The following is a 252,222-nucleotide window of genomic DNA, read 5'->3' as shown; positions in this document are numbered from 1 at the left end:
TTCTCAAATCACCTGACATAGCACGTGACAGGTGAGGGACCGGAGGACCACACACATTTAAGGCTATAGGCGTGCGTGAAAACTCACCCTACCGAACTAATCTCTTTTCTATTTCAGATGGGCAGGGAAGCTGGGGCGTGCAACTTACACAGTGTGGCTGAATTTCAGAAAATCTCCCATGAGCTCTTTCGAAGGAAAAGACACAACTGAATGCCTACAGTTACACAGAGGCATGGTGACCTAACAGCCAAGCCCAAGGATCACTGATCACTCAATGGTTCTTTCATGCTTAAAGCAAAGGTCCATGGTGAGTGATCCAAAGATGAGGAGGCGTGGGTGGGGTGGAGGCAGGGTCCTGACAGCTTGGGTTGCAGGCTTTATGAGACTTGCGTCAGCTCACAGCATGTTAAGGAGACCAGTGGCCTAATTAGGCTTATATTCTGGGAGGAGTGCTGGGGTGACCCTGTGAAGAAAAGACTTGGAGTCTATCCCACTGGAGTGGCCAGGAGTGGCCACAGCACACACCCGCCTCAGCCCAGAGCCTGGTCTCTAGCATGCCTCTGAATTTCCACTATAGGGTCAGTGCTCACTCCTGAGTCACAGGTATGGAATGTTCCCCATGAGTCAGGCACTCGGTATACATCACTTTATTTAAACATCATAGCAGTGCAATAATTTAAGCAACATCATTTCCTTTTGGTAAGTAGGCAATGGGTGAACAGGGGCATATAACTTGTCCGAATCACCTCTGACATTGTGAATGTCAGAGTCAGGATTTGAGCCAGCGCTGCTTGATTCCATTGCCCAGGAGCAGCAACTTTCTGATATGTGGACCCCTCCCACAGCTAAGGACGCACAGCGAGGAAGGACTAAGTATTCTGATAGTGAGACCTCTGGAGCCAGCCAACCACTAACAGAAAGTCCGGGAGAGGAGGGCTGGAGTGGGGTAGGAGGTTCAGGGATACATGGCCACTTGATCATGTTCCTGCTGCAGTGGACATTTTCTCTGTGCACATCTATCTAAAGTATCCATTTCCTACAATGCATCCCATGTCCTTCCTCACCAAAGCACAGGATGAATTAGCATGTTTTCTCGGGCCCAAGATAAAAGGCCAGGTGTTCCTTTGCAAAGGCAGTCACTCAAAACTCTGGGAGCTATGTGAGAATCAGTTAGTGAAGAGAAGCCATGATCTAACTTGCATATTCAGATACTCAGACTTCTCATTTCCCCTTGATTTGTCTGCTATTATATTAAAGCAGCAACAATCAAAAACTATAAATGATCAAGGCCAGCTGTCATAGATGACACCACAAAGCAATTGGTTGAGATATGGATTTTGACAAATCTGAAATGAATAGTCCATTCAAAGTCACTGCTTCTCTTGAGATGCAAGAATTTAGTGCTGTTCTGCTTGTGAGTAGCTCAGAGAAGTTTATTAGACTAATGAGATTTATAGGCAGAGAGAGCCACAGAAGCAAAGGCCCTGAGGCAGGAATTTATTGGGCGTGATTAAGGAAGAGCAAGTGGGGAAAGGTAAAGAGATGAGGTCAGAGAAAGCAGCAACAGGCCAAATTGCGATACCCCTGATGTTGCGGGGCAGCAGTGAGCCACAGTTCCCAGTCAACCCTGGGGCAACCAGTAAACAACCAAGGCTCTGCAGTGCTCGTGTGGTGGAGCTAGGATGTTCAGTAGATTCAAAATGTATTTCTTTAAAAAAAAAAAAAATACAGATTTTTTATACGTTTTATTTATTTATTTATTTATTTATTTATTTATTTATTTATTTATTTATATGTGCTGCTAAGGATTGAACCCAGGACCTCACACTTGCCAGGAAAGTCCTCTACCCCTGAGTCACAACTCCAGCTTAAAATATTTTCTTTTTTCTTTCTGTCTTACTGGGTGTTTTGTTATTCCTTTTTTGTTTGTTTGTTTGTTTTGTTTTATTTTCAGTACTGAAGGTCAAACCCAGGGCTCAAACATGCTAGGCAAGCTCTGTACCACTGAGCCACACCTCTGGCCCAACTTACACTATCATCATCTTATAATGAGTTTATTGAGAAGCAACTCCATCACAAGACATCTAGACTGGTGTTTGTCAAACAACAGGGCACCCTGACCCAGGCAAGTGGACACAGAACATTAACCATCACAAAGGATGTCAAGATGTATTGACTGTATGAGAGAAACCCAGTGAAGGGTATTTCTAAATTTCTGTACCTGAACAACTGGAATCATAAATCTGATATATAGTGTCATGTTGAACCCTGGGAGAGAAGCTTTGTTATTGGAACCAAGAGTTGCTTTTCCACTGTGACATAGGAGAGTCCTTCAGTTAGAGCCAAGCAGAGACAGATGTAGAAGTCTGGAGTTCAAAAGATCTCACCAGCCAAACCAAGTCTTTTTTTTTTTTTTTTTTTTTTTTTTAGTTGTTCTAATTAGTTATACATGACTGTAGAATGCATTTTGACACATCATACATAAATGGAGTATGACTTTTCATTCTTCTGGTTGTACATGTAGAATTATACTGGTCTTATAGTCATATGTGCACATGGAATAATACCAATGCATTCCACTGTCCTACCCACCCCCACTCCCTTCCCCTCCCTTAACTCCCCTCTGTCTAATCCAAAGTACCTCTATTCTTTCCTAGTCCACTCTCTTATTGTGAATTAGCATCTGCATATCAAAGAATAGGCCTTTGGCTTTTTGGAATTGGCTTATTTTGCTTAGCATGATATTCTCCAGCTCCATCCATTTACCAGTACATGTCATAATTTCACTTTTCTTTAGCGCCGAGTAATATTCCATTGTGCATATGTACCACATCTTCTTTATCTATTCATCTGTTAACAGGCATCTAGGTTGGTTCCATAGATTAACTATTGTGAATTGAGCTGCTATAAACATTGATGTGGCGGTGTCACTGTAGTGTGCTATTTTAAGTCCGAAGGCAAGTATTTGGGAGCTGTCAGTGTATAAGGTGGTATTTGAAGTTACAGGACCAGATGAGACCTTCTGAGGGAGGGCCAGGAGGAGAGAATATAGAGGACCAAGTCTTGCAAGCACAATAATTTTTATAGGACTAAGGGAAGAGGTGAAACCAGCAAAAGAAACAAGAGTGGCCAGAGAGGGGGTGTGATCCAAGAACATGGTGGGACAGAGGTGAAGTAAGAAAGTGTCTCAAGAGCCCCAAGTGACCTGCTGCCAAGGCTGCTGTGAGCCAGGTGCAGGTGGAGAGCTTGCCTCTGGGCATCTCAGTGTAGCAGTGCAGGTCAAAGTTTGGCTGAGGAAGGTTCAAGAGCATATGTTAACAGGAAAGGGGGGAACCCGACCACACTCCACGTCCCACCGCTGCTCGTGTTCCCGCCATGTTTGCCCGGTGCTCGGTGCCTGCAGCTTAGACATCTGCATAAGCTGGCAGCTGATGGAAGTTGGTGAAGCTGCTGGGTGACAAGGGACAGCTGACCCCAGCTCCAGGGTTGGGGCAACACAGGGAGAGGTGTAGCTGTGGTGAGAAGGACACAGCCTGGTCTGAGGGGAAGCCCCTCCTGGGCTCCAGGGATGAGGAAATTGTGCAAGGTGGGTCCTAATGACCAGATGTTCTGATTTGTCACAGAAACCAGGAATCCAGATTGATAGGTGAAGTTTCCTAACATTTAAATGTTCACAAACTGATCCAAAAAAATTTCAGAGCTCTGCATGGCCATTCTGCAAGGCAGATGGAGGGCCTGCAGAGCACATCCAGCCAAGAGCTGCTGTTTGCACCTTCAGACATAAAACTCACGCTTTTCCCTTGGAACAATTACAGTCTAATTGGGGTAATAATAACCCGAGTACTATAATCACAGGGAAGAACTGAGAATATCCTCTTATGGGTCAAACTATGTCCTCCCCGTATGTTTAGGTCCTGACCCCCCAGTACCTCAGAACCTGACTTTATTTGGAAATGAGGTTGGTTGTAGATGTCATTATTGAAATTAAGATGAGGAAACTGGAGTGGGGTAGGCCTCCAATCCAACATGACAAGTGTTCATATAAAAAGAGAAAGAAAAGAAGAGAAGAAAAAGAAAGAAGAGAAAATAAAGGAAAAGAAAAGAAAAAAGAAAAGCGACCATTGCGTGCAGAGACAGAGACATGTAAGGAGCACTCTCTGTGACAGTGGAGGCTGGAGGGAAGGCAGCTGGCAGACAAAGAACACGAAGGGTCCAGAAACCACCCATGCAAGGAAGGGCAGGGAAAGAGTCTCCCTCCAGGTTTCAGAGGGAGTGTGGTCCTGCTGACACCTGGATTTTGGGCTTCTGGCCTCCAGAACTATGAGACAGTGCATTTCTGCTCTTTTCAGTCGTGCAGTTTGACGTGCTTTGTTAGGGCAACCCTAAGAAATCAACTCACACCCGTGAGAGATAAGAGCTTGCTGTTTATCCAATCACATTATTCACTGAACAAATATTTAATGTAGCACCTGCTACATTAGGCATTAATAAAAGTCATGAAGGTATAGTAGTGAACAAAACAGACCAAAACCTCTCCCTCTCATAAGAGAGTTTCCACTGAGAGGGAACATGGACAAAGATATTAAACAATAAGTCCTGCAGTGTGTCAGATGGCAGAAAGCTTCATGGAAGAAAAGATGGAACTGTCAGAATATAGGAAGTGAAATTTTCAAAAAGACGGAGAGAAAATTTGACACTGAGAAAGTGACAACTGAACAAAGACTGAAAGGACACGAGGGAGGTCGTCCAGGCATCCAGGAGAAGATCATGGTAGGGGAAGGGAAGAGCAAGTACAAAGACCCTGTGGCAGGACTGTACCCAAAGTGTCAGAGTGAGAGCAGATGAGAGTGTAATTTGAGTGGCAGAGAAATGGGCAGGAAGCAGAGGGCACCCTTAAAGGAGTAATTAAAGAGAACAAAGAAGGAACTATTTCCAAATGCACACGGGCAGGGTTAAGTAAATCAGCAAATGTAAGGAACCTGAAGGTCGGAGTAATGAGAAGTCATAATGGGCTATCCCAAGGTCTGAAGACTCAGGCAGAGGAAGTGACTATTGGAACCTAGCAAGAACTGGCCGCAGCAAAGTGTGAGGCACCTGAGCTGAGTCTTTGAGAGAAACCTAGCTGTGGCCTGTCCAACACCATAGATACCAAGGGACCAGAGCAACCAATACTCTCTGCTCTTGCCTCCCATTTTTCCACTGACTGAACACCACTGGAAGCCAAAGGGGTAGGAGAAGGCCTGTGTTAAGGAGGCCTGGAGAGACCATCCTCCTGGGAGCACAGGCAGGGCAGAGAGGGTGGAGGGTGGATTTCGGAGGACAACTGACGATGATCCCTCACATAGAGAGCAGGAGAGAGGATCAGAGGCAACAGGGCTCCCTGTGGGGAGCTTGCTAGACCACCTGAAGGACCTTGGCTTTCACTCTGAGTGAAATGGCAGCCACTGGAGAGTTTTGAGCAGAATATGATAGGACTTAAGGCTTAAAAGATCCTCTGGCTGCTGTGTTGAGAATAGACTGGTGGGAGGAGGCCCGGAGAGAAGAAGGGAGACTGGTGGGAGGCAGCGAGGGAAGAGTGTGGCTTGGCCCAGAGCAGCCGCGGTGGAGGTGGTGAGAAGACGTGAGAGGCTGGTTTATTTTGAAGGTAGAGGAAGACTTGTCTGATGCCCGAGCTGGGGCTGAGAAGGCCTGAGCCCTGGGAAGGAGGCAGTGGCAGTGATGGGCGGTGTGATCTGTGATATAACATGGAATATATATTTGGTCTCCGTCCTGATTCCCCACACGGAACTTAAAACTATGATTTCCTGATGATGAGAGTGTCAGACATAGAGCTCCTAAACCCTCAGAATTCCCTGGGTAATGGGAGCCTCTCATCCTAGAGGCCACTCTTGGTGGGCTCCTGGGAAGCTTCAGGTTGGGGACTGGTTGCCAGAGGAACCAACCATGTGAGGAGAGGTCAGCCCACCCCATGACCTCTGGGGAGGGGAGAGGGACTGCAGGTTGAGTTCGTTGTCAGTGGCCAATGATTTAGTCCCTTATGCCTGGGTAACGAGGCCTCCATAAACTCAGAAAGACTGGTTCAGAATGCTTCCTGGTTGCTGAACACGTGGGCACCCAGAGAGGGCCAGGAGGCGCAGCTCCCCTTTCCAGATCCTGTGCCCTGGGCATCTCTTCCTGGAGCTGTTCGTCTGTATCCTTTGTGACAACCTTTATAACAAATGGGTAAATGCAAACAAAATGCTTCCCTGAGCTCTGTGAGCCACTCTAGCAAATTATCCAGCCCAGTAAGGGACTTTTGGGAACCTCTGGTTTATAACCCGCCGTCACAAGTACAGGTCGGACATCCGAAGACAGCATAGTCTTGGGAGACTAAGCCCTTAAACTATGAAATCTGACGCCATCCCCAGGCAGACAGTATCCAAACGGAACTAAATTATAGGACATTTTACTGGGATCTGGAGAATTGCTTGTGGGTGGGAAAAACCCATACATATTTTGGTGACCAGAAGTAAAATATTCTGGGCCGTCCTGTGTTGCACTGTGCACTCGTATAGAGAACGGTTTGGTTTTTCCTGTCTTTTCTAATTGAATTTTTGTCTACCTTATAGCAGGAGGAAAGAGGGAACAGACTTGGCTGAGTGAATGGGAGGGCGGTCTTCCTGGGTTTGGGAAGTCAACCTGAAGATGTTGAATAGGTTGTGGAACACACATTCAGAGGCGAGATCTCCCCTGGAAATGTAAGCTTGGAAATCATTGGCATACAGAGGAGTGTTGGTGACTGAGGGACAGATTGGCACTTGTCAAAGAGAAAAACAAGGAAACTCCAAGGAGGAGGTGGCAGGTGACGGGGGCGGGGAGCGGGGGAGGGTTGGGGGTAGGTCTTGAAGGATAGAGTTGTGACAGAAGAAATATGTGGGAAGAGAACCCCAGACTGAGTTAAAGTCATCACCCATGGTGCTGGGATTGGCACTGAGGGCTAGTTTAGAAAACAACCCTTCAGTTAAATGAGCTATAGGACTCATTTTAGAGGGAGCCCATAGCAGAAACGTGACCACGATGTAGGACTCTTTACTTCCAGCTCCTTCCTGCATTTGTCTACTGATTCTCCAAACATTATTGGTGGCTTTAAAAGCTGCGTCTGTTGTGGACATTAATAACAATGATAAAGGCTTACTGAGCTCTGATGATATGTTCACATGAGAAACCCACTTTTAATCTTCGCCCCTTTACTTAAAGATGAGGAGAATGGGTCAGTGATCTGTAGCTCTCTCACCAATAGGATACAGCAAGGCAGGAAGGCACCTGGGCAGTGTGACCGAGGACCTCTGTCCCCACCACTCTGCTTTACTGCTCTGCAGGCATCCGTGGGGAGCAGCCCGGCAGCTGGCAGCAATGAGGCTCCTGAGCCACAGGCCAGGGGCCAGGCAGTCTTTTCTCTGAGGACTTGGCACACGCCCTCACAGGGGTCAGCTGAGGAACACGCAGCTCCAGGAGGGCAGGTGGGGCTGCTGACCAGGGCAGAGGTCCCCCAGCTCTGGCTCTGACCTCACCAGGAAGAGCCAACTGCTCTTTCCAACACATCAGCTCCCCCATTTCTGGGCTCCCACAGCAAACCTGTGGACAAGCGCAGGCAACTGAAGCCTCACCCTGGACAGCCAGCATTGAAAGTGGCCTGAAACAGCAGTGTGCCAGCCCCCATGCCTCCTCCTGCTCCAAACCCATTTTGAAGATAATGAGACTGAGGTCCATAGTGACACTCATTAGTTCAACACTTTCAGGCAACTTTTGTGGCAGAGCCTGTCCTTATTAGATTCAGACCTCAGGACCCCTCAGCTCAGTGTGCTTCCACACAACTTGCTAACATATGTAGTTTCCGTTCTAAAATTAGGTTCCCTAGAGAGCAGGCTGGGATAGGATCATGTGTGCACACAAGTGCCAAGTTCATGACACAGCCCAGGACTGACACTCCCGACCACTCCCAGGCAAAGGAATTTCCCTCCATTCAGCTGATCTTCTAGAGACATTTAGGGTTCAGGCATCTGACTCAGAAAAAGGGCTAGGAAGGAGGGGCCCTTCCAGCAGGGGCCCACCTCCCACCCGGAGTGTCCCTCCAGGAGGAAAGACCCACAGCTGGGACCCAGAGACCTGTGCAAGGAGGCTGCCAGAGACAGTGCTGGAAATAGTGAGGAATGGGCGTGCCCACCAATGTGGGAGAGGTTATTTAGCAGCTAAGAGAAGTAGGTCACCACTGAGTCAAGGAAAGACCCCAAAACATATTATTATGCAAAACATAAAGGAACTTGCAGTTCAGTGTACATAGTGTGATTCTGTTTATGTAAAACACACATGCACACACAAACGAAAACCATCATAAATATGTGTGCACAGGTGTTTGTACAGATGTGTTTGTGCCCACAAATATGCACCCTGTTCCCATCTATGATGATGAGGCAGACCTCACAGGGGACAAAGCAGGTGACATCCGTGCCCTCTCATGGCTGGGTCAGAACATGGGACCTGGATGAGGGTAAGAGGAAAAGATACACTATCTATTATTTTATGATCTTCTGTGGTATCAAAAGTTTTTCAACTAGATTGTTTCAAGATGATATCATTATAAATACAAAAATATGTGATGGAAGAGGAGAAAAGGGTGGAGCAGAGAAGGAGGAGAAATTCATATGTGAACAGGGCATGACAGGGGTGCCATGGGAGAGAGGTCTGGGTGCCCCAGAGGCTATTACACTCCTGACCTGACTTAAAGGATGGTCTCTCATGCCAAGCCTCATGGAAAGATGGTACCAGTTCCCAATGCCAAGCAGTGTCCAAGACCCCTTGGAAGGAAGAAGCACAAACAAGAAACATTTTTTATAGCAGGCATATTCCAGTGACTAATGGTTCCCCCACTCCACAGTGTCTTGGTGGCCTTCATAGAGCCCTGCCTGTCACCATTACGACTCCCTGGAGGAAGCAACAGTTTAAGACCAGGATCACATTCTGAAGCCATGAAGCAGCAACACATCTTCCAAGAATGTAACCACCTTCCATGTGTGACCCCACACTTTCCCATCCTGATCAAGTGTCTCCATATGACAGTGCTATGATTTGTGTGTAATTTGAATGTCCCCCAAAGGTCTATTAATACAACTTGGTTCCCAGGATGACAATATTAAGCAGTGCTAAGGACCCTTATAAAATGAGGCCTTAAGTCACTGGAGTGAGTCCTCCAAGGAGTTGTGGGACCTCATTCCATCTCTTCTATCTCTCTGCATCCTGGGTCAAAATGCTGCTCGCTCTACCGAGCACTCTGACCATTGCCATTCACCGTCTTCATGAGAAACCCAAAAAGGGGGCCACCTGGTCTTGGATTTGAACCTCGTGATCATAAGCTAAATAAAACTCTCCACTTCATAAGCAGATCTTTTTTTTAAACTCATGCCAGATAACTCTAATGTGTTTCAACCCTGAGGTTTCTTTGTCAGGGATGAGGTATAGGTCCAGGTACAAATTTCAGAAGTCTAAATGCCCAAGTCTCCTTCCTGAGTCTTCTGCTCCACACCAATGTTAATTAAAAGCCTGAACCAGCAGCATGTGCAGGAACATTCAGATTCTGTCAGTTAAAAATACAAATAATCTTAGGAAGCCTTTTTGATTCCCAGGGATCAGCATTCACAAATAACTGTCTTAGAACTGTCCAGGGATTCCCTGCTGATGAAGCTCCTTCATCTCACTGAAATGAATCAGGGATGGCCAGATGATGGGGAGCTGGCAGGGCATGTGAGGTGGCAGGGCATGTGAGGTGACAGGACAGTGGGTGACAGAAGCCAGGAGCTGGAGAGAGTCTCTATAATCAGCAATCATAGAGTTAGGTTGGATGGGAGGCCAAGAGGACAGACGGGGACATAAGAACAAGGATGAACTATGACATGAGGTCAGAAGACTGTTCAGCAGATTCAGGAAGAGTCAGAGCGAGGGCAGCAAAGGTAGAGGGTGCAGAAGGCAATGTCGGAGATCAAGTTTTTAATGATGGAGAGAGAGAAGGAGCCATTGACCCTACAGAGGGTGTCGAGGGAAATGCCCTCCTGCAAGAAAGCCAGGTGCCAAGGGCCAGCAACAGTACCTGTCCAAAATGGTGTTATTACACAAGTGTTATGGTTTGTATGTGATCTGAGTGTCTTCCAGGGCTCCATGTTCTGAAATTTAATCCCCATTGTGAGGTATTAAGCAGACTATGGTGTTGAGAGGTAGAATCTTTTGGGAATTGACTGGAATTGGGTAATTCCATTAGGGTAAACCCTCATGATTCAATCCTGATGACTTTTAAAAAGAGAGAGACCAGACACACAAATGGACACACTCGTGTGCTCCCTATCTCTCTCCAGGTGATGCCCTATGCCACCTCAGAGCTCTGCCAGCATGAAGATGGTCACCAGATACAGCCCCTTAACCTTGTAACTAGGAACCATGAGCCAAAATAAGCATCTTGTCTTTATAAAGTAGTCTGCCCATGGATAACACAAATGAAAAACAGACAATATAAGTAGTAACATGTGCATGAAACTAGACATTGAATAAAAAATGTGATCCCCCTTCAAGCCATTCACCCCTAACCAAAGCTCAGTGCCCTCTCAGAAGGCAACTACTGATTATTTAGAGTGAACTTCCAGACCTTTAGCTCTGCATTCTAGACATGTGTTTATGTGATCCCATTTCTGTAAGAAAGATTATATACATATTGTGTGTGTGCATGTGTGATAGTCAACTTTTTTTTACTGTGACCTAACAATAACTTAGAAGAGGAAAGGTTTATTTTGGCTCACAGTTTCAGATGTTCAGTCCATGGTCAGCAGGTTCCAAGGCAGAGATGTCATGGCAGAAGAGCATGGCACAGGAAAGTTGCTCAGTTCATGACAGTTGATAAGCATGGGTCAGGTCCAGCCCCAGTGACCTACTTCTTCCAACTAGTTCTCCTTCCCATTAGTTCATCTAACTGTCAGTGAATTAATCCACCAAATGGATTAATTAGTTAATGGTCAGAACCCTCATGATCCAATCATCAGTTGAAAGCCCCACCTCTGACCCTTGCTGCACTGGGGCCCATGCTTTCAACATGAACTTCTAGATTGATTTTAGATCCAGTTCATAACTGTATATGTCCACATTCATACAGACATACGCGCACGCACACACACACACACACACACACGTTTCTAAGTGTGCTCACCATTTCATGCTTGGCACTGAATTACTCCACACTGTAAGAATAGGAGCTCTGTTTTTGTCTGTTTAACTTAATTGCTGAGTCTTTCAAGTGAGAAAGATGGGAGCCCTCTGGAAGGTGAGAACCTGACTGAGGTGGCAGTTAGCAACCTGTAAGGAGCAGAGCAGTTGTCCTGGGTGAAGCCATTCTGAAAAAGTTCCATCTTTGCCCAGACAAAAGCAAGGAAGTTGTGCAGCAATGGTTTTGCCATATGGTTTTTCAACATCTAGAAATATTTCCCACTCTCCAGGTGAAAGCTATTTATCTCCCTTCCTGGAATCTAAAGAAGTTTTAAAAAACAAAGCAAAACAAAAACCTTAAACAAAGGGATCCTCTGCTCACAGTTCTCAACTCCATTCCCTTGAGAGGAATGAGCTGAGATTCTACTCTCCTGACAACTTTTCCAGATGAGCCCCATAGAGATCCCATCCCAGGCTTCCTTTTCACACACCCCCTTGGCTACTGATTGTTGTGGACATCCTTGTGGGTGAAACGTTTTACTTCTACTGACCCCTTTCTACATCCTTAAAACTATGCAGAGAAAAGAAGACTATTTCCGTGAGAGAAGTTATTATGTTCCAAGATTCAATGATCTCTCCCAAGAGTTGAATTTATCACTCCCCAACTGGATGAGGTGAAAAGAATTCTAGACAAAGAATGGTAAAAGGCCTACATGCAAGTCCTAACGCTGCCCCTGCCTCATGGTGGGACTGGGAGGCTGAGAAGTTCATCCAAGGCCAAGGGTCATCAACTATGCAATGCCCATGCAACTTCTGCTCTATTTATTTGGCAGAGTGGTCATGAGGAGAACACTAGAAATATTCCTGGAACATATGGGCACGGGCAATGACTTTCTCAATAGGATCTCTAAAGCTCAGGAAATAATGCCAAGAGTTAGTAAGGAGAAGGGCATCAAATTAAAAATTTTCTGCATAGCAAAGGAAACAATTAGGAATGTGAAGATAGAACCTACATGATGGGAGAAAAATCTTTGCTAGCTACTCTTCTGACAGAGGATTAATGTCTAGAATATATAAAGAATTCAAAAACACCTAAACTCCAAATAACCCAATTAATACATGGTCAGGTAAATTAAAGAAGAAATACAAATAGCCAAAAAATATATGGAAAAAGTGTTCAACATCATTAGCAATTAGGGAAATGCAAATCAAAACTGAACTTTCATCTCACAGCAGTCACAATGGCAGTCATCAAGAATGCAAACAATGGGGTTTTCAAGATGGCAGAATAGAGGAGGTCGCTTTCTTGGCTACTCTGTGGAGTGAAACCAAGAAAGCAGATAGCTTTTCAGCAAGGTGGGTGAAAAACAACAAAAATAGCAGGGGGACTTTACCGGAATTTAAAACTGGACATTCAAAGCAGATAGGGGACTCAGGAGGTTGGATAATATAAGATAAGAGAGAGTCCCCAGTGACGTGGTCACTGCCACGGCCAGGCTGGAAGCACCAGCCAGAGCCGTCCCTCCATGAGCATATGAGAGGGGTAAGGGAATTAAAGGAACCTACATTTTGGGGAGACCTGCGGCGTCTCTGGGTACAGAGCATTTAGAGATCAAGGACATTGCCCAAAAAACCTGAAAGACATGGGTACAATATCCATTCGCAGAGAAAGAAGCCACCATCTCTCCAGGTGGCATGTGGAATACAAAGGAAGGAACCATTTTGCAGCTGCTATGTGAGGGCTGGCAACTGTGGTAATGATTCCTAGCAAACTCAAGTTTGATCCAAAATACAGATCAGTAAACACACATTGCATGACATAGAGGTGCTTAAGTGACCAGGAGAAAATCAAACGTGGAAAGAGGTTTACATAGGGGACAACTGGTCATGGAAACCCACCCAGCTCTACCCCTCCCCTTCTAATCTGACTGCTTGCAAGACTGGCTGGGAGAGACACATCTGGCTGGGAACTGGAAGGGCAGGCATGGGAGAGATTGTTTGAAGATCGAACCTGAGACCAGAAGACATGGGGTCTGAAGGTGACTTTGGGGACTAAGAATTGGGTCCTCTACCATACGAGCAGAACCCAGGGGAGAGCCCTGGAATACAGTCTTTCAGTGTGGACCAGCAAGTACTGGGTGCTGGCAGGGCACTGATTTAAGATCTCCAGATCAATTAGCATTCCATCAAGATCCTGGAGCCCACCTAAGCCCTCAACCCTGCCTCCCGGAACTCCGCCTATGGAATTACTTCTCACTCCAGCAATCCAGAGGGCGGAGCATCACACTCCAGAAGACCCACCTAAAACTGCCGAGAAGCTAAGACTATTTTGAACTCCAACAGAAAGAATTCTTCAACTTTTCATTAAGATCGTTTTTTCTTTTTTCTTTTTCTTTAATTCTTTTTCTCTGTTTAATTGTGACCTTAATAGTACATAGACATTTATCCGTATTCGTATTTGTTCTTTTTCTAATTTCCAGCACTTTTGAAGCCAGTTATTTTTATGGATTAGTTTTTTGTAAATTAGGATGTTATATTAGTATATTTTAGTTTTGTTTTATATTCTTTTATTTTTATTTTTAACTTTTTAAAATTTTTACTTTATATATATTTTTTCTCCTACCTGTTTCCCTTGATTCTCTCTATTCTTCTGCCAACAATCACTACTGTTCTCTCTTTCCCTCTTCCTTTAATTTTTTACTTCTTCTTCTCTCCTCCTTTCTTATAATCATCACATACTCTAATACTTCTGTTCTCTCCCTGTTCACCATTTGAAATTATAAACCCTTTGGCAAAAAATGCTGTGTATTGAGTTGGTTGCTGTTATTGTCTCCCCCTAAACAGTGAGGTACTGGAATCCTTCAGGGACACTGTAAGTCCACAGGCTAGAAACTCTACTGCCTCAGATCTATACTGTTAGATGGGTAGACACATAAACAACACGAAAAAACAAGGAAACAAATCACCCCAAGCAAACCAAGGTACTCCAATAACAGAATCCATTGACACCACAGTGGAAGAAATGTCAGAGAAAGCATTCAGAATGCACATAGTTAAACTGGTCTGCAAAGTAAAGATCTGTATAAGAAATGAAATCAGAAAGAAAATATAGGAAGTGAAAGATCACATCAATAAAGAGACAGAGCTTTTGGGGGAAAAGAACCAACAGAAATTCTTGAAATGAAGGAAACAACATACCAAGTTAAAAATGTAATAGAAAGCATCACCAACAGACTAGACCACTTGGAAGACAGAACCTCAGACAATGAAGACAAAATATATAATCTTGAAAATAGATTTGACCACAGAGAGAAAATGTTAAGAAACCATGAATAGAACTTCCAAGAACTATGGGATAATATGAAAAGACCAAATTTAATATTTATCAAGATAAATGAAAGTGCAGAGATATAAACCAAGAAATGCACAATCTTTTCCATGACATAATATCAGAAAATCTCCCAACCCTAAAGAATGAAAAGGAAACTCAAATACAAGAGGCTTACGGGGCCCTAAATGTACAAAATTACAACAGACTCACACAATGGCACATTATAATGAAAATGCCTACTCTACAGAATAAGGATAGAATTTTAAAGGTTGCAAGAGAAAAATGTCAAATATAGGGGGAAACCAGTTCGAATCTCAGCTGATTTCTCAATCCAGACCCTCGAAGCTAGAGGTCCTGAAATAACATACCAAACCAAACTCTGAAAGAAAATGGATGCCAACCAAGAATCCTATATGCAGCAGAATTAAGCTTCAGATTTGAAGATGAAATAAAAATACTCCATGATAAACAAACATTAAAAGAATTTGCAACTAGAAAGCCTGCACTTCAGAACATTCTCAAAAACATAATCTATGAAAATGAAATGAAAAAAAAAAGTGAAAACCAGCAAAGGGAGGGACTACACTAATGGAATAGTCAATCAAAGGAGAACTAATTCAAATTATAAATTAAAAATAAACCCAAATGACTGGGAATAAAAAGCATATCTCATAGTAACCTTGAACATTAGTGGCCTAAAACTCATCAATCAAAAGACAGACTGGCAGATTGGATTAAAAAACAAGACCCAACAATGACTGTCTCCCAGAGACTCATCTCATAGGCAAAGACATCCACAGACTGAAGGTGGAAGGATAGGAAAAAAACATACCACTCACATGGATGGTGTAAACAAGCAGGGTTTATATTCTCATGTCAGATAAAGTGGATTTTAAGCCAAAGATAATCAGAATGGACAAAGAAGGTCATTTCACACTGCTTAAGAGAATGATACATCAACAAGACATAACAATTGTAAATATTTATGCCCCAAACAATGGAGCATCTACATACATCAAACAAACCCTTCTCAACTTCAAGAATCAAATAGACCACAACACAAAAATATTGGGTAATTTTAACAAACCTCTGTCACTACTGGATAGATCCTCCAAACAAAAACTAAATAAAGAATCTGTAGAACTAAAAAATACAATTGACAACTTAGACTTAACAGACATATAGAGAATATTTCGTCCATCAATGACTGAATATACTTTCTTCTCAGCAGCTCACAGATCTTTCTCTAATATAGACCATGTTATGTCAGCTACCACATATGTTGGCATACATTTGTAATATTACCTTAAAATATTTTTAGCATCTGTAGGGTTGTTTTGATAGCTCCCTTTCCATTGATATTAATTTTTGTATTCTTGCTTTTTTCCTTATTAGACTTGCTTGATTTTTATCAAATTTTAGCTGTACTATTTCTTCTCTATTTCATATATTTCTGTTCTCACTCTTATTTTGTCCTTCCTACTATATAATTTGAAAATAATTTGATTGTTATTCTAGCTTCTTTCTGATACAAGTACTTTAAGTTATAAATGTTCATCCAAGCACTGTTTCACCCAAGAGATCCTGATATTTTAAGCATTTGTTATCACTTAGTTCAAAGTACTTTTTATTTACTTTTCTTGTGTTTTCTTCCTTGACCTCAGAGATATTTATAAGTGTGCCATTTAATTTTGAAATAGTTGACATGTGGGGGTGGGGGTCTATATATCTTAAGGTGATTTATTTCTAATGTAATAAATCATGCCAGAAACATAGTCTACATGATTTCAAATTTTAAAAAAGTAATGGAAATACTTTTTATATTGATCATATTGGTTACATACATGTTAAATCTGATCAAACTACATACTACAAATATGTGCATTTTATTGTACTTCAATAAAGCCATGGGAAAAAAGAAATCTTACCTTAAAAAATCCATTTTAAAAAATTATGCAAAAAAAAAAGAATGCAAACAATGCTGGATGTGCTTCTACTGTCCTGTAAACCCAGGCTAAGGCAGGAGGATCAAGTTCAAGGCCAGCTTCAACAATTTAGCAAGACCCTGAGTAACTCATGGAAACCCTATCTCAAAATAAAAAATAAAATAGGTTGAAAATGTGACTCAGTGGTTAAGCAAATTGGTTCGAGCCCCAGTACCAAAAAAAAAAAAAAAAAAAAGCAAACAATAATTAATGCAGAGAAAAATGAATACTTTTACACAGTTTGTGGGATTGTGAATTCATGCAATTACCATGGAAATCAGTATGGCATTTCCTCAAAAGACTAAGCATGAAACCACCATATGACCCAGCTATACCACCCCTTGGTATTTATCCTAAAGAATTAAAGTTATCAAACTACAGTGATACATGTATACTCATATTTATAGCAGCACAATTCACAATAGCCAAACTATGGAACCAGACTAGGTATCTATTGATGAATGAATGGATAAAGAAAATGTGGTATATATACACAATGGAATTTTATTTACCAAAAAGAAAAATGAGATTATGTCATTTGCAGGAAAATGCATGGAATTTGAGACCATTATTATAAGTGAAATAAGCCAAACTCAGAAGGTCATGGGTCCATGTGTTTTCTCTCATATATGGAAGCTAGAGAAGAAAAAGGAAAAGAAAGTTGGAGAAGTGGCGATCTCATGAAAATCAAGGGAGTTTAGTAGAAGAAAAGTATAGGGAGCAGGTAGAAGGGGGGTATGCTGCAAAGTGATATTGACCAAATTATATTGTTATATGGTGTCCATGTAGGAATATGTAACAACAAATTCCATTATTATGTGCAACTATAATGCACCAATAAAAATATGTGGAAAGAAGGGAAAAAAGAAATATTGCTGGAAGCATCTTTTTAATTGTGGGGTGCAGGGCAACATTGGATACATTTCATTAAACTGAGTTCACAGAACTGGAGGAAATTTTTCATTAGAGAAAGAAATTCATGTCAACCTGGAATAAAGGGAAAGGATTCAAGACCATGTCACCTTCATATATGAATTTATGCTGCTTTGAAACCGTTTTCATTCACATTCTCGTGAGCCTGAGAAATAATGAGGCAGGTCAGTTCTTATCATATGTACAAGGGAAGGAATAGAGACTGAGACAGGAAACAACTGGAAGCATGAGTATTTCTCTTGTAGGAGATGAAAAGGGACCTAGGCCAGCTTCATTTAGCATCACTATAATTGGCCCAGAGGAAGGAAGAGGCCCTAAAATCCCAGTGACAACAGAGATCACCACACATTCCCCAGGCAAAGAAATACTAAGCAATGAGATTAAACTGTGGAAATGTCTAGTAGGCCTGCACAAACAGAAAGAGAGATGATAAACTTATCAAAGACAGGTGTTAAGAGAGCAATGATAGTGATAACATATATTGAGATCTTTGTAAGGACACACTGCGCTAAGTATTTTTGTGGGTTTATACATTTAACACACACAACCACCCCAGCAGGTAGGTAATATCATTACCCGCATCTTAGAGATGAAGAATTTGAGACTCTGGGAGGGTGAGTAAATTTCCAAAGGTCACACATCTACCACGTGTTGGAACCAGACTATTAATCACAGAACCAATGATTGTTCTTGATTTTCACACACAAAAAAATAACGCAATCTATAGTTACAGGATCCTGGAATATGGAGAGTGGAAGAAATTCTGAAGAAGACTTGGGGTATTCATTCAACAAATATTTATTAAACACTACTGAGCAGCTACCACTCTAGGTGGGAGGGGGGAAGTAATGCAGTGGTAAAGTTCAAAAACTAGATCTATTTTTTCATGGAGCTAACATTCTATTAGAGAAGGGAGAGAGAAAAAAAAACAGACAACAAATTAAAAGTCATGGAAGTGGAAGAAATATAGGGTAGAATAGTAGAAAATGCCGTGGCATAAGGTAGGAGGCTGTAGGAATCCCAATACCTCACCCACTGGTCCAGCCGCCTTCTTCAGTGAGGAGGACCAGGCCCACACAGCAGTGACAAGCTCAAGACTAGATTACACCCGCCTTCTCAGCACCAGGGCTGGGGTGGGAACCGTCTTCCTGCAAAGTCTTTCCTCCACAGCCCCTCCCAACAAGTCTCTTTCCCTCTCATTGTCCAGCCGGTAGAGCCAGTATCAAGAGAGGGAAGACAAGCACTCAAGCACCCTCTTGTTGGTTCCAGGACACAGGGTCCCTTCCAAGCCCCAGGCCCCCAGGAGCCAGGCAGAAGCCCGGCGGGGCGGGGCCTCGGACTCGCGCCCGCACGTCCAGCAGGTGGCAGCAGCGAGCGGCCGCGCCCCCCGCGCTGCCAGCCCGTGAGCCCACATCATGGATGGCGAGCTCTCCTATTTCGCTTTGCTCGCCCTGGAATCCCAGACCCCAGGTGACGGGCAGGATTCATGAGCCGGTCGCAGGGGCCGGGGCAGGAGCCTCTGGCTCCCGACGCTGGCCGAGAGGTGGGTCCGGGGGCGGGTCGCTGCTGCCCGAGGCCGGGCGGGGACGCGCTGCCCCCGCCCTGCCTCCCTGTGGTCCACACCCCCTTTGGGCTCCAGAGCCGCTGGGCTGGAATAGTGCGGGGTGCGCGCGAGCAGGCGCTGCCAGTCCCGCCGCTGCCCGGTGTTCGGGTCCCGGGAGCTGTGGGACCAGGCCGCCGGCGTCCTCCCCGCCTCCTCCTCCTTCCTGCTCTCACCTGCGCCTGTTAGTCCACTCGCCTTCCAGGCCAGTGGCTCCAGCCCAGACGGAGAGGGGACAGCAGAGAGAGAGAGCACCTGAGGACACAGAGCTGGCCCTGGACTGCCTTTTCACCCCCAGGTGATGAGTGCGGTCGAGAGAACGGAAGATTTAAAGGCAGCTGACTCAAACAATGAAATAAAAGGCATTCAGTGAAAGAGGTAAATCTGTACTCTCAGGTGGTATAATGTTTATGTAGAAATCACCAAGAATTCAATTAAAAACTACTAGAACTAATAAAACAAATTTAGCAAGATTGCAAGATATAATAACAAAATACCAAAAAAAGTGTATTTCTATACACAAGCAATGAAAGAATTTTTTTAAAAAAATTCCAACTTACAATAGTATCAAAACTATAAACTATTTAGAAATAAACTTTAAGTGCAAAACTTACGTTATGAAAACTATAAAACATTGTTGAAAGAAAGATCTAAATAAATGCAAAACATCTTATGCCCTCGGGTGGGTAGACAATATTGTTAAGATGGCAATATTCCTCAAATTAACCTACAGATTCACCATAAACCGTATCAAAAATCCCTGGAATTTCTGGTGTTAGAAATTGACAAGCTGGAGACTTTGTAACCCACAATAGGTTCTCAAAAATAAAGAACAAAATTAGAGAACTTCCACTTTTTATTTCAAAACTTAGTATAAAACAATGGTAATGAAGATAGGGTGATACTGGCATAAGGCTAGATCAATGGAATAGAACTGAAAGTCCAGAAGTAAACCTATGTACCTATGGTTAATTGATTATCCACAAAGATGCTACATTCGATGGGAAAGAATGGTCTTTCAACAAATGGTGAGGAGGACAACTGGATAGTCATACAAAAAAGAAGAAAGTTGGATCCTTACCTCATATCATATATATAAATTAACTGAAATTCGTCAAAGACCTAAATGTAAAATCCAAAACTCTTAAAACTCATGAAAGTAAGTCATAATTTCAGACTTAGCCATGGATTTAAATTTGGTACCCAAAGCACTAGCAACAAAGCAAGAGTTAGACAAATTGAACATTGTCAAATTTTTTTTAATTTGTGCATCCTAAAACACCAAGAGATGAAGAGACAACCCACAGAATGGGAGAAAACTTTTGCAAATCTTATATCTGAAAAAAGATTTGCATCTGGAACATATTAAAAAAATCTTTAAAATGAAAGGAAAATGACCAATTTAAAAAAGGACAAGGAATTTGAATAGCTATTTTTTTTTTTTATTGATGGAAGAGATTTTTTTTAGTTGCAGATGGACACAATACCTTTGTTTTTATTTACTTATTTTTATGTGGTGCTGAGGTTTGAACCCAATGCCTCAAACATGCTAGGGAAGTGCCCTACCACTGTGCCACAACCCCAGCTCAAAGAAGAGCTATTCTTTATAAGAAGACGTGTACTATGGTTTGAATATGGTTCATCCCCTGAAACATACTGGAGTTTGGAGTTTAATTGCCACTGTGAAGGGTTGATCTAACTGTGGTCTTTAAGGGCCTTGAGGAGGTAATTGGGATTAGATGAGATCATTAGGGTAGAAACCCTGTGACTGAATCTTGGTGGTTTTATAATCAGAGGGAGAGAGACTAGAAGCACATACACGCACACAGGCATACTCCCTGTCTCTTGTCATGTAATGTCCTGCACCATCCTGGAACTCTTCCAGCAAGAAGGTCATCACTAAATGTGGATCCTCAACTCAAACCAGAACATGAACCAAAATAAACCTGTTTTATTCATAACTCCAGTATTGTATTATTGGTAACAGAAAATGGAATAACAATGCGCAAAGGGTCAATAAGCACATGAAAGGCTGTTCCACATAATTAGTCATCAGGGAAATGCAAATCGAAACCACAGTGAGATGGCACTTCATATCCACTAAGAGAGCTACAATCGAAAAGTCAGAAAATAACAAGTGTTGGCAAGGATGTGAGAAATAAGAACTTCCTTCACTTCCAGTGGAATGTAATATGATATAGCCTCTTTAGGAACCAATGTATTAGTTCTTCATATTGTTAAATATAGTTATTTCATCCAACAATTCTACTCTTAGGGTTTTGTACCCAAGAGAAACAAAAATATGTGTCCACACAAAAGCTTTTACATGAGTATTCATAGTGACATTATTCATAATAACCAAAAGGTAAAAGCAATCCAAATGTCTGGCAGTGAGTGGCTGGGGAAAAAAATGTGAAATATGTCACTCTACAATAAGAAAAAATGAAATACCTATACAGACTACAACATGGAATGACCTAAAACATTGTGCTAAGGGAAAGAAACCAATTGCAAAAAAAAAAAAAAAAAAAAAAAAAAAAAAAAAAAATGGCATATGATGATTCTTTTTCTTTGGAATCTCCAGTGTAGGCTGATCAATAAAAACAATATATTAGTGGTTGCTTAGGGCTGGAAGGCATGGGAAAATTGGGGAATGGTGGCTAGCATTTCTTTATGAAATGCTGAAAATGTTTTTAAATTTTTTATCATTAGTTGACACATTACTTGTACATATGTATGGAGTAGTGTGACATTTTGATTCATGTATATAATGTACAATGATTTGATTAGGGTGACTGACATAGCCATCACCTCAGACATTTGTCATTTCTTTGTGTTAGGAATATTCAAAATGCTCTCTACTAGCTATTTTTGAATACTTAATTAATTGTTATCAACCATAGTTGTCCTACTGTGCTATAAGCATTACAAGTGATTCTTGTCAAAAATGTGCAATCCCTAGTGGTGACAGTTGTAGCACTCTGAATACACTAAAAATCATTGAGTTGTACACTTTAAATGAGTAATTATATGGCATATGAATTATATCTCAATAAAGTTTTTACCCAGTGCAAAGGCATCACCGTGAACACAAGCAGTAAGTGGATCCTCCTCTCCTTTGCAATGGGGACAGGGGTAGGGGCAGGAGGTGCAGGAGTCTGTGCGGGGCTCCTGAAAAGAAGAAGGAAGTCTGGCATCTGTGTGGACACCTGACCCCAGACTCCTTTGCGTTCTTTCTGAGTCCCCTGATAGAGGAATGGTTTTTGAGTCTGGCTTTTCATGATGATTTGCTAATGTTTAATCAACAGCCACCAGTCCAGAAAGCAGCTGTCTCCTTCCAGCAATGCCTGGGAAGGCCTAGGGATCAGTATGTGGCCATTGTCCAATGTGGAGGCTCCAAGAGAGACCTCCCTGCACACATCTGGAAAACCATGGAGCCCTTGTCCCAGAACTGCAGAGAGCAGAGAGGCTGGCCTGCAGGCAAGTGGGTATGGGCACGCAATGGGATAGGAAAGAGCAGTTTGGTAAATCCTTGTGAAGTCACCCTTCAGGTCTGGAGGCTGTGAAGAACCCACCCTGTGCCCTCAACCTGGCAGGACTGATGACTTTGTCTATGCACAAGCTGATTAGCCACCTCAGAGCATGAGAGAAAAGGACAAGCCTGGTGATGCCCTGGAAGGGGACAACTGGGCTCAAGACCTTTCTCCCACTCCCTCCTCAGCTTAGCTTTTCTAGGTTCGCTCCAGCATCATGTGGAGGTTGCTGAACCAGAAGAAGCCTACTGCTGTGGACCGAACATCTGTACCCACCACCTCCATTTCAACAAATTCTGTTGTTGAAATCCCAACCCTCAGATTGATGGCACTGAGGGGTGGGCATTTGGAGGTACTTAGGTCTGGCAGATGGAGCCCTCATGATTGGGATTAGTGCCTTTAGCGCACGCTTTCTCTCTTTCTAGCCTCTGCTATGTGAGGATACAGCAAAAACATGGTTACCTTCAAATGAAGTGGGCCTTCATCAGAGTCCAGTCTTGTACTTCCCAGGCTCCAGCTCTGTGAGAAGTAAATATTTATTAAGCCACCCAGTCTGTGGTATTCTATCATAGCAGCTCAAACGAACTGTCCCCTAACCAAAAAAATAAATAAAATAAATAAAAAATTTCCCAGGTTTATGACTTTGTTGCCTGTCCCCTCTCTGGATCTCAGAGTGCTCATCTATAAGAAGACACTTGTAGGAGCTCTTCCAATTGAAAGAATCCTCAGCTGTTTTCTAAAAAAGCAAGGACTGAGCACAGCCTCAGAAAAATGTGTACCTTAAGAGGCTGTGTTCAGACAAAGCCCACTATTTCCTCATGCTCCATTGAAAGCTGTTGACATGAAGGGGAGTAGGGCAAGGCAAAAGCCCCTGAGATGGAACGCATGAGGTCATTTCCTATGGATCTGTACGCCCAACCTGTCCATTACCAGCATTGTGCCTCACCTGCCCAAGGAACGCAAGGGAGCCTGACTGGAGGTCTTTTATCTCATATGCCAAAGAACTTTGAAAAGAGCAAATTTCTGTAGACTCTGCCGTTCTTTTGGGCCACGCATTTTCATTTGCATGCAGTTCAACCCATGTAGCATGTTTGCCTGTTGCTTCTCATTTATACCAGAAAAAAAGATACAGCTCTGGGGGTTCCTGTCTCTCTCTCAAGGACAGAAAGAACAAGAGTAGTCTATTGTTGCAATTATTAAGAAATAAAAGGACAAGTGAATGGCTCTGGGTTTCATCTCTCTGGAATCAGAGGAACTCTGGTTATTTTAACAACACTGAGTGTTCCTGAAACAAAGTAAAGGTTTAAATGTTTTAAGATAACACGACTTACACTGAATACAAACAAGATGAAGTCTCTAAAATATGTCATCTAGCTTCATATCCTTTTTCTAAATAGGCAGAGGGTAGAAGAATTAAGCTTTGGAGCCTCTGGAATGCACCTCATGGATTATCTCAAGAGGTAACAGAATAGATCGGGATGGGTGGCCTTGGGAGACCTTGGCCATCACACCAAGAGAAGCATTTCCACAAATGACTACTAGGTGGGACATTGCAGGAGGTTCAAACACAGGGTTCTGAAGCTGAACGTGACCACTGGCATTCCTTCAAAACCTGTTGAGAGTAGATATCAGATGCATGTGATCTCATGGCAGGGTGCCTGGGTTAAAGGGAATAAATTAGTACCAGGAGTAGTGGTGCATGCCTATAATCCCAGCAACTCTGGAGGCTGAGGCAGGAGGATCATGAGTTCCAAGCCAGCCTCAGCAACTTAGTGAGGCCCTAAGCAACTTAGCAAAACTCTGTCTCAAAATAAAAAAGTAAAGAATAGGGCTGGGGATGTGGCTCAGTGGTTAAGTGTACCTGGGTTCAATCCCAGCTTTAAAAAAAAAAAAGTAATAAAGTACTAATTCGCCCAACATCATAGATTCATCTCAAAAGTATTACAGAAAGAGAAGGTAGCCAGGTACTGAAGAGTGCATACTGCGTAAGTCCACTTGATACCGCCGTTTACCGGTGCCGAGTTCTGCTCCTTCTAATGTTGAAGATCGAACACTAGAGAAGCACGCCAAGGCAAGCATATTAAGCAGGTTTTATTTAAAGCTAATAATACAGACTTCTCCCGGCAGGGAGAAGGGGGCCATGGCTGATGTTCAAAAGTCCCAAGAAGTGAGCGCACCCTACATCTTTTATAGGTTAAAGTCTCTTTTGTTCTCCAGTTCTCTCCCCCCCCTTATCTCTCTTTCCTGCCTACATGACTAGGCCTGGTTTTGCATTAAGTGAAAAGCCATGGGCAGGGGGAGGGCCAGGGTGATTCAGGCAGGTAAGGGCCCAGGGGACATTAATTAGCAGCTCCTTGTTTGCAGTCCTCGATAAAGGCAGGTAAATTTGGTAATCAATGGGCTCCGGAGATCCTTGACATTCCATTCTTCCAGGGGCAGTCTCTAACTTCCAGAGGCAGATGATTTTATGGCCTCCATTTCCTCGATTTGACCCGATTCCCTATTTCTACACTAACTACCTGTTCCCAATTCTGGCTTCACACTTGTATGCAGTCCAGCAGGCAAAACTAATCTTTCCTTGCTGGTCTGGTGTTTTGGGGGGTGGGGCAGGGTGGTGACCGGGAAGGAACATGAGCAAACTCTTGACCATGGAGCTGTCCTCCATCTTGACTGTGGTATTGTTGACTTGTATACATACACTTGGTTCTGTGTATTCTGTGTAATTAGAACACGCTCAGCTGTTCAACAGTTCCCTCCAATTGATTTTGTTTACATTAAAAAACTGCACCTGTTAACAAAATAGCACCTGTTATTTTATGGTTAAGTGTGGCACATTTATGGAACCTTCCCTCTAACTTTGTACAGGCGGCCTGACCCTGATGTTCCAGCCACACTGGCCTCCTTGAACTCTTCATGTGTCCTCCAGCCTTTGGCACCTACATGTGTTATTCCTTCACCTGGGCTGTTCTTGCTCATACTCTTCCATGACTGGTTCCTGTACATCCTTCTAATCTAAATGAGTATTGATTGAATAGATGAACTATACTCATCTGTAGTAAAGACTCTAAGATATAAAAAGCAATTGTTTTCTTCTGGTTCTTCTGCTTAAGAAAAAATTAAATAGAGTGGATGTTTTAAAAGACTTGTACTTAATAGTATATTTTTTATTTCTCTGGAACACTCTCTTAGGTCAAAGAATTCTTCCTCCCTGATGGGGATTAACAGGGAAATGAGACACAGGCACTGTAGTCTTGCACAGGTTGAAATTTAGAATTTCAAGGACACTGGACATCATCTAGATCCATGGTAGCAAGTATACTCACCCAGAGAGATTTTGTGCAAACATGTGTAATGTGCTGACATTCCATGCTAGTTTGAGGCTTCAGACTCCCTGGGGGTGGGACCCAATTGTCAGTATTGCCTGGAGCTTTCCAAATGACTTTATTATGCAACCAGGTTTCAAAACTAATCCAGTTCAACATTATTGAGGAAATTTAGGTCTAGCAATGGAAAGACATTTGCTTAAGATTGCATAGCACTTTAGAGGATTTTCCAAAGCAAAATTATTTTCTCCCCAGTCATACGCCAGCCCCAGTGATAATCCACAGCACTGAAATTGTTGTCATGGCTTGAGTGTGCTGGTAAAGAAGGGGGAAAGCTGGGGAGGAAAAGGTTCTTATTTTTAGTATTTGCCAATTTCTGTAGTGCGAATATTACCAACATAGCTGATTTGAAGTAGAAATGCTTAGGCAGCAAGTCCACGGGATTCATGAACATTTAATAATTAGCTCTCCAGAACTGCTACATGCTGGCTCTAGGTCACCACTGTGACCATTGCCCACCTGCATTAGTATCACATCGGAAATCCTAGCCCTATCTGAGATTCAGTCAGAATCATTATAGTTGCAACCCAGGAATATGACTTTTTAACAAACGATCTTGACATAACTTGTGCAAGCCAAAGTTTGAGCACCATTCCGTATTGCTCAGTGCAGCAGTAGTTCACTGTACTGAACAATGTAGCAGTCTCCTGGGCAGCTTGAGTCATCATGAGCTGATTCCATTAACAAATAGGAGGTCCTCATCAAATGTGGTTGCCATCTCTTCTGGGCAACCCAGCCCCTAGGCCACCATGCACACAGTATGGAAATAGTATTGCATGGGCTAACAAAGTCCAGATCTGTTTGGGCCATGAGGTACTTCTTGGCCCTCTAAATAAAATGGCAGGCATTTGGCTCTTACAAGGACTGGAAAGAAAGATCCCACACTTTCCCTGCTTCCTGCCTTTGACCCATTTATAACACCCCAGGACCATCCTTGACCTTTCTCTCAAGTGATACAGCATCAAGTGTACTGCTGAGATTGTGCTGGGAGCCTCCCTGAGCTGAAGTGAGTGATCACAGGCTTCTTTTCCTGAGTTGCCTTGGGCCACTCTGAATCTCAGACCTCAGATAGAGCTGAGAGGCTGGGCAGACTGGCCTACTATTCTTGCTTCCCCTGGACAACATGTAACCCCAGATTTTCTATGCTAATTATACCAATCAAATTTTATTCAAGTCATCAACTGAATAGTGATCATAGTTCCAGATTCATGGATAGGGTTGGTCAACATTTGGTGATGTTGCTCATACTGACATAACATCTGAGCAGATGTTATGTCAGTATGAGCAACATGCCCAGTAGGTGGCTCTCTCTGACTTTCTGTCACTTCCCTGAACCTGGTCACTGCAAAGGTAGAGTTTCTGCACCTGAATGAAGACCAGGGAGGGGGAAATGCCCATGCAGTCCTGAGCACTGGCACCACCTGCACTTCACACCAGCATGTGGTGAGACTCAGGAAGCTATCAGCCCTGTGTCTCACTGTCAACTCTAGAATCATCATGATCAGAACATGATCATGCTCCCAAGTGGGCCGAGCAATCACCAGCTCATCAACAAAGAATTAGGCTGAGCATCTGCTGAGCAGGTCCAATGAAAAGGCTTCCTATTAATAGCTCCTCTCCTCAGGAAACAAAGGGAAGCCTTCCCCAGCTCCTGTCCTTCCTGTAAGACAAGGGCCCCCTATTGTGGGAAATGCAGACAAGATCTCCATACATATAAAGGTTAGCGAGAAACCATTGCACAAAATTTCTCTACAGTTAAGTGATTTCAGCAAGAAAATTCAGTAGGTGACATAATGTTGAGGAACCAGGATGGAAGCCTGACTGTGGCCAGAAGGACACCACATGGCCATTTAGACCTGATTCCTTCACCTGCAACAAGCTCGTTGTGAATCCCCAAGGAAAGATAACGTTTGCTAACGGCTGGAAAGTGGGCTTAAAGGAATGTCAGGGGCCAGAAGAAAGTGATTCTTAAGTAGAAATCCTTATACTCACCCTGCTGGGTTATAAGCTTGACTAAAATTAACTTTCCTACTGTAGAGTTGACATAGAAGTAAAGAATTTTCAAACTACAAGGACATTAGAAAGTTTCTGATCCAGATAGTGTGGAATTTTAAAAGCCTTTTCCAGATTGAAAAAGATACTGTTTTTCATTTCAGAACCATTTTTAAAAGAAGTATAATGTGATGCTCAAAAAATTAAGCATAATGGCTACTGAAAAGGCTGACTTGGAACCAGGTACTGGTCTGAGAGCTCATGTGTTATCTCATGTCATCTGAACAAGGCAGGAGCTACCACTGTCCCCGTTTCACAGGTAGAGAAACTGAAGCTCAGAAAGATGAAGCCCTTGCCAGCGTCACAGAACTAGGCTGTCATAGAGCAGGACAGAAGGGCTGCCCAGTCTCAATAGCAGGAGGGAGGGGTTGGAGCTGGGAGGACCTCTAGTCCTCTCTATCTGCCCTTCTCCCCCACAGCTCAGGTGACCCTTTCAGAACATAAACTGCTCAAGGTCAAGGTAGGATAAAATGTGACAAAGACATATTTTAGTATATACTTAGCTTTAAAAGAAAAAAAAAAAAAGAGCAAACCCTGAGAGACAGAAAAGAAAGCCTTTACATGTAAGTGGGAGCAGATGCTAAAGGAACCCTTTGGGGTCTCAACCTGAATATTGGTCCTCAGACCCAGGAACAGGTCTTCTAGTCCCCCTCCCCCACAGACACTAGTGATGACCCTGAGCCTGTGTGAGGCACGAGAGCTGGAAATGTGCTCCCTTTAAAGCCTGAAGCCTGGAAAAGCTACTTCCCAATACAAAAAGAATTTAAAACTTCCCACCTTTCAAAGATATACTGAAGAAACTCTGTCAAAAAGTCAAAAGCCCAGATCTGCAACTTGAGAAGAAACAGGGTTTGAATCCCATTCAGGGGAGTTAGTGACACGAACTTGTCACCGTTAAATAGATGCAAATCACACAAGGAAATGATCTACCAGGAGAGAAAGCCAGCAGATGCAACCAAATGGTGAATCGGCACTGCAAGAATAGGAAATGAAGAACTGACCCTGGAAGGGAATTAAAATAAACATGTTAAAGTGTTCAAAGTGTAGCTTTCGTACTAAGTGCTCTAATCACATATCAGAGAGAAAGAAAAGAAAGCAACCACAAACAAGTGACAGGAGGCTGACAGCAAAATTCTCATCAGCGAAAATAGAAAGAGAAAACACCAACAAAGGGGCAGGGTCTAGTACAGCACAAGTCAACGGTATTAGGTTACCATTTTGCAGACTTTTCTTAAATGCATAGTCATACTGTTAACTATTCATGGACATGTACACACTTAATAAAAATATCAGAAAAGTGACGGTAGAGACGCCACCACTGCTGTCAGAAAAGGCAGTACCTCTGGGTATACAAAAGAGGAACATGAGCAAAAAGGGTCATAAAGGGGACTTTACCATTATCTGAAACCTGCTCGTCCTTTAAAAATGTACACACATGTACAGAGACACGCAAGCACATTCGTGTATCAACTATTTTTAAATTTCAATATGAAAAGGCGAATTTTGTCACCTTCAAGAGACCTGTGATCCCTTGGATGACCTTGTCTGAACTCAGTACCATAGTTACTCCATTGAAGCTATGTGCCAGGCACTTAAGAGCCTGTTTTTATGCTGTTCTCGCTGTAGAATTAGTTATTGAGGCCTGAATCTTTTTGCTTCCAAGATGAGCAGCCTACCTGAGATCAACAGTCAGTGTTCTGGGCCGATTTCATTCTCAGTATACACCCATGTGGTCGGTAAAGGTTTCTAGGGGTAATACATCCACCAGCACAGGGAGGGAACCCCTGAGGAAGAGAATGGAAACTTCAGGAAATGCTGAGACCTTCCTCAGAAACCCCATGCCAAAAGAACACAGGCTCAGCGTGACATCCAGTGACAGCCACAGTCACAGTGCACAGGGACAATACCCAGGAGGCCTCAGCACACTGCCCACTGCTTGAGGCCACTTGCTGGTCTGCCATTCTCTAAGCCTAAAATCTCCCTGTACTTGCTGTGGTTAAGGATGTCTGCAGTCCAGAGTGCTCTGCAGGGCTATACAAGGATACCTTTCTTCTTCCTTCCCCTTTCCCTGGTTCCTGGCTTTCTTTCCCCTTCCCAACCAACTGTGCAGTCTGTGGTGCATGGGGTCCCACAGGTGCCCAGAGGGAGGCCAATGGATGGCACTGTGAACAAGTAGAAAGGAGTACGGCCAATGTCATGTGACATTGTGAGAATGCAGGCCTTCCAACTAAAACAGTTGAAATGCAATAACTAAATTAATTTAGTGGTACTGTGTTGTTGAAGTTCAGACCAGGGTGTAAGATGCTAGGGTGCCAGTATAGCCGATCATTCCATCACAAAAGTCACCAGTGACACTTATCTGGTTAGGTCAGCCTTAGCTCTGCAAAGAGAGATCTAGGTATGTTTCTAAACTTACTCCAGTAACAGCCTTAGAGATGGTTCTGAGAAAATGCTGAATGAGACACAGAGGCCCACAAAAAAAATTGTAATATCTGACATCCCTCCTAGCATCCAATTAAAATTCTCTCAGAAGTTGTGATCAATAATAAAAACAATAAAAGCAAATGCATATTGACATACATACACATGCTGGGCCAGACACCATCCTAAGTTCTTTACATGTATTAGTGCATTCAAACTCATGACAAGCTTTTTAGGCAAGTACTGATATTATACACATGTTATAGATGAGAAAACTCACACACAGATAGAAAAACTGGCATGGCCAAAGTCATAGAGCTGATAAGCTACTGGAGATTTGAGATGCACTCACATGGCTGTAGATGTCTTTTGTGCAATCTGATTCCAGAACCCTGCCTCCCAATGACCTGGCAGGGGCCACTCCCAAGGGTTTACCTCAATCAGCTCAATTTTTTTTAAATTTATTTTTATTGTAAACAAATGGGATACATGTTGTTTCTCTGCTTGTACATGGAGTAACAGCATACCATTTGTGTAATCATACATTCACATAGGGTAATGGTATTTGATTCATTGTTATTTTTTCCTTCCCCCCTCACCCCTCCCACCCGTCTTTTCCCTCTATACAGTCCCTCCTTCTTCCATTCTTGTTCCCCTCCCACCCCCCCATAATGTGTCATCATCCGGTTATCAGCGAGATCATTCGTCCTTTGGTTTTTTGAGATTGGCTTATCTCACTTAGCATGATATTCTCCAATTTCATCCATTTGCCTGCAAATGCCATAATTTTATTATTCTTTATAGCTGAGTAATATTTCATTGTGTATATATACCACAGTTTCTTTACCCATTCATCCACTGAAGGACATCTAGGTTGGTTCCACAATCTGGCTATGGTGAATTGAGCAGCTATGAACATTGATGTGGCTGTATCTCTGTAGTATGCTGATTTTAAGTCCTTTGGGTATAGGCCAAGGAGTGGGATAGCTGGGTCAAATGGTGGGTCCATTCCAAGTTTCCTAAGGAATCTCCACACTGCTTTCCAGAGTGGCTGCACTAATTTGCAGCCCCACCAGCAATGTATGAGTGTACCTTTTTCCCCACATCCTCTCCAACACCTGTTGTTGCTTGTATTCTTGATAATCGCCATTCTAATTGGGGTGAGATGGAATCTTAGAGTAGTTTGATTTGCATTTCTCTTATTACTAGAGATGTTGAACATTTTTTCATATGTTTGTTGATTGCTTGTAGATCTTCTTCTGTGAAGCATCTGTTTATTTCCTTAGCCCATTTGTTGATTGGGTTATTTTTATTCTTGGTGTAGAGTTTTTTGAGTTCTTTATATATTCTGGAAATTAGTGCTCTATCTGAAGTATGAGTGGCAAAGATTTTCTCCCACTCTGTAGGCTCCCTCCTCACATTGCTGATACTTTCCTTTGCTGAGAGAAAGCTTTTTAGTTTGAATCTATCCCAGTTATTGATTCTTGCTTTTATTTCTTGTGCTATGGGAGTCCTGTTAAGGAAGTCTGATCCTAAGCCGACATGTTGAGGATTTGGACCTACTTTTTCTTCTGTAGGATGCAGAGTCTCAGGTCTGATTCCGAGGTCCATGGTCCATTTTGAGTTGAGTTTTGTGCAGGGTGAGAAATAGGGGTTTAGTTTCATTCTGCTGCATATGGATTTCCAGTTTTCCCAGCACCATTTGTTGAAGAGGCTATCTTTTCTCCATTGCATATTTTTAGCACCTTTGTCTTAGTGTAGTTTTGATTTGCATTGCTGGAGATGCTGAACATTTTTTGTATATTTCTTGGCCATTCCCGTTTCTTCTTTAAAGAAGTTTCTATTTAGTTCTTTTGCCCATTTATTGATTGGGCTATTTGGCCTTTTAACATGGAGTTTTTTGAGTTCTTTATATATTCTGGATATTAGTCCCCTATCAGAGGAGTAGCTGGCAAAGATTTTTTTCCCATTCTGTGGCTCTCTCTTTGCATTCTTAATTGTTTCCTTTGCTGTGCAGAAGCTCTTTAATTTGATGGCATCCACTTTTCACTATTGGTTTTATTTCTTGAGATTTTTAGGAGTCTTGTTGAGGAAGTCAGTGCCTGCACTTATAAGATAGAGTGTTGACCTGTTTTTCTTCTATCAGTTTCAAGGCTTCTGCTAATTTCCAAGTCTTTGATATGTTTTGATATGACTTCAGTGCAGGGTGAAAGATAGGTCTGTAAATTCATTCTACATATGGATGTCCAGTTTTCCCAGCACCATTTATTAAAAAGACTGTCTTTTCTCCAACACATATTTTTGTGTTGCACATTTTTTTTACCCTCATTCATTGATAGACAATTAGGTTAAGTCCAAATCTTGGCTGTCATGAACAGTGCTACATAAACAGGGGAGTGCAGGTACCTTTCAACTTACTGATCTTATTTCCTTTGTAAATAGGCCCAGTAGTAGAATGACTGGATTAGGTAGAAGTCCTGGTTTTTATTTTTTGAGGAATCATTACACTGTTTTCCATAACAGTCAATATAGTTTTTTTAATCATACTTAGAACATGGTTTATTCTTATTGATATTTGCCTCCCTCTCTCTAGGCTGATTTTCTAAAAAGAGACTCCTGTCATTTCCTGTTCTACCATTGTCCAGACTTGGCCCTTGGTTGTGTACTGGGACAGTGCTTCTTGTGTACCTTAATGTGCTTAAGACACATGAAGCAGTGAGTAATAGAGCTGAAAGAACTAGAGAATCCATTATTTCAGTTGGTTATTTCAACACTTCTATCTCAGTAGTTAGTAGATCATGTAGACAAAAAAAAAAATAGTAAGGATATAGAAGACTTGAAGAATAATTTTATCCATTTGACATAGTTGGTATTTATATAACCCTTCACCAGAATAGACATCTTTTCAAGTGCATATGGAACTCTCATCAAGATAAAGCATATTCTGATGCAAAAAACAAATGTCAATAAATTTAAAGGGATTTAAATCATGCAAAGTATGTTCTCTAGTCACAAAGCAATTAAATTAGAAATGAATAAAAGGGTTATATCTGAAAAATCCCCACATACCTAAATATTAAACAAAATATATCTAATTAATTCGGGGGTGGGGGAGAAATCATAAGGGAAATTAGAATACAATTTGGATGCCATGAAATCAAAATACAACATAAAAGTCTGGGTGATGTAGCAAAAGTAATGCTTAAAAGGAACTTTACTTTTTAATTTTTTTGTTATTTTTATTTATATATGCTAGCAGAGCATATTTGAACATATTATATAAACATGGAATATAACTTATTCCAATTAGGATCCCATTCTTGTGGGTGCACATGGTGTGGAGTTACACGGGTCGTGTATTCAGATATGAACGTAGGAAAGTGATGTCAGCTTCATTCTTCTAAAGGGAACTTTACAGCATTATATGCTAATGCTAGAGTAGAAGAAAGTCTCACATCAATGATTTAAGCAGAGCAAATTAAACCTAAAGTAATAATGATAAGAGTACAAATCAAATGGAAATCATTGAGAGGGGAGCAAGAGATCAATGAAACTTAAGAGCTATTTCTTTGAAAATATTAGTAAAATATATCTGGGCCCTAGGACAGACTCTGCTCCCAAGGATGCCACCTGTTATCATTGTCCTTCCAGGACTGAGAGAACAAGGAATATGAGCCAAAATACTGCTTTCTTAATAGCGTCCCTCCTTCCACCTCCTGCTAGACACATGAAGAACTCAAGGCCTGGCTCAGTGGATGACACTGGCTTTGATTCTCGGGTTGCAGTGGAGGCAGGAGAATGGCAAGGGCCTCCCAGCCTGCTGACCTCAGAGCTCATGTCCTGCAGGCCTCTGGGGAGCACCCTCCTCCTACCTCTTTGCAGACTGCTCCAGGCCTATCAGGCTGCAGTGCACTTCTCACATTCTGGGATTGAGGGGCACAGTTTGGGTCTTGTGGGGAGGAGGGCAGAGAATCAAGGCCGCTGGTCTTGCTCCCTCCCTGACTGATTTGGCCCAAACAGCTTCCCATGCCACCCTTTGGAAACTGATCCCCACCTAACCCCTTTCTGCAAGGCCTCCCTTGAATACCTGATAACACTGGAGCTGTGGGTGCAGCATCTCACAGCATCAGTGAGCCAGCTCTCCCAGGTGAGCACCAGTGAACACACAAACCCACAGCCACTGACTCCCAAGTCTCCCCAAATCCCCTGATGTAGCCTAGCACATTACAGGTGAGGGGACGGAGGACCCAATACACCTAAGGCTACAACTAGTCACGAAATTTTGACCCACAAATCTAATCTCATTTGTTTTTTGGATAGGCACCAGAACAGGAGGTTGCAGTTGACAAAGAGAACTGATCTTTAAAAAAGCCTTCCGTGAGATTTTGCAAATGAGACAGGAAAAAATACAAGCAGAATGCAAAGAAGGCAAGATAGGCTGGTGACTGATGTAAAGACGGCTAAGAAGTCCCTTCATGCTTCCTTGGGTGCTTTTTTCTGAGCAAGTTCTTAGTCTCAACTTTCATCTTGTTCTGGGTCAAAATTGAATAAAATCTTAGATGACATCAGAAATTCACTCTTTTACATGATACTGAGTATTGACTCTGCACTGGGCACCAGTGAGGCTGTTGAGTAAAAACAAAGCCCCTGACCTCACAGAACTACAGTCCACTGGGGACTGAGAAATCAGATAGGCACACAAATGGTTGACAGCAAGGGCTGTGACAGGGAAAGCCATGGTGCCAACAGGAGCATAAGAAGCGGGAGTTCCATCCAGGTGGGGAAATGGAGGAAAGCATCATCCTAAGGAAGTGACTCTTAAGTTGGTACCTGAGGAACTCAGACAACTGGGAGCGTCGTAGAGGAGGCCGCTCAGCACAGCGCTGGGACTCGGAGCAACCACTGGGGCTCCGGGCGGCGGCCCAGAGGAGGGGCTGCGAGGAGAGCCGTTTGGACTCAGAGCAACCACTCCTGAACACCGGGGCCTGCCCGGAGGAGGAGGAGGAGGAGGAGGAGGAGGAGGAGGAGGAGGAGCACGGCCACTTGGACTTGGAGTGACTGCACCAGAGCTGCAGGCAGTTGCCAGAGGAGGAGCTGCGCGGTGAGCTGTTTGACTCAAAGTCACCGCTTCTGAACACCAGGGACCGGCCCGGAGAAGGAAGAGGAGCGTGGTGGGTCGCTTGGACTTGAGTGACTGCATTAGAGCTCCAGGAGGCTGCTCAGAGGAGGAGGTGAGTGGTCAGTTGTTTGGACTCAAAGCAACCGCTCCTGGACACCGGGGGGCTGCCTGGAGGAGGAGCATGGCAGGTCGCTTGGTCTCGAGCAGCCACACAAGAGCTCCAGGGGGCTTCCCAGAGGAGGTGTGCAGTGGGTCGCTTGGACTCACAGTGACTCAGAGCAACCGCTCCTGAATACCCGGGGGGGCTGCCCGGAGGAGAAGGAGGAACAGGGCGGGTCACTTGGACTCGGAGTGACTGCCCAGGGCAACAGGCAGTTGGCGGGGGGAGGAGGAGGCGCGCAGTGAGTTGCTTGGTCTCCTAGTGACCGCACCAGAACACCGGGCGGCAGGCTGGAGGAAGAGGTATGTGGCAGGTCGCTGGGTCTTGGAGGGACAGTATGGGGTCCAGGTGGCTACTCAGAGGAGTGGCCGCATAGCCAGGTGATTAGGTGCAGAGCAGGGTCCAAGGACCTAGGAGGCTTCTTGGTGGAAGAGCCACACAGAGACACACTTAGGGGTGGAGCGAAGGTTCCAGGACTGCGAGCAGCTTCTCTGAGGAGAGGCAGCCTAAGGAGACTCATCTGCGAAGGGTGAGGCTCCCAGGCCCTGGAGGTAGGTCTGGGCCCCTGGGAACATTGCAGAGGAAGGCAGCCCAGCCCAGGTAGTAGTTGTAGATTGAGGGGAACCTCTAGGAGGGGAACTGACCAGCGAGACCTCCCCACCGGGTGAGTCTTCCCTGCCGGATGAGGTTTTCCCGCAAGGACGGTAAAACCAGAGACACAGGCCCAAACAGGCCTTGCCTCAGCCTGCAGCCTAGTTCCCCTTTGGATGACCATTGGTCAACAAGTGGAGGCACCTCTGCCCACTAACAGGGAATATACCCCACCAGAAGGCCACCACCCCTAGAGAGGCAGCTTCCTTGTGGAGCACCGGACTATCAACTTCCTCCAAGACTTCAGCCTACTGAAGGCTAAGAGAGGATATACTAGAAATCTTCAGGGACATTGTAAGTCAATAGAGGAAATCTGCAATATCTCAGTGGTCCACTGATACCTGAACAATATGAGAAAACAAGGTAAGAAAATGCCCCAAACAAATCTAGATGTTACATCAATAAAACTCAATGACAGCATGGCAGAAGAAATGACAGAAAAGGAGTTCAGAATGAACATAATTAAAATGATCAGGGAAGCAAACGATGAGATGAAAGAGCAAATGCAGGCATTGAATGATCGCACCAATCAACAGTTAAAAGAGCAAATACAGGAAGCAAAAGATCATTTCAATAAAGAGTTACAGATATTGAAAAAAAACCAAACAGAAATCCTTGACATGAAGGAAACAATAAACCAAATTAAGAACTCCATAGAAAGCATATCCAGTAGGATAGAACACCTGGAAGACAGAACCTCAGACATTGAAGACAAAATATTTAACCCTGAAAACAAAGTTGAACGAACAGAAAAGATGGTAAGAAATCATGAACAGAATCTACAAGAACTATGGGATATCATGAAAAGGCCAAATTTAAGAATTATTGGGATTGAGGAAGGCTTAGAGAAACAAACCAAAGGAATGAACAATCTATTCAATGAAATAATATCAGAAAATTTCCCAAATCTGAAGAATGAAATGGAAAATCAAGTTCAAGAGGCTTATAGGACTCCAAATACACAAAATTACAACAGACCCACACCAAGGCACATTATAATGAAAATACCTAACATACAAAATAAAGACAGAATTTTAAAGGCTGTGAGAGAAAAGAATCAAATTACATTCAGAGGGAAACCAATACGGATATCAGCAGATTTTTCAATCCAGACCCTAAAAGCTAGAAGGGCCTGGAACAACATTTTTCAAGCCCTGAAAGAAAATGGATGCCAACCAAGAATCTTATACCCAGCAAAACTTACCTTCAAATTTGACGATGAAATAAAATCCTTCCATGATAAACAAAAGCTAAAAGAATTTACAAAAAGAAAGCCAGCATTACAGAACATTCTCAGCAAAATATTCCATGAGGAAGAGATGAAAAACAAAGAAGCAAATCAGCAAAGGGAGGAATTATCCTAAAGGAATTGTCAAATAAAGGAGGAACCAAGTCGTGTCAAATAAATAAATAAAATAAAATAAATGAACCAAATGACTGGGAATACAAATCATATCTCAATAATAACCCTGAATGTTAATGGCCTGAATTCATCAATCAAAAGACATAGACTGGCAGATTGGATTAAAAAGAAAGATCCAACAATATGTTGCCTGCAAGAGACTCACCTCATAGAAAAAGATACCCATAGACTAAAGGTGAAAGGATGGGGAAAAACATACCATGCACACGGACTCAGCAAAAAAGCTGGAGTATCCATCCTCATTTCAGATAATGTGGACTTCAAGCCAAAGTTAGTCAGAAGGGATAAAGAAGGTCATTTCATACTGCTTAAGGGAAGCATAAATCAGCAAGATATAACAATCATAAACATCTATGCCCCAAACAGTGGCTCATCCATGTATGTCAAACAAATCTTTCTCAATTTCAGAAACCAAATAGACCATAACACAATAATACTAGGTGATTTTAACACGCTTCTCTCACCACTGGACAGATCTTCCAAACAAAAATTGAACAAAGAAACCATAGATCTCAATAACACAATCAATAATTTAGACTTAACAGACATTTATAGAGTATACCATCCAACCAAGAGCGAATACACTTTCTTCTCAGCAGCACATGGATCCTTCTCTAAAATAGACCATATATTATGCCACAAAGCTAATGTTAGCAAACACAAGAAGATAGAGACACTACCTTGTATTCTATCAGATCATAATGGATTGAAGTTAGAAATAAATGAAAGAGTAAAAAACAGAAACTACTCCAACACCTGGAGATTAAACAATATGCTCTTATATGATGAATGGATAACAGAAGATATTAGGAAGGAAATTAAAAAATTCTTAGAGGTAAATGAGAACAAAGAAACATCATATCAAAATCATTGGGACACCATGAAAGCAGTACTTAAAGGAAAATTTATTTCATGGAGCGCATTTAATAAAAGAAGTAAAACTCAACAAATAAATGACCTAACACTACGGCTCAAAGCCCTAGAAAAAGAAGAACAGACCAGCGCCAAAAGTAGTAGAAGACAGGAAATAGTTAAACTCAGAGCTGAAATCAATGAAATTGAAACAAAAGAAACAATACAAAAAATTGACAAAATAAATAGTTGGTTTTTCGAAAAAATAAACAAAATTGATAAACCTTTAGCCACACTAACAAAGAGAAGATGAGAGAAAACCCAAATCACTAAAATTCGGAATGAACAAGGAAATATCACAACAGACACGACTGAAATACAAAACATAATAAGAAGCTATTTTGAAAATCTATACTCCAACAAAATAGAGAAAATTTCGAAGACATCAACAGGTTTCTAGAGACATATGAATTGCCTAAACTGAACGAGGAGGACATACACAATTTAAATAGACCAATTTCAAGTACTGAAATAGAAGTCATCAAAAGCCTACCAACAAAGAAAAGTCCGGGACCACATGGGTTCTCAGCCGAGTTCTACAAAACCTTTAAAGAAGAGCTCATTCCAATACTTCTCAAAGTATTCCATAAAATAGAAGAGGAGGGAACCCTCCCAAACTCATTCTATGAAGCCAATATCACACTGATACCTAAACCAGACAGAGACACATCGAGGAAAGAAAACTTCAGACCAATATCCTTAATGAACATCGACACAAAAATTCTCAACAAAATTTTAGCAAATCACATACAAAAATATATTAAAAAGATAGTGCACCACGATCAAGTGGGTTTTATCCCAGGGATGCAAGGTTGGTTCAACAACCGGAAATCAATAAATGTCATTCACCATATCAACAGACTAAAAGTTAAGAATCACATGATTATTTCAATAGATGCAGAAAAAGCATTTGATAAAATACAGCATCCCTTCACGCTCAAAACACTAGAAAAAATTGGGGTAGTGGGATCATTCCTTAACATTGTGAAGGCCATCTACGCTAAGCCCATGGCCAATATCATTCTAAATGGTGAAAAACTGAAAGCATTCCCCCTAAAAACTGGAACAAGGCAGGGATGCCCTCTTTCACCACTTCTATTCAATATCGTCCTTGAAACTCTAGCCAGAGCAATTAGACAGACCAAAGAAATTAAAGGGATACGAATAGGAAAAGAAGAACTCAAACTATCCCTATTTGCTGATGATATGATTATATACTTAGAGGAACCAGGAAATTCCACCAGAAAACTTTTAGAACTCATAAGTGAATTCAGTAAAGTAGCAGGTTACAAGATCAATGCTCATAAATCCAATGCATTTTTATACATAAGTGATGAATCTTTGGAAAGAATAATTAGGAAAACTACCCCATTCACAATAGCCTCGAAAAAAATAAAATACTTGGGAATCAATCTCACAAAAGCGGTAAAAGACCTCTACAATGAGAACTACAGAACACTAAAGAAAGAAATTAAAGAAAACCTTAGAAGATGGAAAGATCTTCCATGTTCTTGGATAGGAAGAATTAATATTGTCAAAATGGCCATACTACCTAAAGTGCTATACAGATTCAATGCAATTCAAATTAAAATCCCAATGACGTACCTTACAGAAATAGAGCAAGCAATTATGAAATTCATCTGGAAGAATAAGAAACCCAGAATAGCTAAAGCAATCCTTAGCAGGAAGAGTGAAGCAGTGGGTATCTCAATACCAGATCTTCAACTCTACTACAAAGCAATAGTAAGAAAAACGGCATGGTATTGGTACCAAAATAGAAAGGTAGATCAATGGTACAGAATAGAGGACATGGACACAAACCCAAATAAATACAATTTTCTCATACTAGACAAAGGTGCCAAAAATATGCAATGGAGAAAAGATAACCTCTTCAACAAATGTTGCTGGGAAAACTGGAAATCCATATGCAACAGAATGAAACTAAACCCATATCTCTCACCATGCACGAAACTAAACTCAAAATGGATTAAGGACCTCAGAATCAGACCAGACACCCTGCAGATAATAGAAGAAAAAGTAGGTCCAGATCTTCAACATGTCGGCTTAGGACCAGAGTTCCTTAACAGGACTCCCATAGCACAAGAAATAAAAGCAAGAATCGATAACTGGGATAGATTCAAACTAAAAAGCTTTCTCTCAGCAAAGGAAACTATCGGCAATGCGAAGAAAGAGCCTACAGAGTGGGAGAAAATCTTTGCCACTCATACTTCAGATAGAGCACTAATCTCCAGAATCTATAAAGAACTCAAAAAACTCTACACCAAGAATTCAAATAATCCAATCGACAAATGGGCTAAGGAAATGAATAGACACTTCACAGAAGAAGATCTACAAGCAATCAACAAACATATGGAAAAATGTTCAACATCTCTAGTAATAAGAGAAATGCAAATGAAAAACCACCCTAAGATTCCATCTCACCCCAATTAGAATGGCGATTATCAAGAATACAAGCAACAACAGGTGTTGGCGAGGATGTGGGGAGAAAGGTACACTCATACATTGCTGGTGGGGCTGCAAATTAGTGCAGCCACTCTGGAAAGCAGTGTGGAGATTCCTTAGAAAACTTGGAAGGGACCCACCATTTGACCCAGCTATCCCACTCCTTGGCCTATACCCAAAGGACTTAAAATTAGCATACTACAGAGATATAGCTACATCAATGTTCATAGCTGCTCAATTTACCATAGCCAAATTGTGGAACCAACCTAGATGTCCTTCAATTGATGAGTGGATAAAGAAACTGTGGTATATATATACAATGGAATATTATACAGCCATAAAGAATTATAAAATTATGGCATTTGCAGGCAAATGGATGAAACTGGAGAATATCATGCTAAGTGAGATAAACCAATCTCAAAAAACCAAAGGACGAATGATATCGCTAATAAGTGGATAATGACGACACATAATGGGGGGAGTGAGGGGTTAGTGTTAGGGTTAGAGTTAGGGTTAGGGAGGGGGGCAAGAATGAAGGATGGAAGGACTGTATAGAGGGAAAAGAGGGGTGGGAGGGGTGGTGGGAAGGGGAAAAAAACAGAATGAATCAAACAACATTACCCTATGTAAATTTATGATTACACAAATGGTATGCCTTTATGCCATGTACAAGCAGAGAAACAACATGTATCCCGTTTGTTTACAATAAAAAAAAAAAAGTTGGTACCTGAAAGATATGTAGGAGTTACATAGATGGGAAGAGAAAGAACTGCACAGAGGAGGTAGCATGTCTGTTATGGTTTGGATGTGAGGTGTCCCCCAAAAGCTCACATGTGAGACAATGCAGGAAGTTTCAGAGGAGAGATGATTGGGTCAGTGAATCAATCCCTGATGGGATTAATTGAAGTGTTGGGTGTGGCTGGAGGAGGTGGGAGTTGGGGCGTGGCTTTGGGGTATATATTTTGTATCTGGAGAGTGGCGTCTCTTTCTCTTTCTCTCTCTTTCTCTCATCTCCTGGTGATGCAAGCTGCTTCCATCTGCCACTCTTCTGCCATGATATTCAGCCTCACCTCGAGCTCTGAGGAACGGAGCCAGCTGTCTATGGATTGAGACCTCTGAAACCGAGAGCTCTCAAATAAACCTTTCCTCCTTTATAATTATACTGGTCAGATCATTTAGCCACAGCAGTGAACAAGCTGTATTGTTCCCCTCTCATTGATCCTATTCAAAACTATGCTAAAGAAAAGAGAAAAAAAAATGATATGCAGATTGGAAGATCCTTGATCTTAAGGAGAAAGCCTCTTGGCTTTCACATTAAGTATGACATGGGCTGTTCCTGCTATATCATTAGCTGACCGTTTTTAGGTTGAGTGAGCTCTCTATAACACAATGTCCCTCAGAGGCCCAGTGCCACGAGAGGATGTGATGAGGAGGCCATGGAAGGCCACGGAGCATGGGGTGCTGGCTCTTTATCTGCTGGAACATAAGCTCTGTGAAGGCAAAGAATTGTTTTTCCCCTGACTGGTGTATCCCCAGTGCCTAGAACTGTGCCTCACACATAGTAGGTACTCAGCAATATTAAATGAACGGATAAGTGATATGTATGAAGCTGGTGGACTACATCGGAGATATGAACAGTAGAATGTAAGGTTTGGGGCAGTGGGATAGAGATGAGTGTAGAGAAAGGCTTGAGAGGAGGACTCAAAGTGTGTAGAGCCAGCTAAGATGAGAAATCCACTTCGAGATGAAGGTGGCATCAGCTAAGGCTGAGACCTTCAGGTGAGCAAAGTAGAAAGTACCGAGAGGCATGCTGGGCTTGGTGAGGACTCTAGACACGAGTTGATTAAAGTCATCGGTGAGGGGGACAGGAGCTACCGAGGAAAACAACTAGAATTCATCGTTGTTTCTTCCAAAAGTTTGTAGGAAGTATCACAATTAATTTTCAAAAAAATTAAATAAATGTAAAAATCAATTTGAAATATGTTTAAAAAAATACGATGACACAAATACATATGAGAAAAATGGCTGACAACCACACATATAAGAAACACTTCAGGGTTTTAGGCACCCTCAAGCTTCAAGCGTGAGTTATCTGTGAATGAGACTACTAACAATGAATACAACGTAGGCCAGAGGAGGAGACTTCCTGTGCAAAAACAAGATGGCAAACCCTGCTGTTGAGGTTTAGAGTTCCTTACCCAAAATGCTTGGGACCGGAAGTGTTCCAAATGTGGGAGTCTTTCAGATGTTGAAATAGTTGCTTAGACTTCACCTGTTGAGCATCCCTAATCTGAAAATCCAAAATGCAACAAAATCCAACACTTTTTGAAAGTCACGTCAAAACTCAGAAAGTTTTGTCTATCAGAGCCTTTCAGATTTTTTATTTTCAGATTAGTGATACTCAATCTGCACTTTAAGCCAATTGATGAGACCATGCATTCAGTTCTGGGTACCAGATACTAAAATAGACACTATCCCTGGAGCTCACTGAGAAAGCGGCCTCTCACAGTGCCGTAAAGCAAGTCAGTACTTCTGTTAACAGAAGATATTTAGTGAACACAAGAAAAAGCCCAGTCACATTCAAGTGCCCTCCAGAAAGTGAGGGATCATACTTCTGTAGTCTCTGGGAACCTAATCCAGGATGGAGATTAGAGGAGCAAAATTGCCTCTTAGGAAAAGAGGAGTATTTTAAATTACATCTGACTCAAAATAGTAGCCTTCAAAAAGACCAGGGTCCTCCCTTGGGGAAAAGAGATAGGAAGGCAGGGCCAGGTCGTGACTGGCCTGTTCCGGCAATTTCAGGACTGCACTTCAAAGCTCTGTGGGAGCCTCACAGCATTTTAAAGAAGACATCAGCAAACCCTGTTTAAATTCTCAGAGGACCACTCCAGTGTGGAGGAAGGCCTGGGAGCGACCTCACCCACGCCTTCCAGATGGTCCCAGCACACACCAGCTCCTAGTCAGAGGCTGAGCCTTGCTTTAGGATCACACTGACTCTGTAGATCAGTTTGAGAACTGACATCGTGACAATATGAAGACTCCGCTTCACCAACACCTCTTGTCTCTCCGTTTCCTTAAGGGTAGTTCCATTTCTCTCCACACTGTCTTGTCCGCATATAAATCATCTATTCGGGGAGGGGAAAAGAGAGAGAGAGAAAGACTTCTCTCTTTGTATTTCAGGTTTTTGATGTTGTGGTAAATAGCATCACTTGTAGATTTTTTTTTTAGGATTTCCTAAACAATCATGTCATTTGTACATAATGACAATTTTTCTTTCTTTCCTCCCAATCTGCATAACGTTTTTTTTTTCCTCTCTTTTCTTTAGCAGAGTTTTGAATAGGATCAATGAGAGGGGATAGACTCCCCTTATCCTTGATCTTAAGGAGGAAGCCTCTTGGCTTTCACATTAAGTATGACCTGGGCTGTTCCTGCTATATCATTAGCTGACCTTTTTTAGGTTGAGAGAGATTCCTATAACTCCTAGGTTCCTAAGAGATTTTGTTATTAATCAATGTTGACTTTTGCTGGAAAAAAAAATAAACAAACAAACAAAAAACACCTTTTTCTGCACTTAATGAGAGGTAACCATGAGTTTTTTTTTTTTTTTTTCTTATCTGTTGATAGGGTGAATTACAATTACTGATCTTCAAATGTTCAACCCACCTTGCATTTTCTAGTGAGAAGTATCTCAAGATATTCTCCAGAACCCCTACCACCCTAGGGCTGGGTGATGTCCAGCTTTAGAGGGATAAGAGACAAGAGAAAGAGGCACAGCCCTGATGTGTTGGAGGGGATATGCTAAGTCCAAAGAGTTAAGGTCCTGCTCAATTGTTAGAGAATAAGAAAAATGACTTCATTCTGATTTGTTATGGAAACCAGAAATTCACACCTTCAAGTGAAGTGCCCCATTTCTTAACATTAGAAAGGTCACTCAGAATAGTTGAAACACTATGTGGACCAATACTCTAGGACAAACAAACTGACCTGCAGGCCAAGTCCAGCCTGATAATCTCCACCTTGTGATCTCTGGTGTAGATGCTGGTTCTTCCCCTTGGAGACCTCACAATCCAGTGAGAGTAATGAGATATTCACTCGAGGTCTACATTTCAAGAGAAAATGTGGTTCTATCCACTGAGAAAAAAGAGCAAAGGGGGACATATCCAGATTCATTCAGTAAACGTGTGGATCACCACCCATATGCCCTTGGTGGGGATTCATCATTACAGCAACAAAATTCCTGCTCTCAGGGAGCTTGGGGTCTAGTGAGAGGTGGAAAACACAAACAAATAAATAATGTGCCAAGCTACAAAGGTGGTAAGTACTATTTTTTATAAAAATTGGTGTTCCCAGGTAGAAGGGCTACAATTTTTATTAATAAAGAGAAAGATGTAGTCACCGAGAAGGTGACAACTGATCAAAGACGTACCGATATAAGAGAGAGATCAGCAGACATCATGCCAGGAAAAATGAAGAGCCAGTGCAAAGGGCCTGAGGCAGGAGAATGCCCAGTAGGCCAGGGTGGAGAGTGTTGCTTGACCAACAGAAGGAGATGGGGTGAGTGGATTGGCCAAAGATGAGCAGGAAATGGAGGATTTAAAAAAGAGTAATTGGAGAGTACTGAACAAAGGAATTATTTACAACGCTGTGGGTGAAGTTAAGGTAAACCAGCAAGGTCAGCTACTGAGAGCTGGCAGTAGCTAAATGCCTTTAGCACTGCCAGGCCAGAAGGAGCCAACAGAGGGCAGAATTGCTGGAACCTGGAAAGAACTGACCAGAGGAGAAGGCTACTGACAACAGCCATCAGAACAGGAGCTTGGTAAAGGAACACACCCTGGCCACAAGCAGGCAAGACAGGGAAGACACCAGAGGAACAAATACCCAGACCTCTCAGCACCCATCTCCCCATCCCATCCCAATACCTGTGGTCACCAATCCAGCTGCAAGCCAAACGATAGTAAAGCACATTTAGATTCCTGTGGCCAATCTTCTGGGAAAAGGAACAAGATAAAGAAGGCTGGAAAGCATATCTACAGGGACAAAAGGACAACGTCCAGGACAGGCATCATGGTTTAGTTAAGAGGTGTCCCCCAAATTTCATGTGTGAGAAAATGCAAGAAAGTGTAAAAGTGAAATGACTGGGTCATAAGAGTCTTACCCTCATCAGTCCATTAATCCCCTGAAAGGGATTAACTGGGTGGTAACTGTAGGCAGGTAGGTGTGGCTGGAGAAGTGGGTCACTAGGTGCATGCCTTTGGGGTATATATGTGCTCGTGGTGAGGGGAGTCTCTCTCAGCTTCTTGGTGTGATGACCTGAGCCACTGTTCTTCACCACACCCTTCCACCATGATGTTGTGCCTCATATCAAGCCCTGAGGAATGGAGTGGGTCCTCTATGGACTCCATGTGAACTGAGACCTCTAAGACCATAAGCCTCAAATGAACTTTTCCTCCTTAAAATTGTTTTTGTCAGGTATTTTGATCACAGCAGTGAAAAAGCTGACTAAAACAACAGGAGGGTATTGAGAAACAAAGTCAGAGAGGTCTGTGGTTTGTAAAGCTTAGTCAGCCAGGCCCAGGACACTGGATTTTACTCTCATTGGAATGTCAACCACTGCAGGATTTTTAGCAGGAGACTGATGCAACTTAATTGGTATTTTACAATGAGGAACTCTGCCTCCTGTATGGGAAAAGATTGGGAGGCGAAAGAGCAGGAGTGGGGGCCACTGGCCTTGACTTGGACCCCAGTGGCAGCAGTAGAGGTGGTGAAAAGTGTCCCCATGCTGGATATATCCATGTCGATTCCACAGGATTGACACAAGACCAGACACAGAAGCATCCAATTTGATGCCAAATATTTTGGCCTGAGAACCTGGAAAGATGGAGCTGCCTTTAGCGGATGTGAGAGAGCCTGCAAGAGGTGCTGGCTCCCCTAGGTGGGAGGGTGGGTGTGGATGGGTCAAATAGCAGTCTACCGGATGTCCAAGCAGAGATATTGAATACACAGTTTGGAATTCATAAGAAAGATATGGAGCAAAAATATAAATGCAGAAATTATTAACAGAAAATATGAGAAGGGATGCAGCATTTCCAAATAGGGAAAACAAAGAAAGTTTCATGCAGGAGGTGGCATGTAATTTGCATCTTAAATGAAGGAGTTTTAACAGCAGAAATAAGTGAAAAGAACATTCCAGATGGAGGAATAACTTCTAATACAAGCGCTAAAACAGGAAACTGGAGGCATGTTTGGGGAAGGCCAATAGATTTGGGAGGAACCATAGGCTTTGTCTTAAGGGAAGACAGAAGCAGAAATAGAACCAGAGCTTGGTTCTAGTCCTCCAGTTCATTCATGCATTATTAAAGATAATAATAAAAGTACTTTTACCATACACAGTGCAAAAAGAGCTTCACTTAATCCTGACCATACTCCATAAGAGCTATATTAACATAATCCCAAGTTTAAAGATGAGGAGAATGGGTCAGTGATCTGTAGCTCTCTCACCAATAGGGTACAGCAAGGCAGGAAGGCACCTGGGCAGTGTGACCAAGGACCTCTGTCCCCACCACTCTGCTTTACTGCTCTGCAGGCATCTGTGGGGAGCAGCCCGGCAGCTGGCAGCAATGAGGCTCCTGAGCCACAGGCCAGGGGCCAGGCAGGCTTTTCTCTGAGGACTTGGCACACGCCCTCACAGGGGTCAGCTGAGGAACACGCAGCTCCAGGAGGGCAGGTGGGGCTGCTGACCAGGGCAGAGGTCCCCCAGCTCTGGCTCTGACCTCACCAGGAAGAGCCAACTGCTCTTTCCAACACATCAGCTCCCCCATTTCTGGGCTCCCACAGCAAACCTGTGGACAAGCGCAGGCAACTGAAGCCTCACCCTGGACAGCCAGCATTGAAAGTGGCCTGAAATAGCAGTGTGCCAGCCCCCATGCCTCCTCCTGCTCCAAACCCATTTTGAAGATAATGAGACTGAGGTCCATAGTGACACTCATTAGTTCAACACTTTCAGGCAACTTTTGTGGCAGAGCCTGTCCTTATTAGATTCAGACCTCAGGACCCCTCAGCTCAGTGTGCTTCCACACAACTTGCTAACATATGTAGTTTCCGTTCTAAAATTAGGTTCCCTAGAGAGCAGGCTGGGATAGGATCATGTGTGCACACAAGTGCCAAGTTCATGACACAGCCCAGGACTGACACTCCCGACCACTCCCAGGCAAAGGAATTTCCCTCCATTCAGCTGATCTTCTAGAGACATTTAGGGTTCAGGCATCTGACCCAGAAAAAGGGCTAGGAAGGAGGGGCCCTTCCAGCCAGGGGCCCACCTCCCACCTGGAGTGTCCCTCCAGGAGGAAAGACCCACAGCTGGGACCCAGAGACCTGTGCAAGGAGGCTGCCAGAGACAGTGCTGGAAATAGTGAGGAATGGGGGGAATGGGCGTGCCCACCAATGTGGGAGAGGTTATTTAGCAGCTAAGAGAAGTAGGTCACCACTGAGTCAAGGAAAGACCCCAAAACATATTATTATGCAAAACATAAAAGAACTTGCAGTTCGGTGTACACAGTATGATTCTGTTTATGTAAAACACACATGCACACACACACACACACAGACACACACAAGTCATCATAGGTATGTGTGTGTGTGTGCAGGTTTGTGTATGCCTTCCATAAGTCTGTGCTGACGAGGGGGACCTACAAAGGAGCAGAGCAGGTGACATCCCTGCCCTCTCATATCTAAGTCAGGGCATGGGGGTGGGATGGGGGTAAAGGATAAAGGAAACACTATCTTTTATTTTTTAAGGGATTCCGTTATCCAAAGCTTTTACAACAATAAATTATTTGTGAATGTATCCATAAAGATATGTAAGTATGTGAATAAATAATGAAATAGAAGGTTGGCAGAAGAGACAGGGAAGTTCATGGCCAAGTGCTGAGGTGGAGGAGCTCAGGGAAGGGAGGCCAGGCACCTCCTCCTGTGCTGTCATATCACAACCAGCTGCCACCAGTTCCTTGTCCCAGCACAGTGCCCTCAGTGTCTGAGAAGGAAGAGGGAGGAAATCCAGTAATATTCTATTTCCTGCAATAAGCATATTCCAGTGTCTCTCCTGATCTCCCGTTGACATGCACAGAGCACTGTCCTGGAGAGGCTCTCTGGGTCAACCCAATGAAAATGTCTCCATTTTCCTCCATGAATGTCATCACCTGCCAACATGGTCTCCACACTGTCCTCTCCCTGAACACAAATCTCCATACAGCCCGGGTCCTCTGTAGAAAGCCAGCATTTAGAGACATAGAGTAACACAGGTTACACAGAGGGGCGCATCTTTCCAAACTGACACTCACCCTAACCTTGGTCTACACAGAAAAATTGACAAGATAAACCACTGGCCATGGGGTAACAAAAATCTTGCCCTCAAATCAATGTGCTCTTAATATTGTAATAAATTGTATTGTTAGATTTGGTGTCTGAGCCCTCCATCCAAATCCTGGCTCTGTTAGTGTCAAGTTTTACTTCTTGACAAATAAATATTCCTATGTAAAAACAAAAAAGCACTGTTATTATTGAACAGGGATAATAAAAAGGCCTGTCTCTCAGAGTAGCTGAGAATTGAACACGGTGTTTACAGTGCTTGGGTTTTGCTACTGTGCAAAGATTTGCTGGTGTGTGCATGAAGGCATCGCGTTCTGCAGGTCACAGGTGCTGTCCATACATCTGGAACTGGCAGGGTGACGAGGAGGAAGAGGTACTCAGGTGAGCTTAATGTCAGCCATGACAGATAAAAATCTTGGTTCCAAGCCTACCCAGAAATGCATCCAAGTAAAACCAGATCTGCCTGTCCTCAGAGATAATCAGACAGATTCCTTTCAGCTGCCTCAGACCAAGAGCAACCTGACTGCATTTTGCTCCTCTTGCTCCTCAACTGGTTAGCATTGTCCATAGACTTGGATTCCAAAAGCTATTTACCTGAATAAACACGACCGAAAAACAAGGTTATATGCTAAATTCTTTTTTATCATTATGATATCTGTCTTCAAATTCTAATGAATCTACTTTAATGATAAGAAAATGCATGTGTTTGTCTCATTTCTTTCCTGAGTGTTTGTATTGATAAATTTCCATGGGTGACCTTCAGCAAATCAAACATTTTCCCCTTCAGCCACTTCTCCTCTCCTTATGCAATGTACCTTTGGGTCCCCACACCATTTTGGTCTTGCTCCTTTGAAGACTTTGACTGAGTTCTTCTGCAAGTTGCATGCCCAGATCTGCAGCCAGGGATCCCAGCATGCAGTGTCTAATACAGAGCTTGAAGACATTTTGCTTTGCTCATTTCATTCACTGTCCTTCTACTGTGGCCCATATTAGCACAGTGATCCAGGAGATGGCCCTGGGACCATACTTGGAGAAACACACAAAGACAAGTGCTTGTGAAACTGGCTGCACTTCTGACTCACTTGGACCAATTAATGAAAATGCAGATTTCCAGACCTTGCTCTACCCCATGAATCAGAATCTCTGGAAGTAAGATCCCTGAAAATTTTATTATAACCTTCCTAGGTGAATCTGATTAGCATAAGTATTGGCAAACCTTGCCTCAGGTGTTATTTTCACAGGGATGAGAGACAAGGTAGAATTCAGGGGTCTTCAATGCCTGAATTTCCTTTCTTCCCCTTCTGAACCACACTGAAAATAATTAAAAGAACTAACCAGCAGAGGGCAGCATGGGCAGGGCAATTGGGATTGGGCTAACAGAGAAGATAAATCTGCAGTGACCTTTTTGATTCCTCATAATTACAATGGTTCCAAATACCAACCCACCCCTGAACAGAAGTTTATGGACCTCCTCCGTTGTCATGATTCTTTTCATCCTCTCACCATGACTGTGAAGAAGGTGTCCTGCCTTTGTGTGATGAGGAACATTCTGTCTGAGAGAAGTCAGACAACTTCTGCAATCCTTATTCCCAGTAACTGGCAGAAACGGGGCTTCCCACACAGTCCAGGAGGGGAGCAGACTGAAGAGGAAGTGCACAATAGTTTCATCAGGTGAAATTTATTGGAGAGCTTGAACCAGAAACAGTACAGCCCTCACTCTCAAACCTCTCCCCGGCCTTCAGCAGTTCTGCCAAATAAGAAACTTTGGGATGCTTCTAATCTACAGAACCACATTTATCTAGAGATCATGCAAACAAGTGAGACAAACTTATCATCCACGTGCATGCACAGTCAACCAAAGTGAGAGAGAGAGAGAGCTACTTAAATATCACAGGCTAGTTCTTCCCAGTGCTGAAGGTACATTTTGATAACACACACTGTACCTCAAACCTTAAACTGCAAACAAGCGACCTGGGAGTCTTATTAAAATGCAGACTCCTATTCTGCAGAATTGAGGCAGGGCCTGAGTTTCTGAATTTTCTAGCAAGCTCCCCAGTGACATGTTTGGCCGCTGGTCCATGAACCACACTTAAAATAATAAGACCAAAACCTCTGTCACCTTCTAACCTCTGCCATTCCTCTCCATGGCTGGGGGTACCAAGTTAGTATAAGATGAAGCAATGCAACTGCAGATCCCTTAGTTCCTTGCCTTTTATCATGTGAGCACCTCTCCCCTGCTGAGGATGACTCTAGTGATTAAAGACACGTATTATTCATACATGGCCCCTAAACCGAGCTCAGCAGTTACCCTCATCCTCACCTGAAGAGCCTGTGATCATTCCATAGCCCCAGGCTCCTAAGTACTTTCAAGGGTTATATGAACTAAATGAGATTTTAATGTGATCCCAATGTGATGCGAGTACTATGTATACAACACCTTCATTAATTTGGAGCACCAAGGATTTTTTCTGTTTGTTTATTCTGTTCTGTTCTAATTTTCTTCACTCTATTCCAAGGGTTTCTTGACCTGGGAAGATTTTGTATTCCTGGGGACATTAACAAAATCTGGAGACTTTTTGGTTGTCATACCTAAAGCTAGAGGTGTTCTACCCCTAACTTCTAGTGAGTAGAGAGGCTAGAGGTATTGCAAACATTCCACAATGCACAGGCTGGCTCCCACAACAAAAAATTACCTGGCTCAAAATGTCAATGGTGCTCCAATGGAGAAATCCTGCTGTATTCTAGCCAACTCATATTCACCAACATCTTTGGCAACTTACTGAATGATTTTCAAAAACAAAACACAAACTTTATAGGCAGCCACTCCAAATGGAAATCATAAGCCTGGCATGCTGTTGCACACCTATAATCCCGAGGACTCTGGAGGCTGGGGCAGTAAGACTATAAATTTGAGGCCAACCTGGACAATTGGTGAGATCCCCATCTCAAAATAAAAAATAAAAAGGGTTGAGGATGTCGCTCAGTGTTGAGCCCCTGGGTTCAACCCCTGTACCATAAATAAACAAACCAACCAATGAATAAAATGGAAACCACAGAGATCTTGTTTTCCACAAGAGCAGGTAAAGTTTGGCTGAGGGACCAGTGTCTGGGTTTGAGTACCAATTTGGCCACCAATGAGCTGGATGAAATTGGAAATATTACTCAAAATCTTTTAGTTTTAATTTCCTCAAATATCAAAGGACTATAAGTCCCAGGGCAGTGATTGTCTCTGGGGCAGCAAAGTACATTTTTTATTATGTTCATTGTGCACATAGTAAGTACTTGTATATTCATCAAAGAGATGAAGGTGCTTGACTTACAACATAATTATTTCTCAATGTGATGCTAAATGCTGCTTTTTAAAAATTTCGACTGGAGTCTTGAATGCTGGAGACCACTGTGATTAGCTGGGTCTATCCCTGGCAGTTCCAAGCTTGTGCTTCAGGGTGCATATGGTATACTGTACTGCACAGGTACTGTATATGATAGAGGAAAGATTGAACTCTTGCCACCAGATGGCCTGGGTTCCAATCTTGGCTCCACCATTACACCAGAGGAGACATTTGATTGACCCTCTCCAGGTCTCAGTTTCTTCATTTGAGAAATGGGGGGAATAATTCCAATTCCAATCTCATGGGGCTCTTGGAAGAAACAAATGAGATAATGTATGCATTGTCCTTTGAATAGTGCCTGGCACATTTCAGTAAAAGGAGACTTTATCATGCTCCGGGCCTCCAGCCCCAAGTCAGCACCTGATCAGTTACCTTTCAAAAGAGAGCTAAAGACAAATCCTGAAATCAGAACCTGGCCCCAGAGACCAAGCTGACCTGACTCCTTTCTGCTGAGTGGAAAGTCAGGAGTTGACCTTTATTAATCTCTGCTTCACATGCAAGAACAAGGGGTTTAGGGTTCAATATTCCATGTTCTTCTGCATACCCACATAGTAGGAATCAGAATGCAGTTCCAATAACTAGATTCCAGCACTTTTGTTCTGCTACAAGAACAAAAGTCACTAATAAAGGTGTCAAAGCTGAAAATGTTTTGGAAAGCCAAGAAGAGAATAAAGAAAACCACAGCCTTTGATGCAATAATAACTTTTGCATAAAGGGCTCCATGTTACAGTGCACCAGAGACCTTACTGCCATACACTCCACATTCCATTTTTTATGAGAAAGAGGAAAATGGAAATAAAATCCAAATGGATATTAGGCATTCTTCCAAAAGTAAGTTCAACTATATATCTTGATTGGAGAACATGGACCCAATTTATACATGTACAGTCAAAGCTTGGAGATGAAAAGAAGCATCTAGTTCGATCCCTTCATTTTCCAGATGAACAAAGTGATGCATCTAGGGATTAAGTAGCGGGTCCCAGCCCTTCATCCTATAGTGGCCAGCTTGGGGAAAGGAGTTACAGATCGTCCCTTAGACTAATCCTGCCTGACTCAGAGATTACACTACTGACCTATAGTGGCGAGAAGAAACTTAGAGCTCCTCTCAAGTACTCTTCTCACTGGACTTGTGAAGCCCATTTATTCATTCAAGGACTAGTTACTAGTTTCTGCATGCCAGATGCTATTCTTGGTACTTGGGCTACAGAGGAGGACAGAACAGGTGCCTGCTCCTTTTGCACTTACATTCAAGTGTGCAGCGTGGTCAATAAGTGCAAAATAAATTGTACAATATAGCTTCAGATAGTGATCTGTGCTCAGGGAAACAGAACAGTGCATTATGATGAGGGACTAATGACAGAAGGACGACTTCCAAGGCATCTCCAGGAGGCAGAATTCACCAGATATGAGACTTGAAGAAAATGAAGGAGCCAGTCACGTGGAATTCAGAGGGAGGAGGATTCCGGTCAGAAGGAACAGCAGCCGTGGGAGGCAGTGTGAAAGGAAAGAAGCCTGTGGCTGGATGAGGGCATGCAGGAGGGAGATGCTGGAGGAGAGGTCAGGGCAGGGGCAGAGGCTGCTGCGTCTCACCCCAGGTCCCCCTGGCCTGGAAGGTGGAAAGGGGGCTGGGATTCAGACAAGAGCCTCAGGCTCACAGTTTTTATGGTTTTGCCAGCTGCACTTTGCAGGCCCTAGCATTGTGGAGACATTATGAGCAGTTGCCAGATCAGTTCAGGAGGTGGCATACTGGCCCCCAGAGGTCTGTGCTCACACTCAGGACCTGGTAAGGAACAAGCCTTCAAAGGCCAAGGGAGCCCCCAGGAGCAGAGTGGCCAGACAGCACTGAGATGAAGAGTGGCCCCTCCCTTCCCTTCAGTCATCATGACTCACTGTCATGAATCAGCCTTGCCAGCTCAGAGGAAGGGCTCAATAGAGGCGAAGGCTAATTTTGTAATCATTATTATTAATTTTTAATCACATGAGAACTCATGAATACATTTTCTCTGTTGGAAAAAAAAAGAAATAAAATAAAATATAGTCCCCATAGCTAATGTCCCCTTATATTCCTCTGTTCCGATTCTGGTCATCTTGCCAGTCCCCTACCTATCTGTCATCCAGAACTAAATACTATTATAAGTTTGGTGAATATCTTTTCAGACCATTTCCTATACCTTAAAACATATACATGTGCACTCCTAGAAAAGACAGTGTAATTTCTGTGGGTTTGTTTTACTACATTGCAGCATACTGTATAATGGTTCTAGAACTTGGTTTTGCCCTCACCAGGTCCTGAGTGGCTCTCCAGGTATTGCATAAATACTCACCTCTTTTTTCTAATTGCAATGTGATATTCTTTTATACACTATGCCACAGTTTATCTCCATATGAATTGTAATTTAGACTATTTCCAATTCTTTATACATTACAATGAAATTTCCTCTTTGTACACTTGTGTGAGTGTTGGTCCTCTCTTGTAGATAGAGGACCTGATTCTGAGATGCAGGGCCCAAAAGAAAACTGAAGCACCTGTGAAAATTTCAAAGCCCCTTGTGGTTGATAACCCAGAAGACTCATCCTTCCCTCATGTACTCACTTCATAACTTTCCTCAATTCTGATTCCTTTGGGACTCTGTACAAGGAAGAACCTCACTTTGATGAACTCTACGAACTTTTAGAGTTCTTGCATACAACTCTGTAACTCCAAGGGTTAAACCTGTGTGGTGGTCTCACAAGCAGGGATTTGATTCCCTCTCAGAGGTTACTGGGCATTTGTGAGAGAGCATTGCTTTGTATTGCAACATGTCAAGATCACAATGTGCCACTCCAACCAAAGGTATGCATTTAAAGGGTGTTCCTGGGGAAATGACTAGCACATAGACAGCCACTAACTTCTGCTCACCGTTTCCCATGCCCTTTCTTGACATTAGGAGATATGCTGTTACCTTTTGCAAATTCTATGTAAGTTTATTCACCACATACTACATTAAGACTGTATAACCAGGACCTCCTACCTCCCAGACCAGTAGAACCACCTTGATCCTAGACCTATTAATCCTGAGAGTGTGGTTTTCCATGACCATCTGCATATACTTGGCTCTTCCACATAGAACCATTAGACACACCAATGACATCGGGTCCTAACCTCCAGCCTGTGGATCTCTCTTTTGCTCCTTAGTCCTATGCCCTCTCCTTCCCCTTAACCCCACATTAACACTAAGAATGGCTCTTCTTCTTCAGCCTTGACTCAGGTGTCACCTGCTCAGGGAGCTGCTGCCCTCTTGGTGTCCTCTCTGCCCCCTCTTCATTTACTTCACAGATGGTAAGCACACGCCCGTGTGCTCATCCGTGTGCTCTCTCCTTCCCAGGGCATCTGCAGCACAGTGCCTGGCACAGAATAGATGCTCTGGATAAAGAAAAGAAGGAATGAACTTTAAAAGTTGGAGAAATAAATACTTCAGTTCTTCCTCAAATGTTTGCCAACATCTCTCCCATCTTGTACAAGTAATTTTGTTAAACCTACACAATCCAGAAATTCACCTTGGTCCAAGGGCTTGGTAATTAGGAGTGCATCCATCTGGGTACACATTAGAGATACACAGGCATCCCTGGGTATTGGCAAGGGATTGGTTCCAGAACCCTTTCAGATATCCAAATTCACAGATGTTTCTGTCCCTTTTATAAAATAGCATAGTGTTTACAAATAACCTGTGCACATTTCTTCTCATATACTTTAAGTCATTTCTGGATTTCTTGTAATACCTAATGCAGTGTAAATGCTAGAAAATATTGTTATACTGAATTGTTTAGGGAATAATGACCCCAAAAAAATCCATACATGCTCAGTACAGAAGCAATTTTTTTTCAAGTATTTTTCTGTCTGTGGTTGACTGAATCTGCAGATGTGGAACCCTGGAGTAAAAAAGCAGGAATTGCATGTACATATGGTATCTAATTGGGATCCCGTATGTGGGTAATGATTTGATTATTTTATATGATATTATGTGTAGTCTACATATTATATGTATCATATGTTATATATAATACATATTCCACCTATATAAATTACCACAAATAATATCCTTTATGTATTTTTATATGATTTTATTTCATCATGCACCATGATTATCATGCCATATGAAGATCTATCTCATGTTGATAAGAAATATATGTCTTTCTCAAAAATAAATGTACTCACTTTTGCTGAGGTTTGTGTGCAGCGTAGGGATGGCAAGTAGAAGCCATCAGACCATAAGTACCCCTCCCCTACTCCCACCCTTAGAGACCAAAGGACTCTGCATAGTGGTGAGGATGAGGGAGTGCTTGCTCATCCACAGGTGCAGTGCCAGCGTGGGCTGCGGCGGGGCAGGCTGAGGTGCAGAGAGAAGTGTAGGATGCAGCAGGAGGGGAGGGACAGAAAGGCAAGAGGAGAGAAGTCTGGAGCCCAAGGCTGCATTAGCCAACACAGCAGTGAGGGGCACAGAAAGTGAGAAGGGCTAGAGATGACTGAGGTAGGGACGGGAAGTCAGGAGAGATGGAGTCTTTGTGGAGAAGCATAGTGGGCAGCCCAGCAGCAGCCTGGGAGGGCAAGGTCATGGTCAGAGGTGAAGTAGGCCCTGGGAGGCTTCCTCTCTCCCCTCAAGAAGGTAGAAAATTTGTCTTCCAATGGTTTTGCCATATGGTTTTCCAACAAATGGGAACATTTGCATGTTTCCAAGTGGGACTTGTTTGTCTCCATCTGGAGTCTCAAAGTTCAAAACAAACTTCCAAACAAAGGGACCCTCTGCTCTGCAGTTCTCCGTCCTGTGCTCTGGCAAGGAGGGAACCAAGGTCCTCAACTCCCCTGATGATTTTCACAGCCAGGGCCACAGAGAGCCCCACCCCCAGCTTCCTCCTGCGTCTTTCCCCTCCAATTGTTGTGAACATCCTCAGGGGGACAGTTTCTTAGGTTTCATTTAACCCTTTCTTCCTATTCTTATAATTGTGCAAGGAAAATGAGAATGTTTCCCCCATGGAAGCTACTGAGTCTTATAGGTGGTCCAAGGTCCAGGTCTCCCAAAAACTAAATTCATCAGCACCCAGCTCGATGTGTTCTTGAAAAGAACCCACTAGAGAAGAGCTGGTCAGGGTAGCTCCCTGTAGTTGGAAAATCCTGAGGTACATTTTCATGGGCACCACTCTGTTCCTACCCACCCTTGTCACTGAGGGTAGGTGTAAGTGAAGGACAGTCCTCATAGCACACATCGAGACTTTGTTTGGCATGCATCACACTATTTTTTTTTTTTTTTTTTGCAGTGCTGGGGATTTGAACCCAGGGCCTTGTGCTTGCGAGGCAAGCACTCTATCAACTGAGCTATATCCCCAGCCCCACGCTATGTATTTTAATATACAAAACATCCAACAGGTAGATGCTGTCATAATACCCATTTTACAGATGGAGAATTTAAGACAGAGGCTGAGACTGGTCCTCCATGAGGGGAGAAGCCTTGTCTGTCCTGTTCATCACCATCTCCCCTGCAGCCAGCCCAGGCTTGACTCAAAGTGAGCACTCAATATGCAGTTGTTGAATGACTGAATGGATGAATGAATATCATTCTTTTATTTGGCTATGTCCTGTAATCTGACATTTTTTGAACTCAGTCTTTGGGCAATGACTAAATATATTCATGGAATAGTTCTATTAACTTACTTGAACTTTCTCCTGGGTGGGGGAAAAATATATATTTTATATATACATATATATATATATATGTATATATAAAATATGTATATCTTTTCTCCAAGCATTAGAACCTAGCAAGTTATCTGCAACTTGAAAATTGAATAAGGAATCTCAATATGACTGTGTAGGTAATCTCTAGAGAGATCTTTTGGAATAAGTTAAATATTTATTAATCACTTATTGTTTTAAAAGCTATTTTAGGTCTCTTGTCTTTTTCAACAGCAAAAATCTGTTTGCAAATTCACAGGAATAGCTGTTTAAAAGCCTAAGCAAGGGAATCCATAGCCTAGAAATCTTCATTCTTTCTGGTATCTCAGGGCTTGTTATATATACGAAAGCCCAAAAACCACTGTGAAGAGGTTAGGGCTGCTTTTGCTCCCACTCACTGGAAAAAAAAAAAAAAAAATCTTAATAAGCTATCAAAATATGTTCCAAATCCATTGTTCCTTGAATTTACCTCAAGATTCTCTAATTGCTATCATGCTTTGGGATCATAAGCCATATTAAAGTTTTCTACCTGTGTAAGATAGAAATACTGGACTTATCTAACAGGTGTTCTTTGTCCAGTTTTAAGAGGGTGGCTACTTTACCTTCCCTGATACCCAGACTCTAGTGCGTTGAATTACTCTTACACAGGACTAAGCTAGAAGTGAGATCTGGTCCAGATCTGCCAAAAGATGCTGCGTGTCATAAATCAGAGAGCGATTCTGGCCCACTGTTTCCTTGTCTATTAGTTGAGGGTATGGTATTCTGCACATGTTCTTAGTTAATGTCATTAATTCTATGGACAGGGATTTTCCCAATCTTGTTTTTCAACACTGGAAAGTCACACTTCATTTATCATGAATTAAGTTCAGAAGGTGGCGGTATTAGTAGTCACAGGAATGTAAAGAACCCCACCCTATTTTGGTTAATTTTGACTAAAAATATTCAGAAAATAAATCTCTATGATACACGCCTATAAGAACTAATTACCAAACTAACAATAATAATAATTTGGGGTAAGAGCTAGTTGACCATGCAAAAGCCAGGGTGGATCTGTGAGGTTAGTCATGAGGTCACATACCTGCTGTTTTCCTCAAAGGGGAAGTGACTAGAGTGGAGGTGCCCAGTCTACTCTTAGGGCTGTGTAGTATTAGAGTCAAAAAAAGATCGGGGACATCCTGTCCCAAAATATTTATTGATACCTACTGTTCTAGGTAGTGGGGGATAGCAGGTGAACCCTGCTGGCAAGACCATTCCTTCATTGAACCAAGGTTCTAGTAAGGCAGAGATGAATCAGTGATAAGGGCACAAGAGAAAGGATGGGAAGTGGGGACATAGGTAGGAGGCTGTAGGAATCCCAATACCTCACCCACTGGTCCAGCCGCCTTCTTCAGTGAGGAGGACCAGGCCCACACAGCAGTGACAAGCTCAAGACTAGATTACACCCGCCTTCTCAGCACCAGGGCTGGGGTGGGAACCGTCTTCCTGCAAAGTCTTTCCTCCACAGCCCCTCCCAACAAGTCTCTTTCCCTCTCATTGTCCAGCCGGTAGAGCCAGTATCAAGAGAGGGAAGACAAGCACTCAAGCACCCTCTTGTTGGTCCCAGGACACAGGGTCCCTTCCAAGCCCCAGGCCCCCAGGAGCCAGGCAGAAGCCCGGCGGGGCGGGGCCTCGGACTCGCGCCCGCACGTCCAGCAGGTGGCAGCAGCGAGCGGCCGCGCCCCCCGCGCTGCCAGCCCGTGAGCCCACATCATGGATGGCGAGCTCTCCTATTTCGCTTTGCTCGCCCTGGAATCCCAGACCCCAGGTGACGGGCAGGATTCATGAGCCGGTCGCAGGGGCCGGGGCAGGAGCCTCTGGCTCCCGACGCTGGCCGAGAGGTGGGTCCCGGGGCGGGTCGCTGCTGCCCGAGGCCGGGCGGGGACGCGCTGCCCCCGCCCTGCCTCCCTGTGGTCCACACCCCCTTTGGGCTCCAGAGCCGCTGGGCTGGAATAGTGCGGGGTGCGCGCGAGCAGGCGCTGCCAGTCCCGCCGCTGCCCGGTGTTCGGGTCCCGGGAGCTGTGGGACCAGGCCGCCGGCGTCCTCCCCGCCTCCTCCTCCTTCCTGCTCTCACCTGCGCCTGTTAGTCCACTCGCCTTCCAGGCCAGTGGCTCCAGCCCAGAAGGAGAGGGGACAGCAGAGAGAGAGAGCACCTGAGGACACAGAGCTGGCCCTGGACTGCCTTTTCACCCCCAGGTGATGAGTGCGGTCGAGAGAACCGAAGATTTAAAAAGCAACCGGGGCCTCCGTATTGAATGAAAGACCCAGTGCAAAGGCATCACCATGAACACGAGCAGTAAGTGGATCCTCCTCTCCTTTGCCATGGGAACAGGGGTGGGGGCGGGAGGTGCAGGAGCCTGCGCGGGGCTGCCTGGAAGGAGGAAGGAAGCCTGGCATCTGCGTGGACACCTGACCCCAGACTCCTTTGGGTGCTTTCTGAGTCCCCTGACAGAGGAATGGTTTTTGGGTCTGGCTTTTCGTGATGATTTTGCTAATGTTTAATCAGCGGTGCCAGTTGCCTCTATCGGAAAGGCTGCTGTCTCCTTCTAGCAATGCCTGAGAAGGCCTAGGCAGCAGTACGTGGCCATTGTCTGATGTGGGGGCTCCAAGAGACCTCCCAGCACACATCTGGAAAACCATGGAGCTCTTATCCATGATCTGCAGAGAGCAGGGAAGCTGGCTGGCGGGGTGGGTGGGCATGGACGGGCAATGGGATAGGATAGAGCAATTTCATAAACAAATCCTCATGAAGCCACCTTTGAGTCTGGAGGCTGTGAAAGATCCAGTTCCTGTGCCCCTCAGCCCAGTGAAGTTGGGGCTGGTTTCTCCTCCTACCTACAGGCTTGTTGGCCACCCTGAGAACCACAGAAAGGGCAAGGCCTTGGGGCCACAGCTCTAATGTGCCAGAGGTAATAATAGTTATAGAACCAGAACCAGACATTTTGCTTCTGGGTTGGGCCTCTGCTACAGAGAAATGCATTTGGCAAGACAAGGAGGCAGTCTCTCTCTTCAATGTAGTCCCCTGACCATGGACAGAAGTTGGGGTGTTGTGACCTGGGCGATGACCCTGAGAGGGCAAAACTAGGTTCAAGTCTCACTCCCCTGCCCCATTGTCAGCTTGGATTGTCTAAGTCACTCCAACATCAGGTGGGGGCTGTTGAAGCAGAGGACCCCTACCAACATTCTCTTCCCTGGGTCTCTGACTTTGTTATTAGTCCCAACTCCACATTTCAGATTGTTCATCTGTAACATCACAGTGGTTATGTTAGAGACCCTTCTATTCTAAAAACCTACAAGTTTTTTTTCTTTCTGAAAAAGCTAGAACTGAAGCAGGTTTGGAAAAATCAGTACCTTACTGAGGTCTTGTGCAGCCCAAACCTACTATTTCCTCACCCTCCCTCCATTTCAAGGCCGTTGGCATAGAGAAGAGGAAAACAAAACAAAAGCCACTGAGATGGAAATTGAAATATATTTATTTACTACATGTTTGTATGACTCATCTCTGCTGTCTTCCTTTGTGTATTGCATATCTATGCTAAGCAAGAGAGTGAGGCTGGACTCCCTCTGCCTCCTACAGCCAAAAATTTTGCCTCTGATTTTGACTGTCTAGAAGGATGTTTGGCTTCATACCAAGTTCAGGAAAGGAGCAAAACCCCGTAAACCTATTCACCTAGTGGGCCACATGTTTGCATCTGTGTGCCTCCAGGCAAATAAAGATGTGAATTACCTGTCACTTTTCACTATCTCTAGGGGTAAAAAAATATGTATTGGGGGGAATCCTTTCCCACTAAGTGATAAAAGAGAAAAATGTCTATTACTCATGGAACTAAGGGCAGCAATAAGCAACCGATTATGCACTTTTCCCTAAGAAACTCTGTCCTGTTAGCAACACTGAGTATTCCAGAAAGAAATAGAAATTTTCCTTTTTTTTTTTTTTTTAAGAAATAACAATGAAGAGAGTTGAACACTGCAGATGAGGATGGGCAAAAATGCCATTCCAACTTCATCTACTTTTTCTAAGCAGGGAGAGTGTTTATTTTGCAGAAGTGGTAGAAAATAAACAAGAATGGCTCAGGTAGCCTCAAGAGCCCCTGAGTTCCCCATGAGAGGAAATGCTTCTCTGAGTGGGTACCTGGGGGGACAGTGTGGGGGAGTCTTCGGCTCAGGGCTTTGCAACTGGATCCAGTCATCACTGAGGTTCCTCCCAACTCTGAGAGTCTGCCAATGGAGAGACTAGAAATCAGACCTCACAAGAACAACAAGGCCATAAGGTCACCAGGACAGAGCGTTGGCAAGAGGTCCTTAGCAGAACAGATCTAAGCAAAATGCTCCCCTTTGAGAAGTGAAATTTCGTCTGATTCTTATGCCTGAAATTGTCCCTAATAGAAACTCCCACTTAGTTTCTTTATTTCACTTTCCAGTCGTATGGTCTTCACTCTTCCTCAGGCCAAGGCCAGGCACTTCCCTGCTGGCTCTCACTGGACTCTCCCACCAGAGCTGTGGCATGCTATTATTACTCCAGTTTATAGGTGACTTTGTGGCTACTATGTTGCAAATTCAAGTCACACTGTTAATTATTGGCTTGTGAAAGGTGTTTGAAAGTCAACATATTTAGTAGGGGATACAACCCCTAATCAGTGGTTCAAATGCCAACAATGAAGTGCAGATGAAGCTTGATTTTGTAAAGTTAGTTTAGTGATAAATTTTCAGTATAATTTTTGATACTAGTATAAAAGTGAATTCTGTAAATAACTATATAGGTGTGTTTATGGGAAGAAAGCTGAGAATTTTCCGGCTCTGGTTTGTCTTTAGAACCCTGCATGGGATCCACAAGGCGCATTGCTGGCCAGTACCTGAGTTGTAACAGTTTATGTCTGGGCCAGGTGGGCAAAGCCTATTTCCTCCATGTTGCAGAATAAAGCCCTGCTTCCTGGGGGGGCGGGGGGGTGGATCCTAATCACTTCATCTGGAGAAGAGCAAGGGCTATGGTCTTTGGTCAGCTTTTGGTGTCGATAGGGCTCAGGCCCTGGAATCAGTGTCCTGAGTTCCGTTCTTTTTCTCTCATTAGCTGTGTGGTTTTCAGCACAGTTGTCTCATCTGCAAAAATTAGAATGGAATGAAGACTAAATGTTCATGTTTCATGTAAAATACCAAGTGGGGCACCTTAGCTGTGGACATTGTGCCTCCTTGTCTACGAGGGGGTGGTCAGGCTGCCATTGTTACTGTGGGAGTTGTTGTGGCGATAGTCACTGTTGACTTTAGGACATTAGCAAGGAGATCACTCAGCCTTGCAGATGTCACACCTTCACTATGAATTGAGAAACATACCTGGAATGTGAGTTTTGAGGATTAAATAGGATTATAAGGAAATGGTTTGTAAACATGTGTAAACTATAATTATTAGTAAGAAACCCATTTCTCAGTGACAGGAAGAGGAACAGGCTCAGTCAGTGACTCCCCAGTGTGAATTTTAGAATCCCTTCTTCTGAAATCACACTGAGCATCAGTTTGCTAAACAGCAGGCACCTGGGAGAAAAGGGGTAATTTGGGAGCTGATAGGACAAGGTGGCAGACAGACCTGACTCTGGCTCTCAGAGCCACTGAGGGAGGGGGAAGAAGGGCCCCTAGAGGAGAGAACAAGACTCCAAAGGCAGGAACAGGCCACCAAGGTTCAGGAAAGCCTGGACTCCTAGCGTGCTCCACTCCCTTGGGTGGAGGACTCCAGAGGAGGACAAGGGAAGCAGGCTACTCATTGCCACTTTGGCTTCTTGGGATCCTCTGCCATTTGGCCTTTCTCTCTCCTCTTGCATGCTCCCCACCTATTTCCAAGACTGTCATTTGTCTGCTGACCTCCTGGGGCAGCCCCTAACCAGTCTCCCTTCACCCACTCCAGCACCTCCAGTCTTCCCCCATCCACTCTCTGCAGTTCTCCCTCTGGGTCCACAGCCTGTCCTGCCTTAGCAGCCTGCTCCTCCACACTGCACCCTTCTCCCTGCACCTCCTGCACCTGTCCCATCTGCCTCTTTCTCTTCCTTCTACGGCCTTGCTCCTACCCACTCCTCCTGGAGAGCCCCTCCCCCACAGCACCAGCCCCGCCTGCTCACCCTGGGAACTGCACAAGCCCTCCCCAGCCTCCCTGTCCAGCTAATGACCCCCTGAGGTATGCCTGCTGTGCATCTTGCCCTTTCCTTCAGAGCCTGGTCTCTGTCATTATACACTCCCCGATGTGGTCACCGCATTGAAGCCCGTCACCCTAAACAGCCTACTCCACACAAGCTGTGGCTTATAGCTGTGGACTGCAGCCCCCAGCCATGATGCATTCTGGGGTGTTTCTTCATTCCGGTTTATACATTGGTCATTTTCATGACCCCAGACCACTCAACTCTCACAGAGTCCAGATCCACAAGGGCACCATCCATCAAGTGTGTAAGTTCTCAGAAAACCATCGATCTTTGGTTATTCCCTCTGTATCTTCCATTCCATGTTGACACCAGGCATTCCGAAATCATGGGAGCCTGGGTGGACCCCAGTGAGCCAGAAGCCCTGATCTGTATTCCATAAAACGTCTTTCTCCTCACTCACAATTCGCAGAGCTCCTGAACACTATGGCTTTCCTATGTACAAAGCCCAGGGCTGGTTCATCCTCAGGGTTGGGTGAGCATCGTGTGTACCATGGACAATGGTACCATCCATCCTCCCTAGTCTCATAGGCTTCCTCCTGCCTCTGGCCCTTTCTTTATTGTGGATTGGCATGCTAATGAATTACTTTCCTTGGAGTAGACCTTGCTTTTGTTTAAGAGAGTATTTAAGGATCACATAACCCCACAAAGGTGTCACAGGGCATGAAGAACCTGAGCTTCAGAATGTAGATTCCTGAGTTCACATTTGGGGTCTATGATGTACTCTGTGCTCTTGGACAGAATGGATTGTTTCTCTGAGCCTAAATTTTATCCAGTATAAAATGTGAGCAATAATATGCCAACTTGCAAGGTTCTTGTGAGGATCAAGTGGAATACCATGGGTCTCAGGGAGTGGAGTTGAATCTGAGGTTGAGTTGGCATTGAGTAAAGCAAAGTTCTGAAATAACAGTAACATAAAAAACCAAACTTGTGGTGAAATTGTGCCTGTTTTGATGGTACAGTAGCCAGTGCAGGATTTTGTACATAGGAAAGTCATAAGCTTCAGGAAAATCATTTACCTGGTGTTGTATGTGGTTTGGGTTGAAAAGGGCAAGATAGGAAGTTAAGATCCTAAGTGAGACTGGGCGTGATGGTGCGTGCCTGTAATTCCAGCAATTGGGGAGGCTGAGGCAGGAGGATCAAAAGCTCAAAGTCAGTCTCAGCAACTTAGTGTGGCACTAAGCAATCCAGCAAGACCCTGTATCTAAATAAAATACTTTTTTAAAAGGGCTGGGGATGTGGCTTAGAGATTAAGCACCCCTGGGTTCAATCCCCAGTACCAACAACAAGGTCCTAAGTGAAAGACAGTCGCTCTAGTTCAGAAAAGATATATGAGCCAGGATTTGGGAGGTTATAAGATAGAAATAGAGGGAAAGAACCTTTAGAAAATAGACTGCACAGCCTACTGCCTACTCCTGCTGTGGGACAAAGAAGAGGATTCTTTCAGCTAGGGTCCTGGCAGGGCATGACAGGTAACAGAGAGGGCTTCAGTAGAAAAAAACTCTTCACATGTGTGCAGGAAGGATGTAGAAAAGAAAACAAGGAGAAGCAGGGGTGGCCCAGTACTAGGAGGCTTATTACCTGCTTCCCCCACAACTGCCCCCAGCATGAAGGGGTGAAAGAAGGAGCCCAGAGACCCAGCTGGCTATGGGGTGAGGGCTACCTGACCAGACCCATGGCCCTTGGCTTCAGGAAGGCAACAGCATAATTCCAGGGAAAGAGCCAGGAGATAAATATTCTGACCTCTCTCCTCCCTTCCCCTGGGGACTCCCCGTTGGCCCCATTCAACCAGAAGCCAGAGGACTAGGAAGGCAGTTGACCCCCGTGATGGTGCGTCCCAGGGTACAATGTGGGTAGGAACAAGGCCCATGGGTCTGGAAGGACCAGGGGTTTCAGAACAGAAGACACCCCATGCTGGAGCAAGATGAACTTCTTTTGTCAGTGCTACTGCCTGGATCAGGAGTTCTAAGATTTCCTTAAGAAAAGGACCTGTTCCAGACACAAGCACAGGAGGGTGCCTTAAATTTGTGAAACAGATAAAATAGAGGTGATTATACACATTATGAAGGCAGAGGATTTTTTTCTTGGGGGAGAGGGCTTCCCAAATGAGTGAAGCAATTACAGATAAATGATTACTTGAGACTAAGGGGGCTTCCAGGAATAATGTAAGCAACAATCTTAAAATCATCCAAAATGAATATAACACATCTCTGAAAATCACAATGTGATTTCAAGAGCACTTGGATTACATACAGGAAGTGATATCAATTCTGAACTCCAACTTTCCTATCTGGCAAAAGCTTTATCTTGCTGAGATAGCATCTGCTGTGGTGAATGGTCACCAACTGGCTCTCACCCAATGTTAGCCAGATACCATTGTAAAAGAATAAAAAATAACCAGAAGTGTGTGAGCACCTTTGACTTTTGGGTTACTTTGCCAAGTAAATTGTCATCCTGTGGTTCTTAAGGGCACAGACTGGAAGTAGATGCCTGGGTTTAAATACCATCCCTGCCCCTTCCATGCTGAGTATCCTTGGGCAAGTCACTTACCTTCTCTGTACCCAAGTTCCTCATCTTTAATGATAATCAATGGGGTGGATAATAGTGCCTCTCTCATAGAGTCATTATCAAAAATAAACAAGTTCATAGTTGTGAATTGCTAAAAACAGTGTCTGGCATATTGCAAGTGTTTACAAAATGACTAAAATTAGTATGTGTTAGTTTACTAGGGCAAAGTATTATGAACTTGGTGGCTTAAACAACAGGAGCATATGGTTTCACAGTTGTGGAGGCTAAACATCCAAAATCAAGTGTTGGAAGGAGTGGTTCCTTCTAAAGGTCTCTGTCCTGGGCTTGTGACTGGCCCTCTTCTCCCTGGCTCTTCAGCTCTTCCCTCTGTGTGTGTCTGCATCCACATTTTCCTCTTTTGATAAGGACACTGGTCATATTGGATTAGGGCCCTTACTAATGACCTCATTTTAACTTGATTAAGCTCAGTAAAGACTATCTCCAAATAAGGTCACATTCTGAGAAACTGGGTGTCAGGACTTCAGTGTATGAATTTGAAGGGGACACAATTCAATCTCTAACATCGTTTCTCTTAAGGAAATGACTATTTGAGAAGAATACTTCCCTATGGCGTGGCTTACCCCCTGAATACCAGCAACTTCCCTGGGCGAGTATGAGATGCTGACAGTTAATTATTAAATACAGATGTCACAAAAGCTATCCACCTATTCCTGATGTTTCAACAATAGTTTTGTCATCCCTAATGAGCAGGGGTGGACCCTCTTCCCGTGAGCCTGAAGGAAAGAGTTCACATGTCAGAGGACCCCCAAGGGAGGACTGCAGGTGACTTAGTGTGTCCACAGGCAGTCTGTTTGCTGAAACACACTCCCACCCCACCCCCACAAGGCTCGTTATGCACAACTGTGGTATTTGGATAACACGAGGGAATTTATAGGCAAGGTATTAGTTTTCAATCTCCTTAGTTCCTGGGAGTGTCCAACATGGGGAATAAGAATTGGATCATTTATTCACTCAACAGATATTTACTGAATACAGGTTTGCACCAGGCATGATGCTGAGGACATGGAAGCAAATATAACCAATATGGTTCTTCCTTTCAAGGATCAAACAGGTGGGCAAAATGTGCCCTTTGTGGTCAGCATAATGGGACATGTTTTATTTGCCCCTAGGACAAGTGTTGAATAAATTTGAATTGTTCACCAACATTGAGAAGTTGGGAAATTAAAACTGGGATTTCTAGCTTCTCTTAAAAATATAAAGCTGGGAAAACTGCAGCCCTGACTATTTTCCCATGAGGCAATGGTCGGTAGGAGTGCTGGCTTTGGATGGGCATATAGTCATCTCTACTTTGCCACAGTGCTGACACTTCCTATTAAATTACACAATGACAGCTTAATATTTTTACATTACCTTTCCACTGTAGGCATCTGAATTTTTAAACCCCAGTCTGGTAGATGACCCATATAACATCAAATGTGGAGAGTGTATCTTCACACAGGCCTGGAGAAACTGCTGCTGATCCATTGGATTACGGTAGCAGGTGCTTGTCTGGAGTTGGCAATTAATTAACACTGCCCTGCTACTGAAGTTCTCTGAAGGGAGCAAAACCCCATTCCAGGACCTTATTTCCCCAGCTGGTCCATTCCCAGAAGGGCAATATCATATCCTGCAGGATAAAGTTGGACAAGTAACAGGACATACAGTGTCCTGCCTCCAGCTTACTTTAGGTAACCTAAAGTAAGTAGTAGAAGGGACCCAGAGCAGAGGAGGCAATTCTGGATCAGTGATCCCATCTCTGGGTACCTTTTCCAGCCAAAGAGAAGGCATCCTTGGAGACTGAGACATTCCAACAGTGTTCTGCCATAAAGAAAATGTGTGGTCCAATTGAGGATATGTAGTCAGTGGTATGGGCTGTGTGTCAACAATGTCAGCTGAAATAGCCAACCTACCAGGGGCAGTGCCGGAAGCCCACAGCAGTGATCCCACATGGTCATCAAAGACCTTTCTGAGGATATAATTTCTTCCATTTAAGGCGTATTCTTCCCCATTGACATGGAAGAAATCAAGGTAGCAAATAACTCACAGAAAGTAAAGTACAGTGCCTGTTTCATAGCAGGTGCTCAAAAGATATTGGATGAATTAGTTCATTAATGAAAAAAAAAAAAAAAAAAACCTGCTCTCTCTGCTAAGCTCTAGGATAAAGACAATCAAAGTATCGCTACTAAGCCTTAGGTTCATCTTTCCGACTATCCCCTGAGATTCTAACCTGGATAGCCTGAGGCTCTTCAACCTCAGAAAAACACCTGCTTCAGTTCTTATGGTGCCAGCTGATCCACAGAACCCCCATCTACTCGGTCACCTAGGTTGGGTAGGAATGCCGTCCTCTTAGGCCTTTCCCTTTCCTCCACTCTTCCATGTTCTGTCTGGTTATTTGTACCTTCAAAACATGACTTGAATTCTTCCTCTCCTCAACCATCATCACTTCCCAGCATCCACAACACCAAGCAGGACAGCCATGGTAGTACCCGGATGGGGAAGGTGAGGCTGATCTCAAGCTCGGCAAGAGGCAATAAAGCAACATGAGCTGCTGGAAAATGTGGTTTCAGGCTTTGTGGACTAAAGGAGATCAGAGCACCAATCTTCAGAACTCCATTCAGGCTCTTTCTGAAGCATTGTGTTCAGGAAGGACAGTGATCAATGGGTGCATGCCTGGGAAGGGGTGACCAGGGTGGTGGAAGGACTTGAAGCCTACTAGGGAGAGGGCCTTGAAAGACAGAAGACAGCAGTCAGATCCACACCTTGGTCTGTCTTCCTGAGAGTGTGGATGACCCCTTGTCAATTTCAAACAATGCTACTGGGTTGTGCCAGCTCCCTAGACATCTCCAGGCCTCTTTTCTAAGTGTCTCAATGGTCAGACAAGGGGTACACGTAGGCTTCATATTGCTGTTGCCTTACTCCCAGGCTGTGGTTTCTGCTCACGTGCTTGTACAACAGCCCCACCCCCATCTCCTGGCTGAATTCCACTCTCTCCTGCCTGTATCATTTTCAAAGCCTCTTCCTTGCATCTGCTTAATTTTGTGCAAAGCACAGGTCTTTCTCCACGGGCTATTATCTCTTGCCCTCACCAGCAGGGCCAATGAAACGACTACTTTGCAATAGTCTAATGACACAGTTGATCTATTTTAAGCACCTGAAGCACACTCCACCAAGTGTCAATCTCCCTGCTACAAGCTGCTCTCAGCATGCAAGAGCAGGGACTGCCCAAGGTCTGTCCCTGCATTTTGAAATCTGTCCTTGCATTTGGAGACACAGCACAGGGATCTCAGTCCTGCCTGTCTGAAGATGGTCTAAGGTAACCATAACATTAGGTATTTTCACAGCCAGCATGAGTCATTCTGGAAAGAGAATTGCCTGGGATGTCAGTATTGTATGGTTCAGGTACCTTAGGCAACCATAAATCCCTCATTCAAAGGGCAGAGACAGAACCTGGGACTGACACAGTACGGAGAAGGGACCTGGCAGGCAGCATTTCTGAAACAAAGATTAGTCTAACCCTATCAGAGATTCCTTAACGTGGGACTAGATTTTTCTTGCCCTCAGAATCAAGAGACATTCTTTTCCATGCTAGTCTCTCTGAAAGCAAATGGTTAGCATTTGGATTTACCTTATTTAATTCTCAGAACAATCCTACATGCGCCTTCCCTGAATTCTATATCTAAGGAAGATCCCCACATTACATTGGATCTCACCATTCTTCATACAACTAACCACAGTCTATAATTATTTTGTTCATTAGCCCACTGACTTCATTGGCATCCCTGTCCACCTCGTACTCTAAGCTGCGTAGTAGCTGTGTGGCAGTGTGCTTTGCTCACTGCTGAGTCCTTCCAACACAACACCGTGTTTTGAGGGGGAGTGATGGAACACAGGCCGACCTCCTCACTGGCATTAGCCCACTTGACCTTCCCAAGAGTCCTGTGAAGCTGATGCTCATATTATCCTCATTTTACAGACAAAGAAATGGACTCCAAGAAGGAACAGTTGGGTCCAAATCTGAAATTTAAAATAGAACCTTAAGTGAATATACGAAAGGATGAATCTAATGGGGAATATTTCAGTATTTTCATTTTACATAAAAGAAAAATGAGACTCAGGTAAATCAGTTGTACAGGGTCTGGTGAGCAAAGCAGCAGTGATGCTAATGTCTAAGCTATGTCTGTCTGACTCGGCGGTCTCCTGGCCCTCCTTCCTGCTCCTCCTTTTCTCCATCTTTCCTGTTTTTTTCTGTGATGGAGGGCACCAAGGAAACACGTGAGTGGGATGCTGGTCTAGGTGGTGGCTCATTCCATTCCTTCACTCATTGCTCTCCTTTTATTCCAACTCCTGAGTCCTGGCCTTTTAGGTAGAAACTGGGGTCCAGAGCAAAATACAGAGGCACAAAGCATTTTGGGAAGTATCAGGAAGATCAGTTTGTGTATAATTTATAGGGTGTGAGGAACTAAGACTGTGGGCTTGGTGAGGCTCAGATCTTTGGGAGTCTTAGATTCCAGACTGAAGAGTATTTGTTACAGTTGATAGACTGTGAGGAGTCCTGAGAGGTTTTGAGCCAACTTGTGACCCGACCAGAGCTGTGCATTATTTAGGAAGATCTCCTGGCAACACAGACCTAATGCATCACAGAGTCCAGAGGCAGTGAGAGGCCAGGGAAATGCAGTAGAGCAGTGTGAGTGGATGATAGGGAGAGTGTGGGCATCAGCAGGGATGGATGGCACTGGTTCTGCTACTCCACCGGGCAGCACAGTCCGCATCACTGCCCTTGGGCCCACGGTGGACCTGTTATCTGATTCTGAGTTCTGGGACCATGCAAACTGATCCTTTGAACACTAGGTTACTGACCCAGTTGGGAAGCCTAGAGAGTGTGTTTAGTGAGTGCTTGAGCTGTGTGGGCAGACACCCGTGTTCACTTTCCAGCTTGGCCACTTACTGTGCAGTCTTCAGGGAGGTGCTTGACCTCCCCCAACCTAAGCTTTTGTCTCTTCTCAGGATGGGACAAAAGGTGAGCACCAGTGAGAAAGTGAATGCAAAATGCTTACCCCAGTGCCTGGAAGGTGGAAAATACTCCTTAATGATTGGTAGTGATAAAATATGAAATGCATTTGAATGTATTGGGAAACTTCTTTTAAATATACAAAGTAATCACCATGTGGTATTGCCATGATACTGTCACCTCTCAAACATTCCATTAGAAATGAGGAACAGAGGTACCCAGTGATAACCCAGGACTTTGTTAGCTAACATTGAAGGAGCATTTCATTATGTGTCAGATCCCATCCTAAACACTTACCCTGTATAATCTTTTATTATTCCAGGCATGAATCAGGGGTGAAACTGATGTTGTAGAGTATAAACTTGACAAGTCTATCCATCACTAGTCCCACCATAAGACCCCTGTTACATCAATACACAAAAATCAATTCTGGATAGATCATAAACATAAATAAACTAAAAGCTAAAATTATACAACTTCTAGAAGAAAATAGCGGGAGAATACCTTATAACCTTAAGATAGGCAGTAACGTTCTAGACACTAAAATCAATAAAAATTGGTAAGAAGTCTCACCAATACATCACAACACAGATGGTCAATATGCACATTAAAAAGGAGCTCAACATCATTAATAATCAGGGAAAGGCAAATTAAAACCCCCTGTTTACACCAACCCAGTGACTAAAATTTCTCATATATTTCTGGTGGTACGGTAACTTTGGAAAGCTCTTTGGTTGTTTCATAGAAATTTGATAAACACCTACTTGTGATCCAGCAACGCCTTTCTTAGCTATTTACCCATGAGTGATGAAAACATACCTGCAGAAAGATTTATGCAAGAATGTTCCTGGCATCTTAATTCATAATAGCCCAAAGCTAGAAACAACCCAAATGTTCATCTACAGAAAAATGGATAATCAAATTGTGTTGTATTTACACAATGGGTTACTACTTAGCAAGAAAAAGTAGCCAACTATCATAACATGCTGCAACATGAATGAATCAAAGAGATGCTGGGTGAAAGAAGCCAGACATAAAAGTTCATAATGAAGTTGACCAAATTATATTATGTGCATGTGTGAATATATCACAATGAATTACACTATTCTGTATAACCATAATGCACCAATAAAATTTTTTGAAAAGTTCACATACTATATGATTCCAACAAAACTAATCTATGGGAACAGAAATTACAGATTGCTTTGGATTGGGAGAGGAGTGGATGATTTCAAAAGATTGCAGCAAGTTATCTGGAGTGATGGAAATATATCCCATCATGATTGAGATCTTGTTTCTGTATATGTCAAAATTCTTTGTATTTAAGATCTATATGTTTTTTGTTACTGTAAATTATACCCAGTCGTGTGCATGTGTGTATGTCTCTCCTCAGAATTTTATGCTTGCAAACATAACTGACTTCAAATCTCTGTCCAGCTGCTAACTCTAGGACCTCTGAGGCTCATTTTCTCCTCAGTTCCACTGGTCCATCAGTCTAGCATACCTCAAATGGATATTTCTACTATACCACCTGTAAAAGTTCTTGGTAAACCTTTAAGCATCATACATTTCAAAAGCCTCCTCTCCAAATCATCCCTTGCTGCTCTCCCTGGCCCCAGTGTTCCAGCCCTACTAGCCTGGGGCTCACCCTCTCTCCAGGCTCAGGGCCCCTGCATGTGCTGTTCCTCCAGCTGGATGGTGCTTACCCCTGGTCTTCCATAGCCGGCTCCATACCCCCACCCTATCCTCGCAATCTCAGCCGAAATATTTTACCTTCAGATTACCTGGGCCCCTTACACATTTCCTTTATTCTACTTGCCCCATTTTATAAATACCTATTTGTTTAATTACTCATCATGGATCTTTTCCCATGGAATTATAAACTCCTGAAGGAAAGGAAATCTGGCTACTTACTCAGTAGTATATCTATAGTCCCTAGCACATAGAAATTATCCAGTAAATATTGATGAATAAATAATTGGGCGAATGCACAGGAGCTTTAGTACATGGACTTTGTAATTTGGTACTGAGTGGGGACTTTCTACTTGGAGCCACATCTTCTTTGGGGATTGGTGGATGCCCAAAAGTGTGACACCATGATAATGCTTACTCAGGGAAAGCTTTTTGTGTCCAGGGACTCAGAGAAATCTTAAGACATATTGTCTTTAGGAAGACTGGAATGCTGTTTATGGCTATGCTGCATGCACCCTCTGTTGGGCTACAACCTGGGGGTTCTACATGCATCTCCAGGTTGAGAGGATCCTGAAGCACAAACAAGGTAACTACATAACACACAGAAATTGTCCCCCATCTCCAGGGCTCTCCTTTTATCACACCCAGCAGTGGGCCTAAGAGCAAGTGGAATGAACAAATGTCCATATTTGTCTTTTTGTTCAGCACCTTTCAGTCCTCTGGACAGTCATGGGCCTCTTAGTCCTAATTCCCTTGCTCTGTTTTCCTATTAAACAGACCATCTTCTTTTAGGTATTTTCTGGATCTGAATGTCTCTGCCCTTACTGAGGTCATCTCTCACCAGGTTAACCCCAGGTCTAGAAACTGCCCTTGAACCTTGGGTAACTGGGCATCCCCTGTAGGTCATCTGCTCAGGGATCTGAAACCTTCTGTTTGCAGCTGGAATGGTGTGCTGACCCAGATTATTTTGGCATTATGACATCAGTGCTATGGGGAAATGCTTCTTAACTGGTAGCAAAGTCCACTTGAGAGTACAAACTCTAAGAATGCTTTGGGGAAAATCCAAGGTGCTGTGAACTAGATGAGAAGTCCACCCTTCCTCCCACTTGCTTCCTACATTGACAGAATTCTGCTTTCTCTCTTCCTGGCTGTCTCCCTTAAAATCCGTATTCTTTGCAATAGGTAATGTCAGTGAGCCCTTTGTGTGAGTGGGATTTGGGGCTTCTGTGTTTCTCATCTGAGAATCATCCTGTGCCAACGAGTTTGGGCTCTGGCCCACATGTTAATTATTGTACCAGAGTTCCTGGAGTCAGCTGAGGACAGGATGCCTCTTCAACTAGGAGAGAGATATTTTGGTAGGGTTTTTTTGTTTTGGTTTGGTTTTTTGTGGAGTTTTTGTGTTTTTTTGTTTTTTGTTTTTTGCATTAATCTGTTTTATAGAGGCTGAGCAGGTAAAAATAATGGTTTGCTTCATTCATATCTGCCCTTTCTTTTCTTAACACCACACTTAGCTTAGATTCGAGAACCAAATGTTAATGAATATCTTGATTTTTTTTTTTTTTTTTTTTTTTTTTTTGCTGCCAGTAGTGCCAGGAAAATCCTCCAGTGTTTTAGGGAGCAGGATGATAGAAAGGGGTCTGCTTGTGTGCATATGGGTATGTATGGCATATGTGTAGAAAAGGAAGCTCACTACCGAGGCCTGTGTTGGCGTCTGGCACATCTCTTCAGCTTCCTGTGCCTCAGTCTGCTCGCCTGTTGAACAGGTGGAGTGATCCTTGCCTCACCCACCTCATATGGTTGGTGACGACCAAATGAGGCAATGGATGAGAAACCTCAGTTAGCCTCTGTTTTGCTAGTTATTAAACAGATGCCCTCCTTGGCTGTTCTTTGAGAGAAAGAGAAGCCAGCAAACATTTGAATTTTTTTTTTTTTTTTTTTTAGTACCAGGGATTGAGCCTGGGCTGATTAACTACTGAACCACATCCCCAGCCCTTTTTATATTATATTTAGAGAAAGGGAGACAGGATCTCACTAAGTTGCTTAGAGCCTCACTAAGTTGTTGAGGCTGACTTTGAACTCACAATTCTCCTGCCTCAGCCTCCTGAGCCACTGGAATTATAGGCATGCACCACTGCACCTGGCTAAATTGCTTTTTTATTCTTTTGATTGTTGGCTATATTTCTTTTTTTTAAGATGCTCTATTTGTGGTTATATTTCTTTTAACCATTAAAATTTAATACAGAAACTGAGCACAAAGCAAAGCCAGCTTTATTTGGGTTACAGGTAAATGGGGCAAAGTCAAGAGTCAGTTCACTGTGAGTCTAATGTGCTCACATATGACTGTTCTAATTTCCAGCATTTTATCCCCTTGTCGGGCCATGCATCTGATCATATATTTCAGTGCCTTATTCAGAAAGCATGGTCTGCAGAACTAAATGATGATAAAAAGAGATAGAACAGTAGCCATAGGAGAGAGGCTTGGCTGCTTCTCTTTGTGACTGGAAGGGCAATGAGCAATCCAGACCAAAAAGAAAGAACTCTTTGATCGCACCCAGCAGAGCAGGTGACTCGTTTTGGCCAACAGGCCCAGAATGTCACACTTCAGCTCCTTTTACAGCTCCCAGATGAGTGATGCTGGCACAAGAGCTTAGAGGTGTCCAGGTTGGGAAGAACATCCTGTGTACCACTTGGAGGCCTCTTTTTACCACTCCCCTCGTGCATGCTCTTGACACTTGGCAGCTCCTCCTGAGACAGTTTCTACCAGTGGCTAACCTGACACAGGCAGCAGGACCTGCACAGTAGAACCTCTCCCTGCTGAAAGCCATCTGCATTTTCCAGGACGTGGAGCTGGAAGTAACTCTGGCACATCTCCTTTGCAGTGGGAATCTCTCAGTAAGCAAGGGAGCAGGAAGCATTGGAGGGAAAACAAAGAAGGCCAGTGTGGCTGCTGGGTGGGAGCAGTTTCTGAGATGAGGCTGAGGAGGCTGACGGGGGCCAGATTGCACAAGACCTTGTAGATATTGGCAAGGAGTCTGACTTCATCCCAAGAGTGAAGTGAAGCCTTTGAATGGTGTTAAATGCCACTGGAGTTGGTAGGAGTCAGGGTTAAGCATCACTGGATTTGCATTTTGAAAGCATCACTCTGACTGCCATGTGGAGAATGAATGGAGAAAGGAAACCAGTTAGAATCTGTTGGATCCTCCAGGCAGAGGATTATGGGGACTAGGAGTAGTTAGGGCAGGGTTCCTTCTCTTCTTGGGCCATTCCACGGTCCTGGTTCTGAGTCCCTGGCATCTTTATATCCTCTGTAAACTACTTAAAATAAATGATTGTGAGCCCATATTAGTTTGTGTTATGTTGGAGATCAAACCCAGGACCTCACCATGCTAGGCAAGTGCTCTATCACTGAGCTACTTCCTCAACCCTGAAGTCTATATTAGTTTGTTAGAGCTGCCATGACAAAATACCATATGACAGGTGACTTAAATGACAGAAATTTATTTTCTTACAATTCTGGAGGTGTAAGTCCAAGATCAAGGTGAGGCAGGGTTCTTCTGAGGTCTTTCAGCTTACAGAAAGTCCACCCTCTGTTCCCTGTGCATTCACCTGGTCTTCCCTTGGTACATGCCTATGTCCTTATCTCCTCTTCTTATGAGGGCATTGATCACATTGGATTCAGCCCCACCCTCATGACCTCATTCTGACTTAATTTTCTCTTTAAAACCCCTATTTCCAAATACAGTCCCCTTCTGAGACACTGGGGGTGAGGGCTTCAACACATGAATAAGGGAAAGGGGCACGTAACAGTCCCTCAAATTTTGTCCTCTCCTAGTTTGAAGTCTGTGCTTCTCTGTCAGTCTCTGGGGAATGGGGGTATCTCTGCTTCCTCCGTTATTGCTTTTGAAGAAGATAGTCTTTCCCCAGGTGAGCCCATCTCATTGGGTCACCCCCAAGATGATCATTTTTATTCCAAACATACCTTTTTTCTTGGATTTCCTATAAAGGGTATGTAGGCAATCTTGAGTGTTTCTATTATTTGTCATTGTGCACACCCACTCCCCACTCCCTCGTCCCCCAACCCCCCCATCCCCACCACACACGTGCACACACACATACGCAGTAATCACCCAGTAACCACGTTACTGATAGTGGAAGTTACATGATCATTTGATGGATTTCATTTGGGTTTTGGTCTTCCACCAGAATGGTAAACTTGACCATGTTGTGATTTCTATTACAGCGTGGTTTAGCCACAGGAATTTCCTGTACTGGTTGCTTCTTGGGAACAGGTTTGTTGCATTTTACCTTCCTTGTGGGTTCAAGAAATACCTGTTGTAGGAAACCCATGTCAAGTTCATCCTGACCAAAAACTTGACTCCTTATCTCATCCATGGGTGTGTCCAAATGTCCCTTGAGTTTATTTAGTACCCTCCAGGGTACATAGATATGAGTAACATCCTCAAGTAATTTACAATCTAATGGTGTAACAAACAAGTGTAAAAGTAACTATACGACAGGTAAACTGTGCTGTAGGTCAGTGGTTTTGCAGATCTGGTCCCCAACCCACAGCATTAGCATCATCTAGGAACTTGTTAGAAATGCAAATTCTTAGCACAGCCTTAGATCTGCTGAACCAGAAACCCTCAGGGTGGGGCCCAGCAGCCTGTGTTTGACAAGAAATTCACAGATTCTGATACAAGCTCAAGTTTGAGAATTCTACTGAGTCCTAAGAAGCCCGTCACAAAGCTTTAAAGAAAGAAAGCTCATATGTGGAGGGGGATGAAGGGAGAATCTGAGAATATTTCTAGAAGTGTGGTGCATATGAGATGGGCCTCGAAGAATGGGTAGGCTTTTTATATTTATATGTAAGATGATCATATTTACTACAATTGCCATCTGCATGTTTATGTATTTCTTTCTACAAAAGTAATTAACAGCCTGGACTCTAACTCAGAAGATCTGCTAGCTGTCCCTTCGTTGCATTTTAACTGGCTTGCTGTGAATGGAGGCTTCCACCAACATATGCTCAGTTACAGAACTGGTAATTATGGTTGGAAGCATTTTGTTGGAGGACACATTCCATTCCAAACATAGCTTGAACCAGAGGTGGGGATTCTACCTCTATGTCCAAGACAAAATCAGTTCAAAGCATCCTTGAAGCTCACAGTAGGAAAAGACTCTCATAGTCATTTAACATAGCCAAATAACCTCTGAACTGACCTGAAAGATAGGCAATATCAGGACACTCTGCACAGCCACACACCTCTTCCCCAGCCCCCAGTGATCCTATGTCAAGAATGGAAAAAGTACAATCAGAAAAATGAGGTATTATACTCCATTTATGTATGATCTATCAAAATGTATAAATGCATTCTACTGTCATGTACAACTAATTAGATCAAAAATTTTAAAATATTTTTTAAAAAGAATGGAAAAAAGTATGACTTGAGGGTAAATTCTGACCTACTGCCTGTCTTTGTAAATGAAGACACGTCTATTCATTTATATATTGGCTACGGCTGCTTTTAAGCTATAATATTCAGGCTTTTAACCCCCTTCTTAAGGCTTTATATTAGTAAGAATTACTAATATAAAGATTATAGGTGACCAAAGTTCAATTCAAACTATAGTTAAAGAATCAATTAACTCCTGTACCTTTGAAGTCCAAGGAGGAACTGCTTGTAGTAGCTGTTCATTTAAGATCCCCATGCTGGTTCCAAACGGATAGGCTTTTGTGTAGAAGCTGCTTAAAATGTATCTACACCTCCTGCCATGAGATTTCTCCCTGATCACTTGGTCTGTTTAACTACCTGACTTCCCTGCCCATACCCATTTCATTCCACCCAGACCACTCTGCTAAATGCCCATGTTTCTACTGGGCTAGTGGCATCCATAGCCATCGTATGAGCACTAGACTTGGAGTCAGAAGTCCTGGGTGCTAGTCCTGACCGCCCTACTAAATCGCAAAAATATGAGCCAAGATGACAGGATACTTTGAAAATTTAAAAAGTCTCAACAAATGTAGGGGTGCTTCCATTCTCTTAGAATCAAAGCCTATTTAATCTGGCAACAGGATTAAAATTCATGTTATCCTTGTTGATATCCTTGGTCTTAATGAAAAAAAATGATTCATAAATGTGTTTTAGTTGGCTCGTATAGTATTATTTTGTTTGTTTAAAACTTGAGCCAACATATAAAAACTAAGAGTTTTACTTTAAAATCCAGATTTTGGTTTCACAGAGACCTGTCCCCACATAGCAGAAATCAGTTGGCACTGCATTCATGCCATGCCTGTTTGGCCACTGTCTTCCATTCTTTGTCTTGTCACAGCACATATCCCTTATTTACCCCTGTTAGCACTGAATTGATGCCCCCTGACTTAATACCACTAGCATCTGAGTCCCAAAGAGATGATTTCACATGTCTCTGCACCTCATAATCATCCACCTTAGCCAGTGCTAGAGGGGCAGGCCATTTCATCATGGGGTTGCTCTAACTTCCGGGAAGTTTTCTGTATTGTTCATCCTACTCAGCATCACCAAATGGTCATGTGACTTACCTCCACGTCTCCCAGTGTGTCACAAGTTGAGAAGGCAGAGACCCAACATGACTGTAGTCTTTTACCCCACCTGATGGAGGTACGTCTATCCCACAGTCCTTCCCCAACCGCTTAATTCCTGTCCAATTTAGGGATGGAGATGCATTTAGAAAGCCACTTGGCATCAATTTTGTTTTTTACTAAAATCTCTACTTTTACAAACATTCTAAAAAACAAGAGTTGGCACATTGTTTTTGTAGAGAACCAGATGGTGACTATCTTAGGCTTTGCAGGCCATATAGTTTCTGTTGCAACTATGAATCTCTGCTGTGAAACCACAGAAAATGCATTCGTGAATGGGTGTGGCTGTGTTCCCATGAACTGATTTACAAAGGCAGGCAGTAGGCCAGAACTTATCCTGAGCTATGGTTTGCCCATTCATGCCATGGAATCATGCAGTGGGTCAGGAAAAGAGGTGTGGGTCCCAATGCCATCCGGATTTCAAGAGTAGCCCAGCTGGAACATTTTCAAGGAGTTCACCCTGATTACTTTGCAGGATGTTACCTCTATAGCATCAGGATTCCTATAGTATAACACTTTTCAAAAATATTCAAGGTATCTCTGAGAGATCTTGAGACCCTTTGAGGAATCCAGAAGATCAACACCATTTATATAATAATCCTAAGAAGTTATTTTGCTTTTTTACTCCCATTCTCTCTTGAGTATACAGTGGAGTTTTCCAGAGGCAATAGATAATGAGTTCATCACTCTGATAACAATGGTACCTGTTTTTGTATATTTTTGTTTTTTAAAAATTTCTCAAATATGATAAATATTTATAGATGCAACCCACATAAATAAAAGCTCTTTGAAGTTCACAGTAAAACATAAGAGTATAGAAGAGTCCTGAGACCAAAAATTTCCAGACCTGCTGGCCTTGTAGGACTCTGGCTATGCTTTCTCTATACTACAAAACACTTCTCATCTTAGTATATAGATTTTTCAGATACTCTAAACAAGAATGTAATTTTCTTATAAACAAGATCTATGCTCATCATTGTATTTCATGGTTGCCCATGAGCTCGCAAAATACAAATTCATTTATTTTACAAATACTTATTGTAAATCACTGTGAATCAGGTATATGTAATGCCTAGCATTGGGACTAGAGAGGTGAGCTCAACAGACAACATCTCTGTCCTCTTCAAGCTTAGGATCTGATGGAGAAAGCAGAGATTAAGCAAATAATCACAACCCACTATATCAGTACATATTGAAAAATGTTCCCAGGACTATGAGAACAAATGGCAGTAGGGTTTATACTGTTGAGGGAAGCCAATGAAGGAGCCATAGGTGGAGGAGATCCTTCTCAAGCTGAATTTCTCAGTCTTGGCACTACTGATTTCTTGGACTTGATAATTTCACATGGAGGAGAGAAGGAGCAAGTGTTCCACATGTTGTAGGATATTCAGCAGCATCCTGAGGTGTTATTGGCACCTGCTAGGTGCCAATAACATGTGTACACACCCCAGTTGTGACAACCAAAAATGTCTCCGGGTATCCTAAAATGGCCCCAAATGGGCAACTGTCCCTAGCTGAGAACTGGTTATCTAAAAAAGAGGATAGAAAGGTTATTCTGGCAGTCCAGGTGACAGAGGCTTATGACTGGGACAGGGCTGGTGGGGATGTAGAAAGGAAGCTGAACCTGGAGAGCTATGGAAGGGGTCCATCTATCTACGTACAACTTAATAACTGGTAGACTATGAGAGGGCACAGGAAGAAGGGGTCAAGGTGAATTTCATGGTTCAGTATGTTGGGTTAACTTTGGTTTGCATAAATGGCACTGTCACACACTGGATTTAAAACCTCAAGGTCCAGGGTTCAGAATCCATGATAAAGTGAGGGAAAACACCTTTAGCCATCTCTCTGCCAGCACATCTCTCTATTCATCTGTGCCTGATGGGAGATGGCTCTAATAACAGACGAAAACAGCTCTTCCTAAAAGAAATGACAACTTTAGAAAAGCCATCTGCCAAGACTGAGTGAATTTGATGTGTGTTTAATCTAGCTGTATTAGGACATTATTTCAATGCCAGTTGACTTGTTTAAACATTGAAGATTGGCAAACACATTGGAGAAAACATACTTTGCAATACTAAGAAGGAGATTGGCACATTATCTTATGACTGTTTTAATACAAATTAGTATCAAATATCAAGATTTCTGAAATTCTCATCTCAGGACTAAATAGTGTGTGGATCTTCCTTCCACTTGCTAAACTAAGAGTTCTCAACCTTGACTGAGGAAAAAACCTTCAGAGGAGTTTGTTCAAAATGTAACATCTGAGTGGGACTTAGGAATCTATTTTAGCAAAATACAGGTGATAACACCGCAGGTGATTCTGAAACAGCTAGTTAACTGACCAGTTTGAGAAATCTTGTGAGAAGCACCTTGAAGGAATTCACTGCAATTCTTTCCACCACTGAATTTTGCATTGTGACTCCTTCATCTCATCCCAGGTCTGAGGTGGCCAATATGCTCATATCCAGAGAATCCCACAAGCTTCTTCAGACTGCATAAATGCTGACCCTCCACTGGATCAGTGAAGGGCTTGCAGTAACAAGTGACTGGCCCCGACTGAAATTGGCTGAAACAGTCCAAACATATTTATTTTACATTGCAGGAAGTCCAGAGAGGGCCAAGACAGATTAATTCAGATTCAACAACACCATCCAGCCCCCAGATTCTTCCACCTGCAGTGACTCCCTGCAGAGTTCATCAGGAACATACAGCTGCAGTCACATGTCACATATGGATGACAACATCCATCAAAGAAAACTTTCCCGGGGGCAGTTCCCCCTCCAGAAGACCTCTGCTCGAGTCTCCTTGGCCAGGAGTGTATGTCTGCCTAAATCAACTTTCTAGCAAAGGAAGGAGATTACAATGATCTGTTTTCACCAATCAAGTTTCCCTCCCCAAATCTGGGAAAGGATACAATCTTTCCCAAAAGACTAGGCTACTCCAAGAAGAGTCCCCTAAGAGAGAAAGTTTCTGTTAGAAGCAGAGGAAGGAACAGCTATTGAAAAGGCAGCAGCTGGATCTTCTTTCTCTCTTGTGCCTTTTTTCCAGTCTTTCCTCCACTGGAGTCCAAGTCACATGTGGGCAGGGGCCAGGTCTACCTCTTTCATCACTATGTGTCCAGAGAGATGCTACTGATCATGATAGATACATGAAGTCCAGCAAACAGTGGCCTTGAAGTATTTGTTTCATTTAAGTTGATGGAAGATTATAATTTAGATAGAAACTATGAGTATTAGGATATAACTTAATTAGTTGCAAGTGAGAAAAATCCCAACTCAAATTAACTCCATCTTTTTTTAAAAAAAGGAATACACCATATTAGAGATTGTGTAATTGGGAAATTCAAAAGCTCAGTGGCTTCAGGCCCATGAGGATCCACAGATTCAAATGAGATTCTGAGGGACCTGTTCACTCTCACTTCACCTGGCTCAATGTGGGGAGCAAGATGGCCCCAGGAACCCCAGCCTATCTCCTCCTGGTTTAGCAACCCAAATGGCTTCCCAAGAGCTCTTCTAGGATAAACCCCAGAAAAAATTAGGTCATATGCCTGCCATTCGCACAAGAAGAATTTTGTAGCTCTCTGCATTAGCCAGGTCTGGGCTACTTGCCCACCATGTACATGGACAGGGTCAGCCCCACCCAAACTCCGCAGAATGGCTTCCCTACAGGAAAGAGAGGTTCTTTTGCCAGAAGAAGCAGAGAGCAGATGCTGAGCAGGCAAAACAACAGATGTCCACTACACTTATGGATAAAAAAAATCTTAGCAGGGCATTATACATGGGTGAAAACATAGCTGAGAACTGCTCATTGATACCCACAGAGATTAACATTTCTTCCCATCCCCCAGAATGTACAGGTTAAATTTGAAACTTCAAATGATACTTTGTTTCCTAAAGATAAATAAGAAAATTTGGTCTGTTGATTTGGGGAGAGGATCTTCAAATTCTTTTCTCATAAAGGATGTCTTAAAGTGTTCTCTATCTTCCCTCTGTTATCTTTTGATTTTTTTTCACTCTTTCCTTGATTTCTTATCGTGCCTTGACTTCTTAGTCTTACATATCATGAACCATCACCTAAAAAATATAAAAATGCCATCTCTCCATGGTGCTTTCCCCAAATTTACTCTGTCTCTATCTCCTCTTCCCAGTCAGAAATCATTTACGATCTTATCACTCCATGTATAGAGCCTTGTGATTTTTTTTACCACATTCTACCTTAGCTTGCAGCGACTTAGGGATATATTTTAATCAGTTATTCACTTGACAAATAGGAATTGAGTGTCTACTAGTACCAGGTACTGGTTTGAACCTTTGAGATTCAGTAAAAAGTCATCTCCCCTACCTCAGCCTGAAGTTTCCTTTAGGGTAGAAACATCTCCACCATGTTTACCTTCATTGTAGCAGCAGCAGCAGAAGTGGAATTACTATTATTATATTATAATCATTATCATTAACACCATACACTAGACAATGTACTAGGTGCTTTATGCCTATTGCTTTCTGATTCTTTCAAAAATCCTGAAGAATAAATACTATTAATCTCATTTCAAAGATGGAGAAACTAAGGCTCAGTGACATGAAGCTCAAGCTCATACAGCCTGGGAGGCAGAGCCTGGATTTGAACCTGTATCTGACAGATTCTTTCCAGCTCACAGAGCTGCTCCATAAGGGCCCAGTAGAAAATGGAAATTGGCTGCTGTTCTTCTGTGAAGGTTAAGGTTTGGGTCCACCACACTACCTGTGAAATGCAAGATGTGGACTTTGAGTTGCGATTCCTGTAGTGAGGAAAAAGCTACAAGGGCTACTGCTTACCCTTGCTCCTCTGATGACAGACAGACATCCTGAAGTTTCATCAGTTTGACCCAATCCCATGCATCCCTAAGCTCAAATATATCTCTCTGAAGAAACCTGGGCCTCAGTTTCTTCATTGGCAAAATCTTAAAGCTTATTGTAGAACAACATGTTATTTCTGCACTGTCAATACAAAAGCCACTAGCCCATGTGACTGTTGAGTACTTGAAATTGACTAGTGTGACTCAGAACTGAATTTTTTATAGTAATTCATTTTAAATATCCATATTTAACTAATGGCTGCCATAGTGGATAGTACAAAGCTAGAATCATCTTTGTCATTTTTTTGACCACTATGTATAGCCCAGAGCAGCATTTTTTAAATGGTATTTTGCAACCCATTAGCCAGTACAGAAATCAATTTATTTGGTTGCAAACAACATCATTTAATAAAATGGAATAAAGTAATGAAACAGAATGGAACAGAAAAAGAAAAGAAAGTATCAGTATACATTATGCATGCTAAGAAAAGTTTTGAATGTGAAATTTTTGTTTCACATATTAGTGCACTACAAAATAAATTTCTTCCATTATGTCATGGTCAAAAAAAAAGTTTGAAAACCACTGCCTACCCCTGAGTAATGTCACTGAGACCTTGAGAATGACATGCTAGTGTGACACTTCCTTATCCAGCCTGGGGCTCTACAAGACCTCATTTCAGGAGTATTCTGTTCTTCCAGATTCTACCAGCATGTGGTGAGCATAAAACTTCCCTCAGATAGTAATTTAAAGAGACTTTGTGATCATCTGTCTGCCTAGATGCAGAGACCCAAACTAGTGACCCATAGGCAGAATTCAGCTCACGCAAATAGGTCTCTTTGAGCCCTGTTTGTGCATGACTACAATCCCCAGAGGTCCAGTAGCTTCTTCCACTTTAGGTAGGTCAGTCTCTTCAGCTCGGTCCCCTTGTTGGATTTTGCCATTTGCATTACCTTCCTGGCCCCTGAAGGTATTGTGTGTTGGGTCTTGTGTTTCACACACATGGAATAATCTTATCTGAAAGGAAACTGCAATCACTGACTGCAACCATTCTACTTTATGGATAAGAAAACAAGGACCCAGGAATGGGGAGCAGCCTGGTGAGGCCCATACAAGGTTAATGGCTGAGAAGAAGCTGGTCTTCTCATAAGGAGATTTGCAATAAGACAGACAGCCAAAAGGAAGAAAGGGAGGGGAGGAAAGAGGGATGCAGAGATGAGTGAATAGGGAAGATGAGGAAGAAGGGGAGGAGGAGTTGGAAAGATAATGAAGACTTCCTCCCAGCCTGGGGAAGGGAAGGCCTGACCTACAGGTGGGATTTTTTGTAAGGGAGGTCCTCTGACAGTTGCATGATCATGTCCAGTGAGCCTCCAGTGCATGGATAACAGCAGAGGCCATCTGGGGGATCCATGCTGAACTTTGAGCATGATGGGACAAGAAATTTAGATCCCAAAGAGGGCCCTTAGGAGACCTCTGTCTTCTGAGAATTGAGTGTGCTTTAAATGGTAATTCCACAATGTGCCCTACCCCTAGGCAAGTGTCCCTAACTTGAAATGATGGCATTTTTCCAAAGTTTCCTACTGGTCCTGATGGGACCAGCATGTTGAGGACCCTAAGAGAGTTCTCCCATCATTTAGCCTCAGGGCTGCTGATGGTGGGCACGTGGGTGAGATGGGGCAGAAAGTTCCCTGGGGGCTGCCTTAGTGTGGGTTTGGGTCAAAAGTAAGTGGCCCTACTCCACTTCCATCACAGAGGCTCTGAGTCTATCTGCCTGGGTTCTATGCTGGGATTACAACTCCAATAACTTCAAGTGCCTGCAGTGCAGGAGAAAAGCCAGCCAGGAATAAGGCAAAAGGATGAGGTAGGAACCACAGTGATCAGCAGGAACTTGAAAACAAACACCAGGCCTCCCAAATAAAGCATGTCTGGAAGCCACATCCAATGCAAGCAATCCCTGGTCTAGGGAATTTCCCTGAATGACCACCAGGTCAGTGTATGTTTGCATTCCATGCATGGTTTGCAACAGAACCAATATAACTTAGAGGCCATTTCTTCATTTCATTTTCAAGATAAAGAGTTCATAGCTTTAAAAAAAAGTTCAGAAACCTCAAGACTTGATGTTTTCTGTATTTCCTCCACTGTGATGCTGAGAACTTGTGAGTCGAGGAGAGCCAGGCTGACCGCTGATACTCCTTGGATTTCCCTGCAGTATAGCAGAGTTTGATGGCCTGCCAGTGTCTCAGGAAGCAAACACTGTATAAGTATTAAAACCTCTGGCTCAGAGGCCAAGGGACTTAGTCACCCATAGCACAAAGACAATTGCTAACTTCCTGAAACAGTTCCTCTATTTCCAACATGGTTTCCAGGGCCCCAGACAAAACCCAAATAGTATTTTTCAGATAAGCTGTACAGACACTGGAAAGGTGCTGCCAGGCTTGGGTGCAGGGCAACCCCATTCTCCCTCTTGGGGATGCATGGGCAAAGCCCAGGCAGCTCAGCAGGGAGTAGACCCCTGTCCTGTCCCACAGGATGCACTGAGCAGGAGAGCCTGCTGGGAACACCCCACAGGAGAGGAAGGAGAGAAGAGAAAACTGAGTCTCTCAGATCTGCTCATTCCCATCTGAACCCCAGCTCTGACCTTTACTTGTAGGGTAACTTCAAATTAATTACCCTCTGTGCCTCAGATTCCCTATATAAAATGGGGATCACATGGTGCTATACTCATAGAGTTGTGAGAATTAAATGAGATGACACCTATGAAGTAGTCAGCATAGTACCCACCATACAGCAATTGCTTAGTTGATCTTAGCCATTTTTTAGCTACTTTTCCAGACTCCTCAGTATCACTGACTGGGAGCTTGTAGAGGTAGTGATGAATAGTCAGAGTGACAAGAGAATTAGTGTTGATTGACAGGAGCCCACTCCAAAGTAGAAAAACATCAAGGTTGGCAGACACCCAGGTATATTTCCCCTCCTCTGTCAAGCCTTCTTGTCCACTCCTCAGCCATTCTTACCCAGCTCTGTATACCAGGTTTTTCTTTTAGTTGTAGATGGACACAATACCTTTATTTTATTTATTTATTTACATGTGGTGCCGAAAATCGAAGCCAGTGCCTCACACATGCTAGGCAAGTGCTCTATCACGGAGCCATAACCCCAGCCCATGTACCACATTCTTAAAACTCATGACCAAGAGTAGCCAGAAGATATTTCTGAAATATGAACTGGCCTCTCCTTCGCCCACCCCTCTTGCTCCTCCTCTTTATTCAGTGAGCGAGCCTTGGGCCAGGATGGGCAGCAGAAAGCAGAGACAAAGAACAACTTCCTAGCTTTTGAATTTCAAAAGCCTGTGCCCTCAGAAGAACAGCAAGCCTTCCCTACAGCACCACAAGTTCTGGACAAAGCTGAGCAGGGAAGAGAGAAAGGGCTCCCATACCCAGGCTACCAAGATCCCTTCCCTGGCCCAGGGGTAGGGAGGAGGATCTCAGGAAAAGAAACTGAGAACACAGATGCATTTGAGTCCTGAGAAAGAGGCGCTGTGCTGCCCTCTGGGTTGAGCCCATGGATGCCGACCCAGTCAACAGGGAGGAAGGGATGGGCGGACTGACTCAAACATAGTTTCCACTTATGTTGAAATAGATATAGATATAGTTCACCCAAGTTGAACTTTAAGAAATAGAAAGCTCCCTGGCATTCTGGACTGCACGTGTGCCTCCTTGCTGGTGAGACTTCCTGCTGTGGGGCTACTTGGTCTCACCCAGATCCTCTGACTACAGCTGTCCCAGGGCAGGGGGGCTGTCAGACACAAGTGTCTGTCCGGCCAAGACCTTACCATTCTGACACATGTACTGGCCACTCCCCTGGAAGAAGGCAGCTCAAGCTACGTTGCCAGCTACAGGCCGTGACCTTGGAGCATACTGATGAGCCCGGCAGGGAGGCTGTAGAGGAGGACTTGCTGTTCCTGCAGAGGTTTTACAATATCCTCTTGGGTGTCAGACTGTGTTCCTGACCTGCTGGCATGGGAAATTGTGGTCAGGCCAGGGTCATCCGTGGAAAGACCCTGGGATTCCCAGAGGACTCGTAGCTCTGCCCTGCTGCAGCTGCCGACAGCTGCAGAGCTTACCTTTCTCAGAGACCAGCATGCACACCTGTGGGGCCGGGCCTGCCCATGCCAGGCAGGCTGCTCAAGGCTACCTGGGAGCAGCAATCAGCACCTTCATCCTCCCTCCAAGGATGCTGATGGCTCTTCCCTGCTTTCCACTCTGTAATTGCCTAACCTCCAGTCATTTTTTAAGTAATTTTTAACCAGCTGAGTAATGGATGATGACTATTTGGGGAAAGTTAGAGACTCCTTTAGGTCCCCTTCCCCAATGCCAACCCCCAGAGGTAACCACTGCTGGCACATCTGTGCTGCAGGCAGTTAAACTCAGCCATAAGAGCTCAGGTGTAAGGGTCAGACTGCCCAGGTTCAGGTTGTCTCTGCCATTTACTAACTGTGTGACCTTGGACAAGTGGCCTCAGTTCTCTGGGTGCTGTTTTCTCATCCATCGAATAAGAAGAGTGTGTTCTCTCTCATTACAAGAGATAACAAGGGCAATGGCATATGTAGGTTGCTGAGTACAGTTCCTGACACAGAGAAACCCCTCCAAATATGACCTATCAACCTTCCAGAGCTGCACCTATCCATTCTTCCCCCACTTCTTCCCCCACAGCTTCAACTCCAAATACTCTCCCGTGCTTCTGCATCTTGGAACACTGACCCCAGCTCCCCCACTCCAATGTTAACACTCAGCATGACCTCCAGATGTAGGATAATTTAGCCTTTCTGAATTCTCTGCCCACCTTTCCCTGCCTGGTCCTGGGCTTGGTGCCAGCCCAGTCCACCCTCTCAGTTGCCCACCTTCATCCTGTCATCCTAGAACACATCCTTGTGCACTGAGATCAGCCTAAACTGCTGTGCAAGCTACGTGAACTCCCCAGGCCCCTGGCTTAAGACTCTCATTCTAGTTATTCTCTCTATGAACATGGATGTAATGACACAGTGAAATGACACACGTGTGGCCCTCAGAGGCTACCAAAAGCAGCAAATCATTCACTTATTCTAAGTTAGCACTCGCAACAAACACCAAACACATCCCCCTAGAAACAGCAGATGTTCCCAAAATACACCAACCCAGGATAACATAGATCATAGCCTCTCATTCCCACAGCAGGAAACACCCAATTCACACATTCCTCTGCAGGATATATCAAGAGCATGTCAGCCACCCACCTCTGCAGCCCACAGATACCCATAAACAGAGCTCCAGGAGAAATAAAAGGTTGCTTAAGGTGGCGAATGGTCTGCAGCCAACAGCTTTTATCTTGACAGTCAGCAGGAAGAGAAAACCAGGAAACAGACCTTTGCTGGACTTGTCCAAAGAAGGATTGAAGAAATGTTTGAGCCAAACTCAGGCTAGCTGGTAGGGGTGATTGAGAAAGAGTTCCTGCACTGCATTTGAGGTGAGGATACATTGCTTCAGAGATCCTTTGCCATTAATGATTGCTTATTGAGTCCAATTTTATGCAAGCAATGTACCAACCACTTTTATATGATTTAAGTAATTTAATACTCAAAATGACTTGAGTTATTCCCACTCTAGAGATAGGGAAATTGAGGACTCAGAGTATTGTAACTTGCTTCATCATACAGCCAGCAGAGATAGGGAAATTGAGGACTCAGAGTAATGTAACTTGCTTCATCATACAGCCAGCAAGCAGCAGGGCTATGATTCAGCCTCAGCCCACCTGACTGGAGATCCATATGACATAGCCATCCCGTGTGCTTCTCATCCCTTCCAATGCAGGGATCACATGTCTCAGCAGTCTCTACATAGAGACAGCATGGTGCCACCAATCCTGATTTAACTCTAAATTCACACCCAGTGCCCTGTCATGAACTACAAGACTTCCTCTACAGACCACCTTAACCTTTCAGGCTGCTACTTCCTACCTGAGAAATGCCTGGATCCATACTTGGGTCTCCTGAGTATTTAGGGAATCACTGTGAACACACTCAGGGTACTTTGGGCTTTAATGAAGATGTGTGAAGCCGCAGTGTGACAGATGCTGCTCCCTGGCCCCGTAGATGTGCATTTCCCTGGCTCCAGGTGGCTGCTAGCTCATTGCTGAACTGGTGGCTCCTCTGCTTGATGTTTCACCTTTCAACCAGAGCTCCTCTGTTGTTGTTACACTTCCAGCCAATTATTCACAGTTGTGATGCTATCTCCAAGTCAGTTTTGTCGCTTTTTAAATTATGCTCCAGCATGGCATAGGTACTCCTACCTTTCAAAGACTATTTTAAAGACACTCTATTAAAATGTGGGAACATTTTTATCTACAAGGTCAAGTGACCCTAAAGAAATTGTGCAGGCGGCACATGAGTAAAAAGAACATACCTTAGGTTGTAGTGCTTACAAGAGGAATCATGCATGATCTACTTTTAAAAGAGACTAATAAATCTGATAGCATAGGACACTGCCTCGTTTAAAAATGGGTTCAGTTAATGGAGAAGAGAGATGGTGGAGGGAGGAAAAGAAACAGAGGTGGACACACAAAGGCAGAACCACTTGTTAATCAGAGGAAATCTTATAAGACATTTGGTCCAATCTCAGTGATAGAAGTTAGATGATTTACCCAAGACCAGAAAACTAGGTAAAAGCAGAGAAGAAGTTGAAACCTAGGTTAGTGCCAGTACTATCTGTCGGAGAGAAAGAGGCAAAGGTGAAGTCAGTGGGTGGGTGGGGAGAGGGCAGGTGCAAGAAGCAGATCACAGCCTCCTAGCAGGCTCAGTCTCACTTGCGCTGCCCATGTGTTGTCTTGGTCCAACATAAATAATCTTCAGGTGATCTCTGTAACATATGGGGAAGGCTTTTAAAAGATTGGTTGTGAAATTGAGGCACATTTTCTTATAGAACTCTAAAAATTCACTATGCATATAAGAGAGAGTTTGCTGTTTCCAGTCCTTAATTTTTAATCTCGAAGTGAATTGTCTGTCTTAAAAAATTCTACTGACTGCATCACCAACTGATTTTTCTTGCTTTTGTTCTTGGAAAGATTAAAATTGTTTAATCATTCAGTGCCTGAAAAATTGTGATTTTTTTTTTAAATCAGTACTTACTACACTGCTCAGAATCTTTTGTTTCCAGATCAAATTCACGATGGGTGAATGTGTATCTAATTGATTCCAATTGCAAATCATTTTTTAATTACAACTTTAGAATTCTTCTGGGATAAAAATGAATAATTTAAGTCAGAGGTGGTATTAGTGACTTAATTTGTACTTGCTATTTATATATGACTAGGACTCAACCAGGTTTAACTTCTTATCCCCTGCCTGGTGTTCTATTTTTTAAACTATGTGGCTGAACTTTTCAGTATGGTAGCCACTAGCCACATGTAACTATTTAAATGTAAATTTAAGTAAAATTTAAATTAAATGAAATATCCAGTTTCTCAATCACACTAGTCACATTTCAAGTGGCCAGTAGTCAAATGCGACTAGTGACTGTTGTGCTGGACACTGTAGATATAGTACACTTCCTTCATTTCAGAAAGCTCATTTGGAGAGCACATCTTAAAGACTGGTAATGGGAATGTCTTCCCTGGGTGCCCCGTGCTGGCCAAGCAATTCTAAAATAAGCCAGAGATTCCCTGTATGCATTTTAGGAACATCTCACATAAGCTGTGTGTCTCAATTTGGTAATACCACGGACAGTCTTGTGAGGCTTATGGCTGTACAAAGCATGAACTTCTGCTTTGGGGTCTAAATGGTGCTCTCAAGGCTAGAAGTTTCTAATGTATGAAGTAGTTTGAAATTTTTCATGTTGTTTTAGTCAGTTTTTTTCACTGCTGTAACTAAATGACTTGACCAGCACAATTGTACAGGAGGAAAAGTTTATTCAAAGGCTCAAGGTTTAAGGAGTCTCAGTCCATAGGAGGCTGACTGCATTCCTCAGGGCTCGATGAGGCAGAACAACATGGCAGAAGAGTATGGTGGAGGGAAGCAGCATACATGATGATCAGAAGGCAAAGAGAGAGACTCCACTAGCCAGATACAAAATACATACCCTAAAGGCATAACCCCAAGGCCCACCTCTCTAGCCATACCCTACCCACCTTTAACCCTCAGCTAATCTCCATCAGAGGATCAATTCACTGACAGGGTTAAGACTCTATAATCCAATCATTTCTCCTCTGAACCTTCTCACACATGATCTTTGGGGGTACACCTCACATCCAAACCATAACACATATAAATCAATTATTTCAAAAGACATTTTTGCCCCTAATACAAATGTTATAAATCATGTGAGTGAACTTTAATTTTAATACTTACTGGGATAAACATTGGTGGAAATAATAATCAGCAGAAAATCAATAATCAAATTTCAGCATTTAGGGGATGTGACTCAGTGGTAAAGTGCTTGCCTGTCATACACAAGGCCTTGGACTTGATCCCTGGCACAACAACAACAACAAATACACACAGAAACATACACACATATCAGCATTTCAAAGGAGCCCCAAATTGGTGGAAAGAAAAGACAAACACTTCCCCCCAGAAATACCTACACAAACACAGAATAAGGTTGGATTATGTTCCTGATCTAATTAGCCAAGAATATAAAATCTTATTGGAAATGAGGTGGCTTCCAGGGTTGCAGCAGATGCAGCTGATCTCAGCCTAGCTTCCCTGACCCCCACATTTCCTATTGCTACTATCTGGAGAGGGAAAGGTCTTGCCACACGTGTACAATGGAATCTTACTGTCCTTTTAGAGTCACAGCTTGCATCAGCAATCTGGAAGAATCTGTGCCAACGATGCCTGGAAGCATGACTTCTGCTTTGGGGTCTATGTACAAGCATCAGACACTCCTGGATCCCTGGCCACACTCGGCATCACCAAAGCAACATCCTAGGGCAAGCCACAGAGTTATTCCTTCTGCCCCAACAAGCCTGTTTTCCTAATCCATCCTCTCTTTCTGACTGTATATCTTTTTATCTGGGTGGTTCAAAGACTGAGTTCTGACTGAGGATAATTCTCACAGATATATTTCCCCAGAAAATCAAATCAAATTAGAAAAATTAAATCGATTTTGGAAGTTGATTCTTGAACCATAAGGCAGGTCAAATTAGAAAAGGTAGATGAAATTGTGTGCAAGTGACTCTGAAGGGACTTTGGGAGACATTCAAGAGCCCTTGTCACTGGTGGGGATGATTGGACTATTTGTTCTTATTTTATTTTCAAACTCTCAGCTTTGCTTCCCTTGGCAATGGTAGATCACCACACTGCTCATATAAAGAGGATTTATATTTTTCTCATAAATGGGGAGGGAGGGTGAAATATTTTCCTGCGGGCATTGAGCAGGAATCAGAAAAAGAAGAAAAGAAGATTGGGCTGAAGAGAATATTTATGAACATGCTAGGGATGGGGAAGAACCGCTCTGAGCTATGGGAACGGTGTGACGGTTGTGAACCGGTGAACATTTGCAGTATACCTAATGCACTTCTTCATGTTAACCCACTTAAAGAGTTAATTAAGGCTGGGGTGTAGCTTAGTGGTAGAGTGCTTGCCAGCATACATGAGGCCTTGAGGTTCCATCCTAGCACCACAATAAATAAATAAATAAGTAAATAAACCCAAAGAACTAATGATTTCGTTAGCTAATTAATTTGGTTGGTTTTTGTCTTGAATTTAAGACAAAAAAAAAAAAAAAAAAGAGTTGCATAGGAAGGAGAAAGATTGTGAAATGGATATTTTTCTCCCACCCTACTTAGCAACATTGTCAGAAGCCAGTTTCAGGGCTCAGTGACCAGCTCTTTGCCCTGTAGCACACTTTTATTCAGGAGATAACCAGAAGTCCTGTTTCCTTGTTCCCTGTTTTTAAATAGAGGGAAGTGGATGAAATCAGTTATAGAGACCATAGTCCTCTTTGAAAGTATGAATATTGTTATAGGAAAATGTACATAACATAAACTTTATTTAGACAGAAGAATCCGATCCAAGGTGGATGAAATGGGACAGTTTAGGTTGTGCTGCAGTAACAAAAAGTTTTGGAGGCTATGACAACAAAGATTTGATCTTGTTCATGATAGATGCTCATCCTGAGTTGGTGTGAAGTTCTGCTCCATGATTCTTCTGTTAGGGATCCAAGCTGATGCATACTGCACATCAGCAGAGACATCTGTCTCTTGTTGGTGGGTTAGGGAAAAGGTAATACGGCAAATCACATGCTGGCTCCAAAGGTTTCCAACCAGAAGGGACACACAAATCTGCATTCACATTTCATTGTCCAGCACTTGGTGGACATGCAATTCTTCATGTGCCTGGAGAAAAACATTCAAATTTCAGTTAACAGACAAAATGACTACTACACTGTCAAGAACCCCTGTAGGGTGTGATTTCTAAATTCCTTTGTAGTTCAATGTTGCTGTGAGTCCAGATTAATTTACAATATTCTTATTTAGAATTTAATCAGGAAGTCAATGTGTATAGGCAATAGGTATTAATTCCTCTTCAATCAGGTAGTTATCTTTATAACTCAGAACGAGAGTAAGCCTTTTCCTAATAGGATCTGAGCAGATGTTTTTGGATTAATCATCTTCGAATGTGAATTAAGTAACTTTCTCCCCAGACCATTAGGAGATGCCTACAGGAGAGGTTTGGTTCCTCACTGGCAAAATTATCTTGACAACTTATCCATAGTGAAGTTGGACCAGACAGCTTGTAATATCTCTTCCAACTATGGGGTTCTGTGATCTAGGCAGATCCAATTATTAAGTGCCAGATAAACAGATTTAAGATGGTCATGCTGAGCATATTTCAGGGAAAGGAGATGTCTAATGGTAACCAGAAGTAGGTTAACAAGACTTGGTGTTTTTGTGGAGCTCCTCAGCATCATCAAACGCTGTCCACAGCAGTCTGGTTCACAGTGATTTCAGCCCTGTCACAGTTACTACCAGCCCTTTCTTCTCAGTTGCACACATTGAACATTTTCTTAATATTGTGGAAAGTACTATTCAAAGGCAGCTTTAAAATGAGTCCCTTCAACAGCCCCTTCCAGCCAGGATGACTTGCTTCATGCCTCCTGTACAGAAAGTCTGTGCTACCATTGACCAGCCACCTTCATTTTATACATGTGAAAACTGAGGCCCAGAAAGGGACTGTAACTTGCTTAACTCAAAGGCCAAATGGAAGCAGAGCCCGCATCATTCCTTTGAGACCCATAAGTTACTTTCAGGATCCAAATTCCCCTTGACAAGTTTGGAGCCTAATTTTGATCCAAAGATCACTTAAGAAATGGTATTTCTGGATGATTTAACCAGAAATACAACCATGCATAACTTACTGAGAAATACATTTTAGATGATTTCGTGATTGTGCAAACATCATAGCATGTACCTATTCAAATCAAGATAATATAGGCCAATCACCTGACAAGGTCTCTTAATACAGTCAATAAACCTGATAAACACAAGATGCATTAGACTATTGCTAGCATACTGTTTTATGGTAAAGTTTTTCTTTTAAGTAGAATGATCCCCTTCTAAAAGAAATAACAGAAAGCCTAGCATGATATGACCCAATTATTCCACTCCTTGGTATTGATCTTAAAGAATTAAAGTCATCATACTATAGTGATACATGTATATCCATGTTGACAGCAACACAATTCACAATAGCCAAATTATGGAACCAGCCTGTGACCATCAACAAATGAATGAATAAAGAAAATGTGGTGTAAATATATAATGCAATTTTATTCAGTCATAAAGAAGAACAAAATTATTTTCAGGAAAATGGATGGAACTTGAAAGTATTATGTTAAGTGAAATAAGTCAGAATCAGAAAATCAAGGGTTGTGTATATTCTCTTATATGTGGAAGCTAAATAAAAAAAAAGGGGGGTGTCTCATGAAAGTAGAAGGGAAACCAGTAGAATATAGAAAGGGAATCGGGGAAATAAAGGAGGGAGTCATATGTTATCATTGTCAAGTAATATGTACTGTACATAATTCTATATGCTATACTTTCATAGGATTAGCAATGCAGCAGGTTTGTTATGCCAACATCACCACAAATACATGAATAATGTATTGCACTAGCACATTACTATAGCTACAACACCACCAGGCAATAGGATACCCAGTGGCATCCTATTCTGATGTCATTCCGATGTCATGGGACCAGAATCATCTATCTGACATTGACTGAAACATTGTTATGCAGCACATGACTCCACTTTATTGCCTCTTTTATTTATTTTTCTATTCAGGAATTTAGCTTGCCTTACTGCAAGGAAAAGCCATGCTCTCTCCTAAGTCTTTGTCTGCTAAAGGAGGTTTATGAACTCAAATCCTACTGCAACTCAATGCTGCTGAGCTTGGCACACTCACCAAAATGATGGGTTTGGGGTAGGGGGGCAGCTAATTATTTCTACCCTTTCTGCTTTTCTACCAGTTAAATTATGATGTCTTATGGAAGTTGTTTTGAGTTTCTGGTTTTGTTTTTGTTTTTAAGAATTTGCACCTCCTGAATAGTGACCTCTTGTTTCTTTCCCCAGTTCCTTATCAGCAGAATCCTTACAATCCCCGGGGCAGCTCCAATGTCATCCAGTGCTACCGATGCGGAGACACCTGTAAAGGAGAAGTGGTTCGAGTCCACAACAACCACTTCCACATCCGATGCTTCACCTGTCAAGGTAGGAGGCCCAATTTCCCAGATCACTGCTGATTCCTGGTCATGCTCTCTGCTAGAACGGGCCCAGGGACAGGAAGAACAAATGCAGTTGGGATCTGTAAAGGCCTGAAGAGACTTTCCCTGAGACTGTTCTCATGAAATCCTCCCTTAGACAGTGTGGAGTGAAGCAGGTGAGAGCGAGGGCAGTACTGGGTGGAGAGCCAGGGAGCCTGGTGACCTTGGAGGAGTGGTGTCCACCCAGGGGAAAGGCCATCCTGCAAGCTTAATTTACACATCTGAAAAGGTTCCTGGCTTGTGCCTGCCTGTAAGTCAGCTTGAGAGCAAATGATAGTGCATGCTATCCTGGCTAAAATCAGCCTGGATCTGATGAGCACCTGTTAGGTGACAACATGACAGTCCTTAAGGAGTAAGTTTAACAAGGGAGAAGAATCATCTTGACTTTAGTCAGGTTTGTAATTTGGAAGAAGGAAGATGTTTGGTTAGCGCTAATTGGTACAGCTGATCCATAGCTAATTATAGGATCCTAGACTCAGCCTAGTTTCTTAACTTACCCTTCCTGAAGAAGGGTAATGGAAGCACGAATGGAAAGGGGCTCAGGTGAAAGAGGACGGAGAGTCCTCTGACCTAAGGGGCAATACACCCTTCCACAGTGTCCCTGACAAATGTCTCTCCTGCCTCCATTTCCTGTTCTCCATATCCAGGCCTCCTTGCTCACAGAGTGGCCATTCTCATTGTGGATTGTTTGTGGGTTTAGAAATGTTTGGCCTGAAACCTGTAATTCACACTTGCTGATCCTAGGTTTGTCCTCATAAAGTTTGAAGAACATTCTGTGTTTGATTTTCTTGGTGACTGCCGTTCAGATACTTGTAGCCAGCTCTTCCTGTGTTGAATGATACTGCAGGTCCTTGAATCAGGCCTCATCTGAAGTGATCCCTTTGGTCTACATTTCTTCTAATGTGATTGATACTGAATTGACTTCCTGATGAGTCACTTCACACAATTGAATATATAATTGAATATATAATTGAAACTCCCAGATCTTTTCATATCAGTAACTACTTCAGTCTCATATATTTGAGATTGGCTTCCCCAATTTTTCATGGAGAAAAATCCTGGACTTCTTTCTTCGTGATCTAATTGGACACTGTCCTGAGAAAATAAATTATACATTCATATTTCCCAATTTGTTTATAGAATCATGTATGGGATATATTTCAATTGGTGTGATTTAAATTTTATGCCAATATTTGGTAAAACCTGTTAGTCCAAAGTGAACTTCAAGTGAGTGACTATTTTTACATCCTCAGAAATTAAGGCAGGACAAAGGATATAGACAGTAAAATTGTTACAGGGAGGTTTGGGATATGACTTTGCAATTATATTCTTAAGAGAATGCTATTACCTATTGCTTAAGCACAGTTGACTTGTACTTCCATGTGGCTTCTCATCCTCCAGCAGGCTAGCTTGGGCTCATTCTTATGATGGTCTCAGAGCTCTAAAGTTCAACAAGAGAGCAGGCTTCAATAAGTTAGACCTTTCAAGCCTTAGCCTGTGTCACACTGTTAATGTCCTGCTGTTGGCAAAACAAGTCAAATTACCAACCAGATTCAAGATCATGAGCTCATGATTCAAGAAAGAGACTTTGCCTTTTTTGGAAGGATCTGCAGCATCAGTTTTTAGGAGTGTGAATGCAGAAGAAGGGAATAATTTGACCATTGTGACAATCTACCACAAGGAGGTCACAGAATCTCTTTCAATGGAGATTTTATAGTGGGAGTTGGAGGGATGAACCATCATTTTTCTGAATATTTTCCATGTCAGCTTGTTTAGAGGCAAAACACCTAACAGGATTTTTACTTCCAACAGTAACCAGTAAGTAAGGAGATTGGTTACCTTAAATAGCTTCCTCATTTAGAAATTCTAAAATTATATATATTTCTTTTACTACTCTTTTAACATATGATACTGTACAGGCATGAAAGGAAGGAACCTGCAGAGGTTAAAAAAGAAAAGAAAAAGAGGAGAAATCCTGGTGTGACTACCAGTGCCAGGTTTCATCCTGATGGGTTTTGCTGAACCTTGGAGACCTTGAGCTTTTACCTTTGTGTCTAAATGGATCATGGAGATAAAGAGAATCCTAGAGTCTGGACAAATGGGAATATAATAGGAGACCTCTGTGTATATCTGAGATTTCCCCCATAGAAATCTTACTTTTAGTGTATTCTGGGTGAGAAATAAATTGGCTCTGGAGAAGGAGACAGCAAAGAAACTTGCCCGACCCAATTCTGGCACAGAGTAAAGGGGACTAAAACTTGTACAAAACTCTGTCTCCATTACATGATTCATGGATGATATTTATGCTATGTATTTGGTGTAAAATAATTTTTTAAAAAGTAAAACAGAGAATTTAAAGAAAGTCACATGCTTGGCAAATGGCAGAAGCAACTGATAATTCTCTTGGGAGGGAGTCAACTTTACTCCAGGTTTCTAAATATTCCCATAGATAATGTTAGTAGGAGAATGAATAAATCAGTTCAAAACATACAAAGCATAATGGAGAGTGAACCAGGAGAAACAATGGTGAGAACCAGAACCTCAAAGGCTTTGTACACTGAAATTTTCTACTATTATATTATAACTATATAATAAAACCTTTCAGGAAAATATAAAAGAAACACACCTACACACATCAGAGTAAAACCTCGGATCATCAAAAACAAAGAGATAAGCTTAAAGGTAGCCAGAGATAAAAGACAGATCATCTGCATATGAATGGTAAATAGGATGACAGCTAACTTTTAATAGCAACAAAGAAACCAGAAAATGATAGAATAATATCTTTAATGTACTGAAAAAAATAACTGTCAAGGTAGGATTATGTATTCAGCAAAACTATCTTTCTAGAACAAAGGCAAAGCCACAGATAAACATTATTCTTAATGGTGAAAGACTGAATGTTTCCCTGTAAGATCAAGAAAAAGACAAGGATGTCTGCTCACCATTTCTAGTTAACAGTACACTGAAGGTTCATGCTAGGTTAATTAGACAAGAAAATTAAGTAAAAAGCATCCAAATCAAAAATGAAGGCACAACACAATCTTGTGCTTGGTAAATCCTAAGGAATACACTAAGGAACTATTAGAACTAATAGACAAATTCATCAAAGTTTCTATAGGCAAGATCAAAATACCAAAATCAATTGTTATTTCTATGCACCAGCAATGAACAACCTGAAAATAAAATTGATAGAGCCATATGATTTACAAAAGCATCAAAAATAAATATAGAAATAAATTTAATAATATAGGTGCAAAATTTATACTATAACACCTACAAAAGAAATCTGAAACAAATAGTCATCCCATGTTCATGAATCAGAAGATTTAATAATGTTAATATGTTTATACTCTTCACAGGGATCTATAGACTTAATGCTATCTTAACTCTTCATAACAAAATACTACAAACAGGGTGGCTTAAACAACAGAAATTCATTTTCTCACATTTATTTCTCCTCCCCACCCCATCTTCTCACATTTCTATAAACTGGGAAGTCCAAGATCAGGATGCCAACATGATTGGGTTCTGATAAGGACTCTTCCTGATTGCAGGTGACCACCATCTTGCTGTCTTCATATGGCAGAGAGAGAGGAAGACAGGACAGATGGGTCTCTGGTTGTAAGGGTACAAGCCCTCATCTGAACCTAATTATTTCACAAACACATCTACAAACACAATCACATTGGAAGTTAGGACTTTAGCTTTTGAGCCTTGGGGCTGGCACAATTCAGTCCATAGCAAATGTAATCTCTGTCAAAAGACTTCTCTGCAGAAATTGACAGAAGGTTCCTAAAAATGCATATGGAGTTGCAAAGGACATAGAATAACCAAGCAATCCTGGAAAAGAACAAAATTGCGGAGCCCATACTTCTCATTTTCAAAACTTGCTATAAGATTGCAATAAACCGTACAGTGTGGTAGTAGCATAAGGATAGACATAAATCAATTGAATAGAATCAAGAGTCCAGATATAAACACTTACATTTATGATCACTTCATTTTCAGTAAGTTGCCAAGACAACTCATTAGGGAAAGACTAGTTTTCGCAAAAAATGGTATATAAAAAGGAAATCAGACTTTTTTTACACATACATAAAAATGAACTCAAAACAGATCAAAGATTTAAACATAGGAGCTAAAACTGTAAAACTCTTAGGAGAAAATATGAGAATAAATCTTTGTACCTGGGCTAGGGAGATAGCTCAGTCGGTGGAGTGCTTGCCTTACAAGCACAAGGCCCTGGGTTTGATCCCCAGCACTGCAAAAAAAAAAAAAAAAAAATCTTTGTGACCTTGAGTTGAGCAATGTCTTTTTAGATATGACATGAACAAAAGAAAAAAGAGATAATTAAACATCATCAAAATTTAAAGTTTTCGTGCTTCAAAAAACACCATCAAGAATGTTGAAAGATAACCCAGAAAATGGGAGAAACTGTTTGCAAATTATCTGAGAAAGCACTGTGGGCTAAGCTATATAAAGAACTATTACCACTTAACAATAAAAAGACAAACAATTCAGTTTCAAAATGAGCAAAGGATTAGCAAACACATTTCTCCAAAGAAGTTATACAAATATACAATAAGTCTATGAAAACATATTTAATATCATTAGCCATCAAAGAAATGAAAACATCCTCTAGGACAGCTACAATCAAAAAGATAATACAAGTATTGCTTTGGACACATTGGAACCTTCATACATTGTTGGTGAGAACATAAAACAGTGCAACCACTTTGGAAAACAGTACAGCAATTCCTCAAAAGGTTAGACACATGGAGTTACCATATAACCCAACAATTCCAAATTTTACTCCTAGGTATATACTCAAAAATAGGAAAACACATGTTCACACAGAATATTACACGTGAGTGTTCACAGCAGCATTATTCATAATGGCCAAAAGAGGGAAATAACCCAATATCCCTCAAGCAACGAAGAGATAAATATGTTATATCCATACAATCAGTGTTCAGCAATGAAAAGGAATGAAATACTACAATGTGAATGAATCTTGAACATGTTAAAAAAAAAAAAAAAAAAAAAAACATCATGGGCTGGGCTGGGCTTGAGGCTCAGCGGTGGAATGCTTGCCTAGCATTTGTGAGGTAGTGGGTTCAATTCTCAGCACTGCATATAAATAAATGAATAAAATAAAGGTTCATCAAACTATAGAAAAAAGCCATCACAAGAGGCTACATGTTGTATGATTCCACATAAAAGAAATGTTCAGAATAGGCAACTATGTAGAGACAGAAAGCAGATGTGGTTACCCAGGGCTGGGGGTGTGGAAGAATATGATGAGCGATTTCTAATGGGTTTGTGGTTTGGAGGTGATGAAAATTCTAAATAAATTAAAAATATATTAACTAATGTTGAATTGTATGCTTTAGATTGTTGAGTTATATGACATATAAATTGTATCTCATTAAACCTGTTAAAAGAACAAAAACAAAGTAAAAACATTTCCAGACAACAAAAACTGAATGCTTTTCAGTAGATCTTCACTAAATAAAATTCCAAAGTATGTCCTATAGGCAGAAGGAAAATGACCCCAAGACGAAAGAACTAAGATGTAAGGTGGAATAATGTAGCAAAATCTTAATTAAAACTGTAAAATGCATAGAAGAAAAAGATAACAAAAATACTATAAATCAGAAACTTGCATCATGAGGGACTAAGGCTATAACTCAGGAGTAGAATACTTGTCTTACATACACAAGGCCCTGGATTCAATCCCTAGCTCTGGAAGATAGGAAGGAAGGCAGGCAGGCAGGCAGGCAGGAAGGAAGGAAGGAAGGAAGGAAGGAAGGAAGGAAGGAAGGAAGGAAGGAAGGAAGGAAATGAAAACTTACATTATGAAATGTAGTTTAAAGTGGTACTCCGAGAAAAATATATAGCCTCAAAAAAATCACAATAAAACTGGGCATGGTGGTTCATACCTGTAATCCCAGCAGCTCAGGAGCCTGAGGCAGGAGAATCACAAGTTCAAAGCCAGCCTCAGCAATTTAGCAAGACCCTGTATCAAAATAAAAATAAAAAGGCCTGAGGATGTGGCTCAGTGGTTAAGTACCCATAGGTTCAATCCCTGGTACCAAAAAAAAAAAAAAAAAAAAAGAAAAAAGACACACACACACAATAGAATAGAAGTTTAAAAATTATTGAACTAAGCATTCAACTCTAAAGGGTTGAAAAGCAGACTGAATCCAAGGAAAATAGAAGGAAGGAAATAATAAACATTAATCAAAGAAAAAATATAATAAACAGGATTAAGAATGCCAAAAGTTGGTTCTTTAAAGAAACAATTAAAATAGACAAAATTCTTGCAAAACTAGGCATGTAAAAAGAGAAAATGTGCAATTGAGCAATCTTAAAAAGAAAATAGGGACTTAACTATAGTTTCTATTAAAATTAAAATCATAATAGGAAATATTAGAAACAATTTTAGAATAATAAATTTTAAAACATAGATAACGTTGATATCAATTATCAATTCATAGGACATAACCTACCAAAACTTACCCAAAAAGAAATTTTATAACCTAAATTAGTCCTAAAACCATCCAAGATATTGGACTACTGAATTGGTAGTTAAATCACTTCTATGCCAGGCATGGTGGCACACACCTAAAATCCCAGAGATTTGGGAAGCCGAGACAGGAGGATCACCAGTTTGAGAGCAGCCTCAGTAACTTAGCAAGTTCCTAAGCAACTTAGCAAGACCCTGTCCCAAAATTAAAAAATAAAAAAATAGAAAGGGCTGAGGATGTGGCTCAGTGGTTATGCACCTCTGGGTTCAATCCCAGTACCAAAAACAAACAAACAAAAAAACTCTTTTACAAAAAAAAAAAATCAGCATCTCAATCAAGCTCTACAAAACATTCAAAATTGGATCATTTAAATCCTTCAGAAATTCTTTCAGAGAATGGAAAGAAAATATTCCCCAACTCATTTTTTGAGCCAGCATAATGACAAGCAATGTAAGATAATTATACATCAATAAAATTCACAAACATGAATTTTTAAAACCCTAAACAAAATGTTAAAAATCCAAGTCCAAAAAATTACAAAAAAATATAACATAACTGAACAAGTGGGGTTTATTTCAGAAATTCAAAACCAGTTACCATATTAGAAAATTGTGTAAGACATTATGAAGGTATCAGGGAGTAAAAATCATCTGGATATCTTAATAGAGGCAGAAAAGTATTGGATACACTTAAAAATAGTACCTATCTATGTGAGTTTTTAAAAACAGGACTGATTGAATAAACCTATCATAGCTGGCACATGCCTGTAATCCCAGTGATTTGGGAGGCTAAGACTGAGACAAGTTTGAAACCAGCCTCAGCAACGGAGCGAGACCCTGTCTCAAATTTTCAAAAGGACAGGGATATAGTATCTCAGTAGCAAAGCACCCATGGGTTAAATTCCCTGTACAAAAAAATAAATGGGATATAGCTTCATGGTAAAACTCCACTGGGTTCAATCCCCAGTACGAGGAAAAGCTGTCATAGCTGATAAATGATGCTTAATTAATTAATTAGCTAATTAATTAAAACATTTTTAATGGTAAAATGTTGAAAGCATTCCCTTTTATATCAGAACAATGCTCACTGTCACATTCTGATTCAATATTGGCCTGAGGGTCCTAGGAATACAGTTAAGATATAGAAATAAAACTTCCATTGTCTGAAAAGGAAAAAACAAACTATTGATAAATTTTAGATGACATAATTGTGTAGAAAACCTAATAATCTACAAATGACTTAAGAAAATTAGTTTATAATAAGAGAAAAACCTATTGGTAACTTTTAGATAATGCTAGTGAAATAATCTGAAACAAGTAGGTTAAAAAAAAGTTAACCTGTCTCTTGTGCAAAATGTACTTATACGTAGGCAAAAGGTTGATAAAGGAAATTTTGTAAGGAAACACTCCACTGAGTGTTAAATAATTAGAACACCTTAATTTTGCAAACCTGTAATGAAATGATGTATCAAGGTAGTAATCAACAGCAGCCATTTCCATGAATCACCACTACCCCCTAAATTATAGAAATACACAACAACAAAGTGTTGTTGTTGCCAAAAACCAGACCTAAATCTTAATTCAAACTTCTAGACATAACTACCAAGTTATAGGAAACAAAAGAAAGGGGAACAAGTTAATCAACACCATTGAGACACAATCATTAAAATCCAAACTCTGAGAAATATTTCAAGGAGAAAGGACCCAGTTTCTGCAATAAATACTTTGCAAAGAAGGAAAAAGAACATGGAGGGGCTGGGGAGATAGCTCAGCTGGTAGAGTGCTTGCCTCGCAAGTGCAAGGCCCTGAGTTTGATCCCCAGTACCACAAAAAAAAAAAAAAGAAAAAAAAAAAAGAACATGGAAATTAAATGCTTAAGAGGCATATCAGCCAATGCAATATGTGGATCTTGGTTAGGTCTTGATACATTATTATTAATGGTTTTAGGTTATTGTAGTTAGTTTTTCTGAAGAATTCTATTGTTTTAGAGACGTACTAAATACTAATGCCAAAGAGAAAATCAAGGAGAGTTTATCAAAGTTACTAGATACAGAATAAATTTAGAAAATGAAATTGCATTTCTATATGTGATTAATAGCTAAGAAACCACTTACATTAAGAATTTTTTAAATTTAAGAGTAAATCTTATCAAGTCATGTAAGCTTTTATAATAGAAATGATAAAATTTTAATTTATAAAACATCATAAGAAAGACATTAAAGAAGGCCTAAATGAAAGAAAGAAATATCAATATGACATTTCTACCTTATTGAACTGTATTTATGGTCAAGACAACTCGAATATATGCCATAAGGTTTTCCATAGAAATTAAAAAATCAATTAAAATTATTTTTTGGCGAAGACTCAGGGATCCTCTGCCTCTAAAGAACAGCAACTCCACCAGGAAGCCTGTCTTACCAGATATCATACACTTATTACTGCTGTATAAACTATTATGGCAGTGTGTCTCAGACTAAAGACACACAGAGCAATGGAACTGAGTAGAGAACCAAAATAAACTTCCACACATGTAGAAACACGCTTTCTTACAGATCAGTGGGGAACAATTAAACTGCTTGATAAATGACACTGACATGATTAACTACCCACATGGGGAGAAATTGAATCCCTACTGTATACCATTCACTAACATCAATTCCAGATGAAAAGATTCTCAATTTCATTAATATTAAGAGATGTAGAATTTAAAAACATAATAAGATACAATTTCACATATGTCTTATTGTGGAATTCACATTATTTATTTATTATCATCTCATTATGAATTTCACATACATCTTGACTAGTCCCATGTTCCCAAGTATCAGAGATGAAATGGATCCTTGGGCTCTGTTGGTGGGAATATAAGCAGGGTACAAAATAGAAAATAGTCATCACCTCAAAAATACAAGAAGACTCATAGCAGCATTTTTATAAAATAAAAAAAAAATGCACGCAACTCAAATGTCGTTCCACAGTGGAATAGATCGATTGTGATTTATTCAGACTGTGGAAAGCAACAGCACAGTGAAAGTGAATGAACTGCGGTTGCGTGCATTGTCACCGGTGAGTCTCAAACACCATGCTGAGAAAAGGAAGCAAGCACAGAAGAATAAATGCAGAAATATTCCATCGATATAAAGTTCAAACACAGGGCACAAAACAATACAGTGTTAATGGGTATGACACAAGGGATAAAACTACAAGGAAAAGCAAGGGGTAAAACACATGATTAGGACCATGTGGGAAAGAGGTCTTAGGAAGAGGGCTTCTGTGGCACTAGAAACAACCTATTTCATAAACTTGGTAGCGGGTACATGGGTGTGTGTTTTATTACTCTTTAAACTGCACAGGTATATTTTATATATTTTATCCACATATATTTTGCGATTAAAGTGTTTCAAATAATGAATTAGATCACCCTTGGAAGCCCTTCTAAGTCAGATTATGAAATTTCATAAAATCTAGTCTCATTTGAACAGTTGAAAATCAGCAGAACTATATGGCAGAATCCTAGACTTACATATCAGGATGTGCCCTCAGTTACTCACTACCACCCTCGTTTTACATGTGAGTGCCAGAAAGTGAGATCAATTTCTCAAGTCACATGCACCTGAGTGGTAGACTAGGACTCTGGACAAAGGTCCAGTAAGCCCTGAAACCCAGTATTTTCCACTCACATGTGGCTAGGGCTGAGTGCTAGGCTTCCTAGGCACTGTATTTACAGTGAGCATTCATTCTGGATTTTCCTAAAGAAGTTCTCTTTGTTTTTAATTGGTTATTTTTAGTTATACATAACAATAGGATTCATTTTGATATAATTATAAAAGCATGGAATTTGTTCTAATTCAGTCACCAGTACTTCCCCTTCCCTTCCCCTCCTCCCTCCCCCGTTCCTCTTCCTTCTACTCTACTGATCTTTCTGCTATTTACTTATAGTTTTTTTTTTCAATTACTGTCTTGTGGATGCATATGATGGTGAGATTCACTGTGGTATATTCATATATGTACATAGGAAACTTAAATCAGATTCATCCCACTGTCTTTCCCTATCCTCTCTCTCCTCCCTTTTCTTTAACCTTTGTCTACTCTACTGACCTTTCTTCTATTCTTTTTTTTAATCCCCCCATTATTTTGAATTAGCTTCTGCATATCAGAGAACACATTTGACCTTTGACATTTTAGGACTGTCTTATTTCACTTAGCATGATAATCTCCAGTTCCATGCATTTTACCAGTAAATGCCATAAAGTCATTCTGCTTTATGGCTGAGTAATACTCCATCATGTGTATACATACTACATTTTCTTTATCCATTCATCTGTTGAAGCTATGGACCTAGATTGGCTCCATAGCTTGGCTATTGGGAATTGTGGTACTATAAACATTGATGTGGCTGTGTCACCATAAAATGCAGATTTTAAATATTTTGGATATATGCCTAGGAGTGGAATAGCCAGGTCATGTGGTGGTTCCAGTCCTAGTTATTTAAGGAATCTCCATACTGCTTTCTAGAATGGTTGCACTAATTTTCAGTCCCACCAATAATGTATGAGTGTACTCTTTCCTCCACATTGCATTCTTGATAATTGTCATTCTGACTGTGGTAAGATGAAATCTCAATGTGGTTTTAATTTGCATTTCTCTAATTGCTAGAGATGTTGGACATTTTTTTTTCATATATTTCTTTTTTTTTTTAAATATTTTTTAGATGTTGATAGGCCTTTATTTTATTCATTTATTTATATGTGGTTACTGAGACTCGAACCCAGTGCCTCACACATGCTAGGCAAGCGCTCTACCACTGAGCCACAACCCCAGCCCTTCATATATTTCTTGATCATTCGTATTTCTTCTTTTGAGAAGTGTCTGTTTAGTTCCTTTGCACATTTATTGATTGGGTTGTGTGTGTGTGTGTGTGTGTTAAGTTTTTTGAGTTCTTTGCACATCCTGAATATTAATGCCCTGAGGAGCAGGTTGCAAAGATTTTCTCCCATTCTGTAGGCTTTCTCTTCATACTATTAATTGTTTCCTTTGCTGTGCAGAAGTTTTTTTTTTTTTTTTTTAATTTGATGTCATCTCACTTATTGACTTTTTATTTTACTTGTTGCACTTTAGGGGTCCTGTTAAGAAAGTTGATTCCTGAATTAATTTGTTAGAATGTTGAGCCTCATTTTCTTCCAACAGTGACAGAGTTTCCGGTCTAATTCCAAGGTCTTTGGTCCGCTTTGAGTTGACTTTTGTGCAGGGCGAGAGATAGGGGTTAAATTTCATTCTACTACTTATGATTTCCAGTTTTCCCAACACAATTTGTTTAAAAGGCTATCTTTTCTCCAATGTATGTTTCTGGCACTTTTGTCTAGTATCAGATAACTGTATTTATGTGGGTTTTTCTTCTATTCTATTCCATTGATCCTCATTCCTGTTTTGGTGCCAACACCATGCTGTTTTAACTTTGCACATTCTGTCCTACTGTCTAACCATAGAATCTGCTTTTTTTTATTTTTTTGATTCACAGAATAATGACTGGTCTGGATACACTAGTTCTGTTAAATCTATATTGCTAACCCTTTTCATTGCCTTTCCTGTTATTTGAACATCTGACTCTGCTCAACCTCAACTACATCTGTCATGCTCATATTGCTTGCTATATACATACCTTTTATCCCTGTATTCTCCACTGTACTTCCAGGAACCCCTGAGATTCTTATCAACATTTACATCCTTTCTACCAAAAGCTTCCTCCTTCAGCTCCTTGGGGGAAATGGAGGAACTGATCGTTCCAAGTTTTCTTGTGGCCTCCTGGTTTTCTGCACTGGGAGAGGTAGCTCTCCGGGTGGAGTTGGCTAGGAAAACAAAGGGGAGAAAAGAAGGGAAAAAACAGGAACTGTTTCCAATGAGGTCGTAGGCCAGGACCCAACTAATTCCATGAAGCAATTGATCCGCCACCTGCACACCCAGAACAGCCTGTCCTCTGACTTTGCCTGCTCTGGGACTAGGCATTGTTTGATATGATGAATTCTCATGATGCCTGGTGGAAGAGGAACCCTCCCCCACCTCCTGCCACTACTGTCCCCACCATGGCCCTGTCTCTCCACAGGGGTGGCTCAGGGACCACAAATAAAACTTCACACTGAATTTAAAATGCTGGACACATGGTGCACCCTGAGGAAGTTCTCATCAACTCACAGGCAGCCCCCTATGAAAGAAAAGCCCAGCCTCTTCATTTTGCACAGAAGTGAACAGAGGCCCCAGGGAAGAAAGAACCACATTTATTGCCTTCCAGAGACTCAGTGGCATTGATGAGACCAGAGTCCAGAAGTCTGATTCCCAGACCACTCTCCATCTCCAACTGCCCTGCTATGATTTCTGGAGTCACCTCTTCCTCTCTTGCCCTGGCCCTTTAAGCCTGCCCCTAGCCTACAAAGGTGAATAAACACTTGCGAAATACTTCTGGCATTCACCTGAAAGATCTTTCCTGTTTTTATCCTGGCTTCTTCTGCAGAACAACTTTTCCTGTTAATGATGAGGTGTTATTTACTGGGTGATTTTGCCTGATTCCAGGCTGGTTCCTCAGACCTACAGTCTGGGAAACTGTCTCATTGGTTTCCCCACCATTCACCACTCCTGAAAATGTCGACTTATGTTAAGCAAATCCTCAGAAAACCCATGTGAAAGACCAGAGTACCTGTTCATTAATGTACATGAGAGCTGTAACTCTTCTGTTGGGCTGGTTTGTGTTGGCCCGGCCAGCTCTTCCCCTCCCGAAGGCAATCTATGTGAAAAGCCACGCAGCCAGGCAGTCTCCTGGTGAGGACAGGCTAAGAACATGAGGAGCTGACCATAGGATTTGAAGAGGCTTTCCATTTGCCTTCCTTTACTGCTGACCAGCCCTTCCTGAGGGATCCATCCTCATGTTAGCTGAATGAAGGCACTCAGTGGGTTGCTGTACTTCTGCTGGTCCTGGTCATTTCTATGGAAGAAACTTTGCCTCTTTCCATTCTGCTCATGGTGTTTTGATTTCATAACTTAACTCCTTCTGAGAAAATCTTATTTCCCATCAGTCAAAGTCCTTTCTTGGAGCTTGTTCCCACATAATTCAGTTGTTCAGACACTTATAAATCCACCTTTTCCACTATCTGACTTCAATATATTTCTTCATAATATCCACAAGGACATTCCAAGAGAACTTATGAAATGCCTTACAAATTCATATTATGGCACTATTGAAGTCATCAGTGCACTTGATCATTTCTGCAGCAAGATGATGAGGAATGTATTCCTGTCTCTACATTTATTTATGCTTGAGGGTTTTTTTGTAATTTTGTTAAAATGAGGGATAAAACTGCTGTGGCTTCTCAGTATCCCACAAAGCCTGAGCTTCTTGAATTAAGGTCTTCCTGCAATTGGTCTAAAACCCTTTTCTTGTATGACTTCCCTCCATTCCCTATAAACACCACCCCTACCCCAGTCTCTATACCACTCCTACCCGCAGTATTTCCTGCCTGCACCTACCCCAGGGCCCCTCATCCATGGTATATGGCATCTTTCTGTGTGATCTTCCCTCAGCATACATTTTTTGCTCTTTGCAGTTTGGGGAGTGCTTTCTCATTCTTGCTGGAACAGACCAATCCTCTGTGGCTGTGGTGAGGATTCGAACCACCCATTCCATTGCCATGGGAAACTGTCTGCAGTTTGGAATGTGGAGCATGCGGTGTCCACACTGCTCTTCACCTAGCAGTCATGTACATAGGAAGTACCCAAGAGATTTTTAATTGAGCTATTCTTTTATATAATTCATGATACTACCAGCCGTGTAGCACTGCATGAGTCACAGGCCTTAAACTTGAGTGTATTGAAAGGATTGTACCACATCAGTGGTGTTGCATTAGCATCAGCTGGGCCCTGTGCAGAATGCAGATGCCAGGTCCCAGCCTCAGGGAATCTGACCAGGCCCACACATCTGCCTCTGAAGAAGCCCCCACATGACTCTGAAACAGGTGGTCTATCAGCCATACCATAAGTAACAGTGGCCCAAAGTCCCATAGGGTCTGTTTTGCTACCATTCTCTGGCCACTCATGACAAAATCAGATACCAGCCTTTCCCCCAATGAGGACCTCATGCTTATAGATTCTCCCTGGACTCAACCTGCCCTTGTTTCCCTCCTTGTTTCCCCCAAGTGTGTGGCTGTGGCCTGGCCCAGTCGGGCTTCTTCTTCAAGAACCAGGAGTACATCTGCACCCAGGACTACCAGCAACTCTATGGCACCCGCTGTGACAGCTGCCGGGACTTCATCACAGGAGAGGTCATCTCCGCCCTGGGCCGCACCTACCACCCCAAGTGCTTCGTGTGCAGCTTGTGCAGGTGAGCAGGTGGCCAGTGGGGCCTGGGCCCTCAGTGTGAGTCCCAGGGAAGGGGAAGATATGGCCTTTCCCAAGCAGTTCTGGGGCTTGCTGGGCTTATGCTAGATATCTGATTTCAAGAACCACAGGGCTGAAAGTATCTGAAGAGCCAGTGGTATTCAAACTTTTGAGCAGCTGAATCCCTCCCTTCCTATGATATAAAACACTAGTTCACCCTATGATGGAGGCAGAGTGAGGATTCAAGCCCCAGGCTCAATCTCCCAGTCCTATCAAAAGCCCCACCTACACCCCCCCAAAAAAACCACTAAGTGCCCTCAGAATGCAGTCTGGAAACCACAGATCTGGCTCAGCCTCCCATGTCTTCATCCACAGGTGGTACTAGGATGTCTGGTTTTAGCCTTCCTCCACCATCTCAATACCACCTTCTGCTTTCAGGGTGACTCTAGCAAGGGACCCCCCCTCTGTACATTTCAGTTTCTCTCTCAGTAATAAGAACTCAAAACCACAGCAACCTCACTGAGTTTTTGTGAAGATCAGTAAGATGATGCATGCAAAGACCTTAGCTCAGTAACTGGTACATAGTGTGTCTGTTATAATTCTTGTGTCTTTTATTATTCTTCTCATTGTCATGATAACCATCTAGCTTCACTCAAGACCTCTCCAAAGATGGAGAGTGTCTCCCTCCCAGCTTCTCCACCCCAGCATCTCAATCACTTGTTAATCTAGCAAATGTACATTAAGGGCCTGCTGTATGCCAAGCACCACATTAAGGAGATGATAAAAAAAAAAAAAAGAAATAAAAAACCTCAATCTTACCAACAAATATGTTAAAATTTAATAGACATCTCTGATTAAGTAATAAGTAAAGCATGATTGATGTGTATCTGCATTTTTTTATTTGGGAAAAGAACTTATAGATCGATTATTATGCTCAAAAAACAGCCACTGGCTAGTTACCAACTAGAGAAACTAACCAATTGGAGTTTCTAATTGAGACTAATAGCAGAGTATGTAAGAAAATATTATCAGTCAATTAAATTCATTCATTCATTCATCTCTTAGGACCTGGAGCTTGGGGTCTGGATCCCAGACCCATCAGAGGTCAGCGCAGAGGGTGCATATGGCTCCAGGAGAGGTTTCAGGCTGTATCTTTTTACCATGAGCTAGTGACTGGGCCACAGCAAGAGCATGGTTCCCCTGCCTCCTGCCCAGCATTCCTTCCATTGTCCCACACTGCAAACACGAGGACCGGAGAACTGCTGGAAGACTTTGCCAGTGGTTATGCTTAGAGACAATAGGACAGGTGGTCCCAACGCAGGAGGAGCAGGAAGAGCCAAGCAACAGGACTGGCAGTGTGGGAATTCTGTGCATGGTTGATAATTGAGTTGGGGAGGCAGGACCTGAATGAGCTTGAATCCTCTGGGCCAAGCAAACCGAACAAATACAGAACAGGAGGGGAAAGGGTTATTTGTGGACTTTAAACTTCCCGTTGGGATAGAGGATTCTGAGAAATGTCTGGATAGTGAAAGCAAGAAATTTTGGTGAGTTCAGAAGTTGAATGATTTTTTTTTCATGGGGGGATGTCAAGTGGTGATGGAAAAAAATCCTTCCAGGAAGAAGAACCACTCTGTGAGGAGTTAGTAGCCTCTTCCTCTTAAAGTTGAGATATGTAAGCCCAGATAAGCAGCATGATTTGCCCAGTGTCAAATCATACAAATGGCTCTTTGGGACATCCAGTTCTGACCTCCAGGACCTCATTGAGTGGTTTAGTCAGCCTGTCACTGTGAATAGCATTTGAATTTTCCTGGTACTCTAAAAAGACAAGTGGTATGTGTTAATGCATTGCTCTGAGCATGTGTGTTATCAGGTCACCAGAGTCACAGAATCTCAGGAGAGGAGGCATTGACTTTGTTCCTCATTCCCCTTGCAGGAAGCCATTCCCCATTGGAGACAAGGTGACCTTCAGTGGTAAAGAATGTGTGTGCCAGACATGCTCCCAGTCCATGACCAGCAGTAAGCCCATCAAGATCCGTGGACCAAGCCGTGAGTCCTCCCCACCAGGCACCTCTGTCCATGGGTGCTGTCTCTACAGGTTCCACTGTTCTGACACTGTTCATCATTCCAACAGGCATGAAGGGATGCAGAGGAGATTTCCACCCTGGAATCTCCTAAGTGTGACCCACTTGGCATAGTGCCCAGACACACAGCTTCACAAGCATACTGCAGGGAAGACAGGCTGCCTGACTGGAAACAGCGATAGCCAGTGCCATTTGATCAGTCACTTGGGTGGCTCTCTCCTATGACAAGCTAGGTTCCTGCTCTTATGTCCCAAGGATGCCATGACAGGATTGATCAAGTGTTTTGTCACCAGTGGTCCTCAGCTTTTACAAACTCCACTAAGAAAAACTTGGCAGTCATGTCTCACAAAAGACAAAGTAGGGAGCACCTGGGAGCAAACAAGAGATGAGCTAGTGCTTTGGAGAGAATGTTCCACAGACCTCTTTGTCAGCTTCACTGTGGAAGTTGTGAAAATGAAAATTTCTGGGCTTGCCTTGGACCTCTAGGGATGGACTATAAGAGCCAACCCTCTTAGTAAGCTTCCTGAGTGATTCATTTGGTGTTCCTAAGATTGAGAACCATTATGTAGGGATGAGGGGCATCTGCCATGCCATCTTACATTTTATCAGCAAACCACAGATTGGAGAAATAGTGAGGCTCACGAGTGTGTCTCAGAGCAGTGTCCTCATGGTGGAAGTCCATCCCACTCAAGTGCATCTAGCAACAAGATGTCTAAATTACTGTTCCCAGACACCCTCGTCAGACCGCTGACTTCATGCGCCCGCACACACATGGACCGGCCCCCTGGGTCTCTGTCAGCCACACTAGGCTCCAGTGTTCTTTCATGTTATATGACACTCTGGCTGGCCCCATGGAGAGAATCAATGAAAACCCATTAGCTTCCTGGGTTGTATCACGGTGCGGTGCAGAGGCTGCCAGCATGGCATCAGCAGAGTCAGCATGCGGGGGCTGCATCCCCTGGAGGAGGGTGAGCAGAGAACACCCCGAGTCAGCAGGGTTCAGTTCCCAGGGGCTCCATTAGAGTCTGCTGGCCGTGGTCAGCTGAGCGAAGGGCTGGGGGAAGGCTCCCTCCCAGGCTTGTCCTTCCCTTCACTCAATTGGAATCTGTTCCTGGAATGTGCAGCGCCATTTCTTCGGTGTCCTTGGTGATGCCCAAGAACAGTTTGCTGTTCTAACCAAGTTTCCATCTCAAGGTGGCTGAGTGTACATGCTGTTATCCTTCATAAGTCCTTGGAAACATCATCCGGAAACACTCAGAGGCTGGAATCGCAGGTCTGTGGCCCTGTGACTGATGTTGCTGAGAACCCCAGAGGCCAGTGGAACCAACATGCAAATCGGCAGAGAAGGAGGCAAACTTGAGTCAGGAGGCTGCCAACCTTCTGCAAGATACAAAATCAGTCACGGAGCCTTCCTGAGACGCATTTTACCCAGCCATGAGAGAAGGATGAAATTTCTTATCCTCTCAGGATTGTTGTAAAAGCAAATATGTTAGCATGTAAGAATTAAGCTAACATACAACACATGCTGTAGTATGTAAAATATAAAATGAGCACACCAAAGGAGCACTGAGATGAAGATTCCTGTTACTTCTCTCAGGCTGTGCCACACGTTTCTGTGAGCAGGGGTCTGGCAGGAGGCGGGTTTCCTCAGCGAGTGTGCAATCTGTGTGTGAACTTTTCTCAGAGAAAGTCTCCTAAATGTCTCCACCATAATTTTGCAGATCAGGAGGCAGAGAAATAAGAGGGAAAGTGAGTGAAAAGGGATACATGAGTTTGTGAACAGTTTTCAGAGGAAGCTTTCAGGATTGTGGCCTCTCGTTACTCAGCACAAACACACCAATCCATGGATCCACATGTTTCGTAGTAGTATTTTTTCCTAGGGTGTTCACCGTTCATGCTGCAATGCAAGGGAGGCTGACTAGAGAGCATGCTGGAAGATTTCCTGAGTTCCCAAGGATGAAAGAGGAGTCAGGAGATCAGCCAGATCCAAGAGGTTGCTAAGAAGAAGAATATGTCATGGAAGAGGAAAAAGAACCTTTTTTTTTCCCCTTAAGCTACAGCAGTGTGCAGTTTTATCTTTGCAGGGTAAATAAAGATATTCTTGAAAAACAGGAGCCGTGTTTGCTCAAAAGAGATCAAGAAGAATACTCAGGAACTGTCAAGGGGAAAGAATCATGTTACTTTCCAGAGTAACATGAAAAAGAAACATCTTCTCATAGATCTCACAGACAAGAACCAGCAGCAGTTGCAGCATCAACATCACCACCATCACCATCACCGTCACCACCACCATCACTTAACATCACTACCATCACTACCATCATCACCATCAACACCACCACCACTACCACCATCACCATCACCATCACCACCACCATCACCATCACCGTCACCACCACCATCACTACCATCACTACCATCACCACCACATCACTTAACACCACCACCATCATCATCTCCATCTCCACCACCACCACCACTACTACCATCATCGTAACCACTACCATAACTACCATCACCACCATCCCCATAACCACCACATCACTACCATCACTGTCATCACCACCACATCACTTAACACTACCACCACTACTATCATCACCATCCCCACCACCATCACCATCACTACCACTATCACAATAACCACCACCATCACCACCACCACTATCATCATCACCATTACTACCATTATCATCACTATCACCTTCATTACCACCACCACCACCATCACGTCATCATCACCATCACTAGCATCACATCTCCATCACTGCTCCTATCAATACCAACTCCCACTATCAGTGCCAGAATCACCATCATCACCACCATCAGCATTGATTATTACCATTGTCAGGCACTGCATTAGACATTCTACACAAAACATTTCATTTAATTACTACAGACTCAAAGGGCAAAATGATTTCCCCAAAGTGACACAGGTAATAAGACAGGAGAACAGGCAGCCTGATTCTAGAGGCTATTCTGTTAACACCCCCTACCAGAAACATGACTTGCTAATTGGAAGGGGTATGTCTTCCTGGATTAGTTGCGTGAAACAAAGTGGGTAGCTTGCTGTGACTCATAAAACCCACTTATTTTTACTGATCTAAGTGGAATGAATGACATAGTGTACTAAACTAAAAACAGTGGCCAGAGGTCTTTAGAGGCTTTAGTAATAAACTAAGGGACTTGAGGAACAGGTGGTGGCATCAGACTTTCTGCCAGCTAGTGATTGTAATTTTGGAATGGAGAGGAAGGTATGAGGAGTGGACAACTGGCTCTGCGGAAGCCAACTCAGTGTAGGGTGGTTCTCATGACTCTGCTCATGACACCTGATCCTTGGGCTCCCAGATGGGATGTCTGAAGCTCCACCAGTAGTCAAGAGTGAAAGGAAGAGGAAGAGGGAGAAAACCATCCAGATAAATATGAAACCAGTACAGTGGAGGAACAGCAATATATCATGAAAAGAAACGTGGAGAAGTCATCCCAGAACTTTGAGGAGGAATAAACAGAGCTTCGCCACAAGAGAAGCATTGCCTGTAGCTTCAGATCAAAAATCAGGCATCACATGGGATGTGGGTTAAAAACACAAGAGTGAGAAATAATGACAATAACCACTTATTGGATACATATATTACTTATGCCTGCTGATCATAAGGAAGGCATTCAGATGAGGAAAACAGGGCTCAGAAGTCAAACAACTAGATAGTTCTCACCTAAGCTGGTTTCTCACTCACTCAACCTCACATCTAGAGCTAACCACTGCACTGTACTAGCTCCAAAATTTTAGCTTAAGGTGCTAAATTCATCTCAGACTTTCACTTTAACTTAGCGGGAGGGGCCTCATCACTGGAATGTGACCATGAAAGGATGCAGCTATTAAATAAGTTTTATTGACAAGGTGGAGGACTGTTTCATTGGCCAATAGCATTCCCACCTCCCTGGTCTCCACAAGTGAACCGGACCAATGCTGACCAGAGCCAGTGAGGCACTAAGAAGGGTACAGAGGAACCCTTTATTTGAAGGAAACACCATGTGGGGAAAAGAGATGATTACTCTCATTTGCATAAGGGTAGAGGAATCAAAGGAGTGTAGCATCAGCTCCACATAAAGATGGCATCCATGGCAGTCACACCTGTCCACACAGAGTAGACTTCCTCACGAAGGGCTGAGCTGTTCGCCCCTGGATATGATTAAGCAGGGTAGGGGAGGCACATGTCAATAATGTGGTAGGTTCTTGCACTGGCTGGGATATTTGACCTGGTACTTTGTGAACTTAGAGCCCCTGTGGAATTATTAAACCCTACTAGAGAGCCCCACAGACACACAATTTCAGTCTCTGTGGCCTAGAAAGCTTGACCACATGCCTGCAGTGTGTACGTTAAGGTTGAGCACATCACTTCAGACACCAACACTTCAACAGGACTAGCCCCTCCTTGAAGCCAACTGGACCCAGCACCCCTCCTAGACACCCGGACACGTCATCTTCTCTCCCAGGACAGGCTCCCAGTGGGATGGAGGGCTATCCGGCCAGGCTTCCCCAACTGTACTTGTAACTCCTTTTTCCTCACTGCTACAAAATGTGCATTTGTCCTGTGGCGCCAACAGGGAGGTTTGTCCTGTGGTAAACTTTGCCCCGTGACCCTATCCTCCTCTGAAGTGGGCCATCCGGTCAGCTAGGCCTGAATTCCCAGCATCTCCCAAGTACCTTGGCCACTGACTGTATTTCCTGCCCCTCCCCTCCTCAGACATTCATTGAGCAACAGGCAGACCGCTGGGCCTGCCCCACATTCTGCTGGCCCCAACACACATTCCACAGTGACAGTGACAGGGAGTGAGGGCACATTTCTAGTTTGGGGCAGACTCATCAGACTCTAATCTTTGTTTCTTGGGAGGTGAATATTTGCTATATAAGCGCATTGGGGAAGGGGTGGTAGGACAAGTCCTGTCCTTTGCTGAGGACTCTAAGGGCCACCCATTCATACTCCTTCAGCAGACATGCTTTGAATTCCTACTATGCGCCTAGCACTATGCTGGGCAAAGGAATGGGTTCAACCTCAAAACACAGACATGGCCCTCGCCACTTAATGTACAGCAAGGAGAGAGAAAAAGAAAGCATACTGTCCCTTGGAGGGGTGCTTCTCCAGCTTCATGGGACACAGAGATCTTGCTGAATCCACAGGTCGGGGCGGGGCCTGCCATGCCACATGCTGCAAGTTCCCAGGAGATAGGTCACAGAGAGATGCACAAGCTCAGTTAGCCACTGGAGGAGGGAAGAAGCCTGTAGGACCATTGTGGATGAACAGCAGGCACAACGATAAGCAGGGAGCTTTCTCCTTCTCCACTACAGCAAGTCTCCTGGTGACAGACCAGGTCTTCAGGGGCCTTTTCTCTCACCTGGCAGTGTCTGGGAAGCTGCCAGTGCCAAGGTGGGAAACCGTGTTCAGGAAGGGGGTCCCTTGTTGTGGGCATGAGTTGATGACAGGAGGGCCAAGAAGCCCAGGGTGTTTTGCTCAGCTGTGTCCTCTTGTCTTTGCAGACTGTGCTGGGTGCAAGGAGGAGATCAAGCATGGCCAGTCACTCCTGGCACTGGACAAGCAATGGCACGTCAGCTGTTTCAAGTGCCAGACCTGCAGCGTCATCCTCACTGGGGAGTACATCAGCAAGTGGGTGTCCCTCTCCCTGCCGGTCCTGCTTCCTGGGCCTCTGCATTCTGCATGGCCTGCGCCACTGGGCCCCTAGCTGAATCTCCAGCATCACCCCTCTTCACTCCTAGCTGCCACACTCGGGCTACAAAGCCTCTCTCCACCTGCGGGCCCTCCCATGTGTTCCCTCCGCTGTGATGGTCTCGCCCTCCTCAGCACTTGCTCCTTCCCTGTGCCTCCTGCTCAGGAGTGGCCTCTACACCACTCCCCACCTCCACTCCCCTGATCCCAGCCCTCAGACTGCCCTGCTTGTTTCCTTTGCCCAGGCTGCCAGCATTTATAATTATATACTTGTGTTCTAATTTTTTAATACTGCTAATAATTCTAACTACCATTTACTGGGCTTTTATTATGTGCAAGGAAGTTACTAACTGCACCTTAACCCCCCTTAACTCTCCCCATGAGGGGTCTGTGTCCATGGGATACTGAAGTCAGGGGAGTCACTTACTCTAGTGGTGGTGTTCACCCACCCCACCTGGACAGGAGCTTTGTTTAGTTGCTGTGGCTTCCTCTTTCCACAGTCAATAATGCCAGGTCATCGTCAATAATATAGTTGTTGAATGCTTTTAACTGAAACAAGAGGACACAGAAAGACTGCAGGACAGAGGAGCCAACCCCAGGGAACTGCACACTGCAGCTTCGGATAAGACCCCCTTGTTGCTAGGTCCTAGTGACCACATGTACACATTGAAGTACCCAAAAGCACACTAACACTTTCTGACCCCAGATGCTTCCTAGGCCCATCTCTGACCTCATGCCAGGGGGTGGTGTGCATGTAGAGTTGCTGCGTATATGGTATCCGCTTTCAAGACACAGTTTAATAAGGGAGACAAGCTGTATATATGAAGAATGAGGACACCAATGAGAAGTGTGAAAGGAGTTACGAGAATTTTAAATCTTAAAACCTTTTCAATCATAAATGACAGAAAACCCAATTCTAACTCACTTAAAAGCAACAGCAGTTTATTGACTCACAGAAATGGGAAGGTCAGGCACTCTGGCTTCAGGCATGGTTGCATCTAGGGGTTTAAAGATGTCTACAGATCTATCTCTCTCTCTCTCTCCCTCCCTCCCTCCTTCCTCTGTGTGGATTCATTCTCAGGTAGGTCCTACCTAAGTAGCAAAGAGGATAGCCAGCAACACCAGGTGGTTTTTTTTTTTTTTTTTTTTTTTTTTTTTTTTCCTTCTATCAGCTTAGCAAGCCTAGCAGTCAGAGACCTGTTTTTCAAGGCCTCCAGCAAATATCCCAGGGCTGCCTCTGATTTGGCTACCCTTGGGTCACATACCCATTCCTGATTAATCACTAGCAAGAAGAATCCAATCCTAGAGCCATCAAAGCAGCCCTTGTGACCTATAGTAGCCTCAAGTGGGAAGGGGTATCTTCCAAGGGAAAATCTTGGGACTGGTACCAACAGAGGGGGAGATGGATACCGGCCAAACAATACCTGCCTATGTCCAAAGTGCAAGTGAAAGACTATGAATATTCAGAAAACGGGGGATCACGTTTGTTTTGCAGGAGGCGGAGTCTGGAATCTGTGAGCTTCATAGCAGGTGGTGGTCTTTGAGCTGGATGTTGGAAAAGGGAATAAGATTTGAAAATGCAAAGGAGAGGTGTATGCCTAGCCTAGCAAGACAAGGGAGGTGGGTGAGTGTGAGCACCCCACCCTGTTTGGGAGCTTGAGTGTGTGCAGAGGTGACGCAGAGTCCCAGACTGCAGGGGTGAGCTGAGGTCAGGTCACCAAAAGTTCTAAGTGCCATGTCAGCGGGAGTTTGGCATTCCCCTCTGGGCCTGCCAAGGAAGGAGTGTCCTTAGTAAGTCATCAGCCCAAGTCAGAATTCCCTGGGTCAGTAAGAGCTTCCTCAGAGTTCCTCTCAAGTAGGCCCAGCCCAGGTTACCCACCACATCTGGCGTCTCTACAGTCTGCCTCTGGGTTCCTCACCTGGCTGAGGCAGAGTGGCAATGGCATCAGATGCCCAGGGTAGAAGCCCAGCCTGTGTGACCTAAGCCAGGGACTCAGAATCTTAATTTTCTCATTTATAAAAATAGGTTTAATAAGATGACCTCCTGGTGGGGATGTGTAAAGGTTCAGAGGTCTGTGTTTGTACCTAATGAGTGCCCAATAAATCTTCACTTTATCATCTGTCTTTTCAGAACCATGTATATTTTAAATTCCGTAAGGTCTCCCCAACTCAAGCATCCAAATGAGGTCGTGTTGGCATTTATACCCTAAATTTTTCTGGCTCATTGTACCTGCCTTTTGATGAATGATTCTTTTCCCCTGCAAAGCAGCCCTCTTGCACTCACAGAGTGAGAACTTGTTTGGGGGCTGGGAGACTTGAAGGGGTTGGAGGAGGCTTGTCTCATAGAGTCACAAGAAAGTCCTTCCTCTGTAGTCCTAGTCTCACCTCCTGTCATTTGCCGCACGTTGGCCATCCTTGTTGCTTCTCCTTCAGGAAGCACTGGCTGTCCCGCTGCCCAGACAGGGCTCCCAGCAGCCCCAGCATGGCTTTGAGATGGAAACATATCACGCCTGTCCTTTACGCAACTGTTTGATCCAAGTTCTCATACACCCAAAAGTGTGGGAGACATCCCTCTCTCCTCAGAGTTCAACTCTACCCCTGAGAGCTAGGCAGGTCCCAGAGGCCAAGCTGAGCTCACCAACGTCCCCAACTGTTTCTGTGTCAGCCCTGGAGAGCTGAACACCACACATTCTTCTCGAAAGCCCCTCTAAGCAGTCTTGGCAATTGCTGCCCCTTGCTGAGTACTCGCCATGGGCAAGGCACCATGCTATACCCTCAGATACACAGGCCCTATCTCCTTTAATCCTCATGTAAACCTGAATGATAAACCAGACTGTCTGGATTCAGATCCCAGCTTCATATCATCCTGGGAGGGCTGGGACAAGTCACTCAACTACTTTCTGCTCAGGTTTTCTTGTCCACACGTTGGAATCATAGCACTGAGCCCATCGGACTACCCTAAGGACTAAATGTGAAACACCACCAGAGGGCCCGGTACACACCAAGCAAGACATGCTAGTGGTTATTTGTAGTAAGAGGTAGTGTAAAGATAGTCAATGGCAGTCTTCTCTGTCTGCTGAGTCCTAAGCACTGGGTAGAAATGGAGAGCGTAGGAGGTGTTCAGGGAAGCTGCTGATCTAGCAGCACAACCAGATGGTTCTTTCACTACAGGTGAAATGTTTGATTAAAAGAGGAGCCCTTAAGGATATGTAAAACATTGATCATATCTATTACACCTGGAAGGAACACTGGGCGGGACTAGAAGGAAGGTGGGGACTTCTCCCATTATGCCTTGAGAATGCTGTGCCACAATGATATTACCTATTCTAAATAAAACAACACTTAGATATTTTAAATAACTTTCAGAGTCTTTTGAGGGCTAAGGCAAGAGAATGGACTTGGAGAGGGGCAGAAGGAGGGTGGAAAAGGGTCACCTGAGGCTGGCACCCAGAGCAAGAGCTGCCATCCATGCTGGGAAGCTCACCAGATGCAATTCCTGGGCCCCCATCCCAGGGATTCTCAGATTCCACAGTTCCAGGGAGGACCCGGAGGAATTTGCATTTTAAACAAGCTCCCCAAGCACTTCCCACCTTGGCCCAAACACCTTAGGCTGCAGGTCCTGGCACTGCCACGGGACACCCCCATGGAGCCCACTAACTTTCTCATGCTGTGTCAATTTCCTCTTGCAGGGATGGTGTTCCATACTGCGAGTCTGACTACCACTCCCAGTTTGGCATTAAATGTGAGACCTGTGATCGATACATCAGCGGCAGGGTCTTGGAGGTGAGTGGCCCAAGTAACCATGAAGATACGTGAGCAAGATGGTCTGTGACTCCAAAATGCTATCACCAAGGAAAGAGAACGTCACCCCAGACCCCTTCTTCCATCGCCTAAACCTCCCCCAGCTTTGCTTGCTACATCACCTCAAACAGATAACCTTGCCAAGATCTCTGAACACCCCCAGAATGATAAAGTAAACACAGTTATTCCTGGTTCAAAAATTGCTGTGCTGGAAAAATCAGTTGCTTCTTTGGATTCAGACCCAGACAGATTTCTGGGGAGTAACAATTAGGATTTTCCTGCCAGCCTTGCCTAAGGATGGAAGCTTTTTTTTTTTTTTTTTTCATTTTTTAAGTCTTTGGTAATGTGCTGATTTAAAAACCAGCATGTCTAGCAGCTTGCTCCCTAAGCCCTTCTTTGGCTGGTCCATCACCATGGCAACAGTTCTCAGCCTCTGATGCACAGCTCACTCTGCCAGTAACAGACAACCTGCAACACCTTGCTGAGTCCTTGCCTGAGCCCCCTGTCCACTGGCCTTCCTGGCCTTCCTTTTCATACCATGTGACCCAGAAGCTGCCTTCTCTAATTCACCTTGAGGATTTAGAAACAGAAAAAAGTTGGGTACAAAGGAAAAAATAATAACAGAAGAGAAGGAACAACTGGGATCTAATATGGACTCTACTGCTAACTCATCCTCAGATTTGGGGTGAGGATTTTCATATCTCTAGGCTTATTTTTCATCTGACAAGGGCTGGGATGTGGCAGACTAGGTGAGCTACTATGAGCAGAATTACTAGTTTTGCCAAATCTGGCCAGCTGATGGTGGTTACCATGAGTGCTGAGTTGAGAAGGATTCTGTGCCACATGTGAGCTCAGCAAGAGAGAATATGGCAACCAGAAAAGGACTCTCCAAGGAGATGCAGTGAAGAGAGCCTGAGGGTGGGGAGACCAGCACATGAGCAAGGGGAAGGATGGGCCTGACCCCTACAGGGAACAGAGAAAAGGGTCAACATAGCTGAATTCATAAATTGAGGGTGGGGAAGATGGAGTATATCATAGAGGGCAAATCTCATAGAACTTTATAGACCATGTTTAGGAGTTTGGGCTTTATACAAAGTGCAGTGGAAAGTCATTGGAGAGTTTTAAACCAAGGAGCAACATAAGATTACATTTTTTAAAGTTTGCACTATGTGGAGAATTGACTATAGGGAATCAGAGGGAAGAAGATGAACAAATGCACCAAGTTGTTAAACTATGCAGCATCTCAAAGGAGCAATGGGGGGTGCAAAGCAGAGGATAGGGCATGAGCACAGAAAGGGCTGCTGGGCCCAGTTTCACAGACCTGGGATTCAGGACTGAGGAGTTTGTGTGTGATTCATACAATGGGGAATTGCGGAAAGATTGGGCAGGAGGGACCTGGTTGGAGCTGCACCACCACCTCCAAGAAGATAACCTGATGATGTTCACAGGCTAAACTTGAAGGAAGGAAACTGGACGAGGAGACCAGGAAGGAGTCCATCATATGACAAGGGCAACCATCTTTGTCTCCAGCATTAATAGAAGTAGAATTCCAACAACTCTGTAACTATGGGGCAAATTGTAGATGTGGGAACTGAAAGAGATGAAGCCAAGAGTGGTACCAAAATATCGAACTGGATGATAGGAAGTCTGTTGTCTCCATCTGCTGAACTAGGAATGACAGAGAGACAAGTTAGTCTGGGCAGAAACATGCCAAGTGGACAGGTTGTGATTGCAATCCAGGAGGGGTGCAAGAAGGCAGTCCAAAATGTGGATCAGAACTCAAAAACAAGGCTCAGCCTTGAAGGGGCCAATCTCAAAACAAAAAGATTTGAGTAATAGCACCATGGGCATTGTCAGGATCTCTACAACAGAGAGAGAGAGAGGAGAGGAAGGGAGCTAGAGCCAGCTTTGGAGAGTAGCTGCCTACAGAGATGGAGGAGTTATCAGAGAAAGAAGAGGGACAGTCAGGGATGTGGGAAGAGATCAGAGCGGACAGTGAAAGGCCAGAACTTCAGAAAATATGGCAAGGTCAATCAATGTGTTGGCCAAACTCTGTAGAGCTGTTAAGGGTCATGGGGCTCGTAAAAAGTTGTTGGGGGTGGGGAAAAGTGGCCTTGAGGAAGAATTGCTGGATGCTCTGCCTGCCTGTGATGAAGAGGCATCTAGAATGTAGTGGAGCCAGTGGAATGGGAGATCACAAAAGCTGGCTTTTCTTTTGAGAAGGAAAGAATTCCAATTGTACACAGGACTCTGGATGGGGAGCTGTTCCAGCATTTCCCAGCTGCTTTGAAATTTTATCGATGGTGTCTGTCTTTTCCCCAAGCATCATTATTGTTTAGCATGGTGGTAATCTCTTCCTCCAAGGCAACTGTAACTGAATTTTGATTGATTTCACTTGTACAGGGCTCCATTAGCATCTTGGGCTTATTGATTTTTTTTTCTTAGAGCTGGAAAAGACTTAGAAATCAACTAGTTCAACCTCCTCATTTTACAGATGAGAAAAGTGAGACCCGAGACTTGAGGTTGCCTTTTCAAGGTCACAGACAATATTCCTGGTAGGCACAGAGGTAAAATCTAGGACTCCAGGATCCTGTATCCTACACTGATGCTCACAGCTCTAAGCCACTCAGATGGGTTTGAGGTAGCACAATGTCAAGAAAAAATTCCTGGTTGCACTGAAACAGACTTGAATTCTAATGGTGCCATGAAACCTTAAGAAAGTTACTTTCCCTGAATCATCGTCTTTGTCTAACAATAGAGACTACTTCTATCATTTCATTCCTAACAGATATGTTAGGACTTATTTGGGTACAAATATAGAAACTACTCAAATGGCTCAGGCCGAAAAGGAAGTGAAGCCAGGAATAGTTCTGGCTTCAGGCATAGTTGGATCTAGTGCCTAAAGGAGAATTACTTGAAAGCTCTGGTTATCTCAGCTCTACTTTCTTCTACATTGGCTCTGTTCTCGGGGGGCACTTCTCTTCATGATGAGAATGCTGAACACCATTCCCTCCAGGCTTACATCCCATCAGCCAGCATCCTTAGTGGAAAGCAATCCTGTCTCCTATTAGCTCAGCAAACATCCTGGAACTGACCCGACTGGACAATTTCAGACCCATCACTGAGCCCATCATTGTGCCCATAGAATTAGAACAAGCTTATTAGTGCAGTCAGCACTACTTCACCAGGTGGACTGAGGTGGGAGACAGGTAGTCCCACCAAGGAAAGGCTTGGTGCTGTTTCTGGTGCTGTTGACCAGGCAGGGCCCAGCTTTTGACCGGTAAACTATGGGCACTTAATCAAATTGTTTCTCCTTTTCTCATCTCAACCCTTCCAATTCACTCCTCAAGCCATCCCACAATCCCTTCCTCAGTGACAGCTCAATGTGCAGAATATCAGTCCCCATCCTTCCTTCCCTGGCCACATCCTACCATTGGAACCAGAACTTGGGCTGCTTGCTGCATCCCTCACCTTGGTTGCCATTCTCAGGCCTTTCCAACATGGCCCCATTTTTCTGGTGCCAACTTGGCTGGTTTTCTTCACTATTTCCTTGATTTGGGCTGTTGACAGCTGCAGTGGTCTTATCTCACTGGCTTGGGTGCAGGCTGCTCTAACAGCCTCCCTTCCCTTGACTCATTTTCTACACCCTCAGTGGCCAGGGTTGCTGAGATGGGCACAGAACCTCTTTCAGCTTGGGTGGAGTGGTGGGGTGTGACATTTAGGAAGATGCTATGCTTCACTTTTGCCAAGGCACTGTCATCACCCTGGGAATAAGGTCTATAATTGAAATGATAAAAAAGACATAGAGTAGGAAGAGGCTACTAATTAAACCTATTATCTTTGTCATGATACCAGAGAATCAGTCCCACGACTTCCCAGCTTGGGAAAATAGCAGGTTCCTTCTAAAGTTTGAATGTAGTTTGCTTGGATGATGACAAGGACATTTTCTCATTGGTGGGAGTCACATAAATAACCAAGAATGACAAAAGGGGATGTTGAAAATATTTTTTTTCCTTTTGTAAAAAATTTTCCCTTTTTACATTCTTGCTAGGTTTTTAGAATAAATTGAGTATCTCTAGAATAGGTAAGCCCAACACCCCACTCTTCCAAAATGGTTGGCAATAGGCTTATTATGCAATTATAATTTTTGAGTTAGAAGCATCAGACCAAGTGGTAAATTGGAAAAGGGGACTTTACAACTCCCAAATATCCATCTGTTTCCCCCAGGCATTACCCACCACCCTGCCCCTGCCCCCAAAAAACCTCTTCCCTAACCTGCAAAATATTCCTTCCAAACAAGCCCCACTTCCCAAGCCAGTTGCTGCCCCACTCTTACCATATAAAAACACAGGAGCTGCCACCAAAGGGCCTTTATACACCAAGTTTTTCCAGCTGTGATGTTAGTGTCAGACTTATCAGTATGGATTGCAGTATTGATCTGGTGGCTGCTCCCACAGATCTGGCCCCAATACTGCTGCTGGCTTCCAGTGAGACCTTGAGGCACAGCCTTCTCGGAGGCTGTTTCTTCCTACATAGAAGAATTTGTGGCTGCAGTCATTTCCATTTTTAATGTAAATACTAGTGGGGGATAAAGGTGGAGAAAGGGAAGGGGACTCACCAAAGCCAAATCAGGGTGGACTGGACTCAGGGCCAAGGTACCCAGGTGCAACAGTTTGGCCTGAGGGCTAGGCACTCCCAGCAAGCCTTGGCTTTTTGAGTACCACTGAGCACTAAAAATGTGTCCTTCACATGCCATTCACAATTTGTACCATGTCTGTGAACCTTGTATGTTCACTTATTCTTTAGTACTTTGATTTGTCCTTCAGTCACCTCACTGACATACAAGAAAAGTTATACTGCAGGAAAGCCTGTCTCATTTGCCATGGTGCAGATACCTCCAAATTGAATACAGTGCTAGCTAGATGCTATTGTTTGTGGAGGCTGCAAGCCTCGCACCTGTTCTCATTCTTAAAAGGAAAGATGAGTATGTTTTGGATAAATGTTAAACATGTACTGGCATCAAACTGGCACTTTGTCGTTGATAAAAGAAGAATTGATAGAAGATTTAAAAGGAGATCATTTCTTTGTTGAAGTTGAATATTATCATATCCTAAGTTCATGAGCCATTTAAAGCCATTTCCAGTAAGTACCACTAGTAGTAAAGGCCCCACATGTAGGGAGATGCTGAGATGTCCTCAAAGCAAAACTATTTTCTCATGGAAATGAAGAGATGGAACTAGTGGCCTCTGCAGGACCCTTTTCCCTGCAGGTGTCCATGGAAGTCCCCTGAGTTTCCATCAGGGAACCATGGAGGGAGTCACCAAGCTTCCTGGGTAGACTCTCATATGTTTCTGGATTTAGTTGCCCACTGGACAGTTGCCCTAGCTCTGACATCCTATTTCATCTCTTGATTTCCATAGGCAGGAGGGAAGCACTACCACCCCACCTGTGCTAGATGTGTGCGCTGCCACCAGATGTTCACAGAAGGGGAAGAGATGTACCTCACAGGTAAGCAAATCGGACCCTCTATAAGGCATTCTGATCCACTCATGACTGAAAAGGAGATGTGGCCTCCTTCCATTCTGATATTATCTTTGCTTGTTGGCTTGTCCTCAAAATTGCAATTAATTCGCTTCTCTCTGGGTGGATGGAAAAAGTTGCTGGTGTGGCTAATATGAAGTGACATGTAATCTGCCTTCCGTCCTGTGCGCCTCCACCTGCTGCTCAGCTGGCCTGCTTCCCTGGCAGTGCTCTAAGAAGATCCTCTGGTTCTGCCTGGGGGTGGGAGGCCATTGCACAGGGCCACAGGGCCAGAGAACTTCAGAGAGATGTCTCGGTTGCAGAGTCTACAGCATCACGGCCTTTACCCAGCGTCTATCTTATCCCAGTCCTTCTCCTCACATCTCAGAGCATCACACTAGGCTGCTGCTTAGACCTTTCAAGGCTGTCAAAGTGCATGAAGAGGAATCGAGGACACTAATATCCCCCAAGAGCAAACCAGGGCTGCTTCCCCATGGCAACCTCCCAAGGTCCAGCCTCCTACTCCAGCCTCTTGACCTAATTGGTCTCCAGATTCTTCTCAGTCCTCCATCCTCTGCCCAGCCCATCATCCTGGGGCATCACAATACTCTTGGCTTTGCCCCCCTGAGAGGTCTTCCAGGTCCCTCCTTACTCACCAGTTTAGGTACAGACACTCCAGCCTAGCATACTCAGTCTTCTCACCAAGGTCCCAAGCTAGCCTTGAGCATGCCCAACACTTAGGCTGCCAAAGCCAATTTTCAATCCACTTACTCATCCCTTCAACAACTATTTCTTGAGCCCCTACCACGTGCAAACTGTGCCATGATCCACTGAGAGATATACCACTGCCCTACAGTCCAGTGAGGAGACGGCAGTTAGTTATGATCCCAGGAAAAAAAGACCAGCAGGGGTGAGTGCCAAGAGGGGAGAAAGAGGGGTGCTGAGCACATGTGGTAGGTTGGGGGAGTTCTAGGAAGTCTCCCTGAGGAAGAGCCAGGAACTCAGGTCCTGGATGAGTGGGTGTTCACTCATATCTCTGACTATACAGGCTACTGTAACAAACTACCATAGACATGGTGGCTTATAAACAACTAAAAATTTATTTCTCATAGTTCTGAAGGCTGGGAAGTCCCAAGTCAAGGTGCCAGCAGACTCAGTATCTGGTGAGGGCCTGCTTTCTCTTGTGCCTTCCTGCTGTGCCCTCACATGGTGAAGGGGAAGGCAGCCCCGTGGAGCCTATTTTATAAGGGCCCTGATCTCATTCATGAAGGTGCTGCTCTCATGACCTAACCATCTCCCAAAAGTCCCACCTCATAAGACCATCACCTAAGCAGGTAGAATTTCAACAGAGGGATTTGGGGGAACACGCACATTCAGACTAGAGCAACTGGACAAAAAGAGGAGGAATGGAATATACCAGCCTGAGGGGACAGAGTCTGCAAGACTCTAAGGTGGGTGAAGAGATAATAAGTTGTGAGATAAGAGGAACTGTGTGGCCAGGTGCAGACACAGAAGAGGTGGCCAGGAGGTGGACAGGTGTCATCCAGGACCTTGGAGCAAGATGGTATTCAAAAATGAAGTGACAGCACTTCCTCTTGTCTTCCTTTGCCCTCCTTTGGAAATCCTACCATTCTTGGCTCTGTTCATTCTCTACATGCTTCATAAACACCCCAGGTACCCCCAACCCCACCCACAACTTAACACATGCCCTCCTCCCTGAGTCCCCACAGTCCTTTGTTTGCAGCTGGTCCCCTCTCTTGTGGAAGAGTTGTTGGTCCTCTCCCTGAGACCCCCTGCTCCTGACTTTAGCCCCTCAACCTGACACTGGCCCACCTTCCCTCACTGCACAACTGATCACTGCCGGTTGATCACTGTGCTCAACCCTGTCTATGTATTTGAATAGCCATCTTGGAGAGGAGGGAGGGCCCTTCCTTCAGGTTTCCCCAGAAGGTAACCTTAAGACCAGAGGGCCATGTTTTCCTATCCAACTTGTCCTGTATTGCTACCCACAGTCATGAGGTCCCTCAAGCTATAATGAGGCCCATGTTCCTCAGCACTGTTGATATTTTGGGCTGGATTGTTCTTTGGTGTGGAAACTGTCCTGTGCACTATAAAATATATAGCAGCATCCTTGATTTCTACTCCCTGGAAGCCTGTAATACGCCCCTTCCCATGGTGACAACCAAAAATGTCTTCAATATTGCCAAATGCCCTCAGGGAGACAAAATCTTCCTCAGTTGAGAACCACTGGCCTAGAGCTATTCAACAGAAACCTGTGCCATCTACTAGGAGTGCTGAAGCAGGGATTCCTGCGCTGGCTTGGATGAGGTCACCATTTCTAAGATTTTGTGACTCTGTAACTACTTACTTATATGTCCTCTCATACAGGTTTGGGGTGGGTGGAAGGATCCCAGGGGCCACTCTAAACTGTAACTTGACTGCCCTCGTTGTATAGATAGGGAAAATAGGCCCAGAGAAAGGGGGAGATAGGTGAGAACCAGAGTGTCCTGGGGCAAATCAGGATGTGGCCCTGGGAGTCCCCTTCTAGGGTTCTCTTCACCTTTTCTCCTGGGACCCAGGCCCTGGCTGCTACTCAGGTCCCTGCCCCTTCCCATGAGCACCAATCCCCCAGTGCCTGGGTCCCCAAGTGATTCCTACTGCAGGACCTGTGTTACAAGTCAGCACACACTGCATGACATCTTAGTGGGCACCATGGGAATCTGGCATTTTACATTTGCCTTGAAAATTTGCTGCACAGTGTTCTTTCCCCCTTCTCTAGTGAACACATCTCCTAGTGTCAAAATTGTCCACATTCCTACCTATGAGTCACTAGCATAACCTCTTCACCTTCCTACCTGAATTCCCAATTCTAACTTTTCCCTCTTTGTGCTTTGACACAAACCGCCTTGGGTTGAATCCTTGTTCTACTGCTTGCTAAGTTTGTGACTTTGGACAAGTCTCCCAACTCTCTGAACCTTTTTTTACCTAATCTGTAAAATAAACTAGTAACAGCTGAGACCCTGGCACTTACTTATCCCTATAAGTACAGGTATACTGACACATGGGAAGTTCCCTGTCCATTTAACAAATATCTATTGAAACTACTGTGTGTCCAGTGTGTGCTAACAACTAGAAACGCAGCAGGGATCAGCTCAGACAGCCCCTGCCCTCATGGAGCTCACAGTTGATGAATTAGTGTCTTCGCTCATCCAATTTCACAGAGGCTGAGGGAGTTAAGTGAACAGCTTCGTGATCGTGATAGGGAGTGCACCAGCAAACCTAAGGAAGAAATGCCTCCAGGAGGCGGGAGCTATTCTTAGTAGAGAAGAAGGGCCTGTCACCCTCTCATTAAATATCCCCATCCCTACCCTCCTGGCTCCTGGGAGAGTGGGAGTAATTGCAGAGCGTTCAAGGACCTGCCTCAAGGGGTGCTGAGTGATCCTGGAATGAGGGGGCTTGAGTCGTGCGGTGCTAGAGTCATGCTGACTCTGGCCGTGGGTGTCTTGTAGGGGTGGCAGCCACCAGGCATTTCTGCTACCACCAAATGTTGGCCATGGACACCTCACCAGGTAGGGGCACCAGGGACACAATGACCTCCTTCAAAAATGGCAAGAAAGGGGGCCTGGCACAGTGGCACACACCTGTAATCCCAGGGGCTCAGGAGGCTGAGCCAGAAGGATCATGTGTTCAAAGCCAGCCTCGGCAACTTATCAAGGCCCTAAGCAACTCAGCAAGACCCTGTCTCTAAATAAAATACTTTAAAAAGGGCTAGGGATGTGACTTAGTGATTATGGGACCCTGGATTCAATACCTGGTACCAAAAAAAAAAAAAAGAAAGGGAAAAAAAAATGACAAGAAAGCAAGAAAGCCCTCCTCCCAGGCAGCAGAGAAGTAGAAAGAGCCAGCTGAGAGCCAGAACTTCCATTAATAGATTGTGACCTTGAGAAGTGACCTCCCTCTCTGGGTCTCTTCCTTCACAGATCCAATGTAGACAATATCACAGTCCTTCGTTGATCCACTCCACTAGAAGCCGCACCATGTATCAGACTGTGGGTCTGGTGCTTGGAGCTGAGCACGGCAGGCATGACTGCTGCCCTGGTGGAGATTACTGTCTGGAAGGAGAGATTGGCATGAATCAAATGAAAGCGAAGGGCAAGTTTGGGGACAATGGGAATGTGTCATCTAGTCTGGGAGGCCAGGGAAGGCTCCCCTAAAGAAGGACCATTTCAAACCAAGATCTTGAAAATGCGTAGGAAGGGAGAGCACTGGAGAGTGGGGGAGGTCAGGCAGGCAGTGAGAAATGCTGGGCAAAAAACCCCAAGGGAGGAGAGAGACATGATGGAGAAACGGAGACAGTCCACATGCCTGGCCATGGAGGGCAAGCACACACACAGGCTCTCATGAACATTAGCAGAAAGGATTAATGAGAAAGTGATGAAGACCCCATACAGCAATTCAGAACAGGAGGGAGGGAGAGAGACAGAGGCAGAGAGAGTCCTGGAGAGTGTGTGTTCTGATGCCTACAAAGTTTATCAACCTTCCCTCATCAGTTCTGTAGCTGGACAGTCCAGTCCTGGCAAATGGTCCTCAAGAGATTCTTTGGTCAGTTTGTTTGCATTTTAATTGCAGTGTGATGGCTTTCTGATGGACTCTAATTGGGAGAAGTCTGACGTCTGTCTGGAGGAGAACTTCCGGGGCCCCAGGAGACAAATCAAGTTTTCTTTTGTTTTTTAAGTTCAGTTGCGTGTTCAGTCTTTTAACTGTTTTTTGTAAAGATGCCAGACTTCTAATCTGTTTGTTATCCAAACCCTTCATTTGGGCTTCACCAGGAAATTAGGTCACTGATTTTTGTGCGGCAAAATAATAGCTAAAATGTTGCAGGTTCAGGGCAAAAACTCACACTGAAATCACAAAGGTTGCAGTTGCTGGACCAGTGGGAATTTTTTTTAACTCCAAATATGGTTCATGAGATAGATTTTGCTCTTATTCTAAATGTGCCTGTGCCCAGGGCTAAAAGGAAGGATTCTGCTTCACTTCTTCTGTCTACAGGAAATACCAACTCCACCTCCCACCCTATCCCAAGGACCTACAACAGTAACACTAGAGATGTGGGGTTCCGCTACATATTTAACAACAGTTCTCTGTTATCATTTGTATTTTCAACTAAAACCCACAAGGTAGGAAATCAGTTATGAAATCCTGGGACAAATCCTACTCTGCTAATGAAAGTATTGTAACACATTGTAGATTCTACCAACAATAGATATGATAAAATAATAGTAATAATAAAATGTCATCAGCTGATATTGACTAAGCATTGACTATGTGCCAAATACTATACTAGGAGTTTTAAATATATCCCCCTTTTATCATCACAACTACCTTGTGAGCTTAAAAAATTCATTAATATATTAATATCTTCATTTTAGAGAAGAAAAACAAAAGCTTATAGAGGTTACATTGTCTGACCAAGGTTAGCTTGCCTGTCTTGCTAGAGTTTCTGTTTTCTTGTGTAGTACCAAATTCTTAAGCTATGTGACCTTCTGAATTCTGAGTCTCCTAAAATTGTGTGCCAAATTCTGCATATAGGTGGGTTTCTCTAGGAAGAAAATCCATAACTTTCATGATTTTCAGAGGGGTCTGTGGTCCAAAATAAAGTAAAGAACCTCAGCTCTGTGTTAATGCAAATCCAGAATGCAGACTTGAGGCTCACTTTGATAATTACACCAAACTCTTCCTTTATATAACTGAGTCTATTTCAGACCACTTATTTTTTCAGTTCAGATGATACAAGGCCCTGGTATCAGGAGGGGTGTCCTGGCACAGCTGGGGATGCCATTGACATTTATTTAGCAAAGGCCTTCTTTTCCTCTGACAGGTAATTCAGAATAGAAGCACTGAGCTATAGATGTCCCAGGGAAGTGCCTCCTGCTATCACAGGTTGTGGCAAGCCAGCCCTCAGTCATGATCTTTGCCTGTCATCAGACTACTTTCAAAGGCACTATTGTAGTATTGGTTGCTATCATTTTATAGTTCAGCATTATTACTTTAAATTGGATCTCTCTACTGACAGCTTAGGTTGTAGGAGTTATGCTTAAAAACTTTAAATCTTATGTTTCCCCAATCCTGCTACATAATTTTAGATTCTTCAAACATATTCTGTTCCTGTACTAAATTGATATTTCCTAAAGTCTGACTGTACTAAGCATATTTCATTTTAAATAGAGTACATTTTAATTTTTGATAAGCTGCCATTTTTTATTTTAGATTTTTAAGGGTTACCAACATCTTGAATCATATAGAAAATATCACAGTGTAGTAGTCTCAGACTTGTTTTCTTAAAGTCTGTTTCCAGCTTGCTTCTCTCAGGTCACCACAAACTCAAGACGATGTAGCACTTTTCTTGCCAGTTACATGTCACATCTACTTTACCAGCCAATTTGTCCATGTTGGTCAGAATTAGGTCCAGAGCAGCAATTTCCCTGGTTGCTTCCTCTATTTTCTGAGAAACACTATTGCCTGTGGGGCAAGTCAAGAACTTGTCAGATACTCAGGTTTAGCCTGATGAAATGTTTTATTAGTCTGGACTTTGTAAGTGACAGAACCCCAGCTCAAACCACGTTAGGTCAAAGAGAATTGATGGCTCTCAGAACTGAGGAGCATCTAGGAGAGCTGGGTTGAGGGGCCCAGAAATATCATTAGGCAGTTCTTCTCCCCACTTCTTTTTGTATTTGGCCCATGATCTCCTGCCTCAGACTGCTGGGGGCACTATGTGGAGGGAAGGAGGCCATGGCCAGCCCCTAGCCCCCAGCCATACAAAGAAGTAACACTTTCACTGGGCTCAGAGAGAAATCCCAAAGACTCCAACAACCTGACCTGGGCTACATGCCAGTGTTCAGGCCAGGGCAGCAAGACAGAGGTAGACAAACAGGCGAGACATTCCAGCTCCCTAAATCCCTGTTGTCCTATCTGTAGAAGGATGAGACTAGGCCCTGCCACTAAAGGCTGTTGTGAGGATCAGCTGAGCTGCTGCAGGGTATGGGCTTAGCACAGAGCATGGCCCTGCCAGCTCTGCCAATCTGAGCTCCTGATAAACACCCAGAGATGACCATGCCCCAGGATGCAGACTGGATCCTGTCATTATTAAGGATGCTCGAGCAAGATTCAGCATATATGCTCAGCAAAGATTAGCATTATAATTTTTTATTTAATTACTACTGCTCTAAAATTGGTGCATAGCATGAGGCCAGGCACAGGCACTCTATAAATGTTAGCTATAATAATACCAATAAAAATAATAAGAACACTTAGTGCTTGGCATAAACTAAGCATTGAGTACCTTTTAATCACTGTCCCAGCTGTTCCTAACAGCAGTCATTACTTGGCCTGAATTACTAGGCACCGCGTGACTGCTGCTCTCCTTGCCCCTCCAGCTGAAACCCTTCATGGTCGCCACTTTTCTCCCCCTGCATCTTTATTAAGCTTCAAGCCCCCTTCATCATGGCAACCCCAGGCAAATAGGTCTTTCCCACTTCTCCCAAGGTGCCCTCCTCCCTGGAACAAGCCCAACCTCCAGAAGGGTGTGCAGGCAACCAAGCCAGGTTTCTGTCCAGCAACTCTACCTGCACAGCCAACCTGTCACTCACTGCATCCCCCTCCTCACCCAGGACCTAATGGGAACAAACACTCCCCACCCCAGTCTCTCAGTGACTCCTTTCCCCTGCCCAAACTAGCCCCTGGCACAGACTATAAGTGGCACAAAGCACCAACTACAGGTGGATACTGTTCTAAGTGTTATACTCACATTATCTGGTTGATCCTTTAAATGAACCTATGAGGCAGATACTGTCATTATCCCCACTGTATAGACAGGGAAACCAAGGCACAGAGTGGTAATTGAGCTGCACTAGACATGCAGCTACGAATGCAGTAAGTGATGTAACCAGGATCCAAACCTCATAAGAACATTATATTAAATAATGAATAGAGGGCTGAAGGCCTGGGGAAGATTGCTAATGCCCAAGATGATGGTAATGATGACATTGTTGTCTCATGGCACATTCAACAAAAGATTCTGCTTGTCTCCCTCCTGCACAATCTGCTCCCTAGTGACAGAGGAAAAACAGGGTACCCTGTGGTCTGCAGCAGCAATCCCTCTACTGGGGGATGTGGACAGGGATTTTCTTTTTCATTGAGATAATATTCACATAACATAAAATTAACCATTTAAAGTGTACAGTTCGGTAGGTTTTAGTGCATGTTGTGTGACCACCACCTCTATCTAGTTTCAAAACATTTTTGTCATCACAAAAGAAACCCCAGACCCATAAAGCAGTTGCCCCTTGCCTCTGGCAGCCATCAGTCTGCTTTGGGTCTATAGATCTACTTATTTTGGGTAGTTCATGTAGGCAGAATCATACTATATGTGATCTTACTCTTTGTAACTTCTTCCCTGAGCATGAAGTTTTCTAGGTTCATATATGTCATAGCATGCATCAGTGTGTCATAACTTTTATGATTGAATAATATTCCATGGTATGGATATACCACATCTATTTATCTGAATGAGGATGTTAAAGGAGAAACTCTAGTCTTTGTCACAAAGGTAGTGCTGCTGTCACAAAGGCAGAAAGCTGAGAGATCTCCCCCTGCTGTGGTCAAGAGAAATATGGAGAAGAAACCCACTGCAGAATTCCCTGGCTAGAATCAGAGACTAAAGACTCAAGTGTCCACTTCAGTGAGTGAGAAGGGCTGGGAGTTTGACATGGGGAGCGTCCACAGGGAAGATCACAGCAACCTGCAGGATCTAAAAACATTCAGATTCAAAAAATGTTTAAAAGCACAGTGCTGACCAAACAAGAACCTTCAGGCTTGCCACTCTCAGTCACCATTGTGTTTACAACCCCTGCCTGGGGATCCTGAAAGATGATGGCACCTGTTCCGGCTTTGGCATTTGAACAAAGGCTTTGACAAACTGAATTTCAAGGTCCAGCAGAGATGTGCTGGGTTCCGGACCACTGATTCAAGCCCCAATGTTACAGGTGTGGGGTGTGTTGTAACCAGTCAGATGCACCCCTGTGGACCCTGCTCAGGATGAAGAACGGCCCTAATGGCAGCTGAGGGGGCCTTCAGGAGACTGAGGTCTCCATCTGAGTCAGCTGACACAGAAACAGCCAACACATCAATTCTGTGACCGTTCAGTCGGTTTCACCTGCAGAACCTGGAGTTATGAATAACAATCTCAGAAAGAAAAAAAAAAAGAGCATGACTTGGGGAACCCAGAGTCCAACAAGCAAATAGTGTTGCATTCTTACAGGATATTAGAGTTCTATCTTATATAATTTGTTTCTTTTCCTCAAAGAAACCAATCTGTAATGTGATCTGATAGTTAGCCCTCTGTTTTTTGTATTTACGGTCATCAAATCATGGGGAGCTGTTGAAGCATCGATTCCCAGGCTCCTTCTCTAGGAAGTTGGTGTCAGTGGCTCCAGGGCCCTGGGAATCTGCATTTTACCAGGCTCTAAGACAAGTGGTCCATAATGTATGCCTTAACACTCAGCCTGGAATTGTACCTGTCAAATCGGAGTCTGCTTGTTCTACCTGTCCAAATCTTTGGGCCCAGCTTTCAGAATCCACATGGCCTAGGACAGAATCTCCTATTTCTTTTGTTTATTCACTCAGTCAATGATTATTTATTGAGACTTTTCCATCCTTGCAGTTAAGATGGAAATTAATCCCTCTCATAGAATTTACATTCTCATTGTGGTTATTGGGTAGGAGCAGATAATTTTCTTTATACACAGAAGACTGTTAAGGTGGAAACAGAGTCTTCAAGGATTGAGATGGTTGGTCAGACACCTTCAGTGTAACTGCTGCTGAGTCTCCTCCACGATATCCCTGCTGAGTACTTAAATATTTCTAGGCCCAGGAATCTGTCAGATGGAAGAAACCATTCAATTCTCAGATGTTAATTTCCCTTCCCTAGAACTTATGCTTCTTAGTTCTTGTTCTACTTTATAAGATTTGCAAAGCAAATGGAAGCCTCTTCCCACAGAGAGCTATTAAAATATTCAAAGACACACTTTGCCATTCTGTTCAGTTTTCTCAGGGTGAAGACTCTGCCTTAGGACCTAATTTTGGGTGTCCTCCCTACTCTGGTTATCATCCTCCTTGGATGCCTCCTCACCTTGTATCTTTTAAAAATACAAAGACAGGATACAATCAGTCATCCAGATTAAAGAATTTTTAAACATATATGGGCCAGGCACAGAAAGAAGTGAATAACCACCTTCTTTCCCTTGGACGTTGTTATCCTTCTGTTATTGTCAAGTGACTGAGCTATTGGCCAAGTACATAGACTCAGCAGATGATAATTTCAGTCATCTTCAAGAAAAAAAAAATTTTCCCTTCAGTTATCTCAGTTTACTGCTATCAACAAATTCTTTATTGACCCTCTTTTATTTAGATGATTCACAGCCAACTCCTAAACTTATCTTTTTCACTTCTAGTGATATTTCCATTCTTTTGATTCTTCCCCCACCTCATTTATTATATAAAGATGCTTTACCATATGCAGAGTGCTGAAGCTAATGGCCACTCCTGGCTCAGTTTTATTTCAGATCAGACATGTCAATGTTATGGAGTCAATAAGCCATAAGACCACCTAGCCTGAGCTCGTCCACCTACTGGACACATCCTTTCCCTGCTTGAGAACTTCTGCCCCCTTCACCCTTCCTATGCGTCTTTCATCTACTCCATTGACCCCTTCAGACCTTTGTGTCCACCTAGTCCATTTCCTACAGTGACCTGTAACATGTGTTTCCTGCCAGAGCCACAGTTGTAAACAACTCCTGGTAGATCCAGGAGCAACTCAGAGAGGAACCAGAAACGCTGTCTCCAATAACTCCCGAAAGCAAAGATCCCAGCCAACAGCTCGTTAGTGGACACACCCTGTGACTGCTGGCTCAAGTCACTGATCCAGAGTCCCTCTACTGGGCTCTGAGAGCCATTGCATTTACTCTAGCAGTAATTAAACTCCTATTGAAAAATTAAGAGCCCCAAAGAATATCAGCAGACAAGAACTGAAGATTCCTACTGCACAAAAGACAAAACTGGTCCTAGAAGATGAAAATAAGCTCCAAGATTAAGTCTCTCCGTATTGGTATTCAGATGGAGAAACTGGGACCCAGAGAAAGGATGTGTTAGGGGCTGAGCAGAGATAAGAACCCAGAGCTCCATACTTAAAGCCCATCCTCTCTCTTTTCTTCTGGGTCTGATCATATGATCACCACCCTCCTGTCCCTAGCCAGTATTCTGGTCCTGGGGGCTCCAGGCAACAAACCATAATGGAAAGAATATCCTAGAAACAAAGTCAGACAAACACATGCCATCTGGGTGCTCAGGAATCCAGCCATTTGCTGGTTCCTTTCCTTTTAGGGCTGGTTACAAGAGCAATGGCTCCAGAGGGATAATATGTTCCTATTTTTCCTTCTAATCCAGGACACCTGTCCATCCTTTGGGGAATGTGTAATATTTGGGGCTTCATCTCAACATGTGACTAGCCACCTGTTGCTCATGCCTTTCCAAATTGGCATCTTGAGTTTGGGGCTGGCCAACTGGACCCCCACCCACAATAAAATGTGGGCTTTAGCAACACAAATATACTAGATTTGAAGAGTCTGTAGTCTCTGAGGAATTAGCAGGTCAAGGCAATGCTCTTAAGCAGAAAAAACCATGACACCTCCTCCCCTTAAACGTGATAGCTCTGATAAGTTTTAAGTCTGTCCTAAGTCTTTGAAGAGAAGGAGGCTGGAGTTCACCACAGTCTGTCATTTTCTTTCATCCCTCGCTGCCATTCATTCATTCGACAAATATTTATTGACCACCTGCTCTCTGTCACTCATTGCCAATCATCCACTCATCTATTCACCCCACAAACATCTATGGACCTCCACTAAGAGCAAAGTCCTATGCTGAGTGCTGGGGGAGATATGGCAATGAATAAAGCTCAGGTCTTCCCCAGAAGGAGCTCTTAATTAATTGGGTTGGGAAATTTCAAGCTACTGAGACTTGAGGCTCTTTGGGTGAAGAGAGATACAAAGAACTATGGAACACAGAGGAGAGAAAATTCACCCCCAACTGGCAGGTAAGAAAGTTTGCAAGAGGGTGTCGTGTAAGACCTGAACCTTGAGGAACAGGTAGGATTTCAATACACAGAAAACACACATGGGCAGTCAAGTTGGCATACAGTGGCAAGGTCCAGGAGGGAACTAAGAAAGCAGAGGGGGGGTCCTCCCAGTGATGTGCAGGGCGCATGTGCCGCTGGAAGAGTAAGTCCAGTGGGGGAGGGGTACAGATTCAGAATATTGTTGGTTTCAAAAGTCTGAGCCTTTGCTATTTTCTTGGCCCCTTAGGTTCTGAGGTTTGGCACCCCATCTGCAAGCAGGCAGCCCGGGCAGAGAAGAAATTAAAGGTAAGCACGCTAATAATGATGCCAGAATAGTAGTCCTATACAGAGACCTTTATCCTGTGACTCTGGGTTCCTAACACTATGGGGAGTGGGTGGAGTCACCCAGGCTGCAGAGAGAGCTGTGCTCCTGGGTTCTTGATGCTGTGAAAGGGATATCTGGGGTGTGGGTAGGGGATAGGGATAGTAGTTGACCTCCAATGTGTCTTTATACCCTGACACCTGGCTATCATATTTCCTGCTGGAGTCTTCTTAACGAAAAACACACCTATGCAATTTCCGACCAGCTACTTACATGTGTCTTCTTTGCCATTTCATCCACTTACTGTAAATTGTGTGGAAGAACTGGTTTATTGATGTGTGATTTCTTTTGATCCATGCATGAAATTTTTACTGTTTCTTCCAAGGTCTCTTTTATTTAAGGTGTCAGAAAACATAACTTTTCTTCTTCAATCTCTCCCTCTTTGAGGGCATTTCCAAATTTGAGTCATTCTTTAAAGCCCTGGGGCTAGCTGGGCACCTTGGGTCACACCTGTAATCCCAGCAGTTTGGAAGGATCATGAGTTCAAGGCCAGCCTCAGCAATTTAACAAGGTGCTAAGCAACTCAGTGAAACCCTGTCTCAAAGTAAAACATAAACAGGGCTGGGGATGTGACTCAGTGGTTAAGTGCCCTGGGTATGGTCCCTGGTACCAAAAAAAAAAAAAAAAAAAATGAGGCTTTTTGCTATATATATGCACTACCTCTTTGTATCATTATAAACTTGATATTTTTCTTCAAATCAACTCATTACTTTTTACTTAACTAAAATTATTTTAAAATAAACTTTATATTGCCAAGTAAAAATCAACAGTACTTGTTATAAATAAAAGGGTACAATAAAATAAAATAATTCTTGAGATTAAATCTTAAAACTTCTAGTTAACATTGCCTGCACTCTCCTTAGTAAGGAAGAAAAAAAAAAAGGTAAATTAGCTATTGTTGAGACAGTTGTTGAAATGTATTAGCACCAAATTGAGAGTCCTCTTTGATCAAATCAAAAGAATTGAAATAAAACATTACATTTTACTCACTCTGTGACTCAGTGTTACCAAACGTTCCACCTACACTCATCTCCCAGAACCACCCCTAGTTCACAATTCATATTTTGGAAAAGACTGCTCTGTAGCCCCACTCAGAACGCTTTAAATTGCAGGATGAGAGGTCTGGGAGGGAACTGAGCAATCTTGAAGCTTAGCCCCTTCATTTTACACATCAGGAATCCAAGATCTCTAAAATCACAGGCTTCACCAGTGGTCCTTGATGCCCAAGCCATTGACTTTGTCACCATAGCACGCTGCCACTCTTGTGGAGGCATAAGATTGACATCATGCTGTTCTGCTGAGGGAGCTATTAATCCATCATTGTCAATGTTCAGAGAGTTTTTTTTAACTTTTTCACTTAAGTTGATATCAATTTGCAAAGGGTACATGATAAAGAATCAGCATATTGTGCGATTACATGATGTGAATAAACGAACTGAGGAATGAATATTATACCCTTTTACTTCAAGTATTGACTGGGATAATCCAAAATGAAAAGTTTTATGAGTAAGTTTCTGTTTAAAATGCTTGCTACAAATATACAGAAAATAAATTCATATTCTATCCAACAGCCTGAAATCCTGTGCATTTTTTATCTCATTCATACTCAGACATTGATTTAAAAGGCAGAAAATAAAAAGAGAGTACAAAAGTAGCCAGAAAATACGTAGTGCTGCTAATGTACCAGGTCAACCCTCCCCACCAAGCCTAGGGTGCGGCTTCTCACCTCTTCTGCTTTCCTCTCTCCCACAGCACAGACGGACATCTGAAACCTCCATCTCACCCCCTGGATCCAGTATTGGGTCACCCAACCGAGTCATCTGCGTATGTATTACTTTTCAGCCCCTGAGGGGTCCTTTCCCATTCCTGGTCTGGCGTCTGAAATTTCTAAGGATGAAGGAACCATCAGGTTTTCAGTCAAATGATATTTGGTGTGTGCCTGTTATGTGCCAGGCCCTGAGGATACAGTGAGTACAGAGAGGACGCTGACACAATTTGGTAAACCAAGAGTCACAAAGATAATGCAGAGCTCCATGGAGCAGGAGAAACCAAGTGCAGTGATAGTGAGAGCCTTTGTTGAGTTTTGAAGCCAGCATGAGGCCCCTCCTAACCCATTCCTTAACCAAGACAAGGGTAAAGTAAGCACTGGGGCCAGAGAGGCATTCAGAGTACAGATCAGGTAGAATGTTGATGTGAAGGCAGGAGTGCGTGCAGATAAGGAAGGAAGATGAAGGAGGCCGTATGATGTGGAAACAGCTACACAGATTTGGGAACATGCAGAACAGTTGTCTAATCATGCAAGAAGTCCAGGGATGAAGAAGATCACCTGCAGGTATCCGAGCTGCCATCCCCAGAGTCATTCAAGCACAGACAGTCTACTCTGCCAGGGATGTGGCAGAAGAAACAGAGTTAGATGACCTCAGAGGTCTCTTGTGTATGTGGATTTATTCATTCATTCAACAAATGTGTGCTGAGCTTCTACTCTGTTAATAAGCACTGTGCTCCGTGCTGGGGAAACAGTGGCAAACAACACACACCTGATGCCTAGCCTCCTAACGTAAGACATAGAAGCCAGGAACATCAGATGCAGTTATGATAAGTTTCAGGAAGAGAAAGCACAGGGTTCCCTTGATGCTCCAGATGAATAGAGAAACCTGAAGGTCCAGGACCAGGTGGGGGAGGAGGCATGCTGAGGAAGAAACATTTAAACTCAAACCTGAAGGGTAAACAGGAGTCAGTCCAAGGAGGTGAAGGTAGCAGAGCCCAAGAGAACTGAAAATGAGCATCAGACAACATTCTGATTGACTCCTGCACTGTACCAGCCTTCCACAAGACCAGACATGTCGGGGAGTGGTCAGGGGAGGAGACCCGTGCCTAGGGATAAGCTCGAGATACAGTCCCCAAACCCACTAGCGTGGGGTAGGTCCTGACACCAAGACGAGGTCATTACTCCAAATCCATATCCAATTTCCTCTTTGATCCCTAAATAATGCCCGTTGATGAGACTATTTCCTTTCCTTTCTTCTTTTGGTCAAATAAAAAAAAAAAAAAAAAAAAAAAAAAAAAAACCATAGGAATCATTGACTTCCATTTCAATGTGGGTGGGTCAATACTACCATGTGGCTGACACAGAAGACAAGCCACTCTTTTTTCTTTGTGGTGCTGGGGATCAAACCCATAGCCTTGCACATGCTAGGAAAGTGCTTTATCACTGAGCTACACCCCCAATCCAAGAAACAGACTTTTTTTCTTTGAGGATTCCTGTCCTTCACAAGAAAGAAGACTCTCTTCTATGCTATGAATGGGACCAGACAACAGCAGGATCGTTTGGCTGTTTCAGATCCTGCTCTGTGAGGTCATTAACAAACGTGAGCATATCTCCAGGAACTGAGGGCTCAGGAAGCTGCAGCACTAGAATGCCATTATTCACCAACAGGTCCCCATGTGTTACCTGGGAGCCTTGCTAACCCTGGTGAAATAAGTTGATCCCTGATGTTCACCTTGGAGTTGTGGAGAAAGCCTGCTAGACTTGGCCCCATAAGAAGCAGCTTCACTGCAGATGATCAGTAGGAACTGGGACCCCTGCTCTCCTGCCTTCCAGCTGGGGGCTGATTGTCGTGATCAGTTGCCCCTCACATCCAAGTCTTCCCTTGCATGTGCTCCTTTCATCTCACATACAGACGCTTGTTATATACATGTCATATCAGCCATGTTTAACTCAGACCTTTCCAAACATGGCTTCCAAATTTGACAAAGCATCTGTCTGCTCACATTAGGGATATGCAATAACACATAGAAAGATGGAATATTGGTTTCATAGATAATTGATATTTTCATATTAAAATAAAATTATCAGTGAACCTGGAATGGACAGATTCTTTTAAACTTGCAAACTTTTTTCCATCCCCACTGACTTCTAGAATTATCTTGGGGTAGCTTAATTTCAACCAGCCCCACATATTCTCTTCCTTCCTGGCTAATTACGTTAGGGTACCTCTAATCAATCACGGTGCCTCCAGACCTAAGGTTCATTTATAGCACTGTAAATAAAGCAGCTATAGGAAGAAACATAAATTTAGTAATTTTGAGGTTTGGAGTAAAGTGCCAAAATGACTCACTATTCATAAAGATGAGTTTGTAAAATGGCAGGAGCTCTCAAGGTCAGGATCTAACATCCCAAGACCAAAGGCATCAATTGCTTCAGGAAGTTGCCTCCTCTAAGCAGCTTCCCCTGGCCCACATACCCCAAAATTGATGGACATGTGGGTGTCTGCACCATTTCTGGCAGAAATTAGATGGTACAACTCAAGGAGTTGAGCTGAGCAGAATTTCATGGAGGTATAAAGGTACCCACAAGTAATAGGAAGGCATCCAAATACAGCAACAGAGGGATATTGTCACCACCCCAGGAATAATGACACAAGGGAAAGGAACAACATTACCAGAGTTGGCAGAAGATAAAGCTGTGAAGAAGAGCCACCAGACAGAAGTTATGCTCAGCACCCAGCCAGGCAGGAAAGTTGCAAAGGGAATAAGTAGCGCCATCTTTCCTTCCACTCACCGCCCAGGCTGCTGGTGCCTCCAACTGCCAACCTACTTATCAAGAGAGGCTGTGGTGCAGACAGGGGCCTCAGGATACACAGCCAGGCAAGAAGGGTGGCCACAGGGTCTAGGGGCAATGAGATGAACCTGGTGCCCAGATAGCAGTAGGATGGACCAGGGATAAATATATATTGAAAGGGCCTTGAGAAGCTTTTAAAACATCAAAGTTTGTAAGATCATTTGAAAGCTGCTCTCTCTAGAGTAGTCATGACCCTGAGACTCTGTCTGGTCCCTCTGGTACTAGGAGGACATTACAAGTATATTACAGCCTCCTTAGATTCTCTATTAATTAATTCACTTCACCCCAGCACATTCAAAACCATAGTTGTTACCAGAAAAACAGATCCTGATTGACCAGAGCAGAAACCAGGTCACAGAGGGAACAGATGGAGGACATAGATGTGGACAGGACATGATTTCAGGAGCCATGAGAGATGGGTTGTCACATGCAAGGGGAAGCTGTCTTCTAGTCCACATGGCCCTATAGGGTTCTGAACTCTGGTGAAGTCAAGTACAAGTTAAGCTCTTTTCAGCTCACTGTGAGGAACTGCTTTCTGGGCCCAGCCCTCTACAGTTTGAGATAGTGATTTCCCTATCCTCAGAGGCCACAGGGAATGGCAGGCAGGCTCTCAGGTGAGACCTCCTAGATTCACATTCTGGAGTTTGCCACTTACTGGCTGTGTGAACTTGGGCAAGCTTGTTGATATCTCTGCTCCTCTGTTTCCTTATCAAAAAAAAGAATAATATTAACTCTACTATTGTGAGTTGTATGGATTAGCTGAGTAAATCTGCATAAGAAACCTAGAGCCTGGCTCATAATAAGTACTTGCCAAATGCTAGCCAGTGTTGCACTGTTGTGATTATTTTAGTCTTTACTATCTCATGGAAGCTGGGAATGGGGACATCCACACAGCATAGGGTTCGAAGGCAGTCACCCAAGTTGTGTATCAGACTGAATTCAAACCTACTAGCTAATTGGTGTGATTTATGGAGCTTTTCAAGCACAGAAAATAGGAACAACTTTGATACTTGGTCCACAGAGGTGTTATGATATTTAGAGGAGATAATCCCTGTAAAGCACAGAGCCTCTCAAACAATATGTGCCCAATAAATGTTAGCCCTGTTGGAATGGATGACCTCTAAGACCTTTCTTATTCTAGCATTCTATGGCTCTTTGATTAGATCCTAATATTTTGCTTTTAGTGGAAACTAGCAAAGCTTGTTCTTCTTTTATCTTGTTTTTGTTTCCTCTTTCCTTTCTCGTTTTCCTCTTATCTTTCTACTTCTTTCCTGTTCATTTCCCTTTTCCCCAGGCTAAAGTGGATAATGAGATCCTTAATTACAAAGACCTGGCAGCTCTCCCCAAGGTTAAGTCCATCTACGAGGTACAACGCCCCGACCTCATTTCCTACGAGCCTCATTCCAGATACACATCTGACGAAATGCTGGAGAGATGTGGCTATGGAGAGGTATTGTGTGTGGCCCTTCTCTCTGGGGCTGTTGGAGGAACCACAGTCCCATTTCATCAAAGACAAGTTGATCTCCAGTATGGGCCCCCAGACTCTTCAAAACTGGAATTTATAGCTAACATTTAAAAATCAAGAGATTTCATCCGGAAATCTGGCTTTCTGATTTTTCTTTAAAAATCAGACATCAAATTTAGGATTTCCACCATCTGGAGATGGGAATTGGCGCCCTCTATGGACAGGACTTGAACTCCCCATCCTCCCCAGCTCCAACACTCCCTGTAAAACCCCACATGGAAGCTGAGAGCTTGTGATCACTTATCACTTGAGCTTTTGTTTTTCTTATAATGGAGAAATTTTGCTTCTACTCAGCCCATGGCTCTCATCCCCTGCCAGGCTTACCAGCCACTAAAATTCATAGTCTCTGGTTAGGCATGTTCTCTTGGTTTTGCACCTGCCATTAAGCCCCTGTGCTCAAAGCAAAAAACACATTTAACAAGACTCAGCATCCAATGACTTTAGAAATCATTACATGGTTTGGAGAGGAGAAAAAGCTCTCTGGGGAAGGCAGGGTGATCACCACTTGGGAAGTCCTGAAATCAGGAAATTTCTGACCCCATCTCAGGCCTCCTGAGCCTACAATGGGCAGAAGGAGCCCTGTACTGATGGGCAGGTTCCCAAATTCCTGTCCCAGCTCCACCACCAACTAGCTAGCACCCTCAGACAATCTCCACCTCTCAAAAAGGGATTGGGGTTCCATTTAGTTAAGATGAGGTTCTAATGCTGAGGTTCTCTATATTCTGAACCCTGAAATGAACCAGGAAAAAGCAATCAATATTTGTATAAGTTGATTCTCCTGAAGTTAGACATGGCCAGCCAGAGCCCATGGGCCACAGCCAGCCCCCAGATGTTTTGATTCACTCACAGAGCATCTCTCAAAAATGTAAATTAGTTGTCAACATGTATGTCGGGAGACTTCACATAAGAAACTGCATTTCTGACTTGTCTTGGAAATTAAGAAGCTGGTTAATGTCGGGTAGGCATTCTAGCATGACCCTGACCCTGTGGAGCCAAGGGGCAGCTACCCTGATCAGTCCACTCTGCTCTCTCACTGATGACAGCAGCCTGGGACTTGCTCGACCTTATTTTTCGATTCCCTTCCCTGGGCATGATCTTCATGAACACCAAGGGAATCATAAGCCAGGAGAGAGACAGGGGAGGGTCATGAAAATAACTTCTGAGTTTGCAGCAGAGGAGCCTGGGTCCAAGTCAGGAACCAGCCCCTTCCTCTCTGAGGGGTCCTGAGTGGCCCTGAGACCCCTCATGCCTCCCTAGGCCTTGGTTTTCCCATGGTTATAGGGGAGGGGTGGTCCTGATCACAAGGTTTCCCGCCTCTTAGAGACATCACCTAGAAAGCGGTGCCCAGGGGCAGCTGCAGGCCCTCTCTCTGCCAAACCATTTAACCACATTCTGTCCCTTCCTCTTGCCCTCCTCTCTCTCCCTTCCTTCCTCATGGCTGCCTTCAACTTCTTCGCTTCTAAGTCGCTGGGAACATTATCTCCCTACTCCCAGGTAATTAAATGACATGCAAAAGGTCAGGAAAACCTTTTATGTTATTGTGTCCCTAAGCTGTCCAAAACGGGCCCTGACTTCACCCCTCCCCAGGTCCCCAAGGGTCCTGATCCTTTGCCCAAGGTGCTCCCCCAGTCAGGGCAGGGCATAATGATGGGAATGGTTGGGAGAGAACTTATGTACCCCAAGAAATGACCTCCCTCATGTCTCTGTGATCCTTGGGACTGACTCATGGGTTCTGTCCAAACTTTGGAGTGATGCGTGACTCTCCACTGCCCTCCTCAGGCTATGTCACTCAGACAGGGGGGTCTCCCTCTTTATGCCTAAGCCACAAGAATCCCAGAGTCCACGTCATGCCCCACCTGCCTGTTAGACTCTTGGACCACAGACCTTGCTCACAAACCCATCTTCTTTACCAGGACATCTATGAGAACCTGGACCTCCGGCAGAGACGGGCCTCCAGCCCAGGATACATTGACTCCCCCACTTACAGCCGGCAGGGCATGTCTCCCACCTTCTCCCGCTCACCTCACCACTACTACCGCTCAGGTAAGACAGGGAGAGGCCCCAGAGGGAGAGGAAGAGCAGGGCTTCAGAAACAGCCCCGGCTTCTCCAAGATTTCCACGATAACACAGCTCTCTGGAGGCCTGTGGCCACCCAGGTGACAAGCTAGACCTGACAGAGTTCCTGAGCTGCTCCTGGCTAGGGGAAAGATGGGGTGTGTGATGCTAAGAAGCAGCAAGGAGGTGGGTATGGAGCTGCCAGGACTGAGGGGTGGCAGAAAGCCCAGAGCCCTTTGTGGATGGAACAAGCCTCCTCCACCCTCATCCTTTGGCCTGTGCACCATCTTCCACCCAGGCCAGAAATAGGGCTGGCTGTGGCCTGGCCCTCACCAAGGGCCCAGTCCCACCCAGCCACCAGCCAGTCAAGGTGTCCACAGTTACCCAGGGGGTAGAGGTGCAACAGGTGCCTGGATGGAGGAAAGGGGCAATTAAGGGAGGGGCCCAGGCAGGGAGGGTTGGGGAGTTAAGCAGAGAAGACACATTACTGAAGCTCAGTAGAGTTGATTCTTACAACCCACAAAACCTGACTTTGGGGTCAAGCAAGGAAACAGGTCGAGCTCGTTCCTGCAGATGCGGTGCATGAGAGCTCATGCTTCTTCCACTCCGGAGCTGAGCACGCCGGGACGCCCAGCCCGCCCCATCCCTGCTGTCATCACCTCACCGCTTCCTTAACTGCCACCGCGTTAATGCCTGTTTTCTCTGTGCCTCTGTTCTCTCTGGGGACCACTGCCTGCGTGCTCCAGGGCCCGAGAGTGGCCGGAGCTCTCCATACCATAGCCAGTTAGATGTGAGGTCCTCCACTCCGACCTCTTACCAGGCTCCCAAGCACTTTCACATCCCAGGTAGGCGCTGCCAGCCTGGCATTCCCAGCATGGGTGCATGCTCCGTGGGGTTGTGGGGCACCTGAGCCATCCACTCAATACTGTTCAGGCATGGAGGAGAAGCCAGTTCTGGGGGTCCCTCCCTAACAAGTCGCCCATGCTAACCCACCCTCCAGCCCAAATCTGCCCACGGGTTTGTCTCCTACTTAACGGAACCAACCTTGATCAGTACCACAAGTAAGCAGCCAAGGGAAGAAAAGTCACAGGGAGCTGGGGTGAAATGCCTGGGTGTTCAAGGGCCTGATGGGGCGCAGCAGTAATACAGTGGTAAAGTCTGCTTGCATCCAAGTTCTTCGGACTGAATCCCAATTCTGCTGCTTGTAAGCTGGTGACCCGGTCCAGTGACTCAGCTTCCCTGCACCTCCGCTGTTCTGCCTGTGCAGCAAGGCACTGTTTGGGCCCTGAGGTTGCAACTGTGTCCCCCACCCCCAGCCCCCAGCCCAGACCCTGCCTTCATGGAATGCATGTTCTAATGTGGGGACAGAGACAATGAAAGAATAAACAAATAAGTAAAAGGAGAATTTCAGGTGATGATAGATACTATAAACATTTAAAAAAAAAAAAAACAGGGTATCATGAGACTGGAGTAGAGGAGGCTACACTAGGTGGGGTGGTCAGAAAGGGCTTCTTGGAAGAGGTGACATTAAAGCTGAAATATGAGAAGGAGCCAGCCCTGTGAAGATTTCAGGGAAAGCATCCCAGGCAGAGGGAACAGCACATGTAAAGCCATTGTGCCTGACGGTGGTGATAAGTGAGAGGAAGGCAGGGAATAGGTGTGGTCTTGGAGGACAAGATCTCACCCTGAGCAACAGCAAAGCCAAGTCTAGACCCTGTTTCCCAACGCAGCTCAGTTTCTCACTTGCCACTTTCCCCACGAGAGTTCATCCTGCTGCTTCATCTGCACCTTTCTCAACTGCCCCCAGAACGGTCCCATTCTGTCTGGTTTTGAGCAAGGGGCAGAAAGATAATGCTGAAATTTGGCTGACGCATCTTAGGGACTTTCACATGGAATGAGGTGTGACCACTGGGAGGAGCAGTGGACACTCCCGGCATGAGAATCTGCTGAGCACGCACTCTGCCCTGCATGCCCACCATTCAGCCCCACGTCCCTTCCTTGGCACCATTTGTATCCATCCATCTCTCTCCCCGCACCTTACTTGGTACCTGTTGGGGTGAGGTTGAAAGTTCAACTGTGGAAGAGGAAGTCTACATGGGAAAGATGGTGGCCCCTCGGAAAAGGTTGCTGACTGTCTCTCTCTTCTGAGATCAACTGACCAAGTGCTGTCTCCTCCCCTGTCTCTCTTTCTCTCTCCTCCCCTTTGTCCCTTCCTGATCTGTCTGGCAGCTGGAGAAAGTAACATCTACCGGAAACCCCCGATCTACAAACGGCATGGTATGGTCAGAGGCAGACAGGGCTTGACCAGACAAGGAGAGGGGGGGATGTTAACCCTCTGTGCAGATGCTCTGCCCAGGCCACCAGGAGCAACACGATGCAAGGACACGACTTGGTCCTTCTTCTTGGTTGACCTCCAGTCACTCAGGGTGACATTGTAGAGGAGATTGATATAATTTCAAAAGAGGAAGGCAGGCCTCATGTCCCCTAATCCTTTCCCATCCCCCCTCCAACCACTGTTACCTGCTGTCTGGTGTTTTAAATCCTATGACCAGGGTAATTTATATATATATATATATATATATATATATATATATATATATATATATATATATATGAATCCCATCCCATGATCAGGGTAATATGTATATACATATATATGTATATAGAGATGTATGTATATATTATTTGTCCTAATTAGTTAAACATGACAGAATACATTTTGATGTATCATACTCAGAGTAGTTCTTATAAAATGCACATGCCCCTGGGAGAGTTCCACTCCAAAGCATTGATATAAAAAATGTTTATTGGAATCACGTGAATGTACACAAATTCCTCAACCCCACCCTAGACTTACTGAATTGGAATTCTGTATTTATAGCAATGTCTCTAGGTGATTCTGATGTTTAGTCCAGCTTGGGAAAAACTGTTCTAAGCTGTCTCAGTCATCCTGAGAATATATGGAAACTCCTAGAGGACACACAGATGAGAAAAGAGCAGGGAATCCCTTCCTTCTTCATTCATTCCTTTAATGTTTATTAAAGTATGGTCCATGGACCATTTGTTCCTTTGAGATGTATTGAAAGGGCAGATTCCCTAGCCACTTCCCTGCCCCCCGACTCCCTAATTAGAAATTCTAAGGATGGTGCCCAGGAAAGCATTCAACTGGCTTCGTCCACGATTCCTGCCTGCACTTGGTATGAGAACCACCAAGTCATGCACCACGGAGACCTCCTGTTCATTTTTGCAAAGGCCCTTATCGACCTCAACATCCCTCCCTTTGCCAATGCAGAGGGGTAGCTGCCACCCTAGGTACCCTTGCCTGCTATGGGTCTAGCAGGTAACAGAGAGGAGCACAGACTTGGACAAGCTTGGAGGTGTGGAGCAGTCCTGTACCAGAGTCTGAAGTAACCAGCTGGTGGAGGGGTCAGGGCAAGTATAAATAGTGGTTCTGGATGCTAAAGACCCTGCAATTCAGACAAATATCCTCAGTTTCAGCAGGGGCTGTTCAGTCCCCACAGCAAGCCTGTGCATGTGTACATGTGATTGTGAAGGACACACTATGTGCCCCCAAGCGGCCCCATGAAAGCACTAACCCCAACAAAGGTGACTTGGCTTTCTATGCAAAAAGGCCTACAGGTCCCAAGCTTCTCAGAACTTGGTAGGATTTTCCAGGTGGGTTCTGAGTGGTACCACCCGTGCAGACCCAGGAAGACTCCAGGGTGGAGATGGCTGTATGGGAACAAGGCAGTGAAATAGCAAAATGCAGTTGTCAGGAGGGACTTTTCAGGACCCAAGTCAAAGGAGAATTCCAAAGCTTCTTTAGCACAGGCTCCTGGGAGAAGGTGCCGAAGATCAACCTGTCCTAGGACTTCTGCTGCTCTGGCTCCATGGAACAAAGAGCTTGTTGCTAAAGCCTCCCTATAGCTGTCCCTGAGAAATGGTTGTGGAGCCACGCTGGTTTCCCCAACCTCTCTCTCTCTCTTTGCCTTGTCAACAAGCACCAGTCTTCAGGCCACCCTAAAGTCACACTGCCTTTTTACTATTCATGCTCACCATGGGTTTTTTGGTCACTCCTATTATGGGTTTACTTCCAAAAGAAGCTTGAAGCTTCTGAGTCAGTGCACTAATTTCAACAATTACAGATGAGGAAACCGAGGCAGGGATGGGCAGGATTTTCCCAGTGTGGAGCTGCACCTGAGTTAAGTGGCAGAGTTAGGACCAGAACCCAGCTTTGCTGACTCACTGTCCAGTGCTCCTTCCTGTGGGCCCTGTAGCCTCCATGGGGGAGACTGCTGCCCTGACCCCACTCACACACTGTGGCCCTGCCTGGTGATTCCCATCTAGGTGTGGTTCACGTCCATAACAAAGCAGGCTCCTGAAAGGCCAGAAAGGAAAGGATTGGACTCCCCGGAGCCTGTTGAGTCTTACTGTTCTCTAAAGAGCAGACCTGGGAGACCATGGAATGACCATTGGAAGGAGCCCTCGGCTAGAGTCTGGCCCAGTTCTGATTCAAATTTTCTGTGTGGTCTTAAGCAAGTCCCTTCCCCTCTCAGATCTTTAGATTCCCAAACATAAAATGAGAGGTTGGCCCAGAGCTTTTCCACCTCCAGTGCTCCATGTCCCAGATCTCTGACTTCTGACCTCAAAGTGGCCTCACTCCCATGTGCTAATACCTAACGGAAACAGGGAAAGGGTCCAGATTCCCAGCCAAGACACTACCTTCCTGAAGAGGTCCCCTTGAATCCTTTGCAGGTGATTTGTCTACAGCAACCAAGAGCAAAACAAGTGAAGACATCAGCCAGGCCTCCAAGTACAGCCCAGCCTACTCACCAGACCCTTACTATGCTGCAGAGTCTGAGTACTGGACCTACCATGGGTCCCCCAAAGGTAGCAACCCTATGGGTCCCTGAAGTCAGAGCGGAGGACTCAGGAAGTCAGAATAGTCACCACCTCCTTCACATGACCATCCCGAATAAGAATGCTTTGCAGGGATAGGCCTCAGAATTTCTATTCATTACATAGCAGGTATGAAGGGCCAGCCACAGGCCCTAGGGAGACACTGGGGGGCAAAACAGATCAGGTTCCTGTCATTGTGGAGGAGACAGAGATCCCAACCATGAGGTAGGAGAGCTGATGGCAGAGGCGGCTTATCCAGCCAGATGAAGAGGTGGCCACAGGAAGGGTGACAAGGGGGCAGGTCAGCAGGGAGTGCAGACTTTCTGACATTTTCCCAGACCTGAGAGGGGAGGGCCTCTCAGGAAAGGAGGAAAGGAAAGGCTACCCTCTTCACCTTGATCTCAGAGAGGGACCAGAGCAAGTGGGGTGGTGAGGGAAGATGTTCCACAGGTCTTGTGAGTTGAGAAAAAGATTTAGGTTATTATCCTAAACAGTGAGAAGCTATTCAAAACAGTAACATAATCACAGTCATGCTTTTGAGAGATCGCTTTGGCTGTAGGGTGAAAAATGGTGGAGAATGGAAAAAGAAAGGATGTAGAAAGATAAAAGGCTCTCATGGGCACCTGGTTCTTGAGTCACTTCCTCGCCCAATCAGATCCTTTCAAATATTGTAAGGAATTTTCATCAAGTACTGATACATGTCACTTTGATTCAACACCTGGCTTTACTAATTGAATGCCCATTCTGAACAAAGCTTCATGGATGCTCAGCAGTGAGTCTTCCATTACCTTCAGAGAATTCTCCATTTAGAAAAGGAGGCAAGACCCAGAAATAGTATAATCCAAGGTGGACAAGAACCAGCAACCATGGGAGGTTATGTGTTCAGAGGCTGCAATGATAGGAGAGATCACACCCAGAAGGTATCTTAGATTAGCCTATTTCATTCCAGGAAGGAAGGGAGAAAAGGAGGGAGGGCCTAATGGCTTAAGCCAGGGCAGGCTGAGTGAGGTGCACAGGATGGAGTTGATCCCATCTGTCCCTTGACAGTGCCCCGAGCCAGAAGGTTCTCATCCGGAGGAGAGGAAGATGATTTTGACCGCAGCATGCACAAGGTGAGCAGGCCACATCACTGAAATAAGATGCTTAGAGGGTAGATTACTGAGGTTTTTTTTTTTCATTTGCAAGTGATGGAAATCATATTCAAACTCACTTACAATAGAAAAAAGAAATGCTTAATTTTGCATAACTGAAAAGTCAAATGGTAGGATTAGCTTCAGGTATGACCAGATCCAGCAGCGCGAAAAAAGAAATGTCAAAGGAAAGTTGTCTCTTTACCTGTGAAGCTCGCCTCTGTTTTTGTTTCATGTTCAGACTGGTTCTTTTCTATATGAAAAGAATGGGTGCCAACAGCTCTCATAGATGGCTCATGAGAACATAAAATGGTCCAGCCACTGTGGAAAAGTTTGATGGTTCCCCAAAAAGTTAAACATAGAATTATCACAGAGTCCAGCAATTCCACTTCTGGTATAAACCCAGAAGAATTGGAAACAAAAACAAATGTATGTAGATATGTGTTCATGACAATACTATTCAAAATTGTCAAAAAGTGGAAATGATCCAAATGTCTACACAAATGGATAAACAAAATGTGGCAGCTCCATATAACAGAATATTACTGAACTGTTAGAAAGAATGAGGTACTGACACATGCCACAGTGTAGGTGAACCTCAAAACCACTGCCTGGGCTGGGGTTGTAGCTTGCTTAGTGGTAGAATGCTTGCCTTGTATGTATGAGGCACTAGGTTCGATCCTCAGAACCACATAAAAATAAATTAATTAAATAAAGGTAGTACATCATCTATAACTAAAAATATTTTTTTAATTGTGCTTAGTGAAAAAAATCTAGAAAAGTAATCTAAAGGTTGAAATACACAGGAAGATGTGCATAGGTTATATGAAAATACCATGCCATTTTATAGGAGACTTGAGCATCTGAGGATTTTGGTATGAAGGGTATGAAGTGGGATAGACCTAGAATCAATCCCCTGTGGATACTAGGGATGACTGTACTTCAAAATGGTTAATTTTAAGTTACATGATTTCTACCTCAATTTAAAAAAAAAAAAAGATGGCTACCTGCCCATCTTCAAACCAACTACTGTGACAAGGGCAATGTGATCCTGTCATGGACAGACCTGCTTTTTTGTGCCAACTTCCAGAGCCTCACCCCGACTTCAGGACTACTTGTAGAAGAGAGATGAAGTTCAAAGGAAAATGTGGGTGCAGTAAGGAGGGAGGAATGCTGGGAAGGCAAAAATGGCAGAGGTTCCCCCAAGAGGGCCCAACAACTCAACCCTTCCCAGGGTTGTCCGCTTCCTTCTGTCTTCATCTTGCTCCTTCTCCTCCCCAGCTCCAGAGTGGGATTGGCCGTCTGATTCTTAAGGAGGAGATGAAGGCCCGCTCAAGCTCCTATGCGGATCCCTGGACCCCTCCCCGGAGCTCCACCAGCAGCCGGGAGGCCCTGCACACGGCTGGCTATGAGATGTCCCTCAATGGCTGTAAGCACTCCGCTGGGGCCAGTGCCTGCGGGCTGTTCACTCTGAGCCAGGCACCCTGTGAGGCAGTCCAGGCACTCCCTTCTTCCTCCCAGCACCACTGAGCAGTAGATTGCCCCCACATGCTACAGTCAGGGGACCCAGGCTCAGAAACCCTCAGTGACTTGCCCAAGACCCATGGGTTTGTAAGTGATGAAACTGTCTCCATTAGGTCCCATTCCTGAAGGATGTGTTGCAACACAGTCAGCCCCAAACTCAATCCCCTGGGCTAACAAAGGGATAAGTATAGGTTGCCTATCAAGGGAAATCCCCCACTTCTCTCCATCTCAGGTGTCTCCTCTGGGAGCCTCCCCAGGCCTGGAACACAGACTTGATAAGGGACTGGATGGGGCACCAACAAGCCCATCCTCTACCCTGAGCAGTCACCCCACTTCTTTGGGCCATCTGAAGCTGTGACATCCTGCTGGGTTCAATGTAAAGAAAAATATCTTCCAACACTGTAGTCTGAGGGGCTCAAATATATAGGGGCCTGTTTCCTGAGGTGCTGAGCCTCCCATCACTTGGAGGTATACAAACAGGCTTCACTCAAGCATGTCACTTTGAGAGTCTCACTGCAAGCTCCTCCCTCTTCCTGGACAGGCACACATGCTCTATCTGCCTCCTCCTTTTCTTACCCTGTGGGATTCAGTCCTACCAGGAAATACTATCTCACATCAATATGTGATGGACAATAAGAGGTATCATTTATTATGCATAGATACATTATCACTCCTGGTCCTCACAAATCCCTGCAACATCAAGAGTATTATCACTCATTTTATAGGTGAGATATAACTGAGGTGAAGTCACTTGCCAAGGTCAAAAAGCCAATAAGTGACCCATCAGACCTGGGTTGGAGTGACCCTAAGTCCATGAGCTTTTCCCTCTTCCCCTTACTACACCTTGAGCTTGGTGAGATTAAAGACAGTGGTGATGGTAAAGCCAGTTGTACAGCATGTTAGTATGCACCAGGCATGGTGCTGAATTTCCTACTGTGTTATGTCACATATTCTTCACAGAAGCCCTATAGGGGAGACACTGTCACTCCCACTTTATAGATGAGAAAAATAAAGCATGATTGAGTAACTCATGTGAAAATAAGTGTCTACTAATGGCAGAGGCAGGATGAACTGATGAGCCCATATTCCCTGTCTGACCACCCAATCCCCAGCTCTAAGCCCCACACAGTGCATCAAGGCAGCCCAAAACTCACACTCAGTGACAGAGTGACAGCATGTGTGAGGCCCTGGGTTTCTTCCCCAACACCACAAAAAAAAAAAAAAAAAAAAAATCACTTCTGCTCAGCTACATCTGTGCAACAAACATCCCAAGTCACCTATTCCACACTGGGAGCTGGTGGGAAGCGGGAGGGGATGCAAGCACAATGGTTGGAAACTGACCAGCAGTAAAGGAGTTGCTAAGAAGGCCCCTCCTCCCCACCTGCCAGGTAGCCAAGTATGGGAGCCATGTGTCCTTGTCCCCAGGAACTGTCTCCCTCATGTCTGTCTTTCCTGTGAACCCTGACCTCCAGCTTTTCTTTCTTGCAGCTCCTCGTTCACACTACCTGGCTGACAGTGGTATGTTCTGCCTGCCCTGCTTTCAGCTCATGGTGTCCCTGCGGTGGGCAGAGTCAAGATGGCTACAAGTCTCCCAATTCTCTGCTGGCCATACAATGTAGATGTCTCAGCACAAACCTGATCTCAAAGAGCTGACCCCACCATAGTTGTGAGATTGCGAGCCTCTATTTAGGGTTCTAGAACCAAGGTTGCTATGTCCAACAGCTCCCGAAGAGAAAGAAAGAGCACCTGCGTCTTCCACCCAGCTTGGAGCCTTCCTCTTTGCTTCTGAGCTCAACTCCAATTTCTGGTCCTTTGACCAGAGTCACACTGTGGCCAGAACAGAGGGGTCCATCATAGGATAGATATGTATAGGTCAAGGCCAAAAATTTGTGAGTAGGTGTCTCCAGTGGGCCTAGAATTCTGCAGGGAAGGGGTCAAGTTGCAGGTCTGGAAGGCATCAGGAAAAACCAGGGCCTCTGGCTCCCCCCCCACATACACACTGGATTGTGGGTAATACTGGTTATTTATAACCAAATGACTTCAGAGAGAGTGACCCCTAGCTTAGGGCTCCTGGTAATTGCTCTGGACCCTTCTTTTCAGATCCTCTTATCTCCAAATCTGCCTCTCTGCCTGCCTACAGGAGAAATGGGCTGCACAGGGTAAGAGGGGCTCTGCTGTAGGGTGGGCCCACCCCCAGATGCTAACCAGCTGAACACCAGGTCATTATTCTGGCAGCTGCTTATGAGTGAAACTGGGTCAGAGGGGCTTGAAAGTGAACCCAATGAAGGAACCCAATAGTAATGACCTGTCCCCCTCCATTATAACCCTTGTTGCGAAAAGAAGCCCCCAGGGGAGGGACTGGGGATAACTAGTACTTATTGAGTAAGAATCCTGTGCCAAACACTCAAATTTACCAATATCTACTCCCGTGACCTTCACAGCCCAGAGGAGGTGGTTACTAGTATTGACCCTATTTTGTGGATGGAGGAATGGAGGCAGAGGGCTGAGGTGACTAGCCCGAGCTCACATCCAGCAGTCCCAGGAGCCAGGACTGGAGCCCAGACCAATCGACCCTAACCCCACACCCAACTGCTGTGCCCCAGAGGTGTACCTCTAACACAGCATCTAGTCTTCTGAGCTGCATGAACTCTAAGAGCCTGTGACATAAAAGCTTCATGGAAGCAGTGAGCTGGTTTAAAGGCTGAAACAGAATGAAAACTTGTCTTGTTAGCAATGTGAGCTAACAAGTGACGGGAACCAAGGGCGGGGACTTTGAGATAGATGTTGATTTATTGAGCACCTACTAAATCACAGGCACTGTTCCAGGTGCTGGGGATCCTGCAGTGAATGCAGCTGCTGCTCACATGGAGCTCATATTCTAGTTGGGAGATGAACAATGAACAAGAAAATGTGCAGCATGAGCTCAGGTTGTTGGAAATGCTAGGGTAGAAAAAAAGCCAGCGGGTAGAGAGAAGGGAAGTCAGAGAGGAGGTGAATCAAAACAAAGGCTTGAGTGTGGGGAGGGAACCTCACCACCTGATGACCTGCAAGAGCCATCCAGATGTAGGGAAGTCCAACATCTAAGTCCTTGGGTGGGGAGGGCAAAATGGTACTGAATCATGTGACCAGGATAGAGATTGTGAGGAGGTGAAGCCAAACAGGAGTGTCATTAGGGCCTTGTACACCAAGTCAGGCCTTCAGAGTTCAGTACATGCACCCTGAGATCCAGTGCAGATTCCCAGTGGGATCCCTCTACCAGATATGCAGCATGGACACTGTAGAGGAGCAGAAGTGGAAGCCACAAATCCATTAGGAGACTATTGTAGCGGGGAGCACACAAAAATGACCAGAGCGCCTCTGCAGAGCAGTGGCTGGTGTTGACAACCCCTGCCTGTTGAGCATGCTGCCCTCCACACACTCAGAGGCTGGACATCCATTCAATCAGCAGAGGTTTATTGAAAGGTACTACTCAGGGTGCCTGGAACACAGCAGAACAAAGATGCCTGCCCCTCAGAGCTTATATTTTTCTAGGGAGAACAGAAAGTACAAAGTACATAGAAAACAAGTCCAATTATATAGAACATTAGAAGATGGTGCTATAAAAAAAAGAGGAGCAGGATAAGACTGAGAGTTTATCAAGGGGACAACTTGAAATTCTCAACAGAGTTGTCAGGAAAGACCTCATAGGAAAAAGTCTTAGAGCAATGAAAGAAAGCACCAGATGAAATTAATGAAATGAATGGAAATATATTGAGTGCCTACTGTGTGCTAGGAATAGGCAGCAGAAGCTGGTGGCAAACTCAGTTCCCCTGACTTTAGACAGGGACTGCTGAGCAGGCCCCAAGCCCCACCTGCACCCTGGCCCATGCCTTGGGGAGGCTCAGGGCAGTCCTGGCTTTGTCCCCCCTGCAGACACCCAGCGCAGACCTCTTCCACTACGACAGCATGAACGCAGTCAACTGGGGCATGCGAGGTAAGCGCACTGGCTGGGATTGCAGGAGGAGGCCCCTCTTGGGACTTCCCAGGGACTCCGGATGCACTGCTCATAACTGCTGCTTGACCTTTGGCAAACAATTCCTACAGATTCTGTCCCCATGCTGGGCTCCGTCCAAACCCCGAGTTCCCACTCCCTTTCACTTCCACTCCCTCCTTTGCCCTGCTCTTTCCTCATCCTCTCAAGTCCCTGGCCTTGGGTGATCTCCAGGCCATCTGTCCCATCTGGGTTCCCAGAGCCATCACAGAGTGCTGATCTCCCTGTACTGCTGAACTAAAGCTGCCTGCCAGCCCCAGTGGAGGGAAACACTCAGAGCCAAATACACATGGTTCCCAAAAAATAAAGTCCACGAGCTTCATGCTTTCTGTTAGGGAAGCTCCCATACCAGCCTCCACCAGCTCCTCTGAGCAGGCACATCAGAACCTTGGAGGATTTCCCCCAGAAGGTGGAAGATCCCTTCCACATGCTTCACAATCTTTCATTCTTCCCATGTCTATCCTAAATATGTCAAAAGCTTTTTTTCCCTTGAAACCATCACAAAATCAGCCCAGCCCCATATCTCCAGCCACCCTCCATGCTCCTACTAGCTCTGACTATCCTCCATGGTGAATTCAGCAAAGGCAGGGTCTCTGAATGGTCAGGAGCAAGATGTGTGGAGGCCAGCCCTCCCAGGAGAATAAGGCAGAGGCCATGTGGTAACAAAAAGCAAGAGCTATGGATTCTACTCTATGCATGTCTTTTCTCTCCACAGAGTACAAGGTAAAGGACACATGGGCTCTGGAGGTCTCCTGATGCTCAGAACCACTACCTTGGGGACCAGCAAGAGGATGACAGCACTGTCACTATTCAGGAAAGGGAACATAGAAGAATAATGGCTGGGTCATTTTAGACTAAGAGTCCCTGTCCCTCCTTGGTCCACCATCCCTGAATCCTGCCCTAGGTCTCCTGACTACTGATTAGACTATTTCCCTGGTCCTCAAAGACTGGTGGATGACCAAGCCACCAAATATTAGACACTTAAATTCAGGAGGCTCTGTGTCCACACTAATACTAAATGCTACCAAGGTTGTCCCTAGTAGTTTTAGGGGATGCTGTGGGAACTTGCCTTTGGGGAGAAGATGCTTTAAGACCACCACGCAACCCAAAGATGGCAGGCCCGGCCCTTCCTCCAGACTTAATTTCTGACCCCTTGTGGATAGAGAAAGGAGCTGAGACACAAAATATTGTTGAAAAAGATAGGCCCACCCGCCTCGCCCAGGCTGGAAACGCCCACTACCTTTCTCCTTAGATCTATCCTTATGAGCTGCTGCTGGTGACCACAAGAGGGAGAAACCGACTGCCCAAGGATGTGGACCGGACACGCTTAGAGGTAAGTCCAGAAAACTGAATGGGAGCCTTTGAGTTTGAAGGCATCCAAAGTTGCCTGGTCCATCCAACCCAGCTCCGGGGGCGGGACAGAAAATACATGTCTTTAAGGCCCCACTGCTTGTTGGAAAAGCCATGATTGAAGCAGCTTTCTCAGTCCAAGGCTGTTCCATGCTGCTCTGGGCTGCCTCCTCTTCAGCCCAAATGACACCTGAGATGCTCGACAGTAGCATGTCCTCACTCGGTACTGACATTCTGCAAACACTAGACACAGAATGACAGCTAGATTTGGTCCCCATCCTCAAGAGGCCCAGAGTCTCAGGACTGTACATAAAGCTAGTTCTTGTGATGGGGCGACAGTGAGGCAGCAGAGTCAAACCCCCAGGTTCATATTCTGCTTCCGCCATCACTAGGTGGGCAGGTGTGCCAAGCCACAGCCTCAGTAAACCTTGGTTTTCTCTGTCGCCCCCCAAGGCAACAAATCTGCGGATATTGTTACCTCCTGCAGCAACAATCTCGCGGGTATTTATCGGAGGTGGACTGGAAACTGAGCTACTTCTACTATCTTTCTCTTTAGTGCACTGCTTTCTTGCTTATTCACTTGTTCCCTAGCTTATAGAGGAAGAAAGGCTTTGAGAGGAGAGAGAGAGAGAGGCTTTGCATAAGAGAGAGAGACTTTGCTTAAGAGAGAGAGACTACACTTTCAGAGATCTATATCTTCTTAAAGTCCTGCATCCTGCACACTAAAGGTGCGTGCTATCAGAGGTGCTTCTTCTGTGATCTGCCATCTGCCTTCTGCGATCTATCAGAGGTGCTGCTTCCCCGTACTTACCCGTGCTTATCCGGTTATCCTTTCTACTAGCTGCTTATCCGAGGTGCTTCCTATAGGTGCGTGTCTTATATACCTAAGGCAGCCAATCAGCTTAGGATCAGCACAATTGAGGCACGCCCCTTGGTACCAATCAAGAAAGAATGAGGAATATCTGTTGACCACTAGCACAAAGGAGACATTAACTAATCAGGCAAAAGTAGATCACACCGTGTTAACATTAATTATGCGCCACCTCCTGGCTCAACACCAGCCAACATCTTAGGGTTACCCAAACATGTCTTCTGCATTTCTCCTTGTATCAGTGAGGGTGAGGGTGTAGTGCTTCCCTCAAGTCGCCAGGAGAAGTAAGTAAATGAACAATAAACAATACACATCAAGCCCTCAGCACAGCGTCTGGCAAGGGACCAAGTATTAAGTACCAGGTAGAGGTTAATTTGCTGCTATTCAGAGAGGACTAGGTTGGTTGACACAGGCTGACAGGAACAGGAAGGATCTGGAAGGACTTGGAAGAGGGTCGGGTTTGGATGGAGAGGGGAAGGGAAGCATCATAAGCAGTGGCATGACGTAGAGATAAAGACGTAGTCCTTGGTGGCTTGGGCATGGTGTCGGGCATTCAAGCAGTGCAGTTCACTTGGTGCAGGGGGCCAGTCCCTGGTCACCTGTGGTCTGCAGCATGCTTCACCCTCTCCCTCAACATGCTTCTCCCTGATCTTCCCTCTCCCTAGAGTGCCCTTCCCAGGCTGGGAACCTTTTCACTTCTCAGGGGCCCAAACTGGTGATCCCAATGCTCCACGCCCTCCTCTGGTCCTCCCACAGGGTGGATCATTTACCTGTTCCTCCGGCCTCCCTTAGCCTGTGTCCAGGGGGTGGATTCTACATTTCTCATTCTCCTTTTATTACAACATCAACTTACCCATTTCCTCTACCTGACCCTGAGCTTCCAAGAGGCAAAGACCGTCTGTCTTCTATCACAGGACCTGGGGCTGGGAGAGATGTCAGCAAGTGTTTGTGGAATTGATGCAGTCTTCTAAAAGAGGAGGCTCAAGCTCTTCCGGAAGAGCCACCTTGACCTGATGTGAGGAGTTCACCCAGGATAGAGGCAGAAGACAGGGCCTGCAAGCGGGTCCTCCCAGCTCTAGCTGGATCAGCAGCTGAGATCATGAGTGATTCTCCCGCTTCCTCTCCAGAAGTGTCTGCCTGCCGGTGCTGAAGGGGACAGCGCCCAGAGCAGCTCAGGGAAGCCAGCAGGAAAGGATGCAACATCTCAAGTCCCCAGAAGCTCAGGCCTGGGGAGCACAGTCTTTCTTGAGCATCAGAATCAATACAGGGTCCCCACCCTAGACCAATTAAGTTGCAATCTCGGGAAGGAACTTGGGCATCAGTATTTTTAAAAAGCTTTGAGGAATGGAGTGCTGAACTCAGTGGGCTAGGAACACTGCCTCAGTCCTTGCCCCAGTTTAGGGAGCAGCCTAGAAGGAGACCCCTGACCCTGTGCTCAAGGGACTCAGAGTATAAATACTCATTCACCCAAAAAATATTAGAAATCTATTCCATACACCATATACTATTCTAGAGGCTTGCAATGTATCAGTGAGCAAAACAGCCTACCTTCTCGGAGCTTGCATTCTTATGTGAGAAGACAGACACTAAGGAACACAACAAACAAATGCCATAGTGCCTTAGAAGGGCACAAGGGAAGGAAGAAGGTGAAAGGAGATTTGGCTAGGCATCATTGACTGTGTTACTTCTGAGGAAAGTGGGGGAGAGAGTTAGCCATGCTCCCATGAGACAAGAGCATTCTGAGCAGAAGGAACACCCAGGGCCAAGGCTAATGCGGGAGTGGCTGGCATGTTTGAAGACACAAGAGGTCAGTGTGGCTGGGGTCATGTGAGCAAAGAAGAGAAGATGAAGCCTAGATGGCATTAGAGAAAATGGGGACCAGATTGTTCTATGTGATGGGCATTTGCAGTAGTGACAGTGAGCCATGATGGAGCACTTTCCATGTGGTAGCCACATGCTGAGCACATACCTGTGTCCTCTCATCCACCTTCATGGTACCGATGAGGTAGGTGCTACGATGCTCTCGCTTTGCAGAGGAGGAAATTGAGGCCCAGGAGCAGTTAAGTCATTTATCCAAGGTCACACACCTATGTCCGCCTTGTTCTAAAAGCCATGCTCTAAATTTTTTGCCTTAAAGTCCATGGAGAATGTCATGTGCACAAGGCTGTTAGGGACTCTGAGGACTCAGGGAGGAGGGGGGCTCCAGTTGGCTCTTAGTGGAGGGTAAGTGAAGTCTTCATCTCCTTTCAGTGTGTCCTACTTGTGAACACTTTACTTGGGGACAAGGCTACTATCGCTTTATAACATGTCTTATAAGATTTTTGAACACAGTAGAAAAAAACAACTAGATAATCAGTAGCAACCACCACGCTCCAATAGAAAAAGAATAAATGAGGCTGAATTATTTTTTCCCTCCATCTTTACTATGGAAGAAACAGAGAAGAAAATTTCCTCATATACAAATTATTTTTCAGCATTCTCTAGGGTAAAACAGTACAGATAAGTCAATACTGTGAAAGGAAGCAAGTGTCACTGAAGGGGCCTACCCAGAAGCCACATGTGGACACCCTGCAGGTCTTTATTCAGACAAGCCAACTGTCAAAAGACACTGAGACAAGTAGGGAGTTTATCGTGGTCTGGAATTTGGATCTTTCTGAGGGATTGTTAATCTTTCTTAGGCTATGTGAGAAAATATGGAGTAAGTTTTGCCATCCATACTGAGGTAGATAGGAATGAGCTGACAGTGTCTGGGCTTCACTTTAAGGACTTCAGCAAAGAGCATAGACAGATGAACCCAAGGCAATGGACAGTTCTTTAATCTGAGCAATGGACACGTGCTCTGTACTGTTGTACCCTCTTTTGTGTAGTTTTGAAATGTTTCGTAGTAGACAGATATAGGTATGGATTTGTTTTAATGGGATGGACCATGAGGAGCAATGCATTTAGAATCAGAAGACCTGGACCCCGGTCTCAGCTCTGCTTTCTTCCCTCCCTCTTGGGCAAGTAGGTCATTTTAGTTCTCTGAGTTTGAGTTTTCTCGTCCTTTAATCCAATAAAAATAATTCCTGGTTTTCAGAATGATCAGAAAGATCAAATGAGAACCTGAGGGTGATGGTGAATTAGGAGTGACTGAGCAGAACAGGAGCAATGCAAGGAGTTGCTGTGTTATTAAATAGTGCTAAGTGCGTAAAAATTAACTCAAAGTCACCAGCAGCCAGTAACATCTATCCAAATTATCAGTGTCACCTTTGCTCAAAATTCTGGAAATGCAGCTAAAAATACATGCCTACTCACAGTAGACCTGAGAAGTGCCTAATTATTGTGTAGCTGTATAAATAATTCTCATTGAATTCCTTCAGTACCCAGTTGGCAACTATCATTGCTGCCAACAGACCAGCTCAGTGAATCCAGTTGACGTGTAGAATATCTGCCATGCAGTTCTCTTTTAAAACTTGATTTTAGCTGGGTGCCACCAATGGCTCACACCTGTTATCCCAGCAGCTTGAGAGGCTGCGGCAGGAGGATACTAAGGCCTCAGCATCTTAGCAAGCCCCTAAGCAACTCAGTGAGACCCCATCTCTAAATAAAAAATATATATATTAACAAATAGCTAGGGATGTGGCTTGGTGGTAAAGCAACCCCTGGGTTCAGTGCCTGCTACAAAAAAACAAAACAAAAAAAAAAATAAAACCTTGATTTAAATTTCATTTTGAAAAATTTCAGACCTCCAGAAAAGTTGCAAAAACAGGACAATGAGCATCTATCCACCCTCCATCTAAATATACCAATTGTTAACCTTGTGGCATATTTGAAGGTCATACTTGTGACACTAAAGGTTTTTGACAGTGTATCGCACCTTCAAGGCTGCTGAGGAGACAAAGCGGGGAAGCCTACTGTGGAATGCAGAAGTGTTCGACCATGTAGCAAACTTGTCCTCAAATAAGAAAGAGATGAGAGGACCTTTCAGTGGGTGGAGAAACATGAGCAATAGTTTTTTTAAACCCTGTTGGGCTGATGAACACACAGCTTTCCAGATCATTTGTGAAAATATGAATCAGAGAAAAAACACCCTAAAATCTTAATTACGCCTCCTTTTCTGCCAAAGAGGAATAGGACAGCATTAATCCATGCACACTTCTGGACACACATGCATGCAGCAGGTTGCAGACAGGTGAGGCCAACCAACATGCTCGAGGGGTGCTTGGGAGAAGCTGAAGTCCCACCTGAGCCAAGGGCAGTGGGTCCCTCTGCAGCTAGATCAGCTCCAGAAGCCCCTCCAGGGAAACTTTCATATCCACATTCATCCGCTCAACACACAGTCATCACACACCCCGCTGATGGAACCACGCGCCAGGCACAGGGCACTCGAACACCGAGATGGCTGTCACACCCACCCACCCCAGCCCACACCTCCCGTCCTCATACTGTTCTCTCTCTGTTCTTTCCTCCTCCCCCAGCGCCACCTGTCCCAGGAAGAGTTCTACCAAGTCTTCGGCATGACCATCTCAGAGTTCGAGCGGCTAGCCCTCTGGAAGAGGAATGAACTGAAGAAGCAAGCCCGGCTCTTCTAGGCAGAGGTTCTATACATATAGATGCATTTATATAAAGATCACGTAAAATCTCTATCCCGAAGCGCGGTGTCTTCCCCCTGTGTGATGGGACACGCTGCCTCCGTGAGACTTGCTTTTCTGTACTGTCAGGCAAGCCCACATCATCAAGGTATTTTTATGCTCCTTACTTCTCTTTTCTAAGTGCTGTGGGATCCAAGAAGGGATCTGAAGGGACCCCGTCCTTTTGCTGGGGATCCTTTTTATACTAAAACATCTATCCCAAAGTGAGTCCCCCAAGGTCCAACTCTGTTCAAAAGGTGCCTGGAGAAGTCTCTCTGCTCTCTGCTTCTTGGCCCTCTCCCAATTCTCCAGGGCTGATTTTGACCTTGCAGTTCTCACACACGGTTGGCCCCCCAGGGGCCCTCCCATGGGAGGATCCACAGTGATCTCCCCAAATCATCGAGCACTTTTGAGGGCTCATGAAGAATTTTCTCCACACCCCCAATCAGGAGTTCATTGCTCTTGGGGTGATGCAGTTAGAAGTGTGAGCCTCAGATCCACTTGTTAACACCAGTGGACAGAAGTGGATAGGGTCTTGGCCTCTCCTCAGCTCACCAACCCTCCTCCTTCTGCCCTTGACCCTGATCACCCCCCGTCCAAATCAAGGATTCAAGGTAGAAAAAGAAAAAAAAATGTGCTTCCTTTCCCTCTACCACCACCAACTGGCCTCTTTGCCTGGCCTGGACTTGGAGGAACAGAAAAGAGGAGAGGGAGCTGGAGGCAGGAGTGGAGCCGGGCAGCTGGCTGAATCGGAGCTGCAGGACCTCTGACCCTCTTCTCTCCCTCACCACTCCCAGCACCTCCTGACCCTTCCCCCTCCTAGGAGAGGCCTGTGGTTGCAGCCTGTATTCTTCAGCCTTATTACAATCTATGTGCCTGATGATCTACATACCACAGGGCTAACGTTCTCCCCTCAGCTCCAACCCAACAACCAGAGAGACAGCTCTCACCACCCTCTACATGGAGAAGAGGCCATACCCCAAAGAAAGGGTCTCGCCTAGGCCACTGGTCCCTGGGCTGGTAGGGCAATCATACTGGACCCCCACCAATCCCGGGTCCCACTGCCAAGTTGGCCAGGTCTCCTGGGGGAACTTTCAGATCATGGCTTCTTATAAGATTCCAAAATGAGGCATTGGCCAACACTGCCCACGGTCATCCCAGATTGCCCCAGTGGCTGCCTTTCCTGTCTCTGGAACAGGGGTGAAAGCTTAACCTTCTCTCATCCTCTCTCCAAACTTTCAACCCTGAATTGGCAATGTTTGGGGGAGGGCACTGTTCCTTCTTGGAGATGTGTTGTTTCAGACCATCTTGAGATAATGGAGGAAGGATGAAGATGTGGAGATGACAATTGTGACTCTCAAGTGGCTGGTAATGCAATGTGGCAAATGTAAAGCTGAAGTCTATCCAACAACCTTCACTGAGCACCTGCTGACTACTGAGCACTACATGGGGGAGGGGGTGCTGGGGTGAGTCAACGTGGGCCCAGTCGTGGGCATACCTAATAAGAGTGGGCATCGTGAGGCATACACCCAAACATAAGGAATGTAAGGCAGAAAGTGAGAGAAGGCCTGAGAAAGTGACATACTGAAAAGCCAGATGCAGTTGATGCAGACCAAGGAGAGCTTTCTGGAAGGAACTGCATTTGAGTGAAATCTGAAGGATCTCTGGGAGGAAACTGAGATTTGAAAGGGTGATAGGGTGGAGGGACCAGAAGGGAAGTCTAATGTACTTTCATTTAAGATGTCAATTCTCCCTGCAACTTCTCTTCTTGGCCAACATCTTTCAACTTTCTTGACCCATGAGAAATGTCCCCAGCCAGACACAATCATTGAAACTGCCTCATTATCACTGGTTAACAACTTGCGAGACTGAAGGGCTTTTGTTATTGTTGTTGAATATTTTTGTTTCCCATAAAAGCACATCATTTCAACCCAGACCCATGTCCTTCTGTGGTTTCTAGTGTGAGTGGAAGTGACTGACATGAGAAACGGCTGAACTATCCACATTTTTTTTTTTCAAAATAAATAAACCTAAAGAGCAGGCGCTTCTTTGGCCTTGGTTTCTCTTCTGTAAAATGGGAATATTTGATGAGATGACATTATCCAGATTATTTTCTGCAGAATGCAGGGTACCTCAAGATATCAAAGGTTGCTCCAACAACAAATAAACTTCTGTGATCAAAAATAATATTAATTTCCAACAACGTGTCCAGGTCTGTGCTGAGGACCTTATACATCATCTTATTGAAGAAACCTCTGTAACAACACAAGAGGTGGCCATAATTAATAAACCCATCTCACAGATGAGAAAACAGCTTAGAAGAAGACACATGATTGCTACAGAGACAATAAACAGGGTATCACAGGAAGGGAGCAGAAAGGAACCCACTTCAAATGCTTACTGAGGGATGAGAACTAAGTCACCAGGGAAAGTGGGGTGGGCACATTCTAGGTATAGGAAACAGCATGTGCAAAGCACTGGGGTGGGCAAGAACTGGGCTTATTTGAGGAACTAAAAATTCTGGGGAGCATGGAATAGATCCAGTGAAGAGGAAAATCAGGTTAGAAGAGGTGAGCAGGCAGGTGGGGGTCAGTATATGAGGAAGGTCTACAGGGACCTCTCTCATTCATTCAGGTCTTGTAGAGATAGTCTGACTTGCACTGTGGTTATCAACATGCTGGATGTAGAGAGACCTTGCCACCCAAAGTGTAGTCTAACCAGGAACATCAACATCACCCAGGAGTCCATCAGAAATGCAGAATCTGGGGCCCCACCCTGACCTCTTCCATCAGCATCTGTATTTTAATAAGTTCCCCAAGAGACACCAGTAGTGAAATTTCAGAAGTGCTGCCCCAAACCATCTGCCTTTTACAGACAGAAACAACCTCTTGAATTGGACTTTCTGAAATTCTAGAAGGGGGCCTTTTCCCCCTGTATATAACCCCTTTGGACACTGGGGGGCAACATTTCATTGATAAGACAGAACCCGACTTTGGGGGTCACCTGAATCAGACAAGGTTAGACTTTAAAGCCAGTGCAATGGGTCAGCTGAGCGTTGGTGTTGATCTGCACAAGGAGCCAACTGCCGCACCAGGAGCCCCTCTCCTTCACCAGGTGCCACGCCCACAGACATAGGCACTAGCTATGGAAGGTGGTGTCAATGGCTGCAGCTGGCCACTGAGCAGAGCCACACATGGAACAGAAGGGTTGCTATTCAGCACTGATAGCAAAACTCAAGAGGAGAAAATCACAGTTAAAATTAACTAGTAACATCCCAGAATTATGCCAACTCCATTAATACCCCACATGGGATGAAGTTTTAAGTGTAGTGTTCTACATCACTAACACCCTTGACCACACAGTTATGAATACCTTGCTTACATATGCAGCTAGAAACCACTGCCCAGTCATTTAGAAGCCCTGGAGTAGAACTCTAAATGGACAAAACCCAGAGGTGTGAGAGGGGGCCAGCCCCTATCTGCCAGGAACCCTCCTGCCTCTTTCCCTGGCCTGGTCCAAGGTGCTGGCACAGGGACATAGACATGGGACACCAAAGGCCGGAAGCCACCGCCCATACTTAGTTCTCAGGGCTTACTGGGACCACGTGTGCAGACAAATCAGGTTAAAAAGTAATACGTCTATGTTCATGGCCTGAAGTGTATCCTTGTCAGGAAGAACTGTCCACTCAAACACCACCTTCAAATTATTTATGAACTCAGTGCTATCTAAGGAATATTTTTTCTTCAGTGGATTCATCTAATATTTCTATTTTAATATCAGTGAAACTATCTGTTTATAGGACTGATTATACATTTTTAATACAAATTCAGATAAATTTCCTAATTCTCCAAAGACACTGGCCTGTATAGTGCCTGAACTCAGCTCACATCTTCTGAGCTGAATTCTACAGTCTGAATTCTACAACTTGGGAGCCATTGTTTTGGTTGACGGGAGTGAGTGGGGAGAAGGTGACTTTATTCCCTCAGGGTCTTCATGACACCTGGTCTCTGGGGAGCTGGAAATGCTGCAGAGAGAAGAAAACGTAAGATTCTTTAACAATCAGGCTTGATCAACCACCGAGGCAAAGATTTCACATATCGTTGCTGGTTCCTGGGGCTCCATACACACAGGTGGTCCCTGGACCTCACTGAGGTTTTCATTGGATACAGTTCCTTATTTCCCCTGATGCTCTAGGTTGTAAGGCCTTTGCCTCCTTGTGGACATCACAGCTCCATGGAGCTATGTGCTGCCAGCCCCAACCTCCCTGGCAAATCTCAGCCTTGCCAGTTACAAGCTGAAGTGTTCCTCCCTCTGCCCCCATCTTCCCATGTCAAAACCCCAGCCCTTGGCACTTGAGAATGTGACTGTATTTGGAGACAGGGCTTTTAAAGAGGTGATTAAATTAGAATAAGGCATTAGAATGGGTTCTGATCTGATCTGCCTAGTGTCAGAGACACAGAGATCAAGATGCACTGACAGCCAAGGCGTATGTGGGTGGCCCCAATGACCAGCTAGGAAGCAAAGAGAGCAGGAAACTAAAGCTGCCAGCACCTTGATTTGGACCTCCAGCCTCCACAATGGATAGAAAATTAATTTCGGTTGTTGAAGCCATGTAGTCTGTGGTATTCTGTTCTAGCCACCCTAGCAAACTAATATACCAGGTGAAATTAAATTTGCAAAACAAAGCAATAACCGCACTTCCTCGTGGATGATGGGCTTCTGCATGGCACCTGGCCACAGGGGAGGAATGCATTTGGGTACTGACCCCAACTGTCCCATCATGAGGGGTGCCCAGGCTGGGAGTGCCCCCTCTAGGGCATTGCTGAGAGGGAGGTGGGCGTCCTCACCTGGAGTCTCCAGCTGTCAGCTCAACTCAGTCTAGAGCTTCCCGACCTTCTTTGCCACAGACTGGGAGACTAAACAGAGGAAGGAAGCGCTAACAGATGAAAAGCAGTGACTGCTCTGTTTGCATTCCTGGGTCTGGTGTTGCCTTAAACCAGCACCACCCTTGAGCTCCCTGGGACCCCTTGAAGCAAATAAATTGCGCTTGGTTTCAGCTGGTTTGAGTTGTAACTCACATGGAGTTGGGACAAATACACTGGCTCCCTGGGTGAATTAATGGTGACAGTGGAGTCTCAAGTGTGTTCATTTGCTGTGAGTGAGCGACCACAATCTAACAGTGCAGGCATTGGCCCCCCCACCCACCCCATGCCCCTTAGGAGCATGCAATGGGACATGGGACTCACTAGGGAAGCAAGAAACACATGTGAAGGGGAAAAAGCTTTCCTCTGTTGTTGAGAAGTGCTGGTAGGGCCAAGACCAACAGCCTTCTCATTTTCCAAAGCCCCTATTGCCATAAAAAGAAGTGTGCCTGCCTCCCTAACACACATGGTCTTGCTCACCTGGATTGGGACAAACCATGCACCTTACCCAAGCAATTTGCCCTTCTGATGAAATAAGTGCACTAATTTTTTTCAAATATGCATACAAAACATCACTCCATAGCAGACTTGGGGGTAACAGGAGCTGCAGGTATGGTAGCCCCCGCATTCAGGAGCACTGGGTGTTCCCAAAGGGAAGGAGGAAGTTGGCAGAACCCACGGCATGTCCAGCAGTTTGATTCATAGAAAACTCCCTGCAGGGGGCAGCCTGGGTACATAGCCAAGATTTCCTTACTATTTCCGTAAGCATCCGACAACTTTTTCAGAGGAAACCACACTAACCCTCCTGGTGACAGGTCAGGAACTGTGCTAAGCATTCTGGATGTCTTATTTGTCCTCTGGGTGCTACTTTCATCCTTTTTACAGATGAGGAAATTGAGTCCTTGATAAATAATTCATCCAAGATTTCTCTGCTGTTTGTGGCAGAGCCTGAACTTGAACTCTGGCCGTCTTACCCGAACCCATGCCCTTGGCTGCTGCACAATGTCCACTCCAAGGTAGAGGGCCAAATGGCGTTTGGAGAAGGCCTACCTGGGCCAGGCATAGCTCCAGTATCTTCACACTCAGTCATACTTAAGCCTCACTACCACCATATCAGGGAGGTATTGGTAGCTCCAAGTTTTAGATAAGAAATTTGAGGTTCAGGGAGGTTGAAGGTCATGCTCTTGACCCTGCAGAGGCAGGACTGAGTAGCAAAATCACGTCGTCCCAAAGTCTTACTCTTCATCAGTGAGGTCCACAAGCCCAGCAGGGTGGCAGCCATGAGGGTGGAGGTCATGTGGCTCATGTGGCATCACGCCTGGGGCCCTGGGCACCACTGCTCCAGGTGCTGCCTCCGAGGCACCGTGAGTTCCAGCAAGATCTCTTCCCCTCTTGACTTCAGTTTCCCCATCTGAATGGAACCAGAAGAAAGGATAAGACTGGCTGGTGTTTCCGAGGTATTTTCTAGATCTAGGTTATGAAATTCACTTTAGAACCCAAAACCTGGAGTCCACCTGCTCCCTGGGGGTAGTCATTGGTCCTTCAGAAGAATGAGTCCTCACTGCAGGGTGAGGGTGGGGCGTCTGTCTGGGTCCCTCGGGTGGAAGCATCCAGCTGGACAGAAGCTCAAAGGTCTTTATGGGCCAGTTTCCCTCATGTTTCCACATGGGGGCCTGTGCACCGTATGGAGGCCATAGGAAGGGTTTAGCTGGTTCTCGAAATGTTCTAAAGCAATAGGAATTAGTTACCAACATTTTTACCCAAGAGGGTTTACAGTGAAATCTAGATGTCTGGGTTCTTTCTTTTACAAAATCAGAAGTCTTACCACCCCAGAACTGACTGGCTCCCAGCCCCTGGGACAGAGTAAGAGCTCTCTTTGCCACAACCCAGGACTCCCATGGCCTGTCCCACGCCTGGCCCTGTAGGCCTTCAGCATATGCGCCTCACATCAGGTCCTTCTGTGCTATTTTCCTTGCAGCAAAAATCAAAAGGTGGGGGGACAGGCCTCGCGTGGCACTTGGGCATGAAAACAAAAGCTCATTCTCCCCCAACACACCATCGGGCTCGCATCTACTGACCGTGGAAGCCAAGCCCTGTGACCTGGAGCAGAAACCTGAAGGTGCTCCGGATGGAGGAGTGCTCATCTACCCACAACACTCCCTCTCTCCCATCAGCCGCCATTCATACCTCTATCTGCTTTCCGGGGCCCAGGGTGGACCAGCAGCCTGTGTCATGTTCCCCCACAGGGGCTATAATGGCAACATTGTGCCAAGTGGAACAAGAGAGGTTTTCATCCAGCAGCCGGCATCAGGCAGAGACACCCGCGCAAGGGGCTCTGGGGCTTGCCTGCACAAAGGAGCCTGGGAGAGGGGCCCGAGCCAAGGAGAAGCTGTGTGGCCTCGGTGGCCCACATGCGACGGGGGAGCACAAAGGCATTTCTCACACAGCACCTCACTGCAATCCCACTTCCCTCTGTAAATAAGTAAGCCAATAAAACAATCCCAGAGGATAAATGGGACCCCCAGGACACATGCATTAAGAGAAGCCAATAATGGCAGTTCTCACAAATCCACGAGTATGTACTGACTCATTTCAGAAGTATTTGTTGCTTACTATGAGTTAGGTGCCATGCTAGGCTGTAGTGATATAGCAATACTTAAGACACAGTTCCCACCCTCATGGCAATCTGGGGCCAGGAAGGGGTAAGTACACAGGAAATTATATTTCGATGATCCAACAGGAAAACTGAGATTTATGTGGCAACAGAGGCAATTCAAGAACCCAGAACTAGCCAGGCGCTATGGCGCATACCTTATAATCCCAGCAACTCGGGAGGCTGAGGCAGGAGGATGGCAAGTTCAAGGCCAGCCTCAGCAATTTAGTGAGACTCTGTCTCAAAATAAAAAATACACAAGGCTGGGATGTAGCTCAGTGGTAAAGTGCCCCTGAGTTCAAACCCCAGTACTGCCAAAAGAAAGAACCCAGATCTGAGTCCGGTCTGTTGTTTCCTAACACTTCCTTAAATTGCCAGAGACAGGTGCAGGCTCAGCGAATAAGGTACCTTCAGCACCGCAAGGAATTTGGACTCTCTAACGAGGGCAAAGAAATGCCATAAAATATTTTTAAGGGGAAGTGATTTAGTCCACTCGGGATCATGGCCATCTGATGGCCATGGTAGGAACAGATCCTGGACTCAGGGTGACGGGTTAGAAGGTGAGAGATGTTTCTCTCCCTGGGACAAAGAGCCCTTTGCCTCCAAATTTTTCTTTTCCCAGGGTCTCCCAGTTCCACCTGATAAGCTAAGAATGAGTCTGGGGAGTATCATTTGTTTTCATAAGACTGGGAGCAAAAGGGAGTTGAGAGCTTTCTTCCTGGTATTGTTCACGGGACAAAATTTGATATCTTCTTACAGAGCTGGACCTTGCCACATAGAATTCTTTAGACAAACACAAGGCAAACCTAGAAAAGTGTAGTGAGCAAGAAGGAAAGGAAAGATATGAGCAGATCCTAAGTATACTGCCAGTTTTTCAGTCAGAGAAATAGAAAGGGAAAGAGAAGACCAGACATCAACAGTTCTCTTCCCACCCCTTCTTTAGCACCTAGCATTTGATACCCCATGATCCAGCCAACCCAAACTGCTTTGCAGACACATCCTGCCATTCCCTATCTTTATGCCTTGGCTCTCACTGATTTCCTTCCCCAAAATGTTATCTCTTCATTGTATGTTCAAATCCTCTACAGTTAAGTTGACACCAGACCAATTATCTAGTCCATTAACATCTCCATGATCCGTAAGAAATTCTTGCTTAGTCTTTATGGACTCTGTTTTAGTCAGTTTTTTTCACTGCTGTGACTAAAAGACCTAACAAGAACAATTTTGGAGGAGGAAAAGTTTATTTGGGGGCTCTGGGGTTCAGAGGTCTCAGTCCATGGACAGCTGGCTACATTCCTCAGGGATTGAGGTGAGTGAACATCATGGCAGAAGAGTGTGGCAAAGGGAAGCAGCTCACATGATATTCAGGAAACAGGAAAACTCCACTAGCCAAATACAAAATATATACCCCAAAGGCATACCCCAAAGATCCACTTCCTCCAGCCACACCCTATCTGCCTTCAGTTAATCTGCATCAGGAGATCAACTCACTGATTGGGTTAAGGCTCTCCTAATCCAATCATTTCTCTTTTAAACGTTCTTAGATGGTCTCAGACATCCAAACCATAACAGACTCCAACAGCATTTAAACTCTCCTCTAGTACTTTTCACATAGTAATTAGTGTTAAAAAGTAGTTTGTGCATATCTATATCCTCCACTAGATTGTAGATTCCTTGAAAACAAGAAAAATTTCTACTTAGTGTCTGTTCTCACAATAGGAACTTGCACATAGTGCAATCAAAATCACCTAAGTGAGCTGATGGTCAGTGAGATAGTTCATCCATCAGTTTATGGTTCAAGGAAAAGTAAAGAAATTATATAGTTGTTCCTGTACGTTAATTCACAAATAGTCTACATTCATCTCATTCCCTTATCCTGACAGCAACCAAGCTGTAGTCAATTTAGTCAACATTGCCACCTAGTGGACATTATGGGTAATTATCTAAACCAGAACCTCTATACCTTTCCAGCAACTTTTTATTAATTCTCAAAACTGTGCACATACTGTGTTTTCCCATCTTTATATCTTTCCCAGACCATAGCTCAATTAATTCCACTCCATAAGTTACTCCATGGGCACATGTAAACTCTCCTTAGCCCTTTTGACTTTTCTGTTCCAATTCTCTGAATAAACCTCCAAAGTCCATGGAGGTTTCTGAAAGTTCTCTTTTAAGATCTCAACAAAAGCCTCCATCTGTTCTTGCAGTAGTATAAGAAAGAATATGTTTCATACTCTTGTTTTTAAATTATTTCAAATGAAATGTGTTCTTTTTGTTTGTTTGTTTGTTTTGTGGTGCTGGGGATTGAACCCAGGGCCTTGTGCTTGCAAGGCAAGCACTCTACCAACTGAGCTATATCCCCAGCCCTAAAATGTGTTTTTGAAAGAATTGGCGGGCTAGCATGGAAATTTAACTGCAACATATAGCCTGATTTACAAGTGTTTCAAAGTTCAGTGGACTTTGAGACTTTGGTTCACCGCTTTAGAATTTAAAATGACCTTTTCAAATTAGAAAAATGGGCAGGAACAAAGAGCAACTCAGAAAATAATAATGGCTCACATTTTTATAGCTATTTATGGTTTATAAAGTGGGTTTGTATCATCACTTCATTTGCCCTGCCCTGTGAGCTCTCCGAGGTCAGTCTGAGTTTCCCCACAACACAGATGAGCAAGAAGACATCCTAGACTGGAAGTTACATGCAAGAGCTAATGCACAAGTTTTCAGAGTCAAAGTCATTGTTTTCTTACTATACCATGTTTTCTCTGAGTGCTCACACAAATACACTAAACAAACTACTGATGCTGTCTTACAAAATCAATATTGATTCCAATTTGCCCAGAAAAGCAATGAAGAAACTATTCCCAGTATAGGAGAGTATCAGATGCTCTTTACAGGGCTCTTTCTTACCTCTATGCCTTTGTACAGGTATTCCTGGTACCAGAATGTGCTAAGCAAAATAGTGACCCAGGCAAACCTGCCAACATGGCCTGGCCCATGAAGGGGAGTTGGGGTTTCCAGGTGGACAATTGGACTTGGACTTTGCTTTTGGAAGGGTCTTAAATTCAGGCATTTGATATTGTCTACAAATGAGTTACACCTTTTTCACAGCGATACACTAATAGGATGAAGGAGTTGACATTTTTCATATAACTTTAAACTTAAATCCCATTACTGGATCACAGTGAATATAGCAATATGTTTTCTACATTCTTTAAATATCTTGAAAGAAGCACACTAATATTGCATTGTATTTTGTATGCTAAAACTATTCATTTCCTCATTTTTTATCACTTCGTTCTGGCATTTTTTCACTTTTTGGTACACTAGGAACTTTGAAAGTTGGCGCTGTCCCAAGTCATTGCCCATCTTTTGGTAATCTTTTTCTCCTTTTCCTGGGTGGTTTTCATTTTTAAAATCTTGTTTATTATTATTATTATCATCTCATGCCTTTTCCACACCGTGTTTGCCATTCTACCAGCCTAGTCCCCTGGCCTCTATCTGGCGCTAGAAGGGGTTCAGGAGAGAGGTGTGGAAGAGAAAAGATAAACCCAAAGCCAGGAAATAGGTGCCAAGTTCGGAGAAAGGGGTTTTTAGTTTGAGTCTGCAATCGAAGCTGGAGTGGGCTGAGACTGGAGGTAGCCCCCCATCGCTAGGGGTGTGCAAGCACTGCTACACCGCCTTGGTCCAGGCTGTGGGGGCCACGCGGGCACCCGAACGACAGCGTGTGGACCGGGAAGTGGGTGCCCCAGGTTCAGCGAGAGGGCCACGAAGGGCGTGCAGGAGGCAGGGCGTGGCACGGGCGTGTGCGGGACACGGGACACCGGCCCGCGGCCAGGGGGCAAGGCGTGCTCCGAGTCTATTCCGGGAGCGGCGCGGAGGGGCGGGCGGGGCGGGGCAGGGGCACGCGGCGAGCATCCTGTCTGGGGGAGGGGACCAGCCGAGCGCGCTGGCCACCCGCCGGCCCGAGAGAGCAGCGCGCCCGCAGCCAGCCGCGCCGGAGCCACTGTGCCCTGCGGCCCCGCGCCCGGGGGATCCCGGCGGCGCCATGGACAGAAGCCGGGGTAAGAGGAGCCGCGGCGCCCGCACTTGTCGCCGCGCGTGGCGGGAGGGGGAACCTGGGAGCTCTAGGTCGGGAGAAAGGTGGGTGGTAGGGCGGGGACTGAGGAACGATCCGACGAGTGCGGGTAGGAGCGGGGAAGACGCGTGGTACCGTGTGCACAGGTGCCTTTTGCAGCTGGAGCTGCCGGGTGCGTGTCAGCCCCTCGTATCCTGGGGCTGGGTCAGCTCCTGTGTGTGGAATTGGAGTTTTCATACACTTGAATTCCTAACTTCATAAAAGTCCCCAACAGGATTCCTGAGGGCAGAAGCTCCTCCGACCCCACTCCACGCAGGAAGAGTAAAATAAGGTTTACAGATTACACTCCCAAAACACGCGACGTGCTAAGCCCCTACTGTGCGGGGAGGGAGAAAGCCCCGGGAGAACAAAGTTTGCAGCTTCCTAGGGCTTTGGAAGGAGGGGCTGTGGTGAGAGCGCCTGCGCGCATGCTTGAGTGTATTTGATGGAAGTTTCATAGAAGTAATAGGAACTACCGAAATTGGGATTAACAAGAGCATTGGGAGAGGCATTCATAGAGGTTGGGGTGGGGGCAGCGAGTCTCCTAAGTAAAGGTGTAGACATTGCAATAGGCATGTGGGTGCCTGTAAAGAGTGAAAAGAAAGTGGCCTGTCTGGACATGGAGCGGTGCCAAAGGCTAGAATCAAAAAGTAGGAGTTCTGTCTGCGCCTCTGAGATCCAAAGAGATCACACACAGGTTGTGAAAGCACTTGGCAAACTGGCAAATGTGCCATCATGAAAAGAGTTGTTGTTTTAATTATTGTTGTTAATGGAAAATCCCCCGCTCCCCACAATAATTTTACACCCTTCCCCCATCTGCCTGTTCACTATGCTGATTCCCCCAGGGAGAAAGAGTGACCAGGAGGGTGGAAGCACTTAGGAGATCCTGGGGACAAGGACGGGTGCCTGAGCAGGTGTGGTGTGGGGGACAACCTCCCCTGCACTATTTCAGGTAAAGGCAGCTTACTAAGCTCAGAGGGCCACAGTGGACCCAGCCACCCCTCCCCCAAACAAAATACCCTTCCACCTTCTCCTTTAGCCCTCCATCCAAGAGCAGGCAGGAAATGGGGGAGGTGCAAGTGGAAACCAAGGCAGTGATTTGTAAGGTATTTCTCACCTGTTAACTTACTTCACCCTCCCACTGGGGAGGAAGACCGGAAAGAAGAGAAGCAGCACCTCTTCTTTCCTCAGCCCTGCTGTCCCCACCGAAGCAGAGAGCACCACCATTCTCAAATACCACTCTGTCTGTTCCCCAGTACAAAAATCCATGCGTAAGCCTATCCGGACTTTAAATGCCTTGTAATGAACGCCACCACTTCAGAAGGCTGCCTCCAAAGATGCTCACCAGGAAGCCAGACTTCCCGAAATACCTTGGTGCTCAGAGCATTTGTGGACTCTGACCTTTTCTTTCTAGTCTGCTTTTCTTCCCTTTCCCAGCCCTTGTCACAATATGCTGTTTGCTCTATAGAGTGAGTCCAGGACAGGCGAAGTAGCTCAGCGGTGGAGCCCTAGCTCAGCGTGCACAAGGCTCTGGGTTGGAACCCTAGCACTGCCAAAAAAAAAAAAAAGTATAGCCATAGTCCTCCACTGTCTCCTTCCTCTGCCCAGAACTGAGCTTCCAGAAGGCAGGGAGTAGAGCTGCTGTGATCTCTCTGGTGATCCTGTGCCTGGCACATGGTCCGGCTACTAACCTAAGAAAGATGATATGCTTTATAGGGCATCTTAAGTTGACTAATCATAATGGTGATTAAAAAAAGAATATTGCTGAATCCTTACATCAGAACCATTCTTCATGGCTTGCAAAGTCTCCCTCAACCTTTGAGTAAAGTGGTTGTGTGACTAGGGCACACAAGACCAGGTTATCTGTCTAGATCCTCAGTTTTTTGTTTTTGTTTTTGTTTTTGTTTTCTAATCACAGTAGATGTCAAGCAGTTGGCAGCCATAATTAGATTTTTTTATTTTAAATTTGTTCTTTTTAGATGTACATGACAGTAGAATGTATTTTGACATATTATACATACATGGAGTATAACTTCACATTCTTCCCATCAGTTTTATGCCCGGATAAATAATTACAAACATTTTAAAGAATTAAAGTGAATTCAGGCAAATGTGAGTGTATTATGAATTAGAATACAAAATCTGAATGTTTTTAAGCTAGAACATGAGTTTTAGAACCTTCCTTAGTGCCCCTGTTCCCAGATTGGTGTACACTTTTTCCTATTGTTAGAGAATGTTTAAAAGAGGTCTCATTTTAACCTCATTCCTACCATGTCTAGATAGGACTATCACATTCGGGGTACTGGGGAGGAAACCACACTTTAATGTAAGTGATGACAACTGAAATCACTAAACTCTTACTGGGTGCCGGACTTCATGTTCAGCTTTTTACATGGTTTCTCAGAACAGCCCTTGGGATGGGGTTATGGGCAGATACTATCATTAATCACAGCTCATAGGGAAGCAGGCTCAGCCCATACATCAGTCAGTTCCGACCGCCATAGCATCATTCCACAGACTGGGTGACTTTGACAAAAGAACTTTATTTTCTCACTATTTTAGATATTGTAGGTCTAAGATCTAGGTGCTATAAGGGTAATTTCTGAGGAGGCTCCTCTCCCTGGCCAGAAGAGCTACCTTCTTACCGTGTCCTCATGTGGCCTCTTTTCTAATGTCTCTTCCTTTTCCTACCAGGACTTCAGATTAGGGCCCCATTCTTCTGACCTCATTTAACCTTAATTACTTCCTAAAGGCCCTCTCTCTAAAGACAGTCACATGGGGGTTAGGACTTGAACATATGAATTGAGGGGCACCAAGTCAGTCCATAACAGTAGGGGTAGGTCCCTGACACCAATTTGTACAGTCATTCCCCCTGTGAGTTTGAACCAAGCTCTGTATGCATCCAAGTCTTGATTTTAAGCTTGCCGCTAACTGCCACGATGGTGGCAGGTGACCTACCCAGGCCCTAGAATAAGCCCAGATGCCAAATCTTACTTCTCCAGGTCCAGGGCACCTCCACCACACCTCAGCAATACTGTTCAGATATTTTTCACAATTAATAGCAAAAGCTCAGCATCAAGGTCAAGTGACTAGAGAATGGAAACAAACTTGGGAAGAATTTCTCTTCTTGAAGGCTGTGTGGCTTCCCATGAGTGAAGCAGGATTTCTGTGAAGCAGTAACAGACATAGAAAGCACATGTAATGGAATTCTGCCCAGCAGGATTTCCTGTTTCATTAATATCATACAAAGAGAATCAGCCATCAGTGAAGGTTACACACAAGTAAACTCGATGGCCATAGACATCACCTTTCACAGGACAAGTTAACCAACTTTCTATCCTTGGATGAAGATAAAATGTGGATACTGATAATACTTATTTCTTGGGATCACAAATATTAACTGCATGGAAAATGCTTCAGACAATATCTAGGACAAGGGATCCACTTAATAAATGTTGTAAGAATTGTAATTTTTAAAAATCAGTCTCAGTGTAATCAAACTGCTCTATAGAATGTCCTTTGTTTCCTCTATAGGCTGATTCAGTTAGGGTGATAATTTTTGAATCTCTGCTCAGTTTTAAACACTGAGCTAGACAGTTTTGTGTTTAACACAAAGACAGGGAATAGGTCATCATCATCTTTGTGTCCTGGAGTTCCTCCATGGTGCTTGTCCCTTGGAAATCCCTCTCTGACCTTGATCATCGAATCACTGTCCAACCGACATTTCTGACTAATAAAATATTGATGCTTATGCCAGCATGTCCATTTTCTTTTATTCTCCCTGTTCACACCTACTAGCTATGGTTATGTAACCACAGTTTTACTTTTTCAAACTTTCTGGTTTCCTTCAACCGTCTTTTCTTTAAAATCTTCAGTCTAAATATTCTCTGATTTTTTTTTTTTTTTTTTTAATTTGCTTCCTTTGTGTCCAACATTATGTCTGATCTCTCTGGCTCATGAGATGTGATTGACTTTCCACCTCACAGTTAGTTCATTTTCAAGCTAGGACTTTCTTCTGTGGTGTTCTATATGCTTTGGGAGATCATGTTGTCTATGGGCAATCCAAGAAATAGTCTGATGCCCTGGTTTTCATTGAATAACACTCTTATTATTCCAGAGATGATGGAAGAATCCATTCTGACTGTCTTGCCTCTGTTGGGCCAGCTGTGAGACCCACATTAGGAAGACCACATTTTCCCTTTAGCATCCATGTTGGCTGAGCAATCCTAGCTAACCCGCCACCAGGCTGCTCCTCCAGCCTTCTGTCCTCTCCCTGACATGCAAGTTCACATCCTACTTCTCCTATTAGTCTGATCCTTTTGAAAGGAACACCTATCTTATTATAATTATCTTTTCCATCCAGACATATGTAATGAGGTCATTTTTGCATTGATTTTTTTTGTCATATAATAAGTGGCTATATAGGGTACAGTGTGATGATTCAGTACATGTATCTTATGCATAATGATCAACTCAAGCTAATTAGCATTTTCATCTTCTTAAACATTTATCATTTCTTTGTGTTGGAAACCTTTGCAGACCTCTCTTCCAGTTCTATACAAAATATATTGTAAATTGTTGTGACTATAAAGCTATCCTTGCCAGCCTGGGGGCTCAGTGGAGTTGAGTGGTTCAGAGATGACAGATCTGGACTTGAGTTATGATTGCAATTTTCTAGCTCTATGATCTGTGGCAGCTCTAACTTCTCTGACCTTCATTTCTTCATTAGCTATGTCATAAGAAGGTAATGCACATAGGCTAGCACTTGGATGTTAACCGCATGCTGCAGTAGGTGTGAGGAGTCCCGTGAGGACATAGGACTTAGTCTTACTCCCTTCCCTGATAGAAGCCTCCTCTGGTCACTGGGCCTTCCTTCCATTTCCTTGTCCCCATTGACCCCTGTGGTGTTTGGCTTCTCTTTTAGTCAGGGTTTTTTCCGCTTCTCCCTCAAATATCAGTTTCAAACTCCCCTTTTCACATGGGTGAGCAACTTGCCAAGTAAGTTCCTCCCTCCCCACCCTCTGCCAAGAACCTATCATTACTCCATTCTCATTTTTGGTCCAGAAAAACAATCCTGATTTTGGATACCATCTCATACCCCAGCTTCTCATACCCTTCTCACTTAAAAACAAAAACAAAACAAAAAAAAAAAAAAAATAACTTTGAACTGAACAAAAAAGCGAAGCCATATGTGCCCTCCCTCCCTTACACACACACACACACACACACACACACACACACCACCCCCACCCCTGAGCACTTTCTTCCATTCTTTCCTGACCAAACTTCTCAAATACATGTTGGGCGTTTGCAGTCTCCTCTTCCTTCCCACACCCTCTCTTCACCTCCTGCAGCCTCACTTCCAATCATACCCTGGGCTAAAAGCCCCTCAGAAGGGTGGGTCACAGAATGGCCTCTCTTGCATGGGACCAAAGTCTAATCTTTTGCCTCTTCCACATCCTGCCTCCAGGACTTCTCTGTAGCTCTGTTGACCCCTCTTCTCATTTCTGGTATACTCTTATTTTGCGTGGGTTTTGGAATCAGATAGATAAGTCTAGGTTAAACAGCCACCTCTCCATCCCTCCAGGAAACTTTTTACCCCTCTCTCCACCCAATCCCACTGTTACAGATGCTCAGAGTCTTTGGGCTTCTCCTTCTCTAAGGCAAGATGGGGAACTAAGTGGTTCCCTCAGATCATAATGTAGAAGGAATGACACCCAAAATGGGGAGACGGGCTTCAGTGATATTTGCCGAGCACCCAGTACCTGGCCCACAGCCGGTGCTTACCAACTATTATTCCCCATCTTCTCCTTCTTGCTGTACCTTCTCACTTGCTCTGTCTCTATCTTCTTATTCTACTTTCTGTGGTGCTCTTGGCCTTCCCTCCCCTTGTCTCCCACCAGCTCAGCCCTCTCTTGACTCTCACTCCTGAGGAAAACCAAGTTCCTGTGAGGGTGAGTCTCACAGCCGATCATCAGCCATGAGTGGGCTCCATTGCTACCTCACCTCCTGCCTGCCGTACATTTCCACTCAGAGGTCAGCTCAACCTCAGAGTGACCCAATTTTGAACTTATCTTATTCACCACCACATCAGACGACCCTTCCTGTTTCTCTTTTTCTGTTAACAACACAGCCGTGTGAGGAGCTGTGGAAGGAAATGGCGGTGTTTGTGAACAAGACCAAATTTGAAGGTGGGATAGGAGAGCGGTTTTCAAAGTAGCAGTCCTGTAGGAAAGATAATAGACAGACTTCCCGGAAGGCAGGAGGTGATCTGGGTTCATTCTAGGAGAAGCACGCTAATGAAAAGTTAGACTCGAAGCCGCCCAGGGACGTGATGAAGCAGGGGGTGAGTGGCAATGGATCAGGGAAGCCACAGAATGGCTCCTGGGGGACCACATTAACGTGTAGGCTCCTGTCACTTGGTAATCAAGACGTTTCTATAAACATGAACCTTTTGCACATAGTAGGGAACAGGACTTCTAGGAGTGTGCACTTCACCCCCAAGCATTTCTCTTTTGTTTACATGCAGACTGTAATAGTTTTTAATGGATTTGTGATCATTTGTGTTTAAAATGCAATTTGGGAGGAAGAAAGTCTAATGCCGTGAAGTATTTAGTTATTTAAAACTATCCATCTGATCAGGCTTCAACCCTTCAGTTGTCACTTACTGTTTGTTACTGTTTGTGACATATGAGTGACAGTCCTCTGGTGACCCTCCAGGCCTGTACCGTCTGCTCTCTGCCCACTTTACCCACTCCCTTGGCCCTGCCTGCCTCTTGCTGAGGGCTGTCCTCACACTGGACTTGCTCCTTCCGGCCTTGAATACTTTGTGCCTTCACCTGGGTCACCCTGCTCACCCTGGCTCTCTGCTCAAACATTTCTTCCTCAAGGCCACGTTTTCCAGTCTCGCAAGCTACACTCTATGTCGCAGGTGCTCACAGCACCCAGTGCTTCACTGGTTGCCATTGTCACAATTCCTGTTGACTGTGGGCCTGAATTAGTTGTCAATGTGAGCTCTGGGAGGATGGGGCCCTTCTTGCCTGGTTTGTAGCCCTTTTCTCAGCACCTAGTGCCACAGGTAGCACATAGTACTACCATTTTCAGTCCCAGGATCCTCCATTGCAATGATTTCCATTTTACAGATAGAAAATATAGACTTTATCACTAGCCATCATTTCCTTTGCCTTAGACAATCAAACCCTAAATCCTGTTGACTATTATTGGGAGATGGATCTTGAATGACTTCCTATATCCTGTTGCCTCCTACAAGAGCTTCCTGTTTCCACTCCTGCCTTCTCCAGCCTGCCTTAGGGACCACTCCCTATTTGTCTAAAGATGTGGTTCTCAAATCCAACTGGCCTCAGAATCATGCCCTGAGGAACCTACCGAAGATCTGATCAATGGGTCTGGATTGAGATTTAGGAATCTGTCTTTGTTTGCAAAGCCTCAGGTGATTCTGTTGTTCCCCCAGGGTGACAGCCTTCTGTCCTTATGCACTACTTTTACCACGACCCTTAACCCAGCTCACACACTTCCAGAATCCCCTGTTGCCTATTCTAGTTCCTCCTTTCACGCTTTCATCTAAACAGGACTCTAAAATCTGGGTCTGTTACTCAAAGCAACCTCTCTGAAAGCTTGAAATGTTTTGTTTTAACTTTAAGAAGCCATGCAAATTTTTTTTATTACAGCCCTTTATATTAAAACTCCCCTTACATTACCCCCCAAAATTTTTTTGTGCAGAATGGACCTGCAGAGATGCATTGTGTTTCCCTCAAGCTTCTCCTTCCTTACCTACCCCCTAGCCTCGGCCGTGGACTCCCAGGTTGTGTGAACTCTGACCCCCAGTAAATATCCCAACACAAGTGCCACAGTGGAAATGGGTCTGAACATGGAAACCAAAATCCCACTCCTAGCCCTGATTTGGCCATTCACGTAACACTTTTATAGAGCCTGTAACTTTGAGAGGCATTTTGACATTCCTCAGTGGTATGCTCTTCAGCCTAGCCTCAGGGATGTTGAGGATTTCCTGCAGAAGCTGGGCCACCTCTGTCCATGGTAATCACACACATTATCAGCAGCCATTTACTGGGGGGTTGCTGTGGGCAAGAAGGAACTCCTGGGATGGGGGGAATCATCAGAATTGGCCACTGCAGTCCTTTTTTTTTTTTTTTTTTTTTTTCTGGAGACTCTTTCAGCCCTGAGTTTCTCCTCTGTCATTTCTCTCCACCCTGGCAATGTCCCTGTGAAATGGACAATAGAGACAGTCTCCCCACTGGACAGATGCAAAAACTGAGTTCCAAAAGATGATGGCGTATTCCCCTTCCTGGGAGAGGCCAGCTCAGCATCACTTCCCCGTGGTAGCTTCCTGCCACATCCCTACTTCTACTTCCCCCTAGGCTCTGGGTTACCAGCCCCCTCCTCAGTCTGGGCTTTTAGATTTGGATGTACTTATCGAAATGTTTCCTCGCTGTATATGTGAATCCGGATGTTTAAGACTGTCTTCTGCATCATATCTCCAGTGTCTAACATACAGTAAATGCTTAACATTTATAGTCAAATGCTACTTACAACCCAGACATAGTGGCACATGCCTATAGTCCCAGGGGATTGGGAGGCTGAGGCAGGAGGATCGCAAGTTCAAAACCAGCCTCGACAACTTATCAAGGCCCTAAGCACCTCAGCAACATGCTGTCTTTAAATAAAATATTGAAAAGTGCTGGAGCGGACGTCATTACCCTATGTACATGTGTGATTATATGAATGGTGTGAATCCACATCGTGCACAACCGTAGAAACGAAATGATGTACCCTATTTGTGTACAATGAATCAAAATGCAGTCTGTAAAAATAAATTTAAAAAAAAAAAAAGAGAGAGAAAAGGGCTGGGAATATGGCTTAGGGGTTAAAATATGCCTGGATTCAATTTCAGATACAAAAAGAAAAATGCTACTTACACTGAGCATTCACCATGACACAAATCCCCAAGTAGATACTGTCATTATTCCCTTTTACAGATTAAGAAATCGAGTCATAGATAAGTCCATTTATTTACCCAGTCCTGTCTACCTCTGTTGTTGTCCACTGCTTCTCCATGAATCTTGAAGCCTCCTCTCCCTGATCACCCCATCAGGTTAGTTATAATATGACTTGCTAGATAAGCTACAGAACTAAATAAAAATTTCAATGTGGGGACAGGAAGGATGCTGAGACGCGGGGAAGGGAATCATAACCATTCCAGGAAACACCCTCCATCCGTAGAAGGGTCCTGCCAAGCAGCCACTGTGGCCATTGGAGTTCTGGAGTTTAGAATTCAAGAATCTTTCATGCTCCTGGAATTGATGAAGAAACTGACCCCAGAGGGCCCAAGCAGGTCTTGTCCTCCACCTAAAATTCCATTTGGGGAATCCCAGTCACGCCCAAAGTGGGTGGTGAAGGTGCAGAGTTGGCCAGGCGTGATTCTTCCTGGCTCAGCTGTCAGGCTGTGGCAGGGACAGAATGTGGCACCACATTGCAGTCATTCCATCCTGGGGAATTTACCAACAGCATGCCTCGCAGAAGGCGAGCCGGGGGCTTTTTATAGCCCTCTAAGAACCCAGGGGAAAACTGATCTCCTGAGAGAGAAAAGTGGAGCATGTGTCTTGTCCAGGCACCGTCCCCTCGACCGTGTAGTTCCTGGATACCCGCAGCTCAATTTAGGGCAAGAGTCACTGCTAGGTGAGCAGGGTGGGGTGGAGGAAGCCATCTCCATGTGGGCAGACTGGGGTTCCAGCCTAACTCCTTGAATCCCCTACTCGGGGTTCAGTTTCTTCACCTGTCAGGTCGAAGTATCCTAATGCAGGAATCTTAGGACCTCGGCCCATGGGCCAAATCCCCCCACCACCTGCTTTGGTAAAGAAAGTTTTATTGGCACGTAGCCATGCCCATTCATTATGTATGTCTGTGGCTATCTTCTCACTCTAAGAACAGAGTTGGGTGGTTGAAACAGAGGCCATATGTGGACCACAAAGCCTAAAATATGACTGTCAGAACCTTTACCAAAAAAATGGTTTGCCAGCCCCTGGATTAAGTTGTGGAAGATCAGAAGCACTTGCCTGGAGCACAGCAGAAGGAGGGATTCTGAGTGCGTTTCCAGAGAGAAAGGAAGCACTGGCCTTCACCACACAAGAGTGTGTTCGACAGTAGTGTTGGAAGGACTCCAGAATGCCATTTAGTTGTGTTTTTCAAATTACTTTTAGCCTTAGAATCCTTTTGCAAACAAACTGCTCTGGGTGAGGTGGGCACGTGAGCACTGAGCCCGTCACACCCCATCCCTTCTCCTCCTGGCAATCCCAAGGGAAGTTCTGTACACCCCACAGGTTTCCGCAAAAGAGCACTTGAAATCCACTCATCTCACTCTGTGCCCCTAATTTTACAACTGGAGAAATTGAGGCCCAAGGGGCAGCATCATCTCACCTAAGGTCCCTTGGCGGACCCCCCCCCCTCAGTTGGTGTTCCACGGAACCCCTAACGTGGTCTATCAGCAGAGCACATCTCAGCTGGGAGAGAAGCCTGTCTGTTGACTTCGCAAGGCCTGGGGCAGCCATCAGTGACCATGAAGTGCCCTTGCTGACCCAGCAGAGAGGGGTTCAGGGCTAACTTGGCCAGGACACATTACCTACCCATATGTCACTGTGGCTGGGTGAAGGTTTGGGAACCTTTTTTCTAAGAACACCAGAGCCCACAAGAAGAAAATTAAAATCAAAATTGACCACATATGTTTTTATTTCATTGATACAAAGACAAGTTTTACTAATAACTCAGAACATATCTTACAATTGACATATTTATCTGCTTTTTCTTTAAAAAAAAAAAAAGATGTTGTTCAATAGATAAAAACATCTTCAAATCAGTGGCGTCTTAGAATGGAGAAATTATGATAATTTATACCAAAGCTTTCTTTTGAAGATGGAATCAGATTTATTCATTTGTAGAATAAATATTTACCTTTCCTGCCCATTCTTGTTGAAGGGTGTGCTGAGAGCAGATCCTGCTGATATGAAACCAAGGGGAATTTTTTTTTAGCTCCACTTGAACCAAAAAGAAAACTGATCTTCTGGTACTGTGCCAGGAAGCCAGGGAGACTGATGGCTTTTCCTCACCTCCGACCAGCAATCAGTTGCAGCTCTGAGAGGTCACAGGGTCCCTGCACCCCGGCATCACCCAGTGTAGCAGAGAAAGTGAGACTTGGTCACCAATGCCTGTGACTTGAGGTCAGATCTGGTCAGTGTCCAACAAAGAGAATATGTAAAGAACCAGAAGACTCAAGGTCACTTTTAGCCAAGAACCTCAGGAACACTATGGGATGGCCTTCCAGGTAGAAAAAGTGGGGAGAGGACAGAAGAAAAGCCCAGAGGGTGCTCAGAGCAGCAAAACGGGGCAGTGGGCCTGGAGCACCAAGGACAGATGGAAAATGAGACCTCCAGGTCCTTCCAGAGTGGGGCCTATTCTCCAGGTCCCTAACTGGGTGTGTCCCTGACCTTAGAGGCTGGCCTGCTTGTGTTCAGTACCTAATAATAGAGGCAGATAAGGCCAGAACCCAGTGCCTCAGCTGCAGTGTCCGGTTGCAGTGGGATGGGGGGGAATCCTGGTGCTGCTCCTTCTACTCTTCACTTAACCCTCTGAGTCTTAGTTAAATTAACAACAAATGGAGATAACAATCTCTATCTACCAATGAGAGATGATTAGATTTGGGCAGGGAAAGCTCTCAGAAGGGTTCAATTTTTTTAAAAAGTGAATGCTTGAAATACAAGTTTGTGAGCCATTGTCTTTCTTAATAAATTGGAGAGGAATCCAAGTTATCTGGGCAGCATTCTTACTTTCGCTTCTTGCATGCCCTGGGAAGGGATGGAATGACAGAGGGAGTGGGAATGAGGATGTGTGTGGAACACGTGAGCATCTTTCGTCATCAGTGTCACAAAGGAAAGCTGACATCCGGGCCCCAGGTAGTTGTTGATCAACTGTGAGCAGGAAGAGATTATGATGTGCTGCAGTTTGGGGCAATTGTTAAAGCCAGCAGTGAGCTCACATCAGAATGCAAAGGGGGTGAGGTGGGGGGCTGGACAGAAGTGGCCAGTTAAGAGCTGACGCAGATACTTAGACTAAGATTAGCTCACCTTGATGTTGAAGAGCAAAGCCACATAAAGGTTTAAACTCTCCATTTTCAAACAGAGCTAATCAGCCAGGCACTATGGCAAACACTTGCAGTCGCAGCTACTCAGGAGGCTGAGGAGGGAGGATCCTTGAGCCCAAGAGTTCAAGACCAGCAATAGAACAAAAAAAACCCATCTAAAGGAGGGGCGAGGAAGAAAGAGAAAGGAAAAGCCAAATAGAGTTCATCCTACAGAATTGTTAGTCGAATGCTGAAGCAGAGGAGACAGTCATCTTGTGCACTTCAGAACTCAAGACCTCCCTTCCCATGATCAACTTTTTCTGGAACCCCACAAACCCAACTGTAGATGCAAGAACCAACCTCAGAAGTCTCCCAACAACCGCCCTAGGCAGCCCCATGGGGTGGATTCCTGAGGGCCTGGCCCAAAACCAAATCCAGGGCTAGCACTGAGAGGCTTCACAGGAAGTGGGAAGGAAGGGAAGCCTTCCAAACTAGGTGAACAGTCACGGTGGCCAGTCAACTCAACCCTTCATACCCCTCCTAGAACACCTGGCCCAACCCCTGGTGTTCACTAATCACAGCAACAACCAATAGTAACAAACCTTTACAATGAGATTGACATGTACCTGGCCCAGTGCAGAACACTCTCCCTTTCTGCTCACGTCCTTCTGAGGAAAGTGCTCCTATTATCTGTCACAGTGAGAAAACTGAGATTTGGTCAGGTGGTATCACCTACCTGGAGTCACTGGGCAGTGGGAGGCAATTCCAAGGTTTGATTTGGAGTGTTGCTCACCCCTGTTCTCGGCTTACCAATTACCCACGCTACTGACATTACCAGCCTTCCCGCCCAGCCAGGGCCTGTCCCCCCAGCTCAGTCCCTCTTAGGACATCTACTTCTCTTCCTTGTTCAGATGACTAGGAAGTTCCACACAGAGAACCAAATACTGTGGTCCTGGAGCTACCCGCTACCCCTGCCCCATGCTCCAGGGAGCAAATCTGCTCCACCTTCCTTTCCCTGCCCCCATACATAAGGGCCTTTCTGCTCTCAGAGACAGTTGTCATAAGCAGGACTCACAGGCACTCCCTAGTCTATGGCCCTTCCTCTGAACCCAAGGTTGGTGGCTAGTTTGTTCCCAGTGCACCTGCTGTGTACCCACTACTCTGCTGGGCACTGGGCCACAGTGGTACACGCTAAGTCAGGCACTGCCCCTGCCCTCCTGACCTCACTGCTTAATGAAGAAGTGAGTCACCACCTCTGAGGTCTTCAACAGGGTGACCTTGCCTATTCAGGGAGCCAGGATGGACCTCCTGGAGGAAGTAGCATTTAAACCAACTCTCAGGGGATGAATGGGTGCTACGTGGAGAGTGGGGGAGATTTTAGATAATCATAATAGCTTGGTTTGCGTGAGGAACTGTTCTAAGCACATACCGTACTTCATGACATTGTTAATATCATCTTCATTTTGCAGGTGAGGATACAGACATAGAGAAGTTAAGTAACTTGCCTAAAGTCATACAGGTACTAGGAGGTGAGAGTTGGAGAATAAGTCATTCAGAGGAAACACCATGAACAAGCACACAGGGATGGTGTCTCAAAAACAAGTGAAAATGAGGTCAGAAATACTAAATAATAATAACATTTTTAAAGACTACTGAACAGAACAAAGCTAGATTCATACTAGGTTCCCATGAGCGCACCCTCAGGCATCTTCTTTCCTGGTTCCTTCACACTAGGGCTTGTGTGAGCTGACTGTCACCTAATCCTGCACCCTTCTGGGTGGGGTACTGGTCAGTCTCATCCTTGAGTCCCAGTTTCTGTTGTTTGGCTGGGAGTGGAGGCTGGAGGATTACAGGCAGTGGTGCAATTACTGTTAATCACAGTTGATGATTTACCAAACTGCAGAGTGCTCGCACATCACCTGGCATGGGCAGACTTGGGTCTCAATAAGCTTGGAGGTAGGCAGTGTAGTTCCAATCACCCACTTTGATGCTGAGGAAGCTGAGGGTCCCAGACATGAAGCAACCTCCACACTGTCACATGGTCAGTTAGCACATGGCCAGGGCTGGAGCCCCTGGATTCTGGCTCCAGTGCCCATGTTTCTCCACTACACCAAAGCACCACACACAATGGAGGCCAGAAATATTCTGACCCAGGCAACTATGGCCTCCACAGTTAACCTCTCTGAGGGGCTGGGAATATAACACAGTGGCAGAGCATTTCCTAGTATGCACAAAGCCCTGGGTTCAATTCCCAGCACTGCAAAAAAAGAAGCAGCATCAGAGTTAACCTCTCTGGGCCTCAGTTTCCTGTCAGTAACAGGGAAAAGAAGACTTCCTTCCATACAGGGCTGTTGCAAAGAGTAAGTGAGGGCATAGACACACAGTGTTAGACACCGAGAATGTTCTCTCAATAGAGTAGCATCCAACAGTCTGAAGGAATGAACTCAGGGACAGGCAGCAATATGAATCAATCTTTGCAGCATAATATTTAAAGAAAAAGTCACAGAACATTACCTATAGCATTGCCATTTTTTTGGAGACAACAACTAAAATGTTTAAGTGTGTATTTAACAGCATATTTTCAGGAAAACAGCAGTTGCAACAAAACTACATATGAGGGAAGCAGGGCCTGATGAGCTCCATGTGCAGGTGGTGGCTGGGTTGGGCAGGGGAGGCACAGGGCGGGTCACACAGGTAGATGGAAGATGCTGCCAAGATCCTGGCTTTTGCTGGGGATGGTAGGTTGGTGGTTGCCTATTACATTATCAAAACTAACTGATTACATAAATAACAACTAAATAAAAGTAAAGTGTGCACGGGTCAGTGATGCGTGTTTCTTGTGAAGTAAAGATTGGGATAAGTCCAAGTTTGGTCCACTTGAGGCCTTCTTTTTACTTAGTTTTTTTTTTTTTTTTTTTTTTGCAGGGGGAGTGTTTGGGGGGATTTTTTGTTGTTGTTGTTGTTTTGTTTTTTTTTTTGTTTGTTTGTTTTGTACTGGGAATTGAACCCAGAAGGCTTTAACCATTGAGCCACATCCCCAACACTTTTAATTTTTATTTTTTATTTCGAGACAGGGCCTCACTAAGTTGATGAAGTTGGCCTTGAACTTGTAATCCTCCTGCTTCAGCCTCCTGAGTCACTGGGATTACAGGTGTGTCCCACCATACCCAGCTAATTTTAAAAAGACATGAAAATGCTAAGCACAGTGTCTTCACGTAGGGAGTGTTCAATAAAGAAGGCTAGAGGGCATTATATTGCAGCAATTGGAAGCTGAAGCTCCAGAGTTAGGTCTAGGTTTGAATCTCAATCTTCTTGCTGTGTGCCTTTATTCAAATGGCTGCCTCTCTGAACTTCACTTGGTTCATGTATAAAACAGCGGGTAAAAACAGAAGGTATCTTGTGGGATCATTATGAAAATATTAAATGAGGTAATTCATGCAAAATGCTTAGCACAACATCTGGATCATCACTTAGGAGCTTGCAGTTACTACCTTTTATTATCAGGTATCCCAGATCACTCCTGGGATGCTGCTGTTTCCCCAGGCTTGGTGAAGGAGATGGTGCAGACTGCCCAAACGGAAGCAGCTACCATCTTGCAGGGGTCGCTGAGCCAGTGTGTCACAGTTTTCCACTTCCTCCTGGAACCATTTCCTTTGTGAGCTAAACAGGGAGGAATCCGCAGACAAAGGAACAATTCTGGGAGATCCCAGTCCCACAGCCAAAAGTTATTTCCTCGGTGGCTAACCCCCACCTCCTCCTGTGTGGTCTGGAAGTGGCTTGATGAGAGGAGGCTGGGCTTCCCTGGTGGCCCAGAGCTAGAAATGAGGTGCCCCAAGGGAGAGCCTCCTGGTGGGTGACAGGAGCAGGGGCAGAGCCGCTGCTCGGAAGGGCAGTGAAGATGCATGAGTTCCCGAGCCTGTCGCCCTATCCTGGCTTCTGGGGAAAGAGTCACCAGAAATACCCCATGACCTGCTTTCCCATTCACCTGTGACCTCCCTGACCTGAAATAACATGAGGTGAGAGAATTGTGCCAGTCTGCCACCCCTAATAATAAGCCCTGGATGTACAGGTCCTTCCCAGCCATTCCTCATGTCTCCTCACACAGAGGTTTTCTAAACTTCTTCTCATGAAGAAGATGACGATAGTCAGAGAGGTTAAGTAACTGACTCAGTTACACACTAGTCAGGGGAGGAGCTAGAACCTGAGTTGTTCCCACCTCTGTTCCTCCTGAATGTTTCTGTTTCTATCCTGGGGAGTCAAACCCCTACTATTCTTTTCAGTATTAAAGGATATTCAGTTTCCTGCCATAGCTCTCATTAACACACACAAAAGCCTTCCAAGGTGACCTCACCACCCCTTGCCCTCCCTCTCACAGGGGCTATATTTAACTCCTGGGAAGCACAGAGCACCAGGCCCTGGCTGTGCAGCTGGGCTGCTTTGCTGCTACTCCTGGACTCTTTTCCCTCCTGCGTGCACCATGATCTTCCCCATCCACACTGGGACAACAGGAAGTATTTGTTTGGGTGATAAACAATGGGGGTCCAACCAGTTTTGTCCCCTCCAACATTCTGGCCTTCCCTTGGATATGGAGAAGAGTGCTTATACATTCAGAGGAAGGAAGTGAGACATCCCCATGTTCCCAGCTGAGTAGCTTTGCAGCAGCTTGGAAGAGAAGGACCAGGGAAGAAGAGATTTCTGAACCAACAAGGAGAAGGGGCGATTCTACCTGCCTCACCTGTGGAGCTGGTGGCCTCCGCAGAGTGAACCCTGAGTTGGACGCTGACAGAAGCAGCATTGTGGAGGGAAACTGGAGGAGACATCAAAACTGCCCCTCCTGTTCTGCAGTCCTTAGGTCCCACACCTGTAAAACGGGCTGTCTCACCTTGGCGTACAAATAAATAAGTATAAACAACACGCACAAATCTCTTAGAGTATGCCTTATAACAGAAACGAAGAGTAATATGACAATATAACATTTCTTGAGCACCTACCAGGTGTCTGACACCATACTAAGCACTTTTATGAGTATCAAGGCCCATTCCCTTGGTAACACATTCACAGGTTACCAAGGACATACATGAAATACATGAGGCAGGGACAATTTATCAGTGTCCCAAATGTACATAGCTAGGAAATGGGGGAACAGGATATAAACGGGTAAATTGGGTTGGTCAATATCTGTTAATTATCATTATTCTTCAGTTTATATGTTAGAATTAAAATTCATCAATAACAAAATACACATCACTCAATTGGCAGCCATTCCCAATGGAGGGATTCAAGTTCAGCAACGTGGAGTCTTTGGGGAACTCAACCCAGTGAGAAGTCTGGGCTTTGGCTCCCCCACCCTTCTTTTTTTTAACGTACCAGGTATTGAACCCAAGGACACTTAACCACTGAGCCATATCCCCAGCTCTTTTTATATTTGATTTAGAAATAGGGTCTTGCTAAGTTGCTAAGGGCCTCACTAAGTTGTTGAGGCTGGCTTCAAACTTGCGATCCTCCTGCCTCAGCCTTTCAAGATGCTGGGATTAGAGGCATGTGCCACTGTGCCAAGCCTGCTTCCCCTTTCAACCTGACTTTTTGTTGCCTACTTTTGACGGGGTAAATCACATTCACTAGCTGCTAGACTTTATCAACACAGGAAGAAAAAAATATGTTTGCTCCAAGAATTCATTCATTTCAGTAACATTTCAGCATCGACTGTGTCAGGCACCGGCACAAGCTGGCATGGGTCCTGCCCTTGTGGAGCTCATGCTCAAGTCACTGAAACTGACATTGATGCAGAAATGCATAAGTATAAAACCTCACCAAGTGACATGCCATGGGAGATCCTCCATGCTACCATGTGAGATGGGGGGATGGGCGTGGTCAAGAGAACAAAATTTCCCTGAGGAAATCAGAACTCAGTAGAGAGCTGAAGAGGGCAGACCTAGGTGGCAGAGGAAGGAAGCTCTCACAGGCTCAGGGAAACACGCAACATTCTTGGATTAAGAGACTGAGGTACAGAGCTTGGAGCAGCCTGGAGGAAAGTCTCTCTGGAAGAGCCTGCAGGGTTCGAAGGTCACAGGAAAGATTCCTCTTCTTCCCCATCCATACATTGAGTTCACTTCTGATAGACATGCTGCTTCCAGTCCAGGACGACTTTCTCTCTCTCTCTCTCTCTCTCTCTCTCTCTCTCTCTCTCTCTCTCTCTCTCTTTCACACACACACACACACACACACACACACACAGTTCTAAAGGATCAGACGCTATTATTGTGCCAGCTTGTTAAAATACAGTATGCACTTTGATGCTAAATGCCCTTAACTGTCCATACCCCACCTGATAGAGAACAAGGACTTTGGGTTACTTCCCCCAACTTCACTCCCTTTCGTCAAGAAGCAGTTTGGAGATGTCTCCCATTTTTCCATAGAAATGGAATGTAGCAATTGACAATGGGGAAATGTAACAGTGGTCCACTTTATGCTTTGAATATAACCCTTGCTGCTCTGCCACTGTAACTCATTTTTTAATTTAATATGTTTTTTAGTGTAGATAGACATAATACCTTTATTTTATTTATTCATTTTTTTAATGTGGTGCTGAGGATCAAACCCAGTGCCTCACACAGGCCAGGCAAACACTCTACCACTGAGCCACAACCCCAGCCCTGCAACTTATTTTTAAATGAACATGTTTCTTTCTCTTCCTCTTTCCCTGCTCCTTAATCTCTCCCCCTCCCTAATCTCAGGGGAAACAGGATTACCTTTCTTCCCCATCCTAGGCAGATTTATCTCTCCTTGAGTATATACCTACCATGGGAATGAAGTAATCAAGGGGATGGTACCAGAGAAGATCTCAGAATTGATTATCCCCCAAATTAACAAGTGAATTACAACCCCAGACAGAGAACACATGGAATGTAGTCTTTGAGTCACCTCTTTAAATACCCCCTGTTCCTGCTAATGGGCAGAATGACAGCCTCTAGGACAGGAGTCTCCTATATTTCTCCTTTGCTAGCAAAGCAATAAACCTTTTTCTTTTTTCTCAAAAAAATAAGTAAAACAAAATATAGTATACAGAAAATTATCTTTAAAATCATGATCAAATTTTTTCAAAGTAACACACTGGTTCTCTCTCCAAACAGGAGCCTTTATTGAGATGGAAATTGGGTTATTTTGCTGCATGGCAATAAGAAAGGAAATCTGAGTAAACTCAAAGAAAAATTGTAGGCCCTTCATAAAACCACAATCCAACAACTCTTCTTATTTTCCATTCTAAAATTGGGCCAGCTGCATTTCCTCTGACTGAAAACAGAGAAGGATGGAGTTGTCGCTATCATCTCTATAAAGATGCTTCTCAAACAATAAGGTGGGGGAGAGGGAAATGGCATTTCTCCCTCCTGCTTTGAATTTAATGAAGTTGTAGCATCTAAACTGCACCAGGCATTTTTGTCAATTGCAGAGTCTGAAAGGTGCACAGGCATGAGGTCACATGTCAAAGTGCCTAGCTCTGATGCCAACCTGTATGAGCCCAACCTGTGGTTGGCAGAAGTTTAATTATATTACTGGCTCTTTTGTCATGGAAATTAGACTCATAACCTTCAAGATGTTTAAATAGCTCTGAGCTGCTTTGTGATCACCCTTACTGGCTGGACCAGGGAGAATGTCCTGGGAGCCAGTGACAGTGCTTTTAACTTGGGTCTAAATTTCTGCTGTATAACATCTTTTTCTTGGGGAAGGGTGGTACTAAGGATTGAACTCAGCAGTGCTGAGCCATGAACCATATCCCCAGCCTGTTTTTTTCATTTTGTGACAGGGTCCTGGTAAGTTGCTTAGGGCCTCATAACATCTTACTTTTATTTTATTGTGGTAGGGAGGGTAGAGGAGCAAAGAGAAATTTAGTCTTACTCACCAAAACAATAAGCATTCTTTAGTTTAATCTTACATGTATTTTTAAATAGGTTCTAATCTTAATTGAGAAACTTTTTTGCAACCTAGAGAATAAGTATCCCCTAGGTTTTCTGTGCCTGTCCCACCTAAAAGATCGAAAATTTATGAACAATGATTAGTTCATTTCTTCTTGGTTTGTTGTTGGTGGTGGTTTCTTTATCCTTGGAATTCACCATACCTCTCTAATATTAAACTAAACCAAATAAGAAGAATGAAATTTGTTATGGTACTAAATAAAGTTTAGACATAAAGGCCATCACTTCCTGATGCCCCCACTCTGCCCCCAGAAAGGACAGATGACCTGGACTAGTAGTAAAGATGGGAGGGGCAGGTTAGGAACTGGTGAATGACTCTTCCTGACTGGGGATGGCAAGCACATAGTTCCTGGATCGTATTTCTGCCCCTCCAACTGAAGAATGTTGTCCCTCGCCTGGCATGGGAGGGTCCTTGAAACGGGAACACCCTGAGGAAAGGGGATCCATTCCCTCCTGCTGCAACCATCCTGAGCTTGGTCTCAGGCCCAAAGCCATGGGTAATCCAGGTGGTGAGACCTGGCAGAGCCCAAGATGTTCTCTTGGCCTGTCCTCCACCTGTACATACCAGTGCACCCGAAACTGCGCCCTGAAGGCCACATAGGAATGAAGAGAGCAGCTCTCCAGTGCACATCACATATTTCATCTTTGCCATGACCTTGTGAAGCAGCTACTGTTATTACCTCCACTGTCTGCACATCAATTGGAAGCTCAGAAAAATTAAGAAATTTCCCCAGGGACTCACAGCTGGAAAATGCCCAAGCTGGGAGGGGAACCTGATTGTCCATAGCCTGTACTCTTAGCCACTCTTCAATGACTCACCTTAAACATCAAGTTCTGTGTGAATTCAACACTAGATACTTCTTTTCCCAAGTGGTCATGTGACCTTAGCCAAGTCAGATAACCTCTTTGACCCTCACTTTTGACATCTTTAAAATAAGGGGATTAACCAGGCACTGTGGCACCCCTGTAATCCCAGTGGCTCAGGAGTCTGAGGCAGGAGGATTGCAAGTTCAAAGCCAGCCTCAGCAAAAGTAAGGTGCTAAGCAACTCATTGAGATCCTGTCTCTAAATAAAATACAAAATAGGGCTGGGGATGTGGCTCAGTGGTCGAACACCCCTGAGTTCAATCCCCATACCCAAAAATAAATAAATAAGTACATACATACATATATACATAAAATGAGGGGATTAGACTAGGTCATCAAAATATTGTCTTGAATTAATGTTCACTGGGCATCTACCAAGTGCTGATCAAGATTCAGGCCCTGTCCTCACTGATCTTGTTAAAACAGTCACACATCTGTCACCAAATACTATCTGATCAGTTCTTTGGAATCTGCATGGTTCTGGGAAGTGTCAGGAAATAGCAAGTGACAACAATAAACAATATGGCTGTCATTTAGTGAGTATTTGTTCCAGGTGCAGCGTCATGCTAAGGGCCTCACGGCATGACCTTAGTCCTCCCTGCCCGTGAGGTTGGGATCCCACTATTCCCATTTTACATAAGATAAAACCAGGGCTCTGCTCAACTCAGAAACTGGCAGTATACGAAGGCCAATACCAGGGCTGGGACTGTAACCTAGAGGTAGAGTGCTTGCCTTACCTGCATGAGACCCTGGTTTCATCCCCAGCACCAAAAAAAAAAAAAAAATCCTAGTACTCATCATGAGTCTATCCCCAAAGCCCCACCACTGTGCCTAATCAAAGACTTCATGTTCCAACCATTTCCCATCTTCTCTTGGGGCTCTAATTCCCTTGACTCTCAGTTATCCAAGAGTCAGTCCAGTGATTTTTTTTAAGGTGTATGAGAGGTTTCCCCACATTTCTGAAGTTCATAGATGCCCCCTGGAGTATGTTTGGTGGAGTATTTTGCAAAGGTTGAAATTTGAACTGACTACAATTGAATCACCTGGAGTGCCTAAATGTAGACTCTGGATCCCAGCACAGGCCTACCAGATCACTCTGGGTAGGAGGTCCAGGAACCAACGTTTCTAATAACCCCTGGAAAACTCTTAGTCTTTCTAAAATCTGAGGCTGTTGTCCTAGTGGTATGTATGAGTCTGGGCCAGAATTATTGTCATTTGCATCATACCCATATGACTTCTCCCAAATTAAATTCTCTGATTGTTTAAATCCCTGTGGTTGGTTCTCCAGTACTAAAGATAAAGCTGTCATTGAAAGCACTTCTGTATTCACTACACTTGAAGGCTGTCTTCTTGAGGTGAGTCTTCATTGTTCTGGAAGAGCCTAGTGCTGGCTGAAGTTTTCTGGTATCCACAATGTATCAAAGATTCTATCAGGTGAGATCCCCCTTTTACATCTGGTATTCTCTTTGAGTAGCCTGTTTTTCTTCTCTGAGGTCCTCACAGTCAGTCTCTGCCGTTCAAATAGGTTCAGTGGGGAGTGAGCCATAGAGAAGGAATGTCAGGCCAGTCGCGGTGGCACATGCCTGTAATCCAAGCAACTCAGGAGGCCAAGGTGGGAGGATTTTGAGTTCAAACCCAGCCTCAGCAACTTAGCAAGGCCCTAAGGAACTCAGCGAGACCCTGTCTCTAAATAAAATATAAAAAACAGCTGGGGATGTGGCTCAGTGGTTAAGCACTAACAACCCCTGGAAAACTCTTAGTCTTTCTAAAATCTGAGTTCAATCCCTGGTACCAAAAAAAAAAAAAAAAAGAGAGAGAGAGAGAGAGAGAGAGAGAAGGAATGTCAGCCCCATAGTGAGGGCCACCCACCCACAGGTGAAGGACTCCCCAGTGAAAGAGTTGGGAACCCTGGTGAAGTCACACCCAGAGCCCTCAGCAGGAGGACTTGGAGAAGAAGCCTGGCACTGCCTCTGCCAGCCCTTGCTGCACTGAGCTGAGATCGTGGCTGTTGAAACCAACACCAGGACTAGGTGGCAACCTGTCACTCTTCATCGGCTTCACCCTGACTCACTCAGGCCCTTCCTTCTCTTCCCATCTGTTTGGACTTGAGTAATCACATCCCTGTTAAATGAAAGGCACTTAAAAGTCAAGGTCCCATGTAAAGAATACCATCAAAGATCAGGAAGGAAACAAAAAACGCTGTTATGAAGCTTGGATACTAAAGCTCGTGTGATAAATACAAAGAACTCACCCAGAACTGCATTGTTCTTATTAGAAACAACAGTAACAAAGCTTATTGTACATACTGGAAGCAGTTAGGCAGAGCACCTAGAAGCAGGAATACTGCCACATGGAAGCACTTGCTAAAAGCAGCAAGAAAGTGTTGGTACTTCACAGCAGAAAGACAGACAGATGGAAGGAAAGAAACAAGAGAGGAAAAGGAAGAAAAGGAGGAAGAAGAAAAAGAAAGAGAGACTTAAGAAACCCAAAAAGCTGCCAGGCATGGTAATGCACACTTGTAATCACGGCTACTTAGGAGGCTGAGGCAGGAGGATTGCAAGTTCAAGGCCAGTCTGAGCAATTTAGCAAGACCCTGTTTCAAAATTAAAAAGGGCTCCATGGTAAAGTGCCCCTGGTTCAATCCCCAATAATGCAAAAACAGAAAGAAACTCAATAAGCTGAGCATCTGGACTCATTCATTGAGCACAGCAGTTCTTGAGGTATGGTTTGGGATAGAGGATACCTGAGGGGTCCCCAACATGCTTTTAAGGGGTCCACAAGGTCAAAACTGCGTTTATATAATACTAAGATATCACATGACTTCCTCACATATTCTCTGTGAGTGTGCAGTGGAGATTTCCAAAGGGGACAGGGGACAGCATGGTAGCTCTGAAAACCAATCCAAGAGTGTGCTCTCGTGGTTCTAGAATGTCTCAGGTTTAATTGTTGATGCAGTCAACATTGGCAGATAAAAACCCCCAGAAAAGAAAAGTTCTTTGGGATCCTCCATAATGTCTAAAAGTTTAAAGGAATCCTGACACTAAAGTGTTTCAGAATGCTTGGTGTGAGCCAAATTGACCAGCAACCCTGAACTCAGACCTCGGCACAGGAAAGCAGAACAGCATTGGGGACTTGTAAATAAGAACCACGGCTGCAGGCCTTGGACAGCGTGTGCTGCCCCTGGTGCCTGCCTTACTGCATTTACCAGGACTTCCCCTTGAGTCATTACACGTGAGTGTGCACGCAGCGTGTGTGTGTGTGTGTGTGTGTGTGTGTGTGAGAGAGAGAGAGAGAGAGAGAGAGGAACTGAATAGAGAAGATGGCTACTGGGACAATATCTCGTTTATTTTTCCTAACCCTCAAGAGGCCCCCCTGGCACATATTTAGTATTCAGTAAATGTTTTCAAATTACATTAACTGATGTTTGGTGTGTCCCTAAGTGTGTCAGAGAAGTTTGTGATTCTATCTGAAAAGATTTCCTTCCCAACAACTAAACTTTGGTTGAAATGACTTTAAGTGAATTCCTGCTCTGAGGAGGAGCCCAGCCATCCAGAACCCTCGCTTCTCTGGCTCAGGCTCTGGGAGCAACAGATCTCCAGGCTCCTTTCACCCTGCTGTGGGTTCAGCAGCGCCCCCTGGAGCTGTACCACTCAGCGCATCTAGGAGTCCCACAGCCTGGGAATCAGCTGGACTCCACCCCTTTGAAACTGAGGACCATCCCTTAGGTCTCCTCAGCCTGGGCAGCATGTCGTGGAAAATGTGTATCCCAGTAGCTACTCACAGAGTGCATGGGGGTGAGGCGGGAGGAGGCTTGGAAAGCCACTAGCTCAGTGCCCAGCAGTGGGGAGCACTCATGAGGTGAGCTGGACTCACCAGTCTTTAACTTATGTTCCTCAAGTTTGAGGAGAAGCTGGACTGCTGCAGAGAGACAACAATGTCACATTTTCCCATCACTATCTCCACAGACAATTTCCTTTTAAAAGAAAATCCAAGCGTGGTCATCTGTACATCCCTTCTCTTGTCAAACACACCTAGTGCTTCCAAGCTGAGCAGACGCCACTAAGGAAGTGGTACCATAGTCCAGCCCACACCTTCTGGAGCCTCAGCACCTGCTGAGGGAGACAGACACTCGGAGGCCTGCACAGTGCAGGTCAGCAGGGTGAAGCCCGCAGAGGCAGGAAGAGCAGCTGACTCATGGTGAGCCTCTGCTCTGAGCTGGCCCAGGCATGGACATGCTTGATGGAAGAAATTCTCACAGCCACCTGATGAAGCAGGTGCTGTTGTTAGCTTCCCCTCACAGAGAAAACTCAGCCACTGGCAGGCTTAGTAACTTGTCATAGTTCCAGAGCTGAGGAATAATGCAGCTTCGTATTTGAACTTGGCACTCTGACTCCAAGGCTAGTTTTCTTAGGCAGGATGTGACAGCCTCTTGTACATGTTCCAGACCCCACGGGTTCATATCGGAGTCTCCTGCTTCCTCAGGGGATTCAGGGTGGAGAAAATCGCGTGGAGCTAGGAATCATGGCCAGAGTGGAAGTCCTGGCCTTTCACCTTGCTTCTGTGACTTCAAGGTAGTTACTCACCTTCTCTCAGACTTAGTTTCTTCATCTAAAAATGTAAGGGTGAACCTGAGACCTACCTCAAAACTCGTGTAAAATACTGCAAGGCAATATAGTTCCATGGTGAAGATACTAGAGTGAAGAAAGTAGTCCGACCAGAAAGTAGTAGCTGTGCAATCATGAGGCTCAGGCCTCAGTGTAATCCTCCATATGATGGAGACAAGAAAATACTTGATACCAGATTTAAAAGGTACAATAAGCATAAAGGTCTTAGCATTGTTCAATGCATGTTAGCTTTCATCATCACGCACAAGTGCTTGGTAAGACACAAAGCAGGACAATGCTACCACTGTGATGAAGCTGGTCTTTGGCCTTAATACCAACCAAGTCCCAAGTCACTGTTTGGGACAGGGAGACATCAATGACATCATGGTCTTGGTATGCTCTAGTCTTTAAAGGACTCTGTGCTCTAGGATCTTGCAACTCAGTTTGGCCACAGACCCGGGAACTTGGAAACGCTGACTCCCAGTTCCCACTCCAGACCTCCTGAATGGGAGTTTGCATTTTGGCAGGATCCCCAGGTAGTTCCCACACATACTCAGGTTTGAGAAGCGCTGGTGTGAGAATGGGAAGAATGGCAATGCTAGCTTTGGGCATGGGGTAGGAAGGGTTAATGTTTAGTTTGGCTCTGGCCAAGGCACCGGAAACAGAAGGTTCCAGAGATTGAAGCATATGAACTGATGGGACAGGAAGGCTCCCTTCCTGCCTGTATCCTGGATGGCCAGGGGCTCTGGCCTGAGCCCTGACTGAGCCCTGCTGGACCCTCAAAGCAGAGAACAGACTGGGACAAAGGGAGGCCTGGGTGCCTCTGCCCAGGGCTCCCTGGGTTCAGAGTGGCCAGGGTGAGCCCAGGGAGGTACGGTCCTCCAGTCAGGGTCATGTGAGGTCTGAGGCAGTGTGAGGAGACCCAGAGGAAGGCCACAGGGCTAATAAGCAGGGCCCCCCAAAGGGAGGCGGGTGGCCAGCACTGGAACAGCTGTGTGAGGGCCCTGCCTCTCCCCATTGCCCCAGGCCCTGCTCTCTGGCCCCTGCCACCCTGGCTTCAATGGGTGGGGAGGGCCAAATCCTGAATGCAGAACCCTGACTGGCCCCCGGCCTTTTTCCTTCCCCAGTGCTGGAGCAGCTGCTCCCGGAGCTCACTGGGCTGCTCAGCCTCCTGGACCACGAATACCTCAGTGACAGCACCCTGGAGAAAAAGATGGCCGTGGCCTCCATCCTGCAGAGCCTGCAGCCCCTCCCAGGTGAGCCCGGAGGGCCCTCTCTTATACAGACAGCAGTACCACCCTTGACCTTCCTCGAAAACCTTCAGTAACTCCCCAGGGCCTGTGCAAGGGGACATCGAAGCTCATAGCACAGCAGGTTCTGTGTATGTCACGCTCTGGTCTAATGTCCTCACCCACTTAGACGCTGTTCTTCCACCTCGGTCCTGTACTTTGTCCTCCTCCAGCCCCGGCCCTCCACGGATTCATACCAAGAACACATTGCATTCACATACCCACCACACAGGACACACAGCACACTCTCACGTGACTCACACAACATACTCACACAGTGTACTCTAATGCACCACACCTGGCACACAACACATGCTAACGTGCACCACACGTGCACACAGCACACACACATCCACAAAAATACGTGCTCTGACCTACACCAGGCAGACCCCCGGCACACAGTCACGTGCACGTCACACCCTCCTGCACAGGCTTACATTCCTGCACGCATCATCCTCCTGAGCTGCACAGGTCCCCGCATCTTTGCTTGTGGCCCCAAGCCCATGTGTCTGCCCTTCACTCCTCCCACCCGCTCCAGCCTTCCCTCCACACTCCAAGTCAGTTGATGGTGCCATGTGTCTCACCAACCTCAGGGAGCCTGACGGATGCTGTGGGAAGTTGCACTGAGTGACTCCAAGCCTTGCTTCCCAAAAAACAGAGTTGATGTCCTCTGCTGCCTTCACAGGACCCTTGGGAGGAAGAAAGGGGCAGTGCTTTTCCCATTATGCTCACTGAACCCCTGTCCCCTGACTATCCCCAGAGCAGCCCCATAACAGTAGGCTTCTGGGTATCCTTTTACTTGGAGACAGATCCTCAGTGACAGAGTAAAAATGAAAACAAAATGTGAAAACAGTGCAATGACAGGATGGGAACGTGCTTTGCCACGGGAGTGCTGTGTCCCTGTGGAATGAAGTCCATGCAGGGTGGGCAAACTCCTCCCTCCTGCCTCACTGCCAGCGTGTCCCCCTCCCTTCCAGCTAAGGAAGTCTCCTACCTGTATGTGAACACTGCCGACCTCCACTCGGGGCCCAGCTTCGTGGAGTCCCTCTTCGAAGAATTTGGTAAGTGCTTCTCCTGACCTCAGCTTTGACACCATCTCTCCCAGGCAGCTGGGCCTGGCTCTGACATGGCATCATGGAGTCACTTTGGGTTCTCTGGGCTCTGTCAGCTCTGAAAATGTAGTTGGAACTTGCAGTTATGGAAATGTTCCTGAGATTTGAGGAACAGTAGGAACAAAAATATAAGTCAGAGTCCAGTACAGAAGGGGTTATCTTCCCACCAAGGCCTCTGTCAGCAGGGTCCACCTGGAAACCTGGCTGAGCAGTTCAGCATCTTGGCAGAAAATGAGAGCTTCAGCAGAAGACTGCCTGGCCTGGGAGCAGCCAAGCCAGTGTGTAGGAGGCTGTGTGCCAACCCAATCCATCCGGGGTCAGAGAGCACTGCTCACCACAGGGAGAAATCTGTAGTCTAGGCAGGAGCTCTTGGGACTGACAGGCCTAGGAAGAACACTGGGTCTTTATGACACAACCATCAGAAATCTCAAACATTATGTGATTTGGTACTCCTGATAGCCCTGGAAGACCCACGAGGCAGGGGGTGGGGTGACCAGGTTACTGATGAAGCTGGTGGTAGAGCCCAACCTCACTCAGAAGCCTCCAAACCCCAAATCCAACCCTCTTCCCCTCTGTGTCAGGCTAATCTTTGGTTTTCTCTTGACCAATACCCTGATTGTCTGTAGACTGTGACCTGAGTGACCTTCGGGACATGCCAGAGGATGATGGGGAGCCCAGCAAAGGAACCAGCCCTGAGCCAGCCAAGAGCCCATCTCTGAGAAATGTGAGCCATAGGTTCCACACCTTCAAGCCCTGTGCCCCTCTAGAGAAGGTGAGGGAAGCTCTCCCACCACACTTGGGACTTCCTTGTGTGCAGGACCCTGTTCTCTCACCCAGGTGGTGGTTAAGGGCAGAAATAACACAAATGAGCATTCTGATGGCCCCATGCATGTGCACCGTGGTCCTGCTGAGCAGGGAGAATGTGGTGAGCTGGTCTGTCCCCTTAGGCCTGAAGCACATCACCACCACTACCTCAGATTGCATATAGAGGTGCTGGGAAATGCTTTGGACCAGGAGTTGGGGGCCTTGCCCTCCCCACCAGTCTGCTGTGTGACCTTGGGCGAATCATTTCCCTTCTCAGAGCCTGATTTTACCCACAAGGATGATGAAAGATTGGACCAGATTTAGGGTTCCCAACCTTGGGGGTTATTATCACAGAATTAGATACAAGCAGTGTCTGTCAACTCAATAATGGATTAACATTGCCATCATCAGTGGTACCAATTGTTGACAACTTAATATGTACTTCACATGCTCACAGCAACTCAGTGAGCTTGGTGCAACAGCTATCCCCCATTTTACAGAAAAGGAAACTGAGGTTCAGAGAGGTCAAGTGATATGTCTGATGTCCCACAACTAGTAAGTGGCAGAACTTAGCTATAAAGTTGAGGTTCCCCTGGCCCAAAGCCTAAACTGTTCACTAAATAATAGGCCTCGTGCTTATGTGTCCTACTGCTCCTCTTACGTGGATGTGGTGGCAGAGGCTTGGGGAACTCATGGTAGTTTTTTGTAATTCTGCATGTGCTCAATTGACAGTCAAACTACCATGGTTTGGCAGTCCACAAAACTTTCAGCCATTATAGAGAAGCTCTAATGCTTAAAAACTTGGGGTAAGAAACACAGGACAAATACACTCTTACGTTTTGGAAGCTCTGCGACTTTATTTAAATGATGGCTGCCTTCCCATTCAGGGTCCACCCCTTCGTAGGAGCTACCATCTCTTACTCCACCAACCTTGCTCCCTCCTGCTCTGCTGCTCCCCTCCGGTCTACTCTCCAGCCATCTGGTCTTACACACCTTCTTGTCCCCACGCAGGCAGAGGACCTGCCTCCACCACTGCCCAACAAGCCTCCCCCTGAGGACTACTATGAGGAGGCCCTTCCTCTGGGACCGGGCAAGTCCCCTGAGTACATCAGCTCCCACAGTAAGTTCTGGTCCCTTAGGGGGTTTGGGCTTCTCCTTCCTGAGAAGCCAATTCTAAGTGAGTCCATGTCCTGCAGGAGCTGGAGTGCCAGGCCTGGTACCTGCCCAGCCAGGTCACCACTTCTTAAGGAGGGGTCGCTCTGAGCTTCTGGCCTCTGCAGTGCCAATCTTGGTGGACTGATGGGCACAGCCCAGGGGCCAAGGACTTGGCTTAGTCTCAGTTCTGTGTGGCCTTGGACCACCCATTTCTCCTCTCTGGACCTCTGTTCCTCTACCCCAGAAACAAAAATATACTCACATGGATGCTCTAGGAAGGAGGTAACATAAACCAACCTGTGCTGAGCACTGAAACTGCTGCTAATCCAACTGCTCCCATCTGGGGGTGAGGGAGTGACATAATTTGCATTTCAGTAGAATCACATCTTACCCATGGGTTAGGTTATCAAGCCAACAGCAGGTAAAATAGGGTATGTGGTGGGTGTTGCTCAGTGGTAGAGTGCTTATCTGGCATGTGCAAGGCCTGGGTTCACTTCCCAGCACTGGAAAAAAGAAGAGAGAGAGAAAGAGAGAAAAAAAAAAAAGATAGGACACATGGTCTTACCAGAGGTCTCTAATGTGCACAGCCCAGACATTCATAAAATGATGTTGGCAGAAATCTTAGAAGCTATATTGATATTTAATTCAGCACATTTTTTCAAAATCTATATGAATACAGCATTTATACTCTAATAAGCATGTACTTGAAATAGTTTATTGCACATATAATTTATAATGAATACTTTTAAAGATATTCCATGTACATATTTTTACTGCAGGTATGCTCTTTAAAATTATATAGAGGGCACTGGAATAAATTAACTTTGAAAATCATTTAAATTTATCACAAAGAAGAGTCCTTGATCTTCCATGGTTTCCCTGCAGTGAATTAACAGGTGGCTGTTCCTTTGAGGATCAGATGCTATCACTTTCTTGAATACAGGGACTTAACTGTATACAAGGAACCATTTTATGGTTTTAGATGACCCAGCAAGTGAAGCTGAATTTGTATATGACAATGTTAGTGTGATGCTCCCTGTCATCCAGAAGCACTGGAATGTTCAAACAAGCCTGTGCTGATCAGAAACAAATTCTAAGATATAGTCATTTAAGAAAATCAAACACAAAATACTGCATATAACATGATTCTAGTTGGGTTTTTTTTTTGAACACATATTCGTACATTCATCCTAACAATTTTTCTAGATATGTAAGAAATAGTAATGGGATTTTCCTGAGTGAAATGAACAGAAATCAGGGGAGTGGGGCTTGGGGTATAACTGAGTGATACAGCACTTGTCTATCATGCTTGAGGCCTGGGTTCCAACCCTAGCACTGAATGAATGTGATGTGTGATTTGAGAAATATGCTTCTTCTTTCAGCTGGGCATGGTGGTGTGCACCCTGATCCCAGCTACTCAGGAGGCTGAGGCAGGAGGATCACTTGAGCCTGGGAGTTCAGGGCTGACCTAGGCAACATAGCTGGACCCTGTCTCGAAAAGAAAAAAAAAAAAAAACCTGAACAAAGGGAACACACTCTTCCATTCATATTCTTTTATACTGCTTGACCTTTTTGCCATGGGGAATTTTATTTTTTACTGTGGTAAAAGACATAAGGGGTTGACCACTTTCACCATTTTTTAAATGTCCAACCAGTGGCATTTGGCACATTTAGTGTCATACAGCCATCACTGTTAGTTCCCAAACATTTTCATCATCCCAAAGGAAACTGCTGTTCACCAGTCAGTCAGTTCTCCGTACCCTCCAACCAGCCCCTGCTGACCTCCAATCTTCTTTCTGCCAGCTTGGATTTCCCTATTCTGAACATGTCGTATAAATGGACTCACATGCCATGTGACTTTTTCTGTCTGACTTCTTTCACTTATAATGTTTCCAAGGTTCATCAGTGTTGGAGCACAGATCAGAATTTCATTCTTTTCTGAATGATGTTCCACAGATCTGTACTATGTTGCGTATACCTATCAATTATAAACATTTGGGTAATTTCGTACCTTTTTACTGTGGTAGGGCTGTACCAGATGATCTGTTGCCCTCTTCAGCCTTGATTATCCCAAGTTCCATGTCACTGCAAGCAGCTGTTTGGGTGTAAAACAGACAACATTTCCTATCTCATCTATGCCAGGGCAGGGGAGGAAGAGGGGGAAGAGGTGCTGCTGGGCCCCAATCCCAGGTCAAGCCCCTCAGCTGGATGAGGCTCCTGCATCTTCCCAGAGAATTCACTTCCCTTTCAGACAGGGCACAGAAGCACCCTCCTGGGAGTAGCTGGGATCCTAGGGCAGGAGGGAAGGGAGGGCCTCAGGAAGAGCCGGGACCTTGTCCAGGGATCTTGTGCCAAGCCCGTCAGGGAGTATCCTTCCTCTGGCACACAGCATGCAGCCCGCCAGGTGTTGCCATGCTTCGCCCTGTCCCTTTCACACACCTCCCCTCCCCCGCCCCCGTTGCCCTGGCCCTACACCCCCAGTTCACCTCACTGGTGTGTGGCTACCATCTGAGGCCTCAGAATGCCTGCTGAGAAAGGCAGCCCAGAGTCCCTCTTGGGAGATAGACCTGAGAGTCCCAGTCACAGGGAACTTCAGTGCTGCTGTCCTCAGGAAACAGATGGACAGGAGGGGCTGGGAACCCAGAGCAGAGCTCTGAAGAGCAGTGTGGTGTGGAGTGAGTTGGACTGGGCTGAGGAAGACCTCCTGGAGGAGAGAGTATGCTTCCATCACTGAGCTGGCAACCTCAGTTCTGACCCAAGCTCTGTCTCTAGCAAACCAATCACGTGTGGCTTGTTTCCTCATCCGTAAAATGGGGCCTAACCTACCTCCCTGCACTGAGAATCAAAAAAGGCAATGATAGTGATAGCTGGCATTTGTTGGTACCATATGTGTGCCAAGCTCTGTGGCTCGGAGCTTTTGTGCATGAGATCACTAATCCATGGTGGGAGCTGTTCACTTCCTGGGTGAAGGATCAGAATGCAGGAAGCTGTACTCTGTCCAAGCTCACACAGGAGATGGGAGAGACAGGATTGGAGCTCAACGCTGACAAAGCCCAAATCACACACCTGTCACCAACTGAACTTCCAGCTGGGCCCTAGGGACTATCTATATCAAAATGACCTTTCGTATTTTTAAAAAATAAATTTGTTGAATAAATTTGTTCCAATTCATTAGTTTGATACATTTTCTATTTTATGTATATTCAGAAATTTCCTATCAAATAATTTTTTTCAGTGTAGATTCCTCTGCCCAACTCACTCCAGGGAATCCCAATCTCTAGGAATGCAGCCTAGGAATCTGCATTGGAAAACAACCCCTAGGTGATTCTGATGCACAACAGTTGGAGGTGCCCGCTCACCACTGCACTGCTCCGTACCACCTCCCAGCCCCAAAGGAGAATGTGCAGTGACAATTCAGCTCCAATAGCTGTGGCAGGCATGTGTATGTACATTATTATTAGCTCTGTGGTCCAGTTCTTCCTTCGTAGTTCCTGAAGTTTAGAAGGAAAATCGCCTTTCCAAGACAAGGGGGCAGACATCTTAGGAAGTGAGTGGCAAGTCTAAGGGCAGAAGAGGAGGAGTTTGCAGAATAGGGAGGAGGATCTGAGCCCCACAGCTGGTACACCACTCCCTGCAGTACACGACCAGATTGGCGACCAAAATGCTCTCTCACACACACACCTGATGCCCTTTGTCACTGAAGAGATACAACTGGGAAGGTCAGAGGAAAGATCTTGGAACTGGGTCTTGATGGATGTGTAGGAGTTTTCTGGCAGAAGAGGGCACAGGGAATAGTACAAACATAGGCCTGGAGGTGTGACCAGGCCCAGCAGGGCAGCTCCTTGGGAGAAGGGCACTCAGGGTATGTTGAGAACCAGAGTAGATAAGATGCAGAGACAAGTCCCTACACCCAGTCTAGGACTGCCCTGAGCTCCACTCTGTCCCCTGACAATGGGCAAGGTATCCAGGGCCTTTCCAGCCCTGCCCCTGGCTCTGCACCTGGGTCTGTCCATGTTTCTCCATGCTCAGCTCTTCCTGACGACCCCACAGATGGCTGCAGCCCAGCCCACTCGATTGTGGACGGCTACTATGAGGATGCAGACAGCAGCTACCCTGCAGCCAGGATGAACGGCGAGCTGAAGAACTCCTGTAAGTTCATACCAGCTCCGCCCTCACAAAGAGCCAGCCCCTGGCATTCATATGCCTGACCCAACACCCAGACCATGGTCACCACAGATCCCCAAAGCCCTAAGACCCCAGGGTTCAGTGGAAAGGCCCCTGGAATAGGAGTCTGGATCCTGGAATCCTGCCTCTGCCCTGACTTGATAACTGATCTGAGGGGAGACTAGTTTCCTTATCTGTGATGGGGATTTGGTGTGAGGGTCACTTGAGACAAGGGCTGCAGAAGTGATGGGGTTATGACAATGTTTTGGCTGAACATTCTCCATGCCTTGGTGTTCAAGAGGCCGGCTGAGTTACTACTGTTATTTATGGAGATCCCATACAAAAGAGGACACTGAGGCTCCCTAAGTAAAGTCACCAAGATCACAAAGCAAGTGGTAAATTCAAAACACAGTGTCCTGCATGAGGGAGGTCTCTAGTCCTCACCAACACCATGCCCTGTGTCCCCTCTGTGGTCTCAGGGTGTCAGGGCATTGTACCTGCAGAGGGGTGAGCAGGGGGCTTCCCTGGGACAGCACAATGATGGGTCCTTTCCTGTGGTGCGTATAGACAATGACTCGGATGCCATGAGCAGCTCCTACGAGTCCTACGATGAGGAGGAGGAAGAAGGGAAGGGGCCGCAGCCCAGGCACCAGTGGCCCTCCGAGGAGGCCTCTATGCACCTGGTGAGGGACTGCAGGATATGTGCCTTCCTGCTACGGAAAAAGCGCTTCGGGCAGTGGGCCAAGCAGCTGACCATCATCAAGGAGGACCAGCTCTTGGTGAGTGGCCTCAGGCAGACTCACATGTTTGTGCCTCGGGACTATTGGCCTGGCCTTGCACACAGCTCAAAGCCCAGGGCTCTTCCTGACAACCACACACAAGCAAAATTCACACACACACACACACACACACACACACACTCACACTCACATACCTTAAAGACCTGCTGTAAGCTCCTCAAGGTTTTTGTTTTGTTTTGTCAGAGAACTTTTTTTTATCACTTTAAAACATTATTTGTTGTTTTTCATTGTGCAAGCTAATGTGCTTATTTATAAAATTAAAGAAAAACATAATGAAAAGTAATTAAAAAAAAAAAAAATACCCATGATCCCATAGACCAAGAGATGACCACTGTTTCCACCCTGATTTCCACACCCTTGTCCCATAAAATTGATCTTCTGTAGCACTTGTTAGTATATAACACCACTATAGAAGAAAACATACCTTTAATTCCAAAATGGGAAGATGAGCATAAATTTCAGAAAAAATAATAACTCCTTCCTAAAATACTCTGCTGACAAGACACATGTGAAACAAGTCCCTTACAACCCTGAGGCAGTGAAAACTCATCCCAAGCCAGCACCAATGCAAGGGTCAGGGCGACCTATTTCCACTCCCCATGCCTTCTCTGTTCTGGACGCCCAGCAGCGGCCAGGACCTCCAGCACAGTGTAAGTAGAGTGGTGACATCCAGGCCTGGCCATCCAGATCCCTAGAGGAAGCGCTGATAATTCACCATTAAGGCTGACGATTGTTTTTCCTGCAGGCTTTTGTAAATGTTCCTTATTACCGTATTAAGGAAGATCCCCTTCCTTCTGTTTTGGTTTGCTAAGAGTTTATATCACAAATGGGTGCTGAATTTTATCAAATGCCTTTTTCTGACTACTGAGATGTGTGATTTTTCTCCTTTTTTCTGTTTATTTGATGAATTTTGTGGTTGATTTTTGAATGTTAAACCATGCTTGCGTTCCTAGAAAAAGCTGCCTTGGTCCTGATGTGGTCTCCTTTTCTGTGTCTAGATTCCATTCGCTCATCTTTTGTTGAGGGCTTTTGCCGCTGTCATAAGAGTAATTAGCCTATGGTTTTCCTTCTCTGTGACATCGTTGTCAGTTTCTCCCAGCAAGGTAATGCTGGCCTCATGATAAGAATGGAGGAGTCAGAATCAGAAACTACTGACCTTCCAAGGCCAGCCCTCCACCTCTGTGAGAATTCCCTTTTCCGAATTCCTGCCATACAACCCTTTCTTGTAGCTTCCTCCCAAGCCAGCCCATATCTTCTCTGCTTCTTTAGACCCAACTGATCTTCCTGGTATTGTGCTACAATCTGCCTCTTCTTACTAGGCAGTTGTGCCTGAAGCCGCCCAAGGACACCCCTGGCATCTCCGAGTCCTTGCGCAGTACCCACAGTTGGGCTGGGTGGGGAGGTCTTTGTGGGGTAGGTCAAGTTTCCCTGGAGACTTTGGGTGCCCCAAGCCTTTGCGTGAGGGTGTCTCCCTGCTCTACCCTCCACTACAGAAGGCTCTGACCCCTTCTCTCCTTGTCCAGTGTTATAAAAGCTCCAAGGACCGGCAGCCACATCTGAGGTTGGCGCTGGATGCCTGCAGCGTCACCTATGTGCCCAAGGACAGCCGGCACAAGAGGCATGAGCTGCGCTTCACCCAGGGGGCCACCGAGGTCTTGGTGCTGGCACTGCAGAGCCGGGAGCAGGCTGAGGAATGGCTGAAGGTACGTGTGGCCCACTCCCAGTCCTGCCTTCCCACCCTTCTTTCCTTCCTCTCTTCCCCAGAATGCCATTGGTGGAGCTGAATTCTATCCCTGGAAGAACCAAGCCTTGCTCAGGATAGAAGGGATCAAAGCCTGAGCCCAGGTTCCCTGCACATAGCTGGGACTCATGTATGGAAATGGGTCTTGGATATCTGTAAGAGAGAGACCTCATGTGGAGACCCCAGTTCCCTCTAGTTATCTGAGTCCTCTAACATCCCTGCTATGAGCTTCTCTGGTCTGCAATCATGTACCTCCTGGAATGGGGAGCTTAGAATCTATGAAGGAAGCCAACTTTATCGTTAGACAAGCTAGCCCTTAAACAAGAAAATGAAAAGGGCCAGGAGTGGTGACACACCCCTGTAACCCCAGGGGCTCTGGGGCTTAGACAAGAGGGTTTCAAGTTCAAAGCCAGGTTCAGCAACTTAGTGAGGCCCTAAGCAATTTAGCGAGACCCTGTCTCTAAATAAAATATAAAAAGTTGGGGAGGAGGCTGGGGATGGGACTCAGTACTTAAGCACCCCTGGGTTCAGTCAGAAGGAAGGAAGGAAGGAAGAACTCTTGCATGTTTTAGGCAGAAATATTCATCCTTGTAACCAGCACGTGTGGCCCCACTTCTGCATCTTTGTGGCCACACAGAACAATGAGAGTCACCACATATTGAGCACTTTTTTGTGCCATGCCTTGTGCTGAGAGCCTCACCCTCCACAATGGGACTGTTATTGTTCCCAATTTACAAATAAAGAGACTGAGGCACAGAGAACTTACAACTTGCCAAAGGTCTCACTGACAAGGGGTTGGTGCCATAATTTGAGTCAAAGAAGTAGATCTACTCCAAAGGCATATAGACACAGTGACATAGTGATGAGGCTTCACCTCTTAAGCCTCATCATCCTAACCTGCAACTTAGGAAGACTTTGGTGGCACACAGACGTGCCTTAAGTCCCAGACCTAAGCAGCATTCACTGGCTGTGTGATCTTATACAAATAATTTTGCCTCCCTGTGCCTCGGTTTCCTTGTCTGTAGAATAGTTCCTGTGAAAATTCTGGAGAGCATTGACACAGTGCCTGCCAGGCAGCAAGTGTCCAGCAACTGTCAGTGATTGCTGCCATGATGGTGATACCCCACGCCCAGTCCTCTCCAGCAGACCTCTCCCTGCACAGGCCTCTACTTCACTCTGACACTTTTCTCTTTCCTCCTCTGATCTCCCTGCTGGAACAATGAAACCCTCCTCCCTCCCTTCCTTCCTGTGATAACCAGCTCTCGCATGGAATGTTCGGTGTTTCTCCTAACTGCTTTAGTCTCGGGAGGGGAAGGAAGGGAGAGAAACTGCCTGATGGGGAATCCCTGCCTCCAAAGAGCAGGTGGGTCAGAAGAAGGAGCCCCAGGCACCAAGTTACAAGACTCCTGTCAGCCCTAATCCTTGAGAGGTTGAGGCAGGAGGATCACAGATAGAAGTGAGCCTCGGCAAGTTTCAAGCTAGTCTGGGCAACACAGTGAGACCCTGAAATAGAAAGAAATAGAAAGAGCTGGGGATGCAACCCAGTGGGAGAGAATCCCTGAGTTCTATCCCCCACATTGCAAAGAGAGAGAGAGAGGCCTGCCTGCCTCGATATCTGATCCGGAACATAAATTTCAGAAAATAATAATAGCTCTTCCCCAGAATACTCTGCTGACAAGACTGGCTCATACTGCTTGCTTTTGGTTTCTGACTCAGCTGCTACCTAACAGGTGGCTTCACCTCTTCAGCCTCATCGTCCTAACCTGCATCTTGGGGATCACTGGTTACTGTGGGGACAAAATGCCTGATGGGTTAGCATTAAATGGTGGCTGTCATTATGTTGCGATCTGCATGCTCATTGCTGAGGCCTTGAGTGAGTGACTGAGTGAGTCTGTCTCTGCATCACTGACATGGAGATGATGACCCCAGCTGCCCCCCATGGTCACCAAAGCAGACCCTTGCCTCTCGAGACTTTCTGGTTCACATCACCCCTCACATCCACAGTCTCACTGTCTGCAACCCCAGCAGAGGACCAGTGTTGTCATGTTACAGATGTGGAGATAGAGGCCCAGAGTTTTTTTTCTTTTTCTTTTCTTTTCTTTTGGTACCACGGATTGAACTCAGGAGACTTAACCACTGAGCCACTTCCCCAGCCCCTTTTCATGTTTTATTTTGAGACAGGGTCTCGCTAAGTTGCTCAAGGCCTCACCAAGTTGCTGAGGCTGGCTTTGAACTTGCCATTCTCCTGCCTCAGCCTCGCAAGTGACTGATATTACAGGTACACACCATCGTGCCTGGCATAAACAGCTTTTTCAAGACACAAAACTAATGAGCAGTGAAGTCAGATCTAGAAACCAAGCCTCTTAGTGCCCAGCCCTGTATCCTTTTAGTCCAAGGGACAGATACAAGAGGAAGCCTTTTCCGACCCTGACGTATCCCATGCTCATGCAGGTGTCTGTGTCTACCCATCTGCTGACAGCCCTGACTCACAAACCCCAGTCATCCTTTTACCTCCAGAGCTTCCCTGCCCATCTGCTCCCAGCTGTGTGTCCTCTCCACAGATCATCCGTGAGGTCAGCAAGCCAATTGGGGGAGCTGAGGGTTTGGAGGCCCCCAGATCCCCAGTGCTCCTGTGCAAGCTGGACCTGGACAAGGTACGTCTGTCTCTACTAAGCTCCTCCTGGTCAGAACGCAGCAGGCATTCAGCATGGACCTCATGCAAGTGGAAATCACAGGCTGGTGGTGAAGCCAGGTCCCTGCTGATGGTGTCATACAAGCAATGCATGCCCAGCAGTAGGTGCTCAATAAATGTCTACTGAGCTGATGAATGCACAAATAAATGTCTATGTCCAAGGTGTAGTAGGAGCACAGGAGGGTACAGCTCACCCTGTCTAGACAGGAGGAGGTCACATCTGAACTATACCATGAAAAATAAGTTGGAATATATCCACCAGAAAAGAAAGATGCCTGCTTGGAACATGGGTGAAGTGGTCATTGGTCAGTTGGTCAGGGCTTGGGCAGATATGTACCAGTGCCTACCCTTTGCCAGGTACTGTAGGTAACAAAGGGACTCAGACCCAGATCATTCCCTTAAGGACATTGTAGCCTATGGGAAGATTTAAGCTCCACATACATGGGCCCTAAAGAATGTAACAAAGGCTAGTATTTATAGACTATAACTGGGTGTGCAACATTGTTTCAAGTGTTTTATATGTATTAACTAATATAATTTCTGTAACAACTTTTGGAGTAGGTACGTTTTCAGATGAGAAAACTGTGGCATGGAGAGATTTATCCAACATCACATAGTAAATAAGAAACAGAAGCTGGGTTTAGCGGTGCACACCTGTAATCCCTGCAGCTCAGGAGTCTGAGGCAGGAGAATCATAAGTTTGAGGCCAGCCTCAGAAACTTAATGAGACTGTCTCGAAAATTTATAGAAAGGCAGGGTGGAGTATATAGCTCAATGGTCAGAGTGGCCCTGGATTCAATCCTCAGTACAGAGAAGGAAAGAAGGAAAGAGGAAGGGAGCGAGGGAGGGAAGGAGGGAAGGAAGGAAGGGGAAGGAAGGAAGGAAGGAAGGAAGGAAGGAAGGAAGGAAGGAAGGAAGGAAGGAAGGAAGGAAGGAAGGAAGGAAGGAAGGAAAAGGGAAGGGAAGGAAAGGGAAAGGAAAAGGAAAAGGAAAGGAAGGAAGGAAGGAAGAGAGAGAGAGAACTAGGGTTTAAAGTCAGACAGTCTGGAGGACTCTGCCATTTCAGTGAAGTATCCCGAGCATCCACCAGACAAGTAGTTGATACGGATCTGCCCATACCAGGCACTGTGGGGACCCTATAATGCAGTGCTGAGAAAAACAGGTACCACCCCTGCTCTCACAGCACTTACAGGCAGTGAACAAGCAGCCATGAGTCAAGTAATCACAAAGACTTACAAATGCCAAGCCATGGAAGTGCTAGGAAGGAAGGTACCAGGTTCCCTGGGAGTGTGTGATGGGGGCCTGCTCCTGTCTCAGAGGTACAGGAAGCTTCCCCGAGGAAGTCACTGTTCAGATGAGGATAAAAAGTTAGCAAGAAAGGGGAAGAGAAAGGCATTCCAAACAGAGGGAGCAAGCTAGTGCAGACGGACACATGGAATTCAGAAAGCAGGGGATTTGTCAGCCTAGAGTGGTCCTGAACAGTGACAGAGAGGGGGACTGGCTGGAGGAACAGGAGGAGTAGGGAAGATGGTGCTTATGGTGAGCCTTAAAGCATAAGCAAGATGTTACTGAAGCGGGGGTGGGGAGGGTCAAGGGAGGGGACAGCAGAAGCACCAGTGTGGGATCAGGTGACAGTTATGAAGGGCCAGGTCTCTGATGTGTAGTGAATGCTGGCGGAGAAGTTCAACCCTGCCCTCACTTAGTCTTTGTCAGTAGAGGAGTCTAAAGGAAAGCAATGTTGATTGTGAGAGGCAGAGAGAGAGAGAGAGCACGCACTTGTGGGTGCATGTTGTGCTGCAGGTCACAGGATGTATGGAGGTGAGCTTGTGTAGTCGAGTTTTCCTGAAGCCCAGCTCACTGGGGGAGGGTAACATGCTTAGGGTGGTATTTGGGGTGGGAATGGGGCTGAGGATGTGGTGTTAGTGGGGTTGAAATGTCATCATCTCTGAGTTAATCCCAAAGTGCTCGAGGCATTGCTTGGTATTTGCTCTCTGCCTTGATGAAAAGCTTGCTGTCTGTACACCACTGCAGAACAAATAGAGCCACAGCCTCTGTTTCACAATTTGTAGAGGCAATTTGAACAGTGCTACCCCATTTCTGGCAGTTGCTATTTTTCCACCCCTATGGAAACAGGAGAGCCCATGACCTCTCCTGTCCTCCCTGCTTCCTAGGACTGGGCTTATCACAAAGCACCCTGACCTGATTTGGGGGACCCTCAGTAGGGACCTCAGCTCTGTAATTCTGCTCCACATGAGTGGGTATCATTTCAACCCTGTCCCAAGCCTGGCTGGCATGGTTTAGCTTCTTGAAGCAAGAGGACAGCACCTCGTGCAGGTGTTAGAAATGATACCACCTGCTGACCTCATAGCCTCACGTGGGCAGCTTCCTGGGGCCTCACAGCTGCCTTCTGAAGGTGAGAAAACCAACCCAGGGAATATGAAAGGATTTTCCCACATTTGCACAGCTAATAAATGAGAACAGGGTCATAATTTCTTCCAAGGTCTGTCTAACTACTCTGCTCTACCTCCCAGACTGCCTTCACCTTGTATAACTAAATCAAAGAATGTATGATTGGTGTGGAGTTGATATGAGTAAAAATAAGGTTGGCTACCAATGAAGTTAACGTGTGTGTGTGTGTCCTTATCATTGTCTCATCAAAGCTAGGATCATATTGGACTCCTGTTGGTCACCAGGTCCTGTCTCAACTAATCTGAGATGTCTGCTAGCTCATCCCTTTTTCTGTCATCCCTACTGTCATGTTGGCTCATCCCCTTCTGGAGTCTCATCTAGAGCAGGAATGATGTGCTCTCCATAGGCTCTTTTGCATTCAGTCTCACCCTTCTTGTCCATCCCCACAATACCACTGGATTACATTAGCATACCACTTACATTCACTCCCAGCTCCTGTCACCTGCCAGATACAGTGCGAATTCTTAGGACACTGCTGTCAATGTGTGATGACTAATCACCTCATCCCTGATAGACTATAAAACAAGGCTCGACATGAGTAAGTCGTGGTTGTCCTCCCCATACCTGGCACAGTGTATCAGGTACATTACAGTGTTTGTTAACTAATTATTGTGTGTGTGTGGGGGGGGGGGGGGGTGGGGGAAGACTGAAGTGATAAAAGAACACTTCTGAGTGTCCCCTCTGATGTGAGGCTGTCTGTGTCCCTCCTCAGAGGCTGTCCCAAGAAAAACAGACCTCAGACTCTGACAGCCTAGGCATGGGTGACAACGCTTCCACCCTCAGCCGCCGGGAGACCTGTGAGCATGGTAGGAGCCTCCGCCAGGTCAGGCTGAAGACTGCTGCCAGAGCTGGGAGGGGCCTTAGCTGTGGGTACACAGTGGCAGAGCCAGTCCTGAAGACCTGGGTTAAATGACTTGGACTGTCATACCTGGAACTGCATGCTAGTCCCTGTGTGCAGGCTGAAAGGGCTACTGGGAAGCCAGGGATGGATGGAACTGGGACACGGGGCTCCTTCTCCCCTGACCCATCTCTGCTGCAACAGGCAAAGGGAAGAAGAGCAGCCTGGCAGAGCTGAAGGGCTCTGTGAGCAGAGCTGCAGGCCGCAAGATCACCCGCATCATCAGCTTCTCCAAGAAAAAAGCGTCGGCTGAGGACCTGCAGACCTCCTCTGCAGAGGAGGAGGTCCCATGCTGTGGTGAGTACGGATGCGGAGAGCAGGGGCCTTCAGGCACCCAGGCTGAAGCCAGGAGACCTTCCCTGCCTCATCTCTCCCAGGGCAGGAGAGAGAATTCCAGCCTTCTGCACAGTTAAACCCCACTTCATCAGTATCCACAACCTGCCATCACCTGGTTCCTGTGAGGCCCTGACACTCACTGAAAGGAAAGGTCAGCTGACCCCCATATTTCTGTACTCCCTGTGATCTTAGCCCACATTGCTGCCCATCTTGGGGCCTCAGTTTCTCAGCTTCCTCCTCTATAATGAGAGGGGAGTAACGTTTCATAGCATATAACACACAAGGTATGTAAAGTTGCAAACCAGTCTCATAAAGAGAGTTAGATTAAAAATATTTAAGTACTTTTCAAAATAAATGCATTCTGTGTGAGGGAAAAGGACTTTAGGAGGGAAAACATTGTTTTCATATAAATGCAGCATTCCATATCCTGAAATCCAATAGAAAATTATCTATTTTGAGGGGCTGGGTGGGAGTAGCTCAAGGCAGAGCCCTTGCCCAGCATGCATGAGATCCTGGGTTTGATCTCTGGAACAACAAAAAGAAAATAAGCTATTTTGGATATGCAGTAATATTCTTCTGCCCCTAAAGAAAAAAAAATAGTATGAGAAAATATGACTATAAAGAAATATTTTGTAAAAAAAGAAAAAAAAAAGGATTTTGTAATCAGTGAGTCCATCTTGTTATGGTAAAATAATAATAAATTTTAATCTATTGGTTAAGAGGGAATTCTAACCCCACCTGTGGACTGTGTAGCAGTCTGGGCCTTGATGTCAATTTTATAATTCTTTCCCTTGGCCAGCTGGTTTTGTTCCCACACTCTGACACTAGGTGTCAGCACCATCCGTTATTTTCCACCTTTGGGTAAATTCTGGATTTGGGGAAGGGAGGAGAGGCAAGAGGGAAAGCTGTCTTTTATACAACATATGGAGCAGTTCCTGCCCTTTTCACCACACTTAGTGTGATCCCAAGGCTATGCAGTGATGTCTGAATGGGATTATCAGTGCCCATTTCACAGATAGGAAACTGAAACTCAGAGAAGAGGATGCCTAGGATGGTAGACCAGGCAAGTGAGCTGATCCGAAAGAACGCAGAGACCTCCTTTCCAGCAAGTGCAAGTGTCCTGGGCAGTGGCCCATGCACCCAATTTGCACCCCGCACCTGGGGTTTGTCCAAGACTGGGTCGTGGGGACGTCAAGCCACCTCTGTCTCCTCCTCCCAGGTTATCTGCACGTGCTGGTGAACCAGGGCTGGAAGGAACGGTGGTGCCGCCTCAAATGCAACACACTGTATTTCCACAAGGACCGTATGGACCTGCGGACCCACGTGAATGCAATCGCCCTCCGCGGCTGTGAGGTGGCCCCAGGCTTTGGGCCCAGACACCCATTTGCCTTCAGGATCCTGCGTAACCGGCAGGAGGTGGCCATCCTGGAGGTAAGAGGAGAGAGTCCGGTGGGCCTTGTGGTGGGACTCTGGGCCAAGGAGTCTTGTTTTTGGCGTGAACTTACCCAAGGACATTGCAGGGCCTGGGAGAGGAAAGTAAGTGCTGCTGTCAGTGACCCAGCAGGCTTGCAAGAAAACACAGGACACTCACTCAAATGCCAGCTCCAGGTGCACAGTAAACCATGTATTTAATACATGTATATCTATACTATATTGTATGTTATGTGTGACATACTAAATTTTGGACATACCTATACTAAAAAATTATTTGTTCATCCGAAATTCAAATTTAACAGAGCACTCCGTTTTTAATTCTAATTCTGACAGCCCTAGAACCAAAGTGTGTTTATTCTCCTTGACCTTAAAATCTCAAATCTGAAAGGCATTTCATCTGGTGTAACCCCAATCTGATTTTAGAGTCTTCTCTGAAAGCTTCCCAGAAGTCCACTTCAGATAAACCACTGCTCTTCAAGGTAGCCTACTCTTCTCATTAAGGAACTCAAATTTCTAGGAAGATTTTCTCTATATTGAGTTAAAATCTTTAAATTCCACAAAAGCAGTAACCATGCCTACTTTTATTTTTCTAGAGCCCTGCATGATGCCTGGCATATACTGTGTGCTCAATAAACATTTATTGTACAAATGAATGAATGAAATGTGAATTCATTTCATTTATTCATTGTGCTTCCTACCACTGGCACTGAGTTTCCTCCCTGAGATCATGCAAAACACATTGACTCTCAGAATCCTATCTGTTTAAAATTTAAAATGTTGACACTGAAAGAAAATTTAAATACCTACCTTCTCATATTATAGGTAAGGAAAATTAAGCCAGAACAGTCTAATGCTTTGTCTAGGGCTCCACAGAGGATCAGTGGCCTCTTGGTCTTGTCCTAGAACTAAAACTCAACCTCTTGATCTTGTTCTCTTTGCCTAGTATCCACTGCATCTCTCAGTTCTTAAATTTAATTTCTGATAGTTTCAGATAGACTCAATTCTTTAACTTATACACAGAACTTTCTAGCACAAAGCATACTTCCTTTATTCAGTTTTATTATCTGCAAGCTAAGTTGACTTTGTAACTTTGCTTTTTTTTTTTTTGGTACTGGGGATTGAACCCAGGGGTGCTTAACCACTGAGCCACATCCCCAGCCCTTTTTTTATTTTTTAGTTAGTGACAGGGTCTCACTGAGTTTCTAAGTGCCTCGCTAAGTTGCTGAGGCTGGCTTTGAACTTGCGATCCTCCCTCCTCAGCCTCCAGAGTGGCTGGAATTACAGGCTTGCACCATGGTGCCCAACTAACAATACTTTTTTAATGAAAATTAAGTATGTGTTTAAGTAATCAGCAACTTATGGGAGGTTTCCCATACAGTACTGTAATATTTGGCAATTACAACACAAGTAAAAATTGAGTTATATGAGCAATTGCTTCCTCTAATAAAAAAGTAAATATTTTTCAAAATTTTCAGGGAACACCTAAATGTTGTTTTTTATATCCAAGTGGTTGTGCATAGACCCTGACTCTTATTCCTCTTTGGTTCCTAAGAACTGGGCACACAATAGGCACTTATAAATATTTGTGCGTTTGGCTGAAGTGAGCAGGAAGCCAGAAGGCCCGACAGTGTGAAAATGAACTCCACTGTCCCTCCTCTCCCCCAGGCAAGCTGTTCAGAGGACATGGGTCGCTGGCTTGGGCTGCTGCTGGTGGAGATGGGCTCCAAAGTCACTCCAGAAGCACTGCACTATGACTACGTGGACGTGGAGACCTTAACCAGCATTGTCAGTGCTGGGCGCAACTCTTTCCTGTAAGGGCCAGTCCCTCAGCACACACCTGTCCATGACCTTTCCTGTCTCAGCTCAATCTCAGAGTCTCTGTGTCTAGCCTTGGGCACTGGAAGGAAAGGGAGGAAGAGCTTGGGAAGACTCTGCTTCCTTGGGAAGCTAGAGTAGGTTCCCTCCTCTTGTAGGATGGGAAAAGGAGCTGGCTGAGGGAAGTAACCCAGGGTCAAGGCAAGCTGTGGATGGAATGAGCAAAAGTGGGAAAGTACTGGGCTCTGCCTTCATGCCACTGGACCTTAAACTGTCACAACCTTGAGTGTGCAGGTGGGCATGTGACTGTTCCATTGAGTTAAGCTTTGGAAGCTCTGGGTTTGAGTCCCAGCTTTGTCACCACTAACCGTGGAAGTGTGGGCTGGTTGCTTGCCATCTTGGATCTCCTGTTTCCTGACTTACAGAAAGGCATTGATGAATCGCCTGCCCTCTGGGCTATTGTGAGGATCATGTGGGTCCCTATTCAGGAAGCACTCACACAACACATGATCTTCTGACCCACATTAAAAGCTGCTGCCAGAACCAAATGACAGGAAAGCACTATAAACCACAAACTGTTGTCATCATTGTCATACCTTTGATTTTCTAGATATGCAAGATCCTGCCAGGATCAGTGGCCTGAGCCTCGAGTCTATGATGATGTTCCTTATGAAAAAATGCAGGTATGGTCCTTTGGGGTTGGCTGCCTGGGAACATATAAAGGTCATTTCTTCCATTTCTTTCTTCCACTCAGTGGCCCTTTTATCCTTTGCTTCAGAGAAATGATTTTCATTTAACTGGCAGTTCAAAGAGGATTGCCATCTTCTCACAGATGATGGCTCAGAGGCGGCCAGGTGGTGCAATGCAAAGAGTCCTGGGTCAGGAGGGAAAAGGAGTTCTGTAGACTGCTAAACGCTCCAGAAATGTAAGGCACTGTGTCCAGTTTGAGCAATGGGCTGCACTCTTCTCCCCTGCTTACCACTCTGAACTGAGTTGATCATTCCATATGGTCAGGGGTGGATGCTGGCCACCCACAAGGCCTTCACCTGGTGGCCTCTGTAGTCTAGACTTCAGTTCTCAGGGTTGTCCCCTTGTTTTGCTCACAAAACCAAGGAGGAGTCAGCTCATTAACTGAACACGAGTTCTCAGTACCTGTCATGTGTCCCAGAATGCTGGTGGCAGCATGCCCTGTGCCTTCTCCTGTGGAAGAGCCAGAAGATGACCACATTTGGGGTGGGCAGAGGGAGCAAGATGAGAGAGAGGGGATTGACAGCCAAGGATACCATGTCTGCAGGCCAGGTTCTGCCATGGACAGCAATGGATGGTACTCTGAGCTCTCACCTCCAGGACTCCCTTTTCTAGAAACTTCTCCAGTCATCTTTCTGTTCATGGTCTTTCTTCAGACTCAGGTGAACCACTGGATGAAGCTTGAGGTTTTTCTCAGTTGCACAGCAGCTAGTAGTGAGGTGGTTTACTACTTCTGACATGAATGCTGGGGTCAGAATCAGGGCTGAGGCTGAGTACCTTGGGTTTGCTTCTCTGACCCTCACCTCCAACCCTATGAGGGCATGAAAAGCCTACCTTCTAGGACTATTTCAAGAATTAAGTGAGCTTTTGGTTTTTTTTCTTTGTTTGATTTTTGGGTTTTTGTTGTTGTTATTGTTTTGTTGTTGTTGTTGTTGTTGTTGTTTTTGTTTTTGTTTTTCTTTTTGGTGCTAGGGATTGAACCCAGGGTCTTGTGCATGTGAGGCAAGCATTCTACCAACTGAGCTATATTTCCAGCCCAAGATATTTTATGTAACAAAATTTATCACAGTACCCACACATTAAAAAGTTTTGAAAAGAGGAGTAAATAGTACAGTTGTTATCAATATGATTATTACATAACAGTATTATCATAATCCACTAGGGTTTCCTGAGTTTTGACTGTATTTTGAGCATTTGTAATACCCTTAATATACAGATGGACAGCCAGTCTAATAAGTTATGTCACTTCTACTTTTGGCTGATTTCATTCATTATATATATTTTTTTAGGGAAGACTCTGCATTAGCAATTCAGAAAATTAGAAGGAATCTTCCAAATAATGAGGACAAAATTACCTATGATAAGTCATTCATAGCTACCCACATTCTCTTCAGACTTCCTAGTTCTCCTCTCACAGGTATTCCAGTTTAGAATTGCCTTCTGCTGCCTCTGCTGGGTAGGAGATTCAAATGAAATACCACCAGGGAAAGTGGTTTATAAACTGTTGAGTACTGCACAGATCTCAAAATGTAAGGCTAAGATCTCAGAGGTCCTGCTAGTGTGCACACACCCAGCAAGGACAGAACCCACCCTGCAGTGGTGTCTAAGCCTCCTGCACTTAACCATTTCCATCTCCCATTTAGGATGAGGAGCCTGAGCGCCCCACTGGAGCCCAGGTGAAACGCCATGCCTCCTCCTGCAGTGAGAAGTCCCATCGAGTGGATCCACAGGTCAAGGTCAAGCGCCATGCCTCCAGTGAGTTCTGTGTGGGCCTTCCCTGCTAAGCAGGGGGAGGGAAGGGAAGCAGCCTACTCACGGGTCTTAAAATCAGATTCTTCCAGGGTCAGGCAGGTCAATAAATGAGTAAAGTCGGTCATAGGAAAATGCCCTAGAAAAAGTAACAGGGGCTAAGGGTGTAGCTTAGTGGTAGGGCACTTGCCTAGCATGCACAAGGACCTGGGTTCATCCCCAGCACTGCAGCAACACATGCACCATGAAAAGGGGAAGCTATCAGGTAGCCTCAGAGGGAAAATGACTGGGAGTAGCACTCTGGGAAACTGGAGCATGCAGGGTCCAACTCTAGAGGTAACCACTAGCTCGCTTCAGTTGGCCCCACACAGAAGTGCCAGCCCCTATTGCCAGATTTACTGATTGTTCAAAAATCCAGAAATCTAGGCTTTATGTGAAATTTTAGTAATGCTAACAATTTTTAAAAATTTTAACACTGAATGTTTTGTATATGTATATGCATATATATATACACACACACACACACATAGAGGGACAATGAGAGAGGTCATCTTCAAGCTGTATCTGTTTCAGAGCTAATAAATTTATGATTTCTGATGTGTGATACTAAGTGGAGAACTAAATCCCTCCACACAACCTGAAGGGGGCTGCCATGACAGCCACAACTACTCTGTCCAGGCCGAGTTCCACCTAGCTTGCTGTGGGTGTCGGTGAATTGCTTGATTGCCGCACTGCACAATGGTAACTAAGTACATCAGATGACTCTTTTTAGTTCTGTCTGATTTCCAATGCTAACCTCTGCTCCTGTGTGAACTATTGCTATGAGAAGCCCGGCTTCCTGTAGGACAGCCTATTCCAAGAGTTTTTTTCTTCCTTCCTTTACTTTTCTTTCTTTGTACCTGAACAAAGTCAGGTTCTATTTTTTGCTTTTTGAAGACTTATTTAAAAAAAAATACTTTTCTATACTATAACTCCATTAGTGTAGGTCCTCCCTCCTGGGAGTTGGGTGATCTGTCTTCTTTGGAAGACAGATCGGAAAAGTCCTTTCCCATCTCTGGGTCTGAATTTCCTCTCTGAGCTGGGGATGTAGCTCAGTGCTACAGTGACTTATAAATAATAGAAGTTTATTTCTCACAGTTTGGAGGTTGGGAATTCCAAAGTGCCAGCAGATTTGTCGTTTGTGAGGGTTCATTTCCTGCTTCATAGGTAGCCATTTTTTCACTTGCTGGGGTCTCTTTTGTAAATGCACTAATCCCATTTATAAGGTTCCAGTCTCATGACCTAGTCACACACAAAAAAGACCCACCTCCAAATATGAATTTTGAAGGCTCATATTTAGTCTGTAGTCAAAGAAACTTGCCCAACATGGTATATTAATTACCTATTGCAACATAACAAAATACACAAAATTTAATGGTTCGAAACAGTGAGCACGTGTTATGCCACAGTTTCTGCTGTTTGGGAATCCTGAGCTTATTAGTTATGCAGTCTTGGCTGAGGACCTCTCATGAGGTTGCAGTCAAGATATCGGCCCATCACCTGAAGTCATCTGAAGGCTTGCCGGGCTGGAAGATCTGCCTCTAACGTGGCTTACTCACATACCAGGCAAGTTTGTGCTGGTGTTAGAAGGAGGCCTCAGTTCTTTGCCATGGGGACCACTCCATAGGATTGGAAATCCTCATGATGTGACAATTGGCTTCCCCCTAAGCAAGCAACCTAAGAGGGAGCAGCAAGCAGATAATGCATGTCTTTTATCACCTACCTTTTGAAGTCATAGTCTGTCATTTCTGCAATATCCTAATATTACACAGCTCAGCCCTGCTTAGTATGGGAGGGAACCACAAAAGGGCATGAATATCAGAAAGTAAGAATTATGGCGGCCAAGATGATTAATGAGAAAAATAGTAGCATGAGAAACTGTGGACCCACTCCCCCAAAAACTCAACTATAACTGATGAAAATTATTAAAACAATCATTTAAAGTCTCTGAAAATTGTTATAAGGGCATATAACAAATGAATAAATACCTATTTTAGAAAATTTGCTAAATCTCAGTAAGAGATTGAGTGGCATTTAAGCCACAACCCATACCTTAACTCTCTTCCACCCCTACCACCTGCTCAGTATGAAAAAATGTCTGCTCCAGGCAGGTGTGGATGAGAAAGCTGGGCTCCCTGTTCCCCCAGCTCCCAGTAAAGAGCTACAGTATCTCCCCAGGAAGGGCAGGCTGCCAGCATTTCTCATTGTGCTCAGTTCCATGTTGCAGAGGCTAAATTCCAAGTGAGTGCAGCAGAAAGATAGGGAGTTCCCTTCCTCCACCCAGCTCTTTGGGGGCGCAGGCTTTACCCAAGGTGGGCCAGGTCACAAATACTAGAACCTGAATGCCCTCCTTCCAGCTCACCCAGACAGAGGTTCCAGGCTGGGGGAGGCAAGCAGAGAAGACCAGAGGTCACTGCCCCCATCCTGCACCCTACTCATAAGGAAGGAATATCACTTGAAGACAAGCAGGCTGTCTTAGTGCTCCTAAAGCAGAATACCTGAAACTGGTAATTTATAATGAAAAGAGATTTATTGGCTCAACCTTCTAGAGACTGGAAAGTTCAAGATGAAGTTACCAGCATCTGGAAGGAGCCTTCTTGCTGCATCATCACATGGCAGAAGGTGGAAAGACAAAGAAACAAAACTTGCCCAACTCTTTTTTTTTTTTTTTCAGTACTGGGGATTGAATCCTGGAGTGCCTAACCACTGAGCCAGGTCCCCAGCCCTATTTTTTTTTTTTTTTTCCTTTTTTTTTTTCTTGTATTTTATTTAAAGACAGGGTCTTGCTGAGTTGCTTAGGGCCTTGCTAAGCTGCTGAGGCTGGCTTTGAACTGGCAATCCTCTTGCCTCAGCCTCTTGAGCCACTGGGATTACAGCTGTGCCCCACTGGGCCAACAAACTTGGCTTTTTATAGCAGCATTAATCCTACCCATGAGGGTGGAACCCTCATGAGCTAATCATTTTTCAAAGGTCCCACTTTGGGAAGACAGTGCCACTTTTTAATACTATTACAATGGCAATTAGGTTTCAACATGAGTTTTGGAGAGGAAAAACATTCAAATGACACAGGCCAATGTTTCCACCTCCAGATCTAGAACAGTGTCTCAGGGATTTGGGCCAGGATAAAAGATGGGCCATAAGAACAGAGAACTCCAAAGTTCTCTTACAAAAGAACTGACTTTGGTTGGAACACAGAATAATGAAGTTCAAGTCAAAAGGTGCTCTCAAACACAATGGAGATTGGTGGTAAACAAGCTAAGAAGAAGCTAGGATCTGCATGGGAGCAATAAATTAAACCATAAAATAAACCATAGGCCAGCTAGTTGATCAGAGAGAACCACAGAGACAGCTAAGAACAGCATTAGGAGCAACCTCAAAGACTGGCCCCAAAAAGTATCCTATAAAAGGACTGGATTTAACTGGATTGAACCATGGATCAATTTATGCTCCAGAGCATTTTCAAAAACAATAATCAGTTAACAATTAGTAGAACCTAATGGTTGGTGTTAGGTTACCAACAGAAGCAGACAGCTTAAGGGACATATTAGGGAGAAAGAGAGAGCCCTGCTAAAATCATTATCATCCAGGGTGACTATACCCATGCCCAGGGCTATGTCCCCTGAGGAGCAATATCAGAGGTTTCACGTTGCTAAAAGTCCAGCCAAGTTACTAAAACATTAAGCAAATAGCAATCTTTGAGAGGAAGGCAGAATCAATATCTAAAGATGCTGTAATATACTAAAGTGACCAGTTTTCAACAAAAAATTATGAGAAATGTAAAGAATCATGAAAGCATGACCCATTCGAAGGGAGCAAAGCAAGCAACAAAAAGTGCCTGTGAAAGGGTGCAGGTGTAGAATTAACAAAAATTTCAAAAGAGCCATTATAAATATATTCAAAGAACTGAAGGAAGCCATAAAGAAATAAAGGTAAGCTGAGCCTGGTGGCACTTGCCTGTAATTCCAGTGATTCGGGAGGCTAAGGCAGGAGGATTGCAAGTTTTGAGGCTAGCCTTGGCAACTTAGCAAGATCCTATCTTAAATTTTAAAAGACTGGGGATATCACTTAGTGGTAGACTGCCTCTGGGTTCAATCCCTGATACCAAAAAAGAGAGGGAGGGAGGGAGGGAGGGAGAAAAGGAGGGCGGGCTGACAATGTGTTATCAAATTGAAACCATTGATAATAAAATAGAAATTATAAAAAGAAGAACCAAATGGAAATTAGGGAACTGAGAAATACAGTAACTGAAATGAAAAACTCACTAGAGGGGCAAAACAGTAGATTTGAACTGGCAGAATTAAGAATCAGTGAATTTGAAGATAGATCAATAAAGGTTGTACAAGCTTAAGAGTAGAGAGTAAAAAGAAGGAAGAAAAGTGAACAGTCTCAGAGAAATGTGGGACACCTTTAAGTGCACTAATACACGTATAAAGGTAGTTCTCACCACCGTCTAGAGTGGACAAGGTATAGGGTTTCTGCAGGAGGGATGGGCCAGCTATAAATTAATCACTAATGAAATTTATTTAATAGGAAAAAACCACAGGAAACAATTATCTTTTGAATCAGGGGGCATGACAGATTGAGCCATACTAAAGGATGCGACTCTAACAAAGATGGAAGAGCCCACCTTTCCTTTATTTATAGCTGTACAGGTAAAAGGGGAGTCAGGAGGAGCTTATTCCATGACAAGTTAAATAAGCCATTTTGCTGTAGCAGGCCATCTGGCACATCTAGGACTTGCAAATTTCAGCAGTAAGCCACTGCACAGAAACCACATGCTTCAGGCCATCTGAAACAATCTCTTGTGACTGTGAGAGCCAGATTTCCGTGCCTGATGGCTCGACCGAGCCTGGTTTTATTTGCTAGTCCTGGATGGCGCCCCACAGGTAGTACCAGAAGGAGAGAAAAGAGGAAAAGAAAAAAAGAATTCAAATAAAAAATGCCAAAAAACTTGCCAAACTTATTGAAAAACATTAATCTGCACATCCAAGAAGCTCAGCAAGGTCTAAGTAAGATAAAGGTAAGGGGATTCTCAAAGAACTCATCATTAAAATGCAGACGCTAAAGATGAAAAATATCTTGAAGACAGAAGAGAAAACCATCTCCCCACACACAAAAATGCACTCATGAAGGTGGGGGGAACCCAAAACATAAGATTAACAGCAAACTTCTCAAAACTTCTCATTAGTAACAGTGAAGGCCAGAAGGTAGTGGGATGACATACCCAAAACACTTTGGGGTCAACTCAAATCCTATATCCAGCAAAGATAGCTTTCAAAAAATTGAGATAAAATAAGTACATTCTCAGGTAAGTAAAAACAGAGAGTTTGTTGCCAGTAGATCTACCTTATAAGAAATGCAAAAGGAAATTCTTCAGTTTGAAAGACAGACAGTAGTTTGTAACCCCAGACAACAATGTGAATTCACACAAAAAAAAGCTCTGGTAAAGGTAACTAAGTAGTTACAAAAAACAAATGCATATTCCACCTCATTTATTCTCTTACTCAGTTGGAAAAGTAATTGTATAAAACCATGTTTGTTTGCATTTTGTAGGCCTATAGTATATATAGAAATGTAAAAAAAAATTAAAAAAAAAAAAAAAGAAATGTAAAAAATTGACAATATGACAAAACGGAGGTGAGTGGGGCTAAGACAGTGATGCCAAATGGTAAATAAGAAGGTTAACAGAGGGGCTGGGGGGGTAGCTCAGTGGTAGAATGCTTGCGTAACACGTTGGATCCTCGGCACCACATAAAAATAAATAAATAAAATATATTTTGTCCATCTACAACTAAAAAATATTTTTTTAAAAAAGAAGGGTAACAGAATAAACTCTACAAATACATTCTTGCTTTCCTTTCATCTCTCAGCTTCTTTAGTAGACTTAAAATTATATAAAATAATAATTGTAACTCTTCATTGCTGGGTTTTCAACATATATACATGGAACACTATAACAGTAATAGCACAAAAAACATCTTTATGTGATGCAATAAAATGATAAAATGTTGATGACCCTTTGTTGGTATACCCCCCTCCTTATTTATTTATTCATTTCATAAGACTACAAAATTCAGGCCAGGCACAATGACACATGCCTGTAATCCCAGCAACTCAGGAAGGCGATGCAGGAGAATTGCTAGTCCAAGGCCAGCCTCAGCAACTTAGTGAGACCCAACCCTGTCTCAAAAAGTAAAAAGAGCTGGGAATATAGCTCAGTGGTAAAAGACCCTGGGGTTCAATCCCCAGTACCAGAAAAACTACAAAATTCAAGTCTGGGAGTGAATTCCCCCAGCATGCCTCTGCATATCTGGGAAGGGTAGAGAAGGTATGAGTTTCCCACCTCCATGCTGTATTTATGATCCAGCCTTGATCATAAATTATGTATGGTAGTTGTGGCAAGACCTGATTTTTACATGGGTCACTAGGTGTCTACTGTAATCCTAGAAAAGCTAGACAGACAAGACCCCCCCACACAATTATCAACAAATCATTCCACACCCCACCAGCTTCCAATAGGCTGCAACTTTCCCTGAGAGGCTAGACTGCAGCCTTGGCCCAGTTCAAGCATCAACATACGGCATGAACCCTGGAGTCAGACAGACACGGGTTTAACTTAGCTCTGTCACCATTAGCTGTGAAACCTAATCTCTGTGTCTCAGTTTCTTCAACAATAAAAGAGCTAAAAAAAACAGAGTAATAAATAGAGCTAATAATAAAAGTATATTTTATGAGGATTAAATGTAAATGCAAGTAATTAGCTTAGCATTTAAGTGTCTAGCATATAGTAAATGCTTATTTAATTATTGCCATGATTATTGATTGTTATTGTTCACCATCATGTTGAACCTACAGTAGAATGCTGGGTACCCTCCCTTTCCCCATCCTTCCCCTAGGAATACAATGGGCAATGCCTGCATTTAGCCAGAGTCTGGATTCTCTATGAATTTTAGTAATATATAGCTATCTCGCTAACTTATATATATTGGAGAGTTGGCTCATATAAAGCATGCCCTTTTAAAAACCAAAGTGTGTTATACCTTACAAAATTGGTTCTGTTATATATTACTATCATTATTACCTAACAATTACTAAGCACTCTCCATTTGCCAGATAATGTGCTAAATACTTTTCCTTAAATACTTTGTTTAAATCTTTCCATACCCCATGAGGTAAATGTTATCAGTATGCTTATTTACACATAAGGAAATTGAGACCTCAGGGGAAAGGCACAAAAGCACCACCATTCATTTCTGCCTGAAGACACACAACCACTAAGGGCAAGAGAGAATGCAAATGCAAACCCTGGTCTGTGAGTTGCAAAGCCCTTGCTTCTAGTCCCTGTGCTGTGCTGCCTCCCCTCTGTTCCTTATTTCCTTAGGAGGTTCATACTAAATATACATAAAGGAATAGATCTAAATATTCTCATTTGATAGATGGAGAAGTTGAGGCTAAGAGAGAAGTTAACACCATCCACCTACCTCAAAAGAGTTCAAAACTGAGGAACTTTTTCTTCCCCAAATCACTTCAGGTGCCAATCAATACAAGTATGGCAAGAACCGAGCTGAAGAAGATGCCCGGAGATACCTAGTAGAAAAAGAGAAGCTGGAGAAAGAGAAAGAGACAATCCGGACAGAGCTGATGGCACTCCGGCAGGAGAAGAGGGAGCTGCGGGAAGCCATTCGGAACAGCCCAGGTACCTGTGTGGTTGTGATCCTGAGCCTCCACGGGTGGCTCATCCTTGGCACCTTCCCTGGGCACAACAAGGGGAAGTTTCTTGCACAGGTTGTTTAGTTGCCTACCCAGGAGGGGTGTGCTTCTTCTCCCCTGCCTCCTCATCTTCATCATTACCATCATAATTCCTCCTAATTAAAGGAAGCACCTTCAGTTTAATAACCACTTTGAGAGAAGAAAATGGAAAAGCATCAGAATAACATGTACACTTAATGTAGAAGGATGCAGCCTGACTTTAGAAGCATGAAAAACAGAAGTGACCTTAGCACTTAGGAAATAAGAGATCATTTTGAATCTCACATTCATTCATAGGTACGTATGAGACATTGGTTCACGTGCTGGGAGTGATGAACGGTGATACATTCCCAGGCTCCTCTTTTGAAATTCTTGCCTACTCTGGTCTCCTCCACACCCTAGTCTGCTGTGTTTCCTTTAAATTCTTCCTCTGGCTTCAGTTCACCATACTTTCAGCCTGAGGTTTCTCCACATGCTAGAAGGAACAGAAGTCCTATCCTTATAGAACATGTTCAAGATCATATAGCCCCATGAAAATCTGATAAAACCTATAGAAAAAAAAACACCACAATTCAAAATGTTGCAAACAATTTCAGGAGCCCCTGGTGCTTATCCACAGATTGTCCGTGAGCCTGGTTTGAAGTATAGACACAGTCTGTGTAGCCAAGAACCAGAATCAATGGGAGAGGCACAAGAATGCAGTCGGTTTCAACAGAAAGGAATATTTTCTGAAAGTCAGAACCAGAATTTGAAATAGGATGACTATTCTCCTTATTCTGTTCAACTGCTTTTTTCAATAGCACTATCACTTTGTAATACACCAGATTATTTATTATTTGTATTTATTGTGTCACACACACATACAGAGATAAGATCCATAAAGCAAAGATCTTTTGCCTGTTCACTGATAAATCCCAAGGGTCTACAACAGTTTCTTGTACACAGTAAGAACTCAATAAATGTTTACTGAAGAAAGGAATGAACTAATTATTTAACATCACTGTAAACCTTTCCAGTGCACCTCCTTCAGGGCAAAGAATGGAACTAATTTTTAAACCTGGTAAGAACCAACACAATACTTGGCACAAAACTAATACAGGTTTTTTGGATGAAACTGAGTAAGCGCAAAACCCTACTGGAAACCTTGGTCTGTGTAAAGCTGTGTTACAATTCTTGTTTGCAAATAACGGAAACCAAAGTTAGACTGGCACAGAAATGAAAAGAAGAAAAATATAAATTTAAAATTGAGAGATCAGGTGCAGTGAGGTCTAGGGGCTTAACTGATGTCCCCAAGAAGCTTATCTAACTTGTATTTGTGCCTTCCTCTACTTTAGTTTCATTCTCTCCCCCTTGTGGTGGCACAGTGGCTGCACAGCAGCAATCCCTGCAGAGCTTCTCTTCCCTGTAAGCACCATCAAAACCTCAGAATTCACTCTGGTTGAACCAACTCTGACTCCTAAACCAATTGCTCTGACCAGAAGATGAGAGGTGATTATGGGCCAACCTAAGTTATATGCCAAATCCTTGAACTAGAAGTAGAGTAGGCCCTACTTGAACTACAGAAAATGACACGGGGAAATTGGTTTTCCAGTGGAAAATCAGGGTGTTGATTCCAGAAGATGGGTACTAGGCAGGTAAAGATCACACACTCAGCATAGAAGCCCAGGCCAAAAGTCCTCTGAGAGGGAAAGACTAGGGCCAGAGGCCCTGACAGACTCCCTGAGCTTTGGGTCAGGCGTGTCTGTGTCTCATCAGTGTCTTTGGACTCAGGAGCAAAGTTAAAGGCTCTGGAGGAAGCTGTGGCCACCCTGGAAGCTCAGTGTCGGGCAAAGGAGGAACGCAGGATCGACCTAGAGCTGAGGCTGGTGGCTGTGAAGGAGCGCTTGCAGCAGTCCCTGGCAGGGGGTCCAGCCCTGGGGCTCTCCATGAGCAGCAAGAACAAGAGTGGGGTGAGTCTCCTGCCATCTATGTGGGGGTAGGCGGCTGCGCCTCAATCCCTTCACATGCTGCAGATCTCTCCATTATGATTGTTTTTGGAGATAGGAATCATGCTCATCTCCAGATGAGAAAACAGAGGCCCAGACAGATGAGGCACATGCCACTGTAGCACAACTAAGAAGGGAACTCTTATAGCAAGTTCTCCTGGTTCTCTGGCTTGTTCCCTCCACAGCAGCCCCACAGTTGGACTGTTGTCCTGAGGCTGATCTTAGAAAAGGCCTTGGCGTTATTGATGATAATAATAGCTACCATATATTGACTCACAAATCTGCTGATCTGCTGCCATCAATAATATATTTTCTTAACCTGAATAACTCTAATCTTCTCAGCAGTCCTATAAGTAGCATTACATGTATTAATCCCATTTGACAGACTGAAGGACACAGGTCTTGAATAACTTGCTCAAGGGTTACTCACAGGGTTCCAAATCCAGGAAGTGTGATGACAGAACTCTGCTTTATCACTGTGGCACATGCTTTCTCCTGGGGTCTCCAGTGTAAGGTTCTGTCAGGGCTCGACATCCATCATCTCTAACACTCCTAGTAGTTCGGCAGGGGCAATACTGTCATCTTCAGCAGGACTTTCCTCCACTCTCTCAAGGTTTTCACTTCACTAGTACAGACATTGGAGCCAGTAATTCCTTTTATAGGAGACTACTGTGTACATTCTAGGATGTTTAGTTGCATTCCTAACCTGCACCATTGGCTGCCATTAGCACCTGACCCCAAGTGTCTCCAGAAAAATGCCAAGTGTCCCCTGGGAGGGCAAAATCACCCCTAGTTAGGAACCACTGGTCTAAATTACCAACAGTCCCATCTATTATTTTTTCTCATAGCACTTAACCTCAATTTGTGTGTGTGCGTGCGTGTGTGTGTGTGTGTGTGTGTATTTATGTCTTTATTTGTATAATGTCTGCCTCCCCCTAACTAATTTGTATTATTAATTAGGGGCTGAGGTGTATAGCTTAGTGGAATAATGTTTGGCCCTAAATTTGATCCCCAGTAAAAAAAAAAATGGACTATGCTTGGTTTATCATTACATCCCTAGCCCTTTACAATGTATGAATAATTGTAGGAGTGTAATGTTTGTTGAATAATAAATGCCTTGCCAGCTTTCAGAATGCAATATTGAGACTCAAAGAGATGAAATAACTTGTCTGATAAGTATGAGTTGTCACTGGAAGCTGTATTATTGTTGTTGTTCCAGGTCACAATGTCAGGTAGACCACACCCATGAATCTGAAGCTAAAGCTGTCTTACACCCCTACACTGCCTCTCCCTGAGGCGTTTCCAGCCTCATTTTATTGATGAAAAACATAAGGGTCAGAGTCACAGAGGGCTGGTGGAGGAGCTAGACCTGATTCATTCATCATAGCTGCTTCCTCCCACTGGCATTCCCTGATGTGCCTGGTCCAGAATGCTTTTCCCTCCACTTTTGATCCTATTGATACCCTTTGAAGATACATAGAAGTCTTCTCTAAATTCTTTATAGGCTCGACTGTTAAGATGTCACACTTTAGTAACTACATCCAGTACAGTATTAAGTAATTATCTGGAAAATATAAGGGGTAATAGTAGTATAGAAAATAAAAAGGAATACCAGAGAGGCTAAGAGTAAGACTGTAGAGCTCAGTGGTAGAGCACAATACTTAGCATGCATGCAGCTCTGGGTTCAATCTTCGACACCCCTCCCACCCGCCCCAAAAAAGGTGGGGCTGTGGAGTTTTAATCCCAGTTATTGATACTGCACAGTAACTTGACCTTCCCAGTTTTCTCACCCGTAAAATGGGATAACTAATCATAGTATCTACTTCAGAGACTTGTTGAAAAGTTGCATGAGCTAATCCATGCAATGCCTGGTGCAGAGGGTCCAGTAATTTTGGCTATCGCTGTCTTTATCCCAAGGTCCTCTTAGTATCTTCCTCCTCTCACTTTGTTCAGTGCCGGCATGTTTACTAGTGGCTTCTATTTTAAAGTGCCCCTATTCTTCTTTGAAATATTTTTTTTTAGTTGAGGATGGACACGATACCTTTATTTTGTTTATTTTTATGTGATGCTGAGGATCAAACCCAGTGCTTCACACGTGAGGTGAGCTCTCTACCACAGAGCCACACGGAGCCAGCCCAAAGTGCCCTTATTCTTTTAAAGGCAGGTGGGCTACAAGTAGCCAGCACTGGATCTCAAATATTTAACCTTTTTTTTTTCTTTATTTGTCATGAACAGGAAGCTGCAAATAAACCCCAGAACCATGTTCCAGAGCAATCTCTTCCTGTCAACTGTGTTTCTGAGCTGAGGAAGAGGAGCCCATCCATTGTAACCTCCAACCAAGGAAGGGTGCTACAGAAAGCCAAGGTACACCAGAAGTTCAGCTAAGCAAAATCAGAGATCTGGTATTCCCCTTTATATGGAACCTCACCCCAGACCAAAATATTAACTAGAGAGAAAGGCAGAAAATTACTAGTACAGCCATGCAGTATAATGCATGTTCTCCCCTCAAAGGAGATAATTCTCTAATCTTGTTCAGAACCTTTTCACTGTTTGATAACATATAGTTCTAACAAGCTCAGTCATCTGGCTTCTGAGCCTAAAGACAGAAAAGGTCTCATTTCATAAGTGAGGAAACAAGATGGGATGGGGTGGGGATGGCGCTCTTTTGAGGGAATGAATGGAGTATGAGGGAGTAAACTGTGTGGGGATTTGAGGGAAGGATGATTCAGGAAAGCAAAGGGCAACTGCCAAGTCCTTCATGTGGGAAAAAAGCTTGACATATAGGAGAAACATTGAGCAGATCCAAGTGATTCCAAGGAAGAGAACTGAGGGTGAACATTAGGAGAGGAGATGGCAGAAGAATCAGCTGGGACCTATATTGCTGAGACCAGAAGCCAGAAAACTGGCCTGTAAAAGGTCAGACAATAAGTATTTCAGCCTCTGTGGACCTTATGGTCTGTTTCACAACCACTCAGCTCTGTCACTGTAGCACAAAGGTAGTCACAGACAATATTTAAACAAATGAAGAGCATGACTATGTCTCAATAAAATTTTATTTACAGGCACTGAAATTTGAATTTCATAGAATTTTTACCTATCATGAAACTGTTCTCTTTTTAATTTTTTTTTTCCAAACACCTATTGAGAAGTGTGAAAGCACTCTTAGCTGGTGGGTTATACAAAAGCAGATGACAAGCCAGATTTGGTCAACAGGCTACAGTTAGCCAGTCCTTTATGTTAAGACTTGGATTTTATTTGACATAATGGAAAGCCACTGGACAGATATGAACAAGATTTTTTACAAATTACATTTTTAAAAGCCCATTCTGGCTACTATGTTGAGAATGGATAAGGGAACGAGAGAGACCAACATGGACAAGTGACTTACTCAGGATCACAGAGAGATTGAGTAGGACCAGGATAGTGAAGATCTTTGTATAATTAGGTTCAGTGAAACATTTTTTATTCTACATACTAGAACTTGCACAAACCGATTTATCTTTTCTTTCCGTACTTCAGGAATGGGAAATGAAGAAGACCTAGAAAGAGGATGAGGATTTCATTCCAAAAGAAATACCAGCCTGTCCATCTGAGGTGTAAATGCTTTCTTCACAAAAAGAAACCAGGAGAAAACTGAAAGTAGCCCCCATTTCCAAAAGACCAGCCCTTATTGTCTGCATGATTTGGGGGCATCTGGGGAGGGAAGTAGTAGAAGGCATACGGAAACAGAGGGGGCTCCCTTATGACTTTACAAAGGATGGAAATGGTGGTAGAGGGAAGACAGAAGTCTGCACAGTTGTAAAGGTTTTTATTTAGCTACCTTAATCTTCCCTGCTGAAGAAGAAATGAAAGCACATGTGAACGAATCATTCCATCTCATCTCAGCATCCCATTCCCAGTCCTTCAAGCAAACGAAGGCAGTGCTAAACATCAGAGGTACAGTGTAAAGAAAAGAGACTTGATCATCTGATCACACCTGTACCAACTATATTCTTCTTGGGCATTACTGACCACCTCTGGACAAGGAAAATGGGATGAAAATCAATTACATTATCTCTGCCTGCACAAAAATGAACAAAAGCTATCAAAAGCATGCAAATTCTACAATCATTCCTCATCTGCTTTAGAGCTAGGCAGATGCAGCTCTACTGCAACTACAGTAGTGCAGCTACTGGAACCTTTCAGATCTGAGCATTTTAAAATCAGATATCTGAGTAGCCAGAGGGCAAAGCTGATCAGCTGATGTATTTTAAGTTCGCAGTGACAAGAGTATGGAGTTCTAATGTCCCTAGGATGTTGCAGACATTGGAGGGTAGGACTTGCTGTCAGTCAGGTCCTTTACCTATTTTGTGACACTGAGGATCTTAGGACTATGGTTAGAAACTATGCCTTCCTAATGAAGTCTTCATCTTCCACTGGGAAACCTGCCCATCCACATCTGCTATAAAGTAAACTACCAAGGAAAACCAATAGGATGGTTGCCCCATATCTGCCACATGTGTGCTAAGCCTTTTACAAATGCTTGATACTTTTATAAGAGGAGCAAGAACCTCAAGTCCTGAGCAGTCTCTTTTTCTGTACCACTCACTAGCATCTCACTATAGGCACTTCATGGGTCCGTCTTTAACACATTGCTCTCCAATAAAGATAAAACCATTTAACTCTAAGATATCAGACATTAGCTGAAGGGGAGAGAAGGGGAATCCCAGAATAACTCTACTAAAGGCTTGCCATATTTTACTCACCTAAGGCTAAACAAACTTCAGCCTCACTGAAACTTAGCACTCTGTAAAGTAGCCAGAAGAGCAGGAAAAATAACCTGACCAAAATCACCCATCTGATCCCTGGCAGAGCGTCTGACTTAGGGGTTATGATCCTGGATGCAGAAAAAGATTAGTTTGTGCCTCTGCTGCTAACCAGCAGGGTAACCTTAGGATAGTCACCTGACCTCTCTGATTCTTGCTTTCCTTATCTGTAAAAACAGGATTAATGATTATACTTTCCTGCTAAGACTGTTGGGGGTCTTTAATGGGATTATACACAGGAAACATCTTGCATAGTGTCAGAAATAGGGTATGTCCAAGTGAATAGTGGTTATTATTAGATATGTTTCACTCAAAAGCCTTTGTTCTTTCCACTGAAGAAGAAATGGTTTTTAGACTATAATACAATCATCAAAAGGTTTAACAATGCAAACTGATAGTTTTCATCCAAATTTCACCTCAGTGTCTAAGTGAAATCAGTGATTTTACAAAATCATAACTACTCTCACATACTCCAGATTGCCAATGTTCTTTTTTAAAATTGTGTATTCTGGAATGGCACCCACAACTGTCTTCAGTATCTGTCACATTCTTTCTGATGCAGTTATGTTGGGGTTAGATGTCTTTTTCCAATAGATCTTGGACTTAGAGGGGGGACCCTAGGTCATTAATAATCAACACTTATTGAGTACTTGCCATATGTCAAGCACTGTTAGCCAGAGTGGGTTTTACAGGCATGCAGCCTGTGTAGTCAAGGGGGGTCGCTTGCTCAGAAGGGTCCTATGCTTGGTTTGGTATTCTACTGTTGCCTTCTTGATAATTTTTTTCCTTAATAATTTTTTAACAAGGGGTTCTGCATTTTCCTTTTGTCCCTATAAATTATTAGCCAGTCTTGGTGGTAACTAGTCTCTTTTCTAGGCATTATCCCTTTAGTCTTCACTAAAATCCTGCAAGATGGGTTACATCATCCCACTGTTTACAATTCAGTCTGCTCCTAGTCTCTCAGTTCCAAACCTCTTTTCCACCACATGTCTCTCTCCCACTGCACTGCAGCATTCAGAAGCACACTAGCACTTAATAAACAGATGAATGAATGTATGCACACTTGGTATAAGCTGGACAGCTAAGAGAAATGTAAGTAAAATAGCTAAAACGCAAATGCCAGTTCCTGTTCTTGTTAAAATGCTGTTTGCTTGTGTTTTTTCAAGCTACAGGTCATGGGTTTGAGGTGAACTTGAAGTTCCATTCTTCCCAACACTGTCAAGCATTTGACCTGTTAGAATTCAAGTATTGTCGTATCCTCAGTGGAGGACCTTGCACAGGTTCACCAACCTCTGAGCCTAAATTTTCTGTAAAAAAGTTAATGGTCCTTCCGTAAACCATATTTCCCTTCTCATAAGGCAACAAACAAAAACTAGAAGAGATTGATTATAACACATTTGAATGGGCCTTGGATGTCATATAAAGATGCAAAAGACTCCAGCTGTCTTTATGGAACTCACAAACAGGAAAGAAAATCTGACCCAGATTGCTACAGAAGTAAGCCATTAACATGGTGAAGATTCAGAGTGCTGGAGTATGTTCCACTCCTTCTTTTGGTTGCTTTTTTTCTTTTAACCTTAAAGACTATTCAATAAGTTGGCAACTCCAAGTGCCCTGGACCCCAACCACCAGTTCATTCTCATATCCTGTCAGCTTTCCATCCTAAATCTCTAAAGTTCATCCTCTTCTTCCTATCTTCATTCACATTATCCAACTTCATTAATTCACTAAATATATTTATTGAGCACCTGCTATACTAGATATCAAGGAAAAAAAGTCAGCTTTGAACCAGTCACATAGTGAAGCTCAAACCCTAGTTAGAGTAACAAAAAGGAAGCAAAACAAAATAGTAAGAAACAAGGGATTTTGGACACAGCTACTTTAGACAGGGTAGTTACAAAGGTTTCTCCATTAAGGTGATACTGGGCAGAACACATCTCTCTCTGCCTGGGCTATTATTGCAACAGTTTATCTCCCCTACTTATTTTCTTATACCCGGTCTTCTCGTCCATACAACAAAGTGACCCTTACAATATGCAAAGGCTTTATCACATGTTCTCAATGCAATGAAAGTAAGACTTAAGATTGACTCAGCAAGAAGAAATGTTGAGCACCTACATTAGGGCACTGCTCACTGGGAATTAACAAAAAAATCTCTGCCCCAGTGGAACCTAAATTTTAGTAAGTGGAAACAAAACAGTACACACTAAGACAGAAAATAAGGGTATTGAAGAAAAGGAAAAGTGGTGGGGGAAAAAGCATTCGAGCTGCAGTTTTTTTTTCCACCATTCACGTGATATGGTCCTACCCATCCAGATTATGCTACTCCCCTTCCCTGTATTTCAGTACCTTGTTTGCAATACTCTTCCTTCTTCACTGGGTGTTTGCAAATATGCCCCCTCCCCATCACCATCACTTTACCCTCCTTTCATCTACCAATTCTTTTGCTCTCAGCTCAATATCATTTCCTTTGGGAAAACCTCACACTTGGCCATATTTGTCTTCTAGGCCTCCGCAGCGCTATCGCTATGTCCCTCACCTTTAAACTCTGGTCATATTTCGATTTTATATTGCGCTTGTCTCTATCGTTTATAACTTCTCGCGAGCTCTAAGGAGACGCAGCCGCTTTTGTTCGTCGTTCGGTGCCTAATACTGATTCTCCATACCTAAACACCCACACTACCAACTCCACGAGCTAACAACCGGAAGTGTTTCGTTCGGTTCGAAGAACAGCGTGGCGCACTAGGTAACCGGAAGTATCGCGTTCTTGTCCGGACGTCCTAAGAGGGAATCGCTCGCAAAGGCTACCGGGAGGCGTGGTTTTGGAGCGCGCTTCTTCACTTGGAGCGAGTGCGCGTGCGCCGCGCCGGTCCTCTCCGGTCTGGATCATGGCCGCGCGGTCTCTGTGGGCGGTCCGGCGGCGGGTGCAGCGCCTCCTGGCCTCGCGTAGCAGGTAAACGTTCGGGCGAAGAGTCAGAGACGTGAAGGCTGTAACGGACGAGCGCACTAGAAAGGGCAATTATGGGCTGGAGGGCGAGGGGTAAGTTGGCGCAGCGAGAGGACCAGCCATTCCTCACGGCCTCCACGACTGGGCGTTCACGGCCCCATTTTACAGAGGGGGAAACTGAGGTTCACTGGCGCGCCTCTTTCCCGGGCGAAGGAAGTGGGTGGATATGGAGTCATGTCCTAGGAGGTGGGAAGTCTCTTGAGCCTGAAGCGCCTACTGAATTGGAGATTTACTCCTCCGCCGGCCCTTCTCATTAGTGATGTTTGAGAACACTTGATTCTTCTGACTCCATGTGCCCTTAGGCACTGGTCCTTACCTTTTTCCCAGGCATCATTTTACCGGTTGGTAAAAGGCATTGGACCGGGTTTCTTCAAACAGCCCTCCCTTCTGCCTTTGAGATACTGTGAAATTCTAGCTGCTACTTTTAGGCATCATCAGGTTTTATTTGATCACTTACCATGCCTCCTACCTATAGGTGTTCTTTTTGTATAATAATTGAGGAAACAGGTTTAGGAAAATTGGTTTAACTTAAATACTTTGGCAGTGATAAAACCCGGACCGAGTCAATCATCGGTGCCTTTATTTCTGAACGGTGTTCATTTTTCTCAGTTTGTCTTCCCGGGGAAAAAATTAAAATGACTGAGTATGGGATGGGATTAGACCTCTAAATTGTTAAGTTTAGCGTCAGGGAAATCTGAGAAATTTGCATAACTATTTTGTCTCTTCTTTTTTGTCTTAACACACCTGACAAACTACCCTTCCCTAGCATAGGGGAGGAGTTAAATTTAATATTTCGTGGGTTTTATTTTGTGTTTTCTTTTTTTTTTTTTTTTTTTTTTTTTTGGCAGTTTGTTGATGAGGTAGAGAAATGATCAGGAAGGAAAAAATGATGCCTTCTGGTAAGCTTCCCCCTTCCTCCAGTTCCTCCTAATCTGAAGGAGTAGGAATTGGGCTCAGCCACAACTCTTTGATAATCTGACCTCTAGCCATGTTCTCTGCAGATTTGCCCTGAGGATGTTTTGATCTGTTTTCAATAGGCTAAATGATCTTTTAGAGGGAAGGAAAAATTAGGAATCATATATAATTGGACACCAGATCATAATAATTGAATTCAAGAGCAGCCAGGAGATAAAAGTCCTCTTGCTCATACCTTTAAACTAGCTCCTCAGTCTGCCCTGAATGCTCTTCCTTGTCCTTAAAGCAGACTCCTTTACCCCTTTGCTCAGATGTCCCCTCAGTGACCATTCTCCAATATTTGCTTGTTCATGTAAACTATTTGTTTTAAAGAACTCTTGTACCAACAGATTGATTTTTCTTGTTATCAAATTATCGGGATCCAGGATGTGTAATGAAAACTTCCTCATACTAGAGGTCAGAACTGCCACAGTTCAAGATCTGCTACAAACTAACTCCTAGTCTAAATTTCCTGCTTTGTAAACTGAACTAAATGTCAAACTTTTAGTGATACTGACCAAGGGCCCTGCATACACACAAGCCAATACTGTAGCACACTAGTTTTTTGTTTCTTTTTCCCAAGGAAAGGACTGTATTGTGAGGACAACTGACAAGAAGGTCAGGAGCAGAAAGTTCAAATCTGCCTGTCCAATCAGTTGGTTTCAGGAAAATTTGTAGGAAGGAAGAGTGGAGAGGCTGCTTATTGATTGGATGGGTAAGGAAAAGTTTTAGGGTTCTTTTGTACGGAATAGATGGTTATCATGCCTTTTCAAGGGTCATGTGGTTTGTTTTCAAGGGCCTGTTCTGTGTGGAGGATTTTGAACTTGAAACTTCAGGCAGGCTGGCTTTTGCACAAGTCCATTCTTGAAAAATCAGTTTTAAGTCATACTTGAATGGATTTTGGAGGCACTTCCTGAAAGACAAGTACTTCTTTATTTAAGGAATTTACCTCTGATTGTGTCCAGGCCTTTACCAGTTTCATTGGCTGTACAAAATTCTAGATTGCAAAAGTAGTTGAATACAAGGATCTGTTTTAGTCACCTATTTATTTAGCCTAGAGGCTGAACACATAGCAAATATTTTATAAGCACTTCATTGACTTGATTTTACATGTTCTTTCTTAGCACAAGTTACTTTCCCTAAAATCCATAGAACTTGGGGTCAAGAAGGCTTAGAATTCAAAGCATAACTTAGCTCCCTTTACTAGATTTAATTTTTCCCTTCTGTAAATGAAGGGTTGAACCAAAACTGTGACTTTGTGGTTTTCAGTTTCCACTTCTGATATTGCCTCTCTGATTCTGAGTATTTTGTTTCTTCTTTGATTACTTTTGTCTACTTATTTCTGGCTATTTCTACTACCTGGAGCTCAGCATTCTGGCTCAAGAGAGCACTAGTTGTGTGGGGGGTTTCTTGTTTTATATTTTATTTTGTTTTTGAAACGGTTTTGCTTCATTGCCCAGACTGACCTCATGATCCTTCTACCTCACCCTCCTTAGTAACTGGGACTACTGTCATATACCACTTTGCCCAGCTGTGTGTGATTTTGAGCAAATCATTAAGCATTAAACCTCTCAGCCTCAGTTTTTTCATTAGTTAAATAGAGATGATTCATAACAGGTAAAAAAACGGGAAAGAATCAAAATATCCTGACAGATGGAATAAAAAGTTGGTGTATCTATACAACAAAATATTACTTAGCAATAAAAAAAGTTTTATTGGGCAAGCACTGTGTCATATGCCTGTAATCCCAGTGACTTGGGAGGCTGAAGTAGGAAGATTGCAAGTTCTGGACCAGCCTCAACAACTTAGTGAGACCCTGTCTAAAAAACAAAAAAAAAAAAAAGAAAAGCTGGGGGTGATAGCACACACCTGTAATCCCAGTGGCCTGGGAGGCTGAGGCAGGAGGATCACAAGTTCAAAGCCAGCCTCAGCAACTTAGCAAGACTCTGTCTCCAAAAATAAAAAGGGCTGAGAATGTGACTCGGTGGCTAATCACCCCCAATTCAATCCCTCATACAAAAAAAAATTTTACTGGTAAGTGCAATTTTATGACTGAACCTTAAACACACTAAGTGAAAGAAAGTACTCCCAAATGACCACATATTGTCTGGTTCCATTTAAGTTAAACATCCATAAAAGGCAAATATGTGGGAGATAAAAAATATGTTAGACTTGCACAAAGCAGAGAATTTAGGTAGAAATGGTGAGTGGCTTATGGGTATAAGCTTTCTTTTTTATAATGATAAAGATGTTCTCAAATTGTGATAGTTGCCCAACTGTGAATATACTAAAAACCTTTTAATGGTGAATTGTATGAAATAAGAACTGAATATTGATACAAATGTTCTTTTAGAAAGTCCAAAAAAAATAGTACTTACCTTACATGTTGTGAGATGAAAAGATACAGATATAACAGTACCTGATTCTTAGTAAGTAATTGATAGTGTTCATTTGTTACTGTGACTGAAAACCCTATCTTTAGAGATGTGGTATGGGAACTTTTGGGTCTCTAAACTTTTTTGTAATTTGCCTTTTCTATGTATATATGATATCATTTCTTCATTATTACCACCTCCCTCCTATTTTAGGGGATGGCTGCACCCATTCAGCACTGCCACCCAAAGAACTGCTGGTGAAGACTGCAGTTCCGACGACCCTCCTGATGAGCTCGGGCCCTCTCTAGCTGAACGAGCCTTAAAACTAAAAGCTGTTAAACTGGAGAAGGAAGTCCAGGATTTAACAGTGAGTAAATTTTATATTATTTGATCTTTATCTGGTTTAAATATCCAGGTAAATTTTTCTTTGTCATTTTTTAAATGAAATTTCCTCTGATTAAGTCTTTAACTACCTCTTATCCTCTCATTGCTAGGTGTACCCAGCAAAAAAATTTTTTTTTTTTTTTTTTAAATCTAGAAGCCCAAAAATGCCACTAGCTGATGATAGTCATCTCCTTTTCGTTCCCTGTTTATCACAGCACTTACATATCTGATATTTGGTAGCGTGGTGCCTGGCATGTGGAAGACACTCAAATTCAATATGTGAGGTTACTGACTATTATATTCTGCTACTCAGACTAAATTAGACATACTGGACCAAGTTCTAGGTTGACACTTGGAGGGAGATAAGTATATTAACGAGTAGTTCCGAAGCAAGGCCATTCAAAATGATAAGACACTGGAAAGCTTGTTTTAGGAGAACAATCAAAGGAACTAGAATTTATAAGAATGAAAAGACTAAAGAGGCTAAAATCAGTGCCTTCAAAGAGATGACACACTTTTAAAACTTACTCTCCGATGTCCTAGAGTGAAATCAGAGAAAGAAAACTGAAGGTTAACAGTATTTAACTGGATGTGAAATAGAAAGTTTTTTCTCTAGATTAGTAGTTTGAAAGCTTATATTCAGGTCCTGGACTATAGCTCAGTGCTAAAGCACCTGCCTGGTATGAGCTTGACCTCCAGTACCTCAAAGAACAAAAAAGAGGGAAGGAAGGAAACTGTTGTATTCATTCTTGCAGGCTAAATGACTGCCCATCAGGTGTACTATATATAGCAGGTCTTTCCTTTGGGGACCTACTGAAGTGGCTGATCTAAGATTTGTACGACTCCTGGTTTATTTTGAAAAACAAATAATCAAAAGAGTGAGATA

General features: G+C 44.4%; 3 protein-coding genes across 7 annotated transcripts in view; all 3 read left to right on the top strand.

The window, feature by feature from the left end:
• The first annotated feature begins 60,585 nt into the window (after positions 1 to 60,585).
• Positions 60,586 to 171,599, top strand: ABLIM3 (actin binding LIM protein family member 3). Its single transcript, XM_079144815.1, is given in 24 exon segments — positions 60,586 to 60,952; positions 60,954 to 60,981; positions 98,185 to 98,322; positions 113,089 to 113,272; positions 115,202 to 115,314; positions 120,886 to 121,012; positions 124,762 to 124,855; positions 130,294 to 130,381; positions 142,807 to 142,865; positions 144,694 to 144,765; positions 148,857 to 149,012; positions 150,552 to 150,581; positions 151,001 to 151,130; positions 151,889 to 151,987; positions 153,372 to 153,419; positions 155,898 to 156,032; positions 157,089 to 157,153; positions 158,453 to 158,600; positions 160,184 to 160,213; positions 160,796 to 160,854; positions 162,608 to 162,668; positions 163,441 to 163,448; positions 163,978 to 164,058; positions 169,404 to 171,599. Coding segments are annotated over 24 exon segments (2,079 nt in total). The 5' UTR covers positions 60,586 to 60,940; the 3' UTR covers positions 169,518 to 171,599.
• Positions 171,600 to 181,048: 9,449 nt separating this feature from the next.
• On the top strand, positions 181,049 to 243,904 carry AFAP1L1 (actin filament associated protein 1 like 1). 5 transcript variants are annotated; one of them, XM_079145465.1, is made up of 19 exons: positions 181,049 to 181,192; positions 207,961 to 208,089; positions 209,100 to 209,183; positions 209,861 to 209,958; positions 211,050 to 211,158; positions 215,244 to 215,342; positions 215,925 to 216,136; positions 217,681 to 217,860; positions 220,460 to 220,552; positions 223,772 to 223,865; positions 224,102 to 224,254; positions 225,513 to 225,724; positions 227,393 to 227,538; positions 228,153 to 228,225; positions 229,933 to 230,044; positions 237,609 to 237,773; positions 239,597 to 239,775; positions 242,047 to 242,175; positions 243,331 to 243,904. In XM_079145465.1, the coding sequence occupies exons 1-19, from the start codon at positions 181,177 to 181,179 to the stop codon at positions 243,352 to 243,354; spliced, it is 2,307 nt and encodes a 768-aa protein (XP_079001591.1). In that variant the 5' UTR covers positions 181,049 to 181,176; the 3' UTR covers positions 243,355 to 243,904. The 5 variants fall into 5 exon arrangements, with proteins under 5 accessions (XP_079001591.1, XP_079001590.1, XP_079001589.1 ...); XM_079145464.1 differs by having other exon boundaries at positions 239,582 to 239,775; XM_079145463.1 differs by having other exon boundaries at positions 209,861 to 210,006.
• A 2,987-nt stretch (positions 243,905 to 246,891) lies between these two features.
• Positions 246,892 to 252,222, top strand: part of GRPEL2 (GrpE like 2, mitochondrial) — an 11,413-nt gene continuing 6,082 nt past the window's right edge. The window contains exons 1-2 of the mRNA XM_079144353.1: positions 246,892 to 247,569; positions 251,166 to 251,319. Coding sequence (XP_079000479.1) covers positions 247,505 to 247,569; positions 251,166 to 251,319 — 219 coding nt within the window. The 5' untranslated portion in view covers positions 246,892 to 247,504. The remainder of the gene's footprint in view (positions 247,570 to 251,165; positions 251,320 to 252,222) is intronic.

Source organism: Sciurus vulgaris, assembly GCF_902686455.1.
Source record: "Sciurus vulgaris genome assembly, chromosome: 6".
NCBI lineage: Eukaryota > Metazoa > Chordata > Mammalia > Rodentia > Sciuridae > Sciurus > Sciurus vulgaris.
The sequence above is the reverse complement of the archived record's forward strand: the minus strand, read 5'-3'. Positions and strand labels throughout refer to the sequence as shown.

What these genes read in the sequence shown, in the direction of transcription:
- AFAP1L1 (XM_079145462.1), top strand. An exon ending in CCTGTGCCCCTCTAGAGAAG is followed by an intron (nt 210,007 to 211,049) that starts GTGAGGGAAGCT and finishes GTCCCCACGCAG; the next exon opens with GCAGAGGACCTGCCTCCACC. An exon ending in CGGCGAGCTGAAGAACTCCT is followed by an intron (nt 215,343 to 215,924) that starts GTAAGTTCATAC and finishes TGGTGCGTATAG; the next exon opens with ACAATGACTCGGATGCCATG.